The sequence below is a fragment of the Prunus persica genome, chromosome G4, assembly GCF_000346465.2.
Source record: "Prunus persica cultivar Lovell chromosome G4, Prunus_persica_NCBIv2, whole genome shotgun sequence".
In the NCBI taxonomy this organism is placed as follows: domain Eukaryota; kingdom Viridiplantae; phylum Streptophyta; class Magnoliopsida; order Rosales; family Rosaceae; genus Prunus; species Prunus persica.
The window spans coordinates 12702136-12905071 of NC_034012.1; the positions used below are offsets into that span (position 1 = coordinate 12702136).

Below are 202936 nucleotides of genomic sequence, written 5' to 3' on the forward strand. Positions count from 1 at the left end.
AATTTCAGATAAATTTCAGATAAATTTCAAATTTCAGATACATTTCAAAATTCAAATTTCAGATAAATTCAAAATGTCAAATTTCAGATACATTTCGGAATTCAAATTTCAGATAAATTTGAAATTTGAAATTTCATTTGAATTTCAAATTTCAGATAAGATTTTCACCCTCTAAGATTGCGCCGCGTGTCATATCTATCTGTGTACATTTTTCTATAAAATCAGAGGTTCAGCTCATACCTCCCACACCAGTTCTTCTCTACATTTCCATTTCTCAAATTTTAGATTTCATTCTCCATTCTCAATGGCAGACATGGAAGAGGTTTTGGAGAGGCAAGAGCGAGAAACTAGATAAAGAATACGTAGACGAGCTGCAAGCAAAAGGGCGCAGAGAGAACTAGATGAGCAACTTGGCATAGCAGTTGCTTTGCTGGAGGAAGAAAAGCAGGCTCGCCGTGGTTCACGAGAAGGCCGTCGCCCAAATGTGGACAGACATAGACATTCCCGGGGTAAGAATCTTATGGAAGATTATTTTATCCCACAATCTCTGTACTCTGATGTTCATTTTCGAGGGAGATATAGAATGCAACCCCATTTGTTCAATAAAATCATGCATGATATTTGTAATTATGATGAATATTTTGTTCAAAAGAGAAATTGTGCTGGAAATTTGGGACTTCTTCCAGAGCAGAAGTTCACAGCTGTGATACGAATGTTGGCGTATGGGTCATCTGCTGATCAGGTGGATGAGATTGCTCGGATGGAAAAGTCCACTATTTTGGAGAGCTTGGTGCGATTTTGTGATGCAGTGGAAATTCTGTACACCAGAGACTACCTCCGCAAACCTACGCCCAGGGACCTGCAAAGGCTTCTCCAAAAAGCTGAGTCTCGAGGATTCCCTGGCATGATTGGTAGCATTGACTGCATGCACTGGCAGTGGAAAAATTGTCCAACTGCTTGGCAAGGGGACTACGGAAATAGAAAAGGGCAGAAAAGTATCATCCTGGAAGCAGTTGCTGGTTTTGATACATGGGTTTGGCACGCCTCTTCGGAGTTGCCGGATCTCAAAACGATTTGAATGTCTAGGTCAATCCCCGGTGTTCAATGATGTTTTGAGAGGTGAAGCCCCAAATATCACATATGAAATTAACAATACCATCTACCAGACCGGGTATTATCTAGTTGATGGCATATACCCGAGGTGGACAACATTTGTGAAAACAATTCCACATCCCCGATCCCATAAGGAAAAAATTTTTGCTCGCTATCAAGAGGGGTACAGAAAAGATGTTGAGAGGTGCTTTGGTATCCTTCAAGCTCGGTGGGCTATTATCAGGGGCGCGGCACGTCTATTTGACGAGGAGGTGCTTAGGAGTATAATGATGACTTGTATCATCCTCCATAACATGATTGTGGAAGATGAATATGATTACGATGCTGATGACGTGTATGAACCAAATCCCATGAACACGGCCCTAACACGAATTTATGAAAAACCAGTGGGGCCAAATGGAGAAGCAGTGCAGCATGAACCGTTGGTTAGAGACGGTAGTTTCATGCCTCGTATGATTGATCGCTACACGGAGATGCAATCGTCGTATATTCATGAACACCGTCAAGTTGACTTGATGGAGCATTTATGGGCGGTGAAAGGCAATGAAGGAAATGAAGGTGAATAAAGTGAAGTGAAGAAGTTATTTTTATTTTATTATGTTTATGTTGTATGTTGTTTATTTTTTGTTGTGAGTGGGTTGTTTATGTTTTATGCTTTGGTTGTGGGTTGTTTATTTTTTATGCTTTGGTTGTGGGTTGTTTATGTTTTATGCTTTGGTTGTGGGTTGTTTATTTTTTATGCTTTGGTTGTGGTTTGTTTTTTATGTATGGAATGTTTTGAATAAAAAGGATTTTTGTTGAATATTTTCTTTATTGACTAAAAGAAAAGCAATACAACTAATAATAAAATAAAATACATGAATTAAACAAAACAAAAAATACAATGAAATGAAAGGTACATGAATTAAAGAAAACAAAAAATACAATAAAATCAAAGGTACATGAATTAAAGAAAACAAAAAATACAATGAAATCAAAGGCAAGTAAACTAAGACATGAAAGGCAAACAAACTAGTTTAATGGTTTCCATCATTTAACCAATCCGTGTTGCTAGGTCCATCGTCACGAAAAAGTCTTCGTCTCATAATATCCCTTCGTTCTAGCTTCCAATATTGTTTTGTTTCAGGGGACATATGGCTTGTATCCATGGCCATGGTTTCCCGATCTTTTTTTTCAATGTTTTGTTCGCGTACATACTCCCTTTCTTTGCTTACATACTCCCTTTCTTTTGCATATTCTACTTGAATAGCCATATCGTGCTCTTGTTGTTTCAAGTCCATTTCAATTCTCATGGCTTGGTGCTTTGAAAGTTCCTCCAAAAATTGAGATGCATTCTTGCTAGAATTACTCCCTCTCTTCGCCTTCGCCGCCTTCCTCCCAATAGGCCTTGGCTCATTTTCAATTGGTGAGTCTAGATTCATCGGGGAATCCATAGGTGAATCCGATGCCGGAGTCTCACGAAGTGGAGTCTCGTTCAAGACTACCGTCGGACCGGTTGGAATAATTTGGAATCTCTTACAAGTCTTCATCACCTCCCAAAATGGGTATGGTTGAAACTTTTTTTCCCTTGGCCAGTAGCACCAAACCACATTTGTGCTTGTATAATCTATAAAAAAAATGAAATGGAAATGCAAGAGAATTTTTAAAATATTGGCAATGCAACATGTAAAAAAAAACTAATGGAAATTAAAGAAATAATAAAAAAATGCAACATGTATTAAAAAAAAACTAGAGACATATTAACAAAATATATAAATTGCAAGAAACATTTAAATAAAAATTAATATGACATAGAAATTAATAGAAGAAAAATGACAAATAATTTACCTCATTGCTAAGATTTTCTCCGCTTCGATGGTTGTCAATCGCTTTTGCTAAGGCATTTCTCCATTTCCCCAACTCTTTATTAAGAACTTTCCACCTACTGGATAATGCCATTTCTGTACGTGTAGAACCAATTGCCCTTTCACAAAATGCTTGATGAATTTTTTTCCACATATGAGAAAATTTAATCTCATTGCCCGTTACGGGACAATGACTAACTTGGACCCAAGCCTCACACAAGCTAACATCTTCCATCATACTCCATGCCCCTCCATTTTCATTAGAAGAACCCATAATATGCTAGAAAAAAAATTACAACTTCAAAGTGAAAAAATATTGAATAGAAAGTGAATAAAATTTGAGGAGAAAGTGAACAATAGTAGAAGGAGAAGAAAATATATGAGGAGTTGGTGTTAAAAGTGAAGAGTATTGGTTGGTATTTATACACAAAAAATTCTGTAATTTTTGTGTATTTTTTTAAAACAAATTCGATTTTTTTTCAATTTTTTTTGGCAGAAAAATTAGCTACCGTTGGATTGAAGAAAAAATTCCAATCGGAGCGACCAGGGGCCGCCACGTGTCAAAGAGCCGTTGGCGGCACTGTAGCGCTGATGTGAATTTTTTTTTACCGTTGGCGTGTGCAATGCAAGCGCCAACGGTAAAAAAAAATTCAAAACTTCAGGGCTGACGCCATGCTGGCGTCAGCTATTTTGTCCCAGCCTTCGGGCCGAGCTCGGGCCAAATTCGCCTTCGGGCCTGCCCGTTTTGGTGGCCTCCACTCTCGCCCGGGCTGGACTTTTGCTGCTGGACTCCGTTTTTTGCCCAAACCCCCCCAGCCCGAGTTTTTCCAGCCCTGCTGGAAATGCTCTAAGGGAATTGAGGGAAAAAAGGAGAGGGAAAGGTATGATAAATTCGGTATAATATTAAATTAATTCAATAATCATTAAAGCGGCTGCCACTTGCACGGAAAAAAAAAACCAAACTGTTGATATGCGCGTGATTTTAAGTTTTGTCAATTAATAAATATCAAAGCTTCAGTACCATTGGATTGATCTGGGGTTTCACATTTAATGTCCGGGTTTTAATTAAATTTCTTATATAAATAAGGGCGTCTCAATGCCAAACCCTTCATCGTTTAGAATTTCAGATCTGGTAGAAACCAGAGGCAAACCCAAATTCTTTGAAGCTCTTCTAAGTTCTCTCTCACCTCACTTCCAAGGTTCGTATTTCTGTATCTTGCAATTCCTTTGCTTCTGTATTTTTTTTCTTTTGATTATTTGATTATTGATGTAATTGTTAATTTATTGTTAATATTTAAGATCTGTTTGAAAATATTTTATGAAATTGTTTAGATCTATCCGTTTTTAATTGATTACCTTGTCAAGATCCAACTTTGATATATGAATTCCGGAAAACACCAATTCGAATTTGATTAATTTGTTTCGAGTCGTTTGATGCCAAGATTTTGTTTTGTGTTAGATCCTGAACTTTATGGGATCCTATTTTGATTTAGGTTTGTGTATTCCATTTTTGAATTCCAAAATCCAACTTTGATTAATGAATTCCAGAAAACATCATCTCCAATTTGGATTACCCTGTTTCTAGTCGTTTAATACCGAGATTTTATTTTGTTTTAAAAATTCTGAAATTTATCGGATACAATTTCGATTTAGATTTGTATATTCTATTTATAATTTCTTCACTCTCGTATTGGTTTTGTTTGATTGTTTAATTACTGATGAAATTGTTAGCTTATTGTTGTTAATAATCAAAGATCTGAATGAAATGATTCACGATCTTCAAGGTCTATAAAATAATTTTCAATTCTGTCTGACTTAATCAATCATTTTCCAAGATCTTGTTTTGTTTTTATGAATTCCCAAGAAACAAAATTGATTTAGGGTTGTTTTGCGTGAACAGATGCAGATTTTCGTGAAAACCCTCACGGGCAAGACCATCACCCTCGAGGTTGAAAGCTCTGACACCATTGACAATGTCAAAGCCAAGATCCAGGACAAGGAAGGCATTCCCCCAGACCAGCAGAGGCTGATCTTTGCTGGCAAGCAGCTTGAGGATGGCCGCACCCTCGCCGATTACAACATCCAGAAGGAGTCCACCCTCCACTTGGTGCTTCGTCTCCGTGGTGGTATGCAAATCTTTGTCAAGACCCTTACCGGGAAGACAATCACCTTGGAAGTTGAAAGCTCGGATACCATTGACAATGTCAAGGCAAAGATCCAGGACAAGGAGGGCATTCCCCCTGACCAGCAGAGGCTCATCTTTGCTGGAAAGCAGCTCGAGGATGGTCGCACCCTTGCTGACTACAACATCCAGAAGGAGTCCACCCTTCACTTGGTGCTTCGACTCCGTGGTGGTATGCAAATCTTTGTCAAGACCCTTACTGGGAAGACAATCACCTTGGAAGTTGAAAGCTCGGATACCATTGACAATGTCAAGGCAAAGATCCAGGACAAGGAGGGCATTCCCCCAGACCAGCAGAGGCTCATCTTTGCTGGCAAGCAGCTTGAGGATGGTCGCACCCTTGCCGACTACAACATCCAGAAGGAGTCCACCCTTCACTTGGTGCTCCGACTACGTGGTGGTGGTGTGGAAGTTGAAAGCTCGGATAACATTGACAATGGCAAGGTAAAGATTTTGGACAATGTGTTGAAGAAAAATGAGAATCCCCCAATGTAATTTCACCGTCACTAATTGATTAAGGGTTAGTTTACCGTTGCTGCCCTTTTAAAAAGAGCTAGTTTGCCGTCGTTGTGCTTTAAAAAAACCTACTTCTACTGTACTGCGAAAATAATCAGATGTGAAAAAAAGTTGAGTGTGGTAAATTTTTATCAGAAGTGCTTTGTGTGTATAATGACAAAAAAAAGACATAATGATGAGACTGGTTGTTGTTTTCCTCATTCTTTTTCTACTTAAAAAAGAAAAAAATAAAAACAGTTTTACTACATAAGTTTTTTTCTTTTTTAATTCACACTTTTTTATCAAAAAATTTAATCTACAATTAACATACATATCTTACCATAAATTATAAATTACTATTGTAACAAAAGTAGTTTTAAATATTGTTATTTATATCTATATATATAAAGCAAAAGGCAGAGAATGGTGAAATATTCAAAATACCAGAAAATGTCCTTTGTTAATTCAAACATTAAGAATTGAAATTATTAATTAAATGAGGATAATATGGTAAATTCACATTTTTTAATATTAAAAAAATTAAAATTAAAAACAAAATAAGATAATAGGTCCATAACTACTCTGTTATCTTTTATTAATTCTAAAAATAAAATAAAAAAGAAAAAGAAAACCAATTGGCACATGCGTGAGCCCCCTGTCAAGGGGCTTAGTATTTAATAATAACCAAATGTCTTTAGAGGGCTTTGGACATAACAAATATACAAAAATTGTTCAATTTTAAAATGCCCCAATAAATCACTACAATATAAAAGAAGCTAATTAGATGCATTCATTAAACTTGTAGCGATGCTGTTTCTCAATGCATTCATTAGCTTCTTTTTCTGGTTTCCAATGGTTCTCTACAACAATTTTAACTAAAAAAACAACCATAATGCTTTGTGAACAATAAATTCAAGTCCAAATCTGCCCCACACCATACATATATAATTGTTTCTTTCATAAAACTTGAAGATTCAATAGTAATTACATAGTTTATCAATCTTGATTCCAACTATATCCATACAAAATACCATATCCATAAAATTAAACTATAATTAGAAATAGAGGAGCTACATGTGATTGCTCATAAATGCTGCCCATTCTCATCATCATCATCTTTTTCTTCTTCTGTACTTTGCCTTTCACAAATGGACAAGACCAGATGGTAACGTACACGACATGGTCCGCATATAGATAAATTTTGGGTTCACTGAAGTACAAAGTTAGTTAAGTAGTGAATGAAGTAAAACTATTCTGTACAATTATAGCTGATGCAGTCCAAAAAGAATATATGTCTAATAACTTAAATAACAATAAAGAGAAACAAAAACCTCATGAAAAATGCTAGAGTAGAAGTCACATAACTGAATCGATGGATAGAGAACTCCACAGGCAGAGAAACAGCAACAAAAATTGTCAAAACACTAGCAAGACCATGTTGGAGTCAAGGCCAAAGATCATATTTCCTGTGTATCTTCTTCCATTCTGAATTATTCTCGTATTCAAATACTGTAACTCTATTTCAAGTGCACCCTAAGTATTCTGAAGAATATCATACCAACACCTTATTCAATGTCATACTGAGTTAGCATGGATGAGGCACTCCCCATTGGTTTTCACTTCAAAGGTACAAAATTTGAACAAAGAATAAAAACCCATTCATCACATAACCCTGTAAGCCAAAATCCCATAAACCAATGATTAAATAAACACTAATTTTACACTTCAGAAGGTTTTATTGCAATATTAGATTTCTTAGAAACTGTCACAACCCATTCAACACTTACCACCAGTCATAACACAACCTAAAGCATCACTCACAAAAACCAGAACAGTCCTTGCATAGAGCTGACTTTTTGCTCCAAGCTTTAGCAGTTCACTTACTGGTAGAAAGCAGAGAACATGTATGTGAATATCTGAAGTTGGAAGGGTAAGCCATCACAAACACCAAGAGATCTGAAGGTGATAAAGTGGTGATACATAGGTGATACAGTGGTGATACATAGGTGATACAATGGTGAGAAAGGGGTGATACATAGGTCAAAAGTCTTATTTAGCCCCACAAATGTAGCATGTGCTGCTCACATGACTAAATTTAACAGAAAATATAACGGTAGGACCAAAACGCTGATTAATAAAGAGTTGGTGGACCATTTGAACTAATAATTTAGTTTAGGGACGAAAATGTAAATCGGGTACAAATTTGATGACCATTTGACTAACTTACCCAACAAATCTAATATGAACTAACATGTCTTAAGGGTGTAACCACAAGGTACTAAAATGTAATTAACCCAAATTTTTATCAATAAGAAATTCTGCAATGTCATTGGTATGACCATTTTGGAGATCAATGATGAAACTTAACACTCAAAGGTAAACCATCATATATCAACTGGAGCTGGCTTTGTGACAAAGAGGTTGGCCTTGTATACCTTCAACATAGCATTGCTTGAGAGCAAGGTGGTCCATTGTTTGTTCTTAAATTTGCACCTGAGCTTAGGGTATGAGAAATGAAGAATCTGCAGGCTTCAGGTAGGGAAAACATTTTCACCAGTTGGGAAAGAAACATGAAGGTAATAACATGAAAAGCGGCTCCAATCAAGTTTCCCAAGGTTTTGACAAATTGCTGATCGGGCGTGACAGCCTTAATCCCTGTTTCGAATGCTATTTTAGTGGATTGCAGAGCAATATATGTAAGAGCAGCAGCACTTGTGAAATAGTAAACATAAGAGGACTTGTTGCTATTGACAGCTCCCCAGAACAGAAGGCAAGATGCAATTATTGAGCAAGTCATGGCAATGCTGTCTGTGATGATGAACCACTTGAAATCATTGTTTGACTGCAGAAGAGCCTGCCCTCGTGCAAATGTCACAGTTGTGATAAGAGTTGTAACCATCAAAAGGGTCTGACCCATTTGCATGTAAGTTTGCACTGCATTGGCTTCTTCTTGTTCTGCTCTTGGGGAAATCTTGATGTTGTCCAAATATGATGTAGGAAATAATAGTGCTAAAATGCTATAAAATAAACAAATAAATACTACAAACAAAACAAATTTTTACAACAGTAGTATGTAATTAAAAGAACCTTAATTGAGTCGAGGCAAGTGTTAGACACTCTGACCTTAAGACGAATTACGCCCCACACTGGTGCTTATGGTTCACTAGCGTTCGCCTCCCAGGATACAACGACTCCTCTCCTTATGAAAGAAGCACTGCAATTCACAAGGAACTTTGAACCAAAATTATGCAGGAAACTCTCTTTATGCAAACTCTAATGCTCTCTATATATGAAAGTATGTATCTAGAGAATTGATTGAATTAATAAAAACTGCAGGAGGATTGCTCTATTTATAGATGATGAAATACCCTTTCCAAAAAGGTATCCCAATCTGAAAAGGCAAACAGTGCATCCTTTGGTCTTGAAGAGTTGTCACCCCAAACAATGTATCCCTTAGTTTGAAGAGTTGTCACCTCCCAATTGAAGATGTCTTTACCCAAGGGTCATGTCTTTAACCCAATGGATTTTATTAATTTCCATTCAAATAGAAAATTAATATTTAATATAATATTAAATTTCTCACAATCCCCCACATGAATGGAAATTAGTTTCAACAATATGCAAATGATAATGCAGACTTAAAGAGAGTTCCTATTAGAAGAATATGGCATCTGGATAGGTAGCTTTTGGCTTTGAACCTTCCATAGTGAAGTACTATCGGATTTACTTGGCTAATCAGTGAACGTGATGTCTTGAACTGTTCAGCCGTTTGTGTAAACCCAGACAATAATACTCACACAATACCCTTCTAGACATATCTGGTTCGATCGGTTGTGCCCGTTTTGGCCCTGAGCAACTCCTGGCATTCATAAGTGCTTTAGAGAATTTAGCCCTAAAAATTCTCATGGAAACGGCCCTATTTCACACTTATATAGGTGATTTCCTATTGGTAATATCTTCTCATATCTTACTCGGATAATCAAGGTATAGGAATCATTAAAAGCATAGCTTAACCTAAACACATTTCATACAACACTGTATCATCATAGGATATGGGTAGGAGAATATATCTCTTCAGTGTTATTTTTGAGTTATCATAATTTAGTTGTCCCTTTTGAACCTAGATCTTGGGATCTCCAGTCAACTAGGTTGGGTTTCCACTATGACTACTCATTTGACATGGGCTTTAACCCCATTCCCCTCGATGATCTATAAACTTGTTCTCCGTTCAAACCTTTAGTAAATGGATCCGCCAAATTATCTCTTGACTTTATGTAGTCAATGGTAATTATTCCACTGGAGAGCAGTTGCTTAACGGTGTTGTGTCTTCGACGTATATGTCGAGACTTGCCGTTGTACATATTGTTTTGTGCCCTTGCAATTGTAGATTGACTATCACAATGTATACATATAGCAGGCACAGGTTTTGGCCAACATGGAATAACTTCTAAGAAATTACGTAGCCATTCAGCTTCCTCACCAGCTTTATCTAATGCTATGAACTCAGATTCCATAGTAGATCTAGCTATAATAGTTTGCTTAGTAGATCTCCATGATATAGCCGCACCTCCAATTGTAAAGACATATCCACTTGTAGAATTGGAGTCTTTAGTATCAGATATCCAATTAGCATCACTATATCCTTCAAGTACAGCTGGATATCTTGTATAATGCAATCCAACATTTTTGGTGTATCTTAAGTATCTTAGAACTCTGACTATAGCTTTCCAATGATCCCTTCCAGGATTACTAGTGTATCTGCTTAATTTATTAACAGAGTAAGCTATATCAGGCCTTGTGCAATTCGTAAGATACATGAAACTACCAATAATACGAGCATATTCTATTTGTGATACACCATGACCTATATTCTTCACAAGATTAAGACTTGGATCATAAGGAGTTCTTACTGGACTAGTATCATACTTGCTAAACTTCGCAAGTATTTTCTCAATATAATGTGATTGGGATAAAACTAGTCCATCAGATGTTCTAGAAATTTTAATTCCTAGAATCACATCTGCTACTCCCAAATCTTTCATGTCAAAAGTTTTGGTCAACATTTTCTTGGTAGATTTAATCATCCCAATATTGCTACCAATAATTAACATATCATCAACATAAAGACAAATAATGACAAAACCATCTTGAGTGCTTTTCATATAAACACATTTATCACACTCATTGATCTTGAAACCATTTGACATTAATGCATTGTCAAATTTCAGATGCCATTGTTTTGGTGCTTGCTTTAACCCGTACAAGGACTTAACAAGCTTACATACTTTCTTTTCTTGTCCAGGAACAATAAACCCTTCAGGTTGTTCCATATAAATTTCCTCATCTAAATCACCATTTAGAAAGGCCGTTTTCACATCCATTTGATGTATCTCAAGGTTATGCAATGCTGCAATTGCAATTAACATTCTTATTGATGTTATTCTCGTAACTGGTGAATATGTGTCAAAATAATCCAATCCTTCTTTTTGTTTATAACCTTTGACAACAAGCCTTGCCTTATATTTGTCAATTGATCCATCAGCTTTCATTTTTCTCTTAAAAATCCATTTATAACCCAATGGTTTATTTCCAGGAGGAAGATCCACAAGTTCCCATGTGTGATTCTGCATGATGGATTCAACTTCGGCATTAATAGCCTCTTTCCATAAAAGAGCTTCAGGAGAAGTCATGGCTTCTTTGTAAGTTTGAGGCTCATTTTCTAACAAATAAGTTAGAAACTCAGGACCAAAGGATTTGGTTGTCTTAGCTCTCTTACTACGCCTGGGTTCATGTCCAGGTTCTGGTTCTGCAGTCTCTTGGTCTATATTTTCTTGATGACTTTCTTGGTTATCGCTATTAACAGTATTTAAGGTTCTTTTAAGTGTATTTCTTTCTTGTGCATCCTTATAAGGAAATACATTTTCAAAGAAAGATACATTCCTTGATTCAATAATCGTATTCACATGTACATCTAATATATCAGATTTGTGTACAAGGAAACGATATGCACTACTGTTAATGGCATAACCGATAAATATACAGTCAATAGTTTTGGGTCCTATCTTAACCTTTTTAGGGGTTGGAACCGCAACTTTAGCTAGACACCCCCACACTTTCAAGTATTTATAGGAAGGCTTGTGACCTTTCCATAACTCATAAGGTGTTTTGTCTAACTTTTTATGAGGCAATTTGTTGAGAATGTAATTAGCAGAAAGTAAAGCTTCCCCCCACAAATTCTGGGGTGCTCCAGAACTTACTAGCAATGCATTCATCATTTCTTTTAAAGTACGATTTTTGCGTTCAGCAATACCATTTTGCTGAGGTGAGTATGGGGCAGTAGTTTGGTGAATAATTCCGTGTTGGGAACAAAACTCACCAAAAGGTGATTCATATTCACCACCTCTATCACTTCTTAATATCTTTATTTTCCTGCTAAGTTGATTCTCAACTTCACTTTTATAATGTTTGAACATTTCTATGGCCTTATCTTTGCTTCTTAGCAAATATACTTGACAATATCTTGTACAATCATCAATAAAAGTAATAAAATACTTTTTACCACCTCTAGTTTGTACAAATTTCAAGTCACAAATATCACTGTGAATTAATTCTAGAGGTTCTGTACTTCTTTCTATAGACTGGAATGATGATCTAGTTAGTTTTGCTTCAACACAGGTTTCACATTTATTATGGAAATCAATATGAAACTTAGGTATTAGTTCCATGTTAATTAATTGACGCAATTTGTCATAATTAACATGCCCTAATCTTCCATGCCACAAATCAGATAACTCAAGCATATAAGCAGAACTAACTTTATTATTATTAACTTTGTGTACAATAGTCATTACATTCATCTTGAAGAGTCCATCAGTAAGGTACCCTTTCCCCACATACATTCCATTCTTTGTAAGTACAAACTTATCAGACTCAAAGACTAGTTTGAACCCATTCTTGCTAAGCAGTGATCCAGAAACCAAGTTCTTTCGGATCTCAGGGACGTGAAGTACATTATTGAGAGTGACTTCCTTTCCAGATGTCATCTTTAGAACTATTTTCCCTTGGCCATGAATTTTGGAGGTGGAGGAGTTTCCCATGAATAAAGGCTCTCCTTGATCATTTGCTGCATAGGTAGAAAACATCTTCCTTTCAGAACATATGTGGCGTGTAGCTCCAGTATCCACCCACCATTCCTTGGTGTTGCCCACCAAGTTCACTTCAGACACAACTGCAGAAAGATTAATATCTGACAAGTCAGTTGAAAGCTTGTCTTCTTCAGTCATGTGTGCCTCAGTCTTGCCCTTTTTCTTTTGGTTGCCTTGTCCATTTCTACTTCGGCAATCCACAGCTCGATGGCCTTGCTTATTGCAATTGAAACACTTTCCCTTAAACTCCTTGGATTTCTTGGAGTTCCCTTGACTTGAACCTTCTCCAGAGTGCTTCCTCTTCTTGTTATTTCTTGACTCTTTTTCCACTATGTTAGCCTTAGCTTCCATTATGGATCCAGACTTTTTGTCAGCACGGCGATTGTCCTCTTCGATCCTTAGCCTTACTATCAAATCCTCAAGTCCCATCTCCTTACGCTTATGCTTAAGGTAGTTTTTGAAATCCTTCCAAGAGGGTGGTAATTTTTCAATGACAGCAGCCACTTGAAAAGACTCACTCAATTCCATCTTTTCTGCATGTATCTCATGTAGAATGAGTTGCAGTTCTTGGACTTGACTTATGACAGTCTTGGAGTCTACCATCTTGTAGTCAAGAAACCGACCGACAATGAATTTCTTCATTCCTGCATCTTCGGTCCGATATTTCTTATCTAGTGACTCCCATAAAGCCTTGGCCGTCTGAATTGGACTATACACATTGTATAGTGCATCACTTAAACCATTTAGGATGTAGTTCCTGCAAAGGAAATCCGACTGGTTCCATGCATCAGAAGCAGCCACTGTTTCTATTGTATCACCAGGTCCAGGAGGATCTGCTTTCAGGATATGAGCCAAATTCAATGTGGTGATGTAGAACAACATCTTTTGTTGCCATCTCTTAAAATCCATCCCATTAAATTTTTCAGGCTTCTCTGCATGATTATGGGATGAAGGCAACACTACAGCAGGTGCACTTGTCTTCACAGAAGGACCCACTTTCTGTATCTCATTCGACATTTTCCTTAATTGAGTGAACAATCTCAATGTCAATAAACAAATATTTGGTAGTCTTTAATAGATAATGAATCACAATAGTGTGTTACAACAAAACACACAGAAATAAATAATACAATACCGATAAGAAGTATAGCAAATGCAATATGCAATTTATTCAAGAGAATAGTAATACAGAATGCTATATTTCACAGATACAGTGAATTTAATGTATGTAGATAAATATAATCAGAATTTATAAACAGAATAATAAAAAATGATGCCAAACAGAAAATAGATTCCAAATAAATAAATAAAAACGATGCTGTATATTTAGACTTTGTCTAACAATAGAAACAGAAGGCAATCAGTGTTTGTGGCAATCTTTATTGAAAGGTCCCAATTATTATAACTTAGCTTTGGTTAACTTCGAATTGTATAAAACAAAGGAAACTAACAGGAAACCAATTCAATAGAATAAACAACTAATAAAAAGATGTTTTGCTGTTTGTACCAAAATCAAACCTTTTGCAGCGTTTAACAATTAAAAACACAGATTAAAGTATATAGCAAATAACACAAATAATTCGTCTTAAGATTGTAGGAAATAATAGTGCTAAAATGCTATAAAATAAACAAATAAATACTACAAACAAAACAAATTTTTACAACAGTAGTATGTAATTAAAAGAACCTTAATTGAGTCGAGGCAAGTGTTAGACACTCTGACCTTAAGACGAATTACGCCCCACACTGGTGCTTATGGTTCACTAGCGTTCGCCTCCCAGGATACAACGACTCCTCTCCTTATGAAAGAAGCACTGCAATTCACAAGGAACTTTGAACCAAAATTATGCAGGAAACTCTCTTTATGCAAACTCTAATGCTCTCTATATATGAAAGTATGTATCTAGAGAATTGATTGAATTAATAAAAACTGCAGGAGGATTGCTCTATTTATAGATGATGAAATACCCTTTCCAAAAAGGTATCCCAATCTGAAAAGGCAAACAGTGCATCCTTTGGTCTTGAAGAGTTGTCACCCCAAACAATGTATCCCTTAGTTTGAAGAGTTGTCACCCCCCAATTGAAGATGTCTTTACCCAAGGGTCATGTCTTTAACCCAATGAATTTTATTAATTTCCATTCAAATAGAAAATTAATATTTAATATAATATTAAATTTCTCACATATGAATCTCGGGTACCAAGATGTCCCCACATGTCTGGGATAATGTTCTGCAATTTCTACCAGATGAACAGTTGTAGTTTGTTAAGAATTATAACCAATCATACACAAGGGATATTAATTATGTAGTTATCACTCACCCTGGGAGATGCAATACTGGATTCCTTAATTCACCTATCAATGTCAAATGCTGCCTGACCACATTTGTTCATGGAACTTTGATGCACTCTTCCATCCCACATCAAGTAATACATAATCCAAGTCTTTCTTTCTATGGTTGCGAGATGCAAAGGCATGTTTCCAATGACATCAGGCTGATTTATGAGGCACTCCAGTTCTGGTGTTTCTAGTATATACTGACCACATGTGCTGTGCCACCAATGATCGCCATATGAAGAGCATTCTGTCCATATAGGTCACAAATTTCTCCCGAGTCTGGGCAATGTCGAATGATCTCTCTAATCACAGAGGAATGACCTTTGCTGGCTGCAACATGAATCGGTGAATGGCCCTCTTTGTCCAAAACATATGCAATAGAAGTATCAAGTTCTAGTAATCGTTTAACTGTTCTATGTTGGCCAAGGGATGCTGCATAGAAGAGAGGAGTTCTGCCTTGGTGACCAGTTTCTTTGATCAGCTGCTGTTTGAATCGTAGGAGTGCTTCCACGATGTCTTACCATGACAAAAATTGAGTTTGAGTTTAAATAATGAAAATACAGAAGTTGTGAAACTAATATGACCCTATGTTCAATATATATATATATATATATATATATATATATATATGTATATGTGACTGGAATTTTATTCTATGCAACTTCAAATACCAAACGCATCTATCTGAAGTTAAAGTCCATAAAGAATTGTAAGGAGTTGGATATTATAATAGTTGCTGAAAGTGTGTGCAAAGTTAAAACATCCATTGCTAAAACAGCTAGAACAGAACTACGCCAAAGTATGACATACCAAAATGCTTCTCAACCACAGCTGCATGCAAGGCTGTTCTGCCATCTGACCCGCCATGAGCTGATGATGCAGTTGATTTTAAAATCTGATTCAGAATCTCAAACATTCCTCCTCTTGCAGCCAGGTACTTTGGAGACTCTCCCGCATCATTTTCAATAGACGCTAATTTAGGGTCCATTGTAAGCAAGAACTGAACCAATTTAATGTGACCATTCCTCACAGCTTCATGTAAAACTGTGTTTTTCCCCCTATTCCCATTCTCAGCGTCTCAAACATGCCATCTTTTTCATTCCTGAAGTCTTCCTGTGACATGGATAAAATTTCTCTGACCAGATCATTGAAGATAGAGAAGCAACCAACCCTTGCAGCCACATGTAAAGGAGTATCTCCATCTAAGTTTTGCTGTGTGAGAAGGGACCTGCATCTGCTATAAATCTCGGCCACAACATTTGAGTCTCCAAATTGCACGGCGATATGGAGGGCTGTGTTTTTGCGAGGTGTAAGTTGATATAGTAGGCTGGGATTATCATTAAGAAGTTGTTTGAGGAAGCAAATGTCCCCTGACTTTGCATATCTGTAGAGCCTTGGATCCATGGGATATTGGTAATGAGCAACTACTGCAAACTTTGTGGATGCTTTATACAAGGCCTTGTGAAAGAAAATAAAAAACTCATCATCCCATAGCTTTGTCTTATTGTTGATAGTCAACAGTTTGGAATGGTTCATTCATTGACCTCTGTATTCTGGCCTTGTTTAAAAATCGTGACGTGATTTTCAGGACAAGTGGATGAACAAAATCTGCAGTTCAATTCAAGCAAAGCTAACCTAACACAAAGTCTGTGTGAGGTCTACATGACAGTTAGTTGCACATAACTTTCCAAGAGGGTCAATGCCCCTAGGTATCATACTCTTATCTGCTACGTGGTTGATCAGTTCAAATCCAGCTATTCTAAAGCCAGAAGTTGTTCATAATTTAAACAAAGTGATGAGTTATTTTAAAGCCAGAAGCAGAACGCAATCACTATAATATGCTGGGAGAGAGTTCAAAGTCAAAGCCTGTATGATTTTCAAAGTCAATGCAATTGCTTTCACTTAATTTTTTTTTTTCTTTCTAATGGTTGAAGTTCAAATGTCTCTTCTGCTTTACAGTAGAATTGTATTTTAATCCGAACCGAGTGAATGATCTTAACTTATGGAAACCTTTTGCTCTTCTTTTATTGTATTTAATTTTTTTTCTTTTCACCCTTTCTCCAACTCCAGTTTTTTTGACTGAGTTTCCTTCTTGTGTGCTGTCTGGTGTAAGAGCTCTTCCTCCTATTGTTGTTTCACATATTGAACATTTCAATGAAGTTGTTATCAAAATTTCCTTTTGGAGCAACCCAACTCACAAGAAATAGTGAGTGCAAAATCATCCTATATCAAATGGAGGGCAAAGAAGGTTGGCCTTGGATTCACATAGTCCAAAATCTGCAGTTCAAATAATAGATTGAACATCTAAGAAATTTTGATTCAAGGGATACCGCCCCAAAATTTGATTTGTGAGTTTTATACCCAATCATGGGAGACTTCAAGAGAGGAGCGTTGTTGCAAATGCAACTTGTATCTGCAGCCTCACGACTGTCCTTCTCTACCTTTGTGGCTTTTTGGGTTTTTTCCTCCCCAGCCTCCTAGTTGTCTCTTCTCTTTTATAGAGTGATTGCGATAAAGAATTTTGAGATGGAACAATCCTTGTTCAAATTAGATTCCTCTTCCCACTTGGTCAACTTATCTTTTTCCTTCATTTATCCCTTCCTTTGCTCTAGGGATAAGATTGGGGACAATTTGATATACATGTTTCAAATTTGTTTTGAAAACAAGTGTAGTGTGGGGACCATACCCACCCAACGTTGTGGGGCTTATCCAAACCCACAAATTTTTTTGTGAATTTTTTTGGTTCAATGCTAACTAGAACGTTTATTTTAGCTAAAATAAAAATAACAAGCCTCTAAATAGATCTGGCCGGGGAAGTTAATTATTTATTTATTTATTTTTGCCAAGTGAAGAGATGCTAATCTTGGAGTGCATGATCTAATCCTAACGCGTGGCACAGTCCTATTGGAAATCTCCTTTTATGATTCCGTAATTAAGTCGGCAATTGGTCCTATAAATGAAGGCTTCCCCAATGCCAAACCCTTCATCGTTTAGAATTTCAGATCCGATAGAAACCAGAGGCAAACCCAAATTCTTTGAAGCTCTTCTAAGTTCTTTCTCACCTCACTTCCAAGGTTAGTATTTCTGTATCTGGCAATTCCTTTTTTTCTTTTGATTATTTGATTATTGATGTAATTGTTAATTTATTGTTAATATTAGATCTGTTTGAAAATATTTTATGAAATTGTGTAGATCTATCAGTTTTTAATTGATTACCTTGTCAAGATCCAACTTTGATGTATGAATTCCAGAAAACACCAATTGTAATTTGGATTAATTTGTGTCTAGTCGTTTGATACCAAGATTTTGTTTTGTGTTAGATCCTGAAATTTATGGGATACTATTTTGATTTAGGTTTGTGTATTCCATTTTTGAATTCCAAGATCCAACTTTGATGAATGAATTCCAGAAATCATCATCTCCAATTTGGATTAACCTGTTTCTAGTCGTTTAATACTGAGATTTTATTTTGTTTTAAAAATTCTGAAATTTATCGGATACAATTTTGATTTAGGCTTGTTTTTGTTTGATTGTTTAATTACTGATGAAATTGTTAGCTTATTGTTGTTAATAATCAAAGATCTGAATGAAATGATTTACGATCTTCGAGGTCTATAAAATAATTTTTAATTCTGTCTGACATAATCAATCATTTTCCAAGATCTTGTTTTGTTTTTATGAATTCCCAAGAAACAAAATTGATTTAGGGTTGTTTTGCGTGAACAGATGCAGATCTTCGTGAAAACCCTCACAGGCAAGACCATCACCCTCGAGGTTGAAAGCTCTGACACCATTGACAATGTCAAAGCCAAGATTCAGGACAAGGAAGGCATTCCCCCAGACCAGCAGAGGCTGATCTTTGCTGGCAAGCAGCTTGAGGATGGCCGCACCCTCGCCGATTACAACATCCAGAAGGAGTCCACCCTCCACTTGGTGCTTCGTCTCCGTGGTGGTATGCAAATCTTTGTCAAGACCCTTACCGGGAAGACAATCACCTTGGAAGTTGAAAGCTCGGATACTATTGACAATGTCAAGGCAAAGATCCAGGACAAGGAGGGAATTCCCCCAGACCAGCAGAGGCTCATCTTTGCTGGAAAGCAGCTTGAGGATGGTCGCACCCTTGCCGACTACAACATCCAGAAGGAGTCCACCCTTCACTTGGTGCTCCGACTACGCGGTGGTATGCAAATCTTTGTTAAGACCCTTACTGGGAAGACAATCACCTTGGAAGTTGAAAGCTCGGATACCATTGACAATGTCAAGGCAAAGATCCAGGACAAGGAGGGCATTCCCCCAGACCAGCAGAGGCTCATCTTTGCCGGTAAGCAGCTTGAGGATGGACGCACCCTTGCTGACTATAACATCCAAAAAGAATCGACTCTGCATTTGGTGCTCCGGCTGCGTGGTGGTATGCAGATATTTGTGAAAACTCTGACCGGGAAAACCATTACTCTGGAAGTGGAAAGCTCTGATACTATTGATAATGTTAAGGCCAAAATCCAGGACAAGGAGGGTATTCCCCCAGACCAGCAGAGGTTGATCTTTGCAGGCAAGCAGCTCGAGGATGGAAGGACCCTTGCTGACTATAACATTCAAAAGGAGTCCACTCTGCACTTGGTGCTCCGGCTGCGTGGTGGTATGCAGATATTTGTGAAAACTCTGACCGGGAAAACCATTACTCTGGAAGTGGAAAGCTCTGATACTATTGATAATGTTAAGGCCAAAATCCAGGACAAGGAGGGTATTCCCCCAGACCAGCAGAGGTTGATCTTTGCAGGCAAGCAGCTCGAGGATGGAAGGACCCTTGCTGACTACAACATTCAAAAGGAGTCCACTCTGCACTTGGTGCTTCGACTGCGTGGTGGGATGCAGATCTTTGTGAAGACTCTGACTGGCAAGACCATAACGTTGGAGGTGGAGAGTTCGGATACAATTGATAATGTGAAGGCCAAGATTCAGGACAAGGAGGGCATTCCTCCAGACCAGCAGAGGCTCATCTTTGCCGGTAAGCAGCTCGAGGATGGGAGGACTCTTGCAGATTACAACATTCAGAAGGAGTCTACCCTTCACCTTGTCCTTCGTCTCCGAGGTGGTCTCTGAATTCTGAATGATCCTTGTGGTTCCATCCTTTTCTGATCAGTGAACAGTGGCTTTGTTAAGTATTTTTATTTTTGAATTTTCGTACTTGGCTGATGGATGATGGGTCACACTCAGACTATCTAGTTAATAAATAAACATGCTTTGTATGTATCTGCTCTGTTTCTTTTTTGCATTTGAAATTTCTGTTATACATGCATCTATATTGCTCTATAATATTGTTTTTGTGGTCTGGTTAAAATCAAAGCAGAGGATTCGAATCCGTGGTTGAAATCGAGTCTATGTACCCCAAGTTGAATTAAACTAAGATGTAATTGACATTCCCTTTTGTATTCCTGGTAGATGTAAATGTCGTTTTTACTTCAATGCAAGAACGTAAACCAGTTTTTCATATGTTAGTTTCTTTTATCTTACCAAGTTGTCTTTCTTTTCTTTTTCCAACGAATGAACCAAAAAAAATTTTCAAATTTCCAATAAGATAAATTTCGACACTATATATTGTTTCATAAAGTACATTAGTTACATTCGTTTGTTTCTTATCACGTATTTACACAAATTCAAAATTTCGACAAGATAAGATTTTATCTCACGCCAACCTTTAGATTAAAAAAGTAGATTCAATCTCATTCGCAAATTATAATATTATTATTTATAATTTGCATAAAACTCAAGATTTAAACAAGATAAGACTTCATCTCACACCAATTGTTGAACTAAATTCTCTCATCCTCATCTTAACTCACATAAATGTCGTCGACTAGATTATCTAAATACTCCATTTTACACTCTTCTTTGAATATCTTTCTCATCCACTATATTACAATGAATGAACCAACAAAACATAGGTTTTACCCCAAAATGACTCATTTTAAGGCCAAAATTATAAAAATGCTGGCTAATTTAGTCTGTTTGCTATCAAATGGGTTCTTTTCTTTCTTTTCTTTGTTTGTTGGTGTCTGTGCGCTTCCATTTTTCAATCGTATAGGTGAATTATTTGGACATAAAATCCTAAATAAAACGCACTAGGATCCCAACAGAAAAATAAATAACACACACTAGGAGAAAATGACCCGTTGACAAACTCAACGTGAAAGGAACGGTAGAGACTCATTTCTGGGCCCATGTGTCCTAAAGACAAAGATACAAGGGCAACATTCGCTGGCGCCACCTTTGAGACTTACATGAGAGAAAAACAATGAAAAAAATGATATCAGTTTGCTTTATTTTATCTTATTCGGACTGCAGATCCCTGAATCATCAGCATAAATAATAATAATTATAAATAAATAGAACAATAATTTGGTTGCTTTTACAAAGGGTATCCTAAGAATCTGATGTCCTGAACATGTTGAATGCACTTGGCTTTATGTTTGGTCAAGGTTGAAAGTTGCAGGCATTGGCATATAATTATTGAAAAAGAAAACAACCAGATAGACCTTGGCCGAATTGAAATGTGTGACTTTTATACATAGCCTTATGTAACAGCTAATGCAGAAGGCAACAGAAAATTACAAACCAATGACAAAAGCCGCAACATTGTCGAAATCAGTCTCATTCTCAGATGATGCAGATGATGCAGATGCATAATCTTACTGTAACTCAAATGGGGAATAATTCATATCAAGTATTATGAATGCATGAAGACAAATTTTACAGTGACCAAGTGAATGGTAACTCTGGCTTGCCTTCATTGCTTGCCAAGATATAAGATGAGATTGCCGGCTTGTTTATTTTAAAAAGAAAAAAACCCAATAATTGTAATTCACTCAATTTGCATAGCATCAGCAGAAGTGCATAAACAAGACAATATAACAGACAACAAGCTGCCGATATTCTGCCAAATTAAATTAATAAATTATTTTGTGGTTAAATAGGTGATGAAGTTGTATAAAGTCTAGAGCTTTGAAAGCTGTACATTCAAATCAATCCTCCAAGAAATGGGGCTCAAAAAGAGCATGTTTCGCTATGCAGACGGCACGGACAAGCTGTTGATGTTGTTTGGGACTTTAGGCAGCATTGGTGATGGACTGCAGAACCCTCTCATGATGTACATTCTCAGTGAGGTTATCAATTCTTATGGAAGTGCTAATGGAGGTTTGACAAATGCTGATGTAGACAAGGTAAGCATAGTCAAATTTCTCAGTAATTCTGCAGTACAGGGCATTTTACCTGTTTTTGGTTGAAGAAAAATGGCACCCCTGACCCAATATGCTGCCACAGGCACATAATTTAACGTTAAAGAACTTGAATTTGATAATGAAAAGTAAGCTTTTCAATATATCAACAGGGTTAACTCAGAAATACTAACCTTCTGTCTGCTTCCCTCTCTCTGATTGTGGAGGAAAGATAGAGACTTTTGAGAGCTAGAATAGGAGCATATAAGTTCAGAAACAGATCAAGCGGGGTTTGGTTTGGTCGGTCCAGGGATTTGTAAAACTATTGAGATTTTCTATGGCCTGGATAATTTGATTCTTGGGTCGTAATGTCTTTTGAGTATTTGCAGTGGACGTGCTAACTTTTATTCTCATTTTGCCAGTTTGCACTCAGGCTCTTCTATGTTGCCATTGGAGTTGGACTTGCAGCATTTGTTGGTACGTAAATTTTTCTGTTAATCTGTCTTGCATGTTTTCGGGAGAAGGAAAGCATTACAGATTTTGATAAGAACAGGAACCTAACCTATTTTCATGCTAACTACTTCTACAGAAGGGTTATGTTGGACACGAACTGCAGAGAGGCAGACTTCCAGAATGAGAATGGAATATCTGAAATCTGTTCTTAGACAAGAAGTTTCCTTCTTTGACACCCAGACTGCCGGTTCTTCAACAACATACCAAGTTATCTCAATCATCTCCTCTGATGCCAACGCAGTCCAAGTTGTCTTATGCGAGAAGGTTAGAGTTAATTTCATAAGAAATCCACCTAAAGATTAAAAGCAGTATCAAAACAACATATCCTTGAGGGCTTCTCTTGGCTCAAATGAAGCATGGTCAGAATGCACATGAATTTGGTGATAAATTATCAGTTAAATGCAAGGAATTAACAGGCTTGTTTTCGTTCACATCCATTTAGCTAAATGTGTTCCTTTCCTTGATGTAGATACCTGACTGCCTGACATACATGTCAACTTTCTTCTTCTGCCACATATTTGCCTTCAGACTGTCATGGAGGTTGACGTTGGCTGCTATGCCGCTTTCAATCATGTTCATAGCTCCAGGACTTGTATTTGGAAAGATTCTGATGGGCCTGGTAATGAAGGGGATTGAAGCTTATGGAGTTGCAGGGGGATTTGCCGAACAAGCAATTTCTTCAGTAAGAACTGTATACTCTTATGTTGGAGAAAATCAGACACTAAATAGGTTCAGCACTTCACTTCAGAAAGTTACTAAACTTGGAATCAAGGTAGGTCTTGTAAAGGGATTGCTGATGGGAAGCATGGGAATCATTTATATCGGTTGGGGGTTTCAGGCTTGGGTTGGCACTTATTTGGTTACTCAGAAAGGAGAAGATGGTGGGCATGTTTTTGTAGCCGGTTTCAATGTCCTCATGGGAGGCCTGTGAGTTAACTTTTTTAAAGAACTAATTATCGCTTACTGCCGCTGCATTGCGTTTCTATCTTGAACTTATAATTTATCATTGGTATTGCAGGAGTATTTTAAGTGCTCTCCCAAACTTGACTGCTATCACAGAGGCATTGGCAGCTACAACTCGAATTCTTGAAATGATTGATCGTGTTCCTAGTATCGACACTGAAGACAGAAAAGGGAAGGCTTTATCACATGTCAGAGGAGAAATAGAATTCCAAGACATTTACTTCAGTTACCCATCAAGACCTGATACCTCAGTCTTACAAGGCTTGAATCTTAAGGTTCCAGCCGGTAAGAGTGTAGGTCTAGTTGGGGGCAGTGGTTCTGGCAAGTCAACAATCATTGCATTGCTTGAGAGATTTTATGACCCTATTGAAGGAGAAATACTCTTGGATGGACACAAAATTAGAAGACTTCAGGCAAAATGGTTGAGATCCCAAATGGGTCTGGTTAATCAGGAACCTGTTCTGTTTGCAACTTCCTTAAAAGAGAACATACTTTTTGGAAAGGAAGGAGCTTCAATGGAAGAAGTAATAAACGCAGCTAAAGCTGCAAATGCACATGACTTCATCGTTAAGTTACCAGACGGATATGAAACTCAAGTATGCTTTCTTCTACTGTTTGGAATTTATTTTTGGCTTCCATGCTTGGCGTTCTTCTTTTTCTTATAAGGTCTCCAAGAAACATGCAACACTCAACTAAGAGTTAAAAATAGTTGTATGACATCAATGTTCTAAATTGCAATAGTTGTTGGGATCCCAGTGCTATCATGATCTATTGTTTTAAAGCATGTACAAATTTACCCAAACAATCTGTTAGCCGAGATTTGGAACACGAGTGGAATTCAGTTGAACATGCCCTTTAGCCTCCATGACAGTCATCATGCTACAACAGTCTAACGACATTCAGTTGTAACTATTCTTAGAATAACTTACCTGCCTAGGAAATGAATTAATTCAATTTTGAATTGTCTAATGTTGATTGTTTGAAAATAATTATGAACTTCTCAGATATTGTTCCTGTGATTTCTACTTACAAAAACATGATATTTGTGGTTTTCCCAGGCTGGTCAATTTGGGTTCCAACTTTCTGGCGGGCAAAAGCAGCGAATTGCTATAGCAAGAGCTCTGCTAAGGGATCCAAAAATCCTACTTCTTGATGAAGCAACTAGTGCACTGGATGCACAGTCTGAAAGAGTAGTGCAGGAGGCAATTGATCAGGCGTCAAAAGGGAGGACAACAATCATAATTGCCCACCGCCTTTCTACAATCCGAACAGCAAATTTGATTGTGGTTCTTCAAGCTGGGAAAGTAGTTGAATCAGGCTCACACAACAAGCTGATGCAAATGAAGGGGGAGCAGGGAGGTGAATACTTCAAGATGGTACAAATGCAGCAGATGGCAAGCCAAAATGAGGCTGCTGATGATTCCAATTCTCAATCATATGAAAAACCTCGCCGTAGGAGGAGCGTTACACCAAGCCCCATTAGTTACAGATCAACTGCTCCTTCTCCAGCGTTCAACCCCACAGCGATGTCTATGTCCATGGGGACACCCTACTCCTTCTCTGTCCAATATGATCCTGATGATGAAAGTGATGATGAAGACTTCAAGCGCCCAACTTATCCTCCTCCTTCACAATGGCGTTTGCTGAAAATGAATGCACCAGAATGGGGACAAGCCTTACTTGGATGCTTGGGTGCAATAGGTTCTGGGGCAGTACAACCTATAAACGCCTACTGTGTCGGATCACTTATATCAGTTTACTTCCTCCAGGACAAATCTGAAATTAAGTCCCAATCCAGGGTCTTGTCCCTTGTTTTCTTAGGCATTGGTGTTTTCAACTTCTTCACCAATCTCCTCCAACACTACAATTTTGCAATCATGGGAGAAAAGTTGACCACAAGGGTAAGAGAGCAACTACTTGAAAAGCTGATGACTTTTGAGATTGGGTGGTATGATCAAGATGAGAACACAAGTGCAGCCATTTGTGCAAGGTTAGCCACTGAAGTAAACATGGTTCGATCTCTTGTTGGGGACAGGATGTCATTGCTGGTCCAAGCAGTTTTCGGGGCCACCTTTGCTTATGCAGTAGGACTTGTGCTGACATGGAGGCTAGCCCTTGTGATGATAGCAGTGCAGCCAATAGTCATTGGGAGCTTTTATGCAAGGAGTATCTTAATGAAGAGTATGGGAGAAAAAGCCCGAAAAGCTCAAAAGCAAGGAAGCCAATTGGCAAGCGAAGCTGTCATCAACCACAGAACTATAACTGCCTTTTCTTCTCAGAAAAGAATTTTGGGGCTGTTTAGTGCAACCTTGAAAGGTCCTAAGAAGGAGAGTATCAAACAGTCCTATGTTTCGGGTGCTGGCTTGTTTAGCTCCCAATTCTTCAACACTGCTGCTACAGCTTTAGCTTACTGGTATGGTGGGAGGCTACTGGTGCTGGAGGAGATAACTCCAAAGCATCTATTTCAGGCTTTTTTGATACTTCTATTTACCGCTTATATCATTGCAGAAGCTGGAAGCATGACGTCTGATATATCTAAAGGAAACAGTGCCATTCAATCGGTGTTTGCCATTTTAGATAGGAAAAGTGAGATCGATCCGGATAACAAATGGGGACTGGAAATTAAGAGGAGGATAAAGGGTCGTGTCGAGTTCAGAAATGTTTTCTTTTCATATCCAACAAGACCTGACCAGATGATACTGAAAGGACTGAGCCTCAGAATTGATGCAGGCAAGACAGTGGCACTAGTTGGGCAGAGTGGTTCTGGAAAATCCACCATTATTGGGCTCATTGAGAGGTTTTATGATCCAAAGAAGGGATCAGTCTGTATAGATGAACAGGATATTAAAAACTATAACTTGAGAATGTTGAGGTCACATATAGCATTGGTTAGTCAGGAGCCTACCCTGTTTGCTGGAACTGTCCGTGAAAATATTGCATACGGTAAAGAGAACGCAAAAGAATCTGAGATCAAGAGGGCTGCAGTTCTGGCCAATGCTCATGAATTCATAAGGTATGAAATTACAGTTGACAAGTTAGACACCAAAAAGATTACGCTTATTTGCAGCTTCACAATATGCTAACATTTCTGTCTTTTTCTAAATTTTGCAGTGGAATGGATAATGGTTATGATACATATTGTGGAGAGAGAGGAGTTCAGCTATCAGGAGGTCAGAAACAAAGGATTGCAATAGCTCGGGCAATACTGAAGAACCCGTCAATCCTCCTACTGGATGAGGCTACCAGCGCGCTTGATAGCGTGTCGGAGAAGGCAGTTCAAGAAGCGCTCAAGAAGATGATGGTCAGTAGAACATGTATAGTCATTGCTCACCGGCTATCCACGATACAGAAGGCCAACTCCATTGCTGTGATCAAGAATGGTAAGGTTGCAGAACAAGGTTCACACAATGAATTGATTTCCTTGGGACGCAATGGAGCATACTACTCTCTGATAAAACTACAGACTGGTAGTTCACCTCCCAGGTAAAAACTAGAGAAATAGTGACCAAACATTAAGGATGTTGCATATGATATGCAGACTGGTTTTGAATTAGTTACATTAATTTTTGTCAATATGAGGAGTTTGTATTTAGGTTGCTTTTTACACGGAAGATGGATATTATTTAGGCTTTACTCATATTTTCTGAATTTTATAGTTATGTTAAAGCCATTTGCAGCACAGTGGTAAGCTGGATTTTACCTTGGTTCTTGGTTTAGTTTTGAATAATTGGGAAACAAGAAAATTCTCATTCAAAAATTCAAGATGGTAGATGAAAATCAGCAAGGAGATGAGATCATAAATGAGAATTATGAGATTGAATTGCCATTTAAACCCTAAAATTTGTGTAAAGTGGAGCACTTAATGTCTGGCCTTTACAGCATGGAAATCTGATTCCCAGAACATCATAAGTTGATATCTTGTTGAAATCTAGCCACGTTCTTTCTTGTTATGTAGGGCCAACCTACTTTAACAAAGTTTATCAAAGAAAACAGCAGGAATTTTTCAAAGCTATATCTTGCTTATTGGAATACCATTCCGCTTTCAAAGGCTATATGTTGGCATCATTATTTTCCAGCCAATTCATTTTCCCACCCGAGTCGTGTATCGGGTCGTATCGGAAATTCCCACCACAGTTCATTAACTCCAGGAACAAAAATGAATGAAAAACACATCAAAATGTGATGAAAAACAACAAAATTCAAAATATTAGATAATTCAGACGAGCCAAATAAATAGCCACCAAAAATTTGAACTTCCATTTCAATATTTTGGTACAAAAAGTTAGCACCAATTTCTTCCTTCCTAAGTTAAAAAAAGAACAGAAAAATAATAATCAAAAATAAAAAATAACACTGAAATGCAGTTCAGTCATTGGAGCAAAATCACAAATTGAGCAAAATCAAGACCAACAAATTGGCAAAAACCCCCACCTGCCCAAGAAGGCACTTAATCATCTGATGATCTGGTGCAGCAGAGAGCTTGATATCCTTCTTGTTCTTGGGGTTGACGTAACCCCCAGAGTCGTTGACCACCACATCTGCCCTAACCATCAACCTGCGCCTCTTGGTCCTCCAGAACATGATCTTGAACCTCACAGCGGTGACCAAATCCACCCTGAAATGCACAGTCCCATTAGAGTAGGTTGCATGGGAGACAGCTGTCCAGTTGAGCTCCTTGGGCTCCCCAACCGCAGCCTTTGTGGCCTTCTTCTGATGCCCCTGGTAGAAGCTGGACACAACAGCAGTAGCTATGGGCTTAGTGGCGTTGGGCAGAGTGAAATTGAGGTTGATGGCATCGTAGTAAATTCCCTTGTCCTTGTTGCCGTTCTCCAGCCTGAGGGTGACGTAAAGGGTCTTGTTTGTGGTGTCGTTTAGGGTCTTGTTGAGGGCAGGAATGTATAATGAGCGGACTTTGCAGGTGGGTTTTGAGGTGCGAAGGCTGAGCCACATGAAGAGGGCTGTGAGGCCAAGAGTGAAGATGAAGCTGAAGCAGCACCGGCAGCAGCCGCCTGATTCTGCCATTTTTTATCTCCCAAGGAAAAATTGATGTAAATAAAAGGTTCAAGCTTTAGAGAGAAACAGAGTGAAAGGAGATGATTGGAGAGTGTGTGTGTGTGTCGGGCAATTATTAAGTACTAGAAATTTATTATATTATTAATATTCCTTGGTGAGTGGCTTGTTTGTATTTATTTCTTTAAAAAATTATTTACGTGTTTTGGTTTTTGTGTGCATTGACTTGAATTTGTCCGAGTCTTCGACGGTAAAACCATATGAACTTTCTTGGAGGCGTCTGGGCCTCTTTCTCCATTATTTAATGGACTAGCTTGCTATAGGGTGTACCTCGGACGAATTGGATTGGATGGTCAACTCAATCCTAACTCATCCTTCACAATTTTGGGTTTGGTTTCGACTTTGGGTATGCTTTCTAATTTGGTTCCTTTCAAGGCAAGTTTGGGTTGATTTGGGTTGGGTTTGGATTGCCAATTTTATTTTTGAGAGGGTTGGGTTGGATTGATTTTAGTTTTAAGTCGTACCCAAATTTTTTATGATTGAGTTATGCAGTTTAATTGAATTAACTTAAAATTAAACTCATTTTTAAGTTTTAATTCCAACATAATTGTTTATAATTTTTCGAATCCAAGATCCGCTTATTTTTAAAACAACCCCACCCACTCTAATCGAATTAAACAATTCAGTTGGATTAATCCGAAATTATGCCCACTTCTAACAGAGACTGCAATGAGGAGTTATAACCAGAGTTCAATCTGGCAATACCTCAATGCCAATCCAAAAAATAATCGTGTTGAGTTTGAGGTCAGGTTGAGTTTGGGTCAGTTTTACCTAATTCTAACCCACCTAAAAGTCAGGTTGGATCCCCGAGTTGCAAAGCTCCAGCAACTTCCTGGACATTGCTCGGAACCTCTTCTTTTAAATTCACTGGGAAAAGACCTTAGGCACTCTCTTCGTTTTTAAATTATATTTTAAAACATACTATCACTTTCCTTTTTCGTTTTTGTGCTCCTTTTTTTTTTTTTGGTCAATGAACCCTAACAAACATACATATAAAATATGCAAAGTCGCGGATGTCAAGGGAATCCTATGTTGTGCTGGCGATCAGAATCTTGCATGTGAACACATCAAACTAATTATTTATTACACCAAACAAAAAATACGTAATTATAACAACTCTTTTCCTGGTTCCTTCAATAACATGAAATGGTGGATGAGGTATCAGAAACAGGGGTTTTTGGGAACATGCTACACTTATAAAATGTACTATCAAGGAGAAAAATATTGCATATTCATATGGGAAAATAAAAAATAACGGCTACGACGATGTCTTTCAAAGTAGGGGGTACCTTGTCCTTGGCTACTACATTATTCCACAACTGATTTATAAGATCAAGCCTCTGATGGCATGCTTGCTTCAGCCTCCTTCTGACCTTTTTCCTCCTCAAACTTATTTATAGCCACTTGCAATTCATCTGTGCCTCCAACAGCTCTCATGGTGTAGAAATATACTCCAAAGACAAAAGCTGACAGCCCCCCAGCAACTATAGCATTCTTCGTTTTAGGTGCAAGGCTCCTATATCCTGAAATCCCAGACATCTCTACCAGCAAAATTCTGCAGCAAGTTCTGATTTATGCTTTCAGTCTGCAAAACACAAATAAAAATATAAAACAAGACTCCATAGAGTGGTTGAAGGATACTGTCCAGGTTGAAGAAAATAAATTCGACTGCGTTTTGAAAGAAAGTTACTTTTTCCAGGTTAAAGAAGACTCCATAGAGTGGTTAAAGAAGACGCCATAGAGTAGTGCTTTATGTTTTTGGATAACTTCGGAATGAAGGCCCGGACAAACAATTAAAAGGACAGAGAAAATATATGTACAACACATATGGAAAAGCAGGAGCACATTACATACAGCACTGCTGTAACAACAGCCCAAAGTACCCAATTTTAATCCACTTCCAATAAGAGACCAAAAACAACCATTCAAGATTGAAGGGGCACAAATAATGATCCATATCAAGAACATTGAAACACAACTTTAAATTACTACAAGAAAACTGTCATATAGATTCCTAACTTTGAGCATAAGCAGAACTTTTACAATCAGACATAGTGATTTTATATTCAAAGAGAAATGATAATGGAGTGTAAGATATGTTGATAAGATGATTGCCACTAGTATATTTGTGTTGCATAAATATATCTATCACCACCAGTATCTTTGCGTCGCAACGCCATACAAATATCCTCTTCTATTTACTTTTGCTTCTTCCATTTTATGCCAAAGGGATGCCCATTCTTAGAGTTTCTCCTAATCTGATGGTGATACCTTCTTTTCTTTTTTCTTTGTTTTGTTATATATGGAAACTGAAACGTTTCTTTTTCTTGCTAAAAGGTTGATGAAAGTTGTTTGATTTATTAGAGGAAAATATCAAAGAAGAGAATGTGTATTTAAATCATCCAAAGTCTAGTTTTAACTACAAGTGAAACTCTCCTAGCAAAACAAGAATGAGAAAAGTACAAGGCAGTTTGAAGAATACCTAACTTTTCAAATTCACCAATCTTTTCGCCATTTTACTAACTCATGCTTTTACGGAAACAGGAAACATTAAACCCCATAGATTTTTCAAAGCATATGTCCCTTCTCTCTCAACTTCACAAAATTGAGTATTTCTAAAAATTCCAACAATCTCAAACTTAAAGACAGCAGCATAGTTCATCATGCCTATAGTCAGAGTTACTTTCAGTTAACAAAGCAATAAAATTTTGGAAATCGGGATTGAAACCTTCACTTTCAATACCAAAGCTCCAATTTTTCAAAGAAATAAGGGAAAAGATTTCTAACAAGACTGATTTCCCATTTCCAAAATTCCTTGAAACCCAAAACAATTTCATCAAAGCACAATATTCCGAGTACCAGTTAAGCCTGCCAAACTCCATTCCTCCAATTATTTATGATGAAAGTTGAAATCAAAACACAAGTGGAGAGAGACAGAGAGAGCATACCTGAAAATCAAATCAACTGAGACCGGAGAGAGGATTCTGTTCTACTGTTTTTCTTTAGGTCGTTTCATTTGTATTGAGTTGTATTCCCGATTTGGGCTTATGATCTTTAAGCCGGATTGTTCGTTTTTGTTGTTGAGTTACAGTTTGGGCCCGGTTCAGTTCCTCATCTTTGGGCTTTGTAAAAATGTATTCTCTTCTGAAAAAAAAACACATAAAAAAGAGGGGGCTTCTGTAAATAAATTACAATGAGGAGATTCAATCCAACAGTCCAATAATGACTTTGCAGGATTGAACGGCTATTAAGAACCCTATTATTATACCCCTTATAATAACCCTTCATTCTAGTCTCCCTCTAAAAAAGGGTGGGTTTTTTATTTTAACAAATAAAAAAAGGTGCTTCTAATTCCACGAGAAAGTCTTGGGTGAGTCTCTCATGCGGCAGCTCACTCACAAATAATAAAAATCAATTGAGGCCCAAATGGCGTCAATTTTTTATGAGAGAGCTACCGCATAAGAACACCTCACACACAAGCTCTGGCATAGAGCAGACATGGAACAAATTCAAGGTCTAACAATCCTAATGGGCACCAAAAAAAAAATATTTAAAAATAGCTCATATATAAAAAATATATATTTTTTATTTATTTATTTATTTATTTCTCCTAGAGCGAGCTAGTATCAATCATTGCAAGCCGCTTGTTGCCAAGTTGATACGTGATTCTATTTGGTTTTTAAAAAAACTGAATGTAACTTATCAATAAGTTTTCAATTTGAAAGCCACTACTAACTCCAAGCGATATTATTTTCATCTTAACCATTTAGGTTCATACAGTGGGCTGTGTTAGGCCCGATGAACCTTCGAGTATAAGATTTTAACTCAAAATGTATCGATAATGGACCACTTACCTTTAAACTGTAGATTATTGTTGCACTATTCTGATGTAGGGCTTACACATCATAACTTGAATCGAGCCAACTACGCCAGCCAACACATAATTATAATTGTCTAGTTTTACATTTCAAGTACACATGCATTTTCCTGCATTTTTTAAACATCTTTTTCAAAGGAGAAATCTTGAGAGCCCTACTTTCTCACCAATTTCCTGAACGTCAATTTGAGTTTGCTGTTTATATTCCCTCAACGTGAACTGCCTATAAAGTGCTGGCTTACCACAGCTCTTGATGACCACATCGTAGGAAGGACAGTAGAAGTAGGCCACAGAAAACCTCTCAACTTTTTGGCTGGTAACCACTCGGTGCTTGATGCTTTTGTAAATGCCATTGCTCAAGGCCTACGAACATATCATATAAAAATATGACCAGATTATACACATGGTATAAGGATATCCTTGTAAGAAACATGTGCGTGAATACAAAACAAAACAAAATTCCAAGTAATTCAAGGAATATTACCTCAAAGAAGTCCCCAATGTTGACAATCAGGGCTTCAGGATTAGGTTTAACACCCAACCATCTTCCATCTTTATATATTTCGAGACCTCCAACTTGGTCCTGGTACACTATGGTTAGGAAATCAGTATCAGTGTGAGAGATGAGGCCATACACTTGGGAAGAAAATGGACATGGAGCATATCGATTTAATCGAAGATAACTTGTTCTCGCCGGACAGTTCTCTTCGAAATAAACGGGTTTGATTCCCAAAGGCTGTGCCAGAATTTCAGCTATGCTTCTAGCCAAACCAGACAAAGTCTTCACGAATGCTTCAATTGTTGACCTGCGCAGACAGTATCGATACCAGAGGCAAATATTGAACAAGAAAAAAAATATATATATATAGATTAATAAATTTATCTAGTGTGGTTCTCTTGGATTAAGAATTTGGCATATCTACTTAAAATTGTCACATGACCTCGCCTCTTAAAAAAAAACTTGAAATCATCATTTTTTTTTTAATTAAAGATTTTGGTTTCGTTTCAACTTAATCTAAACTACAAGGGTATGATTGCATGTTTCTAAATTACATGAATGAAACCGAAAACCCTAGAAAACTACAAGGGCGAAAATCGTCTTCCAGCCTATATAAAATTACATGGATGCCAGCTAAATTTGCCTCTATTTTTTTTTTATAAAATTGGTCTTGGGTGTTATGTTGATCACTTGAACACTAGGACTATATATGAATTGGAAATTGAAGTGTATAGCATCCCTACAAAACATACAATTGTGGCATTTTGTCTTGTTCCCACAAAACCAAATAGATGGCTCAGTACGGGCAGTGGAGTTTATTTTTTGAATGACTTGTGGAATCGTGCAAAGACGCATTATTGTTTTGTTCAGTCCACCAAAACAAAAGGAACCAAAAGCCTGTCGGCCCGTGCATGCATGTTGCGTAGCCCCCCCCCACCCCCCACCCCCCCACTTGCAAGTTGCAAGTTCTCCTTTAACTACGTGGCAACCATGCATGCGATGAAGACTGGTCTAGTCACGTGGTACACCATGCATGCAGGGCCAGATATCATATGGTGTTGTTGGGAAAGAAAGTAAACTGAGAGACAATCTATGGTTCCTCTGGTTTCAGACGTCTTGTCTTTCAGTAGGGACATATATATATATATATATATATATATACGCTTGGCTTTTTGCAGGTAGGGTACTAAGCTGTAGCAAATAATGCCAATCTATATAGTATATACTATACATACTCAAAAACATACTATATATATATATATATATATCAATATTCTTCATTCCAAAAATAGACATAATCAGAAATATCTAAGACTAAAAAAGGAAATATTTAAGACCTATAGTCACCAAAAAAGGAAATATCTGTGATCTAACCAGAAAAACAAAAGAAAAACAGAAAGATATAAGAAGGTGATGACAGATAGGCTTGAGCATATAATAATAATAATAATAAGGGTTATTCATCGAAATCATCTCTCATTTACTGCTCAAGTTTCATTGATCCACGAACTAAATTTTTCATTTCAATAGTCCTCTAACGCTCTATTTAGTACGGTTCTACCGACAAAGTCTGTCAATTGTTCCGTGAAATTTAGGACTGTAAATCCTGATTTTGAAGATGAGAGAAGGCTAACCATGTTTATTTTGTCACATGTCCATTTAAGAAGCTATCAAATTTCTTCTCAAATAAGACAAAAATGAATGTAGCTGAGAAAGCAATAAGGATCCACATAATTGGGGTCATATCTGGGTGGTTTTGCCAAGAGCCAAAGAGCACAAGGAGAGAGAGAGAGAGAGAGAGAGAGAGAGAGAGATTTTCTTTTTAATTTTTTTCTTTTTTTAGATGGTTTTGCCCCTTGATAGCATGGAACAATTGACAGACTTCGATAGTAGGATAGTTTCGATACTAAATGGAGAGTTGGAGGACTATGTAAATGAAAATTTTAGTTCGTTGATCAAAATGAAATTCGAGTAATAATTAAGGGACTATTTCAGTCAATAACCCTAATAATAATCTATACTACTGTCTTTAATCTTTTTAGGTTTTTTTTTTTAAGAGAAATGCAATAATGATTTATTGAGGAGGTAACAACTAGTACACAAAAACTCGACTAAGCCCTAAGGGATTAGGCGAGGATATCTATACATAAGATTTCGGTTGTCAGTCTAACCTCTTAGGTCAAAATCGGTAAAAAAAACCTACAAGTTATAGTCCTCAAAAGAATATACGCAACACAATCAGGAGCACAGTCATCAATCTTTAATTGTATAGGGCATATGATCATCTAAAATCATTAAGGTTTGTAGTTAATATTTGAAGTCTTATGATGTCGTGTTTAGAATTCGTATTCGAAAGATAATTGAATGGAGGTTTGAACATACCAGGTACAATATCAGTGATTCTTTTCTTCTTGTAAACATAAGATTGTGCATATATTTTTGCTTGTCTTTTCTTGGAAAAGGTATCAAAACTAGTGAAAATGAAATCATATAAGTATAAGTAGGACGTACCTAAGGCTCTTGTGCTCAGTCCTCATTGTTGGAATTTCTGTGGTAGATATATGAAAGGCTTCTGACCATGAGAACTGCTTCAAACAAGTAGCTTCTGGGTTACCCCAACGGTAACTATTGGCAGATAAATTCAAAAGATTATTTTCAACTTTTTTCGGAAAAGGCTGACGAAATAGCCTCTTTTGCTCATATTGCATGTTGTTTACAACTTCCTGTGAAACCCCATGATTCACAACTTGAAAGAAACCCCATTGGCTTGCAGCTTGAGCCACTTCACTCACAATCTTTTCTCTCTCTGTATGCCCAAAATTTAGATTGTTAAGATCGATCACAGGCAGCTCACATTCGTCAACATCAGAAAGCTTATCATGATAATGGGTGGGATTTTGCAAGAGGGTCTTGCAGGTTCCTTGAAATGGAGGCTCAAAATCCATAAGGACTGCCTTGGATTGGAGAGCGCTTAGACCCTGAGAATTTGCAAAATTCTGAACCCAACAATAATAAAATGTAGGGAATATGCATCATATTCAAACTTATAAGAAAATTACCCATTCAGGCATGAAGCAATTTAATGTTTTAATATGCAAGGCATCAGTCAACAGGTTTTACAGTCTTCCTACATCACCTTTGCTTTCGAAACACAGAGTGAAAAATCCACTAAAGAGAGTAATGTAAAAAAGAATTATCCTTGCAATACATTAGTTAATTAGATTTAAAACTGTATGATCATATAAATTGTGCAGGTTTTTATCACAAAACACTCTTGAAGGTCACGAAATTATCATGTTGCGTTTGTTGTTTTTTGTCATTAATGATCCTTAACCGTGCTCATAAGTAGTCCATTTTTCCTCCAAAAGTCTGTTAAATTGCTGGCATGACACTCATGTGAAGTTCACATATCCAATGATATCCCATCACACAAATTAAATATTAAAAACCAAAACAAAAAAAACATCACCTCCATCTCACCCCGCCCCCAACCACCGCCACACCCCCTCCTCTTGCCTCCCCCTCTCTGCCTCTCTCTCTTTCTCTCGTTAATCCCATAATACCCTGTTCTAGGGCTACTATTATAATTACTTAATTAATATTAGATTAGCAATTGAAATTTACCAGGATTCATTCATCTTCTAGGATTCTCATAGGTCGATAAAAACTTGTGAACCTTGGAAATTGAATTTTATTGGTTTTTAAAAAAGAAATAATAATCATGCACTGAGGAGTTGAAGCTTTGTGCCTGAACCTCGTGATCCTCCAGGTTGTTTTGGCTGTACAAGTGATAAGAGTTTGATATTATTATTCATTCTCTCAATACCCTACCCTACTGGAGGGTAGAGAGAGAGAGAGAGAGGGGGGGAGGGTGTGGCAGTGCATGGGGTATCTTTTTAAAAAATAATTTTTTGTCTAATTTATGTGGCGTGATATCATTGAATATGTGAGTATCATGTATGCCATATCAGCAATTAACAGACTTTTAAACAAAATAGAACAGCAGAGAGTACATATATGCACGGTTGTTAACTTTAAGAACTGTTACTAACACACACAAAAAAACCCCCCAACCTGCTAATTTCATTAACTTTAAGAACGTTTTATGATAAAAACAAACTGTGCAGATGAATACTATCTGCTAGATAAAGAGACATGAAAAATGATAGCAATTAAATGGCTAAATCTTTTTTGTTCTAAAAATAAGATATTTAAATTAACATAAGAATATCAAAGTCACCAGACCCACCACCAGCATTTGCAGGGTCAACTACTTAACAAGAAAAGTCCCCTTTTAACACTTGTATGTACATGACCACCCAAAAAAGAGGGTCAAATAATAATATACCTGAAGAACTAGGTGTCAGTTGCCTATAAATATAATATCCCGACAGAATATTATGTTTCCCTCTCCTTGTTGAGGGCCTGAGGTTTTAGCCCATGGTGTTCATGGTTCTGTTTCTCTTGTTGAGCTTTAGTTTAAAGCTGAACTTAGATGCATGTATGTTTTATAGCAGTTCAAGATTCGAGAATACGTTTGGTAGCTTAATTAAAATTCAACAAATCGAATAAAAAAGACATAACAATGATCCTAAACCAGAAAGTAAATATACATGAGACAACAATTTCTTAAATGATCTTAAGAAATTGTGTTTTAACTAAATATTAACATATAAAGCAAAAAATTAGAGTAAAAATTTAATTAGTTAATCAAAACACGAACAAGTTCTTATTACTGCAAGTTTCTAAACTAAGATCATTGCTGCCAAATCCACAACTCTATCCTGCACAACATCTATACTTTCTTCATCCTCGGGTCCCACGAAGATAGAGAATATACACCAACAATTAATAGATAATTTAAATTTAAATCAACAGCCTTGTAACCCATTGAAAACAAGAATTCAGCAACTCAGATGGTGATTTCGATGAGTGGGTCTCATACTGGGGTTGGGAGGGGTACTGTGTGCAAAGAGAAAGGAAGAGACAGTGGGAGGTGAGAATGGAACAGAGCATGATGATGTCCTTGTTCCAGTTGATACTCTCTCTCTCTCTCTCTCTCTCTCTCTCTCTCTCTCTCTCTCTCTCTCTCTCTCTCTCTCCCCCGTGTTTTCACTTTCCTCTGAAAACGAAGAAAACATCTAAAAGTTTGTTTTCTCATTTTACCAACAAAGTTGATATCGTTTTCATTTCTTCGTTTTCTCTGTTTTCGAAGTTAACAGCACCGATCGGAAAACAGAAAACGCGGTGCTAAAAAAAGGATAACGAACGGCCCCTAAGGAGTGTTCTACTCATCACTTGTATCAATTACAACCCAAATTAAACTTGACCAACTTGAAAACTTCCCGTAACAAATAAACATGCAAGTATTTCTAGTCTTTGATGGGAACGTGATGAAGAAGTGCACTCACCTGTAGCTGTAAAGAACCTTTGATGTAATTCTGATAGGTTTTTCCTCTTCAAATTAACTCATTCTTGCTCGTCAAGTATATATGGATCATATAACAGCAAATATATGAAGAAATAGGGTTTACTGGAAACTAGGAAGAAATATATTATTTATAGTGATTTGCATGAAGTTTGGAATATAAATATATATAAATTTATATATATATATATATATATATATATATAGAGGCTGTGCATTCAGTACTGAGCTGGTTGGGAATCTGTGGCTGATGCCGAGAACACGCGTTTGAAAATGCCGACACAGAAATGTTCCAAATTTGTACAATAACTCAATAGGGCAACATGTAGACTAGGGGGCTATATGGTCATCTAGGGTTATCTTTGAAAAAGCTTATTGTGTGAGAAGGTAACACATCAAATGACATGTTGAGCTGTTTGATGTACATTTTGTTATTAAGTCAAAACACCATAATTTACTCAAATAAACGAAAGCTTATTTCGCGTGTCGGGTAGTGCTATCTACTGTCATATCGAAAGACTCTCACCGCACATTAATCTATAGTACAATCAATAACTCTAAAATTTCTTAGCTATTATCTTTGAAAGAATATTGTCAGACAAACAAAAAAAAGTCGAAGTCCTTGAATGAATCTTCCTCTTTTTTTTGGTGTGTTAAAGTCTTTGAATGAATTAGTACCTCACATTCCTCACTACACTACCCCCTTAGCTAATTCCTTTCACTGCGTTGTAAATGGAGGCCACCCCGACCAATGTTGACATCCCTTCACTATTATATCCATGCTGGAAGGTAGGGACACCATTCAGAGACACTGACTGTCCTTTGAGATAACCTTGCTTTATATATTTTTTATATACTTTTTTGAGATATTTAGTGATATACTCATTTTTAACACTAATATTATAAATAAATTCTACACAATTGAATTTCTATAATCAAACTCAAAAAATGACAACTGACCTTATTAAATTTAATATTAATTATTAAGTTACTTTGATGGCCTATTGAGTGTTTTGGGTATTTTTATGAGATTTTGGAGTTTGGCTTGTTTTAAGAAATTGATGGAAATTTTGTAATTTATAAGAAATTAAAAACCTTTTTGTTATGTTGTAAATGGGCTTTGTGTGTGTTTCTAAAGTCCATTTCATATGGAGTATTTTTATAATTTGGACCCCTATATTAGGTATAATAGTGAATCTCTCTTTTTTTTTCTTTTTTTTAATCGTTTAGTTTGTCATATCAAGTAAGAGACACGTGGCTCAATCAGGATATATGCTTCCATTTATTGATAAGTATTATTAAGTAGGTCTTCATCAAAAATGGAAACTAAATCGGCCTTTTACCTTGATTCCCTCCAAAAGTATCTCACATGCAATGCAACCAATTAAGTATGTCGGCATTTAGTTTTGAACTGGTGATGTTACAAATCATGTTAGGAATAGTGGTTTGCATTATAGTGCTCTTTTGACGAGGAATCTAAAAATATATCTTTTCATGTGTTATTGTGATCTGAGAGGATTCATACCCTTCATTCATTCATAGTGTGCAATTAACGCCTTCCTCTTTATTGTAATTATTCTTCGTTCCATTATTCGTGTTTCGTCTCTTATAAAGTTAAGATAAACCGACTCAGAGAGAAACTTAGATATGATTCATTCGATTACTCGTGTTTCATCTCTTATAAAGTTGAGATAAACTGACTCAGAAAAAAAAACTTAGATATAATTCAGAGTGTGCAATTGAAGAGACGAGGACGTAGTAAATCGTCGTTATCAATCATCATCATACGAGGATGTAGTCAAATTTTATTTTGAGAGAATCTCGTAAACAAATCTTGTGTTGTTTGCTCGAAGCTATTTTGTTAATTGATCACATTACCTGATAAGATAGTTAATGAGTTAACGGATCACACGATATGATGGGATGGTTAATTTCTGTTAATTAATTATTGAACATGCATATACATTTTGTTACGATCGTAGCAATAGGTTGCAGATATTTCTTAGCTATGCAAGCTACAATAATGTCATTCATACACGTGGTGCGATATTATTTGATTGATTTCGACAGATTAGCCCCAAGTCTTTTCATCTGCTTTAGCTTTCTTTTAAACTTCTTTTCTTTCCAAGCTTTAGCTTAAAGTGCAAGCAAATAAGGTACGGACGGTGGGGATTGTGGGGTGCACTAGTCCTCATGGACGGTCACTTCTTTTATTTTTACATTCGTTTTCTTTATTCTTCAACTTAAATTTGTGATATTGCCACGTCTCAAATTTGAAATTATAAATTGAGTTTCGTATTAAGGCGTGAATTACATCTCATTATAAACTACATATTTTCAAGAATTTGAAACTTTTTTCTTCAATTTAGTTTCTAACAAAAAGTCTCAATTTTGTTCCATAATTGGTACCTCATTGGAAACAGAAGTTGCTAAAAGGATCATAGTTTTCTTATCACATTAGTTGCTAAACAAATGGTTAGCTAATAGGATCAGGGGCGGACGTACGTCGGAATAAATGAGGTCAGGTGACCCTATGGCTACCAGAAAAAATGGTTGTGAGGTCCTCAAGCGACCCCTATGGGCAGTAGATGGGCGACCCTAATATGCACACAAGGTGCTCGACGAAAGGCCTGCATGCAGCAGTAGGCGCAGCGCATCTTTTTTTTTTTTTTAAACACGTCTAGAAAAAACGACGTCATTTTGGTCCAGGCGCATTCAAATTTTTTTAAATGACCTAGCATAAAAACGACGTCGTTTTGAGACAGGTTAAAAAAATATAAAAAATTTAAAAAAAAAAAGGAGCACAGAAACCTTCCCCCCTATTTATTTAGTCGACTCCACCCAAAACCCTTCCCAATTCCAAGTGAACCCAATTTATATTTTTGGTGAATCCAATTTGTGTTTAACCATTATTGGGTATTATTTACGAGAGGTGCCCAATATTGTTTATGTACTTTGCTTTCTTTCTTGTATTTGCTATTAGTTACATGCCAAATGACAAAGTTATTCTTGACATTGACATTGTAAAGGTGATTGACGTTCCATTTTTAAGCTGCCAGACAAAATTGCATATTTACAGAACCATTATTGCAATCAGTTTCTGTTGATATTGATATTTTGAACGGTCCCTTCTTTTAATTTTACTTTCATTTTCTTTATTCTTCAACTTAAAATTGTGATATCACGCCTCAAATTTGAAATTATAAATTGAGTTTCGTATTAAAGCGTGAATTACATCTCATTATAAACGGAGTATTTTCAAGAATTTGAAACTTTTTTCTTCAATTTAGTTTCTAACAAAAACCAAAGTCCATAGATAAACTCTAGAATAACTCTAGAATTTGAAATTAGAATGAAATGCTTATTCTTGATCGGTAGAATAACTCTAGTAGTCCATAGATTCATTCGATGACTGTTCTTACAACCAAACAGGAACAAAACATGCAGCATTCAGTGGTTTGCCATGCTAGCCTATGTTCATAGCACCGTAAAAATAAAATGGCGAGTAAATGAAAATACAGTTATCCATTCAATGTGCCCTGCGAATGTGTACTACAGAGAAAACAAGCTGCTAGTATTTGATTTCAAGGAAAGGTGCAACCAAAAATCACAACTGTGTACATATCATGTTACGTAGCGCCGGCATTTTACTCATCATCTTTGTATGGGTACTCTTCTGGAACTTGCTTGAGTAGTTTAACTTGCAATTCAAATGCATCATCACCTCGAAGCATATCACGGATCCAACTGATTTCAGTCTTCATGGATACCTGACCATGGAATCAACATAGCACAACAGCAGTGTAAGGCAAGATAAGGAGAAAATTCATGTATATTTTTATGACATCAAATAAGCCTTTCCACCAGCCTTCAACTTTTTAGGTTTTCTTGGAACCTTGGAACCTCCAAAAAAAACCCATACTACCACCAGGAAGTAACTTTTAGACTTGGGAACCATGTGTATCCCCTCAAGCTACAGTACTATACATCTTCTTAGATACACTATCAAGTAAAAACGCACAAAGAAATATAAAATAGCAATCATTCCCTAAGAGAAAAATGGAAAATTTCTAAATCTTTCTTCCAATGTGTTGTATGAGAAAGGGAAAATAAAACTAATCTATGTCTGAAGCAGAAAAGATCAATACAGGGTAGAGTTGTGTAAGAAATATAAATTCTACACTTCTGAAAAAATATAAATAGATAGATAACAATTTGACTAGCATTGAGCTAACTTTCTCAGCTACAGGTTATATAACTAATGTTTTGAATGGAAGATGATAAGATTGAAACCTTCAGCAGACAATAGCGATAATCTGTGCAAGTAGCAATAAAAATCAAAACAACTGAGTATGTACTAGTATAAGAAGTTATCTTCTATTATATATATAGCAATTCAATCAAAATGGAAAAAGAGTACCCAGAAGTCATATAAAGGGGGCAGATGTCAAAAGCAGTGATAGACGAGGTTACAACTCACCATTTCTAAGGCACCTCTTACAACTCCACTCAAGATGTTGCAATAGTACAGACCCTGACAAGTATCTGGAAGCTCAACAAAGTCTACCAGAGGATTGTCCTCCAGAACAATGCTGCAACATGTTCCATCAGCATCCCAATTCGTAACAGATGCAGTGACCCCCAAGAACATTTTGAAACCAATCTGTAGAGAAGTATCAATAGAACAATTATGACACAAAACTACTTCAGAACTTCGTCGAGAAGTTTGTGGCAATAAATAAATACAACAAAAAATCAAGTTAAAATTTTAGATATAGCAATGCAAAATCTCAGCTCTGTAACAGTCTTATGGAAACCAATACATGTACTTGCCAACCAACCGGATCCAAAAAAACATACAGTGAAACTACAACAAGGCAATGCAGTCCATAGAGAAACAAAGCAACCCAGCCGAATTCCATTTGTCAATCGCACTACAGTCTCAACCCCAAACAAACTGATATCTTAATTCTTAACCCAATTCCATTTCTTAGTGATTCAAATTGGATATTGTCTGGCCTTACTAATATGCTTTGTTGCACGATTGGTGGACAAGGATTTACCATCCTGCATTTTGACATGGAAACAAGAACTAGCTAAACTCTAAACAAAGAGACATGACTATTTATCAATCTTATATACCAAATCTACTAATCTATTATTAACCTTGATTCCAATTCGTTATTTTCATTAACAACCCTCCTCTGTCACCTCAAGAAGGGGAAATATAGAACAAGTGGATTACATTTTGACTAACATTTTAGTAAAAGATGATGATTATCAATAGGTTGAGAAGACTATGGGAATCAATGTAAGCTCCAATAACACCAGGAAACAGGTGATAGACTCGAGTGAAATTTGCAACACAACCCAATAATGGGCACAAAGGAAACAGTTTACCAGGTTTTACAACAATTAAGAGCCGCAGGATATTTAGTTTTGAAAGGAATCAGACGTAAATGACAAACCTTTGCAATCACTTCAGCGGTTTCTTTGAAGTCAACACATCTAGATACATTAGATTTTGCGAGAAACTCATCGATTAATCGAATTCCAATATTATAGCCCCTGAAATGCAATTAAATTGTCACATGATCAGCAAAACCAAAAATAAATGTATATGAACAGTTCATTGGCCGTCAAACATCGCTTTGAATCAAGGAATTGCACAAATTAACAGCCAAGAACAGAACTTTACATCCAAGAATAGCAGGAAATTTTCGATGCCCAAACTCACACACACATATATACAGTACAAAGTAGAACTGAACTTCAAAAAACTGCATAATTTTTAGGAAAATAAAAAATCTAATATCAAATTTGAATTTAGATAATAATTAAAAATATATATATATAAAATTTACATTTGGTCGAGCTGCTTGTTAACCTCTTCAACCTCCTCAAGGTCCGTGAGCAGCTGGCGCACGATTGCACCATACGTCAACGTAAACAGCTCCGCATTCTACAACCAATTCAATTTCAAAGTTAAGAGGGTTAAAAAAGACATAATTCAGAGATTCAAATCAGATTTGGATGCCGAGAAAATTCGAAATCCAAAGAAAGGGGGGGAGTTGGGGTTTCGCTTACCACGCGTTCAACGTTAGCGAAGATTGCGTCACCGGATCGAGGGCCAACAGGAGGCATGGCGATCTGAGCTGAGAGTGACAACTTCAGAGGTTTCTGTGTAAATCACACAAAATGGATTATCAACCCAATTTTTAGTTGTCGATCGAGTTTTCAGAAGTCGGAGCTAGGCCTTCGACTTTTGCAACCAAAATGTCGAATCGACCCTTTTGGGAGAATAAAAGTAAAAATCTGACAAAATGCCATGTGTAATAAAAACGTTTCAGTTTATTGAAAAAAATAAAGATAAAATCCTCGAGAGAGAGCAAAGGAATATATCTATATATATAAAGCAAAAGGCAGAGAATGGTGAAACATTCAAAATACCAGAAAATGTCCTTGGTTAATGCAAACATTAAGAATTCAAATTATTAATTAAATGAGGATAATATGGTAAATTCACACTTTTTCATATTTAAAAAAATTAAAAGAAAAAGAAAAAGCAGATAATGGATCCTATTTTTATGGAACACAACTACCCATTATCTTTTTTAATTCTAAAATAAATTTACTTATTTTTTTTAAAAAACCTCTCGCAAGCGCGGAAGCGCGTGCAGAGAGGCTAGTATATATAAAGCAAAAGGTAGAGAATTGTGAAACATTCAAAATACCAAAAAATGCCCTTTGTTAATTCAAACATTAAGAATTGAAATTATTAATTAAATGAGGATAATATGGTAAATTCATATTTTTTAATATTAAAAAAATTAAAATTAAAAACAAAATAAGATAATAGGTCCTACTTTTATGGAACATAACTATCCTGTTATCTTTTCTTAATTCTAAAAATAAAATAAAAAAGAAAAAGAAAACCAATTGGCACATGCGTGAGCATGTGTCAAGGGGCTAGTGGGAAATGAAATAGAAGGGGGAGGATGTGGCAAAATAAATAAATAAGATCAAGGGAGGCGGAGAGAAGAGGACAAATTTTAGGAGGCGGCGAGAAGAGGAGAGATTTTAGAGCAAAATTTGTTTCAAGTTTGAGTGAGAACAAGTTTGGAAATTTTGAAATGTAGTCAAAATAATGGTTAAATGAGCAGGTTATATTCTCCATAAATCATTAGAAATCCATAACGAAACCATATTTAAAAATATATTTTTGTTTAATTGTTAATGTATGCGTCAGCAGTGGTGGTCCTAAGGTTTTGGAGGTCCTAGACGGACTATCAAAATGTGGCATTCTAGTCTTTATGTATATTTATGTGATTTTTTTCGATAAGTTTAAACAAACAAAGTCAAAATTGTAACCTAAAAAGAAACAAACAAATGTAATTCACATAACAACTTTATAACATACATCAAAACATCACTCGTCTTACATTTTTCAATGCCAAAGTATCAATTAACTTTGCATAATCAAGTTTTTCTACCATGTCTTTTTCAATAGAAAATATAAAAAATAGTCTTGTGGGTTTTTACTTTATTGTTCTTCCTCAAGATCGCTTCCTCTTGCTGTAGATATTCACTGCTAGTTTTTTTTTTTCTTATGTTGAGTAGAGCAGATTTTCCTCTATGATGCTAGTTTTTTTTTTTTTTTGCTAAGATATATGCTACTAGGTTAACTGATTAAACCGATTTAACTTTAGAAAAATAATCGGTCCTTATTAAGTTTTCATTTTTTAGTTTTAGAGTAAATAATTGGGCTTTTTTTACTAGTATTTGGGCTTAATATAATAAGCCTCTCAGCATGCGCTTCCACGCCTGCAAGAGGCTTTTTTTTTTAAATTTAAATTTATTTTAGAATTAAAAAAGATAATGGGTAGTTGTGTTCCATAAAAATATGATCCATTATCTGCTTTTTCTTTTTCTTTTAATTTTTTTAAATATGAAAAAGTGTGAATTTACCATATTATCCTCATTTAATTAATAATTTGAATTCTTAATGTTTGCATTAACCAAGGGCATTTTCTGGTATTTTGAATATTTCACCATTCTCTGCCTTTTGCTTTATATATATAGATAAATTAATATAGTATAATTTTAAAGTAACATACATATATATAGAGGTTTATAAAAATTAGGGGCCTTTCCAATTTGGAGGCCCTAGGCGACCGCCTTGTCCGTCTATGCTCAAGGCCTCCCTTGTATGTCAGTATTCAATTGGTTGGATTAGCAACCACATGGTCTTTCTTATGTTGTTCATAGAGGCTGGAGTAAAGTTCTAGTTGAAGGGGACTCCAAACTTATTATTGACTCAATTAATAAAAAATCTGAGCCTTTGGAGTATTAAGCTTTTAATTAAGGTAAAAAACCAAAAATTGAATAAACTGAATTACAGTGTGGCTACCAGAGCAGGGAAACGTTGGTGTTAACTTGTTGGTGTCTTGGAAATATATAGATTGATGGGTTAAATTTAATCTTATTTGAGGCTTTATAACAACAAGGACTTTTACTAATCAAACTCTAAGTAAGAAATTGACTTCAACGCCTTCTAAAAGCCAACACTTCTCTAAAAGAAAAGTCAATTTAGTCCACTTCTACAAAACTTCCTGGTTCCGCCATTGCATGTATCATTTTTGACAGACTTTTGGATGAAATATGATAAAATCTAACGGCATGTATTAAATTTGCTATTTTAATTAATTCGAGTGTTAAATTAGTTTATTTTTTAATTTAGGAATTAAGTCCAATTGTGGTCGTAGTTCTCGGGGGAAGGGGAGGTATATGGCAATTTACTCTTATTAAAATAATCAAATATATTGTACCAATGTTTCTTACTTTTTGGGTTTTGATATGACATGCTCAATCCCACTTTTCACGAAGAGTACTTCCATTCATTTGCCATGGCAAAAGGTAAAGGGAGGCAAGGGCAATTACTATTTATGTGAATAGTGTCTGCCCTTGTAATTTTTTTTTTTATGCATTCCCACCTATTGTTGTGGTAACCCAAGGGCAATCACCATTCACATAAGATATGAGGAGATAAATTTGTATGGAATTTTGGTGTGAGAAGTGAAGAACATGGCTAGGTATTTATAGAAGAAAAAAAAATCTGATTTTTTTTGGTATTTTCCCCTTTTTTTCAATTTTTTTGGTATTTAAATTAGTCATTGACGTCACACTGACGTCAACTTGCCCATACAAGTCTTGCCTTTGGGCTTGCCCAGTTTCATAAGGCTCACTTCTTGTTATGGCCATTTTGCCTTGGTAGGGGTTATTTTTAGAGCCTAGGCCCCTTTTTTGCTATGGCAGGAACAACTCTAAAGGGTAAAAATGCAAGATTAGGAAGTGGGAGACACGGGAACAGCTGCTTAGGAAGTGAGAAAACTCATAGGCTTCAACAGTTTTTGACTTTTTGGTCAATTTGATTTTTTTCTCGTTTTTCTCTGCCTGGTTTAATTTGGTTATTCAGTTCTTCGGTTCAAATGTCAACCTCTAATTCCCATATAGTTTCCCATGAAAAGGGAAATTGAAGATTCGTTTCTCATGTTTGATAATGCGGAAAAATAACTCAAAAATATAATTTTATTTCCTTTTTCATGTCTAGTGAGCATCCGTCTGACTAAACCGGCCGATTGGAATCATAATTACCGGTTTTGTTTACAGCTTTGATTTTGCCTCCTCACGGTTTCCGTCCTTATTATTGATGTAACAGTTTCGATTATACTGTATTTTAAATTTATGTTCTTATTTATCACTTAAAGTTTTCCATTTTAAAAACGAATATAAAAAACTTTCCCATTTTAATGAGTGCTCTTTAATGGGTTGAATTTGTTGATGGGCTCAAAAGGTTTGCTCAGTTGGGCTTGCAGGACCTGAGCGATGTCTTCGATGAGGGAGGCGATGATATTTAAGAAAATGAAAGCAAACCAACAACAATATGCACACATGTGTTTCTCTCTCAACCAAGGTGCAAAATCTGTAACACCAAATTGGTGCAGATCATACAATTAATGTTGGTTAAATTTCCAAGAAAGGCAAAGAGATCTTCAACTCCCAACAAACAATCCAAACACATGATTAAAAAGAACGATGGAGATATATTCCGAATAAGGAATGAACGGCAAAACAAAGCACATAAAAAAAAAAGGCATTGTTCATTAACTAATTAACAAGACAAAAATGAAAAACATCCTTGGTGGGAGGGATGGCGTAATGTTACTAATTTAAGTGTTATAACATTAATTAATTTATATTAACATATCTGAATTGGTAATATCACATGTTAGTGCGAACGTCATTTGGTATTATCATAACATGTGTATCAATTTCTAAATGTTTATGACGTTATTGTTATTTTCGGAATATAAGAAGGGACTGTGGGAGCATTTGATATTCTCTTCTTAAATATTTTTTGGTTGGGAGAATAAGTAGGTGGTGGAGTGAGGAGTTTGAGAGTGATAATGACGTTATAATTAACAAAAAAATGATTAAGAAATGACAATGTTTACTAGCTTTTAGCATTTATCGAAAGGCCGTTTTCCCGTATATGCCAAAAAGGTTGTTTATGCATAGTTGCAAACCTTGAATGAAAGTCAACACCTTCTAAAAGCCAACTCTCCATCTTGTCCTCCATTTCCATGCTCAATAACCAGACACTCGTGAGCTTACCAGTTTTCGTCCATTTGCATAATCTTCTAAGTTAACAAGATCCAAACCAATGGCAATGCTAACCCCACTGGCAGTCCTCTATCTTCTTCACAACCCTAATCTTTATGAGTATTATTTCCACTCATGAGCTGCAGTATTTTTTTTTTTTCCAGTTGTGTGCTTAGGTTAGAAAATCCAAGAACTGAAAATAGAAATCTTGAATCCCAACAAACAACCCACATACATGATGAAAGAACACTGTAGATATAAGAATAAAAATGGAAAATGCAAACAGCAAAACTAAGCATATGCATCAAAACTTATTCATTAACTAAAGAGTAATGATTTAAGTCATCCTTTGGAGTAAGAAAATAAAGAACCATAAAAATGAACTTTAAAGCCGCACAGCTAACTACTCAGACCAGGATGACTGCAAAAGCATCACTCAAATTCTGACACAGACGGAGACTCCTCCTGAATGTTTAAATCTGGAAGAGTCCTCCCATCCTCCAGCTGATTCCCAGCAGCAAATATGAGCCTCTGCTGGTCTGGAGGAATGCCCTCCTTATCCTGAATCTTTGCTTTCACATTATCAATGGTATCCAATACATAAATTAGCATCAAAATTCCAAATAAAGAGTTAAATAAATATGTGGTAAAAAAAGTTGACAAAACCAGTAAAATAATATTTATACGCTTCTCCTCCCTCTCTTCTCTAGAACCCTCTCATGTCTCTCATCTGAAAACTACACCACATCTTTACCATATCCTTCATTTTCCTCTCTTCAACAGGTTTAGCTTGGGAGGAGAGAGCACGAAGCGTTAAAAAGTTTTTATTTTTTATTTTTATTTTTTTTGGGGTCGAAACTGAATATCATAAAACAGCCCAACGCAGACCAGCACCCCCGAACACAGGGGAGCAAAAGCAGACAAACAAGAAACACGAACACTGGCGCAAAAAAAAAAAAAAAAAAAAAAGTAACCAAAAGCACGAGTACTGCAGGAAGCATCATTCAGTAGGGGCAGCGAGGACAAGCGTTAAAAAGTTGAATCCCGTGTTTTGGATACGTTTTCTGAAAACACTGAGAACGACAGTATGTTGTTTTCAAAATTTGTTCACCGTTCTGGATTCATTCACTCAAGACAAACTTCCCCGTTCTGTATTCAGTGAAAACCAGAAACAGAAATGTTAGAAATTATTTATGTCATTTGTAACTAGCCCCATCGCACATGCACTAATTGGTTGTCTTTTTTATTTTTTATTTTATTTTTAGAATTTAGAAAATATAACATGGGTAGTTATGTTCTATAAAAGTAGGACATATTATCTGATTTTATTTTAATTTTTAATTTTTTTAATATATAAAAAAAAAATGTGAATTTACCATATTATCCTCATTCAATTAATAATTTCAATTCTTAGTGTTTGAATTAACCAAGAGTATTTTCTGGTATTTTGAATGTTTCACCATTCTCTGTCTTTTACTTTATATATATAGATTCAATAAGCGTTGGTTCCTATGTTTTAGGAAATCAGTTGGGCTCTACCTATACAATAGGGGCTCGTTTGGTACGTCGGACTGTACTGATTAATTTTCGTCGGATAGTATTAATTTGTTCCGGAGAGTACTGACTATTTATCCATAATATTATAAGGCGTTTGGTGCTGTTCCGGATAAATAGTCTGACTAAGTTATACTGTGTTTGGTGATGTTCCGGATAACATCAGATCAGACTATTTTTAAAATAAAAAAATTTTCTTTGATAATTTTAATGGAAATTAAGATTCAAATTACACGAAATTTTTTTGGTAAGATTCATATGACAAGATTTGTTTTTCAATTGTTTTTGCCAATATTTTTTTTCTTCATATAACCCATTATCATAATTGTAGTATCTCATAAAAATTCCAACATACTCGCATACGTTAATAAAAACAGTACCAAATAATGTATAATTCAAAGTGATCACATACTAAGGTGATAAGAGCAAAAGGGAAAGTTGTTCATAAACCAAACTACATCAAAGAGTGAATCACAGCTCCCTCGCCCCAAGTAAGAGAAGAACAAATGCTTTTCTCATAGCACCATCCAATGTCAAGAATGTTCTCTCATCACTTGCTTTCTCCAAAATTAGCCGTAGTGCCTTAATTTGGTCAATAATAGACAAGTCCATCTTTGAATTCAGCAGCAATGTCAGGTCTTGGTTATGATCCTTTCACCAAACTATTAGTTATAGTTTTCAATTGGTCAATAGACTCAGAAATCATCTCACCAAATGCTTTAGCCATTTTCTTTTGAATATCAGTATCTACATTTCGTTTGCGGTGTCGACTGCTTGAGCTAGCTGAGTTTTGTTGATTTGATATTGGCAAAGAGGCAGAATGATATGGTTCAACCTCAACTTCCTCATCATAATCATTGACATCAATGTTGGTTTTTATAAAGAGAGCCTCCACTTACTTTTTTTTTTTTTTTTTTGGTGTGGGTTGAAATCTGATCTCATTAAAGAAACCCAGAAAAAATAGATTACAAAGCAAGTCACAAAAACCAGGTAGAGGCACCTAGACCTCAAAACCAAGGCTAGAACCAAGCTTCTCACCCAGACCAGTTCAAAACTAAATAAAAACAAAATACATAAGATAACATAAAACAAGGAATTCGGACAGCACCACCCATAACCAATCAACAATGTCCCAAACGCAAGACCAAACCCACTATAGAAGAAATCGTAACCAAAGGTACTAAAGGAAAATGGTGATGACTCAATTGCTGTTGCTGCTACTGTTGTGAAGTTTGTGTATTCATTTAAATGGTTTAATTTGCTTCGGTAATAGGATTGTTCAATTCATTCATTAAGCCCATGTCCAATGTTTCTCATTTGTAAAATAGGTCCTTTTACGATTTAGCTTTCATTCATGTAAGTAAGCATAACCTAATTTCAAAAACGAAAAATACATAACCTAATTCCACAAAAATTTAATAAAAAATTGAAATATATAAAGAATAGAGAAGAAGCAAGAAGAAGCATATTAGAGAGAGTATAAGAGAGAGAGAGAGAGAGAGAGAGAGAGAGAGGTGGATACCTGGAGAAGAGTGAAGAAAATAACCTTTGGACAAGATAGCAGAGAAAAACCCTAGGGAGAAGAAGAAGAAAAGAGCGTTTGATTTTTTTTTCGTAGAACGCGTGCTTAGCCGTATAATTAAGCGTGTATTATCTAAACAGGACTGTGTGGATTGTATTAGTTAGTCAGGTAAGGAGAGTATTAAAAGCCCAACCCGTATAAAATAGTCGGGTAATTAAATAATACAAGTTGACACCAAACACCTAACATAGACTATTTACTCCTATCCAGAGTCTAATACGGTATACCAAACGAGCCCCAGGGGTGTTCTAGTTGTGGGATAAGTCTGATAGTATTGGTAGTAATGGGAGACGTATGTTAGTATTGGTAGTAGTGGGATGTCTAGTTGTTCCTTCTTTATTTGAGTCACTTATTTTGTACGTTTTATTTAAGTTGTGTTTCAGTCAATGAGAATTTACTTGAGTTCAACAAAAGCTCTCTATCTCTTGTCATTTGTGTTTCCTAAATTATCAACATCTGGTATCAGAGCAGGTTGCCCACGTGTGAAAGACCAATGGCCACAGGTGCTCCACATCACCTAATATGTGTTGTCCACATATTAAGCTTGAAAATTTGTCACACGTTTGGAGGGACGTGTAAGAATGTGAAGGTAAATAGTCCCACATTGGGAAGTTGAAAAACCTAGCAAGGGCTTGTAAAGAGTTGGGTTACTCCCCCCATTGCCAATTGGTTTTGGGGTGGAACCTCAACTTCCATCAAGAAAATGAAAACAGGCTCTTAAAAAAGAAAACGAACACGCCCAGTTTTTAACATCTCTTTGAAGAAAGTATCCATGCAAATAATCAGTTAAGTCGGAAATTGTTTAGTCATTTGAGTATTCCTATCTTCATTTCAACTTTAATACGTTTTATTTTTTTGCACATTTTAGATGAAGAAATAACTTATAAACAAGGGGTTTTGTTTTTTCCATAAACATATGGGGTGGTCCAAATCGCTTGCTCTTTGCACATGGATTCACATTTCTTTTGAGAACTACATGGATTCACGTTTAAAGAGAAGGGGACGTAACACATTGTGTACTTACTCTCATTGAAATTTAAAACAGCATTGGCGGATGTGAATGGCTATTTGGTATAGTGACACTTCAGTGTCTACTTGTTGGGAGCATTCTAATCTCATCAGGAATAATAATTAATTGTTGAAGAAAAAGACAGTCGAGAAATAAATTTCGAACGTGTTTATAATTAATTACCATCCATATTGCTCTGAAATCAGTACAGCTCATGAGACTGATACATGGTAGAGATCCACTGCAACTGTCATGAGACTCTGGCTTTTTACAAGGCTTACAATACTGAGCTATCTTGCTTTTTGTTCCTATTATACAAATTTGCCTTTTTCTTTGTTTTATTTTTGTTGTGATGCACTTTATTATTATTGGAATGAGTTTTTCTTGTCCACATTGCTCTTGTCAAGTGACAAATATGTACAGCTAGCTATTCTGTTCCCGGTTACAGTTCAATTTTAGTTTTTAGTTTTTAACTCGTACATTCAAAATATAAGAATGTTTTTAATGAAGTTTTTACAGAACTGGTAAGCATTCAATACATGGAAGGAAAAAAGTACGTCCGGTTGCACACATCAATATTTCTGCTCATTCATTTAAGGCACCGTTGTCTAGGGTTTTTCTCTCTCATCGGCATGCAAATACCTAGCAATACCAAGTTAAATCTAAATATTAATGGGTACTCATGTCAGGTTGAGTGCATGTTTAATTAATTTTTCTAACAATGGGAAGTGTAATACGATCACGTGATATAATTTGTCTACGTGTTATAATATAAGTGATATTTTATTGATATATTTCCTAAAAATGGGAAAATATAAATCATGTTGTTCATTCATATAACATGTGTACAAGCTATACCAAGTAAGCACAATACAGTATCATTTCATAATTTCTCCAACAAAAAGACAGTGTGGTTAAATCTTCAGAATTAATCTCAACTCCAAAAGAATATTAGTTTCTTGGGCCTTCGATTCGAAAGTGGGACCTTTGTTCCTCAGGCACACACACCATATATACCCAGTGCATAGATATATTCTCCACACAGAAAAGTGTACGCCTCACACAGAGAGAAAGAGAAAGGATATATATATATATATATATATATATGGGGAGAAAACTACCCGGTGATAAAGATGTGGTGAAAAGAGGAGCATGGTGTCCTAAGGAAGATAAAGTCCTTGCAGACTACATCAAAACACATGGAGAAGGAAAATGGAGCCATGTTGCTAAGAAAACTGGTTGGTAATATACATATTCAGACATTTCGATCGACCATTTTGGTTTCATTTTATTTATATAAAAGAATTTAGTTTCATAACATCTCTTCGAGATAATATACATACATGTAATTAACTATATATACTTGTAGGGTTGAACCGGAGTGGGAAAAGTTGCAGACTACGATGGTTGAATTATCTTAGGCCTGATGTTAAGAGAGGCAACTTTTCTCCCGAAGAAGAGGACCTTATTATCAGAATGCACAAGCTTCTTGGAAACAGGTATGACATGTTGACATATTGACATGTCATATAATTTTTTTTTCTTTAACAAAGCGATATTCTAAATTACTCTAACGTACGTACAGAAAGAGAGACCGAACTTATATAGTCTTATTTCAAGCTAATATACCCAAAGATGCATATTAAATATATTTTCAAGTTGAATACTAAGTAATTAGGTGATGATTAGGTGGTCCCTCATCGCTGGAAGATTACCAGGTCGGACAGACAATGAAATAAAGAACTTTTGGAATATTAATTTGAGCAAGAGAGTTCCAGAGGCAAGACCACGTCGCATCAAGATAAATGCTAAAAATGATGGCGCTGATGAAGGTGGTAATTGTACTGCTAAAGATGATCAGGTTCAGGTGATTCAAAGTATAACATTAAATTGCACAAAGGCAGCTGCCATGATCCCATCGCATCATCATCTACATGATGGTGATCAAAGGGTCAATATTCAAGAACAAAGAGTCGTTGATGACATCTCGTCTAGCAGTTTTCTAAGGGACTTGGACAATTTCATCAATGACGTTTTGCACGAGTCCGAAATCAATGGAGATCAATATTATGTGGTGGATGATCAAGAAAGGGAGTATTGAATGGAGGATATTGATGGCCACGCCATACCTCTCAGTGATGTCAATTTTTCTTTTTAATAGAAAATTATGTTTTATTGATTTGAATATAGCAGTGACATCACAATCCTCGAACCACATCTTGAATAATATTGGATGGTTTTGTAAATATTCACTGTATAAATTAGGAAACTTATAGATGGTCTAGTTTGATTCGACTTACATAGAAAGTGTTTAGAATAACTAAACTAAACCAGACCTATGCGATTCCGATTCAGTTCGGCCAATTTTGAGTTTGGAATGATAAAAACATGAAGAGGTGAATAAGAGAAAAATAGGAAGAAGATAAAAGGAGATAGAAAAGATAAAAGAAGAGCAAAAGAGGTAGAATAGAGAAAGAGGTGAAGAGTTAAAGACGAAGGGAAATGGAAAGAAAAAGGTGGAAAAGAGAGAAAGACGGAAGTGCAACGACAATGGTTTATAGTTCATCAAAAAGAAAAAGAAGTTGGGATAGTTGTTATTTAATTGGGTATAAATTGGAACTAAGGCATTTAGGTATTAATTTGGTTAAAATATATAGATATTACTTGAAGTTACTAATGTGATTTGAATAATAATTAGACTTATTAATACTTTTGGATATAAATGAATAAATAAACTTAACATAACCGATTATGTTCGATTTAGACCGACTTTTCCAAGACAAAAACTGATACGAGACCGATCCCCGAGGCAGAGGCTGCATATAGGACCACGGTGGTCTTGGGCCTCCCCTCAAATTTATGATTAAAAAAAGGGTTAATAGTTTTATTAGTCCCTGAATTTTGACTCGATTTGCATTTGAGTATGTCAATTTTCAAAATGGTTCCTGTGGTTCTTTAACTTTAGTTTCGTTTGGACAAATGGTCCTACCGTCAATTTTGTTAACTTTTTATGTTAAATGCATGGGCAAAATGGTATTTTTATATTAAAACAAAAAAAAATGAATAAAAAATCATATCTTTAAAATAACAATAAAAGAAAATCAAATAAAAAACCCAAAAAAAAAATATCAAGTTTTTGGGGAGTAGAAATCGGGATAAAGGGAGAGAGAGAGAGAGAGAGAGAGAGAGAGAGAGAGAGAGAGAGAGAGAGAGAGAGTTTAATTTTAATTTTTTAATTTTTTTTAATTTTTTATTCATATTTTAATCAATTTTGATACAAAAATACCATTTTGCCCCTGCACCTAACAGAAACGTTAATAAAATTGACGGCAGAATCATTTGTCTTAACAAAACTAAAGTTAAAGGACCAAGAAAACCATTTTGAAAATTAAAGTATTCAAATGTAAATCGAATCTAAATTCAAGTACTAATAAAACAATTAATCTTTAAAAAAAATTGTATGCTACTTTGCATATTATCAGATTTTAAATAAGGCCCAACCCAAGTTGTTGTGATGCGGAACACCCATTGGACAATTATAAATATTATTTATATTTACAATTATCTTCTACCCACATACAGCCCTACCAAGTCAAAAGCCCATGTTAAGCATTCTAAAGCGCCCTTCACTGTTGCAAAACAATTCCCAAAACACAAGCCGACTTGTCTTGTTCCTCGAAACCCCACGTTTCCTATTCTAAGCGCCCCTCACCGGGTTGTCTTGCTTTTGACATTAGCACTAATTCTACCGGTGGCAACTAGAGCGGATATTTTCTGCTATAAATATTGTGAAGAATCAAGAATCGGTTACGAAATCAAATTTGAAATTTATAGATGAACGATTGTTTGGCTGCATATATTGAACAAGATATTTTTAATATTTTATATGATGAGGCTATTATGCATTCATAATATAAAAACTCGTCGATAACAACTATGATTATAATGAATAGGCAATATAATTTTCGATATATGTGACATATATAGGGGTGGAACTAAAATTGTAAACTTGGGGAAGCCAAAGTAAAAAATACGAATATCTAAAACACTTATGTATTCAATAGTTACATGTTTAGAGCTGAATATTTCTAGTTTAGCTTGTTACTCATGCTTATAGTTGTGGTACTAATTTCCTGGGACTTCTCGGAGTTTCTTGTGTCTAGAAACATTCTTTTGTTGTTCAATCTTCAAATAGTAATTGTATCCTGTTCGGTTGACTGGAGGACAAAACCAAGACAAACAATTACACGCAATAATCATCCAAGACCAAGCATGGCCCAGAGAAGGAAGAACAGAGCCACTTACTAAGACGAGGAAGATCAGAGCCGCTTACAAATTGTGAGCAGCACCAGATTCAGGAAATCAATCCGTGCGAACTTAACAGACAAGTAATGCAAACAGACCACACCTTTGATCCAAACAATCCAAGCACAACATGAAGGAACAATTCAGATATATAAACTAAAACATAAAAAAGCAAATAGACGTGCATGAAAAGGAATTTCATGTGTTACTAAATAGAGTAATAAAGATCAGCCATCCATCCATCAGCCATTTCAAGACCATGAAAATACAGAACCACATAACTTGTTCTTATAGCTAATGCTGCCGTTCAAACAAGGATGGCACCACAAGCATCAACGAAAATCTAATAACCACCACGGAGGCGGAGGGACTAGGTGAAGGGTGGATTCCTTCTGAATGTTGTAATCGGCAACAGTCCTCCCCGTCCTCCAGCTGCTTACCAGCAAAGATGAGCCCCTCTGCCGGTCAGAGGCGGAGCAATACAGATGCATGTAAAACAGAAAAAATCCAAATGTGTATAGGAATATAAAGCATTTTTATTTATTAACTAAATAGTTTCTGGTGACCCATCCATTGGCCAATTAAAGAGTACCAAATATAAAATTACAGAATTTTTTTTAAAAGTCACTTCTCACTGCTCCGACAAGGATGGAACCACAAGCATCATTCAGACTTCAGAAACCGCCACGGAGACGAAGGACAAGGTGAAGGGTAGACTCCTTCTGAATGTTGTAATCTGCAAGAGTCCTCCCGTCCTCCAGCTGCTTACCGGCAAAGATGAGCCTCTGCTGGTCCGGAGGAATGCCCTCCTTGTCTTGAATCTTGGCTTTCACATTATCAATGGTATCAGAACTCTCCACCTCCAAAGTTATCGTCTTCCCAGTCAGAGTCTTCACAAAGATCTGCATCCCACCACGCAGACGGAGCACCAAGTGCAGGGTCGACTCCTTTTGAATATTGTAGTCGGCAAGGGTCCTTCCATCCTCCAGCTGCTTGCCTGCAAATATCAACCTCTGCTGGTCTGGAGGGATACCCTCCTTGTCCTGGATTTTGGCCTTCACATTGTCAATAGTATCTGAGCTTTCCACTTCCAAAGTAATCGTCTTCCCAGTCAAAGTTTTCACAAAGATTTGCATACCACCACGCAACCGAAGCACCAGGTGCAGAGTTGATTCCTTTTGGATGTTATAATCGGCAAGGGTGCGGCCATCCTCAAGTTGCTTACCAGCGAAGATTAGCCTCTGCTGATCAGGGGGAATGCCTTCCTTATCCTGAATTTTTGCCTTTACATTATCTATGGTATCCGAGCTTTCAACCTCCAAGGTTATCGTCTTCCCAGTTAGTGTCTTGACAAAGATTTGCATACCCCCACGAAGACGAAGCACTAAGTGAAGGGTTGACTCCTTTTGGATATTGTAATCAGCTAGGGTGCGGCCATCCTCAAGCTGCTTCCCAGCAAAGATGAGCCTCTGCTGGTCTGGTGGAATGCCCTCTTTGTCTTGGATCTTAGCCTTGACGTTATCAATCGTGTCGGAGCTCTCAACCTCCAAAGTGATGGTCTTTCCGGTGAGAGTCTTGACAAAGATTTGCATTCCACCGCGGAGTCGGAGCACCAGATGGAGGGTGGACTCCTTCTGGATGTTGTAGTCAGCGAGGGTGCGACCATCCTCAAGCTGCTTGCCAGCGAAGATCAGCCTCTGCTGGTCTGGGGGAATACCCTCCTTGTCTTGGATCTTGGCTTTGACATTGTCGATCGTGTCAGAGCTTTCAACCTCGAGGGTGATGGTCTTTCCGGTGAGGGTTTTCACAAAGATCTGCATCTGTATATATAGAAAACAATCATGAATCAGATTTGTTTCTTGACATAAACAAAATTGCATCTTGTAATGTGATTTGTTAAAATCAGACAACAATACACAATTTTATCAACAAAACTTATTTCACAAATATATGGAATGATTCGGAACAGTTCTCTGCCATATCTTGATTGTTAACAGCAACCAATTAACAATTTCCTGTACAATCAAATAACCAAACAAAAAAATTGATGCAAAAATTTTCGCGGAGAGTTGCATATTATAATACAAAGCAAACCCTAAAATCAAAATTGCAACTTGTATCTGATTGATTTCTATTGTTCCTTGGAATTCATACAATTAAACATAACTTGTTCCTCGAAAGTAATTGATTAAATCAGGCGAAGATTTAGGATTTCATACAAATCTAGATGATTCTAACCAATTTTCGTACACAAATTGATTAAAAAAAAGGCATCTTGATTATTAACAACGACAGGATTAAACAATCGAACCAAATAAAATATTGACGAAATTAAAAACAACAAATTGGCATCTTGATCATTAACAACGATACGATTACAAAATCAAACTGAAGAAAATATTGAAGAAACAGATCAGCTACATAGGAAATACGAACCTTGAGAGAGAGAGAGAGAGTTAGAGAGAACTTTGATGAGACTTTGATGAGCTTCAAGTATTTCGCTTTGCTTTTGCTTTCTTCAACGATGGAGGGCTTGGCATCGAAAAGCGCCTTCATTTATAGAGGACCAATTGCCGACTTAATGAAGGTGACGTTAAAACCCAACCCAATGGGACTGCGCCACGTGTCAAGATTGACTCATTTCCCTGGCAGGCACGGCAAGGTTCGCGAATTTTCTTATGAGAAGATAGAAAAGTTAGGTGGAGGGCCTCTCCTGTCCACATTGGTATTTTAGCAAAGCACGGAAAGGATACTGCTAGGCATATTACTCGGGGAGCCCACCAATATAATAAAGGTTATTATTTTATTTTTTTTTATACGATAGGGGTTATGTAAATGTGATGTAATTAACATTTTTGTTTAAATTTTGAATCCTATTAAAATTAAAAACAGGCGCTACATGTGTAGGGTGTCTTCCCAAATATGACAATTAAAGATTAAATGGTCCTAATTTGCTAATGCATCAACAACAAAGTCTGCCTTTCTAAAATTGTGTCGAAACTGCCCAACATCGAAACGTTGGTAAATGAACTTGATGTCTCGAATGATCATCAGTGATCGCCAACGAATCCATTAAGCAATCAATCAAAAGTTTGAAATCTTCATTCACCAAAGGCTAAAGAATGCTTTTCTTACCAGCACAAAGTAAACCATCTCACAAAGCAATCAACAACTAAAACATTATTATATGAGAGAGAGAAAGAGAGAGAGAGAGAGAGAGAACGCTTCAGATGGATCTCGTTGGATCTTTAGTGTGCTTCGGATGTTGGTAGACCTATGTCAATATACTCTTCTTTTGGCGGATATACTGTCTCAAATATGGGCTTGCTTTTGTTATGCCTCATCTTACTAGGCTGCTCATTGAGGTGTTGCAGCTTGGTCATGGTAGATCCACTTCTTATAAGTATGTTGAGGCCCTGGAGTAACAATGTCACACTCTCTATTTCATGCCCCGAAGGAAGATTAGCGGCAGTTGGTTTTCCTTTTGTTGACGTAGTTTTTTTATATTTATATTATTATTTTGGTTTAGTTAGTCAATAAATTCCAAAAACTTAGTTGAGTTTGCCAAGTATTCATTGTCTCTTTAAGAGAGTCATGTCGATTAGTTGTTAATTTTTGTCTTTTATGTCATTGGACTAGATTCGGGGATGTTATGGTGGTTGAAAGGGGTTTTAGAAAAGTTATTTTAGAGTGTGGTTCTCTTCAGATCATTTCAACTTTTCGGCTGGCTTGGGTCACTAGGGGAGTTTTACCCATGGTTGCCATATTGTTATTGGTATGACTCCCTTTATAATCTATGTCCTTTGTACTTTTTATTCTTATTTATCTAATAAAATTTTATTACTCTTCTATAAAAATAAAAAAATAAAAATCATAACTTGAAAGCACTAAGCGCAATAGATCCTAGATTTTTTTATTATTATTATTATTTTACTTTATGCTTATCAGTACATAATTTTTTTATGCAAATGAACACTTTTTTTTCCCTTAAATTCAATTGTTTGTGTTTTAAAAAAAAAAAAAAAAGAAAGAAAAAAAGAGAGAATAGAGAGAATAAGAAAGAATTTTGGAGTCAACGGACTCTAGTCTACTGCTAAAAAGGCATTAATTTGCAGACTAGATGTCTTAGGTTTGAATCCCCATGACATGTTGATTGTGTGTGAGAGAAATTTTCCTAAGGTGTGTCTTTCCTTATCATTTAAACCCACTAGTGTAGTGGTTTGAAGTATTTACTCCCTCAGGCAAGATCTTGGATTTCAGTCTTAGCATCCGTGTTGTTTATGTGAGTTTAATATGCTATCGCCCCTTTCAATAGGAAAGGACCTCAAAAAAAAAAAAAAAAACTCCATAACGTTTAAGTTACGCCCAAATTTACTCATTTTTTACATAATTAAAGAATTTAATTAAAAATTAATTACATAACGGGACCGAATGGACCCCCCTTACATAACGGGACCAAATGGACCCTCCCCCCAATATTTATTGATATTTACAACACTTTTTTTTTTTTTTATGTCAGTGCAATTATAAGTTATTCCCAAATTGCATATATAGAAAGAAGAATATGTTCATAGAGAGTTTTGAGTTTCTCCTTGGATCTTAGAGAAGTTCCACCGGTTTGGATTGTTAGGGCAAAAAGCTATTTGGGCTACAAAAACACACTCCACCATCAAATCCAGCTCGGGCAGATGGTGGGCTCCACTAAGACTGGGCTGGTTCGAAGGCAAGAACATGCCAAGCTGTTGCCTGAGGGCAATAATGTTAGCGTTGACTCTAGCCAAGAAAAAAATTGAAAAAAAAAATCAAAATTTTTTTGAAAAAATACCAAAAAATCCTTTCTTTTTTTTAAAAATAAATACCTAGCAATTTTTTCTTTATTAATCTCATACGTATAAATATTTATAAAAAATTTCATATGAATAATAATTGCCTTTAAATTGCCATAACAATATATGAAAAAGCAAAGAATACATTGCTAGGACCATATACCATTCATGTAAACAGTAACCATCCTTACTTACCCTTGCTCTTTGTCATAGCAAATGAATGAAAATGCTCGTAGCTAAGTTGTATAGGCCGATGGGCTTAACTGTGTTGCTTGGGCCTTGTGCCCCCACTATAGCTGAAGTGCACCTCTTTTTCTTTTTCTTTTTTAGGCGAGACTCACCCCAAAAAAGTAGCTGGTCCACTGAGATTTTTTGGATATATTGGATTCAATTGCTGAGTGTCATGAAGTTATTTTATAGTGAGGCCTCATATAAGGCCCTTAGATGAGGTCTTACTTCTTAATTATTGAATTAAATTAACTAATTTGATTCAATAGCTAACCAATTTAAACGATTAAGAGATAGGACCTCATCTAATAAGACCCTCACTATAAAATTCTTGATAATGACCACGCATGCATGCAGGCTTAGACAGAATTGATGAAAATTATGATCCATTAATTCGTATATAATATATAATTATCGTGTTAAAAGATCAAATAACCTACAGATCAAGAATAATAATTTTAATGATTAAACAATTTCAGATTTTGATGACTTTTGTTGAAATACATTATTAAGTAACCCTAAAAAATAATTTGTGCACTTTTTTACAACAATACAGCAAAATGTATACACATATATGTTTATATATTAGTCAGTCCCCAAGCGGTTCTGTTTTCCCATAAACAAGAGGGGTGGTCCAATCACTGGCTCTTGCACATGGATTCATATTGTCTGCTTACTCATTCGATTTTACTACAACATTTGGCCGGTATTAATATCGAATTTATCTTTTTAATTATTTGGTTTAGTGACACTTAATTTCTACTTGTTCAAATAGGTTTAATACTAAAAAGATGAACAACAATTGTTGAATAAAAAGATATATTTCCTTATTTTCTCCTTCTTCTTCGCCTCCATTTTCTTTTTCAATCTCTCTGAAGTCTTTTTAGCTTAGCAAAATTAGAAGTTATACCAAATGTCATGTATAGAGCATATAGCTTGCATATACACTGCACCGTGAAATGTTAGAACAACTTATGTCATGACTCACGAGCTAAAGTAAGAAAAACTCGCATAATAAATTTTATATTCTACAAAGTTTATACTTTTTGGCTACTTGTATTTTTTTTAATTTTAAAAGAAACAATATTTCATTTTAATTTAATCTAAATTACAGGGTGTGTAAGGGATTCGAACTTGGGTGCAGAGGCACATCCGTTCTAATAAAAAAAATATCAATTTTTCTATTTTTTTTTTAAAAAGAAGTAGTATAGCCGAGTAGATATACACGGTTTTTCAAAAGTCTTTAAAGAAATCATATAGCCGAGCGGCTATACGCTGTGTATTTTTTAAAAAATAGTATAAAAGCGCAGCTGTCCCCCTATACTATTTAAATAAGTTATATATTTTTTTTTGGATGACACAGGGGGAAAAAAAGACCCCAAACAGAACCTACACAACAGGAACAAAACGGGATCTAGAGACCCTAATCCTATCCATAACCAAAGCAGCTTCAGCCCAAAGAGGCACTGAGTCAAACCAACATACGCCTAAGTCCAGATTATAGCTATCATTAGCCAAACAGTCAGCCAAGCAATTCTGCTCACGATAAACAATCACGGATCAGCTTTATAAAATCCCAGCCACTAGCTAACAGACCAGCAAGAGGGTGGCCTCCAAAAGTATCAGGACTCATCATGAGATGCACAACAAGAGCTGAATCCATATCAATCACAAGATTAGAGATCCCACGAGCTTCAGCAAGCTGCAAACCAAAAAACAGCCCCCATAGCTCAGCTTCCAAAATCTGACTAGTCCCCAAATTCACAGAAAAACCACCAACCCAATCTCCCATGGAATCACGGATAACACCCCCAGCACCAATTGCCCTAGACCAAGGCTTACAAGTATCATCCACGTTTAATTTAAAAGTTCCAATCCCAGGATGCACCCAAGCAAGCTCCACCTGAATTTTAGTAGAATTGGCCTTAACACAATTGATAGAATGAAGCCAATCATTCACAGCAAATTGAATAATCTTCTGAGGACAATTAGGCATCTTCTTCTGCTCAGCAAAAATCATCTGGTTCCTCCACTTCCAGATAAACCAGCAAGTAAATATAAACACAGTGTGCCACGGGATGTCAGCCCCCCAAAAAGCCTTAGCACCAAGATTACCTACAAGCCAAGGCATAACATCAACATGAGAAAGGGCAGAAACTTTTATTGGCAAGCCAACAACCCTCCAAACCTCTTTGGCTCTAGGACAATCGCGCAAGAGATGCACAATAGACTCCGAAAACCCATCACAAAAACTACAGGCTGGGTCACTAGTTAACTGCCTTCTAGCACGTTGTTCATTTGTCAAAATTCTCCCTTGCAAAACTAGCCAAAAGAAAATTTTTAGCTTAGGAGGAATCCTAAGTTTCCAGAGGATGTCCAAACCAAGATCAGACCTCCCATAATTCCTGAAAAAAAGACCATAGGCAGATTTAACAGAAAACATCTCATCCTAGGTGGCACTACATATCTGGGTATCCTGCAAATTACTCCCAGCTCCAATAGGAAAATTAATAATCCTTTGTACAATTTCTTCAGTCACAACACCTCTCAATTTATCAATATCCCACTATCTGTTTTTAAAAAAACTATCCACAGTACAATCATGCTCAACAACATTTAGCAGACCTTCATGGTGCAGCAAAGGACCTTCATGGAGCCAGTGATCCTTCCAAAACAAAGCCTTATCACCCCGACCAAGCCGCCAACTCATACCTTGTCTAAGAAGCTGGGCACCATACATAATACCTTTCCAAGTAGAAGAGCTATCCTTCTTACACAGAAGGGAAGGATTAAGAATGGACTGGCCTTTTAAATACTTATCTTCAAACATCTTGACCCATAAACCCTGATCATTGTTATGAATTCTCCAACCAATCTTAGCAAGCAGAGCTTGATTCAGATTGGCAGAAACCTTGAGGCCTAGACCACCCTTATTCTTAGGCCTGCAGACCAAATCCCACTGACAGAGATGAACCTTGTGCTTTGCATCAGTTCCACCCTAAAAGAAATTCCTATTAAGCTTGTCCAACTCCTCACAAGTACTTATAGGCAACTTAGCAGTCTGCATTGCATACACAGGCATAGCAGACATGACAACTTGAATCAAAGTGGTTCGACCAGCAAAGGAAAGCAATTTACTCTTCCATGAAGCCAATCTCTTATGCACCTTGTCCACAATACCCATAAAAGTACCTTTCGTAACTCTAGAGTGTAACAAGGGCATTCCCAAATACCTTCCCAAATTATTAGTCAAAGGAGAGCCACAAATACCACTTATTTCTCTAGCTAACTCCTTATTAGTGTTGGGAGAGCAAAAGATAGCCGATTTATCAAAATTAACCAATTGACCGGAAGCTTGACAAAACAGGTCAAGACAACTCTTCATAACTCTAGCTTGTTTAATAATAGCTTCAGCAAACAACACCAAATCATCAGCAAAAAATAAATGAGAGACAGCAGGCCCTGATTGGGAGGTCTTCACAGGCTTCCAACACTTTCTATTCACAGAGTCAAAAATGATGTGGGACAATTTCTTAATGCATAACACAAACAAGTAAGGGGAGAGAGGATCTCCTTGCCGAATACCATTACTAGGCAAAAAGGCTTCAGTAAGCTCCCCATTAACACAAACTTGGTATCTCACATAATTAACACAAGACATAATCAGCTTGATATAATGAGCAGGCAACTCCAATCCCTCAAGAACAGACTCAATAAACTTCCAACTTAAACGATCATAAGTTTTAGAAAGATCGATCTTCCATGCAAAGAAACCTTTCTTACCTTTAGAAACCCTGAACTTATACATCATCTCTTGAGCAATTAAAATATTGTCAGTTATGTGCCTCCCAGGCACAAAACTAACCTGATTTGGACTGATCCATTGGTTCATGAGGGGTCTCAATCTACTAACAATAATTTTGGAAATAATTTTGTACAAAGCAAAACACAAGCTGATAGGCCTAAATTGAAGCATGGAAGAAGGGTTTTCCACCTTAGGGACCAAAGTAATCAACGTGTAATTCAAATCTTTAGGAATAAGACAATCCTGAAACAATTTCAGAACCATATCCACAATATCAGGAGCACATATATCCCAATTAAATTGATAGAAACTAGCTGGAAACCCATCAACTCCTGGAGCTTTTAAACTACCAATATTAAATAAGCTAGCTTTGATTTCCTCAGCAGTAACATGCCTCAATAAACCATGCAAATCCAAAGAATTAACTCTAGGAAACAAATTAGGGATGGTAATATCAGAAGGCAAACAGCTGGATTGAGAAAAAAGGTTAGTGAAGTAGTTTACTGCCAAACCTTTCATTTGAGCAGCATCCTCCACCCAAACACCTTCCTCATTCTTAAGCCTTTCAATCTTATTTCTCCACCTGTGAATAACAGTGGTCATGTGAAAAAATTTGGTGTTCCTATCACCCTCTTACAGCCATTGAATCCGGGATTTTTGCTGCCAAAAAAGAGCTTCCTGCTCAAGAAAGCAATTAAACTCATCAATAAGGGATAACTCTAACCGACACAAAAAGGATTAGGACCATTGCATAAAGCCTTTTGAATCCCAGCAAGCCTAGATAAAATCTGAGCCTTCCTCTTTCGTAAATGCCCAAAGGTATTACTGTTCCACTGCTGAAGATGACGAATTAAAGCATAAGATTTATCCATAGCAGAACCAGGCAAATGATCCCACCTCTTGCCAAGAAAGTCCTTAAACCCCTGATGCTTCAGCCACATCATCTCAAATCTAAAGGGCCTGCAATGAGGATTAGACTGAAAGCCATACTGCAAACAAATCTTAATAGGGCAATGATCCTATTTGGTTCGAGGCAAATGCTTAACATTAGCCTCAGCAAAGCAATATCTCCACTTCAAATTACAAACCGCTCTATCCAATCTTTCAAACACTCTCCCATTGGTCCAAGTGAATTTAGGGCCAGAAAAACCCAGATACACCATTTCATTACTAGAAAACCATCTCCTAAAACCCTTGAATCTCCAAGATTGACCACCTCCAAGCTTATCTTCAACTTGCAACATCTCATTGAAATCACCAGCAAGCAACCAAGGCATTTGATGACAGCTAGCAACAAAGGTCAAATAATCCCATAATTTCTCCCTTTTGCAACTACACGGCTTAGCATAAACAACCGTCAACATCCATAGAACCTGACCAGGCCATGAAACACAAGCTGTAATAGCTTGATCCATAGTGCCAATAACCTCAACTTTAACTCTGTCACCATGCCAGAGCAACCATAAGCCACCTGAAAAACCCACAGGATCCACAATTTCAACGCAAGAGAACCCCAAGGATTTCACCATATCCATAGCTTTTTGGCCACTAATCCTAGGCTCACACAAAAACAAAATATCCATACGATGAGTGTGAATTAACTCCATCATATTAACTCGAAATTTGGTGCAAGCAGCACCTCTCACATTCCAGCAAACAATATCCATAAAAAAGATACCAAGGAGAAACAACCTAAGGGCTAAACCCTTAAAAACCAAAATTCATACCTTCAGTGTTCGTGAAGGTATTATCAAGCAACTTCCCAGTAGAAGGTCGCACTTGACCCTCAGAAGTATCCATTTTCGCAGGCACAGAAGCATCCTCCCCCTCTGGCACACTCTCATGATCAGAAGAACCAATAGAATCTGCATCACTATTAATCTCATCTCCATCCTTTTGGACACTCATACTACTAACTATATTTGGTGGTTGATGCCCAAATATATAAATCCCCTTCCCACTTTTCACATCCTTAGAACTGACCAAATTAGCAACTTTATCCAGCAACGGCAGAGAGCTCTCCACCCTCTTCCCACCAATTACCATCTTGTCTCTAGCAATTAAATTCCCAACACCTGGGCTCTTAGCCCCTCCTTCCTTTCGGGCAGCAGCCGTCAAATGCTTTTTATCCTGCTGAGGCATATTGGAGATATCATTCAAGGCAGCTCGAACATCTGGCTTAACAGCCTTAGATTTGGTCCACACTTTCTTACCCAAGCCTGAATCTCTTGTAGCTGGTTCCCTTTCCCCAACGACACTTTGCCCATCAGCACCATTACCAATCACTTCTTCTTGGCCAAAATTTTCACTTACACCATGTAGGGCATCAAATCTTGAGCCCTTAGTTCTAACCCCATTATTTCTGCCCCCTGATCCTTATGCATTGCCTTAGGCCTTCTCCTTGCTGGAACATTCATCCAAGGGCCTCGTAAGTTTTCCAAAAGTTCTTCATTATTCATAGCAACATTGCCTTCCAAAACATCCTCAACAACTGAACTTTGCCCCTCCCCAGGCACAACAACCGGAGCAGAAATCCTCTTCTCGCAATGCTCTCTCTTGTGACCATACCGCCCACACAAATAACAGATATCAGGTAGGCCCTCATACTCAATATTATACCATTCCTGATTAATCTGAACAAAAGCCTCCAACGGCTTAGTAAGATCTAGCTCAACACACATCCGAGCAAACTTGCCCCTATTTTGAGATGTGGTTAGAGCATCAATCTTCAATAGTTTACCCAGCAGGTTGCCAATTCGCTTCAACGCCCACACATCAAAGCACTCCAAATGGATTGCCGAGACATGAATCCAAGCAGCCATTCGAGTAATATGGGTAGTGGCAGGACAAAATCGAGGCCTCTATTTCTGTAACACCAAATACTGTCCCGCAATTATCCAAGGCCCACCAGTTAGGACAAACTCCAGATCTTCCTCAAGCTCAAACTTAACAACAAAATAGTCATTCACCAAATCCTCGAGTTTCCAGCCTCCTTTCAAACTCCATATCTGTTGCAGCCGATCGTGGAGGTAATTGTAAGTATGAGAACGCCCCAGGAGCTTAACGATCAAGGCATTCTTCCAAGGTTTGCAGAGCCTAGACATAGCCTTCTCAGAAAACTGGATGCTGGGTCCTCTATCCCCTCGAGAAATCACTACATCTTCATCATCGTTCAACTCATCATAATTAGTATCTAGACTATTAACATCAATGCCAATATTTTTCACCAGATTGACCTTATTCATTAGTTTATCCCTAAAACTTGCCCCATCAATCACATACTGAACACCTGGAAATCCCATGGTATCCATACCAGAATTAAGGTTCTGACCTGGATTCAAATCATGCGCCATCATCAAATCTGGATTTGCATCAGAGACGAAACCATCTTGACGACCCGAATCGGCTCGACTCCGCTTAGCAAAGTGATAATTTTTCAAGAAAACACCCGGAGAGCCCTCTTCCATGGTGGAGAGAGATTCAGAAGTTCTTTAGGACTAAGAGAAACGGAAGGCGACCTGGAAACCACCGTAGGAGATAGTTTCCAGCAAACGGAAAAGATGACTTTTGGACGCAGGAAAATTTCAGTGGCTCCTTAATCCATTAAATAAATTGTATTTAAAGCAAAGCCTTTTACATATATTTTTCAATAATACATTAGTGTTCTATACATGTCTCATACTTTTTTAAAAAGCAAACGTACAATAGTCGTATTGTACATTTACGTACGTATTTCTAACATTTAATACACATATTTTTTACAAAATTTTCAGTAAGACACACAAAATTCACGTATTATACAAATAATTCTCACATATTATGGAATAAGAATAACATATGTTGTAAAATATATATTAAAATATTATATAAGGGAAGATTAATATCTACTTTGGATATATTGAAACTAGCAAATTAAGATCTATAAAGTATAAACTAATGCAAATAAGTGCGTTTTTTTTTCTTCTTTTAAAAAAAAATAGTACAGTCTTCCGGCTAGACCCCTTTTTTAAAATTGTTTTTGAAAATAGTATAGCAGCACAGCTTTACTTTTTTAACACGTAGCATATAGACTATATATATATATATAGAGTATATCCGACTAGCTATACTAGATTTTTTGAATTCTTTTAAGAAATAGGATAGTCGTGCGGCTATACTCGTTTTTCCCAATTTTTAAAATATCGTATAGCCGCGCGACTGTACCATTTTGACACATGGCACTAGGCGTTGGGTGTGTTCTTTTTTAAATATATAAACAGTATAGGCTATACTGTTTAAAAAGAAAATTTATTTCGTTAATTTCGTCGGCAAAGACCTCTGCTGACGAACTTTCGTTAGGAGAGGTTTTTTTTAATTTTTTAATTTTAAAGATATGAAATTTATTTCCTTACTTTTATTTTTTGGCCTACTTCTTTAATTTAATGTATATAATTAAGTAATATCTTAGTCTTTTTTAATTACTTTAATTAGGAATTATATTTTCATTATTATTTAATATTAAAACATTAAAGAAAAAGTCCACCAAAATAATTAATTTCTATTTATTAAGTCTTTTGTGAAATCGTTTGAGTCCTAACTGTTTTATTTCCAAGAATAGGTCTTATAAAGACCTTCAAGGAACTTTAGTTTTCCAATGTGGGACTAATTTTAACTCAAACATATTTGCAATGCCTTGCAAAAGCCAACATTATACACGTACGCAAGTATTTCTCATGTTTAATACATGTATTTTTTACAAAAATCTCAATAAGACACATAAAATTCACGTATTATACATCGTTCCTCGCGAGCAAGCCTTGGGCCAAAACGACACAACGTTCCTCGTGCAGCAAGCCTTTCCTTCAGATCAAATATCGAACAGGTGGAGAAAATTTCATAGGGTCACACAATTAGCTTAAGAGGACCTTCAAACTTATTTCCATAGAGTTCATAAGGTCATTTGACCCAACTGTGAGTCCGTTCTGTTCTCAGGTATAGTTGTGGCATGCATTCTTTTGTTCTTTGGAGGGACATGTTGAAGTTTCTTGCGTTCTGTAGAAACTTGTATCAAACATGCATTCTTTTGTTCTTCGGTGTAAATTTTATTAAAAAAGAAAGCTTTGTTTTTAGGGTCGAACCACGTGTCGATCAGCATGAAGTAGTAATACAAGGGTGGCAAGTTGCAAGTAAAAGACATCCCATTTGCAACCCTCGTCATTTCTCTCAAGTTATCCTGTGTAAACAAAAACCTGTAGTTTTGAACCACCTGCAACAACTCTTTACAACGACACTGCAAATCCAACACCTCCAGCCGATGGCAACATTCTTCGTGAACTTGTGTCGCGTTGCATTGAGTTGACTCGTTGCATGATCTCGTGAGCAACGTATAACAGTTGCTGAGGAACTCCGTCCGGAAATTCATACAATTATTAGGATGTTCGTTGTTAATCGTGGTGCTATTAGCCCCATAAGTACTGATTAATGTACTAATCAGAAGTAGGGTTGTGAACAATGTTGCTGGTAGGGTTGTCAGCTTTGACATTGTGGTTGGATTTTAACTATAATTAGATGGTAATTAGGCTCGAGAGTTGATGATATTTTTATAGGTGGTTAATGAAGGACAAAAAATTTGAGGGAGGGAAGATTGCTTGATAACATGTTTAAGCATGTTTTGGGTTAAACGAACCTAGGAAATTAGTAAACTAATGTCCACCATGCATCATGCAAAATAATATTAAAATGCTCAGCAATAGAAAAATAAACTGGTATATTTTTTCTTTTTGTGCTATACACCAAATATACGGTAGATCTCATAATCTCACTATAGGTCATGAAATGATTTTAAAATGATATTTTCCAATATGATTTCATCATCAAGAAGAAAATTAAAATTTTCATAATTTTCTAAATCTTAATGGAAAAGACGTTTTTATTTTTTATTAAAGATAAAAAGAAAGAGTAGATGTGGGTGTGTGAGTTGCCCATGGTTCACTGCTTGCCTCTTTAGAGCATTTATAATAGTAGTGTGTAAAGGTAGATGTATACTAAATTTACACATATTATCATTGAAAGTTATTGCAGTGGGAGGATGTAAAGGTTTGTAAATTTACATTGGGCACTGAATGTGTATAAAAAATATCATCAACTAAATGCGAAGCTGATAACTCAGAATCGACTCCGCCGTAACACGATATGGAAAAAAAATACTTCCTCTTTGCCTCTTTACACCTTATAGTTCAAATACTATCATGTATATTAGGTTAATTTAGAGTGCTTAGATTAGGAAAATATTTTACCTCATTCCCCTGTAAGAGCATCTCTAATAATAGTAGCAAATTGAATTCTTCAAACTAAAAATTTGATAGGTTCTATCTATAGTCATTGGGGCCTCCTAAAAAGATCTACTAAATTCATCGAGTTGTTCCAATAAAAAAAAAAAGAAGAAGATGGAAACATGTGAAGAAAGTCTATGTATTTATTATTTAAAAAAAAAAGTGTAGGTTTTTAGCATTTTCAATGTAAGTTTTATTATTCCAAAGCAAAATTAAATATTTTGAAGAGTGAAGGTCAACTTGTCAGTTCGAAAAAGGGAGAAAGGGGTTGCTACTTTAGTGATTAAGTTTGACAAGTTTGTTTCAGGAAGTTTTTTTTCATACGGGTGACCTATTTTAGCATTCAAATTTTAAAGACTATTAAAGATGCGCTATTCGAGGGAACGAGGCAAGCAATATACAACAATCGTATGAAAAATAATAATAATAATAAGGGATTAAGGATTTTCTAGGAGGATGACATATATTTTTCAATTTTTCCCCCTAACGTTTGCTGTGGGTGAAACGTTGACGTCAATCGCCAACCACAAACGATGCCGTATTGATCGTTCCAGAACAGACAAGACCGACTAAATCCATTATTTCAACGAGGAACGCAAAACCTTGTTGCTCTTTCCCTACCTCACACACCGTCGTAAATACAATCATATTAACACTCGCTTTCTCCTAACGACACCTGTCGATCCAAACTTTAAAAGTTCCCTTGACAGCGCGTATACTATCAAATAAAAACGTCTGCGAGTGCAGATGAACCGACTGAATCCAAAGTCCACTGTTTACCTATTTTTATTTTTATTAATTAAATAAACTTACTATTATCAAAACATCCATCTCAAGCAAATTTTCTATTCACTTTTTCTGTCTTCCCAAACAGCTATCTAGTAAGAAAAAGAGAGGTCGAGAGAGCTCAGGCTTATCTGATTTTTGGGGTTAGGGTTTTTCCTCTTTCCGAATCGCCTATTCCATAACCCTAACTATCGGATCAGGTAATTGGGTCTTGAATTCCCGCGATTCCTCTTTGTCTCTGTTTTAGGGTTTTTATGGTTTTATTTCTGCTCTGAATTTTAGGGATTTTGTATATAAATTGGAGATCGTTTCTTAGTTTTGTTTGAATGGAAGTATTAGGAAGCGAAGATGTTCTGAGAGAGTAGACAAAGTTTTATTATTTAGATGATTTACTTCTAAGTCTTCACAATCTGATCTGAAAAAAGATAAAAGATAACTTTTTTCGTTGGGAGCTCTGTTTTTTCTCTAATACTTGAAAAAAAAAATCATTAAAAAAAAATATTTGATTAATATGAAACCAAAATTTTGGTGCTTTGTCATTCGAACCCTCTTTTTGTTTTTTTTGTTTTTCTTTTGTTTTCAATTTTTACTTTTAACTAGGTTCTGTTTCTTATCAATAGGGAAGTCAGAAATTTAGGGACCAAAGAAACTGTGATTTTATAAAATTATATGTCTTCTGTATTGCAATTGCATTCGATTTAGAGTCTGTTTACTCCCTTATGATGACAAAGTTGACAAAAGTAGATGGGTTATAAATTTTTGGATTATGTTATCTGTGCTTTCTTATGTTGTTACCAGCTTTATTCTTGGGTTATCTTGGTCAGATAAAATGGTGATTTAGATTTTCTTTTTGATGTGATCCAGGTCTGAGCATTCTGGTTAGCAGGCCCTCTTAGGTTAATCAACCAAGTTTCATGTCTGAGCTCGACGTACAGATTCCTACCGCCTTTGGTATGTTCAGTGTTATTCATAACTCATTGTGTTTATGCGCTTGCAGACATGCTTGTAACTCTATATATGAATTCTTTTGGATATGTTGTTTGATAGCTCTGGGGCATTATATTGGTTGACAACTTGGATACCCAAATGCTTAAGGGATCATTTTAGACACTAACATGTAAGACTACTGCAATTTAGAAGGACTGTTGTTTGAGCAATTGGTTTTTATTGTATATCAACCGAGTGTGTCAACTAGTACTCTTCAGAAATCTGACCAACTGATCAACCCAAAGAAACCTAAATGGTTAGGTTTTCCCGCCAATTTTATGAATCTGAAGTCATTGGTTCAGGTGTTGGGATTATGTACTATAAAATCTGATTAAACCAACCTTGACCAATGTGTATGTGTGGTGAAATGAAATATATAAGGTTGGGCATGGGGTTCTTTGAACATTACGCATGCACTCTCGCTGCCACTTCATTATTAGTCTGTTACTCATTTTTATTGGTATACATTTGAAGCACAGAATAAAAATCTTGTTGAACATTTCCCACATTGTCTAGGATAGATTTTATTATTTTTCCTTGAACTTATGAAAAAAGCGGTGGTAGGCTACCCCCTTCTAAATCAGTGGCCTTTACTTCAAGGTACATAGGTTTGATTCTGGATAGCTGAATACCAAATAAGTAAACATCGAGTGGGAAAGGATTCCATTTTTAGAATCTAAAGCAAGGAGAACAAATAAAAAAATTCACCAAAAAATAGGATAACTTTATTTTTTCTACTGGAGAAAAATGGCACCAATGAGTCATTTAAAAAGAATTATGCACTTCTACAATGCAAACCCCTTCTGTTTTTAGCCCCTCTTAAGTTCTCTTGATTGTTGCACGAGGTATTATGTGTTTGTAGACTTGGATATCACCCCTCCTTAGCTTCCTTGTCTCTCTCATCCTTTCTTTTGACTCCCTTCATTAATCTAATTTGAATACTGATGCTTGGGTTCAGATCCCTTTGCTGAGGCAAATGCTGAGGACTCAGGTGCTGGGACAAAAGAGTATGTGCACATTCGTATACAGCAACGGAACGGCAGGAAAAGCCTGACAACCGTGCAGGGATTGAAGAAGGAGTTTAGCTACAACAAGATACTCAAAGACCTTAAGAAGGAATTTTGCTGCAATGGTACAGTTGTCCAGGACCCAGAACTAGGACAGGTGTGTGTTTAATATGGTAAAAGCTATAATTTAATTTGTACTAGACACCGTCTGATTGTCATCTTGTTTGTCTACAGGTCATTCAGCTTCAAGGTGATCAGAGAAAGAATGTGTCTTCCTTCCTCGTCCAGGTAGTTACCAGTCCCAAAATTGGTTTAGATTATGTTAAATGTGTACTATAGGTCGTCTTAAGTTGTGGAAGTGCTTGCTTGATTGTTTTCAGTTTTTGGCATCTTAGTTCTATTAGATGGTTTGAAAATGCAACAATTTAGAGGAATCTGATCTTGATTCTCGTTTTCTCTACAGGCTGGCATTGTGAAGAAAGACAACATCAAAATTCATGGTTTCTGAGCTGTTGCAGCAACTCAACTCTCTGCAGAATACATCTCCCTGTACGCTCAGGGCAGAACATGTTATCTGGATTATACATCATCTATAAGTTTGTCTGCTATGTGTATTGTGTTTCTGGTGTGTTCTAATTGCAAAGCAACTGGTGTAATGTGGATTGATCATGGAGTGTATGACAACTTGTGGCCGTCTAAATTTCAATCTCTATAAAGAATATATTAAGAATGCTATTTATCCAGATTTCCCTGCAAATTATTTTCTGTGAATGGAAAACAATAAACATATAAAGATTGGGTATGGGAGAGGCTCTCTGGTATAATTTGGTTTCTTGATTAGGGTATGGGAGAGGCTATGTGGTATCATTTGGTTTCTTGATCAAAAGCTAAGTTCTTCTTACTATGTGGTATCATTAAGTGCCTCCTCTTCCCCAGTATATCCTCCCTTAAACTAAGTTCTTCTTACTCGAACTACTTGACGGTATATCCAAATATTCTCTCTTTCAAATGGCTTGTTCGGATCATTCTTCTCACAATGCTTGTTCACTTAGAGGTTCAAGTACTACTCTAAAGCGGTTCTTGATGAAAAATAGCTTCGCTTTTTGTTCTTTTTTCTTAAAAAGTGTAAATTTGGCTAGCTCAAATTTGATACTTGAGGTCATTTGCTATTCGAAGCACTTCGGTTTGGTTCGATTGTAAGAGCATGCATCTCTAACGGACTTCATGAAGGAACTAATTAGTACGATAGAAGTTGAAAAACTCAACTTTAAGGCCATGTATGGTGGGCTAGATTGAATTGGATACATTCAATTAAAATGAAAATTTCATCTCTTATTTAAGAGTAATGCTATTTGGACACACAACATTGACCACCTTAACTGACCATCTTATGTGGCAACTGATGTGTCATGTCATGTCAATTAATGAATGTCGTCATGTCAATTCAAAAACAAATTAAAAAACCCTAGCATTCCTAGTGAGTGGCCTCATGGTAGCATTCATTAATTGACATGGCATGACACATCAGTTGCCACATAAGATGGTCAGTTAAGGTGGTCAATGTTGTGTGTCTAAATAGCATTACTCCTTATGTAATTCTAAAAAAAGGTGGCTAGCATTCCTCTTTTGGTTCATAGGAAATGAGGCTTGGGGATGAGTAGGGGGCGAACGTGAAACCCTCCTCTCCCCTTGAGTTTTATTTTCCCTCATCATGAAAAAGTTTGAGAAAATGAGCCAACATTAAATGCACATTTTTCATGATTATTTTGTTCCCATTAACAATTTAGAATTACAAAATATCATTAAATGCATTTTTTATTTGATTTAATATGGGTATAACTGGAAAATTATACAAACTTTGTTTTCCATTCCTACTCAAAACAAACATGAGAAATGAAATAAAGTGATATCTCCGAGTTACTTTCCCAATATTACCAAACATAAAAAATGAATATTTCATTTTTTATCCCTTAAAAAATGATATGGAAAGTTATTTCCTCTCAAATTCATTCTGTAAACCAAACATAATTGCAATGGATTCATATCAAAATCTGATACATTGACAGGTCTGAAGTTGGGTGTTTTGATTGGTGAGAGGGAGGGGTAGGGGACATTGATTTTGGGGAGTTGTGGTGGTGCTGGGTGGGGAGGAGGAGGGGATTGGAAAGAGAGTGACATATTTTCTTTTTTTAAATGTTTTAATAATTTATTTCATTATTTGAAATAATTTGTGGTTGATTTATCGCCACGTCGCTTGTTAAGGGACCATTTGATAGCAAAAATGACAAAAGATACGAAATAATAAGGAAACCAAAGTGTGTGTACGAAAATATCAAATAAATCTATTCGATTAGCAAAGTGAAAATTACCCCCATTAAGTACAAAGACGCTTAATTTAGAATGATTAGCTTAACCCCACCACGATATGTGGAAGAAAAAACAGGGAAAATGAAAAAGTATTTACCTTCTAGTCCCGCACCCAAACAGAAAAATAATCAACGCAAAGCCGATCCGTCCACCCTATGAAAAGATATTATTTCTTTAAAGGAGCCTTTGTCATTGATAATGAGAAAAAGGTCTGCAAAAAAGTACAAAAAATGGCACACACCCCACATGAACAACTTGAAAAGAAATGACAGTGAAGTACACTCTCACACCCACAACTCAACCACACTGTGGACTGGTTCATGTGTGCCACTTGTACCTGACCTGCGCGCTGAGCTGAGCTTTACCTCACAAAATTCTAGACCCTTCATTCATATCCTATCCTCTTCCCACGTGGCCCCTCCCAATTCCCCCACAGATATTTCAGCCCCCTTCTTCCTCCTTAAATACCCACCCACCCTCCTCACTCCCATCAATTGCAAACCCTAAAACCCAAATCAATCTTATCATCTCTATCTCTCTCTCTCTCTCTTCCGTCAATGGCATCCATGGCTTCTACTCTCATCTCCTCCCCCCTTACCACCAAGCTCCAAAAGCCCTCTCTCCTCGACTCCTCCTTCCATGGCACTTCCGTGGTCCGCCTTCAGCCCGCCAAGGCCGCCACCAACTCCAACAACCATGGCCTCTCTGTTTCCATGTCCGCCAACGGCTCGACGCCGTCGTACGACCTCAGCGCCTTCAAGTTCGACCCCATCAAGGAGTCCATCGTCTCCAGGGAGATGACCAGGCGCTACATGACCGATATGATCACCTACGCCGACACCGACGTCGTCGTAGTCGGCGCCGGATCCGCCGGGCTCTCCTGCGCCTACGAGCTCAGCAAGAACCCCAACGTTCAGGTCGCCATTATCGAGCAGTCCGTCAGCCCCGGCGGTGGTGCGTGGCTCGGTGGCCAGCTCTTCTCCGCCATGGTAATCTCATTTCTGCCTCCATTAACGATTTTCGAGCCACCTTAATTAATGATTGTTGTTTTGTAGTTTAGCTGTTTATTTTCCGCCACGGTAATTTTTTTTAAAAATCTTAATTTAATTTAAGCATCAAGTGGTCTTCATTTTATTTTTTGTCTCGCTGTGTGACACGTGTCTCACATGCCGCTTCTAGGTTTTGATAATTCGACAGTTTTTTTGAAATAGTATTTTGTTTGTTGGAATGAATTGTGTGTATATATATATACATATTTCTTTAAATTGTTTTTATTGTTAGATATTGTCGGATTTTCTGTCAAAAGCATTCTGAAAAGCTTCAATTGGGATTCGGTCCGTCTGAAAAGTCGAGATATATATTGAAAATAAATAAATAAATAATATTTTTTGGTAATTAGCGTTACCAAATTTGATACAAAAAAAAAATATATAGAATTGTGATTGTATATCTAATAACAAATAATTTACAGGTTGTGCGTAAACCAGCTCACCTTTTCCTAAATGAGCTCGGCATTGCCTACGATGAGAAAGACCACTATGTTGTCATCAAGCACGCGGCCCTATTCACCTCCACTATCATGAGCAAGCTCCTTGCTCGGCCTAACGTGAAGCTCTTCAACGCTGTGGCTGCTGAGGACCTGATCGTTAAGGGAGGAAGAGTTGGTGGTGTGGTCACCAACTGGGCATTGGTCTCGATGAATCATGACACACAGTCTTGCATGGACCCTAATGTCATGGAGGCCAAGGTAGTTGTGAGCTCCTGTGGTCACGACGGGCCCATGGGAGCCACTGGGGTCAAGAGGTTGCGAAGCATTGGGATGATCGAGAGCGTGCCCGGGATGAAGGCCTTGGACATGAACACGGCTGAAGATGCCATCGTGAAGCTGACTAGGGAGATTGTGCCTGGAATGATCGTTACAGGCATGGAAGTTGCTGAGATAGATGGATCTCCAAGAATGGTAAATTTCTTTCTCATGGATTTATTCACTATTACTGGCATGGAAGTTTGCTTACGCTTAATACCATGCTGACTGTTTTTGCATGAATCGTTTGTTTGACTGAATTTTTAAAGTACCATGCCAAACTTATAACTTTGATTCCTTTCTGATGGAAGGGACTAAATTATCCTTGATGTCTTGTACAAACACTCTAAGCCATAGAAACCAAATTGGTCAAGATAGGGGTTGCGATGGCTCCCTGGTCCTAGACTGTTCAGATAAAACATTAAGGATTATTTGGTCCTTTAGCATATATAATAATTTAGAATTAAAGTTTTAGAATAATAGTCATATTTGCATAGTAAAATCAGTGTTTCTAGGTCATTTGTACTTAAAACACTTCACTCAATCCACATTATTATAGTCAAAAGCTGCTATTTTTGTTCAATACTGGTGATTTGATGGTCGTATATCTGGTGATTTAGCAATTTATAAAAGTTGTCTTCCCCTTGATATCTTGAGTTTCAAACATAGTGCCGAGTGCTTTGAGCCTTTGACGGGGTGCGAATATTCGAGGTGGTGCAAATAATGTTCCCCTATAATAATAGCAGGAAGGAAAGAAATTTTCGTCCTTTTAATCATGAAAGGTGGAGTAGACCCGACCTAGAATTGCATCCTCGATGATAATAGAAGGGGCCCAAACCAATCTCATTTGCTAGCCTTTCCTAAACGATAGTGACATATATATTATGGCCTCTATTTGGGAACCTTTACAATACTATGTCTTGTTCCCTTCTGCACTCAATTCAAAGATAGTGAGTTAAAAGGGAATATGGGTCCAAAACCTTTTCCCTTGTTCTGTTCTTGTATGTTTGTAAAAGTTCCATTACTTGATTATATTGTGGTCCTGGTTGATTCTGTGACCTTATGTAATTTGGATTTTGTGTTTGGAAATGGTGGTCCTAATTGCGATTGTGACTTAACATAATAATTTGCAATTTGGGTGATGCAGGGGCCTACTTTTGGAGCCATGATGATATCAGGGCAAAAGGCAGCCCACTTGGCATTGAAGTCACTAGGGCTTCCCAATGCTTTGGATGGATCATATGTGGGAAGCATTCAACCAGAGCTGATCTTGGCTGCCGCGGATTCTGCTGAGATTGCAGAGGCTTAAAAATGAGGTGAAGAAAAAAAAAACCAAGCCGGAAATAATAGTGGTTAGGAGTGAGTTTATGGTGGTCGGTAAGTGATGGTGTTGATATTTGATGTTGGCAATGTGAACTGAGTTTTGTTAATAATGTGGCAGTATCTGTAATTGTTTTGCTAAGGCTTTGTTGGAAATGGAAATGGGAGCATCACTTGCTTCCTATTATATTCTATGCTTGTGCTTTGTCTAGGCAAGTTCTATGCTTGTGCGCTTGTGTGCCCCTATTTCCTCCTCCATTGAATATTAAAAGAGAAACCTATAAAGACCTTTCGCCCAATGCGCCTGGTTTGCAAATCTATATGGGCCGGTCATTGAGCGGGAGTCTCCAATGGCCCAAAAGGGTTCCATAGGTCCAAAACCAATTGGGCTGCATTAGCCCAAGTGTGTATATGTTGGCCCAACTTGGTACCAATTGGATTCAAAATTCTATAATGAAGGTGCCATATATGGGACTTCTCATGTGGATTTTCATATTAATCACGTGATCATTTCATTAAACTTAAGTGAAGTTACTATTAAGATGAATAATGTGGTTAATATGAAGGTTTACATCTATGGCAAGGTGGTTGGTGCTCATGGTATCTATTCTCCACCTGAAGTATTTTAGCTCACCATTTTAATTCAAGGTGTACATTCAGTATTCTTCTTAACACTTGACACGTGTCCATAAGTATAACAATGATTATATAAATTAAAGTAAAAAATTAACTATGATTATGCCTATAAATATATATCAAGTATTAAGAATGATGATGCGCACACGCTCAAAAGTAATGTGGCGAGCAAAAATATTTTCTTTCCCATCCCTAAACTCAGTACAGTTCGTTTAAATGGATTCACTGGCCTAAGAAGTGGTGATGCATGAACTTGACTTCATTTACTCATTCTCACAAGTACTTTAAAAATAATATCATAATTCCCACTATAGGTCATCACCACCATAATGAAGTTCGATGCTCCTTCCAGTAATTTTACATTTTTGTTCACATAATTTCAATTTCGGGAATTTTACTCATGAATGCTTATTTTATGCAACTTTTGTCATAATCGCTACGCCCATAAAAAAATGAAGACGGATGGCAGCACGTGAATGTTCATTTGTAGGCATTTTCAACATTTCTAGTGTGTTGACTTATTGTAGTTTGACTTTATTCTTAGGGGTGCATTCAATTTAGATTTTAAAATATTTTAAAGAAGTTTAAAAGTTTAAGTGTATTCAATCACGATTTTATAGAAGTTTATTCAATTCTGAGTGTATTCAATTTAAACTTTTTAAAATCCATTCAAATTTGAATGTATTCAATCACGATTTTAAAAGATTTCATAAAAGTTGAGGTGTATTAAAAAACTCATTGATTTTAAAGGAAATACAAAAAGTGGTGGATTTCGTTTGATAATAAACTAATTTTAAGCAATGACAAATCTTTGCTTCCCTACAAAGATTTTGTTAAATATATTATTTTTATTATCAATACAAGATTTCACAACTTCTACTATCACCATCTTATCATGACTATAACTATAGCCGTCGCCGCCACCACCACCACCATCTTATCATAAACTACTTTCACACTTTGACTCCTAATAGTTTAGGGTTTTGTTAATTTGTGAAAATTGTGAAGAAAGTTGATGTTGGCTTGAAAGAATCAAAAAGATCATCTTGGACAATATGATTGTTGTGGATGAGTATGAAAAATAGAAAAATGAATCTAAGAACGAAAATGAAAACTTAAGATCTATGAGGGTAAGAGCAAGATATTAAAACATTGAGGGTATGTTTGGTAGGCCTCACTAGACTGGACTAGACTGGACTGGACTATATAGCACTTGAAAACTATGTTTGGTAAGAAGGAGGACTAACTTAAATGAGATTGTAGAGTCCTAACAGGAAAAAAATGCATCGCTCGCTCTTCTAATTTAGTGAGGCTGAAACTTGCTTCACAAATTAGCGAGTTCGCAAAATAAAACACACTAGTCCTCCAACACCGACAACTTTCAACGCCTCTCTCTCGTTTCGTTCAATATTGACTCCTGCTCTTCTTCCAAGCTATACTCAGGTAAGTTTTTCTGGTCTCTCGCTTTGCATTACAATTGAGGTAGGGCTTGCAGTTGCAGAGAGATATAGAAGGAGGTGAACCAAAATATATTCTTGGGTTATTGCCTTTCAGCGACAACTATATATTTTGGGTGGCTTCAGGCTCTACCATCGCCGTAGAGATTGAAAGGAGGTTTCTTGGGTAAGTATTTGGTTCTAGCCATCAGCTAAATGAAATTTGAATTTTGAGTCTTAGCCCCAAGATATTGTGGCACATTTGTATCTGCCATTGCAAGGGCCATGTCAAAATCAGGTCTTGCGATCCCAAGTCCATGGAATGCCAAATCTTCTTATGTTAATTATTGGTGTACATTAGTTTGATTATGGGGGTTTCAGGTGTGGCTAGAGGATGTGGGTGGCAACACTTGGATGTGTTTGCTTGGTTTGCTAAACTCGATGGCAACACTTGGCTTTCATTTTACAAATTTCATTTTGGAGCAGAGGTATGGAAAAAGGCATGAAGATGAGCTGCCCAAGTTCTGTAATTTTCTGCCTTGTTCTCTTTTTGGGTTGTTTGTGATTGAATGATTTTTTGTCAAATTGCATGCAGTTCCAATTCGTAGAAGTTCCAAAAAGGGAGAAGCTGAAAATAATGAAATCAGAAACAGAGAGAGAAGAAACGAAAAGGGATGGTGAAGAGAGAGGAAGAAAAGAGAGAGGGGAGAGAGGAAAGAAGAAAATGCTTCACTAATTAAATATTAGAATTTATTTGCCTCTTTCCTTAATGAAATAATGAATTGACCAAAAAAAAATATATTAGAATTTTATTTATTTATAGATTACAATTTCTAATTAAATTTAAATATATTAAATATTTATTTTTTAGTCCGACACAGCACCAAACATAGGTCTTCACTATTTTTACAATCCAGCTTCTTAGTCCGACGCAAAACCAAACGTAGGTCGGTATTTAATCCAGCTTAAGCCAATCCGAGCTAATCCGAGACAGTCCCAGGATTTAGTCCAGTCCATGACAGTCCGCCGTATCAAACGACCCCTGAGCCGACTATCTTGTACGCACGGGCGGAATCACATCCAAGGCTGTAGTGGGTTATAGCCTAGGTAAGTTTTGAATAAAAAAACAAAAATAAACCTATATCTATATGGCCCACTACAAGAAGTCTGATGCCTTTATTTGTTTTTTTTTTTTTTTTTGGTGGCAAAGTCTGTTGTCTTTTTTTATCTGAAATTATCTCTTGCCTTTTTTTTTTGAAATTATCTACTGCCTTTGGCAAAAGATTTTTGAAGAAGAAAAAAAAACCTAAATGGCAATCAACTACAACACATTAAGAAAATATTATTTTCTCAAATTTATTTGTATTCTCTTTCAAGAACAGAACAATATATTAACATAATTTTATTGTTCTTGTGTTTACAACTAATATATAAATGAAATTTAATTATTTATATATTTTTATTTACATTCGTGAAGCTTATTCAGTTGATGTCAAGAAATTTTTAGAGATTCAAATTGTAAAAATAAGATTTCTTTTATATTAAAAAATTATTAAATTTTAAGCTAAAAATATTAGCTACTGCACTCACAAAAAAATTCTTAATTCGGCCTTTACTCGTACGAAATTCGACAAGATACACAAATATTATCAGATTATATAGTACTTTATAAGAGGATTCCAGCTCCCAAAGTGTATCACTATTTTTGTAATGATATGTTTAACCACCTTTGGAATTGTCACGGAGATAGGCAATGAGTCTCTTAATCCCATTGTTAGTATTTGGTGTTTAATTTAATGTTGTTTTTAATTGAAATAATACAAATATAAAAAAATGTTTTCCATGTTTTGGAACTTGGAAAGAAAAAACAAATGTAATTTTCCCCCACCCTCTCTTTTGGGGCAATGACACGGGTCCTCTTGGCGAAAGAGAAAACAAAGCCAAAAGCACAGAGCAAAGCTACGCGTCCGCCTCGAGAAACCGTAGAAAACCTAAAAAGGGGCTCGTGGGTCGTGTGAGCAGGAGGGTCGTCTCGTTCTCACTTCTCTCAGCTAACCAATTTACTAATTAAATCTTCCTTCGTCGATTATCGAAAGCTTAACTGCTAGTACGGTGAGTCGTGACCATAACTCTCTGTTTGGTTTCCGAGAAAGCCTCAGAAAAATAGAGAACAAAAAGAAAGCTTCAGACATTACAAGGCCATTCAATCCGAATTTTGCACGTTTTATTTTAGTTTCCGAAGCGTATTTTATAGAGGCTCATTTGAGTGGTGGTGTTGTTGGCAGCCTGAGATTGAGAAAATATGGAGGAAATGTTGGCTATAGTTCTTTCTATGCTTCTTGTTTTGGCATTAATTCCACTTTATCTATGGAAACGGCGTCAAGATTCTCGATTGCCTCACGATCACGAAGAAGAGCCGCAGGTTTGATTTTTCTAAACCTAATTCCATTGCAATGTAATTGTTTCGAGATTTATTTGTTTTCATTTCATAATTTTCTCTTAATTAAAAAAAAATTAATTTAGGTTGCTCAGAGGGAAGGTGTAGTGCGTGCCACTGGTGCTCGTCGGATGCGAAGGAGGCCGGCTTCTGGAGCAAGCACATCAGCTGCCGCTGCTGCACCAGTTGTAGAAGGTTTGTGGTCTGCTGCTCTCTTTTATTCACATTGTTGACTAAAAGAATGCTTAGAAGGGTTTATTTTCATTTCTGGGTTTGATATTTAACGAGTAAGAGAGTGGAGTATGTTGCATATAAGCTGAATGGATGAATTATATGACTGATTGGGACTCTGTGAGGTTTTGCGCTGTTCGTATCATTTTGATTGGATATGTTTTGTGTTATGCATGAATCACGATTGAAATAGATAGCAATTGGTACACGATCTTATTTTGCTTTAAGGTGCCAAATGTTGAGTAGTGGTAAGACAATAAAGAATGAAATATAAATAATGTCTTTCCAATAGATAATGCTCTCATCCAATGATGATTAGTGGGGGAAATTGCGGTTTACAAGGTTTGATCTAGTGTGGTCAGACCTGTGATTATTCAAAGAGGAGAAGTAGGTTTATTCATTCATGAAGGGACTACTAAAATGATGCAGTCGTATTCAGTTTAGAAAATGTAACCCGCATAAGTGGAGGTGCAAATTTGGACTTGTCTGTTGCATTCACTAGTGTTAGGTACCTATATTAAGGAAAATTGTTTTTCCTTATGTAATCTGTATAAGTAGAAAAAGCGGTATTTTGTCAAATAAAGTGACCATCAATAATTCTAAATACAGAAACTGTTGATGGAAGTGATGAGGAAGATGAGGGTGAGTATTATGAAGCCAAAGCATCTAAGAAAAGGGAAAAGAAGCGTCAGGAGCGGGAAGCACAACGACAAGTATTGTTTCTCCTTTTTATCTCTTCATTTGAAAGATTGCATTTTCTCTCCGTCTCTCTCTCTGCATTTTCTAGTAAACTTGTCCTGTCTTGAATGTCCAGCAGCCCTTACATTTTAATGAGTTTGCAGATATCCGAATATCGAAATTTAGTGATAAAGACATAAGCTGATTCCTTGTAGTCATTGAGATGTAGGAAATGTTAACAAGTTTGATTACTACAGCATTCTATAGATATAAAATACTAAAACATGAAAAATAATTTATTTCTGTGGGTTCCTGATTTGTTTTCATGGCATTCTTTGTATTTTATTTCCCCTTTTTTTCCTTTCAAGTGAAGCAGAATTAGTTTGTTTTATTTGGTTCCATCCCATTGTTTGAAGGCTGAACAAGCTGCACGTGAATCGAGGAATACAAAACAAGACCGCTATGCTGAAATGCGGAGGAGGAAAGATGAGGAGCGTGAGGCACAGGAGCGTCAGCTGGTATGTTGATTTTCTGCTCTCTGTTGGATAATCAAGATGCATATGTGTGTGTGGTTGGATTACTGGCTGAAGATATGACTATTGTTTTATAGGAGGAAGAAGCCAAGGCTCAGAAGGCTAGGGAGGAGGAAGCTGCTGCATTAGAGTTCGAGAAGTGGAAAGGAGAGTTTTCTATAGATGCTGAAGGTACTACAGAAAATGAAGTGCAGGATGGACATCAGGATTTGCTCTCTGATTTTGTGGAATACATAAAGGTAGTTTTCAGTTCTGTACCTGTTACAGTAATTCCGAGATATTGTTCTTTACTTTTGTAGCTACCCCTTGAATGTTTCCATTGGGTGGGCATCAAAAATAGGGATGAAAATGGCCTAATGATCTATGGATATTAAGGTTGGATTGTAGTTTGTTTAACTTGTCTGGTGCAGTTCAACCTGGTCGTTGGCTTATTTGCTAAACAATTTTACTCCCTAGCTGTTATGGTCAAACTTGATTTGAACTTGAGGTGATGCCTGAATGAATGAACCACAATGAGAAGCTTGTGCGTACAATGGCTAATTTCTCTTTTTGTGTCCTCCTTAAGATAGCTTTACTTGTTTAGAGTTTAATTTTTTTTTTCAAATGTTTGCATGTCTTCTATATGAGACCTCAGTCGGATGAGTTAATGGTTGACAAAGTGAGACTTTCAAGTTGAGGGTGTGATTTTGTTATTAATACTACTATTAATCCTGATGTTGCAGAAACATAAATGTGTACCCTTGGAAGATCTTGCTGCTGAATTCAAGTTAAGAACTCAGGTAATTTCTCCACATATTTTCCTTGAATAAACATATAAATCAACAAATTCCATGCCTGCTTACATACCTCAAATTGCAGTAATAGATTAAGTTTTTATGTGAAAACTAGTAAGGCATATGGAAAATATCTTTTCTAAGTGAGTCATCAACTGAGTTCTGATCTTTTCATATCGAACATGCTTTCTGTATGCAACCCTGGTCAGGAGAGAAAGTAACCCCTTCTTTTTGGTTGATCAGGTTACATTGTCTTGAATTTTTTCCAGATTTGTCTTACTAATTTTACAATGCAACTAATGGTTCATGCAGGAATGCATCAATCGGATTACCTCTCTGGAGAGTATGGGTATGTTCAGAGCCATTTCATCATTGAATTGTTTAACCTAGTGGAATAATGCCTTGCTTCAGAAAGTAAAATTCCCTTTGCTGAGAATGACATTTCTTTGTGTTAGGGCGACTTTCCGGTGTCATGGATGACAGAGGGAAATACATATACATCTCCCAAGAAGAGATGCAAGCTGTGGCAGACTATATTAAGCGTCAGGGAAGGGTTAGCATTTCACATCTCGCTAGCAAGTCCAACCAGTTCATAGACTTGGAGCCAAAAGCACAATTTGTTGAAGAAATAAGTAGTGCGGCAGAGATAGCTGTCACTTGATTTAGTTAATGTACTTTGTACGTGTAAAGGACAATTACGACAGTGTAATGAAAATTGTGGCAAGCGGAATGAACTGGATATGTATCTAAAAGAAAGGTGTAGGAGGTAGGGATTCGGTTTTAAGCAGTGTTTTACGTGACCGCGAATATAAGAAGAAAGCTATTCTGAGAAATTCTTGGTGCAGGTTTAAGTATTAAGTTCCTCTGTCTCTTAAGTTTAAACATGCTTGAGAGGAACAAATGGTCTGATTCTGGTGCACATGATTTTTTTTGCCACAGAAATTGTCATTCCTTCTTCAGATTTAAAAATACCTCCTCTGATTTAAAAACACTTCCTCTCATCTGTCAGCATCGCATCTCTTGAAAAAAAGGTTTTCAGTGCTTCTTCAGAAAACACTTTTTAAGTACGTATTCAAACAACACTTGAATTTCGTATAGTTCTTGATCTACTTCTAACAAAATCATTTCCAACTAAATCCCTTATGTATCATTGAAGACAGAATCAAACGGGTCAGTTCAGTTTGAACCAAACATACATAGCCGAACTAGTGTGAAACTGTTGTGTCCTAAAAAACACATATTTTTATTGAAAACCGAACAAACATCTGATTCAGTTTGGTTCGATCAATTTATTGTGTTCATCGATTTTTTTCTGTCCATCTCGACAACCATCAATTATTTAATAAGAGTTTCAACTAATCATTTTGGACCTACATCTACAACTCTATTATTTAATCTTGTTTTTGTTCCATATATCATGTGGTCAACTTCTCATTCATTGCATATGAGTCACTGTATTTTCATTCATTTTTCAAAGGGTCTCAACTGCGAATCACCCCTCCTCCATTAATAATAATAATAAAAAAGGTTTCTACATGGTTTTCAGTCAGATCTCAGATGGAGTAAGGATCAAGGGAAAGGGGAAGCTCAATGGTCAATGGCAGTTTTACAGTCTTTCTTTTAGGGCAGTAGAGACCGAGGAATTACCAAAAATGAAACAATATATGTTGGTTCGTTATTCCACGTCAGCAAACTGGAGGTGACCAAACTACTGGAAATACATCATCCTCCCGAGTTCCTACAAACAACAAACTTGTTTCTTTTTTGGTTCCAAAAACAAAAAAAACAAAAACAAAAACCAACAAACAAATCTCAAACGACACCGTATCAGAGTGCGCATGCTATTTACAGGGCATGAAACGTGCACAGGGTCCGTACAATGTGAAACCAGAAAAGTAACAGAAAAATAACGGTTGGGTTGCATGGGGGGGGGGAGGGGGGGGGAGGAGGCAAGGCTCCGAAACTGCCGCGAAAACTAGAGGAAGAAAATAGAGATTGACCCAGTCTTTTAATGTCGCTCCTCTTCTTTATACCAAGGCATCTCTCTCTTCCCTGGGGTTTTACACAGACTCCCAAGGGCCTCTAGCTTCTCTCACTCGCCGCGTTCTCGCGCGGCCGCCGCTAGATCTCTTTACATCTACCTCTCTCTCTCTGTCTCTCCCAAGCAACACAAACCAAACAAATCCCTCAAACCCCAAGAACAACAAAACAAACAAATTAAACCAAGAAAAAAGAAAAAAGAAAAAATTGATACACAAAGGAAAAAGAAGAATAATGGTGACACTAGGCATGAAAATACCATGGACCATCCAAATGTCCTCTTTTCATGCAATGCTGGTGGTGTTTTTGGTGCTTTCATGTTTTAGGGTTGAGATTTGTTATGGACAAGCAGGCGGCGGGGACGGTGATGGTGATGGTGCGGTGGCGGCTCCTCCTCCCGAGCAAGAAGACTGTGACGGCATCTTCTTGTCGTACCAGTTTACGTCAAGGGAGAAGGAGCTGCCTCACTTGAAAAACGTATCTGCGCAGGCTTGGGCATTCAAGTCGGAGGCCACCATCTTGAACGCCGGGTCGACGGAGCTCAAGGCGTGGAAGATGTACATAGGGTTCCAGCATCGGGAGATTTTGGTGCAGACGGACGGGGCTCTGCTGGTGGACGGCGGTGATCTGCCCGCGCAGATTGGGACCAAAGGGGCCACCTTTGCGGGGAACCCCATGACGGATTTGAAGACCATGATAGATACCGCAGGAGATTACACCCAGATTCAGAGTAAGATCAAGTTCAAGGGGACGCAGTTTGGGCTCGGCACTAAGGCTACTCCCATGCCCAAGTCCCTCAGCCTCGTCAACGACGGCTTCAAGTGCCCTAATGCTCGGATCCGCGGTAATTATTTTCCTCCTATCCTTTGCTCTCTCTACATTGTTATTTTCATGTTTGTTTTTGGACAAGATTTTTGTATATTGATCTTGTTTTATATATATGCACTAATTACAGATGATTTTTAGACAAATTTATTTGCAGATGATGATGATCTATAACCAATAGATCATTAATGATCCATTAATTTATTTGTATACTAACAAGAAACAAGATGTTTTATGAGGATTCGATTCAAGATTGAATATCAACATTACTTTGGAAGCTTTTGATACAAACGATATTATGAGAGAGAGGAATTGGCGTGCATGAGTAACTGTTCTTAACAAATTTAGCATCGTATAATGTAATGTTATGTGTTTCAAGATAGTTAATTATATAGAATATTTGCGAAATGAATATTAAAAATGGCCGGACAGATTATTGTTGGTTTGAAAGTGAAGTTTTTAAATAATCTCTTGGATCATATATAAGAACCTTGAAATCAATTGTCTGGCTTATCTATGCTATAACTTGAAATTATAAGGCATGCATTTGAATCATATTTTTCTGTTTTGATTTGCAGGGAAGACTACAATGTTCGTGTGCTGCAGAAAGGACCCAAAATTCAAGGCAAAGAAAATCGAAAAAACCAAATTCATGCCCAAGCAGAACGGTGATCTCTCCATCACATACGACGTGCTCCAAACCTTCGCAAACAACTACCTCGCTCAAGTGACCATCGACAACATCCACCCGCTTGGCCGCCTCGACCACTGGAACATCACTTGGGAGTGGATGAAGGGAGAGTTCATCAACAACATGAGAGGAGCCTACACTCACAAGAAGGACTCAACCGAGTGTCTCTACGGCATGGCCGGCAAATTTTATAAGGACTTGGACTTCTCTCAGGTCATGAACTGCGAAAAGAGGCCCGTCATCACTGACCTTCCTGCCGATCGAAAGGACGACCCTAAGGTCGGAAAACTGCCCCGCTGCTGCAGAAACGGAACCATCTTGCCCGGCCTCATGGACAAGAGCCAGTCCCAGTCTATCTTCCAACTGCAAGTCTTCAAGCTCCCGCCTGATGACAACAGAACCGCCCTCACTCCACCTCAGAAATGGAAAATCAACGGTGCCCTGAACCCTTCTTACAAATGTGGTCCTCCAATCAGAATCGACCCCACCCAATTCCCCGACCCCAGCGGGCTCCAGGCCACGTCAGCCTCCGTCGCTAGCTGGCAGGTGGTGTGCAACATTACCAAGCCGGCGGTCCCCAGATGCTGCGTCTCGTTCTCAGCCTATTACAGTGACTCTGTGGTGCCATGCAGCACGTGCGCCTGCGGATGCAAAACCACCGAGACAGACAAATGCAGCCCCAGAGAGCCTGCCATGCTTCTTCCAGCTGAAGCTCTGCTTGTGCCTTTCGCTAACAGAACAGAGAAGGCAAAAGCTTGGGCCAAAATCAAACGTTATGACGTGCCCAAGAAGCTGCCGTGCCCTGACAACTGTGGGGTGAGCTTGAATTGGCACATCGACTCGGATTACAGCAATGGATGGACTGCAAGGCTCACTCTCTTCAACTGGGGAAAAGACCCTTTCCAAGATTGGTACACTGCCGTGAAGATGAACAAGGCCTACGAAGACTATGAAAATGTCTACTCGTTCAACGGAACCAGGATGGAGAAGGAAGTTAACAGCACCATTATGTTCACAGGGCTCAAGGGCTTGAATTACTTGATCGGGCTTAAGAACGGAACTGACCCGAAGAAGAATCCGATGGTTCCCGGGAAGCAGCAGTCGGTGGTCTCGTTCAAGAAGAAGCACTTTCACAATATTGATATCAAGGCCGGTGAAGGGTTCCCAACAAGGGTGTTGTTCAATGGAGAAGAGTGTGCAATTCCAAAACGGTTCCCCAGGAACAACGCACAGCATCTAAACTCTAATGCCCTTATGGTCTTATGTATAGCCATCCTGACTTTCTTGTTCATGACAGATCGCTTCCACTGATGATGATCAGCAACGCTAAATTCTATCTGCAGGTAAATTAAGTAATGAATTTCTTTCTATATATGGGAGAGTGAGTACTACTCTACTACGTCGCAGTTGTTTATTGGATATGAATAAACGAGGTTCGAAGTGAATTCATATATAAATAAATGAAATGCTGTCGCATCAGTTCAGCTGAAATTCGTTACGGCAGAAACAATTTTCGAGCGTTTTTCATCTTAAAATTTCCTTTTCTAGGTGATAAGTTTTCGAGTTTGTAGCACCTAGTAGTGAGTAGCTAGCTAGGCAATTGATAAGTCATAATATTTCTGAGAATTCGTTTTATGTGTTTTGTCATCAGCTGCAAGAAGATGGATGTCTATGCACTGAGGCTGATAAAGAAATATGTATGAGTGATGCTACCTTGATTTCGAGACCTCTCGATACTCCAACTCGAAGATGAGGAGATTGTAACATGTCAAAAACAAAATGACAAACAGACGATATCATAATTTGTATAACATTTTAACTGCAAAGTAGTTATTATATACAAATGAGGATCGATCCGCGTGGCCTTTTTGCTTCCTAGCTAACATTTTTTTTTTAAATTTTTGTGTTTTCGTAGGATGTCTAATATGTTTGTTTGTAGTATATATAAGTTCCAAACATGTTGGAACAGTAACTAGAAAAATGAAGATAAAAGATTATATATGCAAAACCCATTTTATAATTATGGCTCAAAGCTATAGGCCAAATAATAGGTTCTGATCAAACCGATTGGCGAATATCAATAAATACTAAATATTATGTATTGCCCCTATGATACCCGTGTGTGTGAGTTCCCCCCATTCCCTTCCAAGCTCCATATTTTTTATTTTATTTTATCTCATTTTTAATGACATCGAAAACCCATCTCTTCCCGACTAAGGAATGAAAGATATATATCAAAGCTAGTAGTCAGAAGGATGAGAGGGATTATTTATTCCTTCTTGAATTTCCCATTATTAAGTCACCGTCTTGATCATAATCCCAAATTTGTTCCATTATGAAATAGATTAATAATGAAAATCTTAATAATAGCCTCTCCTAAGGGGGATATGAAGTTGGATATGATGTACTCAGTGGCCATGCCTATTATGTACCTAATATTTGTCTAATGGGTAAATTTGTCAGAAAGCATGAGATTTTAGGAAAATTTCTTGTATGTTTATTCTTCTTGATAAGGAGGAATTTATAGGTGTACAAAGCAGTGTTCAATAAGGTCTTGTGAATTCTGATCTTTCATCTCAAATTCACTTGTTAAGATACTTTTGTAGTGTTTGGTGGACAATACCGTGCTCCTGCAAATAGTTGTGGAGAGCATGATTGACATATTGACGCAGCATGACAATCAATAGGCTAAATTTATAGCCAAGAATCAAGAACTCTGGAATCCACTAGAAAGAATGAGAGAAATGTTAAGTTTTAAGTCTGAAAATAGAAAAACATAACCCTAACCCACACATTATGGCAAAGCAATGTATTTTACTCATGATACAATTCGTGATGTATTTCACTCATGATATAGTTCTCTTTGAAATGTCCTGCAGCTTTCTAGGTTTGTCTTTGCTCAGGGAATATCATGTGATGTGATGTTTTCGTTGAAGATGTTTTGTATTATGGTTTTTTGATGAAAAAAATATCGCTCTTTTTCAAAAAAATAAAATAAAATTGGCAACTCATGGGCATGGCCAGTCAATTTTACCGTATATGCATTAATTGCATATTTTACTCGGAGGGAGAAGGTAATACTGCAAGTGGTTTTCAAAAAAGAATACTGTAAATGTCCTAATTTGATTGATTAGGGTTGGACCACTGCAAGCATAAACTTTTTTCCCCTCATAATATCATTAAATACGACGTAAAATTATACAAAATATAGGCCTCGTTTATGGTTAAACAAATACAGACCTATAAAGAATGCTTTCAATATACAAATAATTGGGACTAATTTCAAAAACAACAATTGCTCGTGGGAATATTTTGCAGATTGGACCAACTGTGCAGCTCTCTCAACTCTGCCAAGATTATGTGAATTATAATCTCTTTGCTACATGAGGTATAAGAATGTACGGAACATCGTCGTATTACTTCTCGGGTGGCCAAAAAATTGTGCGCAAAACTGATGCTATGGCTTCTTGGCCTGCAGTAACAAATCCATGAATGATGGGTTTTAAGTGATTACTATAAGAATACCTGAAGTGAGCCCATGCACAGAGACAGCAAATGCACAGAGACAATTTGATAGCAACATCATTATATACACCACTGCTATGAAAGAAAAAAGAAAGTGCAGTACCTTTTTTAGATATTTTTTGTGAAGTTTCATTGCTCCAGTGCAAGCTTTTTTGGCATCTAAATTTCCAGTCATGTCATTCAATATCTGAGAGAGAGAGAGAGAGAGAGAGAGAGAGAGAGAGAGAGAGAGAGAGAGAGAGAGAGAGAGAGAGAGATGACTTAGTAAACAGACGGTTAAATTCGTAAGAAAGTTAAGTTCCAACACAACCAACTGGTAAGTTGATAAGAAGTATTTATTTATTAAAAGGGTCAAAGATGCTTCACCAATGCCAACCGACTCTAGATAATTATTTGGTCTTTCCGCCTAGGGATTAAACATTAAAACGTTTAATCATACGCCTTTCATGTTTTTTTTTTTTCCTTTTTAAAAAGGGATTTGACAATGCAGTTGACTTTTTAAAAAACAATGGCTATAATTTGTAGGATTTTGGCTTAATTGCAACCTAATTTCAACTACAGTGTGTATGATTGCACGCTTCTAAACTACAGGGGCATATGGAAACACCAAAAAAAAAAAAAGAATAGGTCCTTGAGAAGTGGGTGAAAGTATCACCGGGCCGTCCCCATATGAACGTGTTTTCTGCTCAATTGATGTAATGTCATCCTCAATGCAAGCATAAAATTGAATGCTTCAAAAGAATTGCAAATTAAACTCATAATGCAAACCTTAACAACATCATCCAGACCCCGAGCTTCTGTAAGTAGCTTTGAGCTCTTATCTTTCAAGACACTGGCAACTAGGAAAACAGATATTGGGAGCGGTGCTTCTGAATTGTTTGCTCCACTTTTCATATTTTCCCTCTCATACTTCCCACACTGACGTATTGACTTTGCTTTTCCCTTAGATCCTTCGGCCTTTTCACTATCGGTATCAGACTCTTCGTACACACTGAACAAGTCAGGGTCGTATTCAAGAGCCCACATCATCTGTCAAACAGGAAAAGAGATGCACAATTGTTATCATAAACATAAACATACCATGCACACACATCCATGCACCAAAGGAAAACGATATATTTGGCCGAAAACAAAAAGGAACATATATGTTTGTGTGATAAAATGATCTCTTTTTGTTTTTCCCCCTTTAATGATGTCATAAATACGAAGTCTTTGCTTTCTCGTCCAACATGGACGACTTATATCCTGAGTTAAGGAAACTTGGTTTGGGTAGAGGCTTGGTCTTTAATATGAATGCATGCTATAGTTCCTAAAATCCATTCTCTGAAAGAACTTGTCAAATTAAGTACAAATTTTCCAACTTTTACTCGGAAAAGATTTGGTCTAATACAAAAGATCTGCAGAAGTATTGAAAACAAATTGCAGCTGTGGAGGAATCTTTGAGTACTAAAGAAATATGAAAGTTATATATGTGGTTTCACAGAAATACTTTCAGGGATTTCCTAAAAGTATTTACACTTGCAATAATTTGTTATAGCAACTGAAAATATCCAAAAGGGACAATAGAAATTATCAAAAAGTTACAATAGAAACTTATTCTTACCTCCCAAAGGTATAAAGAATCACAAAAGGAGAATTCTCGACGGAACAAAACCATAAGCATCCGGAAAGCAAATAAATAGTCGCCTCCACCTAGTGTCTCTGCACTCCAAAATGAACATTTTGTGTTACTATCTTTTAATCTTTTAGCATTACATTGAGGGATGTATAAGAGAGAGATGACACAGGCACAAGCCAAATCAGCTCTCCAACTCATGAGCAAGCAAACACAAAAATACAATTGTAAGTCAATACCTAAGTGCTGATGAAGTTTTGGATCAATGACTTGAGTAATTGAAGCTAGATTATTTAGTTGTGCCTCCACCCCAACAGAACTATCGGTACATCTGAAATTTCCTCGCTTTAAATTTCAAATAAGAAAACAAGATATAAGAAACTAGAATCCAAATGAAAAATCAAAACCATCACAAATAATTTGGTAGCCTTAAAGAAACAACATGTAACTTCAAAGGAAAAGAAAATCTTGCAGCTACTTTTTAAAGGACAGCAGTGTATCAACTAAAAATTCTCAAGAATCTCATTAATGTATGAATTGAAAAATATCTCCTAGTGCTTAGAAATACATGGTAGGAGCAAGAAAAGATAAGGTGAGGTGTACACACAAACACCTTACTGAGTAAACAGCAGGCCATATGTTAGAATTGACTGAAAGCATGTTAAATAATCACCGGATGCTATGGCACTGATTTCATGCAACACCAAAATAAATATAGGAAGTTGAAGATTTAGTTCATAATTTTACCAGTCTGCGCATCAAGCGTTCAAAGCACCAAAATGCATCTGCTTCATCTTCAAGAAGGATAATCATGGGGGAGCAAAGATCACTCATTCCTGCTCACCATGGCCATAAATTTCAGAGATTAGAACCAGCATTTTGTTGCAAAATCAATATAAAATTGTTGTGTTACCTCTCAAATTGTAGGGAGGCATACCAAAAATTACTGTAACCAACATTATTCACCTTTTTTTTCTTCCTTGTATCGTTATAATGAAAGCTTCAGTTGAAAAATGATCATGCAATATGTTACTCACCTTGACAATAGCCCACATCTGTATCCATCCAGGCATAAACAGCTAGAATATCCCAAAGTTTTGATAAGTGTTCTTGCTTCTCATAAAACACCAGTGTCCTGTCAGTGCGAACCACATCAAGACCTGGCACATAAAAAGGTTCAAACAGAAAAGTTATTCGCCAAATCACCAAACAAAACTTGAAGAAAAAAATACAATAAATCATGTTCAGTACCTGTCGCATGTAGGTAAGGCAAAGAGTTGTAACAATGTCATAAGTACTTGACAGACTAATTTAATCAAAGTAAAAGAAGACATGGTGAAAACAGAGAATCGACCAAAAAGAAAAGTCTGAATTGTGGAACTGAAATTTGTTTATTTTAAAAATAATAAAAAAATCCTTAAAAATTCATATGAATTTATCACAAACCTATTTGATGTAGAGTAAGCATCCACTGGATTACTTTCTTGTCCGTCACCGGTTCTATACCATTAGCACGGTTACCATCAGCTCCCTTGTCTGGATTCATTTGTGAAAGCACTAAGGGATCCTGAATGGGCTGACCGTCTTCACTGATTACAGGGGCAGTGATAAACCTACCACTTCCAACAACAGGAAACATTTGACGGCAATCTTCCTTCCACCTAGCATATTCCACTCTGAAAAGGGAAAAGCATGATGCTTAAGCAATCATTACACAATAATGGGACAGGTGAAGCATAAGATGTAGGAAATTATATACATATCCTGCAGATTTGGAATATACACATCCCACACAAAATAAGGAAGTGGATCCCTATCTTATGAAGAGGAAAGCATTAAGTCTTTTGCTAGCATGTTTCCACATTATATTGTTTTGTTGTCAGCTAATTTTATTCACTTCAGTATCATAGCCTTAAAGCTCAACTCATGATATTGATCATTCATTTCCCAAAAGATCATCTTATAATTACAAGTGTGCATCCTACTAGGAAACTTTATTAGACTAAAAGAAGGTAAATAAATAAATAAATTTCCAGTAGCCCAAGTAAGGCAGGAAACAAGAAATACCTTCGACGTTGCCGCATCTGCTCTCTTTCATCAAATGTGCTCTTAGGATCAAAACAACCAAGTAGAAATTCCCAAACTTCTCCTCTAATTAATGGATGGATCCCCTGATTGGAAAATTTAATACATTAAGGCATTAAGCAAATGATTAAACTGTTATATTCATGAAGAAAATTATTTCAAATAAAAAGAAACAACTGCCAGACTTAAGAAGATAAGTCAGAAAGGAAGCATCTAGTTATTACGTGCACAAATGTTTGAAAGAAAATTAAGCAATATTTAATCTGACTTTTTACAACAGTAATGGCTAATGAAATAATTTAGCCTGGTTTCTACATATCCCCAATCACATACACAGGCTACGGGTTAAACGTGCCAGTAGGAGCAATAGTAGGCTTTCATTTCTTTACCATACAAAAAAAGAAAAAAGTGAGTTCAGCTCTTAATCAGTGCACATAATACATACCTAACTTGTATGGGCAAGTATTGATCAGAATTCTCAAGACCTTATAATATCTGATTAAACTAGCTTATCAATAGCGACACAAAAATGCAAAACTGAATCGTGCCAATATACTGAATAGATCTAAGCATACTAAGTTGCAACCATGGAATCATAAAGATTCACTCACCCCACGATAGATTCGACTTAAAGTTTTGCCTAAATCCAGATGGCCTTCTGGAGAAAATGCAGCCTGCCATTTCCTTACACTTAAAGTTTTGCCTGCCTGCATAGGCAAATAAAAACAAGGAGTTGAAATTGGAGGAAACACATCATGGCATTGAGAAAACGAATACCTTATGGAGTAATGGGAAAATTGCAGACATTTCCCTTTATAGCATACATAATGCATCTTTAAACTATTAGAATGTCACCCCTTTTTTTTTTGTTTTGGGTCAATAAGTATGTACAGAAATACCCATGTTGATATACTCCGCATGTTTAAACTATTAAACTGTATTCAAAAGCTTCTTGTTGTTTACAAGCGTTAAAACAAGCAAATAATATTCCTATTGGGGTTAACAGATTCCCCTAACCTCTGGGAATCATGATCCGGGTCAAGTGTTCCAATTCGTGGTACTTTGGTGATCCAGTTAGCAAAGTTGGCTTTACCAACGTACCATGATATATGGGGAAGGAGAAAGAGATAAAATGTCCAAACCTGAGAATACTTACAAACATAAGAATTGCACAAACTAGTTTCTATAGAATTTTCCCATTGCACATCACTTTGTGATCCATATTAACACCAAGTCGTGCTCTTAACTAAAATCTCGCACCACCCATTATCAAATCTGATGCATTTGGCAACATCTTGGTTTTCGAATGGGTAACAGATCCAAATTAAAATAATGGGTATCTAAAGAATCAACCTTTATTGAATTCCAGCAGTACAAAAGAGAACAGAAAAAGAAAAGAAAAGAAAAGAACCTTGATTTTGAAGCGGGTTTTGGGTACATCAGTACACTCAGGACGGATTTCATAGAACGAATCAGCAGGAGTTCCAGCGTCCCTCCACATTCCAATGCACCAAAAACACTTTCACAAAACACAGAGACAGAAGGAAAATGTAACCGAAAACACAATCGTTTCCTTCCTTTCCAAAACCAATAAAAAGGACCTCAACGCAGCACTCAGAGCCGGAACCCCTTTCAAAAGATCAACCAAAACCCAGAAAATATAAACTTCCTCAGGCTCTTCAGAGCAAGATTCTAAAGGGACTCAGATGAGGCGGCTGGCCTTCTGAACAAGCTAGCTCCAGATACAAGAAGCTCAAAACCAATCCCCCACAGCAAAAAGTACAAACAATGCTCTGCCTCTCTTTTTTTTTGGTTATGTTTTTGTGTTTCTTTTTTCCTTTTTTTTTTCTTTCTCCGTCTCTATAAAATTAGCTGGTGTGGGGGTGTGGTTGTTTATGATGATGATGGTGTTACTCTGTCAAAGTCGTGATGAGACGGCAGCCATCGCACCACACCTGAAAACCCCACACGAACGTATTAACTTTACTTTTCTTTTTAACCTTCCCCTGCTTTCTTAATTTGTTTTCACTCACTGCACTGTCTAAATTTTTTATTTCATCTATTTATTACACCCATAATTACCGTACATTTTCATCCTAAAATAAAGGAAAAAGAATTGGGTCTCAATTTTCTGTTGATTTTTAAGGTTCATTGTCTGTTTTTTTCTTTTTCTTTTCAACTGTATTTGGTAAATTTACTAGTTTGTAGAAATACGTTATTGGGTTGTAGCTTTTCTTGGTTGGTCTGGTTTTGCAGAAATTGACTTGGTGGTTGAGAGATTTCTTAGGCCATCACTTTCGCGGGAACAACAGAATTGGGGACTGAGTCAAGTCAAAGCATTGGGTGGACCGTGGGTTGAGAGAGTATGGCTTGGATGCTTCTGGAGTAGGTCAACATGCTCACTTATTTCCATCCCACCTTGTCATCATCTCCAATGGTTGGTTGTGTAAACACATTTCTTTACACATAAATGTTAATTATGTAAAAGTAAAATTTAACATGACTCTTATTGTTTGTGTGTCATTTTTAGCGTCTCAGTTAATTTGTCTTTTAAAAAAAAATCTCTTTCATATGTTTTTACTATGTGTCGCTTTCTCTACTTTCTCTATTTTCTCTCTTGATCTCTCTTATCGTGGTATGATAACTTGTAGGTTGTTGAAGAATGTAAAGTTCACTATTAATAATGTTGAAATTTTTTGTGATAAAATCTTATGCGTGCTAAATTTTACAGATAATTAAGTTGAAGAAAATATCAATGATAGTAATATGTACATCACTTATTTTTCTCTTTGAAACTTAACATCTACTAATAGTCTTGATGAGGGAGTCTTGGTACACATAAAATTAAATTTAGTTCAACATATGTTCTGGTAATGGTGTATGCATGTATTAATTTAACATGACCCTTATAGTTGTATGTCATTTTTAGCGTATAATTTATTTGTCTTTCTTTATCCCTTTTTTATATTTTACTCTCTATCTCTGTCTCTTTTTCTACTTTCTCTCTCTGGATCTCTCCCTCATCCAACCGCATCTATGGCCAGCTAGGTCCCTGGCAGATAAGTGGTCACCAATTGTAGGTTCTTAAAGAACGTAAAATCCACTACTAACTATAAATAATAAAAGAGTCATATTTTGGGAAGAAAATAAGTCCACTGATAATATATAGTATTGAAATTTTTGTGATAAAAACTTCGTACCTGTCAGATTTTGCAAGTGGTTAAATTGAGAACAATATCAATATTGATAGTAGTGGATCAATAGTCCGTCTCTTTAAAATTTAACATATGTGACCTCGTTGACTACCTAAATAGTCTTGACGAGGTATATATAGGAGATAAGAGAGAGAGAAAATGGAGTGGTACCATCCTGATGTTGTAAATTAGGAATTTCCTATGTGATATGGATAGGATCCACCATCTACTACATTGCAAAGGAGAGACTTAAAGCCCATGGTGTCCTGCATGTAGTGCCACTAGGGATCACATCATTTCATTTGTCCTGCAGCCCGCGGGCCGAAGTGTGCCTCCACATTTGGTAAGAGATAAATCTCTCTCTTCGATTTGGATGGAGGTCACTATTTGGAACTACTTGAGAGAGCCAAAAACATCAAAGGTAAGGAAGTGTGACTCGCATCATTTGTAAGTGAACGGAATCTTCTCTTTTTGTTTTGGATGAGTGTCACACTGTTTGCTGCAACATTTGTGAGAGAAAAAGATCATTTTCTCTTTTGTTTTAGCTACTTCAAATTTGGTATTGTTCTCTCTTTTGGTCTTTGACTTTGTGAGTAAGAATCTGAACTTTGTTTTTGACTCATGTATGTAAAAGTGATTTGGGTGTGTTATAGACACTGTTTTTGTAACCTTCTTTATTATTAATGGAATTTTATCTCCGTCTTCGAACTGTATGTAAGTACATTAGTAGATTAGTATATATTCTTTGTGTATTGTTATGTAAATTTGTCATATTTTACCTTTGCTTGACAACATCAACCAAGTTCCTGGAAACATATTATTGAAATGGAAAATATCAACCCCCATATAAAATCAACATATTCAAAAGTATCACTTGCCACAATATTAGTCGGTTCTCGAGACTTGATAAATTTTCAAGAACCTTATCAATGAATGTACATTTTCTTCTTTGGCATCTTCATGGAAAGGTGACATTGTACGTGTGATATCAACCCCATCAACTGGTCTTGGATGTGAAGGATAAATCAGTTCTGCATCTGGATTAAGCAATTCCCACCTGAATTCATTTAAAACAAAACTCAGCAGTGCCTACACAAATGATGAGTTGGGTTTGGTCACTTGTATCCTGTAGACAAATGATGTAACAAGATTGCAAGTTGAATCCTAACAAGCATGTTCCCAGCACATATTCTTAGCCCACCACCAAAAACTTGGTACGTTCCAGGTTTAGCTGCTTCCTAATTAATTAGGGGAGTGAAAGTTAGTTTATAATCAATATTATGTGTGGTGATCAAGTAGTTATTTAATTTTTCTTAATTAGTAGAATTAACTACCTACTAATTACTTGTATATATGTAGGCTTACATTCCATCTATGTGGGTTAAAAGCACGTGGGATCATCAAAGTTCTCTGGATTTGTGTGCAGATATCGAACCCAAAGAATCACATGCCAACCCTTGGGGAATTTATAACCTGCATGCATGAGTTTACCAAAACTTAAGTACCATGAATCTAATTATTTTATTATCTTTAATTGCAGCAACAAATGCATGTTAAAATAGTGTACGTACCTTTATACTCAGCTTCCTTGGTAGCTAATCGGAAGATAATGTTGACGTAAGTCTCCTAATTAATTAAGGAGATTTACTTCCTTGATTAATTAAGGGATTTACTTTCCTATTTTTATATAGTTGATAAATCATTGTATAATTAGGAGATACTTTTCTAATTCTTTATTGTATCTAATTCCTTGTATAGCACATGTAAACTCTTATATATACCTCCTTATGGAGAAGAATATTACTTAACTTAAGATATTCAAACCATATTCATATTTTAGTATGTTATCAGAGCAATCGATCATTGGTTGTCTCTAAATTCTCATATCAAATTTTCTTCAAATACAAACCCTAAATCCTCATATCAAATTTCTTCAAACACAAACCCTAAATCCTCTTATCAAATTTCTTCACACCCAAACCCTAAATCAAATTCCTCATATTTACAGCTTCAGATCCAGATCTTCATACCCGAATCCTCATATTCTCTTATCACAAAACCCTAAACACAAATTCTTTTTTTGTTCTCTTATTCGTCTCATCTTCCCAAACCGTTGCCTTCACTTCCCTATCCTCCAAAATTGCCACAACAGGTTCCCACAGTTATGTTTTGCATAGTTCTTCAAAGAAACACGTCTGAGTCATTAACACCGAAGCCACTGATCATATGACCTTTGATCCTGGACAACTTACCTCTCATACACCGTCTTCTCAATCGGTGGTGTCTAATGCCAATAGTACCCCTTCCCCAGTAATTGGGGAGGGTTCCCTTTTTCTCTCTGACTTCCTCACTTTGGATTATGTATTGATTGTTCCATTCTTACATCATAATCTTTTGTCTGTTACCCAAATTACTACAGCTTTGAATTGCACTGTAACCTTTTGGCCTACTCATTGTGTTTTTTAGGACATCTTCAGCAGCAAGACGATTGGTTGTGGTACTAGGAGGGGCAAACTCTACTATCTGGACTTGGCCTCTGACAGTGAAGCCAGCTTCAGTTAAGCTTACAAAATTTGGGGTACGAGTGTTGAAAAGCAAACTTCCGAAGTATGGTTATGGCATCGACGTCTTGAACATGCGTTGTTTGGATATTTACAGAAGCTATTTGCTTCCTTATTTTCCCAGTTAGATATCTCCAGTTTTACGTGTGACATCTGTGAACTAGCCAAGAGCCATCGTGTTCCTTTTCCCTTAAGTTCACATAAAAGTTTGGTTTCATTTTCTCTTGTTCATTCTGATGTTTGGGGTCTGGCTAAAATTACCACTCTTGGGGAAGCTAGATGGTTTGTCATGTTTATCGATGATTGCACACGTATGACCTGGGCGTCTCTTCTCCAAACAAAAAGGGAAGTCAGTTCTAAATTTCAACAGTTCTATCAAATGGTAGACACACAATTTCATACAAGAATTCAGGTTCTTCGATCTGATAATGGAGGAGAAATTCTCAATCATGATCTTAATCAGTTCTTACAAGATCATGGCATCATACATCAATGCTCATGCCCTTACACTCCCCAACAAAATGGTGTGGCTGAATGACATAATAGACACTTATTGGAAGTGGTTCGTGCCTTTCTTTTTGGTGCCAATATGCCTCGGTCTTTTTGGGGAGAAGTCGTCATCTCTATAGCATACCTTATCAATCGGATTCCCTCCAGTATCCTCAATTTTCAAACCCCCATTCAAACACTCTACCACCATCTCCAAATACCTCCTTCCAAAAACCTAGAACCTCGGATCTTTGGTTGTGTGGTCTTCGTCCACTTACATGATCACCAACGCAACAAGTTGGATCCCCGCGCCGAAAAATGTGTTTTCATCGGCTATGCACCTCATCAGAAAGGGTACTGGTGTTATCGTCCTCCGAGTCAGAAAGTCCATACTTCTTTGGATGTTGTGTTTCCCGACATATATTTTTCAGCTGTCCAGGAGGAGGATCCAAATGCCAAGACTTCTCATATTTCAGAATTTTTCCCTTCAAATTTTTCCCAGACTGAAAACGACTGGTCGCAGGTTGAAAGCGACCGGTCGCCACCTACAAATCCAAATATGCTTCTTCAAAACGACCGGTCGTCAGAGGACTGCGACCGGTAGTCTCCCGGCTGTCAAACGCAGGAGGAGAAAATTAAGGAGTTTTTGCTCGCTCAGGAGTATTCTTGAATGGGAGTATCATACGCTGACAGTACATCCATACTATTCTATAATTTCTCCTTCGACCCAGCCCCTTATCCCCTCCGGGGCTGCTCCCAAGCCATCCATAGTTGTCACACTTAAACCCCTCCCACTTCTCTCTCTCTCTCTCTCTCTCTCTCTCTCTCTCTCTCCATCCATGGTTAATTATATTAACAAATCTGCAAATAAATGAAAAATATTTCGAACAATTACTAAAATTAAACCTGCAAATTAAACCAAGTCAACCTATGTGAGTGTGTGAGAGGAAAAGAGAGTGACGGTCGGCAATGGGCTGGCAGTGTGGGGGCTGGGTTGGGGAGAGAGGTGGTTGCTTCTTGATTTGAATTTTTATTTTTGTATTTCAATGTTATCAAATACATATAATAAAGTGTGGCAGTTGTGAGGTTTAGTATAATACAATTATTTTGACGTGGAATCATTAAAACTCATTAGAATGGTTAATATTTTATTAAATGCGTGTAAATGTACCGATGTTATATTAGATTTTTTTAAAAGAAGTTTTATTAATTTTAAAAAAAATAGTATAGCTGCACGACTTTACCTTTTTAATACGTGACTCTTGGGCACTAAGCGGGTCCCATATATATAAATAGTATGGCCGACCAGCTATACTAGATTAAAATTTTTTTAAAAAAAAAACGTATAGCCGGGCTGCTATACACATTTTGACACGTGGCGCCTAGTCGTTGGCCGGTTCTTTTTTATATTTATATATATAAATAGTATAGGCGGTTGGCTATATGAGATTATTTTTAATAGCCGTGCGGCTATACTCTGCTAATGTGGCAAATTTTGCCGGCATATATCTGTGCTGACGCATGTTTGTCGGGAGTGGTTTTTTTTTAAAAATTTTAAAAACATAAAATTAGTTTCTTTACTCTTTTTTTTCCAACATCTTTAATCTAATATATGTAATTAAGTAATATCTTAGCCTTTTTGAATTACTTTCATTAGTAAGTACTTGAACTTCAATGAACATCAAAAAAATAAATTATGTATTATACACTTACGTACGTATTTTTAACTAATACATCCATGTTCTACAAATGTCTTAAAAACTGGGTAAAAGTACAATACTCGTATTATATAGGTGCGTAGGTAGTTTTCATGTTTAACACACATATTTTTTATAAAAATTTCAATAAGTCTCACAAAATTCACGTATTATACATATAATTTTCACATATTATTGATTAAAAATAATACATATTAAAAAATATAAATAATTTATATTAAAAAATATATTATAGTGGCTGAACTTTTAAGTTATAATGTATCAAAATTTTGCCGAACAAAATGCGTACATATTTTATTCGTATTTTTTCTCATTTCGTATTTTATTAACTATGAATGAATGTGAGAGTCTAAGATCATTTCTTATTAAATTATATATATATATATAAATAGTATATCCGGTGGCTATACAAGATTTTTATATTTTTTTTTCAAAAACTAGTACAGCCGCCCGGCTATACTCGTTTTTACCAATTTTTTCCTTCCTTTTCTCTTAAATCACAGTTGTATATGCTTTGACAATTTTACCTTCTTAGTTTCATCATATGCTTTGATTCTACCCTTCAGAGCCCATGACTGAAGTACAGCCACCATGCGGGGTTGAACGAAGAGAGCAATTCGCCTGAGAGCGTCTGGCTGATTAATTGCATTTGTAACGTAACGTCTAAGCCTTGCATAAGGCTTTCCATGAACTGCCACCAACGAACTACGACCCAGAAAATCAACGGTGGGCCAATCTAGGATGAAAGTATCCAGTGATTGAAATACAAATTAGTTCACCGCTAGGAAGCATGTTATGATGCAGGGTGATCCAAAGAGGTGGCTTCTATACATCCCTGCTCCATCACCGTACCTGATCAATTGCCAGTGCTGCTCAATGCATAAATTTTAATAGGGGTGGCCGTGCTAAGCATATAGGAAAAATGTAGGAAGATAATACTTACTTGGACTGCTTAGCATTGATAAATGCTAAAAATATAAAAACTATGAGAGAATATTTGTTTGTGGGAATTTTTTGTGTATTCTTCTCCTTGTAGGAGGTCATATTTATAATACAACGAAACCTGAATGAGCAAGTAAATAATAAATTCCTAAATCTATTTGCAGTAGGAAATCAGGAATTAAAGTAAATCAATTCAATTATAATAGGAATTCTTGGTGTGTAAAGAAAGTAAGTCAATATCCACAAGTCACGCCAACACTCCCCCTCACGTTGGTGCATAGATGTCGCCAATGCCCAACTGATCCAGTGAATTGTGGAATGCTTTACTGGAAATCGCCTTTGTCAAAATATCCGCCAATTGATCCTCGGATTTCACAAAAGGAAACTGAAACACTTTAGCCTCAAGCTTTTGTTTGATGAAGTGTCGATCCACCTCGACATGTTTAGTACGATCATGCTGAACCGGATTCTGTGCAATGGCTATAGCAGCCTTGTTGTCACAAAAGAGATTCATTGTGGATGTAGGTTTATACCCAAGTTCAGTAAGCAACTTTCTTAACCAAAGAAGTTCACAAATCCCTTTAGTCATGCCTCTGAACTCGGCTTCTGCACTGGATAAAGCTACTACATTCTGTTTCTTGCTTCTCCATGTCACCAAATTACCTCCCACGAATGTGAAGTAACCCGATGTGGATTTTCTATCTGTTACATTACCTGCCCAATCTGCATCTGAATAACCATCAATATTTAGATGACCATGCTTTGAGAACATAAGTCCTTTTCCAGGTGCAGACTTCAAATATCTAAGTATCCGAAAAACTGCATTCATATGGTCTTCACTTGGAGAGTGCATAAATTGACTGACAACGCTCACCGCATAAGCAATATCTGGTCGAGTATGTGACAAATAGATCAATCTTCCCACTAACCTTTGGTATCTTTCTTTGATAGTTGGAACTTGATCCGGATATTCTCCAAGATGATGATTCTGAACAATAGGAGTGTCCGCAGGTTTACAATCTAGCATTCCTGTGTCTGTCAACAAGTCTAAGACATATTTCATTTGAGAGAGAAATATGCCTTGCTGCGATCGAGCCACCTCAATTCCCAAGAAATACTTGAGTCCATCTAGATCCTTCATCTCAAACTCCGTAGCCAGATAGTCTTGTAGTTGTGATATTTCCTGTTTATCATTCCCAGTAATAATCATATCATCAACATAGATTATTAATGCTGTTACCTTCCATTTTCGATGTTTCAAGAACAGAGTATAATCTGAGTTGCACTGTTTGAAACCATTGTTCTTCATTGCCATGGTGAACCGTCCAAACCAGGCACGTGGTGACTGTTTCAATCCATACAATGCTTTTTGTAACCTGCAAACTGTTCCAGTCTAAGTAGTATTATATCCAGGAGGAATGTCCATGTACACCTCCTCCGTGAGTTCGCCATGTAGAAAAGCATTCTTTACATCAAACTGGTGTAGTGGCCAATCCAAATTAGCTGCAAGGGATAATAAGACTCTGACGGTGTTTAACTTTGCAACTGGAGCAAAGGTTTCTTCATAGTCTATACCATAGGTCTGTGTGTACCCTTTTGCCACAAGTCTTGCCTTGTATCGCTCGATAAATCCATCTACATTGTGTTTTATAGTAAACACTCATCTACATCCGATAGTCTTTTTTTCTTGGGGTATAGTCTCCAATGTCCAAGTCTGATTTTTCTCAAGGGCTTTCATCTCCTCTTTTATAGTTTGGACCCACTTAGGATCTTTCAATGCTTCAGAGACCTTGGTTGGAATATGGATAGCAGACAACTGATGCACAAAAGCCTTGAGTGGTTCAGACAGCTTCTCAGTGGATACATGATTTGCAATTGGATACTTGGATGTCTTGCCAATATCAGGTGAATAACGGTTTGGTGGCTTTCCACGATTTTGCCTGCAAGGTAATTGATATCCAATAGTTTTATCATCTAAATGCACAAGTCTAGTAGGAGTAGTTACCTCAAGGATATTCTCAGGAGATTGGTCTGTTGGTACTGTTGAGTTAGAGGGGGGTCTTCATCTTGTTGTTCTGTATTGTCTATAGGTGTGAGACTCGGATCAGAAATATCTTCGCATGGATCAGGCAATTGATCGCTATGAATGGGCGATTGGTCGCTTTTCGACAGAGAGTAATCTCGTGCTCCAGACTCGGAATGATCAATCATTTCTGTACAAAGAAGAATTTCTTTATTTTCCAAGTTGCTCCAATTCTGCTTTTCACTTCGTATCTCCCCTTGAAGTGTAGAATTGGATGATGGGTCATGGAAGAACAGCTCAGATTTCAGAAAGGTCACATCCAAAGTGACATAGGTTCGTTGGGTAGGAGGGTGATAACAGCGGTAGCCTTTCTGATGAGTGGCATAACCCATAAAAACACAATGAAGCGCACATTGATCAAGTTTTCTACGTTGATTTTTGTGGAGATGAACGAAAGCCACACATCCAAAGATTCGGGGTGTGAGTACCAAAACAGAAGGCAGAGGTCTGTGTTGTGCAAGCACCTGTAAGGGAGTTTTAAAGGTCAGTACACCAGAAGGCATGCGGTTGATCAGATGAACTGCGGTGACAATAGCATCATCCCAGTGATGGCGAGGAACATGAGCGCCAATCAGAAGTGCTCGGGCGGTTACAAGAAGATATCGATTCTTTCGTTCAGCAACACCATTTTGTTGTGGTGTCTGAGGACAAGTCGTCTCATGGATAATTCCATGTTGTTGGAAGTAAGTCTGTAAGTCATGATTGACAAATTCTCCACTATTGTCTGAGTGAAGAATCTGGATTTGAGCATTAAACTGAGTTTTCATCTGTTTGTGGAAGGACTGAAAACAGGAAAACACTTCGTTTTTATTCTTCAGCAAATAAAGCCATGTCATCCGTGTACAATCATCGATGAATGTGACAAACCATCGAACACCAGAAGGAGCAGTAATAAGAGAAGGTCCCCAGACATCAGAGTGAATTAACGTAAATGGAGTAGTACACTTGTTCGTACTCAACGGGTAGGGCACACGGTGACTCTTGGCCAAAATACAAGTATCACATGTGAAGTCAGAGTCCTTGAAACCTGAGAATAAATCTGGTATAAGATGCTTCATATAACTAGAAGACGGATGTCCCAATCGACGGTGCCACAACCAGATTTACTTTTGTTTGCTATTAAAGGGATGTGTCACGCTGTTAACCATGCCGGGACTGAAGTCATCGACATAATATAGCCCCCCTCTCTTAGTACCACGACCAAGAATCTCCTTAGTGTGAATATCCTGAAGCAAACAAAAATTCGGGTAAATGAGTACACAACAATTCAATTGTTCAGTAAGCTGACTAACTGACAACAATTTAGTGGATAAAGATGGAACAAGTAAAGTATTAGACAGTGTAAAAGAGGATGAGAGTGCAACAGTGCCAGCCCCTGTCACAAGATAAGTAACACCATTGGCATTTGCAATACAGGTTCGACTAGGTTGTGTAATATTCAGAAAATCATCAGGATCAAACGTCATATGATCAGTTGCACCGGAATCAATTATCCAGCTCTTGGAATCAATCTTATCGGAAGTATGGAATCCATAACCAGTACCATTACTGGTCATATTGCATTGTCCTCGATCTATAAGAGTAGCCCACCAATTGGGGTAGCCATGCGATTTAAAACAAGTCTCACAAGTGTGTCTCGGATCACCACAATATGCGCAATCTAGTCCATGTGTCGGGGTCGTTAGTCTAGTAGTCATAATCTGTGCAGCGGAAGATGCATAGGATACAGGTTGAGTAGGAATTGGGATCGGAATCTGAGCCTGAGTCGGGGCCGGAATCGGAGTCGAAAGCGGGATCAGGGTCTGAATCAGAGACAAATTCGGGGTTGGGGTCATCATAGGAGTGGGGGTCGGGGTCGTCTTCGGAGTCGGGGTTGGGGTCGTCGTCGTCATAGTCGGGGTCGGGGTCGCGGTCGTCAAAAGAGGATCCTAATTCTGGATCGGATTCGGGGTCAAAGTCTGCATCTGTAGGAGCAGAGCCATCTGGGTACTCAACTCAACGATAGTTGGTAGAGAATGAGAGAAGGAGTCGGTGGTGCTACCTCCATGAGGGTTGAAAAAATCATCAACCCCCATAGCAGCGGCGGGGGTTTGAAACTAGAGTCAGCAATTCCAAGATCGCCGCTCTGATACCATGCTAAAAATATGAAAACTATGAGAGAATATTTGTTTGTGGGAATTTTCTGTGTATTTTTCTCCTTGTAGGAGGTCATATTTATAATACAACGAAACCTGAATGAGCAAGTAAATAATAAATTCCTAAATCTATTTGCAGTAGAAAATCAGGAATTAAAGTAAATCAATTACAATTATAATAGAAATTCTTGGTGTGTAAGGAAAGTAAGTCAATATCCACAAGTCACGCCAACAATAAATTCATCTGGACGGCGAAGAATTTTAAAGTAGTATAGGAAGGTAAGCATTTCACCTAAAAATGGAAACCCCATGTGACCAGGCTGAAGTTTGCCGCCAGTGGTGGTAGCTAAGTGTTGTAGTTTGAGAGGAAGCACATACCAAAGTTCATTCCATCACCACAAGAACAGCCCCAGTAGTGGCAAACCTCCCAAAACCAAAGCCAGCCACATTCCCATAGAAAATTCCATGCTTAGCTAATAAGATACCAAATAATTAAGCAGATATACATACATACGAAATATGATCCCCTTTGGCTCTTGTCCTAGTATGTAGCTAAGAGCACTGGCAAAAATTGAGAAAATTGACGAAAATGACCAATAGTGTAACATGAAATCTAATTTAAGAACGATAGCGACTATTATTGAGTTGAATGACAGAAATGCAAATCATGTTATAATTCATGAACGATTTCTATAATTTGTTTTCGATCAAGTTAAATGTTAGTCTGATTATTTAGTATGTAATATTAGTTTGTGATCTGAAATAGTTAATGAGAAATTCAATATTTCTTATACATCTCTGATTTTGTTCAGAATTCTCTCTCTCTCTCTCTCTCTCTCTCTCTCTCTCTCTCTCTCTCTCTTCTTCTTCTTCTTCTTCTTCTTCTTTTTTTGTTTTTTCATGTGAAGCAGCTTGGTTCACCTGAACTTGATCAACTTGCAGTTAATTACTATTTCCGCCTCTGGATAAGCCCATGATTCCGATATAAGAAGATAGGGACTGCACATGTATGCCTGATAATTTAATATGAATTCTCATCTGTGGGCATATATATGTATCGTTATTGCAAATTTACAATACATGTACGCACGTATGTATGTACGTATGCACTTATGTAACAGTATTATAACTTTATAAATTTGTTACAGTATGTATGATAGATTATAAAGAGAGGAAAAAGACTTTATATGTATTTTTGTGAAAAGTTCAATGATCTTATTAAAGTAAGAACATAAGGTAATCTTTCCCTCAATAGAAAAATGTATTCTGCTATAGACTTTACTGAGTTCCAGATCACAGGGTGAAAAGGAAAACAGCGTTAAGCTTCATTGAGCCTACTGCTATCTGCTATAGACTCTCTCTCTCTCTCTCTCTCTCTATATATATATATATAGAGAGAGAGAGAGAGAGAGAGAGAGAGAGAGTGGTGACAAGGCTTTGTGTGAATGACAGATCATGTTCCTAGGATTAGATGTCATTAATCAATTAGTTCAACTAACCCAGAACACAAGACATGAATAATATTCTTGACAATGGTCAAGCAAAGTATAAACCCACAGAACAAGTTATATAAAAGTTCCAAAATTAAAGCGCCTATAGCTAGATGTTGTACTAATATTTAAAAGTGCACATATGCTTTGCACCGGAAGGTAAGAAACCTAAAAGCTAAAAAAAGAATAAGAAAAAGTTGCAAAAGCTTCACTGACGCAGCATGTAAAGTTCCATGCAATTTGCCCTACAAAAACCCCCTGTCAGGACACCTTTCATGTCATCCCTTTTCCCTCTCCTACCATCCCAATTAAACTGAGGTTTTCAAAGTTTTTAGTGGAAAATACAAGAGCATTTTTTTTTCTTCATCAACACCAATCTCCGATTACTTCTTCGATTATGGCTAGCCCCATTCTAAGATTCAATCACAAGAGCAATGTTGTATTTTCTGTGATGGTGCTTCTATGCGTCACACTGTTGATACAGAAGAGTGGTGCAGCTGAGTTTGCAATAAGTTGGAGTGCTCCGAATGCCTCTGCGCCTCACTTTGATCAATGGGCTGAAAATAACAGATTTCAAGTTGGAGACTCCATAGGTAAGTTTTGAAGCTTTATCTTCATCAAGGCTGAGTACATATTTGTTTTTCAACCTTCAACGGATCATTACTTTGAGAAAAGAATTATTATTATTATACTATGTGTCCAGAACTAGTTTCTGAGCTGAGTTGCACCATGCATTATTTAGAATTTGAAATTCATTATTTAGTGTACATATATAACACGACTGTTACGATAACATGACCAAATATATAAATTATAATTAGAGTGTAATTAAGAGTAATTTTCATCTTGTTTGACAGTTTAGTATATCATATTGGTAGGAGATCATTTTAAGATACTTGCCAAAGCATGGGGGCTTATAGCCCCAGTGGTAGTGAGCATTTATCTCCTCATCGAAGGCCAAACCTCGACTCCCCCTCTTCCATCCTTTAGTTTTTCTTGTAAAACCAAGTAAAAAACCTAACTGATTTACTTGATGCTACTTCAACTGCAGTTTTCAACTACTCTCCTGGCCAAGACTCAGTGCTTAGAGTAAACCAGGACGACTATGCAAATTGCAACACCGATGCCCCTTCTGCGAAATATACTGATGGCCACACTGCCATCAAGTTCGACCAATCTGGGCCATTTTATTTCATCAGTGGCAACAAAGACAACTGTCTCAAAAATGAGAAGGTGGTAGTGATTGTGTTGGCAGATAGAACCAATAGAAATGCAACTGCCCCTTCGCCTTCAAACTCAACTGATATAACCCCATCTCCAGCTCCTGCCGGTGAAGCGTCTCCACCTTCACCGGATACAGGGGTGGTCGAGAACCCTACTCCAGCTCCCGAAAGCCCTCCACCGCCCAGCGGGGCTTCTCCAGTTTTCATGAGTTTGTTGGGGTCCATTGGAGCTTTTGCTGCATCCTCATCACTTTTACTACTCTAACTGGATATTGGATTGTTTGAGTATAAAGTTCGTTTCCTTCCTTTTTTTTTTTTTTTTTTTTTTCTTTTTCTTTTGTGATTTATTGTTTTTATTTTCTTTAGGCTCAGTATATATCTTTGGACTGGTGTTTGATATTCGTTTGTTGCAATTGGAAAATAAGGAGGGAGTAAATAATACTCATTAGTGTGCTTGTGAGACTCCACCATAAGGGCCAATAATGTAATCACACAAACAAATAAATTGATTTTCATACGGTCACTCTGTATTCAATATTTATATGTTTCTGTTTCCATCTTTCTTTTAGTTTTGGAAGCAGATGCATCTGCAAATTTTAGTTATGTTTATAAATTAAGCAGGCTCACAATCGAGGAAGCAACACGGTGCCCAATCTGAAGTTAGAATTGGACAGGATGGATAATTTATTTTTTAATGAAGAAAAAAAAAATTTCATTTCCACAAAATTAACAAAATTAAGCGTAAAAAAAATTCTATCTAATTCGTCAAAGTCATCGAAAACCAATCAATTGGATTGGATTGGATTTTAACACCCCTAATATTTATCCCTACCTACCTTCTTTGGGCATTTAGGAAAAATTAAGTGAAGATCTTATCATCAACCAAACAGAAAAAACCTGTTCGAAAACCCAGAACATCTCACAAATGATCACATTTTCGGTATAATTCTTTCTCAAAAAATAAAATAAAATAGAAGCCAAATGTATAATGCATAAAATCTTCATAAAACTAGATTTTGTATTGGCAACTCTAACTGGAAAATGTGCCACTTCTCTCATTGCATTTTTCTATTTTTGTTCTAAAAGGAATATGTCATCGTAAACAAAACAATCCCCACTAAATTAGGTGTTGCAAATAAACAATTCATTGTCTACTAACGAAATTTCACCTATCCATCAAAAATTTTTGCCTAGTTCAACCTTTCTCATCATTCTAATGGTGTTGTGCAGAATTGAATCCACTATTCCTGCTACCTGGAACCCAAAGGCAAAAATAAATTAGTACGCAATCTGGAGAGAAGTAAAGAACCAAAGATAGAAGATACTAACCGTGAAAACACCTCCAATTATTGCGCACACGTTTGTGATAAAATGTGAAAAGGATTTCTGATTTTCTGTTATTAACACCTGGGTACAGAAGACAGACAAAGAAAAAGAGATGAGAAACAAAGAGAGTAAAACTAGTACACAAATACCGTACTGTTTGTTATTAAACCTGCATGGGAGAGAGCTCGAAATGGAATTTTGCAACTGGTATTTGAAGACTTTGCACCAAGCTGCTGTGGGCTGTGTACTCATACTCCTCAATTAATTTATGATTTCTTCCTGTTATAACTTCACTTTTCACTATTTGAAGGTAATGCTCTATCTGCAAATGCAATTACCAGAAATATACTTAAGAAGAGTGTAAACATTAGCAATTCTTCACAAGCCAAATAAACTTCATTAATGATCTATTCAGTTGTAAGTCAATAAACAGGGGTTCCAGGAATATTGTGAGCAGATGCAATAATTATTGAAAGAAACTTACTATAAAAGAAGAGGAAACAACACTCTTTTAGTACTCAAAGAAAATTACCATAAAAAACAATCAAAATTATTTTAGTATTCCAACTCCATCCAGAAGGAAACGTTTGTTGGCTGTGAAAGCATCTCTAGGGAGGTAGAAGATCAATACAATAAAATGGACAGTTTTGAATGTTATTGGTGAATTTATAAGCCAACATTATAAAATAGGATCATTCAGAAAGAGTAAACATATTTAAAAGCTCAAAAGAGCAGGGACAGATGCATGGATCATTCAAAAAGTATTTGAACCACAGAGAAATTCTAGAATGAAACATAATATATTGTGTGTGCCACCCATCTCAATGCACCAATATCCATACACCTAAAAATCATGGACATGCAGCTATATATTGCTGATTTCACTTAAACATTGAGATGCTGATGTACAAGCACAGAACAATAGAGAAGCAAACACAATGCCAAGATGTGTAGAGTGACAAACTTACTGTAACATTAGCACCTAGATCACGATGATTTATGAAAGACCGACCATTCAACCTGTCATGGCTTCCACCAAGATAAGGTACCAATCGCTTGACATCACTCATCACCTTAGGAGCAATCATCCTACCAAATGAAAAATGTGATATGACGTGTGACATGTTCATTTGAGAAGCATCGAAGGAATGGGCTCCTGAATGCGCGGAAATTACAAGGTTTCCTGGAACCTGCACAGTAGAGGACAAATCATACCTAAATTCCTACTGAATGATAGTAGCTAAGAGTTTCATTGTTGGCTCAATTGACAGGAGAATTGTGATAATGATATAATGCATTTTACTCGTACCATATTCTCTCTTTTGTTTGTTCATGTTAACCATCAAGTACAAGAACTTGCTTAAGGACCTTTTTTTCTCTCTTTTGGTAGGACTCGTAAGGGTACCAACTACACAACTGTAGCTTAGTTCCTAACACGGCTAAATTTTATTCATGAAGAACCCAAGGCCAGCTGTGGCTGTCATGACTGCACATGTGGCTCTCAAGTAGGGCAACTCATATGTGCACTGCTCTGGTAACCAAAGTTTGTGCAGTCATAACAAGTGCCCCCCTTCGCATTTTTCTCTTTATTCATACCAATTCTACGCATGTGAAGCACCTCATGGCATGCTTTAGAAAAGAAAGAAGGATACGAGTAGTTGAAACTACCCTTTCATTTCTCCTTTTTCATCGCATTTCCAAGCATGTGAGATGGTTTGGGAGCAGAGGAAGAAATCAAGGAGTTCTGTGGGAATAACAAATTTCATACGTGCTAACATGCCCAATGCTTCTATTAATTTCAATCAATAGAAGATCACCTTCTTCACACGCACATAGCCTTCAATTCTACACCCTCCTGTCAGTGGTGCTGGTCTTTTTGCATTGTCAGTCCCATTGTCAGATTTACCCTCCAAAGCAAGTTTTTGGGCCTCAACAGGGATAGGTGCTACCAAAGTCTCCATTGTCTGCAAGGATATCAGATGGGTTTGCAATCTCAATTGGGGTATTGAACAAAAATTTCAGCAACAAGTATTAACGAGTTCAAAGTCAAAGTTAAACATAGGAAACTGTAGGGCTAATTGAAACTTATGAATGCTTGTACCTTAACCAGACTATCTGTATCTCGATCTCCATAATAAGATTCATGATCATGGTGTCCATGGTCATCCCTGTGACAGAATTCCAGAGAAAGAGGTTGATTAAGGTAAGCTTCATATGAACAAGACAGGCATGGTCAAGGGGGCAAAAATTTTGATATCTGAATTTGAGAAACAAAGGTATTAAACAAATTACCCAGGGTCTATATAAAAGGAAAAAATAAAATAAAAAGGAAACTGAAACAGGGGAGGGGGCGGAGGGAGCGAAGGAGTGAGGGAGAGAGAAATAGACAGAGAGAGAGAGAGAGAGAGAATTGACCTTTATATACTGTTATCATATTATAAAGCTCACAGAATGAGCAAACTATGCACATAGCTTCACATCACAACCAAGGCATCAGAAATGTCTTGATAAGACCTTATTTGCTCTAAGGTTGCATTTACATAGATGACTTGGAAATTAAGGATTTGGATTTGCATTATACATGAATTGACTGTTTACGATAACATGGATTTCAAATAATCAAGAAAATGTTATTGCGAGTTAACTCACTCATTCCCTTGAAAACATAATTTTATTTTCCATATATCAAAACTCTACATTTTCCATTCTTTTGACATTTGATTTGACACAAACAATTTAAGTCAAAAGTTAAATTCAAAACTCGCATTTAAATCCGCATATTGAAATGAAACCTAAGAGCACATAGAAAGATTCCAAACCTCAGGTGATGTTTAATAAATGCACATACAAGTTATATGAAGATCCAAAGGAAAAAAGTTTTAAATAATTAAATGCAACCTAGACTAACTAAAACTCCTAGAACAGAAGAAGGAAATAAATGACAACTTGAATATAAATAAATGAATAGACATCAGTTCAAAATAATCTAAAAGTCGGCAAAATTTTGTAGTATTTACCTCACATCACTTCCTTTACGAAAGATACGAATTGATGGATATCCTTGAATGTGATTCCTGATCATTATAGGGGAAACAAAGTTAATAATATAAAAAATAGGAAGCCAGTGGTACATTAAGCAAACTTGAGAGGTAAGTAAAAAGGAGTACAATAATGTTGTATTTGGGGTAACGTAAGGCAATAAGGTATGACTCTTTGAATATGAAAAAAGTTCAAATGGTGGTTCAATTCCAGGATGCTATGACAGATGGCTTAACTGTAGCAATCATACAAAATTAGCATATGAAAATAAATAGGACAGAGAGACTAAAACATGAGCACATCCATGTTCCCACCCTGAGGTTAACAGTTCTCCGTTCAAGCAGAAAAACAGTCAAAACATACTCGTGTGTAAGCAAGAAGCTATATTAATGAGAACGCTAAACTCAAGATAAAATCTAAAGCTCCAATTGGCATTTCAGAAGACTATGTCCTAGTGCTGTTATTTGAAAACCACCCCAGTTAAGGCAAGGCAGCTTAGAGTACTTGTTGCAAAACCTTCTTCAAAGGTAAGTAGGTTTCTCTTTCATGTTGAGTTTGGACTGCCCTTTCAAGCCAGATAAAAACCACCCTGATCATTTCAAGTTAAACTTACTGTTTTATAAAGTTATTAATGGTAAATAAAATCTGATATTTACAAAATTATTATTGCAGTGCAATAAGTTCCTGCGCTAATTAGTACTCCTTGGAGTTGTCCTTCAGTTTTATTCTCCACTGTAAGTGAATTATTAAATATCGCAATGAATAAATCCTTTGTTTCATTGAGGAGAACGAGAAATATTAATTAAACTTTGAGATTTTCTTTATACAACTAATAAGAACTGAAAGTGCATATGTTTGCGGTGAAAAGTACAATGTAAAATCTATTGCAAATCCATAAAAATTAGAAAATAAAGTAGAAAGTAGGAATGACCAATCTAAAATATACCTCTTACACAAGTCACCTTCTTCAGTACAATCTACTTTCGCCAAAAGAATACGCCCATCTATTTCTGGATCATATCTGTTAAACATGGAGGCACAAGAGAGAAGAGGGAGGGGGGGGGGGGGGAGGAGAGAGAGAGAGAGAGGAGTTATGGACTTCAAATTCTGGAGATTGTGTGGCAAAATAAAAAATATTACAGTACCACTTGAAAAATCATAAAATCTGGAAGAAAACAGTAGAACTTTCAGAAGTGAAGCACCTTTCTCTTATTATTTTGGCGGCCTTCTCCCATGAAGGTTTCTGAAAAAGAAAAAAAAAAGAAGAGAGAACATGAAGCAGGAACATAATACAAGAAAAAGAAACAAACACAGAAAGAAGATACAGCTTTTGGATGATTTCGACTAAATAGTTCAATTCAATCAACCAAACTTTTAATGCGCACAAGTACCGTTCAACAGTTCCATTGAAAATGAAGAAAGGGCACCATGAACTAACTCAAGGATCTTGTGGCTTGTCATATGCGCACGAGTACACACATGATCAAAGGTACAAATGGGGGCAAAACAAGTTCCCACGATTCAAGACAATGTATGAAATAAGTCAGAAGAAACATTACATATATTACAACCTTTAAGATTTTATCTGTTTTTTTCTTTTGTGGAAAAACTTAAAAGATTTAAATAAGCTGCAGAAATCCTCAGAATGAAAACTGCGACATAATAAGTTTTCCCATCGTACAGGAGCTAACCTTTGATTTCTGGCTACAAGATGAGATTCTAAATTCTGTGCCATCATGCCAAAACCATAAAATAGACATACGCAAGTATATAACAAGATTGTATAAAATGATTAATCAACATAGCTAACATTTCATCAAAAGAAATTTGAGCAACTTGTGAAGCTAATTAATTTACCAGACGATTGCTCCAGTAGCACCAAGGAGCATAAAAATTAACAACCAAAATTGGATGCCTGCAAAAGAATTGTTTAATGCAAAATCAGGAATGGTATTATTTTGCAACATAAAGCCAGAAGTCACCCACATCAGTGGCTTTAAATATGAAAGGTATGGAATTAAAAGTTGGCCTACTTACTGGTGAGTAAACTTTTCAAAAGTTCGAGCGGTTATTGAAACAGAGCCATCACCACCATATTCATCACCATCCCCATGCTTAATGTCATGGAAAGCGGGTCCTGAGTGGAACTCAGAGCCAGTGGGTTTTAAATCTGGACCTATAGAGAACTTGCGAATTGTTTTCGTTATATTCAATCTGTTCTGAAAATAAGAGGGCACGAATTCAGGCCAGATGGATGCCACATCAAGAATATAAAAAATGACTACAAAGGATCTTTAACAGTAGGGAGCAAAAATCAATAACAGAATAGATAATATAGACAAAACAAAATGAGAGAGAAACTTACTGTTCCCAACACATCACTCACGTCAATGGATGCAAATTCACATGAGAGTGCAGGAAAACTACATGAAAATTGAGATAATGTTAGTTTTTTAAATAAATAAAACACAAGAAAATGAGAGAAAGAGGCAAGAGGGAGAGGGAGGGGGTGGAAGGGAGTTTATATAAGTTGATACTTCAAAAGTGAAAGACTTAAGAGTTTCCCTGAGTAACAGAGGGGGTACCCTGATAACCTAATGCTTTGACAATCTAATTGGCTCCTTTCAGCCGAGTAAAGCATTGCCTACAAATTCCTAAGTAATGCACCTAGGAATCATTTGAACCTAATTAAAGCAAGCACATGGAACTCAGGCATCACCTTGTCCACGCTTGATAAGTCCTACAACTCTCAACCATGATATTGATGCCAGTCAATATATAATACTACTAAGTATTCATCACATGTGGTTCGGCAGTATCACGTCAAACTAGCATTCAAAAGTTCTGACCATATGTGTCATATATAGGATCTGATTGTGTACCACTGCTGCCTGAAGATAGTGTCGACTCCATATACGAACATACTAAGCCTAAACATGACTCAATAACTTCATAAACATCGAAAAACATCAATCCAAGCTATGAAACTTTACCTTATATTAAATTCAATACGTAAGAAGTCCCCATCAGAACTCTTGTCAACAATAACAGATGTAGAGGTGCTGAAGGCCAAATAACTATTCAGTTCCTGCAAAATGATCATCGTAAGTACCATCAGATGTAAAGAAATGTCACTATTACTAAATTTAGTAATAAAGTGCCAAAACAGATTACTGAAAAAGGAAAAAGGAAAAAGGAAAAGATGATGGTAAATATAGACATGATGAGGTACATTAGCCACAAGAATATCTCAATGAAAAAAATTATAGAAAAGAAAGAAAATAATGGAAATTCCAAAAGAAAATTTAGAAATAAAAAAAGGTTACACATCCATACAGGACCAAAACAAGCATTAATTGAGAAAAAGGATCATCACTCATTCTCTAAACAGTCAAAGTTTAATACTTTGAATAAGTAACCAACTAAAGATATAGGAGCTGCTTTACCATTCCAAATAAAAACATCATGGCAAGAGCTGCTATTATAGATAATCCTGCACCCGATAATGATGCTTCAGTCAAATCTCTTGGAATTTTCCTGGACATAGGAAAACATTTGTAGCATAAATTAATATATACATATATATATATATATATATATATATAAAGTATCAGAACAACCACCATAAGTAAAATATTGCACACTAAATTTCCCCACAGGTCTATTTTTCTTTCTCCTGCTATTCACAAGAAACTTTTGAGAAGAGATACAAAGCGATCTCCATCTGTATTACCTATAAACTTTAAGTATGTAAAATTAGTTTCTTTAATGCATTAAGAAAGTATATACAATTCTAAGCCCATGTAATTTGAAGTTTTTATTTCAATGCACTATGACTCTGAAAGTGGATTTGCTTGCCGATACTTGTTTTGTATCTTTATACATTTTCTTTTCCCTGGGATTTCCGCCTGCTTTTGCATCCTGTTTCTCTGACATTTCTCCCCCAAACAATAAGAAGAAAATAATAAAGAGAGACACCCAGAAGCTAAAACCAATCAATCTTCTAGCGTGAATGCTTCAACTAAGCACCTCCAAATAATATGGTAATGCTTCCTTACTCTCAGGTAGTGTTGTTGAAATGAACTTTGAAAAGGCATGGGCAAATCTATGGAGTGGCTAATTCATTGTTTAGTTGACCAACCCATAAATAAATTAAAAAAACCAACAAAATCAAAAGAAAGCAAAATAAAATAGGAATTCCATATCAATGCCCATTCCAGAAAATGTAATTGGCAATTATATTCCTCACCAGTTTTGCATCCCTTTCCAATGTTCATCCTAGCAATCAAACACTACAAATTCTTCCAAAAACAACCTAAAACTAACACAACTTACTCGTTCCTACATCTGCCATCAAGATTATCAACCAATAGTTATTCTGTGCCACCAAACTACTCAAAAACATCAATCTTTTCAAACTTTTCTACACGATTATTACATTAATCATCAATTCTGATTACAACCCAACAATTACTTCAATTCCATTCGCGCATCCAAGCCATTCATTCTCTAACCCACCATAATTCATAACCCAAATGCACCAACGCAATCACACAATGAAATTGAGCTTTCCATAATCAGATTCAGATTTACACACACAACAGAGCTGATGCACAGTGAAGGGAAGTAAAGGAAATGCGAGAGATCTGACCTGTAAAAATCGACGGACTTGATCTTGCCCGTGGAAATCATGGTGGAGATTAAGGGTGTGGATTTCAGAGCAACAGAGAGCTCTAATCCCAGTTCCCGAGCAATCAAAATGAATGAAATGGGAGAGAGAGCTGCCTTGCCTACGCCTCTCGCCTCTCGCCTTAGCTTCTTTCTCTTTCTGCTCTGCCTTCACGTGTAATTTTTATTGATCCTGTGTGTGACGGTGTAGCTTACTTAGTACGGAAAGAAACTATCACTCTCGTGCAAGGGGCCAGATCCCAGTGCAAGTGCGGACCCACAATATCTCGCTTCTGTAAATTAAATGAGAATAAAGGCTTTCCTTTTATTTCATTCTTTTCCTTTTCTTTTTTCTTGCGCTAATTTTGGTAACACGCAATTAGTAGTTGACTTTTCTTAATGGTAGATTTTTATACTATTTTTATATGGATTTTTTTCTAAATCATAAGGGATTATCGAACTCTTAGACCTATACTAATTTTTTTTAATAATACTATTTGTATAACATTTTTTGACCACTTTGTTGATCACATCTCTTTATAAAAATGGACACACTAATATATGTGGGATCACTTGTATTAGAGAAGTGGTCATTAGTCAGTAATGTGATCAACAGATCTTATACAAATAAACAAAATTCGTTTTATTTTCATTTTCGCTCACTTGGGTGCCAACAAAATTATATTTATTTAAACTTTTAAATGCAACAACCCTTAAATTTTGAGACTTTCATCAGAATGGTATTTCAATTTTTAGTTTAATTGTGATCTTCATCCTTTGCCCGTGTGCATAAACTCGATTAGAATAAAGCAGAAAACCTATAGTTTAAAAAGATGTGTACATAATATTCATTATAATCAAGAACCACTAGTATTGAAAATGGAGTTTTTATCAAAAATAGCCAAAATTTACCTTTTACTTACATAAATATCATTTTTTATAAATAAATAAATAAAATTAAAAAATAGCCAAAAACTCACTTAAATAGACTTAAATGCACTCAAAATTAAAATACACATAAATAAATAATAGCAGGTGAGTGAAGAAAATAGGAGAGTGATTTCTTGCAGACACTGTGAAGCGATACTACCGATAGTAAAGTGACCTTTGAATTAATCCATCAGCCAATTCAATAACTTGTTTCGACTTTCCTTGTAATGTGCAATTACATGCACAATTTTCAATTCACTCTAATTCAAGGTTTGGAAACAAAAAATCAATAACCCAATTTTCAATTCTTCTTGTTGTGATCAACCCAATTTTTGGGGGTTTGAATAGTTCTTGTATGATTTGAACAACTAATTTTAATATCGACTTTCATAATAATCTTGGACAAGATAATAAAATTGAAGATTGACAAGACTTTCAGACGTTAGGGAGCACAACCATGTATTTAATTTTTGTACTCATGTATTGGAATTACTCCAATTCCCCTATCACACATCAGGAATCAAAATCCATGTGAGTTTCAAACATAATACTTAAAAAACTAGGAATTATAATATGGTAAAAAAAGAAGTTAAGGTGGCAACCTGAAAAAAAAAAAAAAAAAATGTTATCACGTGACTTGCATGTGACTCTTTTCACGAAAAATCCTATCCGTTTTAACGGAATGTCGTATTTCCGGAAAGAAAAAACCTTACTTCATTTTGTAAACTCAAGCTCACGAATCGTTCTGATTTGATTTCGTTGCCCGGCCGGCGGTAAACAGTAGAATAGAAAGTTTCAAAACTCAGGCAGTTGTATTCAACCTCCTTCATCATCATCCCCAAAGCTAGAGAGAGTGAGAGAGATGGCAAGTGTAGCTGCAATAAGAGCCTTGAGGAAACGAATCAGTCCTTCCCTCACGTCACGAATTATCGCTTCCACCTCCAATTCTCGATCCGTAAGTTCACTTTCATTCATTCACCACAAATATTCAAAATTCACTTCAAAATATTTTCAATTAGATATGGCAGTTCAACTATTCAATCTAGTTAATAATTATTTTTTAATTGTATATAATTTTTCAAATGATTGAATAGATTAGCACACTGGTGTTAGCTGAACACCAAGGTGGTGCTATCAAGCCCCAATCAGTGAGCGCGGTAAAGGCTGCAAAATCTTTAAGCAACGACAATCCTATTTCATTGCTATTGGGCAGGCTCCGGCTCTGCCCTTCACGAAGCCGCAGCAAACGCCGCTCATGTGACCCTTCAGTTTCTGAGGTATCTCAAATGGCGTCGACAGGTTCTTTTTAATCTATGATAAAGTCTTGTGCTTGATGTTGTTTTGGTGGTGTTTTTGCTTATTTCCAAATGGGTTACTGACCCAATTGATTGAATGGGTTTTTTTTTTGGTTGGTAAATATTAAATGGGATTTTGAAAATTGTGGAGTGTTATGGTATGTGATCAATTACTGTTGTGTAGGTTCTTGTCGCTGATTCTGATGAATTTAGTCATCCTCTAGCAGAGCCTTGGGCTAAACTGATCCATTTGGTTCAGCAGAAAGGCGGGTACTCACATGTAATCACTGCTTCAGGTTCGTTTGGCAAGAACATACTGCCAAGGGCAGCTGCCCTTTTAGATGTTTCTCCGATCACGGATGTGATTGAAATTTCAGACCCTCATCTATTTGTCAGGTAACTTTGGTTATATGGCTGTTGTTGTGATCATTTCTCCTCTTATGTTAACTGTTGTTTGAAATTTGTTTTTCTTTCGCACGTAATGACTTCAGTGAAAAGAAACAGTACACCATAATGAAATAGCAATTCACTGAAAATACAACCAATCAAAGCCACTACGGGCGCATTAGCAAAACCATATTATAATTCACCAGACAACAAAAGCTCTTCAAATCTGAACAGTTTATAGTCAACATTTTACATGCGTCCTTACTGTAGTAAAAATTCAAGTGCTTTTAATTCTTTATTCTTCTGATTTTTTGGCACAAAGGTTTTTGTCAACCCATTTCCCGATAGGTAGAAACTCAGGGATTTCCCTGCCAAAGTTTCAACTTATCCAAATCAGATGCAAGCCAGCATGGCTTACATTTAGCTCTGGTATCTTGTTTAACTTTTGGCAAGGATCTAGACGGGTTTGTTCCATGTTCCCGCGTAAGCATCTCTTGGTTGACTTTTGACTATGTATCCATGGTAAATGTCGATTTCATCTGGCTAGAAGTAAGACGATATTTTCATATGGCAGGCCAATATATGCTGGAAATGCACTTTGTACTGTTCGATACACTGGTGCTGGACCTTGTTTGTTGACAGTTAGATCAACATCCTTTCCAGTGTCCCCCATCTTAGCTGATTCAAAATCAAATGAAGCTCCTATCACCCAGGTTGATCTCTCCACCTTTGGTGAAGGTCTGTTTGTCATTTTCTAATCCATAAACTATTTAGTGGCCAAATATACTTTTAAAATTTAATTTATTTAACTAGAATTGTATGTGACTGCTTCTATGTCCATCTGTGGATTCATTTTCGTGGTAATGCTTCAAAATCAACAGTGTCTTGGGTGATTTTTTGTCCATCAAATGGATCTGGCTGATCAATTTGCTAAATTGCTACCTAATTGGCAATTAAAACATAGATCTATTAACATGGGTTAATATCTCATTTGCAGATTCTGTTGGTAAATCTCGATACGTAAAGCACACATCACAGGATACAGAACGCCCTGATCTTGGGAATGCTCGTGTTGTGGTTACTGGGGGCCGTGCATTGAAAAGTGCTGAAAACTTCAAAATGATAGAAAAACTTGCTGAGAAACTTGGTGCAGCTGGTAATTCCTTGTAAATTTTTTTTTTTGTTAGAACTCCATTTTTTTTTTTCAGCATCTGTATTCTTGTGCATGTGTTTGTTAGTGCTGTTGGTAATTCCATTGTAATATTTTTCATGCTCAGAACTCCATTCTTTTCTTTTCCAGCATGTGTATTATTTTTGGTGTTGTTTCTTTGTGTGTGTCTTATTGTTGTTTGCCTCTGCGTGTGTGACTCGTCCCGTGACTGTGCATATGTGCTGATGACCTGTCATGCGTCATGCTAATGACTTTCCATGCTTTCTCATAACTTTAATTTTTCCATGCTTTCTCATAACTTTAATATGATATGTAGTTGAGTTGTCATAGGCATTATATTCAGAATTAGAAGAATTTGAACCTTCCATACTCAGGCATATGCTGTTGTTGCAAATGGGTAGGAAAATCTGACATTTCTTTCTTCTCCTTTTCTTAGTTGGAGCTACTCGTGCTGCTGTTGATGCAGGATATGTTCCCAATGACCTTCAGGTAACGTTGATAATGGTTCTTTCCAACTTTGAAGAATGTATTGACTTCTATGTATGTATGCCTGCTGTCTTCAGCATTTTCAATACACCATAAGCTGGAACTTCACTCATGCCCCTCCCACATCAAGTGTTTCATTTGTAGCCTATTCTTCATGGTCTTGAAACTGTCAAAATTAATTTGTTTACTAGTTGACATTATGCAACACAAAAATAGAAACATGCTTCAGCTACACATCCCAGCTAGAAGGCTCGCAGTGCAGATGCCACATTTGAAGTACTTTTTCTAGTACACGTACTTTTTTCTTTTTAATAACTGGCAAGACATATTTTGGACTTGAATGCTCACATTATTCGCCATATCTCTTCCTACATCTTAAATAATATAAATTGGTGTCATGAATCTTAACCATTTGCACTATCTTGAGGATATGAAATGCATTGGGTAAATGTTTATGATGGCTCACAAAGGGTGCATATTATAATTAGTCCTAAGTTCTGATTTTCAATTTTTTTTTGGTTCTCCGGGTCTTAGAAATGTGGTTACTTTGTGTATTAGGTTGGCCAAACTGGAAAGATAGTTGCCCCAGAGTTGTACATGGCTTTTGGTGTTTCTGGAGCCATTCAACACTTAGCAGGCATGAGAGATTCCAAGGTCATTGTTGCTGTGAACAAAGATGCAGAGGCCCCCATATTCCAGGTGATGGCTTAAACTCTCTCTCATAATTGTCAAGGTTAATGGTAGTTAGTACAGTTGGCCTCTCAGATCAGAAGGTTATGATACAAGATGCATTCTTTTCAAAGTCTGCCGAATTCAGTCCTTGCTGAAAGAGCCTAAAGGCGAAGTACTTTTTTGCTTCATCAGATGCCAAAAAGGGAAGGAAAAAAAAAACAAGAACTTAGTTTCTTAAAATGTGGACCATATAATGTATTTGGTTTAAGGATTTTTCATTCTGCAAAACTTGTTCTGTATGTAGTTGTCAAGCATTTTTGGAAAGATATGGCATAAATGGATTTACATGCTGCTATTTTTTGCCATTCTAATAATAAACTCTTTGATGTACATTACAGGTTGCTGACTATGGACTTGTAGGCGATATTTTTGAAGTGATACCAGAGTTGCTAGAGAAGCTTCCTGAGAATAAATAAGTCATAACCTGAACAGTTTACACATCCAAAAATGTGCTGCAAGATAGCTGAACATCTTTGTACATCAGAAATTCCATATTTAATAATAGTAACAATATCAGAACCTGGTATTGGAATTTTAATAATACCATCATAATTCTTCTGGTGAATATGCCTTCCCTGAAATAAAATCGTGAAGAAATTGTGTTATATCGAACTTGTGGATTAAATTTACTCTGCATCCGTTTTGCAACGATTTCCATTTGGCGACCCTTATAACACTATTCTAACATTGGGGGCATCCCAATTGTATTGAGCAACATTATCCTCTCTTCCTCGCATTCATGATTCTGTATTTTTTAAGAGCCACGATGTCTTTATATTTTAGGAGTTGGATAGAGAGCCGTTGTGTAGCCAGAGAAGTTTATTCCCACTAGTCAAATGGTAAATAAATTTCGCGTTCTAATTCTCAGAATCTGTGTATGATGAAGAAGAAAAAAGATCTTTGGTAATCCATTTTGTATAAATATCTTTTTTGGTGACATTAGCATAAACAAGCGCATCTGGTGTAGTGGTATCATAGTACCCTCCCACGGTACTGACCAGGGTTCGATTCCCTGGATGCGCAAATCTGTTTTTCTTTTTATATTTCGTTAAAATAAAATAAAACTAATTGCAGAATCCAAATTAGGCAACATGCCATTTACATGAGGGACATGCGCTTTTGTGGTTGTTGTTGAGAAAAGATGGTTTTTTTTTTTTTTTTCCCCAAGGAGAAAAGATGGTATTAAATTCATGGGAAATATTACATGTTAAGAATTAGCATGTTAATGATGGCTTTGTTAAATAATTACAAGTTGAAAATAATTAGCTGTAAAGTAAAGCAGCTTCATGTTTGATAAATAATTGTTTTAAAATGTTGTTAGGTACAAAAAGTAGTGTCAAAACCATTTGGTAAATTTTAATATAAAATTGTTGTAACTGTGAATAATGACTCAAAGATACATGATGTTGAAAGTATTATGCGCTAATTATGTGGTGGTAGTGGATGTGGTGAAAAAGATGGAGGTGAAGATGGTGAAAGAGGTGGTGGTGGAGGTGGTGGTTGTGGAGGTGGAGGTGGTGAAGGTGATGGTGGACGTGGAGGTGGTGGAGATGGAGGAGGAGGAGGTAGTGGTTGTGATGGTGGTGGTGGCGGCGGAGAAGGATGTGGTGGTGATGGTGGTGGTGGAGGAGGATGTGGTGGCGGTGGTCGTGGAGTTGGTAGAGTTGGATGTGGAGGTGGAGGTGGAGGTGGTGTCACTTTTAAAAATGAATGATGGTATTTTGAAAATTTAAAAAATTCATTGAAGACTGATCTCTGCTTCTTTTGAAAGCAACTTTGAAAAGCAACCCAAAGCTTGCTTTTAAAAGTTGTTGTCAAAAGGCCACTGCTTTTAAAATAATCGATATATTTTATTTTTATCAAATACCTTAATTTGCTTAATTTTAAAGTGAAGCAGGTTTTTGGTCAAAAAAAACAATCTCAAATGTAGCCTTAAAACCTTCTCGAAGAAAATAAAATCCTAGTGTAGGAAAGAGTACCGCTTATTCTTAACTAAACATAAGCAATAAAATCCTGGGGTAGAAAATAAGATCCTCGGCTCCCCGTTTTATCAGTTTTGGAGAATTCTCATACCTGTCTTCGTCGGGGGGCTATCCCTTATCCCCACCTCGAATCCTTAATTTTTTTGTATAAAAATATTAATCCTCACATTAAATTATCATTCAATACATTTTATTTAAATATAAAAATCAATATGCAAAATAAGAGTTTCAAAACATGAATCCATTTCGACAATTTATGCTTTGGCAATAGAGGAACTATATGCGAACTCCAAGAAACCTTTATCATTCTTTGACGTTCTAAAATCTAACTAAATATATGATTTCACTCCCTTCACTCTCAAATAGTTTTATTTTATGTTTGGAAGACTATAATAATTATCATATCCTATAGTAATTGATCCATAGCAGAGAAGAAAGTATTTTTCCAATCTCAACTCCTTCAACAAAAAAGCCCAACCAATTTCCAGAAGGATGCTTCCATTGAGCCGATTTTCACTCAAATTGACAATGCCCATGGCTTTCAACTCTCCAATAGTCACAGGATAGGATCAACAATGAGGAGGATGAGGATAAAAAAAAGTGGGAGGGTCAGTGCTATGAAAAGAGAGAGCTATGGGGGAGATTTTTATGGGCTAGGATAACAAAATATTATATTATATTATATATTTATTAATTTAAAAAGAAACATATAATTATTGGGCTGGGTTCGGGGATGGGAATGTCAATACCATCCCCGGCCTATACCCGTCATGGATTTTTAAAATTCAGGGATCTCTGTATCCGATTTTTGTTTGGCCCCGAAATCTCCCCCCGTTAGGGCCGAGGACCCGAACGGGTATTTCTGTCATCCCTAACTACAAAATCCTTAAAATACATCCCATCACTACGTTGTACTGTCACAAAAATCCTCTTATGATCTAGGGAAAGCATCATAGTTCTTAGTATAGAGTCAAAACCATATTGTGGGTATCAGAATAGATCCAACCAAACATAAACTGCAAAACTGTTGAAACACATCCCATCACTACGCATGTATTGTCAAAGAAAGCCTCCTATGATATAAAGAAAGCATCATAGTTCTTCGTACATATGCAAAAACGTATTATGGGCATCAAAACAGATCTAGCCAAACACCAATCGCCACCTCCAATTTTCTTGATCAAGAACCCCAGCGGACAAGCAGGGGAGACCAAGATTGGCCTCTTAGCCTAAAGAAATTTCCGAAGAAAGATCTATATAGTAGGAATGTTCATTGGTTGCTAAGCCCACGAATGTTTTGGGGACCCCTCGAGGCTAGTCTCCTCCGCCTTGTCAACAAAGTCCTCGACACAAAAATATGCTTACCAGAAAAAGCCATGCCACTAACAATCAAATGCCCAACACTAGTTTCCGCATGCTTCCGATTCCCGCATGATGCGGCATACTTGGCACCCCTTGAGCCGAAGAGGCGGTTGTCACTTGCCTTGTCAGTGATTCCAAATTAAGGACTCTTTTCTAATCTCGCCAATCCAAGTATACTGTCATGCTCGGGACAACGTGGAGATCATTTTAGATAGAAAATCAGTTACTAAACTAGGGGCCCTGTGAGACCCTGAATATTTTGAGATGCTTAGAAAATAGTTCATAATTTTCAAAGAATTTTATGAAAATTTGGGAGTTGATTTGGATTAATTTGGATTAATTTAGTTTGTGGTTTATTAGAAGTGAACAAGCTGTGGAAAGTTACCGTGTGGTGTTAATGGCTCATGATACCATGATAAAATTCATACTGAGAAGGAAAAAGGTCTGTAGGTGTTGAGAAAAGCAATGTCTATAACTCTATTAATATTGATAATGGGTTACAATCAATGTAGCAGACAATGAAAGACTGCGGCTCTTCACATTTACAATTGAGGTAAAAGGTGTGTATATATACACAAGAGACTATACAGAAAACCCTAGGGCAAGGACCCCTGAGGATGACTCAGCAGATAAGAACAAGGAATATGCTTGTCCTTGTGCTGAATATGCCTATGTGACCGTTGGAGCATAGTAGCTGTCATAGCATGGGTGTGTTAACCATTTTCTGGTTTTTGCTGGGTGTGATGATCATTTTGATCAACCATAGAGTTATGGCTAATATCCCCCCGCAAGCTCAACTGCGGGTTTGGAGCAGTGAGCTTGGTTATGGGACCCCGATAAATTTCTAATGAATATTCAAAATTGATCCACTCAAAGAGTGACATGTGGCAGCTGCCGGTTGGATGCTTGAAATAGAGTAAAAAAAAAATCTTAGAGAATTGCTGGATAAAAAGCCCAAAGTCAGCTGGGACTTCTTTCTTCTTTCTTCTTCTCCTTCGATACGTACAGGTTCAAACGAAAGAAATTGTCTTCAACATCTTCAGAAAATCATATCTTTAGTTATAGTGCTTTGATACGTATATTTTGGGTGCTGTTATTCAGGTTTTTAAATTCGTTCAATTTGGGGTTTTTCAGTTTGTAACGTTCAATCCAATGGTTTAAGTTGTTATTTAGGTTGTTTGTTTTAAGTGGAAGCTTATATGAGGATTGAAAATGAATTCAGAGAAAGTGAGATATAGATTTAGGTTGGTTTGATTGCTGGAATATTGTACAGAGTTCATGTTCATGAGATTTTGTGGTTTTTTGTTATGTGCTTGGGACATGGCTCGTGGGATTAGGCGATTGGGTGCAGGGAGTTGGTACAGGGAAGCTGTCCCACGGCGCCATCACTATGGAAGTGGATTAATTTGACTCCTACAACTACTCAACAACTAAAATCTAGGACATGCAAACTCTTAAAATTATGCAGCAACTAATAAACATGTAACCACTTCCATCAACTCATGAATGGACCCACTTTGGAGAGAGCATGTGACAATTTTGGAGTTTGATGCATAACTTGAGTGATTTGGATAAATTATATGAGGTTTAATTGTGTAAATGGTATTGAGATGGAGATTGGAAGAAGAAACTTTGGAATTTGGCCTGGGAAATAACTGGATTAGCAGCAGGGACCTGTGTGCAAATTATTATGCAATTTTTGGGAGCAGTTTTGTCCTTTGTCAAACGTTAAGGGACCAAAGTGTAATTATTGAACGTTCAGGGACAGATTTGTCATTTTAGTAAAATGAAGGCCTCTAATGAAATTGGAGTAGAGTTAAGGGGGAATATAAGGAACCCTAGTTATAAAGAAATTGGATAGCATTTAATTACTACTTACGGGATAAATGGTAACACTTTTTATTGTTAGAATAGGGACTCCAGTTACCGTGAGACTTGTATTTCATCGTGGTGTTGGAGAGGCATGTCTTACTCTTAGCATGGAATCTAGGTAGGGAGCTTCTCGGGGGAACCTTTATGGAGGTTTATTTAATTAAATTTCGTGAATATTATATAATTGTATGATAAATGATGAAATTCTTGATATTAATTGGTTGATACACTTGAGATGGTTTGAGGATGTAATATTGTTTCTCTTAATGTTTATGAACTCTTGGTCTTGGATATAAATTTAATTTTGGAATATGAATATTGATGATCAGTGATTATAATTTGGTTTAGATGCATTTGAAATGTGATTGGTGAAAGAGGGAATTATTTGAGAAATTATTCATGTGAGTGGTGATTATTGGAATTCTTGGGTTGATTAAGTAATTATGGAAGAGAGTATTGGAAAGTTTCTTTTGGGTAGTTGAGTCTAACTCTTGGTAGGTACCAAGTTCTAGGGATCTCACAGTGCACATGATTTTTATTGGGTGTTTCGAGACTGGCAATAGGGAGTTAAGCAAGATGACTAACAAAAGGGGAATTATGGAATGATTGAGATGAGTGTTAGTTCATATAAATGGGCATTCGAGATCAAGTGGTATAAGAATGGTATGAGACGTGCAAAGTATGTTTATTCAGTTATATGAATTAATAGGAATATACGAGAAGTTTGCATTGCACTCATGCATTACTATTGTTAATTTGGTACGTGACTACATGATGCCATGACACTTAATTAGTGTTATCAATCTACTGTAATAAGGTTTTATGTCCCTACTGAGCTATTGATGCTCACACCTCAAAATATTTTTTGATAGGTTTGTGAGTTGAGATAACTTATAGCCTAAGAGGAAGCAGATCTTGTTTAGGTATATATTTGTAGATATTCTTTGGGAAGGTTGACCTTTTAGTCTTCTTTTATTTATTTTACTTTATTATCATGCACTGAGTTCAAGATTAGGTCCATGCGCCGCCGACAGTGGCAATGGTTTGGGATAGGTTTTTGGTGATAGAAAAACTCAACATCGCTAGGAAAGACTTATACCAAAAGTTGAAGCACAATTAGGGGAACAATCTTTACTTTGGACCCCGGCCAAAAAGTGGCATGATTAGCCTGAAAACGGCCAAACCAGTGAAAGTTTTGTGACCAAGATTTCTTGATCGGGCCGGGTCAGGTTTTCAAGGGAAAGTGCTAAGGAGGAAGAAGGCTACCTTTTGCAATGAATATCGCGGCCTAGGTTGGCGGGGAAGATTTTCCGACCTGTGGCCTGCCTTACGGCGACTGGGCGAAGTCGAAATCTCGTTAGGAAAACAAGGAGGCATTGTGCTTCTCTTTTTTTTTTGGTGAGAGAGAGGAGAGAAAATCGGGGAGAGCGAAGAGTGAAGAGAAAGTGAGGAGAGAGAAACTGTCATGAGTTTAAATAATTCAACTTTTTTCAAAACTTATGGTTGTGGCACTGCACTTTAGTTGACTGTAAATTCTTTGTTTTAACTCTAGCTCAATGTGTGGTACGTGTCTATGAACTCGTGAGAGCAAGCACTATGTATACGTAGTTGAACGAATAAAATTCCAAAAACCAGTTCCGAACAAAAAGTGAACCCTAAACCACTTAAAAAAATCCTAAGGACAAAACCGTCCAATTATGTTAAAATTTCAAAAATTAAAATTAAAATTGAAATCGGGACAGGATGTTACACACATCATTCTACCTAAGTTGAATGAATTCGTAAAACTTAAAAACACATATTAACCGTTAATGCCTCACCTTGTGGGAGTCACTAGACTAGGTGTTTAAGTGTCACACAATAATTTTTCGTGATTGTGGGTTTGTGGGAAGGCAAATTAACGAGGATTCTTCTATTGAGCTAGAACATATAGGCTTTGAATCCATGAAGGTTACGTGCAAAGAATTAAGAAGACATTGCATGGAATTTTTCTTCTTCTAGTGCTACAAAAAGCTTATAAGAGGCTTTGAAAAGATTTACTACTCTCTTGACCTTAAGCCGGAAATTTGGAAAGCATAGTTGATAGTTGTGGTGGGTTGTAAAGAAGAGAAGATCTCAATCGAGTAGGTAGAGAATGTCAACCTATTTTCCTCATATAATTCATGCGCGGCGACTTTGTTTTCATTTTATTTTATTGTGAATCAATGAGAAAAAGCAAACTGCAAAAGAATAAAAATTTATATAACAACAATATCAAATTCCTCGTGCGTTGACAAAAACAACTTCAAAACAAATTTGTTTAACATTTCAACGAACAGAAGAAAAATCCATTTAATTTTTTTAAAATTAGGACTTTTTTTTGTCAAAAAAAATTAGGAAATTAGGTTGCTGAAGAAAAATGCTTGGTTGTAGGTAGATGATACTATAATTATTTAATTGTTCCTTGATGATATTTATCCAATATTCAGTATGGTGGACAACTGGTTTTGTTCTGTTCTTACTGAAAATAATGATTCATAAAGTATGTCCCTTCCTCCATAGCATATGATAAAAGCGATCGATCATAATATATATATATATACACCATCAATCAAGTATCATTTTAGTTTTGAGAGAGAGAGAGAGAGAGAGAGAGAGAGATGTATGTATATTCACTGCGATGCAGTACAGGTAAATGGATATGGATGATGACATTGACAAGAATTAATAAATCATCCAAAATAGTTTGCTACCACAGAGAAAGGAACTAAGCAAAGTCCTCTTTTCTTCAGGTCTGTGCAGTCACTTTCCCTCCCAATAAAGCCCAATTCATTTCTCTCATCTACTACCAGCCCAGAAGTACTTCCTTTCTCCTATAACAACAAAATTTCAACACACAATCAGGTGCAGATATAAATTAATAACGCATTGTTTCCAACAACAACAAAAACAGAAGAAATAAAAGACAATGAAAAAAAAGAAGAATGGTAATAATTAATTGCTGTTTTACCGTATAAGATATGTCTGTGTTATTGTTTTGCTGTGTTAGTCTCACATCTGACTGGTTTAGATTAAAAACCTATTGACAAGAGCAAAATGAAAATTAATTAAATCTTTAAAAGGCTGAATATAAATTAAAATTTTCTTTTGGTAAGCATAAATTAAACATTTGACTTGAAATTAACAAGATTTAAAAAGCATTAGACCAACAAAAAAGAAGAAGAATTAATTAGGAATTAGGATCCTCACCTTGGGACTATTTACCGGAGAGCTAGCCGTATCCTCCAAAGCATCATCAAGCAAATCTTCTTTCGTTTTTCTCCTTTCGAATTCGAAACTCGATCTATTATCGAACCCTAAAACTTCTCCATTAATAGCACTCAACTTTCTGGTAACCGCAGAAGCAGCATCGGAGATTGTGGAAGAGTTTTCATAACCATGTGAGGAGGAACTGCGTTCATCATCATCCCCATCATCATTATTGCTTGTCAAGAAATCTTCCAAGTACATAGTCCAACTACTCTCCTCAGGGGACTCATGAGAAGTGGCTCTTGTATTTTCAGAAGACACAGATTTTCTCATCATAGAGTTCATAGAGTGATGATCTTCCATCTGTGTAGTAGGGTTTTGAATCAAGAAGATGATGATGAAAATAGGAAAATATATACAGCAAGTAGTGTTGGGGAATTCAAGAAAACAAGTCTTGAGAAGAGTAGCTATATATAGTAGAGTAAGTAGAGAACAAAGGGAAATTATATATAGCCTTGGAATCTTGATGTAGGGACCACATGATAAGAGGGAGTAGGAGAAAAATTTGGCTGCAGCAACTGCCTCTGAGAGAGAGGGTTTGACCTTTGTGGTGTAAGGTTAGATATACACCAGCAGAGATTTGCCAAATTTTTCTAGGGTGGACTTACCTTTCCACTAAATTTGTGTTGAATGAGTCACTTAAATTATATGTAGTCACAGAAGACTTTGGACTAGTTCTTTACTCATTTTATTATATCTCAGCAGAGCAGGAGAAGTTATTTGTATATTTAAACAGTTTGATAAACTGCAGTAGTTATCTAATCATTCTCTTCCCACAGAAGATATGCCCCACCATCAACAATTTTAATAATGATTTGAAGATGACATTCCATGAAAGCGGGATTAGTGTCGACAATAAGCCCATATATCGCATTGTATTTCTTAATTATGCTATTAGCAAATTGAAAATATTGACAAAATATTTATCTTTATTTAAGTTATTTTAGGATTGTCTGGACTGTTTGTTATGGAAATAATGAGAAAATATCGACAATATATCGAGACGACATCGCTATGATGAGACTATTTGTAAAGTATTACTATTTGAAAATTTTACTGTGATAATAATGGTATTGGAGAATACTTCATAAAAGAAAAACTAAAATTATTAAAACTTCCAGAGCCTTTGATATTAATATAATTGCATCGGATCATTGTCGCCTCATCAGGTGGGTAGCTTGATGCCAAGACATAATTAACAACTTTGCAGGCTGCCCAATATCTCACGAGAAGAGAAGAGAACAATGTATTTGGCCACCATGTTAGGATTTGAAATTGTTTCTATATAGATCATCCGTTGAAAACTTGAAAGCATATATATACACACCTCCCATCAATGGATAGAATAGAATGATGAATTCGATTGACTTAAAAGAAACAACTTAATTATATTAAAATAAATGTTCAAAATTGTTAATGGCTTTGGCCTTTCTTGCTGATTGTCAATACTTTGTTTAAGGCTTGATCTGTTCTCGGCCTCGTTTTGCTATGTGACTGCTCATATAAAGTCCAATAAAAAAGTGAAAAAATTAGGTGAAGTGATCGTGATTATAGTTGAAATAAGATTGCAACTCACACTCCCATTGTGGCCGTTTGCCCTTGAAATATTGAGATATATACCTTAAGAAATTCACTAATCAATTTAAAAGATCCAGCTATTTCCAAGAAAATCCTTTCATTCAAAGCACATGATGGCTCTCCAAAATTGTCTCCACCATGGGAGAAACCTTTGCCTAGGATAGTGAGTGGTGATCGATATGTCACCGCCTGACCTAGACTTTAGTAGTCCTTGTGTATGAAAACATTTAAACTGTCATTTGGTGATCTTCTGATCTATAATTAATCCCATGTCTTTTAGCAACTTTTTGCCTAAACTATAAGAGCATTTCCAGCAGGAGGGGCTAACCTGAGCAAGAGGCCCCCTAGGCCTCCAATCCCATTTCCAGAGGCCAAGGGTTGCCAGGGCAAGCGCTGGACTCCACCAGTCTGTGCAAGGCCTAAAACAAGACTTGTTTAGGCTGCTGCCTGAACAAGATAACTTAATGCTGACATCATTGTGACGTCAGCTGTCACTGATAAGTAAATCGATCATTTTCCACTAACGACCCTTTGGCATGTCTTAGCCACTTTAATTTAAGCACTCATAATCTCTCTCTCCAATTTTATATTACATTGCATAAGCGAAACCATTTCTTAATGGTTGGTTAACCTATAATTATTGACTTTGCATCATTCTTATGACATTTTTTAGTTGAAGATTTTATGTAGATTTCTTTCAATAAAGAAAACAATGTACTCTATTATATCTCTCAATCATCCCCCCATTAAAAGGGCTTAAACCTACCCTCTTCTCCTATTAGTTGATGGGTACCAATCAATTAATCCATAAGGGAATCTAATTAAGGCAGCACATTCGCTCTACATGTGCCATCAATCTATGAAGGCATTAAATAGATTAATAAAGCATGATATATATAATTAACCAAAATTTGGGTGGTTCTTAGAGGCCCCCCCGTGAGAGGACAACAAATTTCCATATTAGTTTAACTTGGACAATTTGAGGAGGTGACGGGTCTTTTTCCAATGACACGGAGAAGTGATGAATATTTGAGGGCACTACTTGGTGGGTCCCAACAAACACATGATTCCTTGAGAAACTGTTCCTAAATTTAGGTCAAATGCTTTGTGTGTTCGTTTTCAAAGATGTAATCTAATCATGGATTCTTTTGTCATAGTTAGAGGAATGGTTCTTTCAGGGTTCGATTGTCATTGCAATATACTTGGCTATTAAAAAAGCATATATATATGAATGAAATGGCACATGGGCATTCATGCACGTGTGCCCTACCAGTTGCTTTGCACATGCCACCACATGCATGTTTGGCTTGGCCACGCAGACAAAATGAGTCACCGAACCAAACTTTATATTATGTTTGTTTGTTCCAGGTTCATCTCTAGAAAAAGGATATTTTCAGAAGTAAAAAACAAGAGAAGAAGCTGAAATTTTGGATTTAATCTGTTTCAGGTTACGTGAGGAGTAAAACTGAGTTATTACACTGATACTCTTTTATGACATTTTCACAAAATTTGAGATTTTGAAAATTATACTAACATTCAAAAATTTCTTTAAATAACAAAATTAACCTCAATCGACTACCTCAAGGTGTATTTATCATCTGAAGACTTACCATTACCATTATAGGTGAGTCGTGTAAATATATGTTGGTCGTATAATTGTGTTAATTTTATGAAAAGACAGGAATGATGCGTCTCTAGCATATGAACATGGTTGATCACATGCTTGTCCCAGCAGTGGCAGTGGCAGGGAGTGGTTAATTTATTGGATGCCCTTCAAGTTGAACCAAATGTTGGCTTTTCTGTACTGCAAAACCAAATGTCTGATAATTTCATATGTTCCCTGTAATAAATATATATGCCCATGGCTGTACTATATATAGTGGCCCGCACTCTTTCGGTTTAGGGAAACTAATTACGGCCAAGAATTTGCCCTAACACTCACTTTCACAATGGTTGGTTTTGTTGATTTCCTTTCCTTGTATTTTCTCATCTTTTTAGTTTCCGAATTTCCTTCATTTGAGAAAGAGAGAGGAGAGCGAGAGAAATGAGCGGAGGCTAGCAGCAGGTGACGTTAGAGTGTTTCTCACACACATGCTATCACGGTGCTATGAGAGTTCAAACATAAGACCACTAGTAAGCAAATCAAGACATTTTTCCACTAAGCCTGTTGGCCCTTTTCTTTTTAGACTTTAAGGTTTACTTTTATTTAGAAGGGTATATTTGTTGTCTTTCATTGTAAAAACGAGACGCTAGATGTTCTTAGATATTTGTTATGTTTAAATAAAAAAACTCAAATGTATAATAAAGTCTAAATGTCACTGATTAAGTATTTGAGGAGGAATAAGAATAACTAGGGATGACAACGAACCGGTTTAAGGCCGGATATGACAATACCATCCATGTCCCCGCTCCCTATCGCCCCCATATCACTCTTAAGTAAACAAACAATAATAAGACACATGTTACATTCAGCATGAAGCTTTACACGTCTCACAACATTCTTACCTGGCCTCTTTCCTGAAATGGAACCTACTCAGATGAATGCTTGTTCAGTAGCAACAGTGGACACACAAGCTGGTCACACAGCCAACTACTTATGGACCATATTACCCTACTACATGGCCAAAGCTGATGTAGTCCATCCACGGTAGGCTGGACGAAAGTTCATCAATCTACGCCTCTAATAACGATAATTAGAAATACCCGTAGATTTAGGGGATCGAACCAATGCAGCCTTACTGCAGCCTGCGCTCTCAGCCAGTAGTTTAAACATCTCGGATTCGCACAAGTGCAAAAATATCCATAAATAATAATCATGATGCGTGCACATGCTCATTTAGTGAATCTCAAATTACAATACCCTCTAATCTCAAGGTTATCTCCAAAATCATAGTAATCTCAGTTCTCATGACAACAAAAGTATCATGCATGCTATGCCAATTTTAAAAGAGCATACAATAATGAATACACTTAACCGTGAGAAACTAATTAAGGAAAAGGTCAAGGGAAAGCTCTAGACCTCAAGTTCATTACGTCTTTGAGATAGAGTCCAAAGTGGACAAGTCTAATCAACGAGCCATGCTTGTTAGGGCATGGGATGGGAGTACAATTTCATGTCAGTTTATCAGCTTTCTATACTGTCAGGAAACGAAATAAAAAATCAATGTAAATCAAATAACCAATTTGATCAAGACCAATTAAACAATAAAACAATCATGTATCATACATATAAGGTTATAAGGAAAATCCAAGTTAGAGGTATGTCGAGTCCCCCTACCTGGATTACAAGCAGACAATCCAAACAAGTTTTCCAAATTCACAGCACCAGCACCAGCACCAGCATTTCAAGAGATCAACTCACGAGCCGTATAAACCACGAAGAATGCCAAATATTAGTCACAAATCTTCACAACTTTAGAGCATACCATTCCTTCCCTAGAGCAACTGTAGCTTCATTTAAGCCACAGGAAGACTTAAAACCTAGAGGTATGTTAAAGACAATTTCATAAAGTGTTGAATGCTAAAGTGAAAGTCTTTTTTAAATATGTGCCAACTATCGAATACAATTCTATTCAAGTTAAATTAGGGCTAAAAATATTCTTGGCAGGTTTACTTTAACATACTCAAAATTCAAAACCTATGGAGTTATAGAATTGGGCCAAAACCATATTTAAAAACAAGAGGTGCTGTGGGTTGGCCGATTTTCAGCTGCGCTACTGTATTTTGTAAGTCCATGAAAATGTCACACTTAAGTTAAATCAGTAAAAAATTTACAGGTTCAAACAAAACATGTGAAACTAAGGGCCTGTTCAAAAATTTTGAGTTCCCTAAGGGCCTTGTTTATAAGAAAACATGTGAAAATTTCAGTTCATGTCCAATTGTCTTTCAACCTTGTAATTGGAAATAAAAAATAAAAAAAATATAACGGACTGAAATTCCATGTAACTCGAAGTAACGGAAGTCCGAAAACATATTCAAAACGGGTTATGCTGCAGAGCATACTGCAGAATTCATGCAGTATACTCTTTATGTTTGAAATTACACCAAAGTATTTGAGACAATCTCTGACATGTCCAATTTGATGTATCAAAAGCTTAAAATAAAACTCAAAGCACAACTCAGTAGACAAAAACAGAGAAAACCAGTTATACACCCACCAATGTGTCTTTAAGACATTTCTTCAAACACTTGGTGCTCACTATTTAAAACAGACCCTATGGAGACTATGGGTGAACTAAATGGCTCAAAAGATCTTCAAACACACATTTTCAGAGTACCAATTTTATAAAAATCCCCAAGGTTTAGAGTTTATACCTCAATTTCTCAAAAATAAAAAGTGATAGATCGGTCCTCCTCCTTATGCATCTCCATCAATAAAGAAGGAGGGATTATGTTGCTGCATATTTGAAAAGAAGTGAGTTGGTAATCAGTCTAAACTACCAGAACATGATTAAAAGGAACTCTCAAAGTTTATAATTGATCTCACCTCACCATTATTTGAGTCTATAGTGTTATTTATTATTATTTTGTTCTCAAATTTGGTATTTGAACTTTGACTCACATTTTAATTGAGTACCCAATTTATTATGTGTGTCAATTTAGTACTTTGTTAATGTTTATGGTCGGTTCATGAGTGACTAACAGTAAGGAGTTAAACAAAATAACTAACAAAAAGGGAATCGATGTGAAATTATTATGTTACGAGTTCACAAGGAACTAGAGACCAAGTTGTATTGAACGTGCATATTCCACTTGTTTTGCTGTATGAATTAACGAATTGAGTATACATGAAGATACCAGACACCATGCATCATATCATTCAAATGTTATCACTTATTTTAATTCGTAATTTGATGTTCAACCCTTATCCATTATGTGATTTTGATGTTGTAAATTTAGAGGAAAATATAATAAAATCTAACTAGACATCGACTTCCCTAATTAAGTTCTTCCATTTAATTGTTTGGCAAAAACATCTAATTAATTTTCCACTTAAATTAGGTCTTACAATTATCAATTTGCACCTGAGGCCCGCACTCTCATAAAGATATAGAGAAGGAACTGAATGAGTGACAGCAAACCCTTTGCTCCAAAACCCTAACCAATCAGAGTAAAGCATTCAGCCACGTCAGCTTTCCACGTGGGCATAATTAGCTTCCATACCTGGCAGTGTCCCCGGAAGTCAAGTCTCCACATCACAAAACCTAAACCTCCTTGAAAGCCCCAAAACAGATCTACACAGTTTCACTCACCATCAACATCTCCAAGCTTTACATTTCCTTCACCCTAATAAGTTCTTGCATATTTTTCAGACCCGCTTCATAAAGTAAATTTATAAAAAAAAAAAAAAAAAAAAAAATCAGATATATAATCGTATGGGTTAGTTTGACATGGTGGTTTTTTTGGTGTATGCATGTCACAGCTGAAAATGGCAGGAAGAGGAATGACCAGCCACACTCATGTTTCGAGCACTGAAGCAAAAGATTATCTAACAAACATGAATTATTCTGAGAATTTTGATGGAGAAACATCAAATCATGAGCTCCAACATGTAGAGAAGTAAGTTCTTTGCAAAAATCTAGATATTCAAACGGCGTATGTATATACATGCACTTCTTGTCTTTCTCTTGGTGATCTCTTTTCTATCTAGGGTTTTTTTTTTTGTTACAATTTTTTGGGGTTTTACTTTGATGTCATCATCATCATGAATCTAATGGCTTTAGGGTTTTTGTTTTCTTCAGATTCGTGGGAGTCTCCGCAGCTTCAGGTAGTGCGATTAACAAGATACAACTTTACTGTGAATCAGGGGTAGAGCTCTGGGTTGATTTAAAGGTAATTAAGTAAAATTACCAGTTATAAAAAAAGTAAAATTACCAACAAAATAATGGGGCTTTTGTGACTTGAACTAAATTTTATGGTTTTATATATTTGTGGGGAATTTATTTTTTAATTTATTTTTTTGCTTTGTTTTTGTACTTAGGATTATCGGATAAGAAGAATTTGAGTCTTATAACCTATATATATATATCTATCATCATCTTGATCTGCTTTGATTTCGTGTCATGTTGACCTAGCTCAATCTTATTTCTGATGGATTTTTGAGTTTTATTTGACTTTTTCATTAAACTCAATCTTTCTTCGTTTTGGCTAATTTTCAGATGGATAGCAACCCACAATACAATTCAGATCATATGCACATGCCTCGACTCACTGCGTTCCCTCAAGGCTCCTCACCACAAGTGCCCCTCTCAGATTTTGGGTCACAAACTTTTGGTGGGATCAATAATAAAAGAGCCAGTGACCTGTTAATTTCAATGTCCGCAGGTACAGAAATTAACCGACTTAGAATCTCGGAGCTTGCTTCGAAGGCAATGGAGGAGCTCGTAAAATTGGCTTTTGCTAGAGAGCCTCTATGGAAAGTTGACACAGCGAGCAACACGGAGATTCTTAGTGAGATTGAGTACATGAGGGAGTTTGGGGATATGAATGCCACATTATTGGAGATAGTGAAAATGGTTGAGGTTAGAGAATCTCAATCTCTGCCAAGCTTGGACATGAACAATTCTGAATTTTCAATAGGAAGTCAATATAAGCCAAAAGAACTTGGACCTAAACCTGTTAGTTCTGAAGCTTCAAGAGAAATTGGTTTGGTCAGAATGAATCCTTCAAGCATTGTTCAACTGCTAATGAATTTGGTATGTCCTCTTCTAATTAATTTATTTAATCTTTTGTTTTCCTCTGTAAACAAGTTTAAAAAAACCGCGAAATATTATTGATTGTTTATACTTTGTTTGATCACCAGAGGCAGTGGTCTCAAGCTTTTTCTAATATAGTCTCTAGAGCAGCGATTGTGGGAGTTTTATCATCCACAGGAGTGCAAGGAAACTACGACGGAACTCTTCAAGTGGTAATTATTTACCCTACTAAAATTTTGTATGGAAGGGTTTCAAAGCAAGACAACTCCAAGCTTTTTTTGCATGCACATAGATATATTTCTAAATGGGAGGAAGTTTTATATAAATGATGCTTTCATCTTTTTTGAATGCATTAACTATAACATGTCTTTGATTTTAGCATAACGAAATTCGATTACAACTGATTAAAAGTTGTGTTTCGCCATCTGCAAGAACTATTATGAAGAAAGTACCATATATAACATTGAATCTATATATAACCATGAGTTTGTAATCAATCTCATATGAAACGAGCTTCAGATGATAATGTACATGTGAAAGTTACATTCTTAGGTTTACATACATAATGGGTTGTTAAATTTCAAAATCCATTCAAAATACCCTATTTTTCATCTTTCGTTCTTTAGTTTGCACAGATTTTGGATTGTTACGTTGGTATTGATGCGACATGCATTTATAGTCAATGTTTCATAAACGCAACTGTCCACATGTGACGATTATATATGACCTATTGATTGGTTTGGGATTTACTGTGAGACTCACATTAATAGACGGCTCATGCTAGCATTTTTCTTATATAATGCTTTAGAATAAATCTAATATTCTCAAGTTTTTGTTGTTTCTCTAGATGACAGCTGAATTTCATGCCCCTACACCATTAGTCCCAACTAGAGAAAGTTATTTTGCAAGGTATTGCAAAAAGCTGGGCAGCGACACGTGGGCAGTTGTGGATGTTTCCTTGGAAAAATTGTTTCAATTCCCATCAAGAAACTTTCGACGACAACCATCAGGCTGTTTGGTTCAAGAGATGCCAGATGGATGGTCCAATGTATGTGTGTGTTTGTTAATTAAGTAGACAACATTCTCAGTTTAAATTAGCATGATAGACAAAAGCTTAAACAATATAATGGAGTTCCTTTCATATGCTAGGTTATATGGGTGGAACATGTGGAAGTAGACAATTCACTTGTTCACAATATGTTTGAGCCGCTGGTCAGTTCTGGTTTTGCATTTTGCGCAAAGCGTTGGGTTGCTACGTTGATTCGACAATGTCAATGGCTGGAAACTACAATGGCTAGAAGGACTTGTTTTTCAACTGATGGAGGTATAATTAAATTCAAATTAATTTGTTCCTTGCAGGTTGATAAATTAACTGAGCTGATCTTTCCCTTTGATAAGGGTTTATATCGCAACAGGGAAGGAGAACCCTGTTAAAGCTTTCGGAGAGGATGGTGAGAAGCTTCTTTAGAGAAAATACCAGTGCTTGTTCTGAAAACAAATGGATGTCACTACCATGGCCAACATCAGGTGCTGAAAATATAAGGATCTCAATGAAGAGTAGCACAGGTGACCCTGGAAGGCCTCCAGGTACTACAATGGTGTTTGCTACTTCCATATACCATCCATTCTCGCGAAAAAAAGTGTTCAGTTTTCTACGGGATGAGAAATGTCGAAGCGAGGTATGTACAGTACTTAACTTTGAATCAATGGTGGTTCGGAAAAATGAGCATAAGTCTATCGATATGGCCAAATCAAAGAGGCATAAAGATCATTACTGGATCCCATGTGAAAACTAGGAGTAGTTGAGTTTTGTAATTTGAAAAATTACTGTGCAATGGTAACACCATGTGACATAATAATCTCTAAAAGCTTAGGCTCTAAATTCTAACACGTATGCGTAAATAGCATTCATTTTTAACCTATACATAATCTTTCCATATATAAACGTTTATTCCAAAGAGATCATCATGCCAATGTACTTACTTTGTGTATAATACAGTGGTGGGATATGCTTGCATTTCAACATGAATTCCATGAATATGCCTATTTCACTATTGGAGAAAATCCGGGAAATCGTGTCTCCATATTGCGATCCATGAATGTGAGTTGCATGTACCCTGTTTTATTTTGTTTCCAATTCCCTTTTGAAGATTCAACATGTTGTAAGCCTGACTTCAACTTGTGTTAACACAACTGGTTGATTAAATTTGTAGGACAAAACGAAAGAGGTTGAAATATTTTACTTGCAAGCCAGTTATACAGACTCAATGGAGTCCTATGTTGTTTATGCACCGATAGATGCATATGCCATGACCGACCTCATCAATGGTGGAAACCCAGATTATGTGGCTATCTTGCCCTCAGGGTTTTCTATCCTTCCTGACAAGCCAATGCACCAGGACGAAACTGGAGGAAGTCTTTTGACTATTGCCTTCCACATCGCTCTTGGAGCATCAACCGAAGAACATATGTCTCCTCATCAACATCTCAACGTTGGACATAAAATTCTTGAAACAACCTTGAGTTTAATCAAGGAGGGTTTAGAATTTATGATCTAGAAGTCGATTAAGCCAGTAAGTTGTTCATCTGGTGCAGTTATAAATTTGCCACCAGTGCCTAAGGTCATGTGCATGGTAGAAATTTGAAACCAATGCTATGTGCTTGTATATAGTCGAATCTACTGTATATTACCCATTTTAATGGTTTTCTGACTGATTCTTCAAGGTCATCATGCTCGGATTTTTAGAAATTGATTGTCCAGTAAAAACTATAATTTTTTAGTTTGATGCATGCATAGATACTCACTAAGATAATTTCATAGCTAATAAAGACTAAACTTATTTATACTATATTTATGGACACATCGATCTCCCATGTCACCATTAGAGATGTTGTCCACAATGTAATTCACATATATGGTGGATTACAAGTGTGACAATAAACTTATTGTTTAGCTCTTGGAAAATGGAAGTTGCTCAACTAATATATCATTCCAATCTTTGTAAATTCCTCTATAACCATAACCAGCTAAAACAAAATAATGGGAAGAGATACTAAATAAGAAAAATGGGGAACAAGGGCTAGCATTACTATTAAAACTCTTTTGGATTTGCTTGATTGGAAAATGGAGTGGAAGTATATGTTATACAAACAATTTAGGATGGGGGAATGGTGGTGTAAGAGGGATATTGAAGAAATGGTATACAAAATGAAAGCTTAAAACTAAAACTTCAAAATAATTATGAGTAGGTTTTTCTTCTTCATGTTTTTGTTTCGTAAATTGTCTTCTTTTCTCTCTCTCTTTTCTGTCACCCTCTATTCACCATCCTTTTTCCGTCTTTTCTCTTATCACTTTCGATTTCTCTAGCAGAAAAAACCAATTAAAAAAAGAGAGGTTATATTCTTACTTTCCAATGTATCAAGGAAAACTTATCTATTCTGTGATTTTTGTATTGCAAATTTACAAACAAATTTAACCCAAAAAAAAAATGTAACTAGACCCAAAAGTTAAGGGACTGTCGAAATTAGATAACGTGTTTAATAATACGGAGGGCCAAATTTATTCCATTTTAAACAACTAATTAATTATTTATCCAAGTAAATTAGGTCTCACGAGATTCGTGGCCTTTTCTGCTTAGACTATCACTTGACCACATTCATTTTGATCCCAAGGCCCGCACTCTCATAAGAGTGACATCACACTCTTGCTCCAAACCTTTAACCAATCATAGAACAGCATTCAGCCACGTCACTTTTCACTGGTTTTTTTTTTTTTTTTTTGGGGTCAATACTGGGTGACTACTATAAGTACCTTCCAAGTTTCTTTCTCCTGGCAGTGTCCGAAAAAGTCCTGCAGCTTCCAAACCCTTGCCCTAAACCTCCTTGAAATCCCCGACACAAACCTCCAGTTTCACACTCACTTATCATCTCCAAGTACTACATTATCCTCTGCCCTAATCAATTCTTGCATATATTTCAGACCAATTTTACAAAGTAAATTTCTATGTTTGCAAGTTTAATTTTTTTCAGATTTAAAATCCTTGATTATAATGTGACATGGTGTTTTGGTGTGCATATGTTTTCAGCTGAAAATGGCTGGAAGAAGGAAGACCAAGCGCAGTCGTACTTCGAGCAGTGGAGTTGATGACCATCTCAAGAACGTGAATGATTCTGAGAATTTTGTAGGACCAACAACTAATGATCCTGATATCCAAAGGGTTTTCAAGTAAGTTTCTTTGTATATGTGTACCGACACATGCATTGCCAGTCTTTCTCTTGATGATCACTTCTCTAAGTATTTTATGAAGTTTTAGTCGATGTCATCATTTTTGCAATGGCTTTCACCTTTTTTGTTTTGGTTTTCGTTTGGGTTTTTTCAGATTAATGGAAGTGTGTGCACGATCAGCTGGGAAGATGACTAAGGTTGAGGGTTACTGCGAATCCGGGTTAGATCTATGGGTCGATTTAAAGGTAATGTAATGGGGATTGTGACTGAACAGAAATACATGTTTTTTCATATATTTGTGTGCAATATCTGTATATCTTCTTTTGGTTTTTTTGGCTGGGATTATCGGATGTGAAGAACGTGGCAAATCTTATAGTATCATCTTGATCTACTTTGAATTTGTGCCATGTTAACCTCACTCTTACTTCTCATGGATTTTGAGTTTTATTTTACTTTAAATTTTCTATTTATTTATATTTTTATAAAACTCGATATCTTCTTCCTTTTGGCTAATTTTCAGATAGATAGCAATCCAGAAAATGATTTAGATCATAGTGACTTGCCTCAACCCATTGCGTCCCCTCAAGGCTCTTCAACAAGAGCACAACTCTCAGATTTGGGGTCACAACCAATTCTTGGAAGCAATTTTGATACTGATGAAAGAGGCAGTGATCTACTCATGCCAGCCTCTCCAGATGCTGATGTGAGCAAAATCAAAATCAGCGAACGAGCTTCTGATGCAATGGAAGAGCTCTTAAGCTTGGCTTTGGCTCAAGAGCCCCTTTGGCAAGTTGACAAGGAAAACAATACTGAAATGCTAAGTGATGTCGAGTATATGAGAATGGTTAAGGTGAGAGAATGTCAATCGCCCCCAAGCTTGGAAGTTGACAGCTCTCATGAACTTGAACCAGTTCTTGCAGTTAGTTCTGAATCTTCACGAGCAGTTGAGTACTTCAAAACGAGTCCTATCAGCATTATTGAACTTTTGATGGATTTGGTAGGTTCTCTTTTTATTAAACTAATTTAGTGTTTTTCTATGAAACAAGTTTGATTGCTTATATTTTGATTGATAATCAGGAGCAATGGTCACTTGCCTTTTCCAATATTGTCTCTAAAGCAATGCTAGTGGGAGTTTTGGCATCAACAGGAGTGGAAAGACACTACGATGGAACTCTCCAACTGGTAATAAATATAAATGGGAGATCTTTGCTTCATCCTCCTATCATGAGATATTTATGAAATTAATCCTACTTAGGGTTATTTAAGAGACTTGGTTGACATGATTTATTAAAGAATAAATTGTTCTTGAATGTTAAGGAATATCAGCTATATATCATCAACAAAATAGTCATTTCTCTTGTTGCTTTGCTAGTAATTAACACTTTCTAGGAACTACACTTTGTGAATGTAGTCCATCCAAACTGGTTTCGTTTCCTTATTTGGTAGTGCCATAATTAATTTTCGATTGTAATATGTCGGTAACTATTCGACAAAGTGCATTAGACTTTTGCCAAACGCAGTTGTCCACGTGTGGCGACTACGCACAATTTGGTGTGGGATCCACTGTGAGTCCCACACTAATTATGGCTGACACTAGCATTAATTCTTCTTATAATAACCATCGTACCATAAAGTTAATTCTCAGGTTATTGTTGTTTCCAGATGACGGCTGAGTTTCATGCGCCATCACCACTTGTTCCAACAAGAGAAAGTTCTTTTGCAAGGTATTGTAAAAAGCTAGGCAGTGGCTTGTGGGGAGTTGTTGATGTGTCCCCGGAAACGTTGCCCCAATTTCCATCAAGAAACTTTCGAAGACGACCATCAGGCTGTTTGATTGAAGAAATGCCAAATGGATGCTCTAAGGTTACTAGACATACTTATGTTAATTAGCATGGTTGAGAAAAGCATAGTTAATTAATTATCAATAGCTAATGCAATTACTTTTTGTTCATATGCTAGGTTATATGGGTGGAACATGTGGTGGTGGATAACAGACTGGTTCATCATTTTTTTCAGCCGCTGGTCACTTCTGGTTTTGCATTCTGTGCAAAACGTTGGGTTAACACTTTAATTCAGCATTTTCAGTGGTCTGCAACTGTAAGGGCTCCAAACAGTCCTACCGATCGTGGCGGTAATTAATTAATTAAATCGCAATTAATTTGTTTCATGCATCGACTTGGATTTAGATGCACTAATTAAATAGCTAAGCTTTTTCCCCTTATTTTGAATAGTGATTATAGCACAACCTCAAAGAACATTCTTCTTGAAGTTTTCGGAGAGAATGGTAAAAAGCTTTTTCATGGACATCAGTGCTTCAAGAGAGAACAAATGGATGCCATTTCCAGTGTCGGGTGCTGATATAATGATATCGACAAAGAGTAGCATAGATGACCATGGGAAGATTCCAGGTACCACAACAGTGTTCGCTACTTCCGTCCACCTTCCAGTCCCAAGTAAACAAGTATTTAGTTTACTTCGTGATGTCAACTTTCGGAGACAGGTATGTTTTCTGAATTTTGAATATGCAATAATGTTTTTAAATATAAAAAAAAAAAAGGAAAAAAAAGAGAGAGGAGCATGCAAGTAGCTCTTAAAGCGTACATAAAGATTACGTTGGTGCCTAAGATTAGATTGGATAACTCATAACATTCAAGGTATGCTGAAGTAATAAATGAAGGTTGAGATGAAATTTTTTTCATTCTGTCGGGATTATAAGGATAAATCTCATTCATGACTAATCAATCATCTACCTTCAACTTGACAAAATTTGAAAGCTTGACTTCATTTCTTCATTCAACATACCTTGACTTTAGTGGGTTATCCAATCCAATCCAAGACACATATTTTAACTATAGTCCTTTCATTAACATCTATCAGAAAGACATCGATCATGTCTTCCATTTAACTTGTGTATTTAAAATAGTGGGATATCTATGGACGCAATCATAGATTCGATGAACGTGCTTATATAAGCCATGGTGACAATCCAGAAAATGGGGTTTCTATATTGCGAGCCATTAATGTGAGTTGAAGTTAAATTCCAGTTTTCTTTCCCTTACCCTTTTAAATACATTTAAGCTTAATATAGAATTGCTTGATTTTATTTGTTCAGGATGAAACAAAGAAGCTTAAAGCATTGTACATGCAAGAAAGCTATACAGCATCGACAGGCTCATACATAGTTTATGCTCCCTTTGATTATGAGCATGCCGGGAACGAGTTGATGAAGGATGACTGCAGAGATCATATAACTATCTTGCCCTCAGGATTTTCTATCCTTCCTGACAGATCAATCCACCGGGACGAAACTGGTGGGAGTCTTTTGACCATTGCCTTCCACGTCGTTGCTAAATCACCAACTGATGAACATGAGCCTTCTAATCAACTAGGGCTCCTTATGCACAATATTATCGCAAAGACTGTGATGTCAATCAAGGAGGCGCTAGGATTCTCTGATCTACAAAGCAACGACTAAAACAATAAATGATTCAGCACAAGTTTATTGTAAGCACTTAAAATCATTGCAAGACGCCTCCCTTCAAATTGAGGAGGAGCTAATCCCCACAGCAAATGGGATTTTTGACAAGTGTCAAACTTTCGTTTGTTTTGAGGAGTTACTCCTCCTCAATTGTAATGGGTGGAGTAAAAGCAAAAGTTGAGTATGCTTTAAGAAAATATAAGGATTTTTAAACAAATTGTATGCGCATTTAATTTAACTTCTGAACAGTGTAGAGTATCAAGAGAGAATAACCAACTCTGTAGTGTCTTGAAATTTTCTTGGTGTTTGGATGACAACATTCTGTCTTTATCTTATAAGCAAACATGCTAGCTTGAATGTGAGTAATTTTCTAGCTGTCTCAAACACCCAAATTTCAAACCATTTTTCTTTTTCTTTTTTCTTAGTTTGAATTTCATCTTTTAGCTTCCACCCACCTTCCCAAGTTTCAAAACCATTTTTCTTTTTCTTTTTCTAGCTTCTCTGCTTGCTTGCTTCTACCGCCTTTGTTGTGGTTGGGGCGGCCTTGGGAGGCTGCGGTGGCGTTCAGTTAAGGATGTGGTGGCTAGCTGGGGGAGGGGGATTGTTCTTGAGTGTTGGCTGGTTGGGGAGGGGGATGCAAGTTTGGACCAAAATACCTCTGAATAGATAACAAAAGTTAGAATAATTTGATAGAAATTAGAATTGTCCTTGAATTGCTACAATTATAAAACTACAATAGCAAAATTGACAGAATTGAAATTACATGTTCAAAAATGGTTGAAGTGTCAAACTACATGAACCAAAAGTGACTTTTAGAATTTGAAATATATTTAAGCTTTTAGTTTTCGTTTTCACTTTTTTCATCATCCCCTCTCAATTCAATCCCATCTCGACTATCATTCTCTCTCTTCTATGTCCTAGCCAAAAAAAAAAAAAAAAAAAGGGGTTAACAAACGTAGATTAAGTTATTTTTTTTTTTCTTTCAAAATTTAAGAAATTTATTACATCTTCTTTTTTTTTTGTTTTGTTTTTTTTTGTTTTGTTTTTTTCTCTCCCTTTTCTCTCGACCATTCTTCTCCGTTCTTTTTCTTTTTGGACAGAGACCATTCTTCTCCCTTCTTCTTCGTCTCTCTTCTCTGCAAGTCCTTTTTTTATTTTTTTATCGAAGTTTTTGGTCAAAAGTGTAAGCTTTTCCATCTCACACCTTTCTCTCTTTCTCTCCAACCATCCATCTCTTAAATTATATCAAGATCTGGGGGCTTGGGATGTCGGCGGCCTTGGGTTGGTATTTGGGTTCGGCGATGACGCTTGGGACGTCGAGGCTACATCCACCCCTCTCTCTTTGCTCTATGGATGTGAATAGTGGGATTGTAATATTGGGTTGTGTTTTGGTGGGGAAGGAAGTTGGGGGTTTGGTTTTCTTTTGCTGGAGGAGATAACTGGTGGGAAATCTGGGTGTTAGATTTTTTGTGGCGGTGGAGATGACAAAGTATGGAGCTAAGGTTGGGTTTTTTTTTTCTTGGAGGGGAAGAAGATCTTCTGGGTCTGTAAAATAGGGAGGTGGGTTGGTGGGGTTTTGGGTTGAGATGGTATCTTTTTTTCATTAGCAGCCGCCGCACCTCTGTCTTTCTTCCTCTTTTCTCCTTATTCTCGTCTTTTTTTTTTTTTGGTATTGGGTCTGGATTTCTTGGTCTAGTTTTAAATTTAATTCTTGGTACTGTGTTTGTAAATCTAACCCATTGTCTGGTTTGGGCTTGATCTGCGTTTTGTCTCTTACAAATCTTTCATTTGAATGATTTTTGCTTAGTGACTCATGTTTTTTGTTTAACTGGTTGTAGAAATAAAATGTATGGTGGCAGATTGAATCTGTTTAAAAGGTAATTTAATGAGATTTCTTGTTCGTCTAATGAATTCACTATCTTTGCCAGAATCATAAATTTCTTTAATTTTTTAGTGGGTATTTTGGTTTCTTTATTTTGAGGATTTATTTGTGTTTTATATTTATGTAGGGCAGATGCGGTTAACAGATGCTCTCAGGGGAAGAGGCATGCCTTCCATGTATTCATGGTCTTGTAAGAGGTGAATTTCCAGAATCCATGGTCGGAAAAAAATCTTCTTGGGGAGGTAAGAGTGACCGTTTAGCTGTTAGATTGTTACTCATTCTGTTTATGAATTAGTGTAGAGATAATCAAGCTATAAAAGCTCAGTGTCTCACTTCTAAATTGTAAATTGTAACATTGAAGAAAATCAGAGAAAGCTTTGTTCGATTCTCTCTGTTTGTGTGCTTACTTGTCTTTCATTTGTATCTTTCTCTTTGGTTATTAATTAGACTAATTGAATAATGCTAATTAAAATTACACAAAACCCAAAATAATGGAAATATCATTGCTCTCAACTAATAGAATAAGTGGCTCCAGTTTTTATCTATAACCCACCAACAAACCAACGGAAGGGTTTAGTTGGTATGGCATGAGTCTATATCATTGTTAGGTCTTAGAAATCATTCCCACCAAAGCTAGGATTAGTTTCTTAAGCCCTTAAGCCAACCCAACACCAACAACCAACATGGTTTAGTAACTGTATAGTTGCTAAGGCCTTTAGCCATCAATTTTAGTTGGTTAGTGGGCTTAATACTTAGAAAGAAAATGGTGACTATAGCTCAATATTGTATTAGTGCATGCATTGCCTGTCTTTCTCTTGATGATCACTTCTCTAGGTATCTTGTGAAGTTTTAGTTGATGTCGTCATCATTCTAATGGCTTTCATGGTTTTTGTTTTGGTTTTGGTTTTTTCAGAGTAATGGAAGTGTGTGCACGATCAGCTGGGAAGATTACTAAGGTTGAGGGTTACTGTGAATCCGGGTTAGATCTATGGGTCGATTTGAAGGTAATCAAGAAAAAATGTAATGGGGATTGTGACTGAACAGAATTACATGTTTTTTCAAATATTTGTGGGCAATATTTGTACATCTTTTGTTTTTTTTTTGGCTGGGATTATCGGATGTGAAGAATGTGGAAAATATTATAGTATCATCTTGATCTACTTTTAATTTGTGCCATGTTAACCTCACTCTTACTTCTCATGGATTTTGAGTTTCATTTGACTATAATTATTATTATTTTTTTATTTTTATAAAACTCAATATCTTCTTCCTTTTGGCTAATTTTCAGATAGATAGCAATCCAGAAAATGATTTAGATCATAGTGACTTGCCTCAACCCACTGCATCCCCTCAAGGCTTTTCAACAAGAGTGCAACTCACAGATTTGGGGTCACAACCAATTCTTGGAAGCAATTTTGACACCGATGAAAGAGGCAGTGGCGTACTCATGTCAGCCTCTCCAGATGCTGATGTGAGCACAATCAAAATCAGTGAACGAGCTTCTAATGCAATGGAAGAGCTTTCAAGCATGGCTTTTGCTCAAGAGCCTCTTTGGCAAGTTGACATGGCAAGCAATACTGAAATGCTAAGTGATGTCGAGTATATGAGAGTGGTTAAGGTGAGAGAATGTCAATCGTCCCCAAGCTTGGACGTTGACAACTCTCATGAACTTGAACCAGTTCTTGCAGTTAGTTCTGAATCTTCACGAGCAGTTGAGTACTTCGAAACGAGGCCTATCAGCATTATTGAACTTTTGATGGATTTGGTAGGTTCTCTTTTGATTAAACTTATTTAGTGTTTTTCTACGAAACAAGTTTGAAAAAGAAAAAAAAAGGGTTTTTACCATACAAGGACAAATAGGTGTTAACCAAGCCAAAATGGTTCAGCCCCTCAAAAATTGGACAAACCGGTCCAGTGACATAAGAGTTATTTCATGTAACTTTCGGACAGTGACTGGACTGGTTTGTCCAATTTTGGGCGGACTGGACCATTTTAACATTTTGTCTTGTGTGAAGGACTTTTGTTTTATCATTTTATATAAATAAAAAAACATGAGATATTATCAATTGATTGCATATATTTTGATTGATAATCAGGAGCAATGGTCACTTGCTTTTTCCAATATTGTCTCTAAAGCAACGCTCGTGGGAGTTTTGGCATCGACAGGAGTGGAAAGACACTACGATGGAACTCTCCAACTGGTAATATATATATAAATAGGAACCTATGTTTCATCCAACTATAAATGTTGTGTATGTGCTTCATCCTCCTATCATGAGATAATTATGACAAAGTGCATTATAGTTTTGCTAAGCGCAGTTGTCCACGCATGGCGACTACACACAATTTGATGTGGGATCCACTGTGAGTCCCACACTAATTATGGCTGACACTAGCATTAATTCTTCTTATAATAACCATCGTACCGTAAAGTTAATTCTCAGGTTATTGTTGTTTCCAGATGACAGCTGAGTTTCATGCCCCATCACCACTTGTTCCAACAAGAGAAAGTTCTTTTGCAAGGTATTGTAAAAAGCTAGACACTGGCTTGTGGGGAGTTGTTGATGTGTCACCGGAAACGTTGCCCCAATTTCCATCAAGAAACTTTCGAAGACGACCATCAGGCTGTTTGATTGAAGAAATGCCAAATGGATGCTCTAAGGTTACTAGACATACTTATGTTATTTAGCATGGTTGAGATAAGCATAGTGAATTAATTATCAATAGCTAATGCAATTAATTTTTGTTCATATGGTAGGTTATATGGGTGGAACATGTGGTGGTGGATAACAGACTGGTTCATCATTTTTTTCAGCCACTGGTCACTTCTGGTTTTGCATTCTGTGCAAAGCGTTGGGTTAACACTTTAATTCAGCATTTTCAATGGTCTGCAACTGTAAGGGTTCCAAACAGTCCTACCGATCGTGGCGGTAATTAATTAATTTGTTTCATGCATCTTGATAAAATCAAGTGAACTATATTTGAAAATTTTCTTTTGATTACATGGATCGACTTGGATTTAGATGCACTAATTAAATAGCTAAGTTTTTTTCCCCTTATTTTGATTAGTGATTATACCGCAACTGCAAAGAACATTCTTCTTGAAGTTTTCGGAGAGAATGGTAAAAAGCTTTTTCATGGACATCAGTGCTTCAAGAGAGAACAAATGGATGCCATTTCCAGTGTCAAGTGCTGATATAATGATATCGACAAAGAGTAGCACAGATGACCATGGGAAGATTCTAGGTACCACAACAGTGTTCGCTACTTCCGTCCACCTTCCAGTCCCAAGTAAACAAGTATTTAGTTTACTTCGTGATGTCAAATTTCGGAGACAGGTATGTTTTATGAATTTTGAATATGCAATGTTTTCTTAAAAAAGAAAAAAAAAAAGAGGAGCATGCAAGTAGCTCTTAAAGCGTACATAAAGTTTACGTTGGTGCCTAGGATTAGATTGGATAACGCATAACATTCAAGGTATGCTGAAGTAATAAATGATGGCTGGGATGAAAGTTTTTTCATTCTCCTGGGATTGCAAGTATAAATCTCATTCATGACTAATCAATCTTACCTTCAACTTGACAAAATTTGAAGGTTTGCCTTCATAATTTCTTCATTCAACATACCTTGACTTTAGTGGGTTATCCAATCCAATCCAATCCTAGACACATATTTGAACTATAATCCTTTCATTAACATCTATCAGAAAGAGATCGATCATGTCTTCCATTTACTTGTGTATATAAAACAGTGGGATATCTATGGACGCAATCATAGATTCGATGAACATGCTTATATAAGCAATGGCGACAGTCCAGAAAATGGGGTTTCTATATTGCGAGCCATTAATGTGAGTTGCAGATAAATTCTCGGGTTTTTTTTCCCTTCCCCTTCGAAATACATTTAAGCTTAATATAGAATTGCTTGATTTTATTTGTATAGGATGAAACAAAGAAGATTAAAGCATTGTACATGCAAGAGAGCTGTGCAGCCTCGACAGGCTCATACATAGTTTATGCTCCCTTTGATTATAAGGATGCTGAGAACAAGTTGATGAAGGATGAATGGCCAGACCACATACCTATCTTGCCCTCAGGGTTTTCTATCCTTCCTGACAGACCGATCCACCGGGACGAAACTGGTGGAAGTCTTTTGACCATTGCCTTCCACGTCGTTGCTAAATCGCCAACTGATGAACATGAGCCTTCTAATCAACTAGGGTTCCTTATGCACAATATTATTGCAAAGACTGTGATGTCAATCAAGGAGGCCCTAGGATTCTCTATATGATGTACAAAGCAACTACTAAAACTACAAATGATTCAGCACAAGTTTATTGTAAGTACTTGAAATCATTGCAAGACGAGGCTCCTTCAAACTGAGGAGGAGCTCCTCTCCATAGCGAATGGGATTTTGACATGTGTCAAAACTCCATCTGTTTTGAGGAGCACCCCCTTAATTTTAGTGGGTGGAGGTAAAGCAAGTGTTGAGTATGCTTTGAGAAAATATAAGGATTTTGAAACAAATTGTATGCGCAATGAACTCCAAAAGTTAATTTACCTGAGTCAGTTAACCAGTTTTGTCCTATTAGTTTATGTAATGTCTCTTATAAACTGATTACAAAAATCTTAATCAATAGGATGAGACCTGTTCTCTCAAATTGTATTTCCAAGAATGAAGGAGTCTTTGCTCCGGGAAGATCAGTCTGACATTATTCTTATTGCCCATGAGTATTTTCATAAATTTAAGAGGAAGATGGGTTCTAGAGGAGCTATGGCTATTAAACTTGATTTAGAAAAGGCCTAATCAAGTTTCATTGATAGAAAGGCAATGCCAATTACAAGATAGTGGAACTCATAAAAACAAGTCCAAACAAATGTAACAGTAAAAGCCCACTAGAAATAAAACTCGAAACATGCATAAAGTCTACAACTGGCATAAAGTCAGAGTCTAAAATTGACATAAAATCAGAGTACAAAATTGGCATAAAGCTAAAGCCAACCAAAAGCAGAAACACCACCAAAGCCAAAAAAAGCACCAAGAGGGAAACAACAACCAATCGAAGAACAAACTTGGGAAAACACTTCCCAAAGCCAAAAAAACCAACATCCTAAGCAAGGAAGGAGGTGGTAACAACCCAAGAATGGAAGGAGGTGGTGCAAGCACCCGGGCAAGAGCTATACACATCTTCCGAAGGGGACACGAAAAATTGTGCTTAGGATTAGTCGCTGTAGCCCATGAGGGTCGATAGATCCAAGAGGGAGATAGAGTCCTTGAAGAAGTCGTATAAGGAGGGAGGAATTTAAAGGGACCTGGGAAATTAAAAATAAAAAGAAAGAAAGATAACAGAGATGTAATGAAGAGGAAGACGGAAGATGGAAGATGGAAGATGGAAATTGGAAATTGGAAATTGAAATTGAAATTGAAAGGGGTACCAGGGAAGGAGGGGTAGTGACCACCTCCTCCCTTGCTGCGTTGAAAGACTGAGGGTTTGAAAGAGGGTGGGGCGCTAGGGTTTTGTCACTCTTGGCCTATGACCTCCTTGACTGGGGTTACATTAGATGTTGCCTCACTCAATTTGGTTTCAATAATGCTTGGTGTGATCGAGTTATAAATTGAATTACTAGCACTTCCTTCTCTATTATGATTAACGGCTCTTATCACGATCATTTTAAAGTTTCTTGAGGTATTAGGCAAGGAGACCCTTTATCTCCTTATATATTTTATCTTATGCATGGAACCGTTTATTAGACACTTTAACAATCTTGCCATGTCTCCCAAGAAACATGTGGGTTTTCATCCCCTGGTGTTTTTTGAATTTCTAATCTAGTTTTTGCAAATGGCTGTCTTATTTTTGCGACAGCTACCTTGAAGGCTGCAAATAACATTAACAATTTACTCGAAAATTTCTCTAAAGTCTCAGGGCAAAAAATTAACTTACATAAATCCACGGTTTATTTCTCTGCTAATGTTCCTACAAGAGCCAGAACTATCCTTTCTAACCTCCTCCAGATCCAACATAAACTACTTTAGGCCGGTATCCTGGCATTCACAACATTGTTTTATGGAAAGATCCAGACAATGATAAACTCATGATAGACATAAACCGAAATAAGTTTGCTGGTTGGAATGCCATAAGGAAGACTTAATTAAGGCTAGTGTCTTTGCGATTCCTAACCATACTCTTTCTTGTTTTAAATGCCATAAGGAAGTTAGTAAGGAAATAAATAACTGCAGCAGACATTTTTTCTGGGGTAATGGGAATAAAGTCCCCTCATGGAAGGCCTTGGGGTTCGTTCAGCTACTCATTTGAATAAGGCTGCTCTAGCTAAACTTGGTTGGATCTATTTATTTGATAATTCCAACTGGTGGTCTCAAATAGTAAAATATTGAAAGAAAGATTGTTTCCTTTCTGTTAAGAAGAAGGCTTCAGTCTCTTGCTTGGAAGGCTATTTTAGATGCTCGTTCTATTCTGATCAAAGGTTTGTAGTGGACTGTGGGTAATGGGCAATCTATTCTGTTTTGGACTACCAATTGGGTTTTCCCTTTTCCTCTCCTTGATTTGTTTTTATTTTATTTTTTTATTTGCACATGATTAATATTGATTATAATGTTTTAGTTTATGATTTTATCCACAATTGAACTTGGGACAGAGAAAAACGTCTGGAAGTCCTTGATGAAGATATATTGGAGAAAATCATAAATATCCCCTACCCATTTCCCCATGCATGATCGGTTGATTTGGGGGCCTAGCCCTAATGGAAAGTTTACTATTAAAAGTGCTTACAATGTTCAATTGCAGGATGAACTCATCTACCCTAAAGTTGATCTCCTTAAGAAAATGTGGAGGATTTTCATGCCTCCTAAGGTGCAACTTTTTTCATGGTTATTTATAAGGAAAAGAATCCAAGTTGTTGGCACTCAAAACTAGACGACTAGTAGTAGGCCCAACTTAAAGATGAGGTGTGATATGATCTGCCTTTGATAGGCGACGGTGATATGCAAAGAAAGAAATGGCATAACAGTATGTAAGACTTAAGGCATCGACCGAAGGCCCTCTGATGCTAAAGTTAGTCGAAGGAGAGAGGAGTTAGCTATTGACAAAGTAAGGGCATAAGTGTCAAATAACTATCACCTTGTACCCTGGGGGCAAGGGGCTCTATTTATAAAGGTTTTGGATGTCCTCTTGGTATGAGGTTTCAATATGGGACTCGTGGGAGTAGCCTGGGAGGCTGCCACGTGTCCCAACGAATATGCCATTGAGGAACCAGAGAGATTCCTACAAGATACCTTATGGGAGGCTGAATTGGTAGGGGGTGCCGAGGACGCCTGCCGATTGTCAGCCGTGAGCATGTGCGATTGGCCGCGAATATGCAATCGGTCGTGGGTGTCGAGGGCACCTATTGATTAGGAGGCTGGGCTTGCCAACATGGGCTACTAGGCTCTGCTTGGTGTTAGGTCCCTTCCATGTGTCATGGCATGAGAGGCCGGTCAGATATAGTACAAATAGAAGTCCTCCAAGTTCCTGATTGAGAAGAGACTTCTTGGTTGGGGACTTTCACATGTCTTCGGAATTCTGACCCAAACCTCGATATAGAGATTTGAACCAGTTATTCGTAGTTGTCGATGATAGTCTTGTAGTCCCCTAAGTCCCCAATCGAGGGGGCGATTGGAAGAGGGATGCTTGGACCATGGCTACCAAACGGTAGGCTTACGGTGGTGGTTTATGGTTGTTGGTTCTGACAGTCGGCAAGTGAAGTCGAACGGAAGGGTGAGTGAAGACTCAACCCTGCACGTTTGTCATTCAGCAAGCAATGATGAACGAATTGGGATGGGAGTAAGGACCCAACTCTGCACGGCTGCCGTTCAACATACAGTGATGAACATATTGTGATGGGAACATGAGACATTGGCCTTTTTCAGTAAGGCCTTTACAACCCAATGCTAGTTGGAAGATGTGCAGTTGGGTTAAAGGGTCTTTAACCCCTCTGTAGAATAGCACCCTGAGGGGTTGTTTGGTACGATGGACTGTCATGGACTAGACTAAATCCTGGGACCGTATTGGATTAGCTCGGATTGGCCTAAGTTGGATTAAGTACTGACCTACGTTTGGTGCTGCATCAGACTAAGAAGCTGGATTGTAAAAATAGTGAAGACTTATGTTTGGTGCTGTGTTAGACTAAAAAATAATTATTTTAATATTTAATTTTAATTAGAAATTTTAACCTAAAAATAGATACATATAAAACTATACATAACTTTTAAAAAAATTAAATAAAAAATTAAATAAAAAATTGAAAATTATAAATATACTGTAGCATTTTGTGCTTTCTTTTTTTATTCTTAATACTTTTAGGCATTTATAGCTTTTTTTATCTCAAACATATCATTACCCAAAGCCCATTTTAATACCATTGCTTAAGACCCAAACCCATAAATAGATCTATAAAAAAAATATTAGGAAACGATGTTGTCACCCAAACATATCTTCTTCTTCCTCGTGAGCACCGCTCTCTCTCTCTCTCTCTCTCTCTTTTCTCTCCCTCCCTCTCTCTTTCACTCTCTCAGCTAGATATACTGGGTTTTAAATCAATACAATCTCATCATCATTGTTTCTTCGTGGAAAGATAGTTAAGGATTGAAAGAGACATTGATGGGTGCATATCCTGGACGTGCCATGAGCTTCATTACCAAAAGATCCAATCTAGACGCTCCGACTGTAAGACCAACTATTAATTTTATGAAAGGACAATTTTTGCATCAAGATTCAGTTATTTTTACAAGATCCATGCTTCTTAGGAGATGAATATGTGAGTGGCTTGGGATTCTCGGTGCTGGGTTTGTGTGCGTGGCTTGAAGGTGGTGGTTATGGGAGAAGAAATTTGGGGGCAGCACTAGGCTTTGGGTTCTGCCACAGTCGATTGCGTCTATGGTGGTGTGGTTTTGATTCAAGCCAAGGAAATCCATCGGACTCACATGTTCAAAATAATACGCTCGTTATTTTGCGATCCCAATTTCGAGCTCTCTATATTAGACATATGAGTCCCCCTTTTTTTTTTTTTTTTTTTTTAAAACTGTTGGACAATATAGTCTCATTTAAGTTAATCCCTTCTTTTGCGAAACATGGGCTTCAAGTGCTATTTAACACAGTCTAATCCAATGAGGCACAGTGAGACATACCAAACATGCCCTGAGGGTTCGAACGTCTTCCTGCATGTAGGTTCTGATCCGATCAGAGAATGGTCTAAGCTAAAGCTTCCCCTAGGTTGGTTATTCAAAGAATGGTCCAAACTGAAGAGGATTCGAACTGCAGGAGTGGTAGATGGTGGGTCATCGTATCACGACCTGCCGAACGGCAAGGTGATAGCTGACTAGCATTAAGCCTCTGGTCTGCATGGCCTACCGTTTGATAGGTGTTCCTAACACTCTCTGTCTTCCCAGTTTTTGGTAGGTGTCTTCCTGGTTTTTTTTACCTGCCGTTCAATAGTGCCTGTGATCCTGTTGAGAAAGCTTTGGTCTTTCCGAACGGCAGGAGAGGGTAGTTCCGAGGAAGATAGTTATGTAGTCTAGGTGATGACTTTAGACCGAGCACGTCCATGTGCTGATCGTTGAGTTTGTCGTTGACCCGGATCGGCAATGGTCACCGTTGCTCGCATCGGTCGTTCCATCTGTCTCAATAGTCTTAGTAGACTAGGAATTCCTGATATCGTTCTTTCGAAGAAGGCATGAATAGGTGTTGAAAGGTGGAAGGCTTGGCGGCTGCCATTTACTTCCCCTTATCATGACCGTTGGACTTAGGCACTGTCTTGAGCGACTGCTCCTATCGATGTTGCATGGTCTGTTTGAGGTCGTTTTGTAGCTTTGCCGAGTGCATTTGTTGCTCGTGCAGCTGCCTCTGAGTGTTGTCAACTTGGAAGAGAGATGTTGTTGTGCTCATGCATCTTCACCTTGTGCTACCGTAGGGATTCTATTTGAGCCAAGAGGTTGGCTTCAGTAGTGCTTTGCCGAGCAGATGTCTCTGGCAATAGCGTGTTGGCAGAGGAGCAGGGCTTGCTCCAATGTTAAGGCCGAAGATATGGCCATCGAGTGCGAGGGATGAAGGTGTATTCATCTTCGCTCAGCAAAGATATGGGTCAATCAGTGATGCTTCTCACAGATGGCGACAATCTGTTGGTGCTCAAAACTAGATGACCAGTATTCGGCCCAACTTAAAGATGAGGTGTGATATGATCTGCCTTCGGTAGAAACTTTTCTTCGGCATGCTGAGGGTGATCTGCAAAGAGAGAAAAGGAAAAGTAGTATGTAAGACCTAACGCACCGATGTGGTACCAGCTAAAGGCCCTCCGATGTTAAAGTTAGCCGAAAGAGAGAGGAGTTAGCTATTGACAAAGTAAGGGCATAAGTATCAAATACAAATAGCTGTTACCTTGTACCTTGAGGGCAAGATGCTCTATTTATAGAGGTTTTGAGTGTCCTCTTGGTGTGAGGTTTTGATGTGCCAACCAACATGCAATTGGTCGTGGGTGCTGAGGGCACCTACCAATTGCGAGGCTAGGCTTGCCAGCATGGGCTACTGGGCCCTGCTTGGTGTTAGGTCTTTTCCACATGTCATGGGATGATAGGCCGGTCATATATGGTACAAACACAAGTGAGAAGTCATTTGCATAGGTTTCTTTCTCATGTTAACCCTGAGTGTCCCCTGTGCAACAATCAAAGTGAAACTATTAATCAACTATTTTTAAGTGCTTTTTTGCTACAAGTATTTGGAGATGTACCTTAATCCTTCATGTAACTCTTCAGCCTGATTTTGATAGGATTACTTGGTTGTCTACCCTCTCAAGTAAATCAATTGGTGATCACTTGAATACTCTCACTAAAGCTTTACTGATTTGCTGGGAAATTTGGGATTCTCGAAACAAATGTGTTTTTCAAAATGTTCCTCTCCATCCTGCGAAGGCCCTAAATGTTGCTGGTCAAATTGGTATGAACTAGTGGAAACAAAATTCCAAATCTTCTTTAAGGTTGCAGTGCGTGACTGACATCAAATGGGAGCCTCCTCCCATGGACTGGGTTAAAATTAATTTCGATGGACATGTGTTGTTAGCAAGTGCTAAAAATATTGGTCAAGCTTCAATAACTATTGGTGAATGTCTTGCCTTGCCCATGCCGTCCATAATGGTTGGCATAAGGTTTTCGTGGAGGGAGACTCTAAACTCGTTATGGATTGCATCAACTAGGCGGTTTCTATTCCTTGGGGTATTATGATGTTAGTTCAAGATATTTGGCTGCTGGTTTCGTCTTGTGAAGAAATTTCTTTTAATCATGCCTTTAGGGAAGCCAATTTTACTGATGATGTTGTAGCTGATTTAGGTCATGGCCTTTCTTTGTCCCGTCATTTGTGGGAGCATGGACTGCCGCTGAATTGTTCGTTTCTTTTTTATTTTGATTTATTTGGACCTGTGTGTCCTCATGGTTTCATATTGTAATTGTCTCTCTATAAAAAATAAATAAAAAACTCTCTAGTGCCGTGAAATTTTCTTTATTGTTTGTTTTAAGAAATGTAAGGATTTAAAAATAAATGAACCAAAAGAACAAAATCAACCCTGTGATTAATAGTGCGGTCAAAAGAGTATATGAAAATCGATATTGGTTCATTACAACGGCCATTGTGAGTGCTACTAAGTCCTTCGATGCCTTTAATCGATAACCTGGATTACGATGGATTTCGTGCATGCAAATATCTTACAATCTCAACAAATTGTGCCAATACAAAACCCCATTTTAATCTAAAGATTCATGAGTGGATTTTAGTACTTCAACCTATCCACCACGACCACAAAACAATTAATACTCTCACTTTGTGTTAGAATAAGATCATTTACCATTAAACCACTTCATGTCTTCATTTCAACCAAATAAAGAACTTCGATAAAAATAAAACAAGTTTAGTCAATCCTAAGGGTGATTGATACAAAGGCAATGTACAAACTAAAAATACTTGTGACAGAGCAAACTGATACAATCCATGATTGCAAACGCTGTGCCAAAAATCAGCCACCATTCATCTTCTTGGAAGAGTATCTGAAAACAAAAAATCATGGAAGGGTGGACCTGCGAGAAGGTGAACGCCAAATTTCACAAGGCATCTATACAAAATATAGCATAATGTTGCATACTTAATTATACACTGCGTTTACCAGTTCATAATTCTAGCCCATTCTGGTTCGTGCATACTTTTCTTTTTAAACAAAAATGAAATAAAAAATCATTTTCAACTAGCAACAGGATGTGATGGTACAGATGAATTGATATATTGATCACAGTTCTTGTCGATGCTCTGAGAAGAAGTTTAAGTAAATCCTTGTAACTATTTCAGGGTTTTAGTAAAACAGGTTTTGATAAAGGATCCTAACCTTCTTGTCCGCCAAGAATATAAAACGGAACATGTGCAATCATCTTCGTTGCACCATCACTCCACTTGACAGTGCCTGGGTTCTGCATTTGTCCATGTGAAGGTCGTGAAGGACCCAATACAGACAAGGAAATTGCAGGTTCGGTCATTAAACCCAAATAATCACGAGCCCGCCGCCAGACCCTCACATCAGATATTCGAGACCGAGCCACCTGGGGATACAAAACAATTTACTAGGCGTGAACTGATGGGGGAATTTTGGCAGCACATTATGCTACAAAGGAAATAAAACATAGACACTACTCTGATAAGGAAATAGCAAAGCTTATGAGCTTATGGTCAAAACTGAAAGTCAAACCTTGCCCAAGGAAACCCGTGCCCTAGGCAGCAATTCACGATGGTTGGTAGCCAGCTTTGCAATGGCCGTAACAACAAAACATAGAAGCCTTGATTGGGATGACTTTCTGGAAGTTTGGCTATCTGAGCTAAAGACTGACTCCTGTCCGAGGCCTAGACGGCTTCATAAGAAAACAAAAAGAGAAGAAAAATGTCAGCAAACAAGAGGTTGCCATTGCTAAGGACATATATGAGACAAATCAAACAACGGTTTTATCTGTTACCTAGATGCAAGGTTTTCATACAGGAGTAGCTCTAAACCCTCAAAAAGCTCACGAGCTTCATCTTTGTGTGATCCTCCACCCCCACCATGCTCTCCGATGGCCCAACACAATTGTAATGCCAACTCTGTCTATGGAAAAAGAAAAATGTAATACACTCTACATGGAAATACGAGACCTACAAACTTCAACAAATGATGAGGTAATCAACTGACCTTTTCAGGGCTGTCATAGGCTTCCCCAAGCCTGTCCATTATAGGCTTCTGCAAAGATTGAAATCACATTGTAAACTTTCAATCAAGAACAGTAGAAAATATCTTACAATAACATGTTAGTAAAGTTAGGCATGAGTCTACTACAAGGCATGTATCCAGTATATTTTTCTCAATTTCCATTTTGCCCTTTAAATTTAAACCATATAATTAAGGTTTGAACGAAAACCCACAAGAACTGAAATCCATTACTCCCACCTGCTATCTGGTCAAAATTGTGCACCTCATAATTTCTAATTACATAACTTGAAAGCCTGCTGTGTCACCAACAGTTGCTAATAAATTGAAAAGCAACATAGATAATTGAAAGAAATCGAACAATAATAAATGACTGAAGTAAAATTGTTTTTGCGACACTACCTTCAAAAGTGCAATAAAATCTGGAGAGCGCTGAAATGCAGCAAGCATGAATTCTAAAAGCCTCTTACGAACCTACAGAAATGCATAAATTCTCATAAATAAGATTCTCCATCTCTTGGAAATCGCATGAGTTACACATACATCATGATGATTCCAAAGTGACAAAGGATGATAAGAGAACAGGCATCATGCAATCAGATTTCACAGAAGTTCACAAGAAAAGTTTATGATACATAACTATAAAGAATAATTCAAGCTCAAACCATGCATATAATATGAAAATGAGTAAAGAAGAAAAGTATCAACACCCATATATACCAGGGTAGCACCAAACCTTTTTTTTTTTGGGTGCACCAAACCCTTTTTTTTTTGGGTACACCAAATCAAGGATACTGAATCGTAAGAAACAAGAATGATGCAAATATTCAGCTTCTTGAAACTATAACAGTCTCCAATCATCATTGTCCATCATAAAAAGAGGACCAACTATCTTGGGTGAGTCGTGTGACTGGTGACTCTAGTGCCTCAAGTGTGACAAGATCAAAGAAAATGACATCATTAAGGGCATCATTGTGATACTGGCCAATGATCCTTGCAGAATCAAGTCAAATGAAGTGCATCTGATGATTGGTCCATTTCTATGCATCAATAATCATAATATCGTGCACATCTTTCTGTACAGTCTGCTAGGATGCCAAAAGAGCATTGCAACAACCTCAGCACAAGAAAACTTAAAATTTATTTAAATGGATACGCACCTCATATGAATAAATTTTGTCAGGAAATGGATACGCACCTCATATGAATAAATTTTGTCAGGAAATATTGTGGCATTTCGGGACATGAGTAGGGGAATCAATGCACAAACCAAAGCTGGAATAAAATAGAGAAAAATAACTTATGAGAACAGACAAAAGAAATAAGTTTCAAAAATAAAATCTGTAAACAATAAAATTGATACCAAATTCTATTGAAGAATCAGAGCTATATCTAACATACAATTATTGACATCACGCAGTGCTATAGAAAAATACACATCAAGAAACTGTGGTGCCATGCGTAGTATGTGTTTCAGCCTATCAGATTGAGGGGTATTAATTGCAGCCTGTAAAGCTGCAGCCATCCCAGGAGACGTCCAATGGCGTTCCTGAAATACAACATAAATAAAATTTGAGCATATTTTTCTCAAATGTTCAATTCTAAATGAACTTGATGCCATAAAGTAACGGTATCCAGTCATTTATAAAAATATGCTCAAATCTTGATTCAAATATTTCTGAGTGGTCCAAACCACAGACATTAAGAATCATGCTTAAAGGAATCAAATAACAAAAAACAAAAGTCCAGTAACAGACCACGTCAAAGTCTTTACTAAATTCCTTGCGATTACAAAAAAATAAATAAATATATAAAAGAGTTTATGTGATCATCTTGCATCTGCACTCAGTTGAAATGATAAAAAGGACGAATTAAACAAACTGCTTCAAAAATCTGTCCCACTTACCCATTACACCATTTAAGACAAGGAAAGAAAAAAGAGGATACAAATAAGAGAAATATTCTTTCATTTAAGACAAGGAAAGAAAAGAGGACACAAATAAGAGAAATATTCTTTTTCTGTACACTTAAAAAAATAAAAAATCTACTTTTCGATTGTATCCTAACCAAGTTTAAACATTGTGTCACTGCCACTGGCATTAAAACAGCTGTAAGCTGCTCCAGAATATGCAAATGAACATTAGTTTAGAAAGAAAAATCCTTACAGCGATGCCATCATTTTCATCCTTTAGAAGATCGAGAAACAGAGGGTCAGCAACATCAATTGTACTGCTGTCCTCTGATTCAGAATCTCCCCCTCCATCTCCTATTGTTGAACCAGTATATGCCTCATCCATAAGTGCGAGCAGCATCTGAATCAACATAAAAATGGTATGTTTACCAGCAGGATTTCTAAAGTTTCGGATAAACTCATGTAATTAAGTCTCAAAAATAACCTCAGGAGCTGTACTCTTCTGCATTGAGGCTATGCTGTTTCCAACCAGCGACCCTGAGCTCTTTTCTACCTTCTCCAATGCCACCACCAAAACTACAATATAGTTGAGATGAAAAATTATAAATCTCATGCAACTTTAAGAGGAAACTAAGAAAAAGAAATTTATTATAAAGTAAACACAGCCAAGCCCAGAATAACAGGGCTGCCATGATCAGAAAGTGCTTTATTGTTTGAAAGAAAAAACAAAAAGTTAAATAAGACTGTATGACTCTCTGATCATACAGTTACAAGTTCACAAGTGTACACTGAGTAGGACTAACTGTAGGAGTGCAAACCATCAGCAGCAATAAGACCTCGTTGTTTATATGCTAAATGGTGGGACTTTGCAACTGACATTTTGGCTTAAGTACTTCAAAATTATTTATGATGGCCGGAACAAATATTTCAAATCAATTTTTTCATAAACGATATCAGAAGTGTGTAGATAAAAGGATCAAAATAAATCCACAAAAAAACAAAAACGCATGCAAGACCGAACCAGAGTATAAGCTCTGTAAGGTTAAATAAGCCAAGAGATAATGTGCCATCAAAGAAATATGGCGAATACAAAAGATAAATGTGAACTGAATAATCAAACTCACTTGGCAAGTCCACTAAAGATGGAAATAATGGAAGAAATGACCCAGGAGACATCAATCCTGAAAAAACCTTCATAAATGATTTTTCTAATCTGCAGGGAAATTCACAAAGATGACAACAATTGGCTTCTCTTTATTTAGAAAATTTATCAAATCAAGTCATCCATTCACTATAAGGCCAAATGACAATTAGAAAATAATATTTGTAATGTACATATATTCAATGTGTCTGTGTACAAAGCTAACAATTTGGTCATATGTGATGTGACATGTTTATAAAAAGACCAAAGTATACATAGAAAAGGCATCTTTGAGCACAAAATCAAATAAGAGGTACCAAAGAACTCACTTTTCCCCATTCCACGCAATCAACTTTAACATCAACGGAAAGAACTGCAGACACATTGTTAAGGTTAGAGATACAGGATGGAGTTATTTCACAACATTCTGTAGGATACTGCTGATATTGAAAAAGGATCACATAAAAGGAAAAAGAAAAAAGAAAAAAGAGGAAAATAGAAGTATAAACTTATAAATGCAATTTGAAATACTTTGACTACAAGGGCACTGATTTTGTTTCAATTCATTTGGATATTTGATAGGCTTTACCATTATGAGAATATTATCAAGAAGCAAGAATTGTCAACTAACCCATGGTTTACATCAAAAATTACGAGAATGATTTAACTTTTTATATTTCATAGCTTTCAAAAGTTGAGTCAAGCATTGTAACTTAGACATGTTTACTAAGTGATTCTTTGTAATTTACATGTGAATGTAAGTGTTTATTGCAGTATATGCAAAACAACTACACAATTGCGAAGCGCCTCCAACACTTTTGAATAACATGAAAATACAAACTTGAACACCATATTTACTTTTGCTAACAGGTAGACATCATACTATTTCCTCACAAACAGAAAATGACGTAGATATCAGTCATACCTGAGGAAGTAAGGAAGGGAAAGAAGTTAAAAGTTTTTTCTTGTTGGCATTCAGAAAGTCAATGGTTGCTTCTGCAACAACAGGATCTGCAAACTCACTGCAACCAGATTAGAAAATTTGAAGTGTGATGGCCATCATATTTGTAGTTAGATTTCATACAAGAGAAATGGAAAATTTATGTAAGAATATAAGCAAGAAAAGAAATGCTCATTTCAACACCAAATGGAAAGTAAGGCAGATGATATTTCAGTTAGTGCATTTTCTAAAGTTTAGCATTTATAACTTTCTCTTTAAAGTACAAAAGAATCTAGAGAGTACTTTTCATGTCAATATGCTTCTTGTTGACTCTGTCCTTGATATGACATCATATTTAACATTTAACAGACACAGACCCTGACATGAGTCCATGGACAAGTATAGAGTTAAGAACATGTTCATCATCAGAACTGACATATTCAAAGAACAAATCAAGGTTTTGTAAAGGAGGACAAGGTGCACAAAGTATGTCATTCTTCATTTCATCTCCTGCATCAATCGACCCAAATATTGGAGCTTGAAATAGACCAATGGAACTTAGGTTTCATACTGGGAAAGTTTCAACACACTGAAGTAACAAATAAAAATCTTCCTTTCTTCCATTTTATCTTACAAAATTTCTAGAAGTTTGCAGGTTAATCTTGCCACAATTTTTTTTTTCCTTTTCTTGTAGTAAAAACCAAACAAATGATTATGATGGAGCAACTGACTACGAAAGAGCAACTTCCATATCATACAACTAATTACTAGGTAGATGTCAACATAGATAAAGGAGAAACCCAATTTCACTCGATATCATATACTTTTAAGCAGCCTAAAAAATAATCTGAAATGCTGTAGATCATTTACCGACTCAAGCATGAACGGAAGAATGTCCTGAGACTGGGATCAGCATCATGTAGAACTCTCTCTCCAAAATCAAGGTAAAATTGAAGAATGGCCTGGCAAAAAAATCAGGGTAATAAAAGTTTGAGCAAGGCATCTTCCAAAAAGAAAATTTATCATACACGCAAACCTCAACATTGGAAAGAAAAAGGTAACACCAAAAAAAAAGACGGAGATGGTGGATATGACTCTTTACCATATCCACTGTTGTGGCTTTGTCAATAAAATGTTCTCAGACCAATAAAAAAGATGACACGAAAACTGAAATAGTTATTATACCATAACAGAAAATAAGAGTTAAACTATTCTTTCCGTGGTCAATGAAAAAAGAAAACAAAAGGACTTCTGAAAATCAACATCTACTAGACACTGAAAGAAGAGATTCTCTTTTACATTCTTATCGTTTTCCCATAGATTAGTGAAACTTCTCCAGAAAACCCTTCATCTTATTGCTTACATAAGTGCAAGCCCTAGTGAACAAGCATTCATTTGTTATCTTACAAGGGAAAGCACAGACCTTAGGGAACCCAGTAGAAAGCACTTCCAATTTATTTTCAAAATGAATCACGAGTTATTTACACCAACAATCCATTGGGTTTTTGGCTTTTTCACAAAACCCCCTCAGGTTTACACGAACTCCCGAGGTTTCAGCATGGAAAAGTCAAATACTCAAATGGATATGAAACCTTAAGCATCACATATACCTATTTCTGGTGCTTTCTGTAAGCATCCCATATACCATTTTCTGTACCGTCTAAATTCTAAAAACACTACTTGACATTAATCAACAATTTTTTATTTTTTTTTGGGTTTCATTTCCTAGTATTTTCTCAGAAATTAGATAAAATGAAACAGTAACAACACAGGGCTGAGTAAAAAAATTAAAAACAATGGAAAAGATAAAACGAACCAGCAATAGAAGGCCAATAGAGGTTCGAGATTGAGACAGCGAAGCCACTGAGCGTTGAAAGAGCTTGTTAATCTGCGGATAAACTCTAGCCACCAAATCCTCTGAATTCTCAGCTTTACACAATTCATATAGCTTCTTCACCTAATCAACATTTAATTCAACCAAAAAAAACAATATTTTATTTTAAATCAGATAAATGGGGAAAAAAAAGAAGAAAAAAAGAAGCCTCTTAGTGTATGTTCGGTTCATAATTAAGCTCAGCTTTTGATTTTCCTTCCCCTTTTTCTCAAGAAACAAACAGAGAGTTTGGAAAATGATGAGAAAGAGAGAGAGAGAGAGAGGAATCACGGATTGGAGAAGAGAAGAATCGGAAGCAGGATCATTGGCGACGTTGGAGTCTCTGGCACTGCTCGATAAGGTTCTCAGATGCCAATCCCAATCGCGGTCTCTATCGCCCATTTCCTCCCTTTCTTTTTCTCAAAAACAAAATCCCAAGCGTTTTTTTCTTTTCTTTTTTGGTGCTACAAATCTCAAGTGTTTTCGTAGCAAAATTCGAAACAGAAATTTTGATTTATTTCAATTGAAGCAAAGGTCTAAAACATTAACGAGAGAGAGAGAGAGAGAGATCGTTGGGGAAACTCACAGCAAGCACACGCTGAAAAGTGAAAACAACCGCTCGCTGTGTGAAACGGCGGGTCGTTACGTGAAGTTAATTCATGTCGTTCAATGTACCCGGGAGTTTATTATTATTTTTTCTTTAAGCTTATTATCACAAAACGTCCCTGATGTTTACGAGATTGCATTCTTAATTTTTTTTTTTGTCATTCGTGGTCATCAACGTTAGTATGTATGATCACAAATGGTCCTTGCCGTTAGGTTCCGTCAAAAACTTTGTTAGTTTGCTGACGTGGCATATATGTATATCACAAAACATTCTTGAGGTTCACACACCTATCACAAATGGTCCTTATGAAATTTTTTAATTTTTTAAAATTAAAATTCATAAATTTTTTGTTTTCTTTTTAAAATTTTATGAATTATAATTATTTTAAAATAGATATTAAATTTTAAATACATGTGACACTATATTATTGTAGATGTTTGCTCCATATATATGCCACATCAACAAACTAATGAAGTTTTTAAAAATAATTTAAATTTTATAAAATTTAAAAATGAAATAAAACTAAAGGTTTAGGGTTCATAAATGGTCCTCAAGATTAAAATCCTTCTATAAATGATTTTTTCATTTATAAGTAATTTTAAAAAGAAAACCAAAATTTTATGAATTTTAAATTAAAAAATAAAAAAAATTCATAGGGACCATTTGTGATAAGTTTGTAAACCTCAGGGATGTTTTGTGATATATATGTATGCCACGTCAGCAAACTAACAGAGTTTTTGACATAACCTAACGGTAGGGACCATTTGTGATTGCACATATTAACCTTGAGGACCATAAGTGACGCAAAAAAATATTAAGAATGCAATCTGATAGTTTCGTAAACCTTAGGGACGTTTTGTGATAATAAGCTTTTTCTTTATGGAAGCGATATTGGGTAGCGGTAGGCACGGTTTGGTCCGGTTTTGACAAAAAAATTATCCAAGGTTGTCCGGCAGCTTGCCTATAAACTAGTTCGATTTCTGATTTTGGACCGGAATCTTTTATATATATATATATATAATTTTTACAAAACCCAACTAAAATTTTATTTTTGGGGCTCAAAAATTCAAAAACAACTCAATTTCATGCAAATGAAGGTGATTGGGCCTAGAAGAAAAAAAGATGATTTCAACTTGGACTTGAAAAAAGATTAGTTATGGGCTTAGAACTTTAGCATTGAGCTTAAATATTTTATTAATAAATTTAAAAATACACAGCTAGTTAGGCTCAACTCGGTTCAATTTTTTCACTACAAGAATCAAAATAACCGGACCCAACCGGTCTGTCTGGTTTTTTATCAACCCAATTTTTTTTCCCTTTTTTCAGCCCAATTCAACTCAATTTTCTAGTTTAAATGCCCACTCCTAATATTGGGTTTGTGAAATTTAACTTATATGTGCACGAGTAAATTCTTACTACTTCATCTACAAGCTCCTTACCTAGAACTATTTATTGTACTAAAATGAAAATTCAAATAATTAAGACTTTCTACTAACTTTTGTCGGATGTAATAAAAAATAAAATAAAACCTTAAGATCTATGGGATGCCTCGCCTCTCTTCGTGAATCAGAACTCTGCTCACGTTATTAAAAATAAAAAAGTTAATTTAAGCAAATTTATGTCATGGAAAGTGCATAATAATATCATTCTTCGGGTTTTAAAAATTGAAAATTGAAAAAAATATATTATTTTATTTATAAAGAAAACATTAAAATTTAATATATATTATTAAAAAAAGAAATAAACTTGAAGTTAAGATATCAATATAATAATATTATGTATTATTTTACTATAAAATAAATAGAATTTTATTAAATGAGATTTAAACGGATTGACCCATTGGACTTCGGGCAGGGCCTTGTCTCGGCACAAACCAAATGCTTCTTAAAATTATCACCACTTAACTAGTTGAGGAAAACCTGAGTTCAATTTATGACAGCATTTGTGTAACACTATTTCTTTTAAAGAAATTGGAAAAAAACCCAGCAATAATATATATGTATTTGTAATTGAGATTTTCACTCCTCTGCTGCCATAAGTTGAGATACTTCAAGACTTCGGTCTTGTTTTGTTGTTCTTCTGACTTTAAATAAAACCATAATTTTTAGCGTATGTGTTAAATGAGACAAACAAAGATGAGCCAATGGTGGTAAATTAGCATGATCTGGCTGGATGGAGTGACAGATATGGGCTCTGTTTAGAACCAAATAACATAAGGATGGTTTTGATTTTTCCATTTTTGGATTATGAAACATGGTTACCAATCTAACTATAGAAGAAGAAGAAAACTCTGAACAAGGACAAGGAACATGGTTACCAAAAGACAAAATACTCTACTTTACATGTACACAACCACCGAGTTATATAAACTCAACTGTCTCAATCCAAGTGCATCTGCATCACATTTACAAGAGAGAAATCTAAAGCACAACAATCAGAAAATATTTCACACGTACTAAAATAGATATGTGGATATTGCAGTCAAAACATTTCCAGAAAGTATTACAAGGTGAGGCTTTGGAGTCGGCTAGCTTTAGTCTTTTACATCAGGTTCAGCTAGTACTACAGAATTGCCACCCACTCTGAAAATATGAATTTGTGCCAGACTTGGCTTGACAAATTCAAAAATGGCGGTGTCCCCAGGTATAATCTGGTTCGCGTTACAAAAGTTTAACAAACCTGTAGACATGTACACACGACAAGAAGATAATTTGCCCCGGACTCTAAGTTTAACAGGCCATGATCTCCCAGTTGAATCCTGAATCATCATACTCTTCTTGCTAACAAGACCTTCAGTTACAGCTACTTCTTTGGGAATTGTCTGCAATTTGGAACATCATCGAAATCAAGGAGAAAAATGTTTTTAAAAAATGGTAGAACTTTCAAGAACGACTTCTTGAAAATGTTTTTCCATAACTTCCATACTGTAACTCTATTACATTTCATCTTCATTGAGTCGCATAATCTTAAAAAGGTATTTTAAAGATCTCCTACTATTTGCAATCACAACAAGGGAAGTTTTAAAAACAAAATTGGGTTAAGAATTGGGTAATAAAGTACTCACAACGCAATATCGAAGTTTCCTCGTGAAAGTTACCATGAAACACGAATACTTCGGTTTAAACAAGACGGGTTCAGTTGATGTTGCTCCTACATGATCATTTGCAGGTCTCCTCCCAGGTATAACATAATTGCCTTTACAGTATCAATATGAGACACAATTTAAGAAGAAAAAAGTAAATAAGCTGCTAGAGAAAATAGCACAAACAAATCTTCCCTAGATGTAGAGAAGTAAAATAGAGTATAACTTACCACTTCTTCTGCCAGAAACAATTGCTTTGTTTTGACAGTTTTTGTTGTAGTTTCTAGTTTCACGGTCAACAATTTCTTCTTTAACTTGAGCTTTCCCTTTGTTAGCCAAGGAAACAGGACAGCCACTCCTCTCAGCTACCTTTACATTCTTCTCACAAGCAGTTCTATCATAGATTGTGACTTTAAACTTTGATTCACCATCATATTTGAAAACCAAAAAATCCCCATCTTCTAAATGATGATCCTTCACAAACCCTTGCCAACCATCTTGGAAGAACAAGCCATTCTCTCTCTCTTCCAATTCCACAGTCCACCGAATTCCACTAGGGCCACTGAGAGCACATTTGTGAAGTGGCCGTACATTGAAGTTCTTGACAAACTTAGGTGGTATACGCTGCAAAATTTAATAGCTTTTTTAAAATCCAAACAATCACATATGTTCAGTTTTTTTTTTTCTTTAGCCTAAATTACTCTAAATAAATCAAATTTATACGAAGGGGACTCAAACTTGGATGAAAAGGACACTTCCCTGGAGAACTGACCTAGCCCTGTTCAGTTATTGTCTCACTATCATGAACATAGCATACAATATGCATGAATAGGTGTGAGAAAGTGATGTATTTCTATGAAGTAAAAATTCCCCCATTGTGTTTAGCGTGGACTAAAACAGTGTGCTCAAACATAAACCATGAACAGGGTATTAACCTTCAAATAAAAATCACGGGCATCATTCGGAATCTAACAAATTGACTAAACTTGAACGCATGCTGAAGATTAATCTTGAAAAACGAACCATACCAAAAGGAACAGAGAGCAGTTTGTAATTGATCTTGAACTTAAAAGTAAAAAAGAAGGCAGGATGTTACCAGACGCTGAGAGAAGTCACCAAGTAGGATCTTGAAGAAAGATTGCTTATTTAGCGAAGGCTTAACTAGTTTCCTTGCCATTCCAACCCTTGAAAAAAGCAAACAACTTTTCTGAATCTCTGGTCTTTATTTTGGAGGCTGTTGCTTCAGAATCAGATCCTCCAAAGCATTTTTTTATTTTATTTTTAAATTTGGTATTTTCATGTTTCTTCTGCCATGTGTATAACATGCACTTATATACATGTCTTGGGTTGCGTTAAATAAAATAGATATTTAGTCATATATTCATTATTAGTATTAATGATATAAATAAATTATATACTATTAATTTATATAAACAAACTCAAAAAATAATAGTTGATCCTATTGAATTTAATTTTGATTATTAAATTACTTTAATGCCCTATTGAGTATTTTGAGTTTTTTTTATGAAGTTTTGGGATTGAGCTTGTTTTAAGAGATTGATGACAGTTTTGTAATTTATATGAAGTTAAAAGCCTATTTTTTATGTTGTAAATGGGCCTTTGGTGTGTTTTTAAAGTCCATTTCATATATATATATTTTAATAATTTGGGCCCCTATATTGTGTATAATAGTGAATCTCCCTAAAAAAGAAGTGTTGGGTTTATATATATATATAATTTGTTTTTTAATAATGTTTTTCCTTATGGCTCAAAGAGAAACTTTTTTTAGTTAATGTGGTCTAGGCCGATAGAAAAAGGCATTGACTTGTAGACGAGTGTCTTTGGTTCCAACTCGTAATATAACTTACTATAAACATAACAATTTAAAGGCTTAACCTTGTGTATGCAATCATCCAGGTTTCTTGAGTGTTCTGTTTTTTTAAGGATTAAGATGGACCATCTCTAGGAGAATCTCTAAATTTTAGCCAAATTTTAGTTAAAACAGCTAAAAAGCTTTTATAGCAAATTACTTAAAATTATTTCCTCTAATAATTTTCTCTATTTTGGCTAATCTATAATATTTTATTATTTCCTAAATTTTAAATATTTGAGTAACTAAAATTAAAAATTCATTAAAAAAATAAAAAGTAAGATGCGAGAGAGGGTTGTGGGCCTAGGGAGAGAGAAGAGGAAGGAATGGAGAACCATCAATTTCTCTATCCTCTTCTCTAATGGTGTGTTTTACTAATTAGGAATTTGAATTCTCATCAGGAATTAAATTCTACCTATGAAGGATTCATGCGTTTACTTCACATCAAGAAATTAAAAAGTAAGTGGGGCCACACAAAATTAGGAATTGAATTCCTGATTAAGATTATGCTATTAGGTTGATGCTTAAATCAATCTAACATGAATCATAAATTGGCCGAGTTGCTTATCCCTACTTACTTATCATGCCCACCAAATTTATGACTCCGCCCTTAGAGTGATGTTGCTACAACTATAATGAGTCCAAGAGCAGGCGATTCTACACGTAATGAGGACGATTTGATATAAGAGTCAATTTAAGCTGAATTTAGACTTTGAGAACCTCTAATCTAAGTTCAACATGGATTTGATCAAATTGCTAATTTATCAACGCAACAAAACTTATGCAAAACTGAAAAAATTTAAAAGAAAAAAAGGATCCCACTATTTATATATATATTAATTAAAAAAAAAAAGAATATCTAACAGTATAGCCGTGCGGCTATACGCTATAAATACAATATAATGACTACGAGATAGAATGGAACTCCTTGAATTCATTCGAACACGACCATCTTCTAGCCCCTTTCTCTCGCTCAGATATCCGGCGACCTCTCTTCTTCAATCCTCATCTCTCTCTCTCTCTCATAGCACCATCGTCATCTCGTCCCTGACCTTGGAGATTCCAAAATGTGGCTTATTTTTTTTCTAGACGGTAGCGCCTGCCTAGACAGCCTAGCAACCGCCTAGACCGCCTAGCGCCCGCCTTGGCCATTTATTCAGTAATATTAACAATATGAGTGAGTGTGTTCAAGGATTTAACTTGTAAAGAAGATTTTCGAACAATAACAGATAACCCAGAGAAGTTTCATGGAGTTATCACAATGGTGGCTGTTGGCCAAGTAAGTCTCATGGAGATAGTGTTATCACAATGTGCTATTTGCATTAGCTTTTTATCTTTTCTGTTCTTTTTGTTCATGTCTTGTTTTGATTTGTCTCTGTTACGTGCTATGTTTATTCATTTTAGCACCTCTAGTAGTCATTTTCACCATTAAAGTATAAAGGTTTTTGCTTAAATATAGGTGGCTCAAGGCTGATTTTGTTAGTTTCCGCTGATTTGTAAATCTTTCAGATAATGTCCCCTGTGTCTATTTGCTTGATATTACAATTTGTAGTTCTATTTTTCTACTTGAAGCCTAGTGCTAGTTCTATTTGACTGAGACCTTTCAATTACATTTCATGAACATTAGTCCCACTTTGTACGAGTAGGCTAGTTATTGTTTTTATTTAGTAAACTAGGCTACAAGTACTACTTACCTGACATAGTATCTTTTATTTTAAACATCTTTATTTGCTGATTGTAACCACTTTTCCAATCGAAATCTTCTGGTATATAAATGTTGTGGGATACATTTCTGAATGTAATTTGGGAAAGCGTGCCAAATGGTTGTGCTATTCATGATATTTTGATGCTTGTTCACAGAATTCTGACTTATGTGTTTGTTCTAAAACAATTGGTTAACGTTGTTGCATCTGTCTTGTAGCACTGCTGTGGTTGCTTACTGCAGCATGTATCGAGACAGGGAGGCCTCAGACTGCTAAGACAGCAATTGAACAGGTGGAGCAGCGGCTCTCAAAAGACGGGTGGCCAGAATACTATGACGGCAAGGCAGGGAGATATATCAGGAAGCAAGCGAGGAAGTACCAGACCTGGAGCATCTCAGGATATCTGGTAGCTAAACTGATGATCGAGAACCCAACCAATCTTTCACTAATCTTTCTTGAAGAGGACAAGAAGATAGCCAAGCCAAGGCTCACCCGCTCCGCTTCCTTTTGAGTCAAACCAGTGGCAGCAGCATACATGATGCATTACAGGTATATGGGATTTCTCTTTACCCATGAATGCTGGAGGGAAACTAGCTGATTAAACTGATTGAGTTGCAGTTTTGTGATTCATTAACATGATTTGCTAGTATGCTACTGAGATATACAGCCCCTGCATTTTCCTTTTCAGTTTCTTAGCATTTTGGAAAGTAATGCAACATGGCCATTGTTCTGCTTACCAATTATTTGGCTAAGTATTTCAAGCTTTTATGGTGGGAATTTCCCTCCTATTTTCCTGCCAAATTCAGTTTGATAGGTGTGCAAATATTTTTCTTTGTGTTGTTGATAAAATTATTTTTACAAATGTGCCAAATTGTGATTCGGGGAAATAAGTAATGTGAGAAACAATATATATTCAAAAGGCTTGTAGCTCAAGTGGTTAAGACAAGTTCAGATTTGTTTTCCTCTCAATATATAGACAGGGGCAAAATTAACTATATATAATGACTCTTAAAAGACCTCGACCCTCAAGTTCAGATTTGAACAAGTGTCAAAGTCTGTACTTTTACTCTTTGGGTGCTGATTATGGCTTCGAGCCCAATGCTCTCGACCCTGTATGTTCTTTGTTCTTCAGGTGATTTCCTTCTGTAAAATTACTGCTGGATCTTGTTAAGAAATGGTAGGGAGAAAATGAAAATTAGTCTTGGGGGTACAATTTTCTCTTCTTGTTTGCACTTTTAGTTCAAAATTTTGGGGTCTTTAGATTTTGGGCTTGAACTTGAGTTGCTAGTTGTGGACCAAATTTGGGTTATGTGATTTGAACTGATTTTGTTATACGACGTCTCTCCCGTTGCCATATCTCATCTTCAAAATGATAATGTGAACCAGTTTGTGTATTGGACTGCTTGTAGGAGAGTGTTCATGAAACTAGAACTATATGATGCTCAATGGAATAGTGACAAATTTTCCGTGTTAGAATTTAGAAATAGGTGCAGACATGAAAGGAGTTCATTATTGCAAAGTACCTTGCCTGCTAGAGGTGCTGTTGATTGTCTTTTTTAAAAATTTGTTGTTTCTGTCTGTAAGGATAGCATCTTGGCCTTTGAAACAGATTATGGCTAAGACTAGTGCTGAGGTATTATTAGGTAGTTAAACACTAGATTGTTTAACGTAAAGCATGTTTTGTCTCACCATCTTTATTATAAGGCAGGATGCCTTTAGGTGAGCTGAGATTCTTCTCTGTGTTCATGTTCCTTTTTCCTCTGTCTTAGAAAACTTTCAATTTCTTCATTGGTAATTGGCGATTTGTCATAGGTTCTTTTGATAGATATCGGTTTTGTTGAATAATTTCTATACTTGGTGTACGTGAAGTGTTTCGAAGGCTAATGGCACAAAGTTGTGATGGCATATTAAGAGGGCGACAGAGTCTGCTGAAGGTTGTGTGAAAGACTTCATCTTTGGATCAAAAAGGCAACCTGAAAGAGAAATTGAGAAGCTTGCCCTTAACAGTGCAAAGGAATATCATTAGTCTTTTTTTTGAAAAAAAAAAAAATGAACGTCCTTAGTTAAATAGACAGTTAACAATGTATTGAGAATGATTCTACTGTTCTTGTTAGTTTTATGTGGTGATATTTCATGTTTTGTTTTATTTCGTGTATGATCTTCACCTTGCTGCTGAGATAAAACCATATTCAGTATGGATATGATTCTTGGGCATTTGAGCAGCGTTTCATAATTTTGGAATCCTTTGCATTATTTGAAAATGGTCACATAACGATAGAAATTCTTATTAGATCGGTTAACAGATAGTCCTATTCGCAAAATTAACAATACATGTGAATGTTGTCATAGATATGCAAATACAATTATCAATTAGTATTTTTTCTCACGCGGTACAAGATTATATATATACAAATAGAAAATAGATGATTTCAACTAGGAATATCTTTTAAAGAAATATTCTTTTTATCTACTACTGAGGGGAGTGAAGGTGAAGACATACATCTCCAATGTCCTCTCCTTGACCTCCTCTGTTTGTACTCAGACTTCATAAACAAATTCACTTGAAACACAAAACCAAGCAGAGAAAATGGATGAGTTTGGTCTTCAAAGTCTCTTCGCCTCAGAATCTGACCACATGCTCTCACAAAATTCCTTAAGCTGCTCAAAATCTCTTTGCCTCAGAAGCCATTTGTCTTGTTTTACAGGTTAAAAATGAAAAAGAAAAGAATACTTGTGAGCTCCGTTTATTCAATTAATTTCTCTCTTCTTACATATTGGTCTAAACTTGTCATAATTTACGAGGCACAATATTCTTGCAACCTTGACCCTTTCATACCATACCTTGCCATTAACTACTTAGATCGATTCTGATTCAAGCCAGATAGTAATGGATAATGTTATAAACTACTCTTATTGATAAACGAAAATTTTTAGATACAATACCACCAACATTTTTCACCGGAGTAATTATTCCAGGTCATTCCGGCAATAAGTGCAGTGAGAAATGATTGCTTGGAAAAGGCTCTCCGATAGATGGAAGCATGGGTTTAATTATTAGTGAGAGTTCAGAAGTTCTGGTCTTTGCTACTTTTCAGTATGTTCTAAGTTATTAGAATTTCTTCTTTTAGGTGGACAACTTATATTTGCTACTAAACATCCATACACCTAAGGCGATTTCCCTCTGCCTCACTCCGACGTGCGCTCTGAAGCGTGCTTAGGCATACTTTTGATAGAATATTTTGGCTTAATAACAATTAGTAGTACAATTTATCTATATTATATTATTTATAATTTTTTTATTAAATTAAATTAATGTTCAAAAGACTTACGCCTCGCATAGCAGATTAAAAACGCCTCGTTTTTACGTCTCACCTTTTAAAACATTGGTCTGAACTGAGTGAAGAGCCATGGAAAGAAGAGTCATTGGTGGAGAAGATGAGCCAGACTGGATAAAAGGCGATCATGATCTTAAGTCCAAGTACGAGTTGGCATGGAAATCCGAATGTAGTGTTTTGGGGGCAATTGATTTAATTTTGGAGTTGGGTGTGAATATGAATTTCAAGGTAGAGCAGATGATCAAGAAGGTGATTGTGTTCACCGAACTACAACCACTTGATACAACCACCACCTGGGAGTTTCAGTACGAGTTACTCCGGCGCGAGTTTGAGGCAACACAGAGCAAGTTCAAGGACAAAGGGTACTGGGATGATGTTGTGCCACACATTTTGTATTTGCACGTTTCTAAGGATGAGGATTTCTGGATTTGTACACAACGCTGTTGAGTAGAGGCTCCGACAATTTGATCAAGTCCTTCTTACACAAAGGCGGGGAAATTGGTCTCCACCATCTCATGGAAGCAGCCATCGCTTACAAAGAGTATCAAACTTTCGTTGTAGTCGACTGACCTCTCAACTTAAAGTGATGATGATGCATCGATCCCTCGGGTTGGACTGGATTATCACTAGCTAGATTCCTAACCATCATTTGCTTTATTATATTATGTGGATTGATATTATGTTCAAGTTTTGGTATTTGAAAATTGGAGGCTCAATCTCTGCCAACCGCAGCCAACGTCAAGAATTTATTTGTCAACTCCCTATATCTTTGTTCATCAGTAAATGATGTGGAATTTGTGATGTCATTGATTTTAAATGAATGAAATTGCCAAATGTGTTCAATTTCAAGAGTAGACAATTTCGTTTAAAATAAAAAAATATATAAACCATATCGGATAGGAATGGGAAAAGGAAAACGGTTTCACATAATCATATCTCCAATACCACTACGGATTCTAAATTGTTTTTCAGTAAGAAAGAAATTAATATAGCAATAGAATTAATGACTATGGCAACCTTAAATTCTACTGCAATTACTGCAAATGCATGTGAGATATTTACACGGTAGGTAATTGAAACTATTACTTTGTAGTTATTTCTTGGACAGCATCAACTATATATCCATCATGAAAAACCATCAAATATATGGGTTCAGGGTAATCAATTTCTTATATTCAGAGTTTGGCAAATAATTTAATTTTTATGATGTAATGTGTACTTTTATTTCTAGAAAAACTATAAAAACTAAGTATGAAAAAAAAAAATTATCATTCGATTGGGTTGGTGAAACTGAAAACCATCAATTATTTGTTCTTTCCATAACTAAAGCAACGATCAAGACAAAAGTCTCAAAAACACAGCTTATTTACACACACACAGGCCAACAGAGAGGAATCGTAATCAGTCGTTTCTTGCCTCCTCTGATACCATACCAAGTAAAAGAGTCCTGACATGGGGAAAGCAGCGGCAAAGCACCCAAGCGGCGCTAGGCGGGTCTGGGCGGCGTTAGGCGGGTCTGGTTCTTTTCTTCTGTTCTTTAAGCCTACTGCCTAGCGATTTTTCAAACTTATGCACTGCAGGGCTGTTCTAGGAGGCGCTAGGCGGGTATGGGAGGCCCTAGGCTGCCCTAGGCGGGTCTGGGCGGCGCTAGGCGGGTCTAGGCGGGTCTAGACTTCAACAGCTCCACGAAGATATCAATAACGATCGTGTAACAACCTATAATCCGGATCAAGGTCGTATAATCCGGATCAAGGTCGTACCTCTCAGGATGAAGATGATGCAGATGGCCGCCGCCTCCTCGTTTCTGGACTAGAAGGTTGGACAAAATTTGGACAAGTGTATACAAACCGCAACCATAGGAGACGGAATTGACAAGAGAGTGGACGTTGCGCAACAGAGTCTTTGGGTGGTTGTGGTGGAGCCAAAGCACGGCAATGTCGAACTTTATGCCCTCAAAACCGCAAGGCTCGGCTCTGAAGATGAGCTTGAGGGTGGTAAGGGGATTGTGGGACCAGGCCAAGGGAAAAAGTTGCTTCAGATATTTAAGGCAGGTATTGTTAATCCCCAGTCGTATGGTCTGAGGAAGTTGAAAAAGAGATCCACGCAGGGGTCACCGTAGGAGGAGAAGGAATAAAAGGGCAGATGTCAGCGTTGCAGTTGGAGTTGGAAGTAGCCATTAATCTTCTTCTTCTCGGGATTGGGACTGGAATTGGTATTGTTGCAGCTGCTACTAATTGTGGTGGTGCAGAAATGAAAATATTGTCGCCTAATTTGGCTTTGCCGACCACATTGACACGATTTCGAATGCGGCATCCTAATGCTGCTTTGTTCGGATTGGGAACAACCCTCGCACTCGTCAAACACACTTGCCTCGCCACCACTGGGTTATTCATCTCAATCATCATCTCTATGTATTTGCTGTAATTTCAGTTTGAAAATTGAACAGTGGTTGGTTGGTTGGTGCTCTTTCTCTCCTCTGCTGGGAGGACTGATTGATTTTCTTGGTCAGAGTTGTTGGAGAAAATGATTCTAGAATTGATTATGGATTCTGGTAGTGACTTGGGCAGCAAGGAGTTCCATTTTCCTCCTCCGTCTTAGGCCAGTAACACTTGTTCTACAATATATGTCCACCTTCTATATCCGGGCCACGTCATTCAATTTCAATATCTCTTATTTCAGGGTAATCAAGCAATTTCAGCATCCCATTTAAGGTTAATTAACCTAACTAACTACCCTCTTACTGGTTACCATAAGTAAGAATTTCAGGGTCGAAAATATCAGCTAGACTTTATACAAGGACATCTTACGTCCAAGTTCGAATTTATGAGATCCATGTCATGAACTGTAATAGCAATGAACCTATGATTTTGGAGGTGTTTGATTTGATTCTGGAAGTGGCTGTGAAGGAGAACTTAAAGGCAGAGCAGATGATCAAGAAGGTGATTGTGTTCACCACCCATCTACAACCTACTGACAGCCGCATCTCGCACGTTCAGTATGACGCACTACGGAGCATATTTGAGACAATCCGGAACAAGTTTAGGGATAAAGGTTACGGGGATGATGCGGTGCCACACATTCTGTATTTCAACGAGGAAGAGCATCCCTGGATTTGTACACAACATCCAGGCTTCACGATCATGAGTGGGAAGTGTTGCCATCCACATCCTCTGGCCACACCTGAAAGACAGGCAATCACTTTCATGGAGAAGTTAGGAAAAGATAACAAAGTTCAAATGGGAAAAATCAAAGTTGAACTACTGCTCCTACTAGAAAAGTAGATGATCTTAACCTGATAAAACACCTTGCACAGAATCTACAATTATTGAAATTACAAGCAAAGGCACCATGGAAGCAAATTGCTCTGCTATTATGTGGCTATCACTGAAGAAGCCGACCCAGATATTGTGACCGACCACTAGAGTGAGAACAAGAACGAAAGCAAGAAGCATAGAGACCTTAAAGAGTCACAGCCATTGCCTTCTTAGCTTTGTCAGTATTGCCAGCTCCCAATTCATTTGACACCCTTGTGCTACACCACCACAAGTAACTTTTGTTTCAATGTGCGAAACAGAATCTAGATATTGAAAAACTTGGAGCAATATAAAAAGCTGGATTGTTGTTCTACCACCAACCTTGCAGCAGCACTGAGGCCATATATAATCATGTATGCAATTGCTTCTGTATTCACACTGACGAGATAATATTCAAAGAAAGACTAATTTGAGTCAACCTGCAATATTGTAACAGCTATAGAAAGGGAGAGGAAGAAAAAAGTATATTGAAGCTTACCACATCGCCATTAGTGAAGTTGTTTCTTCCGAGTTTGGCATCAATCCTCCCATCAACACCAGAATCTCAAAAACCCATTCCTCCAAACTGGAAAGGTTAAAAAAGTTTGTGAAGTTTAACCATGCAAATTCTATCTCATACTCCTATAGATAATAATGCTGCTATGCTATAGTTGTAGGGCAGCATGCCAGCATCTGAGTTAATACTTCAAGAGTTCAAACCCTCAATTGATGTTATACGTCCACAGTCCAGCCCTTGAATTCAATCAGGTCAGAGTGCTAATTTGGATAATAATTGGGTTTAAATGTCCTTTCACTGTAAGTACGATATATCTTACTACGTTATGATTTTTAACCTGATGCTGAAAAGGTTTTCCACCAAGCTTAATTAAGCACTGTGAACTTTATGAAAGTAATAAAAGCATTGACACTTACCATACCATTAGTGCTGAGGGGAGGGCAAGTTTCAAATCAGTAAGGACATAATGGAACGATTCTAACGAAAAGCCTTCCCATGTATGCTCAAACTTCTTTGAGCAGATGACATACATGGCCAACAAAAGGGCAGATAACCATAACGAAATTGAAGCCGCAAGTGGAGCTCCCTTCTAACCAAGAGCTGTCCAATGTACCAAGCCATAAGCAATGCCGAAATGAATAATAAGGGGGACCAATGGCAGGACAACAAATTGTGCCTGAAGAAATCTCAAGATGTTTTGCAGGAATCCATATGCAAATAACCCTGGAATCAGAAATTTCATAAAAACAGCAGCAGACTTGGAAATTTGAGGATCTTGATGGAGTAAAATAAGTATAGGTTCTGTGTAGAACCAGATTATAGATATGATGAAACAGAATAGGAAAGATATGATTCAAGAGGCTTGTAGATAGATCCCCAACATTTTATACAACTTTGCATCAAACCTTTGTCCACAAAGCGTCTCAAGAGCCCCACTTAACCCAAACTAAAGCAAGAACAGACAAGAAAAGAATTAAACACGAAGGTCTGCAATCATACTGAGTATATAAGGGTCAGAGGGTAGAGAGAGAGAGAGTTACCATGAAAGCAAAGCCAGTAACAATGGCCCATGAATTGGCAAGGGTTGCACCAGCAAGCTCAAGCTTCCCAAGATGGCCAGCAAACATGACTGACACCAAAGTGATCAAATAGTAGAAAAGATTGGTAAAAATCATTGGCAATGAAAACAAGACCTGTTTCTTGGCCTCCTCCACGTCCAACACTTTCTTCCACCAGCTTGTTTTGTTTGCTCCTCCTTCATCTCCATGACCCTCTCTATTAAGGGTACCCTAGTAGTTTCATTTATCCTCTCTAAATCTGTGTTTTCTAACATTGCCATCTTCTTCTAAACAAGACCTGTTTCTTTGAATCTTTTAAAAAAGTACTATGTGCCTCCTACATCTCTCTAACCTAACCTGATTATTTTGAGCTTACTTTATGTATCTATATCCTTTTATAATCTTTCTTTAGTAATGAAATTTCCTTTTGACCAAAAAAAATTCAAGGATGGGCCAAATCTTTGAAGAAAAAGGCATTTTCATAAGAAGCGAAGAAAAACTTTAACATTCCAAGTGAGGTATGTCCCGACTTATATTTCTGAATCACGACTCATATATTTATTGGGGAAACGAACTATTGTGAACATAAAAGACTAGTTTTGATCCAACATTATTGGTATTTCTAATTTGACCACTGAAGAACAATAAGCCACGCTTGATGGCTTGGACTCTGCTATTTTAGGTAAATTGAACAAAAGTCATGTCACACGTTTGGTGAACTTATAAATACTAAAATTGAACCTTTTTTTTGTTGTTGAGAAATTATGGGATTGCACTGATAATTCAACCCAAAAAACCACTAGACACAAAGGGCCATTACAATAACAGGGCGATCTAACATTAAAATTAAGACACCCGAGGGATCCTCCACTAACGATCACGCAAGATCAAAGAAACTCTGGCATAGGCATCTCAACTAAGAGGGCAAACTCAGAACAACCAAAAATAGATAAAGCTTAAAAAACCAAGCTATAACAATACAAATAAAACTCTCACAAAAGAGAGGTGAAAAGCTCTCACAAATGAGAGGTGAAAACTACACAGAAAACCCAAAGAGTCTTTGCAACTTATTCCAAACATGAAGAAATCGCAAAAAGGATGGTGGTAGAGATCCAACACTGAAATGAAGGTAGAGATCGAATGCCGAGATGCATCCGCCTGTGATGAGTGAGGAAAATTATTACAAAATGAAAACAAACTCTGAAAATGGGGGAGAAGGGGAAAGGGGCGGAAGAGAGAAGAGGAGAGGGGAGGAAGAACAATGACTTCCTCCCCACCAAAGTGAAAATGGTTATAGAGTGTTTTTTTGGCAGAGAAGGGACTAGGGTTTTCTTTAGACCTTTTTCATTACTGTAAGTTTGTTGTGTCACCTTTCTGATTGGGAACTCTACCCACATTGGTTTATTATTGCACGTGGATAGTGGGCTATTCTAGATGGTAAGTTGGGTTATAAGGGCTGGGATCACAACCAATTCTTGGGTTGGGCTGTCTTTGTCTAAGTGTGAATGTGATGAAGAAATCAAAGGAGCAATGAAACCGGGTCTTTGAAAAGTCACCTATCTTCTACTAGGAAATACATACGTTTTACAACACATTGCCAATGCCTTCTTTTAGCTAGTTCCAATCTCAATCTGTAAAACTTGCTCACAGTAGCTTCCAAAATTCCCTTCACAAAGGCTAATTTTATATACTTATTTTTTTTTATAAAACTCCAATATCCAGAGACTAACCTTGCCTCTACAAATATAATTCCATATACTAGTCAAATAGTCTGCTCAAGTGGTCTACGTTGTTGTTTTTTACTTTTGCCCGACCTTCACCAAAACTGCATCTCCATTATGAGGCACATCCAATTGAGTCCATTTTGTCCGCAGTGTAACCAGCAAAAGTAGGGCGGCTTGACAGCAAAGACCACAGATTAAGCCAATCCACAATCCCTGTACCAAAAGAAATTGAGCACAAAGTGTGAATTGAAGTAGAAATATAAACAAAACAATTCGCAAGGGGCTTGTAGCTCAAGTGGTTAAGAGTATTTATTCTTGTACTAGTTTCGATTACCCCCTCCCCAATATCGCTTGTATAAAAACAAAAACAAAAGAAAAGAAAACAGAACTATTCAACTACTAGCTAGCTACAAGGTTAATTGTCTCACCTTAGCATATAGTTTCAACTTAAATCCAACAACACACGCAACTGTCATGCCAACCAAATAGAATGTACCCAAATTTACATACATAGCCAAGTGCTGAAAGCCACATCCTCTGGCCACACCTGAAATACCAAAAACAACTTCCATGGATGCTCAAGAAAAAGAAGGGAAAAAGAACAAACTTCAAATGCAAAATAGCAGATAGAATTAGCTCCTGCTAGGAAAGTGGAGGATCCTAACCTGACAAGACACCTTGCACAGAATCAGCCATTATTGAAATTCCAAGAAATGGTGTCATAGAAGCAAAAAGCTTGATTATTGCACTGCTGTCACTGAATAAGCTAGCCCATATATTGTGACCAAATGCTAGAGCCAGAACAACAAGGAGACCAAGAAGCACAGAGAGCTTAAGAGTCACAGCCATTGCCTTCTTGGCTTTGTCAGGATTGCCTGCTCCTAATTCATTTGACACCCTTGTGCTACACCACAACAAGTAATGTTTGTTTCAAGGTATGAAACAGAATGCCAATATCGAAAAACTAGAAGGAATAAGGACAGCCTGGGAAATTATTGTAAAACCAACCTTGCAGCAGCACTGAGGCCATATGTAATCATGTATGCAATTGCTTCTGTATTCACACTGAAGATATAATCAGAAAAGGCTACTTGGGGTAGGTGGAAATAATCAGAAGTTTAGAGCATAAAGCTTACCACATTGCAATTAGTGAAGTGGTTTGTTCTGCGTTTGGCATCAGTCCTGCCAATACCACCAGAATCTCAAAAGCCCGGTACTCCAAAATGGAAAGATAAAAAAGTGAAGCATTTAATACTTCAAATCAATCTCATGCAGAGTTGATGTATGGTTCTTTTTCTTTCTAACATATGGTCTTAAATCTAAGCTGACAATCAGTCTTTCGTGTATTTGAATTTGACTGAGCATTTGAACTACTTCTATAGTCTGTGTCCATAGCTGAATGAGGCTATGTGCCTCTTCTGGGATTTAAGCATTAACTTACAGAAAAAGGTAAAAGAAAATTTGAACACTTACCATACCATTGCTGCTCAGGGGAGGGCAAGTTTCAAGGCAGCAAGGACATAATGGAACGATTCTAACGAAAATCCTTCCCATGTAAGCTCAAACTTCTTTGCAAAAATAACATACATGGCCAGCATTAGCATCGCTATCCATATCGAAATTGAACATGCTAGGGGAGCTCCCTTGAAACCAAGAGCTGTCCAATGTACCAAAGCATATGCAACACAAATATGAATAACCACTGGGATCAGTGAGAAGAAGACCAACGGCATTACAACGGATTGTGTCTGAAGAAATCTCAATATGTTATGCATGAAGCCGTATGCAAATAATCTCGGAATCAGAAATTTCATATAAAGAGCAGCAGATTTTGAAATTTGAGGATCTTGATGAAGTAAGATAAGTATGGGTTCTGTGTAGAACCAGACTACAGATACGATGATAGAGACCAAGAAAGAAATTATGGATGACGCTTGTAGATAAATCCCCAACATTCTGTATAACTTTGCTCCAATCCTTGCCCACACAGTGTCTCAAGAGCTCCACTTAACCCAACCTACGCCAATAAATAATAGACAAGAAAACAAATCAAAGTTTGGCCTGGAATCTTATCAAATTTATTTATGTCATCTCAGATACAACTCTGGACATCTACTTCAGAATTGCTAGCTACTAGAATATTAAAATATAAAGACAAGTCCAAATTTTTTATTGGTGATCATTTTCTGAACTGCACAGTCTGCTTGCTAGGTGCACAATTCTTGTACATGGCTTTTCCCATATGAAACTTGAATATCAATAACAAGAGCACAATTTTTTTTTAAAACCTACTACTTGGATTTTCTATTAGGCTCATCTCCTCTGAAAAATTAATAACAAGAGCACACTAAATCATTATTAAAAAAAGGGCTTCCATTCTTTCTCTCAGAGACAGAGCAAATGAAATTACTCCAGTCCCACATACAGACTGTTCCATTGGTTTTCCTAATATTAAACAAAATGGAAAGGACATGAGAGAGAGAGAGAGTTACCATGAGAGCGAAACCAGTAATGGTGGCCCATGAATTGGCAAATGTGGCACCAGCAAGCTCAAGCTCACCAAGGTGACCAGCAAACATGACAGATATCAAGGGGATCGTGTAATAGCAAACATTGGTAAGAATCATTGGCAAGAAAAACAAGACCTGGTTCTTGGCCTCCTCCATGTCCAACAGTTTATTCCACCACCCCCCTTTTCTTCCTTGTTGATTGCCATGGCCGCCTGCCTCCATGATAATTCTCTAACAAAATACACTACAAAAATGCTATTTAACCCTAATAAATAAGGAGGCAAAGGCTGTGACTTTGGCAGGCAGGGATATATGGTTTTATATTATATAAGATTTGTTAGACTCTTTGGAACAGAAATCTCTTTAGGGGACAGAGATATGTTACTATACACAGTGGCGCGGATCCAGGAATTTTTCTTCTAGAGATCAACGTCTAAAAGGCAAAAAAGTTTTATACAAAATAGAAGATAAAAAAAAAATTGATAATATTACAATTCTTAATTAATAGAAAAAAATACATTACAATTGTCATGCATTAAGTGAGTTGTGTCATGGATTAAGTGAGTCAGTCAGTCTTGTGCCATGTGTTGTGTCATGAATTAAGTGGGCTGGGCCTATAAGCTCAACTTTATTTTGTTTTTTTAGGGTTTCAAATTTATCCTGTTATTATTTTTCCTTCATATACTCAAACACTAAGATTATTTTTCTTAGTTTTCTTATAGACATTTTGTATAGGAAAGGAAAACATAATACATAATGAGTCGTGCCTAGTTTAGGGCCATTTCATGTCTAGTTTTGGACCCATTTCATGCTGAGCTCGTACCGTGCCTAATGCGTTAAAAATTCTAGTCGAATGGCCTAGTTCATGTATTATGTCAGGCTCGACGTTACCATGCCATTCCTTGCACATTTTAATCATGCCATGCCCATGCCATTTTGGGCCAACACCTCTAGGTGAGCTAGAACAAGCACCCAAATTTTAATTATGAGCTGGGTTGGGCTGGAAATGTCACATCCTGTATCAGTTTTGCCGTAGCACGATATTGTTCGTTTTGGGCCCCCCTCTCTGTCCTCACGGTTTTGTTTATGGGAACTCACGAGCAACTTCCTAGTGGGTCGCCCATTCTGAGATTGCTTTAGCCCCAACTTGCTTAACTTCGGAGTTCTCACGACTCCGAAGCCAGTGAGCTCCCAAAAAGCCTCGTGCTAGATGGAGGTGGGCATGTACATATAAGGCACATCACCCCCTCTCTGTTGGCCAGTGCGGGATGTTACCCCTCTTAGGGGCCCGACGTCCTCGTCGGTACACTCGCACCACACGACAGAGTGGCTTTGATACCATTTTATCACGTCCCGGATTGGCTCTGCCGTAACACGATATTGTCGCTTAACTTCTCAGTGGGTCACCCCCTCTTGGAGTTACTCTAGCCCCAACTCGCTTAACTTCGTAGTTCCCATGACTCCGAAGCCAGTGAGCTCTCAATAGGCCTCGTGCTAGATGGAGGTGGACATGTACATATAAGGCACATCATTCCCTCTCCGTTGCCCAGTGTGGGATGTTACAGGAAAACTGGAAAGATGGCCATGCCAAAAAAAGACCATGCGATTGGAGAAAAATAAATGAGATACGCCCCTAATAGCTTTCCTCGTTGTACAAATTCAACTAGACAGGAAATTTAGAGAAATCGAATAGTGGCTGAGGAATGAAACGTACGCAATAATACAACGCAAGAAAGCCATCGTTTACTCAAAATTCTAAAGTAAATGTTGCAGTCAAAGCATTTTTTTTATTATAAAAACATTGCAATGTGAAACTCGAGAGTCAGCTAGCTTTAATTTTCACCACTGGGGGCATCAAGTACCACAGGACACCTCTTGCCATTCACTGCTCCAAAAACATGAAGTTGAATTGCACTTTACTTGACAAACTCAAAAACCAGTGTCCCCAACTGAAATCTGGTTCGCTTGACAACATTCTCCCCATTCTGTCGTGAATTCCATACGTTTGCAAGATGTCTTGGGACGGATTACAAGTTTAACAAAAGCCATAATCTCCCTCTTGGGTAATGTCGGCAAAGGAGCCTATAAATAGGCATGCAACCACAATCTATGTGGAGTGAACCAATCAACTCCCAATCTATGTGGGAGCACAAAAGCTACCCAACCCAATCTATGGGGAGTCAACTAATAAAACTCCCAATCTATGTGTGGGAGTAGAACCAAACAACTCCCAAACTATTAGGGAGTCAATAGCTACCCAAATCAAACTATGTTGAGAGCCAATAAGCTCACTAATTAAAGTGTAAGGGCCAAATAGCCCAAACTATTATAAATCAAGTGTAGTGGCCAATAAGCCAATATGCTAAGTGTAGAAGGCCAATTAGCCTACATCAAAGCCATGTACTATTCTCCTCCAATCTAATAAAATCATTTTGTTTTCCCCCTATAATTCTAACAGTGGTATTAGAGCATCACATACGCTCATCACACACCTACTATATTCCAACACTCCCATTTGAATCTCGAAGCGTTACATTCCTTGCACTCTTAAGACCTTCTGCTATGGCTAGTTTCTTCGGAATCATCTGCAATTTGGAACATAATTGATATCTGAGGACAAAAAAAATTCAAGCCTACGAAGATAAATTAGCTGGGAAAACAATCAAGCCTAATTACAAGGGGTAGAACTTCAAGAAAAATTTATTGACGATGTTTTTCCATTAACTTCCATACTGCAACTCCTTTACTATGTTTTCTCCAAAGAAAGATATATCTTTTACTCTAATCCAACCAAATATGGAAAGGTTCTCAAAAAACACAATGGCTCAAGAATTGGTGACAAAGTACTCACCAAGCAATATCGGTAATGCCTCTTCATAGTTTCCATAAAACATCGATTATCCGATTTGAATGAGATGCATTCACTTGATGTTTCCTCTACATAATCAGTTGCAGGTTTCTTTTCCAGACATGGCATTGCCTATTCATCACCAAATTGAAACATAATTAAGAGAAGGGTGAGAAAAAAAAGCCGTTACAGAAAATACACATACAAATCTTCCCGGGAAGTAAAATAGAGTATAACTTACGATTTCTTCTGTTAGCAATACTTGTTTTGTTTTCACAGTCTTCATTGTAGTTTTCAGTTTCAAGGTCTATAATTTCCTCTTTAACTCTAACTTGATTTCCTTTACTTTCGATGGAAACTGAATTGCCAATCCCCCTCTCGGCTACCTCTACATCCTTCTCACAGGCACTTCTTTAATAGATTGTGACTTTGAACTATGATTCACCATCATAACGGAAAACCAGGAAATTCCCAACTTCTAAATGATGATCCTTCACAAAACCCTGTAAACCCTTAGAGAAGAACAAGCCATTCTCTCTCTCTTCCAATTCCACAGCCCTCCCTTTCCCACTTGGGCCTCTAAGAGAACATTTGCGAAGTGATCCTCCGTTGAAGTTCTTGATAAACACCGGTGATATATGCTGCAAAATTCAATAGCCTTTTGAAAAACCACGGTACATGTGCTTAAAACAAAGCAAGAATCATTTAATAAACATAATCCAAACTTAATAGCATCGCAATACTAATACAGGAAAATAATCTAACACTTGGAAATCATTCAAGCGATTCTTTGAAAACCTTCCAAATCATTCAAGCATTTCTTTGTTGTAATTTCCCATTATATCCTCACCTACAATTTGTCAAACAATCCACAGAAAAGCAACGCAGTCATCTCAAGGTCAAGCTTGAGTCAAATAAGTCAACTTAGTAAGTTGTATGCTAGTATAGTTGCCATAAATTCTCTCTGACTTCTCTCACCTTCTCAGCAACCAAACACATGTAATTGTGATTTTATTCAGGATTGACCAATATAATTAAAAAGAAGTCGACCCAAATATGAATCAAGAACAAGGTATTAACTATTAACCATTCACTCAAATTCGCAATTAATCTTGAAGTATGAACCCAAAAACACACAGAAAGAAAACATGCAATCATGCATCCGGTTCAAGACTCTAAAAAAATTGGTCTTGAAAAGTGAAAAAAGAAGGCAAAGACGTTACCAGATGCTTAGAGAAGTCACCAAGCAGGATCTTGAAAAACGATTCTTTCTTTACTGAACGCTTCGTAAGTTTCCTTGCCATTTGAACCAAGTCTTCAGTCTTCAACGAAACCTCTTCAAAGATCAAAGCTTTTTAGGAGTGGGTTTTCTTTGTAGCTAGCTTTTGTGGGTAAGTTTTATCGCAAGGGGAATAGAAGAACAGGCGACGATTGCTTGCTAGGGCCTCTCTGTTTTTCTCATCCTTGTTCAGCCATGTCATATAAACTTATAACCCAAGGTATTCTGAAAAAGGGTAACATTACTTTTTTCGTGTTTAGGTAGGTTTCAAAAAAAAAAATTCCCTTTATTCCATATATATGCATAATAAATGCCTTCAATCATGATAGTTTGTTTTTTTTTTTTTGGAAATATCACTCACAATTTTTTATCTTTATTTTTAGCGTCTTTTTATTTTTAATTGTTTATTAATACTTTTCCTCGGTGAATTGAGGTTTCCTAAAAAAATTATTTTAAGTGTATTTAGGAGTCAATTAGATTTATTGAAGTATGGATGTGTGAGGATTTTGAGAATTACATTGGTATATGTTTAGATGTGGAATTTTTGTTGAAGACAAGTGTGATTAGCAGGAAGTAGGATGACAAGTGTAGATTTAGAATTACATTGTTACATTGGTGACGAATAAGGAATTTTTTAAAATCAAAATGTTACATTGGTGATGAATAAAGAATTTTTTTTATTATCAAAATGTGATTGCCAGGAAGACAAGTGTTTCAAACCACTATTTCTGTAAGTTTCTTTAACCGATTTTCTAATATCAGTCCTAGCAGAGTGTTTAACTCTCAAGTTTTGAGCTACTAAAATTGGAAGCTAAAACCTAAAATCTAAGTGAAAAACTTTTCCCGGTTAATTGGTAACATTCGTCATACCCAAAGTCCTGTGTTTGATTTCCCCCTACCCCAAAATAAAAAAAATTGTCTCAATTCAATCATTAAATATTTCAGTCACTAAAGAGTAGTAGAAGAATGACTGCAAAATGAAAACTAACCTAATAAAATACAAGATGATCATCATTTAGCCAACATGGATTGTGGTCAAACATTTTTTAAAAGCATTGCAATGCGAAACTCTAGAGTAAAAATAGCCTAAGTTTTCAGGCCGGGGGTAACGAGTGCAACAGAACACCCACTGCCTCCCACTCTTCCTCCACTGTAGATATGAATTTGCATTACACTTGGTTTCACAAACTCAAAAACGATGGTGTCCCCTTGTGAAATCTGGTTTGCTCTACAACATTTTGCCCAACCTTTCGTCATGTCGAAACGAAGATATGGTGACTTGTGGACTCTAAGTTTAACAATCCATGATCTCCCAGCTGGATCTTGAAGCTTTACAGTCTTCTTCCTCACAAGACCTTCAGCTATGGCTAGTTCCTTTGGAATTGTCTGCAATTGGAACATCAAAGTAAAAACTTATTCATAAATTTTGTACTCTATACTAAAACTTATAATTTTGTATACCAAGAATGATGTCAAGAATGATGTCCTTATGATAGTTTTTCAACAACTTATCTACTGCACACTCTATTGCATACATTTCATCTTAAGTCACATAATTTTGACTCAAGGTTTTGTTCTCTTTTACAATTTACCAGCCACAACATTGAAAGGCTTTCGAAAACATGATTGACTTAAGTGTTGGATGACAAAGGACTCACCACTGAATATAGTTTTTTAGTCAAAGTTTTTACAAAACATGAATTCTCCGATTCGAACAAGATGGATCTAGTCGATGTTTCTTCTACGCAGTCATTTGCAGGTCTCTTTCCACACATGACATACTTGCCTGCACATACCAAATTGAGACACGGTTTAAGAAGAAAAAGCACGTAAACGGGCCCTTAGAGTAAATACTAAATAGCACACATAAAACTTCCCTAGCTGTTCAAAAGTAGATTTAAGATGGAGTAGAACTTACGACTTGTTCTTTCAGCATTGATGGTTTTGCTTTTACTTTCTTTGTTGTAGTTTTCAGTCTCAATGTCAACAATTTCATCTTTTACAGAGGAAACAGGATTACCATTTCTCCTCTTGGCAGCTTCTACATCCTTTTCACAGCCAGTTGGTTCATAAATTGTGACATCAAACTTTGAGTCACCATCATAGTCGAAAACCAAAAAATTTCCGATTTCTAAACAATGATCCCTCACAAAACCCTGCCAACCATCATGGAAGAAAAAGCCATTCTCCCTGATCTCTTCCAATTCCACAGTCCAGAGTTTCCCATTAGGGCCTCTAAGATCACATTTGGGAAGTGATTCTCCATCTAACTTCTCGATAAACACAGGTGGTAAACGCTACAAAATTTAACAGCTTCTTGTAAATCATAGAACATATGCTTCTTAAAACCATGAAAATCTCACATAACTCAGGTTGCATATGCTAAGTATTTGGTAACTGAAAAGAAGTGGACTTAAACCATGAACAGGGTAGTTAACCTTTCAGCTGAAATTTGTGTGCATCACTCTGAATGTAATATACTGATTAAACTTGAACACATACAGAAAGTTAAGATCTTATTCAAATGAACCAAAAAAGAAAAAGGGAAATCTTGCATTCGATCATGAATATAAGAATTGAACTTGAAAAGGTGGAAAAGAAGGTAGCATGCATGTTACCAGATGCTGATAGAAGTCGCCAAGCAGGACCTTGAAAAATGATTGTTTCTGTAGTGAAGGCTTACTTAGCTTCGTAGCCATTTGAGCCTCTACCAAGACCAAGAGTATCCAAACTGGGACAGATGGTTCTCTGTGGCAATGAGCTTTATTGAAAATTTTAAAATTTTAATTTAAAAAAAAAAAAGAATATGGTTCTTAATTTAAGTGATGAGACAATCCTGCAGCTATTTAGCCTCTTAAATGCTGGTCTTCATTCATACAACACCTTCTGCTGCCATGTGTATAACATGCACTTAAAAATAGCGATCTGTTGTTTTGAGAACCTAAATTCAGACACTTCAAAGCTTTTCAGGAGTGGCTGCTCTGTGTAGCTCATGTTTTGCTTTTCTTCTGTCCCGAGTTTGCGTGTTGTTCTGCTTCTGCCATGTGTATGACATGCAATTATAGGTTATAACATAAAACCAAGCTGGTTTGGAGAAACATAAATTATTTTGGTCAGTTTGGAAAACATTTTATCTTCTTCCAATGTTGTCCTCACTTTGTCCAGAAAGAGATGGATCCTCCAGATCAGTTTCCTTCCTAAAACTTTGACCTTGGACTTATATACATGCACTGAAATTAGACTTCATTCAAGTCATCTTAACACTTAAATTATATATACTAAAATTCAATCCAATTGATCCCTGTAGCTAAGCACAGTAACTTTACGAAAATGCCTCTATTTTTAACTATTCAGTTAGCTCCTTTTTTTTCCTCGTATAGTAAAATTATAATTTTATCTTTGACTGATTGCTTTGTGTTTTTCTCGTTTTGCCCCCCCTCTCCTTTGAATCTAACCATGCGCCTGTTCCTTCATGAGAGGCGCATGGTTCTGTTTGAACTAGCTGGTTCGACAGCTTTAGGGGCAAAGATGGGAGAGTTGGGTTAGTTCTTCGATGACTCAAAATAATTAGGGTTTAAACAAATATGTTCATTCTTCTCTCAAGGAGGAATATATATACTACATACAGAGTGGGTACAAATAGAAAATATGTACAAAACCTCCTAATTCTACTCAAATTAGATAATTACAATAAAATATAAATTCTATTTATAATAGGAACGTTGACTCACACCAACACTCCCCCTCAAGTTGGTGCATAGATATCGGTAATGCCCAACTTGTCAAGTGAGTCTTCAAATTGGCGCTTTGACATGACATGGGTCAACATATCTGCAAGCTGCTCTGAAGAAGACACAAAAGTTATAGAAATTAACTTATGCTCCAGCTTCTCCTTCATGAAATGCCGATCAACTTTTACATGCTTAGTTCGATCATGTTGCACTGGATTGTTAGCAATTTCAATTGCAAACTGATTATCACAATAGAGCTTTGTAGCAACATCTGGTCTAAACTCAATTTCAGCAAGTAACTACCTCAACCACAGTATTTCACAAACCCCTTGGGCAATCCCTCTGTACTCAGACTCTGCAGAGGACTGAGACACAACGTTTTGCTTCTTGCTACTACACGTAACTAGGTTACCACCAACAAATGTGAAGTAACCTGATGTAGAACGTTTATCTGTAATATTCCCTGCATAATCTGCATCACTGTAAATTTCTAGATCCAAGTGGTCATTTTTCTTAAATAATAAACCTCTCCCAGGAGCATACTGTAAGTAACTCAGAATACGTATCACAACAACCATATGATCCTCACTAGGTGAATGCATAAATTGGCTAGCACCGCTTACCACATAAGCAATATAAGGGCGTGTCAATAATAAATAAATCAATCTCCCAACCAACCTTTGGTATCTTTCTCTGTTAGTTGGGACCTGATTCATATAAACACCAAGTTTATGATTCTCAACAATAGGTGTATCAGCTGGTTTACATCAAGCATTCCAGTATCTGCTAGCAGGTCCATGACATACTTCCTTTGTGAAAGAAATAAGCCATGTTTAGATCGAGTGACTTCCACTCCTAGAAAATATTTCAGACTGCCCAAATCTTTCATCTCAAATTCAGATGCTAAACGCTTCTACAGTTCCTCGATTTCTACAGTATCATCACCATTCACAATCATATCATCAACATAAATAATCAACAATCACCATACCAGCCCTATGTTTATTGAATAGAGAATAATCAGTATTGGCTTGTTGGTAACCAAACTTCTTCATAGCTGTAGTAAATTTGCCAAACCATGCCTGAGGAGACTGCTTTAACCCGTACAACGCCTTTTTCAATTTGCACACATTCCCTGTGCCACCGATAATGCTATACCCTAGTGGAAGACTCATGTACACTTCTTCTTCCAGTTCACCATGTAAGAATGCATTTTTTCATCAAATTGCCTCAAGGTCCAATCCAAGTTTACTGATAAGGACAAAAAAACTCTGACAGTATTCATCTT

At 36.7% G+C, this 202936-nt stretch overlaps 22 protein-coding genes, 4 long non-coding RNA genes, 1 other non-coding gene and 2 pseudogenes across 34 annotated transcripts; 16 read left to right on the plus strand and 13 right to left on the minus strand.

Annotated features, from left to right (window-relative positions):
* Positions 4011-20604, plus strand: LOC18779782 (polyubiquitin). Of its 2 annotated transcripts, XM_020561305.1 has the most exons (3): positions 4011-4156; positions 4858-5510; positions 19268-20604. In XM_020561305.1, the coding sequence occupies exons 2-3, from the start codon at positions 4858-4860 to the stop codon at positions 20214-20216; spliced, it is 1602 nt and encodes a 533-aa protein (XP_020416894.1). In that variant the 5' UTR covers positions 4011-4156; the 3' UTR covers positions 20217-20604. The 2 variants fall into 2 exon arrangements, with proteins under 2 accessions (XP_020416894.1, XP_007211609.1); XM_007211547.2 differs by lacking the exons at positions 4011-4156; positions 4858-5510 and adding an exon at positions 18018-18190 and having other exon boundaries at positions 18843-20604.
* LOC18779837 (ankyrin repeat-containing protein NPR4) lies at positions 14971-16626 on the minus strand. Its single transcript, XM_020561306.1, has 2 exons — positions 15927-16626; positions 14971-15632 (listed from the first exon to the last, which is right to left on the minus strand). The coding sequence occupies exons 1-2, from the start codon at positions 16102-16104 to the stop codon at positions 15307-15309; spliced, it is 504 nt and encodes a 167-aa protein (XP_020416895.1). The 5' UTR covers positions 16105-16626; the 3' UTR covers positions 14971-15306.
* Positions 22151-27933, plus strand: LOC18778400 (putative multidrug resistance protein). The gene is made up of 7 exons (XM_007212974.2): positions 22151-22333; positions 22750-22804; positions 22917-23104; positions 23310-23767; positions 23859-24399; positions 24862-26816; positions 26915-27933. The coding sequence occupies exons 1-7, from the start codon at positions 22151-22153 to the stop codon at positions 27288-27290; spliced, it is 3756 nt and encodes a 1251-aa protein (XP_007213036.1). The 3' UTR covers positions 27291-27933.
* Positions 28038-28948, minus strand: LOC18779786 (protein NDR1). The gene has a single exon (XM_007213310.2). It carries the CDS (start codon positions 28823-28825, stop codon positions 28187-28189), a length of 639 nt encoding a protein of 212 aa, XP_007213372.1. The 5' UTR covers positions 28826-28948; the 3' UTR covers positions 28038-28186.
* Positions 29926-31928, minus strand: LOC18780120. The gene is made up of 2 exons (XM_007212278.2): positions 31822-31928; positions 29926-30458 (listed from the first exon to the last, which is right to left on the minus strand). The coding sequence occupies exon 2, from the start codon at positions 30410-30412 to the stop codon at positions 30206-30208; it is 207 nt and encodes a 68-aa protein (XP_007212340.1). The 5' UTR covers positions 30413-30458; positions 31822-31928; the 3' UTR covers positions 29926-30205.
* Positions 32800-38700, minus strand: LOC18779090 (gibberellin 2-beta-dioxygenase 8). Of its 2 annotated transcripts, XM_020562822.1 has the most exons (4): positions 38661-38700; positions 35761-36055; positions 33235-33556; positions 32800-33113 (listed from the first exon to the last, which is right to left on the minus strand). In XM_020562822.1, the coding sequence occupies exons 2-4, from the start codon at positions 35955-35957 to the stop codon at positions 32883-32885; spliced, it is 750 nt and encodes a 249-aa protein (XP_020418411.1). In that variant the 5' UTR covers positions 35958-36055; positions 38661-38700; the 3' UTR covers positions 32800-32882. The 2 variants fall into 2 exon arrangements, with proteins under 2 accessions (XP_020418411.1, XP_007214476.1); XM_007214414.2 differs by lacking the exon at positions 38661-38700 and having other exon boundaries at positions 35761-36194.
* Positions 42039-44990, minus strand: LOC18781206 (trafficking protein particle complex subunit 3). Its single transcript, XM_007212060.2, has 5 exons — positions 44765-44990; positions 44542-44639; positions 44146-44245; positions 43158-43340; positions 42039-42447 (listed from the first exon to the last, which is right to left on the minus strand). Exons 1-5 carry the CDS (start codon positions 44819-44821, stop codon positions 42325-42327), a joined length of 561 nt encoding a protein of 186 aa, XP_007212122.1. The 5' UTR covers positions 44822-44990; the 3' UTR covers positions 42039-42324.
* Positions 54582-55898, plus strand: LOC18778886 (transcription factor TT2). 2 transcript variants are annotated; one of them, XM_007212473.2, is made up of 3 exons: positions 54582-54722; positions 54854-54983; positions 55174-55898. In XM_007212473.2, the coding sequence occupies exons 1-3, from the start codon at positions 54590-54592 to the stop codon at positions 55583-55585; spliced, it is 675 nt and encodes a 224-aa protein (XP_007212535.2). In that variant the 5' UTR covers positions 54582-54589; the 3' UTR covers positions 55586-55898. The 2 variants fall into 2 exon arrangements, with proteins under 2 accessions (XP_007212535.2, XP_020416789.1); XM_020561200.1 differs by having other exon boundaries at positions 54611-54726.
* On the minus strand, positions 58304-60360 carry LOC18779285 (polyubiquitin). Its single transcript, XM_007211368.2, has 2 exons — positions 60226-60360; positions 58304-59609 (listed from the first exon to the last, which is right to left on the minus strand). Exons 1-2 carry the CDS (start codon positions 60343-60345, stop codon positions 58464-58466), a joined length of 1266 nt encoding a protein of 421 aa, XP_007211430.2. The 5' UTR covers positions 60346-60360; the 3' UTR covers positions 58304-58463.
* LOC18778233 (protein translation factor SUI1 homolog 2) lies at positions 73786-76482 on the plus strand. Its single transcript, XM_007213926.2, has 5 exons — positions 73786-73945; positions 74610-74696; positions 75691-75896; positions 75974-76027; positions 76203-76482. The coding sequence occupies exons 2-5, from the start codon at positions 74660-74662 to the stop codon at positions 76245-76247; spliced, it is 342 nt and encodes a 113-aa protein (XP_007213988.1). The 5' UTR covers positions 73786-73945; positions 74610-74659; the 3' UTR covers positions 76248-76482.
* LOC18780719 (thiamine thiazole synthase, chloroplastic) lies at positions 78403-81428 on the plus strand. Its single transcript, XM_007213743.2, has 3 exons — positions 78403-79095; positions 79578-80066; positions 81058-81428. The coding sequence occupies exons 1-3, from the start codon at positions 78664-78666 to the stop codon at positions 81217-81219; spliced, it is 1083 nt and encodes a 360-aa protein (XP_007213805.1). The 5' UTR covers positions 78403-78663; the 3' UTR covers positions 81220-81428.
* LOC109948950 lies at positions 83263-84003 on the plus strand. The gene is made up of 3 exons (XR_002271412.1): positions 83263-83489; positions 83684-83790; positions 83898-84003. It is a non-coding gene; the product is annotated as an uncharacterized LOC109948950 (long non-coding RNA).
* On the plus strand, positions 85185-88798 carry LOC18780544 (DDRGK domain-containing protein 1). The gene is made up of 9 exons (XM_020562995.1): positions 85185-85414; positions 85588-85724; positions 85826-85934; positions 86580-86683; positions 87065-87166; positions 87259-87420; positions 87904-87960; positions 88267-88303; positions 88410-88798. Exons 2-9 carry the CDS (start codon positions 85605-85607, stop codon positions 88613-88615), a joined length of 897 nt encoding a protein of 298 aa, XP_020418584.1. The 5' UTR covers positions 85185-85414; positions 85588-85604; the 3' UTR covers positions 88616-88798.
* On the plus strand, positions 90155-93366 carry LOC18778488 (COBRA-like protein 10). Its single transcript, XM_020562703.1, has 3 exons — positions 90155-90838; positions 91398-92853; positions 93162-93366. The coding sequence occupies exons 1-2, from the start codon at positions 90229-90231 to the stop codon at positions 92819-92821; spliced, it is 2034 nt and encodes a 677-aa protein (XP_020418292.1). The 5' UTR covers positions 90155-90228; the 3' UTR covers positions 92822-92853; positions 93162-93366.
* Positions 94656-100792, minus strand: LOC18780737 (TBC1 domain family member 15). Its single transcript, XM_020562924.1, has 11 exons — positions 100147-100792; positions 99347-99442; positions 98718-98821; positions 98097-98326; positions 97688-97810; positions 97398-97486; positions 96890-96995; positions 96639-96736; positions 95804-96064; positions 95139-95222; positions 94656-94982 (listed from the first exon to the last, which is right to left on the minus strand). Exons 1-11 carry the CDS (start codon positions 100234-100236, stop codon positions 94968-94970), a joined length of 1296 nt encoding a protein of 431 aa, XP_020418513.1. The 5' UTR covers positions 100237-100792; the 3' UTR covers positions 94656-94967.
* Positions 102705-112324, minus strand: LOC109948633 (annotated as a pseudogene).
* LOC18778796 (early nodulin-like protein 1) lies at positions 113616-115107 on the plus strand. Its single transcript, XM_007214535.2, has 2 exons — positions 113616-113940; positions 114399-115107. The coding sequence occupies exons 1-2, from the start codon at positions 113745-113747 to the stop codon at positions 114833-114835; spliced, it is 633 nt and encodes a 210-aa protein (XP_007214597.1). The 5' UTR covers positions 113616-113744; the 3' UTR covers positions 114836-115107.
* LOC18781326 (protein disulfide-isomerase 5-3) lies at positions 115544-123788 on the minus strand. The gene is made up of 15 exons (XM_007213902.2): positions 123587-123788; positions 122382-122472; positions 121929-122023; positions 121301-121358; positions 120973-121154; positions 120793-120850; positions 120138-120178; positions 119882-119956; positions 118914-118970; positions 117998-118064; positions 117714-117860; positions 116865-117086; positions 116066-116218; positions 115900-115977; positions 115544-115824 (listed from the first exon to the last, which is right to left on the minus strand). The coding sequence occupies exons 1-15, from the start codon at positions 123625-123627 to the stop codon at positions 115747-115749; spliced, it is 1443 nt and encodes a 480-aa protein (XP_007213964.1). The 5' UTR covers positions 123628-123788; the 3' UTR covers positions 115544-115746.
* Positions 125059-129209, plus strand: LOC18780696 (electron transfer flavoprotein subunit alpha, mitochondrial). The gene is made up of 8 exons (XM_007211424.2): positions 125059-125488; positions 125628-125810; positions 126013-126224; positions 126790-126953; positions 127213-127371; positions 127823-127875; positions 128431-128571; positions 128943-129209. The coding sequence occupies exons 1-8, from the start codon at positions 125396-125398 to the stop codon at positions 129018-129020; spliced, it is 1083 nt and encodes a 360-aa protein (XP_007211486.1). The 5' UTR covers positions 125059-125395; the 3' UTR covers positions 129021-129209.
* TRNAG-CCC lies at positions 129557-129627 on the plus strand. Its single transcript has one exon. It is a non-coding gene; the product is annotated as a tRNA-Gly (tRNA).
* On the minus strand, positions 136447-137507 carry LOC18778287. 2 transcript variants are annotated; one of them, XM_020562618.1, is made up of 3 exons: positions 137049-137507; positions 136810-136878; positions 136447-136672 (listed from the first exon to the last, which is right to left on the minus strand). In XM_020562618.1, exons 1-3 carry the CDS (start codon positions 137409-137411, stop codon positions 136532-136534), a joined length of 573 nt encoding a protein of 190 aa, XP_020418207.1. In that variant the 5' UTR covers positions 137412-137507; the 3' UTR covers positions 136447-136531. The 2 variants fall into 2 exon arrangements, with proteins under 2 accessions (XP_020418207.1, XP_020418208.1); XM_020562619.1 differs by lacking the exon at positions 136810-136878 and having other exon boundaries at positions 137049-137502.
* LOC18778915 (homeobox-leucine zipper protein MERISTEM L1) lies at positions 144115-146849 on the plus strand. The gene is made up of 8 exons (XM_020562294.1): positions 144115-144245; positions 144428-144518; positions 144845-145174; positions 145280-145381; positions 145489-145593; positions 146229-146429; positions 146531-146705; positions 146797-146849. The coding sequence occupies exons 1-8, from the start codon at positions 144115-144117 to the stop codon at positions 146847-146849; spliced, it is 1188 nt and encodes a 395-aa protein (XP_020417883.1).
* LOC109948439 lies at positions 147015-147655 on the plus strand. The gene is made up of 3 exons (XR_002271067.1): positions 147015-147060; positions 147381-147482; positions 147595-147655. It is a non-coding gene; the product is annotated as an uncharacterized LOC109948439 (long non-coding RNA).
* On the plus strand, positions 149757-159624 carry LOC18780029 (homeobox-leucine zipper protein PROTODERMAL FACTOR 2). 4 transcript variants are annotated; one of them, XM_020561610.1, is made up of 11 exons: positions 154119-154644; positions 154923-154961; positions 155094-155208; positions 155880-155970; positions 156255-156731; positions 157063-157167; positions 157428-157628; positions 157725-157896; positions 158036-158304; positions 158718-158816; positions 158909-159624. In XM_020561610.1, the coding sequence occupies exons 4-11, from the start codon at positions 155884-155886 to the stop codon at positions 159254-159256; spliced, it is 1758 nt and encodes a 585-aa protein (XP_020417199.1). In that variant the 5' UTR covers positions 154119-154644; positions 154923-154961; positions 155094-155208; positions 155880-155883; the 3' UTR covers positions 159257-159624. The 4 variants fall into 4 exon arrangements, with proteins under 4 accessions (XP_020417200.1, XP_020417199.1, XP_020417197.1 ...); XM_020561609.1 differs by having other exon boundaries at positions 154145-154267; XM_020561608.1 differs by having other exon boundaries at positions 154119-154961.
* LOC18779108 lies at positions 151313-152544 on the plus strand. Its single transcript, XR_002271138.1, has 3 exons — positions 151313-151469; positions 151566-152106; positions 152530-152544. It is a non-coding gene; the product is annotated as an uncharacterized LOC18779108 (long non-coding RNA).
* LOC18781392 (AP-5 complex subunit zeta-1) lies at positions 166617-174720 on the minus strand. Its single transcript, XM_007213881.2, has 16 exons — positions 174383-174720; positions 174035-174175; positions 173089-173180; positions 172204-172300; positions 171608-171651; positions 171262-171350; positions 170622-170713; positions 170391-170537; positions 169627-169774; positions 169424-169500; positions 168628-168699; positions 168211-168258; positions 167999-168126; positions 167737-167896; positions 167380-167590; positions 166617-167077 (listed from the first exon to the last, which is right to left on the minus strand). The coding sequence occupies exons 1-16, from the start codon at positions 174491-174493 to the stop codon at positions 167028-167030; spliced, it is 1707 nt and encodes a 568-aa protein (XP_007213943.1). The 5' UTR covers positions 174494-174720; the 3' UTR covers positions 166617-167027.
* On the minus strand, positions 177012-179079 carry LOC18780676 (putative B3 domain-containing protein Os04g0347400). The gene is made up of 4 exons (XM_020562567.1): positions 178877-179079; positions 178011-178404; positions 177763-177893; positions 177012-177519 (listed from the first exon to the last, which is right to left on the minus strand). The coding sequence occupies exons 1-4, from the start codon at positions 178955-178957 to the stop codon at positions 177232-177234; spliced, it is 894 nt and encodes a 297-aa protein (XP_020418156.1). The 5' UTR covers positions 178958-179079; the 3' UTR covers positions 177012-177231.
* On the plus strand, positions 179986-183521 carry LOC18780782. Its single transcript, XR_002271346.1, has 3 exons — positions 179986-180929; positions 181572-181902; positions 183223-183521. It is a non-coding gene; the product is annotated as an uncharacterized LOC18780782 (long non-coding RNA).
* LOC18779398 lies at positions 187741-189837 on the minus strand (annotated as a pseudogene).

What these genes read in the sequence shown, in the direction of transcription:
- LOC18779782 (XM_020561305.1), top strand. Translation starts at nt 4,858, where the DNA reads ATGCAGATTTTCGTGAAAACCCTCACGGGCAAGACCATCACCCTCGAG. An exon ending in AACATCCAGAAGGAGTCCAC is followed by an intron (nt 5,511 to 19,267) that starts CCTTCACTTGGT and finishes GAAGGAGTCCAC; the next exon opens with CCTTCACTTGGTGCTCCGAC.
- LOC18779837 (XM_020561306.1), bottom strand. Translation starts at nt 16,104, where the DNA reads ATGGACCCTAAATTAGCGTCTATTGAAAATGATGCGGGAGAGTCTCCA. An exon ending in TGTGGTTGAGAAGCATTTTG is followed by an intron (nt 15,633 to 15,926) that starts GTATGTCATACT and finishes TGTCATGGTAAG; the next exon opens with ACATCGTGGAAGCACTCCTA.
- LOC18778400 (XM_007212974.2), top strand. Translation starts at nt 22,151, where the DNA reads ATGGGGCTCAAAAAGAGCATGTTTCGCTATGCAGACGGCACGGACAAG. An exon ending in AAGTTGTCTTATGCGAGAAG is followed by an intron (nt 23,105 to 23,309) that starts GTTAGAGTTAAT and finishes TCCTTGATGTAG; the next exon opens with ATACCTGACTGCCTGACATA. An exon ending in CAGACGGATATGAAACTCAA is followed by an intron (nt 24,400 to 24,861) that starts GTATGCTTTCTT and finishes TGGTTTTCCCAG; the next exon opens with GCTGGTCAATTTGGGTTCCA.
- LOC18779786 (XM_007213310.2), bottom strand. Translation starts at nt 28,825, where the DNA reads ATGGCAGAATCAGGCGGCTGCTGCCGGTGCTGCTTCAGCTTCATCTTC.
- LOC18780120 (XM_007212278.2), bottom strand. Translation starts at nt 30,412, where the DNA reads ATGTCTGGGATTTCAGGATATAGGAGCCTTGCACCTAAAACGAAGAAT.
- LOC18779090 (XM_007214414.2), bottom strand. Translation starts at nt 36,194, where the DNA reads ATGGATTTTGAGCCTCCATTTCAAGGAACCTGCAAGACCCTCTTGCAA. An exon ending in ACTGAGCACAAGAGCCTTAG is followed by an intron (nt 33,557 to 35,760) that starts GTACGTCCTACT and finishes CTGTCTGCGCAG; the next exon opens with GTCAACAATTGAAGCATTCG. An exon ending in ACATTGGGGACTTCTTTGAG is followed by an intron (nt 33,114 to 33,234) that starts GTAATATTCCTT and finishes ATATGTTCGTAG; the next exon opens with GCCTTGAGCAATGGCATTTA.
- LOC18781206 (XM_007212060.2), bottom strand. Translation starts at nt 44,821, where the DNA reads ATGCCTCCTGTTGGCCCTCGATCCGGTGACGCAATCTTCGCTAACGTT. An exon ending in TCGCTAACGTTGAACGCGTG is followed by an intron (nt 44,640 to 44,764) that starts GTAAGCGAAACC and finishes AATTGGTTGTAG; the next exon opens with AATGCGGAGCTGTTTACGTT. An exon ending in AACAAGCAGCTCGACCAAAT is followed by an intron (nt 44,246 to 44,541) that starts GTAAATTTTATA and finishes ATTGCATTTCAG; the next exon opens with GGGCTATAATATTGGAATTC.
- LOC18778886 (XM_007212473.2), top strand. Translation starts at nt 54,590, where the DNA reads ATGGGGAGAAAACTACCCGGTGATAAAGATGTGGTGAAAAGAGGAGCA. An exon ending in CCATGTTGCTAAGAAAACTG is followed by an intron (nt 54,723 to 54,853) that starts GTTGGTAATATA and finishes ATATACTTGTAG; the next exon opens with GGTTGAACCGGAGTGGGAAA. An exon ending in CACAAGCTTCTTGGAAACAG is followed by an intron (nt 54,984 to 55,173) that starts GTATGACATGTT and finishes GGTGATGATTAG; the next exon opens with GTGGTCCCTCATCGCTGGAA.
- LOC18779285 (XM_007211368.2), bottom strand. Translation starts at nt 60,345, where the DNA reads ATGAAGGCGCTTTTCGATGCCAAGCCCTCCATCGTTGAAGAAAGCAAA. An exon ending in CTCTCTCTCTCTCTCTCAAG is followed by an intron (nt 59,610 to 60,225) that starts GTTCGTATTTCC and finishes CTATATATACAG; the next exon opens with ATGCAGATCTTTGTGAAAAC.
- LOC18778233 (XM_007213926.2), top strand. Translation starts at nt 74,660, where the DNA reads ATGTCTGAGCTCGACGTACAGATTCCTACCGCCTTTG. An exon ending in ACAGATTCCTACCGCCTTTG is followed by an intron (nt 74,697 to 75,690) that starts GTATGTTCAGTG and finishes GCTTGGGTTCAG; the next exon opens with ATCCCTTTGCTGAGGCAAAT. An exon ending in TGTCTTCCTTCCTCGTCCAG is followed by an intron (nt 76,028 to 76,202) that starts GTAGTTACCAGT and finishes TTTTCTCTACAG; the next exon opens with GCTGGCATTGTGAAGAAAGA.
- LOC18780719 (XM_007213743.2), top strand. Translation starts at nt 78,664, where the DNA reads ATGGCATCCATGGCTTCTACTCTCATCTCCTCCCCCCTTACCACCAAG. An exon ending in GCCAGCTCTTCTCCGCCATG is followed by an intron (nt 79,096 to 79,577) that starts GTAATCTCATTT and finishes AATAATTTACAG; the next exon opens with GTTGTGCGTAAACCAGCTCA. An exon ending in TAGATGGATCTCCAAGAATG is followed by an intron (nt 80,067 to 81,057) that starts GTAAATTTCTTT and finishes TGGGTGATGCAG; the next exon opens with GGGCCTACTTTTGGAGCCAT.
- LOC18780544 (XM_020562995.1), top strand. Translation starts at nt 85,605, where the DNA reads ATGGAGGAAATGTTGGCTATAGTTCTTTCTATGCTTCTTGTTTTGGCA. An exon ending in ATCACGAAGAAGAGCCGCAG is followed by an intron (nt 85,725 to 85,825) that starts GTTTGATTTTTC and finishes AAATTAATTTAG; the next exon opens with GTTGCTCAGAGGGAAGGTGT. An exon ending in TACCTCTCTGGAGAGTATGG is followed by an intron (nt 88,304 to 88,409) that starts GTATGTTCAGAG and finishes TCTTTGTGTTAG; the next exon opens with GGCGACTTTCCGGTGTCATG.
- LOC18778488 (XM_020562703.1), top strand. Translation starts at nt 90,229, where the DNA reads ATGGTGACACTAGGCATGAAAATACCATGGACCATCCAAATGTCCTCT. An exon ending in CCCTAATGCTCGGATCCGCG is followed by an intron (nt 90,839 to 91,397) that starts GTAATTATTTTC and finishes TTTGATTTGCAG; the next exon opens with GGAAGACTACAATGTTCGTG.
- LOC18780737 (XM_020562924.1), bottom strand. Translation starts at nt 100,236, where the DNA reads ATGTGGAGGGACGCTGGAACTCCTGCTGATTCGTTCTATGAAATCCGT. An exon ending in GCTTACTCTACATCAAATAG is followed by an intron (nt 97,811 to 98,096) that starts GTTTGTGATAAA and finishes TTTATGTGCCAG; the next exon opens with GTCTTGATGTGGTTCGCACT. An exon ending in AAAACTTCATCAGCACTTAG is followed by an intron (nt 96,737 to 96,889) that starts GTATTGACTTAC and finishes TTTGGAGTGCAG; the next exon opens with AGACACTAGGTGGAGGCGAC.
- LOC18778796 (XM_007214535.2), top strand. Translation starts at nt 113,745, where the DNA reads ATGGCTAGCCCCATTCTAAGATTCAATCACAAGAGCAATGTTGTATTT. An exon ending in TCAAGTTGGAGACTCCATAG is followed by an intron (nt 113,941 to 114,398) that starts GTAAGTTTTGAA and finishes CTTCAACTGCAG; the next exon opens with TTTTCAACTACTCTCCTGGC.
- LOC18781326 (XM_007213902.2), bottom strand. Translation starts at nt 123,627, where the DNA reads ATGATTTCCACGGGCAAGATCAAGTCCGTCGATTTTTACAG. An exon ending in CGTAAAGGAAGTGATGTGAG is followed by an intron (nt 118,065 to 118,913) that starts GTAAATACTACA and finishes ATTCTGTCACAG; the next exon opens with GGATGACCATGGACACCATG. An exon ending in TAATTGGAGGTGTTTTCACG is followed by an intron (nt 115,825 to 115,899) that starts GTTAGTATCTTC and finishes TTTGGGTTCCAG; the next exon opens with GTAGCAGGAATAGTGGATTC.
- LOC18780696 (XM_007211424.2), top strand. Translation starts at nt 125,396, where the DNA reads ATGGCAAGTGTAGCTGCAATAAGAGCCTTGAGGAAACGAATCAGTCCT. An exon ending in TGAGAAACTTGGTGCAGCTG is followed by an intron (nt 127,372 to 127,822) that starts GTAATTCCTTGT and finishes TCCTTTTCTTAG; the next exon opens with TTGGAGCTACTCGTGCTGCT. An exon ending in ATGTTCCCAATGACCTTCAG is followed by an intron (nt 127,876 to 128,430) that starts GTAACGTTGATA and finishes TTTGTGTATTAG; the next exon opens with GTTGGCCAAACTGGAAAGAT.
- LOC18778287 (XM_020562618.1), bottom strand. Translation starts at nt 137,411, where the DNA reads ATGGAAGATCATCACTCTATGAACTCTATGATGAGAAAATCTGTGTCT. An exon ending in CTCCGGTAAATAGTCCCAAG is followed by an intron (nt 136,879 to 137,048) that starts GTGAGGATCCTA and finishes TCTTGTCAATAG; the next exon opens with GTTTTTAATCTAAACCAGTC. An exon ending in ACACAGACATATCTTATACG is followed by an intron (nt 136,673 to 136,809) that starts GTAAAACAGCAA and finishes TTGTTGTTATAG; the next exon opens with GAGAAAGGAAGTACTTCTGG.
- LOC18778915 (XM_020562294.1), top strand. Translation starts at nt 144,115, where the DNA reads ATGGCAGGAAGAGGAATGACCAGCCACACTCATGTTTCGAGCACTGAA. An exon ending in ACGACGGAACTCTTCAAGTG is followed by an intron (nt 145,594 to 146,228) that starts GTAATTATTTAC and finishes TTGTTTCTCTAG; the next exon opens with ATGACAGCTGAATTTCATGC. An exon ending in TTGTTTTTCAACTGATGGAG is followed by an intron (nt 146,706 to 146,796) that starts GTATAATTAAAT and finishes ATATCGCAACAG; the next exon opens with GGAAGGAGAACCCTGTTAAA.
- LOC18780029 (XM_020561611.1), top strand. Translation starts at nt 149,765, where the DNA reads ATGGAAGTGTGTGCACGATCAGCTGGGAAGATGACTAAGGTTGAGGGT. An exon ending in TTGAACTTTTGATGGATTTG is followed by an intron (nt 156,732 to 157,062) that starts GTAGGTTCTCTT and finishes ATTGATAATCAG; the next exon opens with GAGCAATGGTCACTTGCTTT. An exon ending in ATGTCAAATTTCGGAGACAG is followed by an intron (nt 158,305 to 158,717) that starts GTATGTTTTATG and finishes TATATAAAACAG; the next exon opens with TGGGATATCTATGGACGCAA.
- LOC18781392 (XM_007213881.2), bottom strand. Translation starts at nt 174,493, where the DNA reads ATGGGCGATAGAGACCGCGATTGGGATTGGCATCTGAGAACCTTATCG. An exon ending in CTATTGGCCTTCTATTGCTG is followed by an intron (nt 173,181 to 174,034) that starts GTTCGTTTTATC and finishes TTTTTTTGCCAG; the next exon opens with GCCATTCTTCAATTTTACCT. An exon ending in TTCCGTTCATGCTTGAGTCG is followed by an intron (nt 172,301 to 173,088) that starts GTAAATGATCTA and finishes ATCTGGTTGCAG; the next exon opens with TGAGTTTGCAGATCCTGTTG.
- LOC18780676 (XM_020562567.1), bottom strand. Translation starts at nt 178,957, where the DNA reads ATGGCAAGGAAACTAGTTAAGCCTTCGCTAAATAAGCAATCTTTCTTC. An exon ending in GTGACTTCTCTCAGCGTCTG is followed by an intron (nt 178,405 to 178,876) that starts GTAACATCCTGC and finishes TAAATTTTGCAG; the next exon opens with CGTATACCACCTAAGTTTGT. An exon ending in GGAAACTTCGATATTGCGTT is followed by an intron (nt 177,520 to 177,762) that starts GTGAGTACTTTA and finishes TCCAAATTGCAG; the next exon opens with ACAATTCCCAAAGAAGTAGC.